General features: G+C 43.8%; 3 protein-coding genes across 5 annotated transcripts in view; 1 reads left to right on the top strand and 2 right to left on the bottom strand.

The window, feature by feature from the left end:
• Positions 1–38,681: 38,681 nt before the first annotated feature.
• Positions 38,682–205,868, top strand: LOC140313902 (leucine-rich repeat and fibronectin type III domain-containing protein 1-like protein). Of its 2 annotated transcripts, XM_072391887.1 has the most exons (12): positions 38,682–38,761; positions 116,183–116,447; positions 121,639–121,839; positions 129,759–129,925; positions 136,875–137,115; positions 144,002–144,214; positions 149,122–149,432; positions 177,544–177,727; positions 181,539–181,758; positions 181,835–182,090; positions 202,445–202,494; positions 204,601–205,868. In XM_072391887.1, exons 2-10 carry the CDS (start codon positions 116,196–116,198, stop codon positions 181,954–181,956), a joined length of 1,911 nt encoding a protein of 636 aa, XP_072247988.1. In that variant the 5' UTR covers positions 38,682–38,761; positions 116,183–116,195; the 3' UTR covers positions 181,957–182,090; positions 202,445–202,494; positions 204,601–205,868. The 2 variants fall into 2 exon arrangements, with proteins under 2 accessions (XP_072247988.1, XP_072247989.1); XM_072391888.1 differs by lacking the exon at positions 202,445–202,494.
• Positions 205,869–224,502: 18,634 nt separating this feature from the next.
• Positions 224,503–233,017, bottom strand: LOC140313901 (uncharacterized). Its single transcript, XM_072391886.1, has 7 exons — positions 232,910–233,017; positions 230,849–231,049; positions 229,722–229,816; positions 229,390–229,546; positions 227,688–227,861; positions 227,494–227,541; positions 224,503–226,580 (listed from the first exon to the last, which is right to left on the bottom strand). Exons 2-7 carry the CDS (start codon positions 230,988–230,990, stop codon positions 225,832–225,834), a joined length of 1,365 nt encoding a protein of 454 aa, XP_072247987.1. The 5' UTR covers positions 230,991–231,049; positions 232,910–233,017; the 3' UTR covers positions 224,503–225,831.
• A 591-nt stretch (positions 233,018–233,608) lies between these two features.
• LOC140313904 (synaptosomal-associated protein 25) overlaps positions 233,609–244,420 on the bottom strand; it is a 23,373-nt gene continuing 12,561 nt past the window's right edge. The window contains exons 5-8 of one of the 2 annotated variants that reach the window (XM_072391890.1): positions 242,558–242,669; positions 240,788–240,934; positions 240,528–240,672; positions 233,609–234,379 (exon numbers count right to left, since the gene is read on the bottom strand). In XM_072391890.1, the coding sequence (XP_072247991.1) occupies positions 234,314–234,379; positions 240,528–240,672; positions 240,788–240,934; positions 242,558–242,669 (470 nt within the window). In that variant the 3' untranslated portion in view covers positions 233,609–234,313. The remainder of the gene's footprint in view (positions 234,380–240,527; positions 240,673–240,787; positions 240,935–242,557; positions 242,670–244,420) is intronic. The other variant, XM_072391891.1, reaches the window with a different exon arrangement.

Below are 244,420 nucleotides of genomic sequence, written 5' to 3'. Positions count from 1 at the left end.
CACTTCTTCTTTTGTCCTCCACTTGTCCAGTTTCCTCAAATGTTTTAAGGACACACTGCACACCATGCTGAGATATGCCAAGTTTTCAGCTAATAGCTCTTTGGGAATCACCTTGTTGCTGCAGAAATCCTATTTTCTGTCTGTCAAACTGTGTTTTCTTTGCTGTTTTTCATAGATGCAGCTAAAGAAATGGGAACAAATGATGTGTCTTTGTGACAAAGTGCCTAAAGATCCAGTTTAAAATGGCTTCTTTGCTAAGTTTGCTGGTTCATCCCTTGAGTTAGGAGCCTTTTTCCTGCCTGAATGCTTCAAAGGTCAGAGTTAAGTTGCAGCAGGTTCCTATCTCAGGATCTAGAGTCTAAGTCCTCCAACCCAAAAGCTCAGCCTTTTCTCCCTGTTTCCCTTCCTTAAAGGAGACACTTGTTGGCACAATTCCTTTCAGTCTAATTTAAATATCTGACGTATGTTGCTTAAGATATCTGCTGTCTTCTCAGCCCTGAACAGGTTAATGCAGAGGCCATCCTCCACTTAACCTCTGTCTCTACATCTGAATAAAGTTACTTTATTGATCCCATGAGGGAAGTTGTTTAACACTGTGGAGATATAATTCATCAGTAACAGCAAGCGAAGCTTTCTTAACAGTAATGGACCAAGAAGGAAATGTATACAGCATAAATAATGTGTGTTTGCCATATTTTACTGTCTAACCGTACCGTATGATATGCTTCAGGACCTTTTATATTTATTAAAAACTACAGACGCATTGTTTACCTGAACGTTGCAGATGAGACGGACCAGAGGACACGGTTCAACTGCTGCCATAGCAAGAGCCTTATTGGACACTTTAACCTCACAGCTGAGCGTTTTCCTAATTACAGGATGTAGATATTCAGCTAAAATCTTCAACTAAAACTAACTATTTTCACTCTGTCTGAAACGGAGATGTTAGGTTTTCTCTGCCAGGCTAACTGCATGTTGGAGCTGTTTCTGATTCTTTATTTTCTTCCCGTTGGAGAGGGAATAGAGCAGTGGAATGATTGGATTTAAAAGCTATTTCATCAACTCAAGGCTGTTGGTTTCTCTGCTGTCTTTTAAAATCATTTTAATATCGGGATAAAACTACAACGCGGATGAACCAATGAAGGACATTTTCGCTGAAAACATGGTTAACGAGCAGTTTTCTATCCATTTTATGAGCTACTCACATCATTAACTGACAGGTTTTCAGGATTAAATGGACTGAAAATCCAAGTGAAAATGATTTTACGACAACTCATTTGTTTTAAACAATAAATATATTTATTCAGCACAAAGCAAGTTGATTTCTGAACTCCAAGCTGTTGCTTGTGCTGATAAAAAACTCAGTTAGAACAATTTAAGCAGTATTTCGTCTTCAACATTCAAAGTCAGCTGCGTTTTCCAGCTTTTGCTGAATGCTTCGGTCTTTAAATCAGGTCTGAATCTCTTGGATTTGGTGGAGACGATGAGGTCAGATTGGAGGCTACGTTGATAAATGAAGAATTTTTAATTTTACCGGCACAAAGGATCTGCAGATCTGCATAGAAAGAGCGACTGCACTGCGACAAACTGGACAAACGTCCTGTCACAAACAGATCTGCGATGCATTTCCACTCCGGCAGCAAAGTCTTCAAAGTGCAGCCCACCGCCCTGTGATGTGTGCTGTGGGGACTGGCCTCAAGAAGCAAAATAACTTGCATCATCTGTGATGATGATCAATCCAGAGAGAGGAGTCAATATAACCAATGAGCTGTATGTGAGAGAAACGGGCAGCTATGGACCGGATGGTTGGGCTGGAGCATCACCTTCCCACAGACGCATCAGTCCAACATGAGGGTTATCCGGGGGCTCTGGCATACAACTCTGTTCAGAAATACCTTCAGAGCTCTTCTAAACACACGTCCCCCCTCTGTTCATTGAGCTCCTCTGGCTGCCCTTAGCCGCCTGCATCAGATCCAAGTCCCTGATGTTAGCTACAAAGAGCTTAATGGAACGGCTCCATCTCCTTGAATGCTCTTGCAAAGGCTTCTGTCCCAACTGGGTCCCTCCGTTGGTCCCAGGATTGTCGTCTAGCAGCTCCTACACCACGCCTAAGACAATCCAAACTCTGTTCATGTGTCGTCCCACGATGGTGGAATGACCTACCGAGCGCTACCAGAAGCTTTCATGCTAACACAAGTGATAGCTTTCATGCTAACACAAGTGATAGCTTTCATGCTAACACAAGTGATAGCTTTCATGCTAACACAAACACATCATAAACATGGGGTTCAGTGTCATGCCCAAGGACGCATCAAGCTGCCGACCTTCGACCCCTCGAACAGCGGAGCCACAGCTGTCCCTGAGTTTGCTGCAGAAGTTAAAATTGTTTCTCCAAGGTGACAGAAGATGAGTCGGATCCATCTGCCCCCCCCTCCCTCATATACATTGGGCTGTTGCATGATAAAGCCAAAGTTCTTCTGTCAATACAAAGTTGATGAGGCAACTTTTGTGACTCTTCTCTCTGCTCGCCGGCTGTTTTCAGTCTGATTTAGCAGTAAACTCGTGCATCTTCTCCATTTCCCTCTTGTGGATGTCCACCACAGCTGGAACTTCCTGTGGTTTATTTCCAGTTAGAACAACTACTTCGTCTGAATTCCAGCCACTAGCGATGTAGCACAGGCTTGTTTCTCCATGGTGGAGCTCACTATAACTTCTTTTGTGACATATATGGGGAGATATAATGAACTGTAAACCCACCTTTAGCTGCACTCCTGCCTTCACCTCATGTCCTCCATCCCAGCATCTCCTCTGGTTTGCTGTTAGCTTGCAGCCGACACTCTCTGTGACTCTCGCTGTGATGCAGGAGGAGGCCTCGCAGCGAGCCTGCGTGGGATCTGATGTGTTGTGGTTCTGATTACAGTCCCAGCACTTCCATCTCTTTAAATTTACCCCCTGACTGCTGACAAACCCCCACCTCCTCTATCCATCTGCCCCCCCCTCACTCCCTCATATACATTGGGCTGTTGCATGATAAAGCCAAAGTTCTTCTGTCAATACAAAGTTGATGAGGCGCCTTTTGTGACTCTTCTCTCTGCTCGCCGGCTGTTTTCAGTCTGATTTAGCAGTAAACTCGTGCATCTTCTCCATTTTCCTCTTGTGGATGTCCACCACAGCTGGAACTTCCTGTGGTTTCTTTCCAGTTAGAAACTCCTTCTTCTGAATTCCAGCCACTAGCGATGTAGCACAGACTTGTTTCGCCATGGTGGAGCTCACTATAACTTCTTTTGTGACATAAATCGAACAGCTGAGCCACAGCTGTCCCTGAGTTTGCTGCAGAAGTTAAAATTGTTTCTCCAAGGTGACAGAAGAGGAGTCGGAGCCATCTGCCCCCCCCCCCCCCCCCCCCCCTCTCCCTCATATATATTTGGCTGTTGGCTGATAAAGCCAAAGTTCTTCTGTGAATACAAAGTTAATGAGACAACTTTTGTGAGTCTTTTCTCTGCTGTTTTCAGTCTGATTTAGCAGTAAACTCGTGCATCTTCTCCATTTCCCTCTTGTGGATGTCCACCACAGCTGGAACTTCCTGTGGTTTGTTTCCAGTTAGAACAACTCCTTCTGAATTCCAGCCACTAGCGATGTAGCACAGACTTGTTTCTCCACGGTGGAGCTCACTATAACTTCTTTTCTGACATAAATGGGGAGATATAATGAGCTGTAAACCCACCTTTAGCTGCACTCCTGCCTTCACCTCATGTCCTCCATCCCAGCATCTCCTCTGGTTTGCTGTTAGCTTGCAGCCGACACTCTCTGTGACTCTCGCTGTGATGCAGGAGGAGGCCTCACAGCGAGCCTGCGCGGGATCTGATGTGTTGTGGTTCTGATTACAGTCCCAGCACTTCCATCTCTTTAAATTTACCCCCTGACTGCTGACAAACCCCCACCTCCTCTACCCGTCTGCCCCCCCGCTCCGTCTTATTTACTTTGGGTGGAGATGCAACACGAGGCGGGCTTCTGATGCCCTCCCAGCTTGCAGCATCTCACCACTTCTGTCAGTCACAATTCATCACTTTCCCCATTTCTCTGATGCCTTCCATCTCCTGCTTCCTCTTTGTATTTCTTTATTTTCTGAGGGTTAGATATGAGTCCGAGGTGGAGCTGACGGCGCCTCCGTGCAGATTGCAGCGTCCCACCATTCATTTCACGTGTTTCGCCCTCTCTGCTCACGCTGCATCCTTCCGTCTGAGTTTCCCACGATGATTTATGTGCGCGGGATGTGAAATGAGAATTAGCTTTGCCTAAGTGATCTTGTGGTGTTGATTGCAGCATCCCACCTCCTCTCTCCAGCTGAATGTATTATTAGTTGATGATATGCAGGCCCACTTCTTCTGCCCACTCTAGTTTTTTACTTCTTTTAACAGCATTTTCTTTTCGATTCAAGGTTCTTGTTTAATTCTAATGATAATGAAACTGTTTTACCAAAGAAGCACAAAGTTTACACAAATATTTACACTAATCTAGAAAATCTATTGTCAGTGAACCATAGACAGTTTCACACCACTACATGGACATGGATCCAATCCATCATTTAAAAGGCCATCTATGCACATTTCATCAATAACTCACCAGTTTCCCCCCCGTCCAGTTGAGATCTGTCTTTTAAAATGACTGAATTTATCTTTTCTTTATTATATTATCTGTTTGTTGCACGTGCAACAACTTAATTCAATTAAATTTTATTTATATAGCGCCAGATTACAACAATTGTCATCTCAAGGCACTTAAGTAATAAAGTCCAATTCAAGCCAATTGGAATTCAATTCATTGTAATCATAATCCAATTAATTCATATGGAGCCAATTAAAAAATAATATCCGAGCTAAGGAAACCAACAGATTGGACCGAAACTTGTCTTCAGTCCAATCTCCCGTCCTGAGCCTGAGGGACTGTGGAAAGGAACGACTCCCTTTAACAGGAAGAAACCTCTGGCAGAACCAGAACCAGAACCAGGAAGAAACCTCTGGCAGAACCAGAACCAGAACCAGGAAGAAACCTCTGGCAGAACCAGAACCAGGAAGAAACCTCTGGCAGAACCAAGAAGAAACCTCTGGCAGAACCAGAACCAGGAAGAAACCTCTGGCAGAACCAGGAAGAAACCTCTGGCAGAACCAGAACCAGGAAGAAACCTCTGGTAGAACCAGGAAGAAACCTCTGGCAGAACCAGACTCAGGAAGAAACCTCTGGCAGAACCAGAACCAGGAAGAAACCTCTGGCAGAACCAGAACCAGGAAGAAACCTCTGGCAGAACCAGAACCAGGAAGAAACCTCTGGCAGAACCAGAACCAGGAAGGGTGTCCATCCGCCTGGACCAGCTGGGGTTTTAGAAGACAGAAAAGAGGGAAAAGAGGGGGGAAAAACACCATAACGCCATTCAAAGGATACCTGCTGGAACAGGAACTTTAGCATCTGAGTGAATAAGATAGATGGAGTCCAACCCTGAAGTGGATTAAACTGTGTGAAAATGGATGGAAGTGGCTGAATGGTCCAGAAACAAGATGATGAAATGATCATTTATATGTAAACCAAAACCAGGAAGCCGTGACCTCAGAGGTTTTTTGTGTTGTTTTGTTGCATATTAAGAGACAGAAATGCTGTTCTTTCATTTGTCCTTTGAGCTTCTGTGCATTTATTTCTCTTTTTGGTCAAACTGGAGCTCATTAGTCTGGATGTAAAGTAGGAACTAAGGTGTCCATCTGAGCTGTAACAGAGTTGTGTTTCATGCATTCCTCACTGTGTTATTCATGGCTGCAGACGGTGCGTTTGTCTCTGATTATCCCTGCAACATGTCTGAAATAACAAACACGCATGCACTCTCACATGGCTGCACAGCTACACACACACAGCCCATGCCATCTGTTGGATCTCCGTAGATTAGCCTGCTGGTGGGAGCCGCCTCGTGCATTTTACACTCTCACACACACACTCAAGCAGGGATGTGCTGGTGTCTCGGGGTCCGTGTGTGATGAGGTGTCAAAGTGTTTTGCTTCACCTGCCAAGTATCTCTTTGTCTGTCCTCCCCCATCACCTTCATCTCTCTTTCCACCCGTCTCTCCGTCCTCATTTAACTCTCATTTACCAAACCTGTTTTACCAAAACCTGTCCATGGATCTGCTTCCTGTCCAGATGAGTAACTTTTCTGGAAAAGGAGACCTCAGTTTTTTCCAGTCCAGTTTGTGAGCGTCTGTGTTTTCAGGGTGTGTTGGTCGGGGGAGTTTCTGAAGAAACCTGCAGGAGTGGTTCTTGTTAGGGTTAAACCAGCTGTCCAGGTCTTTCCTCCTTTACCTGATGACATTCACCAGAATGACTTCAAACGCTAACCTATGGGACTGGATAGTGTAGCAGTGAGATTTTCACCTTTCATGTGAGTGATCTGGGTTCAAATCCCCTGCATGAAAGGTACTACCTCCAGTAGGCGTGTCAGCTGACCAGAGATCTGACTAAAAGCATGTCAGCTGACCAAAGATCTGACTAAAAGCGTGTCGGCTGACCAAAGATCTGACTAAAAGCGTGTCGGCTGACCAAAGATCTGACTAAAAGCGTGTCAGCTGACCAAAGATCTGACTAAAAGCGTGTCAGCTGACCAAAGATCTGACTAAAAGCGTGTCAGCTGACCAAAGATCTGATGAAAAGCGTGTCAGCTGACCAGAGATCTGACTAAAAGCGTGTCAGCTGACCAAAGATCTGACTAAAAGCGTGTCAGCTGACCAAAGATCTGACGAAAAGCGTGTCAGCTGACCAGAGATCTGACTAAAAGCGTGTCAGCTGACCAAAGATCTGACTAAAAGCGTGTCAGCTGACCAGAGATCTGACTAAAAGCGTGTCAGCTGACCAAAGATCTGACGAAAAGCGTGTCAGCTGACCAGAGATCTGACTAAAAGCGTGTCAGCTGACCAAAGATCTGACGAAAAGCGTGTCAGCTGACCAAAGATCTGACTAAAAGCGTGTCAGCTGACCAGAGATCTGACTAAAAGCGTGTCAGCTGACCAAAGATCTGACGAAAAGCGTGTCAGCTGACCAAAGATCTGACGAAAAGCGTGTCAGCTGACCAAAGATCCGACGAAAAGCGTGTCAGCTGACCAAAGATCTGACTAAAAGCGTGTCAGCTGACCAGAGATCTGACTAAAAGCATGTCAGCTGACCAAAGATCTGACTAAAAGCGTGTCAGCTGACCAAAGATCTGACTATAAAAGCGTGTCAGCTGACCAGAGATTTGACTAAAAGCGTGTCAGCTGACCAAAGATCTAACGAAAAGCATGTCAGCTGACCAAAGATCTGACTATAAAAGCATGTCAGCTGACCAAAGATCTGACTAAAAGCGTGTCAGCTGACCAAAGATCTGACTAAAAGCGTGTCAGCTGACCAGAGATCTGACTAAAAGCATGTCAGCTGACCAAAGATCTGACTATAAAAGCGTGTCAGCTGACCAAAGATCTGACTAAAAGCGTGTCAGCTGACCAGAGATCTGACTAAAAGCATGTCAGCTGACCAAAGATCTGACTATAAAAGCGTGTCAGCTGACCAAAGATCTGACTAAAAGCATGTCAGCTGACCAAAGATCTGACTAAAAGCGTGTCAGCTGACCAAAGATCTGACTATAAAAGCGTGTCAGCTGACCAAAGATCTGACTAAAAGCGTGTCAGCTGACCAGAGATCTGACTAAAAGCATGTCAGCTGACCAAAGATCCGACTAAAAGCGTGTCAGCTGACCAGAGATCTGACTAAAAGCGTGTCAGCTGACCAAAGATCTGACTATAAAAGCGTGTCAGCTGACCAGAGATCTGACTAAAAGCGTGTCAGCTGACCAAAGATCTGACGAAAAGCGTGTCAGCTGACCAAAGATCTGACTAAAAGCGTGTCAGCTGACCAAAGATCTAACTAAAAGCGTGTCAGCTGACCAAAGATCTGACGAAAAGCGTGTCAGCTGACCAGAGATCTGACTAAAAGCGTGTCAGCTGACCAAAGATCTGACGAAAAGCGTGTCAGCTGACCAAAGATCTGACTAAAAGCGTGTCAGCTGACCAAAGATCCGACTAAAAGCGTGTCAGCTGACCAAAGATCTGACGAAAAGCGTGTCAGCTGACCAGAGATCTGACTAAAAGCATGTCAGCTGACCAGAGATCTGACTAAAAGCGTGTCAGCTGACCAAAGATCTGACTAAAAGCATGTCAGCTGACCAAAGATCTGACGAAAAGCGTGTCAGCTGACCAAAGATCTGACTAAAAGCGTGTCAGCTGACCAGAGATCTGACTAAAAGCGTGTCAGCTGACCAAAGATCTGACGAAAAGCGTGTCAGCTGACCAGAGATCTGACTAAAAGCGTGTCAGCTGACCAAAGATCTGACGAAAAGCGTGTCAGCTGACCAAAGATCTGACTAAAAGCGTGTCAGCTGACCAAAGATCTAACTAAAAGCGTGTCAGCTGACCAAAGATCTGACGAAAAGCGTGTCAGCTGACCAGAGATCTGACTAAAAGCGTGTCAGCTGACCAAAGATCTGACGAAAAGCGTGTCAGCTGACCAAAGATCTGACTAAAAGCGTGTCAGCTGACCAAAGATCTAACTAAAAGCGTGTCAGCTGACCAAAGATCTGACGAAAAGCGTGTCAGCTGACCAGAGATCTGACTAAAAGCATGTCAGCTGACCAGAGATCTGACTAAAAGCGTGTCAGCTGACCAGAGATCTGACTAAAAGCGTGTCAGCTGACCAGAGATCTGACTAAAAGCGTGTCAGCTGACCAAAGATCCGACTAAAAGCGTGTCAGTTGACCAAAGATCTGACTAAAAGCGTGTCAGCTGACCAAAGATCTGACTAAAAGCGTGTCAGCTGACCAAAGATCTGACGAAAAGCGTGTCAGCTGACCAAAGATCTGACTAAAAGCGTGTCAGCTGACCAGAGATCTGACTAAAAGCGTGTCAGCTGACCAACCATTTGGTTGGGGGGCCGGTGGGACCCACCCATCCACCCTCAGCAGTCATGGTTGGACTTGTCTGTGTTCGGCATCGCTTTGCTGCCCAAACTACATCAGAATAATGTGACAGTGAGTCAAAGACGGAAGAAGAAGAAGAACGGATGCTGAAGTTAAACGTTGGAAGGATGTTTACGTTGTCGTATCCAGTGAGGCATGTTGTGTTTGTGGCCCTGCTGATATCCCATATGCCCACACATACAGTGGCTTTTCTGACTCTGTGGAAGGTCGTGTGACCAGAAAAGACGTGTTTTTGATCTGAAAACTAAATTTCATCAAGATAAATAATGTTGCAAACTTCACATTTTGGTCCTCGGGGAAAGAGAAAAACAGCAAGAGAGAAAATCCAAACCCGGACACGTGCACGTACGGGCCGACTCGCAGAGATACCCATTTTCTCCTGTTTGTTTGCTTATTTTGGTGAGCGCAGCGTGAGAGCGTGCATGTGCACGTGCAACAGACTGAAATTGTGTGTGTGAGTGTGTGTGTCAGAGCAGGCCATCTGTTAAAATATTGAGTGGAGCAGACCAGATTTTTTCCCACAATCCCTCCCCTGCTGTCCCTTCTTTTTGCCATCTCTTCCTCTTTCATTGTCATCCTCACATCTATCTGTTTATCTCTTTCTGCACCTACCTTCCTATTCTCCTCTGTGATGAGGGCCAGAGTGAGCCAGCTCTGATTAAAACATCAGCAGACATGTTTTTACACGTTACACAATGGGTGGTTTGGATTAGCGAAGTCAAATATTTTCTGGAAGCTTTGTTTCTTTGGCTCATACAGCAGGTATGTCTTAATGTGTCTGAGTGTAGAGATAAGAGCAACAGTCTGCTGTGGACTGTTTAACTCCTTTAACAAGGCTGCAGAGCTTTAATAAGTTGATTAACAGAAGTACATTCGGACTGTGACCTCAGCATCTATGAATGGAGCTCTGCCAATGTTAGCTAAAGTTGTAATATAGCAAACAGGGACGTCCTCATTAGTCCCTGTTCTGCCTGAAGCACAGAACAGGGAAGTGGGAACCACTCGTCTTTACTGCTCCACCACGACAGGAGAGGATGATAAGCACCATGAAACCAGGCCAGAGATGCCTGCAGAGGGAGGAGAGGTGCATCATGGGAGCTCCCCCGGCAGGTTGGGCCTATAGCAGCAGAACTATGGGATGTTTCAGGTAATTCAGTCGTGATTAAATCCAATTCATTAGATTCCAAATTAGTCCAGTTCACATAAAGAACCCATTAAAAACAGTTTCCCAGCTCAGGAAGCCAACAGATTAACTTCTCTCTGATTCAATCCTCCGTCCTGAGCTGCACGAGGCGACTGTGGAGGGAAAAAACTCCCTTTTAGCAGGAAGAAACCTCCATCAGAACCAGAACCAGGAAGGGTCCATCTGCCTGGACCAGCTGGGGCTGAGAGGACAGGAAAGAGGGGACAACAAGCAGCGTAACACCAGGCCAGAGATACCTGCTGAGAGAGAGAAACACAAGTTAATGACAGCAATGATGTCATCTGTACATGGAGGGAGGAGAGGTGCATCATGGGAGCTCCCCCAGCAGGCTGGGCCTATAGCAGCAGAACTATGGGATGTTTCAGGCTCACCTGAGCCATCCCTAACTATAAGCTTTATCAGAAAGGAAAGTTTCAGCCTGATCTTAAAGGTAGAGAGGGTGTCTGCTTCCTGAAGCCAAACTGGCAGCTGGTTCCACAGAGAGGGGCCTGATAACTGAAGGCTCTGCCTCCCATTCTGCTTTTAGGGGCCTGATAACTGAAGGCTCTGCCTCCCATTCTGCTTTTAGGGGCCTGATAACTGAAGGCTCTGCCTCCCATTCTGCTTTTAGGGGCTTGATAACTGAAGGCTCTGCCTCCCATTCTGCTTTTAGGGGCCTGATAACTGAAGGCTCTGCCTCCCATTCTGCTTTTAGGGGCCTGATAACTGAAGGCTCTGCCTCCCATTCTGCTTTTAGGGGCCTGATAACTGAAGGCTCTGCCTCCCATTCTGCTTTTAGGGGCCTGATAACTGAAGGCTCTGCCTCCCATTCTGCTTTTAGGGGCCTGATAACTGAAGGCTCTGCCTCCCATTCTGCTTTTAGGGGCCTGATAACTGAAGGCTCTGCCTCCCATTCTGCTTTTAGGGGCCTGATAACTGAAGGCTCTGCCTCCCATTCTACATTTAGGGGCCTGATAACTGAAGGCTCTGCCTCCCATTCTGCTTTTTGGGGCCTGATAACTGAAGGCTCTGCCTCCCATTCTGCTTTTAGGGGCCTGATAACTGAAGGCTCTGCCTCCCATTCTGCTTTTAGGGGCCTGATAACTGAAGGCTCTGCCTCCCATTCTGCTTTTAGGGGCCTGATAACTGAAGGCTCTGCCTCCCTTTCTGCTTTTAGGGGCCTGATAACTGAAGGCTCTGCCTCCCATTCTGCTTTTAGGGGCCTGATAACTGAAGGCTCTGCCTCCCATTCTGCTTTTAGGGGCCTGATAACTGAAGGCTCTGCCTCCCATTCTGCTTTTAGGGGCCTGATAACTGAAGGCTCTGCCTCCCATTCTGCTTTTAGGGGCCTGATAACTGAAGGCTCTGCCTCCCATTCTGCTTTTAGGGGCCTGATAACTGAAGGCTCTGCCTCCCATTCTGCTTTTAGGGGCCTGATAACTGAAGGCTCTGCCTCCCATTCTGCTTTTAGGGGCCTGATAACTGAAGGCTCTGCCTCCCATTCTGCTTTTAGGGGCCTGATAACTGAAGGCTCTGCCTCCCATTCTGCTTTTAGGGGCCTGATAACTGAAGGCTCTGCCTCCCATTCTGCTTTTAGGGGCCTGATAACTGAAGGCTCTGCCTCCCATTCTGCTTTTAGAAACTCTGGGAACCACAAGGAAACCTGCAGCCTGAGAGCAAAGTGCTCTGTTGGGGAAATATCCAACTGTGAGATCTTTAAGATGTGATGGAGCTCGGTCATTAAGATAATAAATGATTATACTGTGATATTTTTAGACAGAATGATACTTTTTAATATGATATAAAGGACTTTCGACCACTGCCAGTAGATTATATTGTTCTGCACAGAATGAGTCTGAGAAAGTTAGCGCACAGTTAGCTTTAGCTTTAGCTTTAGCGTTAGCCATGACTTCTTCTACACTTCATTTCATTTAACATGGGGGGGGCTGCAGCTTGAGTTGGGTGAAATACGAACAGCCTATACCAGTGTGAGCAGTATTGTCTGATTTTTAGCCATATTTAGCACACATTCCTCATTAGCATCCATCTCACCCTGGTGCTGGTTCTGCTCTGTCGACTTTGTGTGCAGATTGGCTGTTTTTGCTTCAGTGACTCACTGACTAACCCAGTTTTCTTTGGCTTGAAATCTTCGATGTTTTTCCTCTTTTTCTCTCATTTTGCTCCTTGTTCTTTTCTCAAAGTGTAGCAGAAGCATTTGTGATAGTATTCATGGTTCACGAAGGAAACTGAGTGTGTAGGTGTGTGAATTAAATCAAGCTTCCCAACAAATCATTTGCATTCAGGATATTTTGTCGTCGGGTTGTTGAATCGATGAAAGAACAAAATGAGGCAAAATTAAAAAGTCAGATGTTGAAGGTGTAGTTCAGGATTTAATAAGAGCTGTTTTGAGGAGCTTTCTTTCTTTTTGCTTTGTAGGCACATTCGTCCTCCTACAGTATTCGTGGATCTGTAAATCAAAAACAAGTCTTTTAGAAAGACAGCTGGTGACATTTAGATGACAAGACTCCCATTTATGGCATTCAGTTTATCTGAGAGTATTGTCATGTGTTGCTTCACTTTACTAATCTGTAACACGACTGCTGTAGCGACAGCTCCCGGCAGTGGAAAGATGCTGTGGGAAGCCTCTCTTTGGAGGATGATTTGGTGCGTTTCACTTTGCTGAATCATCTTTGATGCTCAAACCAGAGGTTTAATCTCTGGGTGATCCTGACCCCCGAATCCCACTAAAGAAAGAGAAAAGTGTGGAAAAGGTTTACCAGATTTTGGGAATTGTAGCAGATTAGAGTTGATGAGGTTTAGGCAAGGCAAGTTTATTTCAAAGTGCTTTACAGAGACATTAAAAGAGAAGAAATAAAAAGCAGGATTTAAAATTTAAACAGAAGAAAGAAATAAGAACAATAGATAAAATCAGGAGTTAAAATATGAAACTCAAGCTTATTCAAAAGCAGCTGAAAATAGATGTTTCTTCAACCTGGACTTAAATCCTGAGAGTTTCAGCTGATCTGAGGCTTTCTGGGAGTTTGTTCCAGACATGTGGAGCATAGAAGCTGAATGCAGCTTCTCCAGGTCTGGTTCTGACTCTGGGAACTGATAAAGAACCGGATCCAGATGACCTGAGGGGTCTGGGAGGTTCATAGTGGGTCAGGAGGTCACTGATGTATTTTGGACCATTCAGAGCTTCATAGACCAGCAGCAGAACTTTAAAGTCTATCCTCTGATGGACCGGCATCAGAACTTTAAAGTCTATCCTCTGATGGACCGGCATCAGAACTTTAAAGTCTATCCTCTGATGGACCGGCATCAGAACTTTAAAGTCTATCCTCTGATGGACCGGCATCAGAACTTTAAAGTCTATCCTCTGATGGACCGGCATCAGAACTTTAAAGTCTATCCTCTGATGGATCGGCATCAGAACCTTAAAGTCTATCCTCTGATGGACCGGCATCAGAACTTTAAAGTCTATCCTCTGATGGACCGGCATCAGAACTTTAAAGTCTATCCTCTGATGGACCGGCAGCAGAACTTTAAAGTCTATCCTCTGATGGACCGGCATCAGAACTTTAAAGTCTATCCTCTGATGGACCGGCATCAGAACTTTAAAGTCTATCCTCTGATGGACCGGCAGCAGAACTTTAAAGTCTATCCTCTGATGGACCAGCATCAGAACTTTAAAGTCTATCCTCTGATGGACCGGCAGCCGGTGGAAAGACCTCACAGCTGGACTGATGTGCTCCACTTCTTTGGTCTCAGTGGGACTCCAGCAGCTGAGTTCTGGATGAGCTGCAGGTGTCTGACTGACTTTTTAAAGATGCTTTTACAATAATCAAACCGACTAAAGATGGATGCATGGACCGGTTCTTCCAGGTCCGGATCAGAGCTTTTAGCCTTGATATATTCTTAAGGTGACTTTGTTGTTGCCTGAATATGTTTTTAGGTCTGAATCCATCACTAAACCCAGATTTCTGGCCTGGTTGGTAGTTTTTAGGTCTATAGACTGAAGCTCTGTGGTGATTTTCAATCGTTTCTCTTTGTTTATCTCAGTTTTGTTTAGCTGGAGGAAGCTGTGGCACATCCAGTCATGAATCTCCTCAATGCATTTACCTCCAGAACCTCCAGAACTGCTGCTCTACACACCTGAGAAGATGGTGTGGAAGATAGGAACTGAATACATTCACAAATGATTCGGTGTATCTTCAGGATGTGTCTGTTCTACATTGTTGACATATTGGACACAAGGAAGGCCTCTTAATGTGATGCTGCAGCTCAAGATTAAAGTCCATGCTGAGGAGATGGTGCAGAATATATGATTCACATACCAATATTTGAGTATCTTATTGCCCAGATATCACTTTCCTGGGTGCTATTGATACAGTAATATGTGTGTGTGCCAAATATAACTCTATTGGTAATGGAAATAAAAGATATTAGCTCATTTTTGGGCATGTGATGGACTGGTGACCTGTCCAGGTGTGCCTCAGGGAAGTACTCCGGGCCCCCTGTGACCCTACAGTTGGGTTAAGCAGGGTATAGAAAATGGATGAGCTCATTTTTGATCTGATGGCAGCAACACGTCCCAAAAAGGTCCTAAAAAGTGCTGGAAGTGTGAGTTCAAAGAAGAAACAGCTTGAGGAACACGTTGCAATTAATTCGGCTAATTGGCAGCTGGTTAGTAACATGATTGGGTTAAAAAAAGAGTTTCTTAGAAATAAAGATGAGCAACAAAGGGTTTATAAGATGAGGATAAATAACTGACATGACAGAAACCAATGAACCAAAACTCAAAAACATGACACTATGCTATTTAATATAATTTGATCAGTTGTTTAAAGGGTCTTTATTTAGACTCATGCTGTGCAGGTCGGTGCTGTTTGGGATATTTAAGGATGTAACTCAGTTAATAGCAGTCATTGAAAATGAAAAGCATTAATTATGGGGCACCACTGGAAACCAGAAACTAATAACTAAGTCTGTGTTCTTTCACCAACCAGCAGTGAAGGTATTGATTCAGTGCATCATGGTGCCACGTTTCGCCTTTTTCTTCTCGCTGAAAGGCAACAAAGCCTCTCTGTTAGCCATGAGATACTTCTTCCCACCCCTCTGATCTTCCTGATTATGGTGTACATTTCAAGTGATTGTTGAGTGGAAGGATTTCCTCCAATATTACAAAAGCAAAGGACTGTCTAGACTTTTAAATATCACACCTAAATAGATATCTGAATCTAATAAGCCATACAAGTCGGTTCCTTTTACCTCCAGTACCATCGTGTTTGATTATTCTTATGCATATTTGGAAGCATAATTTCCATTTATTGCCTTCAAGTTTCCAATTTAAGCTGCAGCAACAAAGAAAGAAAATGATAATGATGATGAACAAGGATAAATTCATCGGGGTTAGACCCTTGATGATAACAGAGGAGCTTTTGTTGTTGTCATGGCTGCCTCTTTGTCTCCTCCCATTAATCTCTCCCCAAACATGCTTCCTTGTCATCATGTTGTTTTCTGTTTCTGAAATGAATGCCCTCAGTTTTCATTGCCAACTGCTCTCGCTATCTAATGCATGAATACAGCAGCAAATGAAGTTTCACCTTGGCCTTGGTCTTGCTCTGCTTTTCTTTCTTTCCATTTCTCCCTCTCCAACCCCTCTTTATTCGAATCTACTGCCCTCTTTTCGGCTCCAGCCTCATTCTCTGCTCCTCTGGCTGTATCTTTGTGTAAATATATGTTTACCTAAAGTATATGTTCCAGCTTTGACTCTTTGGCACTGCAGATGTTTGCTGTTTTCGTCGCTTTGTGGCTGCAAAAACGCGTGTTTGTGGCTGTGTTGCCGTCGGAGGAGTCTCAGGTTTTCAAGTTCAGCTGCATTTTCTCTGCCTGTGATTGAATTTGATAAGAAGCTTTATAAAAATATCTCTGGCTCCGTAATTTTTCATCAACCGTTGTTATCACCTCCAGTTGGCGAGCAGATTTGTTTTCCTGCTGACTGCCAATGTGAGTGCTGTATTATTGACAGGGCTACATCTAATCTAACAGTGCCAGATCCCCACTCGTCACCCAGGGGACAGTGGGTATTTGATTTGGGCTGTGCCTCCATCTGGGCTCCAGCAGAAAAGAGAATTGCAAAGAAGCAATGCCATGCTGCATCCAATACCCTCGGCATGCTGTGAAGTTCAGGCTTCCCTTTGGCTTTTGAGTGATTTAGGTGGTGAGAGGAGCAAAGAGGCGACTTCGCTTTGTTGATAACGGATTCAGGCCTCGGCAGGATGAAACAAAAGTGCTAAATATATACCCTGCATGACAGGAAAAAATGCACGATGTGGGGCAGATATCAGCTTCTTGGTGCCTGAAGTTAAACTGATTAGGTTGGTGTTATTTTACCATCCAACAACAACTTAATTAAACCTCACAAGCTGAATTTTGATGCTGCACTGGTCAGTCAGGGATGAGTGGGAAAACAAAGGAAGTTTAGGGCTCTCTGCTGAGACTGTTGCCCCGGTGACCCGCCGGGTCATCAGCAGACGGATGGGCTGCATGGGTTCATCAGAAGGAAATGTCTTTTCAACCCAACAGCCAGCTGGACACAGATAAAGGTGGAGAAAAAAAAAGAAAACAGATGACTGGAGATTTAAAAAGGAAATTTATGTGAGAACATCTGACCGAAACTCCTCCAGCGATCTGAGGACTAAGCAAGGAAAAGGTCTATGTCTGAATAATCTGCTCAACACTTAAACTGATTAGGTTATTTTACCATCCAACAACAACTTAATTAAACCTCACAAGCTGAATTTGGATGCTGCACTGAAAACAAAGAAGGAAGTTTAGGGCTCTCTGCTCAGACTGTTGCCGCGGTGACCCGCCGGGTCATCAGCAGAGGGGTGGGCTGCATGGGTTCATCAGAAGGAAATGTCTTTTCAACCCAACAGCCAGCTGGAGGAGATTTAAAAAGGAAATTTACGTGAGAACATCTGACCGAAACTCCTCCAGCGATCTGAGGAGTAAGCAAGGAAAAGGTCTATGTCTGAATAATCTGCTCAACACTCGCACACAGAGCGATTCTCCAACAGGCTTCCATGTTTCAGCAGCTTGTCAGCACAAAGAAGATGCTGATTATCCACCCTCTGCCTCCCTTCCTCCTCCACAAAGTTTTCCTCCGCCAGCTTCTGGACTTCACTCCTGTTGATCACAATCCAATTTTCTCTTAAAGCAACACGAGCAAAACAAAACAAGCTGCTTTTTGTTTTTATGAGCCAGTATTTCCCTGTTTTCTGTGCCATGAAGAAGAATCCCCCAGGAGTCCAGAGGCCAGTGTTTGCTTCAGGTTTTACTTTTAGAGCTGAGCTACCGATGCATCTCGAGCAGAAAAGGGTCTGTTTGTTCGTTGTCCCCTCAGCCCCCAGCTGGTCGGGGCAGACGGCTCCTGGTTCTGGTTCTGATGGAGGTTTCTTCCTGTTAAAAGGGAGTTTTTTCTTCCCACAGTCGCCTCGTGCCGCTCAGGACGGGGTGCTGGTTTCTTTAACTGGGCTTAATTTGGAGTTTAATTGGCTCGAACTGGACTGAATCTCTGAAGTGGCCCGAGACATTTGTTGCTTTATAAATAAAACTGAATTTAAGTGAATTTGGAATTAAAAATTTTGACTTTAAAGGGGAACTCTGGTATTTTTAAACCTAGACCTTATTTCTCTCATGAAATACATTCATCTGCTCACAGAGAACAGTTTGGTGAAAGTCGGCGTCCTTCGGAAGATATTTAGATAACTGGAGATCCATATAACGGAGTGAACGGGGCTTAGAGGATGCAGCCTCTAAATAAGGCATTATCTGTCTTTATTTCACCAATACTTTAAGAAGAATGAATGAATGAACGTGTGCTATAGCTCTGTTAGCTCATAGCTGCTGTTATGTGGCTACTTGCAGCTATAGGAGAGCTAACGGAGGGATTTCTACACAGGCACTCTACTGGGACCACTTCATCCACACGCCCCCCTGCAGCACAGTTTATTCACTCCGTGCTCTGTGACAGTCGGCTAACTTCACACAGAGTTTGCTGCTGATAGTTTTGTGCAACATGGCAGGATATTTATCAGATTTTGTCAACGTGAACGACTTTGAGTCAGATGGACGTTCTTACCGGAGTGAATAAACTGTGCTGCAGGGGGGCGTCTATGACGTCATCCCAGTAGACGAGTGTGTAGAAAGCCCTCTATAAGCCCCCCGATAGCCGCCAATAACAACAACACAGCAGCTATGAGCTAACAGAGCTATAGCACACGTTCATTCATTCATTCTTCTTAAAGTATTGGTGAAATAAAGACAGATTTTGCCTTATTTAGAGGCTGCATCCTCTAAGCCCCGTTCACTCCGTTATATGGATCTCCAGTTATCTAAATATCTTCCGAAGGACGCCGACTTTCACCAAACTGTTCTCGGTGAGTAGATGAACGTATTTCATGCCATCCAGGTTTAAAAATACCGGAGTTCCCCTTTAAGTTAAAGTCACATCCTGGAGCAGGTAACAACAAACACGCTTTTTATACACGATGTGCGCAGAAAAAAAGTCTTAAATCCAAACCCTAAGGCTCCTCTTCAATAACAATCGAACCACGTTGGTCGAGTGAATTAATAAGTGGACTGTGTTGTATGAATATTGATGCGAGTGCACCCATAACCTCTCCTCACAGGGCTAATTTATTTTTCTCATTACTTTCAATTGCTGTGTGCTCCCAGCAGTGCTGAGTAGTCAGAGTATTCCTTTATTTCTTTCATCTCTTTGGACGTGGACGGCAGATTTATTCTGAGGAGCCTCCAAAGTTTTCAGGACATTCGTATTCCATCAGGGTATGAATCACTCCAGGCCTTAAATAGCTCTGCGAGCCTTTTTCTTCTGACCGTTTGAAGTAAAGTAGAAACCTTTAAAGAATATCCCATGTTTTCATCAACCGATATCTTGTATGTTGAAGTCTGGAGGCAGACGCTACCTTCAGCTGGTTTAGCTCAGCTGGGATTTGTTAGATATTGGCTCCATAAACAGTTACTTAGAATAAAAAAAGTGGGCATTATGCATCCATTTATACAATAAAACCAATTTAAATCCATCACAAGGCAGAATGCTCGTCATAATCTGATTAAAATTAGCTAAAATGAATTGATTTTAATGCCGAATTCCCTCCATGGGTCCTGTGGTCGTGGCACCATCTTTGGACGAGCTATGCTAGCTCGTGTGGTCGAATGTTCGGGGATCATTTAAAGATAGCCTTAAGCAAGGCTCAGAGAAACCTCACCTGACCCGTAACCTCCCCACAATTTCTTTTTATCTCGCTGTTGAAGCAGGGGCTGCCTTCAAGAATCTCTTTTAGACTCGTCTCCTCTGAGGACTCATCCTCTCCAAACACCTCCGACATCCTGACACATCTAATTCACACTTCCCTCCACCTCTGCACTTACTTTGCACAGCTGTACCTGTTCTTTTCGTTCTGTTATTTAAAGAGATTTAGATTAATTTAGGGTTTCTTACTGCACGCCGTCCTAAAAGCATCTGCTTTAACCACTTAATGTCGTCTCTTATGTAAATTCACTCGGTAAACATGCAGCTATGCTGTTTGGATGCAGGTTGCTGCACAGCTGGAAGTGATCAAAAGGCATTTTAACTATCCCTACGCGATAAATTCAGTTTCTGTGGAAACTTAAAGCGTTTTGTGTGAGCTTTACAGCGTCGGCTGGAATCAGCTTCTGCTTTGTCTCTGTCAGATGTGACAGCGTTTTACTTTAAGCATCATTCTGCATATTGAGCTGTTCATAGATCATTTGTCAAAGACTGATCATCATTTATGTTTATTTCTGTTCTATAGAGATCATAATTGCACCACATGTTGTTAAAATGTCTTTTCCAACTTTAGTTTTAGTCTTTTAGCTCGATAAAAGAAGCCACTCAACACTTCTGTTCCTTATTGTTCTGAGTCTATGAGAATATTCTGTGTGAAATGCATGTTGCACAGCCCTAAGAGTACTTTTGTAAAGGCAGATTTTCTTAAAAATGGAACAACTGTTTCCACTTTTTACTCAAGCTGCAGTGAAAAAACTTCAGACGCCGAAATGTGATTCAAGTTTTCATGTAAAAGAGTGTTTTGAAGGACAATTCCACCTCTGCAAAGCTCACTGATCCTCAGAGAATAACTTGAAGATAACAGATAACTATGAAAAGTTGAATTAAATAAGGCCACAGATGAGGAGTCATTGGAATCAGAGCTCACAATCAAAAAGATCTAGAACAGCAAATAGAAAACTTTTGCCCAATCCCAGTTCCTACCTGCCCTTGACCCTTAAAGGGGAACTCTGGAATTTTTAAATCTAGGCTATATTTCTGGCATGAAATACGTGCATTTATGCATTTAGCAGACGCTTTTATCCAAAGCGACTTACAGGTAGGCAGATAGGGTAAGGGGGTCTTGCCTAAGGACCCCTACTGGAGGTAATACCTTTCATGCAGGGGATATGAACCCAGGATCTCCCACATGGAAGGTGGCAATCATACCATCACACCATCCAGAGAAGATTGGTTTGGGGAAAGTCGGCGTTCTTCGGAAGATATTTAGATCAGTGAACGGGGCAAAGACGATGGAGACGAGGAGTTTGCATAAACTCGGTCCCATAAACTCGGTCCCATAAACTCGGCCCCTTAAACTCGGCCCCTTAAACTCGGCCCCTTAAACTCGGCCCCTTAAACTCGGCCCCTTAAACTCAGACCCTTAAACTCCGCCCTTAAACTCGGCCCCTTAAACTCGGTCCCTTAAACTCGGCCCCATAAACTCGACCCCATAATCTCGGCCCCTAAACTCGGCCCCTTAAACTCGGTCCCATAAACTCGGTCCCATAAACTCGGCCCCTTAAACTCGGCCCCTTAAACTTGGCCCTTAAACTCGGTCCCTTAAACTCGGCCCCTTAAACTCAGACCCTTAAACTCCGCCCTTAAACTCGGCCCCTTAAACTCGGTCCCTTAAACTCGGCCCCATAAACTCGACCCCATAATCTCGGCCCCTAAACTCGGCCCCTTAAACTCGGTCCCTTAAACTCGGTCCTTAAACTCGGCCCCTTTAACTCGGCCCCTTGAACTCGGCCCCTTAAACTCGACCCCTTTAACTCGACCCCTTTAACTCGACCCCTTTAACTCGGCCCCTTAAACTCGGCCCCTTAAACTCGGCCCCTTAAATTCGGCCCCTTAAACTCGGCCCCTTAAACTCGGCCCCTTAAACTCGGCCCCTTAAACTCGACCCCTTAAACTCGACCCCTTAAACTCGGCCCCTTAAACTCGGCCCCTTAAACTCGGCCCCTTAAACTTGGCCCCTTAAACTTGGCCCCTTAAACTCGGCCCCTTAAACTTGGCCCTACTCTCACCACTTTGCAGGGATAAGATGCTTCTTTCTGGTTAAGGTCATTAGACTCAACTCAGGGCTTTGATGGAGACATGACCACGACTCCTTGATCCCAAATAAAAAAGGTGGCACCTGTAAAAGGAGAGAGGGAGCATCAAGTCACAAGTCCAAGCAGGAGGTATTGTGACTGGAACTTTTTGTGTCCCTAGTTATCTTCCTTTCTGGGGAATGATGTAAAATGTGGAAAAGTACAGATATTAGAGGAGGTAGAAGGTGAAGTATGATGGAGTTTTAACGTTTGTTTACTTCAATATCTCCCTCTGATAGTCACTGTATCAGACAGCTCCAGCTGGCTTTGTCTTATTTAGGTCCTGTCTGAAACCATGGCAACCAAGGCCGCGTCTCAGGACAGCGTAAAGCAGTGTTTTTCAACTCCGGTCCTATGGACCCACTGCCCTGCATGTTTCCTGCTCCAACACACCTGATTCAGATGAATGGCTCCTTATCAGGCCACTGCAGAGCCGGTCTTTTCAACCGGGTGTGGCGGAGGAGGGAAACATCGAAAAACACTGGCGTTAAGCCTACTTCCCTTCTGTTTCCCTTCTCCGGCCTTTTCCTCCTTGTGAAGCCTTCATGAGGTCGGAGACTTTCAGAAGAAGAAGAAGCTTCTTCTATTTTAATGTCACCAGTTGAGTTGATTCCCGTCTCCAAGGGAACCGATCGCCATCATGGGAACTGACTTGGACTGAAAACATACTCATGAGGTTGTTATCTAACACATCCCACCTAAGCCTTGTAGCTGATAAGTGACCCAGCCCAGTGGCTTAAAAGCCTACCATGTAGAGCTTTAGGTGCAACACAAATAACTCAAGGTATCTGATGCAAAAAAGGACCAATCTATGGATTCCTCCTCCAGATACAAGATCCCAATGATCTGCAGCCAGAAGCCACAGGAAGCCACAGGCTTCTTGGATTATTGACAAAACATTTAGCAAGTAAAGCTTGAACTCCACCATCCAGCTGCTCTGTTGTGTGATGCTCTATATCACATGTGTCAAAGTCAAGGCCCGTGGGCCAGATCCGGGCCGCGAATGAATTTTCCATGGCCCCCTGGATGATATATAATTACTATTAGAACCGGCCCGCAGGCCACAGCCGCCCGCTGGTGTTTTGCACTACATTTCCCACAATGCAACGGTAGCTTCATTATTCACCAGCAATCAGAGCAGAGTTGAGGTGAACTCTCTGCTACCCCTCCCCAAAAAGCCAGGTGGGAGGCAGGGTTCACGGAGATAAAAGGCAAACCTGTGTGGAGAAAGTGTGGCTGTAATGAAAGAATATATTTATTTATATTTATTTTTCAGTTGAATGGACTCAGGGAAAATTGCAGATAAGAGCCATGAGAAAGAATAATTTGATTTATTTTTTTATTTTACTATTTGAAAGCAGTGATTGGCAGGAGCAGCACACTTTTTAAAGGACATTTGCTTGTTTCCTGTTAGAAATCTTCTCCTTTTTAAGTTACTGACAGAGCCACAACAAAATATTTCTTTATTCATTTAATGTATAGAACATGTGATTTTTCTTTGAGAGAAGTTTGTTTTTGTTCTGGTTGTTGTTTTATTGTTGTTTGTTTTGGTTCAATAGGCTTTGTGCAATAGTTCCAATATGTTTTAATAAACCAGTCCGGCCCTCGGCTTGTAGCAAATTTGTTTTTTGGCCCTCTGTGTATTTGACTTTGACACCCCTGCTATATATATGAATTATTTAAAACCTTTCTTGAGAAAAGAAACAAAAGTTAGATAAGTTTCCCTCCTCTCCTCAATCAGCTTCCAGAGTTATTAAGTCATATGTGGAGTTTAAAAAGAGTCTTAATGAGACAGTTTGGAGCCATGTTGGCTGTTTTCAAACAGCAGTGACATGTTAACGGATACCACAGAAGAAGAAGAAGAGAACATTGTGTCTGGACAGCTGGTCAATGCTCTGCTGGTGACACAGATTCTATCTTTGGTAACTCAGGCCAGCCAGCAGCCGAGCACAGACACCTCTTATTGGGATTATTTGTTCTTATGGAGGGTGATGGCTCTCCCATGGCAATGCAAATTTGTCATTTTCATGATAATGCCGCGCTGTTGAGCCTCATTTCTGTCTGTCGGAGCCTCCGTTCCTCGCTGTTTATGACTGCACCTGCTTCTCTGGAGAGGAAACTCCATCCAGCTGATTTATCAGCGGAAATCCTTCCGTTGTGGTTTTAAAAAGAGGAATTTACCCCATTAATTAAACACTTTGGCTTCCAAGGAACGCTCTGATCTTTAGCTTATTAGTTGTAGTTGTAGCAGTGTTAGTATTGCTTTTTTAAAGATATATTTGTCCTTTATTTAGCCATGAATACTTTAAATAGATGCATCTCTTTATTGTCTTATCATAAAGATGCTGCTTAAAAATGTGAGCTCTAAAAATAGACAATTTTAGGGTTAATTTCTACCAAATGAAGCTGCTCTGAGTGGCTGAACATGAGTCCAGTAGCAACCACTTTCCATTCACTCCCTCCCTTCTCTCTCAGACTATTCCTCTTCCTGTCGAGCTGAAGTTTAACAGTTTGATTTAGAGCCTCGTATTTCAAAGCAGGCCTTCCTCTGTGATTCATCTCCGCCTTCTCTCTGTCTCCCTTCTGACTCTTTGCATTTCTCTATTGACCACCCGCGCTGCAGAGCTGTTCCAGGTAGGTAATGGATATCCATGGAGCGGTTATAAAGACGCCGATGACCTGTGATTTATAGTTTTCTCTCGGTAAAGGAAGGACAAATTCCTTGTGTCCACGTCCTTGGGATGTTGTGTTCCTTCGTGTTATTATTTCAGGACTGTGGATTGATCCACAAATCTTTGATTTCTCTTTAGTTTTGGTTGTTTTGTAGTTACTGAACTCAATTTATGCAACGTTACCACAGCAGGAAGTTGACTTATTTTGAAGGGGCAGAAACAATGCAGCTCGGTCAACATTAAAGCTCAGAAAATGTCATTTTTTAAATCAAAATAGTGCTTCCAATTATCCAAAATCTGCTTCGATAACCACTTTTATTTGACTTTATCTGAAGTCTGCAAAGATAAAGTGAACTAATTACTGATGAGTACCAATATTGGACAAATGGAGCTTCTTGGAGAGGCCGAATCCTCTGGAGGTCAACATGGTGACACCTGTGAGGGTTTATGGTGCCGTTGGAAGATTCAGAGAAATATCTGCACCCCAAGGTGTGAAGAGACTTCACCAGAGATAAATATTGGTGATCTTTTGGCTGCGCTGCAGCAGAAATCCCTGCACAGACGCATTAACACCATCCACTCATGCAGTTAAAGGAAAAAACACAGGAAAAGGATGAGGAAATGCATCCACCTTCTCTGGGCCCTCAGCTCATTTCAGGCTCCGTTGTCATTGGCTGAAACAGTGGCCTGGTGCACAGTTTATGACCCATATCAGATGTTTGTTTCTCTTTAAAGTGACAGTATTACTCGTCACATGGTGTCTGATATTTGTCAGTTCAGAGTTGGGCCTCTTTCAGCTGCATCCTGATGTTTTAAAATGACATTTTAGGCAAGGCAAGTTTATTTTACAGCACAATTCAACAACAAGGTGATTCAAAGTGCTTCACAGAGACATTAAAACAGAAGAAATAAAAAGCATGATTTAAAATTTAAACAAAAGAAGGAAATAAGAACAATAGATAAAATCAGAAAAAATTATATATATGAAAGATAAAATCAGGAGTTAAAACATGATTCCGTTTTGAAACTTAAGCTTATTCAAAAGCAGCTGAAAATAGATGTTTCTTCAACCTGGACTTAAATACTGAGAGTTTCAGCTGATCTGAGGCTTTCTGGGAGTTTGTTCCAGACATGTGGAGCATAGAAGCTGAATGCAGCTTCTCCAGGTCTGGTTCTGACTCTGGGAGCTGATAAAGAACCGGATCCAGATGACCTGAGGGGTCTGGGAGGTTCATAGTGGGTCAGGAGGTCACTGAGGTATTTTGGTCCTTGACCATTCAGAGCTTTATAGACCAGCATCAGAACTTTAAAGTCTATCCTCTGATGGACCGGCATCAGAACTTTAAAGTCTATCCTCTGATGGACCGGCATCAGAACTTTAAAGTCTATCCTCTGATGGACCGGCATCAGAACTTTAAAGTCTATCCTCTGATGGACCAGCAGCAGAACTTTAAAGTCTATCCTCTGATGGACCGGCAGCAGAACTTTAAAGTCTATCCTCTGATGGACCGGCATCAGAACTTTAAAGTCTATCCTCTGATGGACCGGCAGCAGAACTTTAAAGTCTATCCTCTGATGGACCGGCATCAGAACTTTAAAGTCTATCCTCTGATGGACCGGCATCAGAACTTTAAAGTCTATCCTCTGATGGACCTGCAGCCAGTGGAAAGACTTCACAGCTGGACTGATGTGCTCCACTTTTTTGGTCTTAGTGAGGACTCGAGCAGCTGAGTTCTGGATGAGCTGCAGTTGTCTAACTGACTTTTTAGGCAGACCTGTAAAGATGCTGTTACAATAATCAACAGTTTTTTACTCATTTTATGCTGAAGAAAGATGGGACACACCAGTCAACATGCCTTCTTTTCCGGGAAGGAATAGAAGAGTGAAATGATCCTTTATTAGTCCAATGTGGAAATGTGCAGTAGTAGTACAGCAGAATTATAAACCAAATACAGACTAAGCATAAGAAGTAAGTATGAAAAATAAGATGGGAACTAGAATAGATCAGAATTCTTCTGCTGCTTTCAGACTCTCCCTTTATCAGGGGTCGCCACAGCGAGTCGATCTCGCATCATCGATTTGGCACGTTTCACGCCGGATGCCCTTCCCGATTCGTCCGGGCCTGGGACCCACACTACAAATACACCTGATCGTGCTCCCCAGAGGCTGGACGCTCACACTCACCTCTACAAATGAACCTAACATGCAAGGAAGTCGGACGCCGGAGTACCCGGGGAGAACATGCTAACTCCACCATGCCCCAGCCTGGAATCGATCCTGGAATCGATCCTGGAATCGATCCTGGAACCCAGCGACAGTGCTAACCACTGATCAGCTGGGTGTGGAGTCTGAAGAACCTCTAAGAACTCTGTTAAGATGTCAGTTTTAAAATGTTAAATGATAAAAAGGAGGTGAAAAGTTAAGGGATAGTCCAAGTGTTGCGATGTTAAAGGAGCAGAGGCATTTCAGGCATGGATAACAAAGTGAGATATAAGGCAGCTTTTATATTCCGCCTATAAACTGGGGATGGGTTTGTTCTGTTGCTTCAGGGAGACACACACTCAACCAAATCATCCACCTCATCAGTCAGTCAAAACAGCCTCAGTCAACCAGGAAATTACCCATCAAGCAGACTCAGTCACCCACAGCTCACTGCAGACTCGTCCGACTGGCTGCCATGTCCCGCTGGCTCTGCTCCGATTGGTGCAGAGCGTCACCATTCAGTCGGACACCTTCACGTTACAGAACAAAGCAAAATACCACTCCACCCCTTATTTCTTTCTGTTTCCTTCCAGACTTTCATATAATATTTTGAGCAGTAGTTATGCAGCTTTCTGTAACCTTTAAAGTGTCCTGATCAATAGTTATGCAGCTTTCTGAAACCTTTAAAGTGTCCTGATCAACAGTTCTGTAGCTTTCTGAAACCTTTAAAGTGTCCTGATCAATAGTTCTGCAGCTTTCTGTAACCTTTAAAGTGTCCTGATCAACAGTTCTGCAGCTTTCTGAAACCTTTAAAGTGTCCTGATCAACAGTTCTGCAGCTTTCTGAAACCTTTAAAGTGTCCTGATCAATAGTTCTGCAGCTTTCTGAAACCTTTAAAGTGTCCTGATCAACAGTTCTGCAGCTTTCTGAAACCTTTAAAGTGTCCTGATCAACAGTTCTGCAGCTTTCTGAAGCTTTAAAGTGTCCTGATCAACAGTTCTGCAGCTTTCTGTAACCTTTAAAGTGTCCTGATCTACAGTTCTGCAGCTTTCTGAGACCTTTAAAGTGTCCTGATCAACAGTTCTGCAGCTTTCTGAAACCTTTAAAGTGTCCTGATCAACAGTTCTGCAGCTTTCTGAAGCTTTAAAGTGTCCTGATCAACAGTTCTGCAGCTTTCTGTAACCTTTAAAGTGTCCTGATCAACAGTTCTGCAGCTTTCTGAAGCTCTTTCAGTTTTTCTTTGGACATTTTCTGCTTTTTCCCTCATCTTCAGTCCTTGTTCCTGAGCATTTTCAGTGTTTTTTCTTTGTTCAGCCACTTAACTCTGACCTTTGACCCATTCAGGCAGAAAAAAGGCTCCTAACTCAAGGGACGAACCAGTGTTGTGTCGACACAGAACAGACAACTTAGCAAAGAAGCCATTTTAAACTGGATCTTTAGGCACTTTGTCACAAAGACACATCATTTGTTCCCATTTCTTTAGCTGCATCTATGTTCAGGCTGTGCTGCTTGTGTTGTGCTGTGTATCTGAATTAAATTTAAACCAGAAAAACAAAGCTCACACATCTGGAAACCCTGAACCACGCCCCATCTTTAAAACCCATAAAGGTATTTTACTGCTTCTAAAGGTTCCCACATGCTGCTTTCAGCCTGGAAGGAAGCTTCTGTTGCTCCAAACAGCCGAACACGGCTCAGAAAATGTTGAAATGCATCACGATTCCTATTTAGTTTCAATCCAAAGTTTGTTTTTGGTTTATGTTGAAGAATCTGAACAGAATTATTACACCAAAAGTCCTGATCCAGCTTCATTTCCTCCAGACTTCCTGTAACCTTTAAAGTGTCCTGATCAACAGTTCTGCAGCTTTCTGAAACCTTTAAAGTGTCCTGATCAACAGTTCTGCAGCTTTCTGAAACCTTTAAAGTGTCCTGATCAACAGTTCTGCAGCTTTCTGAAACCTTTAAAGTGTCCTGATCAACAGTTCTGCAGCTTTCTGAAACCTTTAAAGTGTCCTGATCAACAGTTCTGCAGCTTTCTGAAACCTTTAAAGTGTCCTGATCAATAGTTCTGCAGCTTTCTGAAACCTTTAAAGTGTCCTGATCAACAGTTCTGCAGCTTTCTGTAACCTTTAAAGTGTCCTGATCAACAGTTCTGCAGCTTTCTGAAACCTTTAAAGTGTCCTGATCAATAGTTCTGCAGCTTTCTGAAACCTTTAAAGTGTCCCGATCAACAGTTCTGCAGCTTTCTGAAACCTTTAAAGTGTCCTGATCAACAGTTCTGCAGCTTTCTGAAACCTTTAAAGTGTCCTGATCAACAGTTCTGCAGCTTTCTGAAACCTTTAAAGTGTCCTGATCAACAGTTCTGCAGCTTTCTGAAACCTTTAAAGTGTCCTGATCAATAGTTCTGCAGCTTTCTGAAACCTTTAAAGTGTCCTGATCAACAGTTCTGCAGCTTTCTGAAACCTTTAAAGTGTCCTGATCAACAGTTCTGCAGCTTTCTGAAACCTTTAAAGTGTCCTGATCAACAGTTCTGCAGCTTTCTGTAACCTTTAAAGTGTCCTGATCAACAGTTCTGCAGCTTTCTGAAACCTTTAAAGTGTCCTGATCAACAGTTCTGCAGCTTTCTGAAACCTTTAAAGTGTCCTGATCAACAGTTCTGCAGCTTTCTGAAACCTTTAAAGTGTCCTGATCAACAGTTCTGCAGCTTTCTGAAACCTTTAAAGTGTCCTGATCAACAGTTCTGCAGCTTTCTGTAACCTTTAAAGTGTCCTGATCAACAGTTCTGCAGCTTTCTGAAACCTTTAAAGTGTCCTGATCAACAGTTCTGCAGCTTTCTGAAACCTTTAAAGTGTCCTGATCAACAGTTCTGCAGCTTTCTGAAACCTTTAAAGTGTCCTGATCAACAGTTCTGCAGCTTTCTGAAACCTTTAAAGTGTCCTGATCAATAGTTCTGCAGCTTTCTGAAACCTTTAAAGTGTCCTGATCAACAGTTCTGCAGCTTTCTGTAACCTTTAAAGTGTCCTGATCAACAGTTCTGCAGCTTTCTGAAACCTTTAAAGTGTCCTGATCAATAGTTCTGCAGCTTTCTGAAACCTTTAAAGTGTCCCGATCAACAGTTCTGCAGCTTTCTGAAACCTTTAAAGTGTCCCGATCAACAGTTCTGCAGCTTTCTGAAACCTTTAAAGTGTCCTGATCAACAGTTCTGCAGCTTTCTGAAACCTTTAAAGTGTCCTGATCAACAGTTCTGCAGCTTTCTGAAACCTTTAAAGTGTCCTGATCAATAGTTCTGCAGCTTTCTGAAACCTTTAAAGTGTCCTGATCAACAGTTCTGCAGCTTTCTGAAACCTTTAAAGTGTCCTGATCAACAGTTCTGCAGCTTTCTGAAACCTTTAAAGTGTCCTGATCAACAGTTCTGCAGCTTTCTGTAACCTTTAAAGTGTCCTGATCAACAGTTCTGCAGCTTTCTGAAACCTTTAAAGTGTCCTGATCAACAGTTCTGCAGCTTTCTGAAACCTTTAAAGTGTCCTGATCAACAGTTCTGCAGCTTTCTGAAACCTTTAAAGTGTCCTGATCAACAGTTCTGCAGCTTTCTGAAACCTTTTAAAGTGTCCTGATCAATAGTTCTGCAGCTTTCTGTAACCTTTAAAGTGTCCTGATCAACAGTTCTGCAGCTTTCTGTAACCTTTAAAGTGTCCTGATCAACAGTTCTGCAGCTTTCTGAAACCTTTAAAGTGTCCTGATCAACAGTTCTGCAGCTTTCTGAAACCTTTAAAGTGTCCTGATCAACAGTTCTGCAGCTTTCTGAAACCTTTAAAGTGTCCTGATCAACAGTTCTGCAGCTTTCTGAAACCGTTAAAGTGTCCTGATCAATAGTTCTGCAGCTTTCTGAAACCTTTAAAGTGTCCTGATCAACAGTTCTGCAGCTTTCTGAAACCTTTAAAGTGTCCTGATCAACAGTTCTGCAGCTTTCTGAAACCTTTAAAGTGTCCTGATCAACAGTTCTGCAGCTTTCTGAAACCTTTAAAGTGTCCTGATCAACAGTTCTGCAGCTTTCTGAAACCTTTAAAGTGTCCTGATCAACAGTTCTGCAGCTTTCTGAAACCTTTAAAGTGTCCTGATCAACAGTTCTGCAGCTTTCTGAAACCTTTAAAGTGTCCTGATCAACAGTTCTGCAGCTTTCTGAAACCTTTAAAGTGTCCTGATCAACAGTTCTGCAGCTTTCTGAAACCTTTAAAGTGTCCTGATCAACAGTTCTGCAGCTTTCTGAAACCTTTTAAAGTGTCCTGATCAATAGTTCTGCAGCTTTCTGAAACCTTTAAAGTGTCCTGATCAACAGTTCTGCAGCTTTCTGAAACCTTTTAAAGTGTCCTGATCAACAGTTCTGCAGCTTTCTGAAACCTTTTAAAGTGTCCTGATCAATAGTTCTGCAGCTTTCTGAAACCTTTAAAGTGTCCTGATCAATAGTTCTGCAGCTTTCTGTAACCTTTAAAGTGTCCTGATCAACAGTTCTGCAGCTTTCTGTAACCTTTAAAGTGTCCTGATCAACAGTTCTGCAACTTTCTGAAACCTTTAAAGTGTCCTGATCAACAGTTCTGCAGCTTTCTGAAACCTTTAAAGTGTCCTGATCAACAGTTCTGCAGCTTTCTGAAACCTTTAAAGTGTCCTGATCAACAGTTCTGCAGCTTTCTGAAACCTTTAAAGTGTCCTGATCAACAGTTCTGCAGCTTTCTGAAACCTTTAAAGTGTCCTGATCAACAGTTCTGCAGCTTTCTGAAACCTTTCAAGTGTCCTGATCAACAGTTCTGCAGCTTTCTGAAACCTTTAAAGTGTCCTGATCAACAGTTCTGCAGCTTTCTGAAACCTTTAAAGTGTCCTGATCAACAGTTCTGCAGCTTTCTGAAACCTTTAAAGTGTCCTGATCAACAGTTCTGCAGCTTTCTGAAACCTTTAAAGTGTCATGATCAATAGTTCTGCAGCTTTCTGAAACCTTTAAAGTGTCCTGATCAACAGTTCTGCAGCTTTCTGAAACCTTTAAAGTGTCCTGATCAACAGTTCTGCAGCTTTCTGTAACCTTTAAAGTGTCCTGATCAACAGTTCTGCAGCTTTCTGAAACCTTTAAAGTGTCCTGATCAATAGTTCTGCAGCTTTCTGAAACCTTTAAAGTGTCCTGATCAACAGTTCTGCAGCTTTCTGTAACCTTTAAAGTGTCCTGATCAATAGTTCTGCAGCTTTCTGTAACCTTTAAAGTGTCCTGATCAATAGTTCTGCAGCTTTCTGAAACCTTTAAAGTGTCCTGATCAACAGTTCTGCAGCTTTCTGTAACCTTTAAAGTGTCCTGATCAATAGTTCTGCAGCTTTCTGAAACCTTTAAAGTGTCCTGATCAACAGTTCTGCAGCTTTCTGAAACCTTTAAAGTGTCCTGATCAACAGTTCTGCAGCTTTCTGAAACCTTTAAAGTGTCCTGATCAACAGTTCTGCAGCTTTCTGAAACCTTTAAAGTGTCCTGATCAACAGTTCTGCAGCTTTCTGAAACCTTTAAAGTGTCCTGATCAACAGTTCTGCAGCTTTCTGTAACCTTTAAAGTGTCCTGATCAACAGTTCTGCAGCTTTCTGAAGCTTTAAAGTGTCCTGATCAACAGTTCTGCAGCTTTCTGTAACCTTTAAAGTGTCCTGATCAACAGTTCTGCAGCTTTCTGAAACCTTTAAAGTGTCCTGATCAACAGTTCTGCAGCTTTCTGAAACCTTTAAAGTGTCCTGATCAATAGTTCTGCAGCTTTCTGAAGCTCTTTCAGTTTTTCTTTGGACATTTTTTGCTTTTTCCCTAATCTTCAGTCCTTGTTCCTGAGCATTTTCAGTGTTTTTTCTTTGTTCAGCCACTTAACTCTGACCTTTGACCCATTCAGGCAGAAAAAAGGCTCCTAACTCAAGGGATGAACCAGTGTTGTGTCGACACAGAACAGACAACTTAGCAAAGAAGCCATTTTAAACTGGATCTTTAGGCACTTTGTCACAAAGACACATCATTTGTTCCCATTTCTTTAGCTGCATCTATGAAAAACAGCAAAGAAAACACAGTTTGACAGACAGAAAATAGGATTTCTGCAGCAACAAGGTGATTCCCAAAGAGCTATTAGCTGAAAACTTGGCATATCTCAGCATGGAGTGCAGTGTGTCCTGAAGGGTCAGATGCGCTCTCTGGATTTTTCTCTTTTAGGTCTTCTGCTTCCTCTGAAAATGAGTGAAAAAGCAGCCAAAGAAAAACTTTGAAAGACTTTCAGAAAGCAAAGATAAGAAAATCTGTCCACTTGGAAGTAAAATATGAAGGCTGGGTGAGGTGTTTTTGGCCTTAAACAGCTCTGATATTCTCGTCCATCTGCTGGTGTTACAATGACTGCTTTCTAACCTGCAAACGGGGAAACTTTCAGTCAAACTGGAATAACTAAGATTAACCTAAACGGTGGCAGTTTGAGCTTTTACTCTTGAAACAGCTGAATGTCCACAGATGCAACTGTTGAGCTCCTTTCTGCTCTCAGCTCAGCAGTTAAATGCTGATATAAGTCTGTTTGCTACTCCCAGCACTGACCGTGACACATACTTAGGGTTTAAAAGACAGAATTAACCTTAAATTCAAATCTATTGAGAGGACAGACAGAAAAGGAATAGAAAATGTTGGATTTCTGTCCAAAAGCATTCAGAGAGTTCAGCTCCAGGAGGGGAGGTGGTGGAGGTCCGTGCCCAGCTGGGAGATGTTCTGGTGGGGCTTAGCACAGGCAGGAAGCCCTGAGAGGAGGAGCTGAAGGGGAAAAGGGAGGGTGGGTGAGCGATAGAGATAACAGATCCACAGGGGAGAGACTTTCAGCTCTGACCATCTGCCAGCCGTCAGCTTCTGCCAACAAACACACACAAATGTACACAAACTTACATCCAAAGCTTTTTGCCAACATAGATTCTCCCACTGAAGACAGGAAGCTTCCCAGGTGTGTTTTAATGCATGTGTGTGTTGTTGTGTCTGGCCTCTCTGCAGACTCCCTGCTGAATTTATACTTCTCTCTGAATAAAACAGCCTTTCACTCCTCTATCCGTCCATCACTGCATCTTTTCATGTCCTCCTCTACCTGTTTCACATGAACAGCCTCGGTCCATCTCCCCTCTTCTATGTGCTTCAGAAACACGAAGCACGGCATTCAAGAGGCCGAATCGGGTCCAGCTGCTGTGTCCTCGGTGCAGTAACATGTAGGAAAGATGGCTGAATATCAGCATGGAGGTTTTGGTTTGTTTAGCTGAGTGGACATTCAGTATCGTAGCATTAATATTACTAGAAATCCTGTTTTTATAAGGAATCGCTGATCTATAGCTGATACTACAGACATTTCTACACTGAGCCACAGAGCTGGTCAACCTGTGCATAAGCCACTGGAGAGATAAGCCTCCCGAGCAGCCAGTACACGGGTGGGTTTTCCACATAAATGCCACATCTCTTAACACCATCAGACACAGGAGCAAGTGTGCCTCAGATGTGTTTCTGTTCATGTTGATGACATTCGGAGACCAGACGAAGCCATGTCCTCATGAAATGTCACCTTTTTGCTTTCATCTTTGCAACTTTGAGGGATGTTTGTTGCTTTTGTGAGTGGTGGTGTTGGAGGGATGGTCTTTGGCCAGCTGTCCCATGCCTGGGGGCAAGACCTCCAGAGATCCTGTTGCAGATATTGAGATTTTTGTTGATAAAAAGTTTACAGATGAATTAAAACTTTTCATTCCACTGCAGCACAGCAGGGACTCTGGAGCCTCTCCTCCACAGTGTGTGAAGACAGTTAAATTAGTCAAACTGGGTGTGTGATCCTGCGTTAATCAGCCGAGCTGAGAACACACAGGATTAGCCACTTAATCGGGCCGATAGATGATGGCTATTAATAGAATTAGAGTGACTTCATTTCACAGACAAGAGCACGTTATTCCAGAGTTTCTCTCGTTTCTCGTAATCTGATGTTTGTCAAACAGGGAGAGGAATGGTAAAGAGTGACTGGATCTGTGTGTCCATCCGTCACTTCCACCCGTTAACTGATGGAAGCCTTTAATCCATCGCTTCACTTTTCCAATCCTTGTTCATCTGGAACCTTCTCCACCCCTCTGATCAGCTGATTTATCAGTCTATCTATCAGTGTCCACCCATTCATCCAATAAGCCATGAGTTTAACATCCATCCTTTTTCCATTTCTGCTCATCTTTCTGCCTCCTTCTATCCCTTCATTTGTCCACCATCTCTCCATCCTTCAGTCTATCAGCTGCCATTTGTTTTAACATCTGGCATCAGCTGAAGTTTTCATCCATCCTTGATTTATTCATGGAATCGGATCTGTTCCAGCAAACGTCGCACATCTGGCTGGAATCTGTCAGTCTAACCGGGATTTATTTGTTCAGCTCATCACAATCAGCACACCTGGTGTTTCCTCCATCTCTGCCATGTGTTGCCTTGACCTTTACCCGAAGGCGATACTTCAGAGGCAGGTGAGCTGCTCACAGCTGGGTGTTAAAGTCTGACCTTTGGCAGAAGAGAAACCTGCTGCCGGTGCTGATATGAACCCTGGTTGCTCCTCATTCTTGGGTGAAAATCTAAACTTTCCTATAATCCAACTATTCAAAGCGAGTCACTGATCTTTGCAGTTGTAGCTCAGTGTATTATTGAAAAAGTGCTGCAATAAAGGTCCAGAATATGAGAATTTGAACTTGATTTAGCAGCAGACATCAGTTAAATATGTCTGCTGTATATGTAAGATATTACTTTATATTTATGGAACATATCGTGTGCAAATCTGGGCATAAACATGAGAAAAGAATAGAAAAATAAGCCAAACATCAAATATACCACAGATTTACATCCAATTATTCAGATGAATCTCCTATTTTTTATTTCATTTTATTATTTTATCGGTAGTAACTCCATGTCTTCCAGGTACAATCGGTGTAGTGTCAGAAATAGTTGCTTGAATTGAAAACGCTGTCCTTCCTCCTCCTCACTCACCTCTTCTGTCTTCTGGGGGATTACAGCCGGGGATTGAAGGTCATGGGCGGATGGATCAGAAAGAAGAAGAAGAGGAACAGCTTTAAGACCAGGAGAGTATCCCTTAATGCGACCGAGGGGAAAGGGCCACTGGCCAAAATCCATGGCTGCAAAACTCCTTTGAAATGAAATCTGCTTTAAATGAGGAGGAAGAAGAAGTCCAAATACCGGCCGTATTTCTGAGAGTCATTGTTAAAATATTCAACAAAGATAAACCCCACACAACCTGTCAGTTGAATAATAACCTCAGATATTGCTGTTCTGAGGGAGATTTTTCTCTGTTCAGCCATCTTAATGCAGCTGGGAACAGAAAATACAGCCACAACAACCACCCCCCCCCCGCCCTGCTGCACACCTTAAGACCTGTTTAAGGAAGAATGGGACAAAATAACAGCTGGAACTCTGCATCACCTGGTTTCCTCAGAGTCAGAACGGCTTTAAGTGTTGGCAGAAGGAAACAAAGTGGGAAAAGATTCACTGTTTTCTGATCTTTTATGGGATGCTGCAGGTCTGAGGTGTAAAAATGATGTTTGTTCACAGATTAAATGAAGCTGAACAGGAAATATGTTGAGTTCAGACTGTCTGACAGGAAGTAAAAGTAAGAGAAAACATCAAAATAACTGTTTTCTTCATCTGTTTTTGCAGAAAACTATCCCAAGTTTTTCCAATTTGTGGCTGTAAAAGTTATTTTAAGCCTTTTAGGAATGTTATAACATGTAAAACTGATCAGTTTAGTCTGTTTATGGGGTTGACAGAATGAGAAAAGGCTGAAAATCAACACATACAACACCCCCCCCCCCCCCCCCCCCCCCCCCCCGCAGTGCTGCACACCTTAAGACCTGTTTAAGGAAGAATGGGACAAAATAACAGCTGGAACTCTGCATCACCTGGTTTCCTCAGAGTCAGAACGGCTTTAAGTGTTGGCAGAAGGAAACAAAGTGTTTGGTCATTATTTGGTGTAATTCGGTCATTATTTGGTATATTTTGATCATTATTTGGTATATTTGGTCATTATTTGGTGTAATTCGGTCATTATTTGGTATATTTTGATCATTATTTGGTATATTTTGATCATTATTTGGTATATTTTGATCATTATTTGGTGTAATTCGGTCATTATTTGGTATATTTTGATCATTATTTGGTGTAATTCGGACATTATTTGGTGTAATTCGGTCATTATTTGGTGTAATTCGGTCATTATTTGGTGTAATTCGGTCATTATTTGGTATATTTTGATCATTATTTGGTGTAATTCGGACATTATTTGGTGTAATTTGGTCATTATTTGGTGTAATTCGGACATTATTTGGTGTAATTTGGTCATTATTGGTATTCAGACCTGTTTAAGGAAGAATGGGACAAAATAACAGCTGGAACTCTGCATCACCTGGTTTCCTCAGAGTCAGAACGGCTTTAAGTGTTGGCAGAAGGAAGCGTTACAAAGATCTTCATGTCGGAACAGGAACCAATTAGAATAAAATGGAATGAAAGGTGTGGAAAAAACTCAGACGTTGACTGATAGAAGTAATAAGTAGCCCCAGAGTGATGCATGCCTGAGGCTGAAAGCCTCCACATCCTGTGGCAATAGGATCCACATTAAGCCACAAACACCGACTCTTAGATTAGGAGAAATAATGTGTGAAATGAACTCGCTGTAACTAAAAGTAGTCAAAGTTATTGTTGGCCATCAGCTCAGACCTCCATCGTTTTCCTCTGTGGACACAACTCCTCCCAAAGCTAAACGCCAGCAGCTTACAGGCAGAGGAGGACCGTCAACAGAGCCAGACTGACTCTCCCATCCATTACCTCTCATCTCATCTTAATAAGAACAGAGCAGCTGCACCATCCTTCCCATGAGGCCTTGCTGCCAGCCTCCAAACTTCAGTCTCATTAACCAGACATCTTGGCCTCTGCGGTCCAAAGGGCTTCTTTGGAGCCCGGCCTGCTCCCTTAAAGCTGAGATGTGGACGGCTTTGCTGTTGATTTAGGAGGTTTCTGTTGTGTTTCACACACGTTTCAGTTGAGAGACGCAGTGAAGGGGATCAGATCCGGGGATTTGAATAGATCTCAGTCTGTCATGGTCTTTCTAATCCAATCTTCTGCAGTTCAGCCGTCTCCTGTTCATTTCAGGGAAACGGTGCGTTTGGTTCATAATCCGGATTCATGATCTTGGAGAAGATATTTGCACTTTATTGTAAGCAATGAGCCAAGAAGACATGGTTGGAGGAAAGTGGCTTTCTGGGCCTTTCTGGGTCATTGGTGGCAGAACCAGAGCTGTTCCAGGTTCTCAAATTAGAAACCAAAGCATGGAATGGTCTAAAAAGCATCTGTTACTGCTGTCGTTTTGCTTGGAGAGTTTCTTGGTTCGTCCATATTGTGACTGATTCAGTCTGGCAGCAGTGGGAGGCCGAGGTGTTGCAGTTAAACAAAAGGTGAAACCTCGCTTTTCACCTTCACATCTACAGCAAATAAACACCATCTTCGTATCGTGCTGCATCTGTTTCCCAGAACTGGATTAAATCCCACCATCATGGTGCCTTTTTATGTGTCTGTTTCCCTTTTTTGAACTGTTTTTGAGATGAGAATTATGGGTTTACATGGCATCTGTTGAATGATTCCAACAAACAGCCTCCCACTGCTGGACTCTGACCCACATTTGAGTCATCGACGTCCCTGAAGGGAACTAAGCTGCCATCCCAGCTCGAGTCATTGGATTGCACAATTTCAGCACACTGTTGGAGAAACCGTACCCAAATGTCACACTTCTTCCTTCCTGAGTCAGAAAACACAGTGACGGCCCGCTGGGCATCGTGTGCTTCTTACTCCTTAGGTAATCCTGTACTTATATCATTTCCTAGAAGTTTAATTAAGGTTAGATTGAGTTTATTCTGCAACTAAATCCTCAAATCAGACCGACTGGTCCCCAAGATATTTGATTTCTGTTTAACTGTGAGGAGAAGCAGGGGAAAGGGGAATCTGTCCCACATGTGCATGGAAGGATTGAAGATAAAAACTGATGAATAACCAGAAAATCTCTCTTCTTTCAGGCTGTGGAAGATCAATTCCAGACGTCACTTCACGGCTGGCCCTGATTGGCTGCTGTTGACAGATACCGAAGCCCTCGGATTGAGGTAGGTTCACTTCCTTTCAGTTCCTCTCTTCCAGTGCAGTTCTCCTACTTCTGGTTTAGCTTCGTTTTACCACGGCGGTGGATTTTCTGGGGGGAGAATTTGACTTGAACCTCCTGAAATGTCTGGTTACTCGATGCTGGATGGGGTCTGCAGAGATCCTCCTCCTCTTTTATCCACCGTGGCAATTTGAGATGCAATCTCTGTCTGATGAATCCTGAGTCCTGCAGACCTGAAATGGATCCTGAGTGAGACCAAAGGCTTGAACGCACCCACACACTTCATAAAAGTGAGCGTAGAACACGCTGGCGTTGAATTTCATCCGTTTGTTGTCTGACACACAGAAAGCCAAATTCCTACAGACAGAATGCACTGAGAGGGTGTGACAGACGTGTTTCTGGAGTGTGTGTCAGCTGTCTTTGTTTGTGAGTCTGTTAAAGGAAACCCGGGGTGAACGGAGCAGAGTAAAAGCAGCATGCTGGTGTTGGAGAGCTTTATCAAAGTGGTTTCTTCACCATGATGAAGAGTCTCCTGGTGTCTTTTTTTTTCTTTTTTTTCTACCTGCTGGTAAAATTTTATTGTCAAACCTGAAAATAAACCAAAAGATTCCTACAAACTGCTGTTTCAGGCACCAAAAAGACCTTTCCGAAGCCATCAGGGTCCAAAGAGCTGGTGTCAAACGGCTCACAGGCTCAGTTTGGACCGGGAATCCTTGCTGTTTGTTGAGCTATTTTCAACATTTTCGCAGCAACTCATCAAACAGGAAACTAGCTTATTTTGATGGGAGGTTCCCATGGTGTACATCAGGTCAGGCTAATACTAGTGCGCCCTCTGCTGGATCCCAAGGCAAGCTGGTTTTAACCGTCTGATGCATCTGAGGCTCCCATGAAAGAAAAAGGTTTGATGATTAAATCTGGACACATCCAAAACACTACCCACAATGCCACATTTCTGACAATGCCAACGATCTTGATAATGCTGACAAATATCAATATTTATCGATTAAAAACGTGTGGGTTTCATCCTCCTTCTGCTGCACATTTGAAGTAAGTTTGGCTGCTCAGAAGTATCTGTTCTTGGCTCCTGTTGGGAGTTTTGAGTGGACTTCTCACCTAATTTCCTTGTTATTATTAGCATAGTTTCTTCAGAGCAACATCATAAGAGCCCATTTATCTCATTCTAGGCTTTCTGGCTGGTAAATAATTCGGAGGCAGAAGTTCTGATTCTGAAGATGTGCTTTCAGTCCGTATCATAAAAGGCAATTTGCTGCCAGCAGCTCGAGTCAAAGACCTAAATCAAGTCCTTAATGCTGACTGAATGAGTTTTCAGCCGAGTTAAAGGAGCTTCCCTGTGTGAGCAGACTCTGAGATCTCATGCAGGAGTCCAGGATCAGATGAAGTGTTGTGTTACCGTCTCAGTGTCTGTTTGTCATGGGAACGTTTCAACTTGTTTTCTAATAAAGGAGCAGAAAGTACCGCATGTGAAACATGTCAAATATGTGGGGTGTTTGTGCTCAACAGTTTCTAAAATATAAAAAGATATTAAACAGAATCTGTCTGGTTTTGCATCAAATCTTTGACTTATTCTTCCTCGATGCAAACACAAGAAAACACGACAAATTCCTGAAGTAGCAGCTCAGTTTGTAGCCCACAGACTTGGTGTTAAAGCAGCTGAGATGTGGAAAAATGGAAGAACTGGTTGAAGGAAGTTCAGGTTTGAATGCAAATGTCACTGTTCACCAAACCTTTGCAGCGCCTGAATAGTTTTACAAATCAGTCTTCTTAAAACAGTAATCAGCTGACTTTAAAGCTGAACCAAAGCTACAGAAGCTCCTTTAACTCTTTCAGTTCCAGCTCCAATGAACAGCAGCTCCTGATGAGTGTTTGTCCACATCAGCAGGGTGGGACTCATCCTGCACTTTGTGCTGTAAACCAACGGAGCTGCTGCTCATTCTGTCTCCTGAGAGAGCTGCAGAATCTGAGCTAACCGGGCAGCAGCTCCAAAGAAGGCTCAAACACATCAGGCCTATTTGGACAGAGAGTCTAAGACCTGCCCTTCCCCAGAGGAACCGTTTCATTTTGCATTTCCACATGAGTCGGGGGCCTCGACAGGGACTGATGTGACGCCGCCGTCTGCCACAGACGTGTTACTTTAGCGCCACTCAGCAACAGAACAGAACCCGGGAAAAGCAAGGAGAGAAGAAAACAACAGCAGCAAGAAGCTAACATGGAGAGCGAGGAGGCCACCGTGTTCACGGTCTGCATGGCGGTGATATTAATCATGGACGATCACATCAGGCGTCTAAGATGGAGGCTGGAAGAGCGCACAGCGAGAGTCAGGAGACGGAGAATCCAGCAGCGGGCGATACTTCTTCCTTTCATGGAGGAAAGAAGGAGAGCAGAGCGCCGCAGACAAAGGAGACGAAGTTTAACTTATTAAACAGGCGCCGGTTGGGTCCGTGTCGTATGAGGAAACATTTCAGACAAGGGGCGGAGCTACAGCCACCAAACACCTACGTCATGTTCCTGTGGAGCCCAGAAAAGACCCTGAAGGAGCTGAAATGGTTCCAGGAACTGAGGGCCCTGGTCCCTAGTTCCCGAGGGCCGTGGTCCCTAGTTCCTGAGGGCCGTGGTCCCTAGTTCCTGAGGGCCGTGGTCCCTAGTTCCTGAGGGCCGTGGTCCCTAGTTCCTGAGGGCCGTGGTCCCTAGTTCCTGAGGGCCGTGGTCCCTAGTTCCTGAGGGCCGTGGGCCCTAGTTCCTGAGGGCCGTGGTCCCTAGTTCCTGAGGGCCGTGGTCCCTAGTTCCTGAGGGCAGCGGTCCCTAGTTCCTGAGGGCAGCGGTCCCTAGTTCCTGTAAGTCCGAATGTTGGGAAAAAACAGCCCTATTCCTGAAAAGGTTCTAGGAACTGCAAAAGGTTCCTACAGAGGGAATGAGCCTATTAGCTGAAGCTGGAACTGAAGTCCAACACTCAGTGGGTTACATGAGGGCAATCAGATCGGATTAATGGCTAAATTACAATAAGACTAGAGAGTTATTCAGCTCATGGAGACTCCTTAATCTGACAAGAAATCGAATCGGATCGGGTTAAGACCCCGAGATAACTCGATCAAAACGTGCACTTAACGTGCACGTAGACGACAGTGGATCGGATCGAGCGTTCTGCACATGCTCCAGATTTTTCCCGGGATCGTCACCCAGAAGTGGAAGGAGACGATATTCCTGTTGTTGTCGTCAGAAAGAAAGAAACAACGCGATGGAGAATGCGCCGTTGTGCATCGTCTGTACCATAACCAGCTCATCACAGATGGAGAGGGACGCAGCTTCATCTCGCTCTGCGTTCGCCATCTTTCTGAATGCCTGAGTTTGTTGTTGTTGGCGGTGAAGACGTCAACAGGAAGTGGCTCTATTAGCGATAGCTGAAATGGGGACAGCGCCACCTATCGTACCGGGGTATGACATGCTTTGTGCCAGTGATTCCATTCATTCACCGCCATATATCCAAGGATAATTACCCTCAGATAAGGAGCAGAACCCAACTGTAGCTGTAATCCAGTTAATCTCATCATGTAGACCCACTGAGTCAGCCTCCAAGACACAGAAAGGGGGAAACGAAGATCTTCTTCCACCTGCTCCTTTCATATCTGTGCTTCATACCTCACTCATTCATATCTGCACTCATTGGAAATGGTATTCTTTAAATATTTAAGCTTGTATTTTGTATTTTAGTTGATTCAACAAATTCCCTCCCTGAACTGAAACACAATGGAGCTTAATATCTGACGCTTATGAACAATAATGTCACAGAAACATTTGGATATTTCCTGGTTAGCTTCCTCCAAAGCTCTCCATAAGTACATTTATCCTCAGTTGTGGTTCTTTTTCATATGAAAACTGCATGTTTTTGATCTATATTTGAAGATAAGGGAACTATAGAATGAAACTTTTCTGACTCTATGGCTCAGCTCAGTTAGAAAAGTTAGAAAAGTCTCATGTTTTCATCAGTGCCAATTTGCACTTTTCTTCTGGAGGTTGAGGAAAACAACAGGTTTCCTCCAGGAATAACTCGGCGAATCATATTCTCTCACATGCAGTTTGTGTTTATCTGTTCGTTGTCCTCATCACTCATAAAAGCGTGAAGCCTTCAACCGTTTTGGTTGCAGTCTGGCTGCTGAATAATAGCGACGAGCCTCTCAGTCGGTGACAGATTTTAGCTCGTTGCTAATGGGAGCCAACGCTCGGAGACCTAAAGCGCCCAAGAAAGCCGTCATCCTCGCACGCTCTGAACAGAAACTACAGCGGATGAATAAATTAAAGATGAGAGGAGAGACGGTGAGAGGCAGTCGGAAAAAATAAAGACGAATTTAATGAACACAATCGAGACAACAACTTTGTGAAGAGCTTGTTTTCTCTTAGACGAACAATAGCACAGTGAGACTATTTATTATCAGAGTGTTTCCTCAGCCTATGTTGTTCCACAGCACAATCATCTCCTCAGAAACAGCCGTCTGCAGAGGTGAGGACGGTTATTTTCACACAGCATTTCCCAACATATCGTTCTCACTGCATCAATGCAGCAGAACGTCTGCAACAAACCAGGTCAGACTGTGAAAGGATGCTTATTGAGAGACCTGATCAGGCCCAGATAAAGTTCCACAGAGCAAGTTTTCCTCATTTTCACTCGATCTGTAGATGATTATGGTCAGATTCAACCATCGGCACACACACACGGGCTTATTTTGACACTTTCTGGAGATGCAGGCCTGTGAAAAACGTACTCAAACATAAATTTTACTTGTAAAATGTAGCTTTAAAGTGAATCTCTGGTCTGAGCTCCTTTATTCTCCAACACAGCCTGAACCCTCTGAGACAAGCTTTCTGTCATTTCTTTAAGGAGTCTTCAGGAATAGTTCTCCAGGCTTCTTGAAGGACATCCCAAAGCTCTTCTTTGGATGTGGGCTGCCTTTTGTTCCGTTCTCTGTCAGATGATCCCACACTGCTTCAATAATGTTGAGGTCCGGGCTCTGGGGAGGATTCATCCCTCCATAAGACCTGTTGCCACTGATTTTCAGTCCACTTCTTGTGTCATTTGGCACAGCTCAGCCTTTTCTCCCTGTTTCCCTTCCTTAAGAACGGCTTCTTGACAGCCACCCTTCCATGGAGACCATTTCTGATGAGGCTTGGGCCAACAGTAGATGGATCAGCTGAAGGTCCAGATGCATCTCTCAGGTCCTGTCAGGTCACAGCTGGATTTTTTCCTCTTTCTTAAGGACATCACTTTCAGATCCTGTTCATCTGCTGTAGATAGTTTTTTAGGCCTGACACTTCTTCTTTTGTCCTCCACTTGTCCAGTTTCCTCAAATGTTTTAAGGACACACTGCACACCATGCTGAGATATGCCAAGTTTTCAGCTAATAGCTCTTTGGGAATCACCTTGTTGCTGCAGAAATCCTATTTTCTGGGTCATCTCTTGAGTTAGGTCCTTTCTTTATGCTTAAATGACTCATAGACCAGTGTTAGATGACACATTCCTCTAAAAGTGTCCAAAGTAAAACTTTGAAAGACCTCCAGAAAGCCTGGAGAGCTGTTGTTGAAGGAACAGTTTGAAAGAAAAATGAGGGAAGCCTCAAAACGTGTCCGTCTGCAGCCCGTCGTTTAGGGCATGAATCGGTTTGACAGATTGTGTAACCAGGACAGATACTTTTTGAGAGAATCTTGTGGCTTGTTTTGTTTCACGTAGAAATAAATGTTGTGACTTTCAGTGCTGCCAAATTCATTTGTTTTACCTTCTGGCAATACCTCCAACGTCAGAAATAGGAGATAAACTATCAGTTTCCCTGTTTTCATTTAAACTCATGTGGTATTTGTGGAGGCATAGCAGCCAAATGAGATAATGAAACTCGTCTCTTGTCATTTCCCAGAAGCTTCCATGTCCTCCTTTGTTCTCCGGTTCTGAATTCCAACCTGTAAAGAAATCCTTTGGTGCCTTTCCCTTTCCACGGCTCGGTTTCAGTTCCCTGCAACCTGCAGGAGGCAGCTCCAAACTCAGCAAAGGTGTGCAGAGCAGAGCACTCAGTTCTTCCCTTTAAGGTGAATAAATCACATGGACATGCTTTGGAATAACTGCAGGCGCTGAGTGAAAGAGCAAAAAGTCTCTCAGGATCGGTCAGCACAGAGAACTCTGTGAGAAACAACAGCTCTATTCCATGAGAGTTAATAACACACCCGGTGGATGTCCTTTCTCAACCAAATGAATAAAGCAGTTGAATAGCAACAACACAGGACTCAAATAAGTGCTTTCAGTCTTCCAAACACAGAAGGCTTCTCCACATATTGTGAGCTGAAATCTGAGGGTAGCTGTCTGAGTTGGGCTCTGCGTGCTGCTGAAGGACACTTGAACGCAGCTGCTGTTGAGATTTCCATCAGAGCTCGAGACTGAACGACACTCCTGCTGCCCGAAGCAGAACAATCGCAGCCACCGTGCACCCAAGGCGGGACACAATCTTCCCGTAGATTGTCCTTTGCCTTCGGTCCCATCGGCTTCTCCAGCCTCTTCTCGGCGGATTCATTTGTTTCTTTTAGGTGAGCAGTGATGCGTTCAGGTTCCTCTGCAGAGAAGGAAATATTTCAGCCCCAGCAGTGCTTTCCTTTTTGTCCTTTTTCCTGGGAACAGAGACAGATGGAGGTTCGGTGTGGCAGACAGGCTCCTTCCAAAGACTACAGGAAGAACCGAGATGTCGGCTGTTATTCAGATCTCATTCGGCAGAGTGTGCACCCAGCTTTGTTTTTCCTCTGAGAGCGTCTTCTTTCAGTTGTCATCAGTAAGTAGAAGAAGTGCTTCCCTGTCTTTGTGGTTAAAAGTATCTGAACTGCTCCTTTTTACGGGCCTCCAGTCATATGGACAGAAAACTGAGGAAGAGCGCTTCTGGTTGTGTTAAAACTGTGAGAAAGTTCACTTCTTGGCTTCTGGCCACAGCTCCAGTCATCTGACAGGCCGTCCTCACCTGAGTCACTCTTTCAGCACAGTGAGGGGTATTTCTGTCACGTTATTAAAGCAAAATGGAAGGAGAAACGGCAAAAAGTCTGCTTAAATATATCAAATAAACTGCTTTAGATACCTGGTGTCATAAAGTCTGCATCATGTGCATTTTATTAGTTGGTTTGTTGGTAAAAGGTGAAAGAAAAAGGCACATTCAGCCATATGTGCTCGGTTTTTATCACAGTTTGAACGACTTCATAAACGTAATGAAGGAGTCACTTTGAACGTTGCACCCAGAAGGAAGTGAGGGACAAAAATATCTTTTCTTTCATAAAGGATGCTCAAGTGTCTCCTGAGCTTAAAGAGATGATAAAAGGAGCTGAAGCTGTTTCCATAGAACTTCATCCATCCATCATCCATCCATCCATCCATCCATCCATCCATCCATCCATCCATCCATCCATCCGGGCCTCATCTGAGACTCCACCTCCTTCATCCATCCATCCATCCAGGCCTCATCTGAGACTCCACCTCCTTCATCCATCCATCCATCCATCCATCCATCCATCATCTTTCATCCATCCATCCATCCATCCATCCATCCATCCATCCATCCATCCATCCATCATCCATCCATCCATCCATCCATCATCCATCCATCCATCCATCCATCCATCCATCCATCATCCATCCATCCATCCATCATCCATCCATCCATCCATCCATCCATCCATCCATCATCTTTCATCCATCCATCCATCCATCCATCCATCCATCCATCCATCCATCCATCCATCCATCCATCATCTTTCATCCATCCATCCATCCATCCATCCATCCTTCCATCCATCCATCCATCCATCATCCATCCATCCATCCATCATCTTTCATCCATCCATCCATCCATCCATCCTTCCATCCATCCATCCATCCATCCATCCATCATCTTTCATCCATCCATCCATCCATCCATCCATCCTTCCATCCATCCATCCATCCATCATCCATCCATCCATCCATCATCTTTCATCCATCCATCCATCCATCCATCCATCCTTCCATCCATCCATCCATCCATCCATCCATCATCTTTCATCCATCCATCCATCCATCCATCCATCCTTCCATCCATCCATCCATCCATCCATCCATCATCCATCCATCCATCCATCATCTTTCATCCATCCATCCATCCATCCATCCATCCATCCTTCCATCCATCCATCCATCCATCCATCCATCATCTTTCATCCATCCATCCATCCATCCATCCATCCATCCATCATCCATCCATCCATCCATCCATCATCCATCCATCCATCCATCCATCCATCCATCCATCCATCCATCCATCCATCCATCCATCCATCCATCCATCCATCCATCCATCCATCCATCCATCCATCCATCCATCCATCCATCTGAGACTCCACAGCTGACTCCACCTCCTTCATCCATCCATCCATCCATCCATCCATCATCTTTCATCCATCCATCCATCCATCCATCCATCCATCCATCATCCATCCATCCATCCATCCATCCATCCATCCATCATCTTTCATCCATCCATCCATCCATCCATCCATCCATCCATCATCCATCCATCATCCATCCATCCATCCATCATCTTTCATCCATCCATCCATCCATCCATCCATCCATCCATCATCCATCCATCATCCATCCATCCATCCATCATCTTTCATCCATCCATCCATCCATCCATCCATCCTTCCATCCATCCATCCATCATCTTTCATCCATCCATCCATCCATCCATCTGAGACTCCACGGCTGACTCCACCTCCTCCATCCATCCATCCATCCATCCATCCATCCATCCATCCATCATCTGAGACTCCACAGCTGACTCCACCTCCTCCATCCATCCATCCATCCATCCATCTGAGACTCCACAGCTGACTCCACCTCCTCCACCCACCTATCTGAGTGGTGTGGGCTCTGAACATGTTGTTAACCTGCTTTCTCCCGCCTGATGAGGCACAGCGGAAGCTGTCCTTTCCTCTCAGAGATAAGCACCGTGTGGACAGACATCTTTGGTGCTGAAATGCTTTCGTGGCTCAGTTGGAGCTCTTTACACATGAGTATGTGGCACATATCTGAAGCTACAATAGTCCTGTGTGGCCCCGCCTCTGTGACCCCTTCAAGCAGAACAATGAATCCATTTGCAGTTGGAAGGAGTGGCTTTGGAAATGGATCTTTTCTGCCTTTTTTTTGTGATCTCTGCATCTCTTTCATCTGGAACATTAAAGCACAAACTCTTGAATCTTTCCTCCCCGAGTGCACAGCATAATTCCTTTGATGGTGCGGGAGGTGAAGTCCACCGGAGGAGGTGTGCGCACGTGTTTGTGCCTGCAGTTGTTGTCCGTACCTGTTTACTTGCCGTGTAATGTGTGTTTGCTGTTGAGGGTAAAGCATGTTAATCCATCAGTGGAAGGCCTGACCCCTCTGGGCTTCCTTACTGTTGTTTAACTGGGAACTTTTCCTCCCAGTCAGCACAAACTCGCAGACAGAGGAGGAGAGATGCATGCTGGTAGCTTTGGGCGAGGAGCAGCACCTGGCCTGATGTGTGCAGCTGAACAACACTTCAACTATTTCTATCTCAGCTTCTTCTTTCTTTAATTTCCTTTCTCTTGTTTATTCTCAAACTCCTTCAACTCTATTTTTCTTTCTTCCTTTACTGTCCTTTTGGTCTCTGGTCCTCTTTCTTTACTCTTTCATGCCTTCTTCTTCTTCTCAGTCTCATCTTCTGCTCGTTATTCATCTGTCCTCTCATGCTTCGCCTCATTCCTCCTCTTTATTGACTCACTACCCATTTATCAGAGAATCCCTCTTTGTTTTGGATCATGCTTCTTATCTCATGCTGCTCCCCATTTTTAAACCTCATCTCACTAAGATCTTATTGTCTCTTATTTCTGCCTTTATGTTTCATGGCTTGTTAGCGGACTTAATGATGTCTGTCATGTCTGGGAAGGTTATCAAGGATAAAGCCAGTTAGATTTTTATCGGCGCATTGCTTTAGCTTGCGTCCTTTTTTGGTTTTACACCTGAACAAGGCACAGAATTATGTTTCTGTTTCTGTATTTATCAGACGCTTTTATCCAAAGCGACTTACAAATGAAGATATAACAGCTATATAAAAAGCTAACCATAAGCTACATAAAATCGGCTTATTTTCTTTTTTTTCAAGCCGAAGAAGTTCCTGCTTTTGAAATTGGTCTTGGTTCTGATTTTCACTCATGAATAATTCCAAATACATCCATTCCATCCCAAAGATAATTGGACTTTTGCCTTTTTTGCTCATGAACTTTGGCACTAGATAATGAAAACGTGTTTCTGTTTCTGTATTTATCAGACGCTTTTATCCAAAGCAACTTACAAATGAAGATATAACAGCTGTATAAAAAGCTAACAATAAGCTACATAGAAGGAACCCAGGAGTCCGACTCTGTCAGAGGGGACAGAGTAGAGATAGGGTGCAGGCATAGAAGGAAGAGCAGAAAGACTTTATTATTCACGTTTTAGCAGTTATTTGGTTAATTTAAGTGCAGATGTTGTCACAAAGGCGCATCTTCAACCACATCATTGTGAAATGTTGGTTGACAAATCCATTTTTAGACAAAATGTGACCTTTTCTTGTAGAATTTTGGCTAATTTTCGGGTCCTACTTGCACCGAGGATTTTCTTTTGGGTGCCAGGATTCTCAATATTGACCTTAAAGTCCGAGTAAAACTGAAATAACTGCAGAACAATGTGTTATGAACTATTCGGTCAAGCATAGAGTTTATGTTTCTGTATTCATCAGACGCTTTTATCCAAAGCGACTTACAAATGAAGATATAACAGCTTTATAAAAAGCTAACAATAAGCTACATAGAAGGAACCCAGGAGTCCGACTCTGTCAGAGGGGACAGAGCAGAGATAGGGTGCAGGCATAGAAGGAAGAGCAGAAAGATAAAGTGCAGAGATAGAGGGGGGAGGGAAGTACAAGGTAAGTGCTGGGATAGGAGATGCTCTCTGAAGAGCTGGGTTTTCAGGAGCTTCTTGAAGATAGACAGGGACGCCCCTGTTCTGGTAGCGCTCGGTAGGTCATTCCACCATCGTGGGACGACACATGAACAGAGTTTGGATTGTCTTAGGCGTGGTGTAGGAGCTGCTAGACGACAATCCTGGGACCAACGGAGGGACCCAGTTGGGACAGAAGCCTTTGCAAGAGCCTTCAAGTAGATGGAGCTGTTCCATTAAGCTCTTTGTAGCTAACATCAGGGACTTGAACCTGATGCGGGCGGCTAAGGGCAGCCAGAGGAGCTCACATTATGTATAAATGTGCTTAAATAAATTGGTTAGAAAACGTTTTTATTGGTTTTTGGCATGTTGATCTGTTGGTTTTCTTGTCTGAACAAGTAAGCGACTCACCAGCCACGGCTGAAGAGTTTCTCCGAGGTTTTCCTTCCCTAACATGCATGCTTTTGGGGGGTTGGGAGGAAGCCGGAGTACCTGGAGAGAACCCACCTATTTGCATGAAAAAGCTTGTTAAACGGGTCTCGTTTGGTCGTGTTAAAGTGGTCTGATGAGTTGTTTTGTGGCCTTTAGTCTGAGTATCGCTGGTCTTCAGCAGCTCCTCGCTGTTTGCTCCGTTTAAAAAAGATTATCTGATGAAATATGATGCTGTGATTTAAACATTTAATCTGAGAATAAATGGAAATACTGTCCCACACGGGTTTAGATCCAGTAAAGATGTGTTTTCACTCTTTACTGCACATGACATGAGATTTAAGTTGCTTTGATGATGTTGTGGAACAGACCAAATGCTTGTGGCTGCAGGAGTTCCTGTTGCACTGAAATGTAGAAATAAATGAGCTGTCTCAGCGTGTCAGGATGAAAGTCTTTTGTTGTTGTCTCTAAGGTTTTGTACAATACAAAATCGGTCCCAGATGGGGAGATTTTTCATTGCAAGAGGCTGATTTATTAATATCTCATAGGTTTTGTGTGTTTTTGTTGGTTTGTTTTATATCAGGCTGCAACAACACGTCAATGTAATTGATTTTGTGATTTAGGGGCGCGTCACACGCTTTCTATCCATCCCCAACAACTCTTCCAGGCTGTGGAGATATTATTAAACCCACACCTGATGAAAAGGTGCTCGCAGCTGTGCACACGCATCTAAAAATAAGACATCAAGGGGCTCAGTCTTTGTTGTTGTCGCCCAGGAGCTGTTGTGCTGTCATGTTGTGTGTTAACTGAAGAAAGATTGTGTTGGATTGTGGGAAATCCACTGATTTCAGTTGTAAGTTGAAGGTAGTTTGGGTTTTTTAATGCAGGACTCAACATATTTGACTATAATTAGCATAAAACTGTTATTCCATTGTATTAATTTAGTTCATTTATCATTTAGTATTGATTTTTGTCCATTTTTTAATCATTTAGTCATAGTTTTATTGATTTTTGTCCATTTTTTAATCATTTAGTCATAGTTTTATTGATTTCTGCCATGTATTTTTGGTTGTATCCGTTTTGGGTTTGCTGGTCACACCGAGGTCCATCACCATTCATTGAAATTAACGGTTCGGAGTGCGACCTTTGATACTGAGTGAATGACTAAGCGGTCGGTCGCCATAGGAGAATTTTCCCGTAAATAAAGCAAATGGGTTTTTCGCTCCTATGCCCTGCGAACGATAGAAATACATTCAATGTTAATTGTACAGTTTTAATACTTCATAGCATAAACAGGAGGGAATGTTGGAAAAATTATATAGTTATACTATGACAGAAGAGTCCCTCCATCTGTTCACCTTCTATGATTCAAGCAAAAGAGTTTTGACTAATATTAACTGGTGAGAAGCACCTCTTATGTTCCTTCCCATAATAATGAATGGTGAGAAAAGCGCCTTTTCTAATAACATTGTGTGATCAGCATAAGCAACATAAATAGCTGGAGCACCATTTGGTCGGGAGACAACTCTGAGCCATCTTCCCGACAGGTTGTGCGGATTTGTCTCTTTCTTGCCAGAAATAAATGTTTTGTGTTAATTAATCGTATCCAGCGACTCTGAGCCTAATTTTACAGAGAATTTTTCTAACAGTGCTGCAGAAAGTTTAGGTTTTAAATGAGTGAACCGTTGGTTCCTGGGTGGCAGAGGCTTGCTCCTGGAGGTGCACGAGCCTCACATCTGCACATGTTGTGTGTTAACTGAAGAAAGATTGTGTTGGATTGTGGGAAATCCACTGATTTCAGTTGTTTTTTTTATGCAGGACTCAACATATTTGACTATAATTAGCATAAAACTGTTATTCCATTGTATTAATTTTGTTCATTAATCATTTAGTATTGATTTTTGTCCATTTTTTAATCATTTAGTCATAGTTTTATTGATTTTTGTCCTTTTTGCCATGTATTTTTGGTTGTGTATCCGTTTTGTGTTTGCTGGTCACACCGAGGTCCATCACCATTCATTGAAATTAACGGTTCGGAGTGCGACCTTTGATACTGAGTGAGTGACTAAGCGGTCGGTCGCCAAGGAGAGAATGGGGCCATGGGAGAATTTTCCCGTAAATAAAGCAAATGGGTTTTTCGCTCCTATGCACTGCGAACGATAGAAATACATTCAATGTTAATTGTACAGTTTTAATACTTCATAGCATAAACAGGAGGGAATGTTGGAAAAATTATATAGTTATACTATGACAGAAGAGTCACTCCATCTGTTCACCTTCTATGATTCAAGCAAAAGAGTTTTGACTAATATTAACTGGTGAGAAGCACCTTTTATGTTCCTTCCCATAATAATGAATGGTGAGAAAAGCGCCTTTTCTCATAATATTGTGTGATCAGCAAGCATAAGCAACATAAATAGCTGGAGCACCATTTGGTCGGGAGACAACTCTGAGCCATCTTCCTGACAGGTTGTGCGGATTTGTCTCTTTCTTGCAAGAAATAAATGTTTTGTGTTAATTAATCGTATCCAGTGACTCTGAGCCTAATTTTACAGAGAATTTTTCTGACAGTGCTGCAGAAAGTTTAGCTTTGAGTGAACCGTTGGTTTCTGGGTGGCAGAGGCTTGCTCCTGGAGGTGCACGAGCCTCACATCTGCACATGTTGTGTGTTAACTGAAGAAAGATTGTGTTGGATTGTGGGAAATCCACTGATTTCAGTTGTTTTTTTTATGCAGGACTCAACATATTTGACTATAATTAGCATAAAACTGCTACTGTGCTGCAGACAGTTTAGCTTTGAGTGAACCGTTGGTTCCTGGGTGGCAGAGGCTTGCTCCTGGAGGTGCACGAGCCTCACATCTGTAGATACAACAGTGGACCGACAGCCGCCTCCACCCAGCATATCTCTTCTTTAAACATCTGCTTTTGTTGGTGCTTTGCAGTTTCGACTCAAAGTGCATGAATATATCGTGTTTAAAAAGGTAAAAACACTGTTTATCATTATCATGATTATCATTTTAGCTTTAACCAAGCAGGCTGAATATGTTGTGTTGAGTATTTGCAGGTAAACGGATGCTCATTATTAGCTTTAGCTGTGTCTGTATCCAACTCTACATGATGTCCTGCTTTTATCCTAAAGCTTGTAATAAAGTTTGAATTGAATTGAATTCCATAGAAACTGAAGTGCTGCAGTTTTCTGCAAAGACCATTTTTAAAAGCGCTGCTCATTCATGGTTCACAAAGGTTTGATGTTCAAGGTCGATCAGATTTTCTTTGTATTAAATCAGTTTTAGGTTGCTAAGTTGTGTTTTTTCGCTCTCCCAACGATGCTTGGAACAGATTTGTTGACCATTGATTCTGAAGTTGTTAAATCTCTCCCCAGCCCTGGGTAAATATAATTATTTTCATTACCCACACATCCCTGGAGGCATCCTTCCCTCTCAAGGGCACTCATTAATCAAACTCACATGAACATACATCTTATGAGTGCCGTCAGAACATCAGAGTTGATGTTGGAGTTGTAGAGGGTGGAGAAACACCTGGAATGATGCTGCGATATTTGAAAGTTTCTTATCAGAGAACAGCGGGTTTTAAACCCTAACAACCAGTGATGCTTCTCTGCTGGTCTGGCTCTGCTGCAGCCGCCTTTCATCCGATTGCTTCATTTATTCAGTTGGACCGGCTGCTCTTGTTGTAGATTTCCAACATGCATTAAACACTCTGAGTTAAATGAAACCTTCTCAGCTCACAGAATATTTGGCAGAGGGTAAAACTGGTTGATGACAGGTTGCATTCATGGCTCTAAATTAACTCCCGCCAACCTGCTAAATGCAGGTGAAAATTCATAAAACTCATAAAAAATTAGTAAATTTACCTATTTCACGGGATGCTTGAGCGCGGTTTCTATGGCAACGCATCAGCCTCGGCTGCCGTACTCGGGGAGTGGGTCACTTTAGGGCTGGAAAAACGACTGATGCCGGTACAAATACAAACAAGATGAGGCGATGGTTGGGACAGCCGGTCAAAGCAGTAGGGGAGGAGCAGGATATTGTCGAAATTATGCTAAAGAAAAACACAAAATGAATCATTTCAAAGAATTCAGAGTCCGAAGTCGGTTCAGAGAGCTCTGATGGTGCTTTTCACAGTGTTCCCCCTCATTTTCTGTGTAATTTTGTGCACTAAAACATGTTTAGAAAGTTGTAAAATTTCCCATTTTTGTATATTCAGGGTCACATTAAGATAAATCGTCAAATTTCTAGCTAAAAAGATACGTTTTAATGTTTGTTTTTTTATATTTTTGTACAAAAAATTGGTCAAATTAGACCCTGAATAGTATGTAATGAAATGTTTGTATGTAATTAAGTTTAATTTGAATTGGATAAACATTAATTTAAAGCTTTAGAGAATAAAATGATCAAATTAATTCATAATCTGTGTCTAGTGGAAATTCTGATTGGCTGGTAACTTCAGAAACTTAGAAACCACATTGGCTGGTGATCAAAAAAGGCCATTTAGAGCCCTGGAAGAAGAGTTCTTATATGTCATTGTAGCAAGAATTAAAGAAGTTACTTAAGTTTAGATTCTGTGAGCTTTGGTGCTTTGGATTGAGCCGGAAAGGAAACATTAAGAGGCGCCGACAACATTCAAAGCACTTTGAATTCTAGTGTTTGTTTCATGTGATTCCAGAAAAATCCAGCTGTTCATACATGATATATGTTAAGATATTTAGGAGTTTGCAGAACACGGATCTAACAACATCCATGACAGACTTTTAAAAGCCTTTTTTAAGTGTCGGTCTGCATCTCTGCTTCCTTCAGGTGCTTCTGTCATGTTGACAGGTGAGAACAAAACAAGGTGTTTCGCCCGCCACTGTGTGACACCTGTCAGCCGCCGTCCTCACGCAGTCCGGCTGACCTTCCTGCTGCAGCCGTGTGTGTTTGTGCCTGATTTAACTCCTGCTGCGTGTGTGTTTCGCTGTCCGAGCCGACGACAGCCTGGACACAAACAAACGCTCACACAGGTAGACAGATGGACAGGCAGGTCAGCGCACGATGCAACTTTCCATGACAAATACAGACACTTCTGGTAGGAAAACGCTTCTCCTGTGAAAGATGTGATGATGTTTGACTGCATCAACGGAACAAATGAGCCTAAACATTATGACCACCTGCTTAATATTGGGAAAGTCTCCCTTTTTGCACCAAAACATCCACATGATCCTGCTTTCAGGGGCCGTTTTTATCGGAGAATGCTGCTTTTATTAAGGAGTGTGTCTGGTCAGCAGCAGTCTGGAGGTGGTAGGGTCCTGTTAAAGTATCCAACCAGGAGAATAGAGTTCTTGAGATTGAAGGTAACGACCATCATAAAAACATATGTCAGTGTGAGCTCCAAACAGAGTTGTTGAAATAAGAGACATTTGGGTTTTTTACCCCCAGAACCTCACAGAATTATGTCAAATTGTTTTTTAAAAAGGTCATTAATGTGTCACCTTTAAGGCAAAACGCTGGGTGCAGGAAGCCGCTGGAAATCAGCCCCTGGGCACAGTTTCAGGCCCGAGAAAGATCAGCACGCCTCCAAACAGGTCAAAAGCACAGTTTAAAGGGTCACAAACTACTAGACAGGCAGCAGTTTACCATTATGTGTCAGAGTCTGGGTAATTCTCCCTGTGCATCCATACAGATATCTGCATTTAATACAATGCCTTTGCTTAACTGTATTTTATTCACAGCGCCGGTTAATTTGTTTGGTGTTTGTATTTATTTCTGGGTTTGCTTGTTTGTTTTGCACGCTTCCCATTTAAATTATGGTTTCGAACAAGTCAACAACGAGCCAAAAGGAATCTAACGAAGAGCAAACAGTCCAAGTTTAAGGTCAAACAGGTCAAAAGCACAGTTTAAAGGGTCACAAACTACTCCTGTGTTCTTTAGAAATGTAGTTCTGGCCAAGACAGGCGGCAGTTTCCCATTTATACGTGTAATGTTTGTATTTAACGCCACGTCTAATGAAAAAAAACAGGACATAAAGGTCATTAATGTGTCACCTTTAAGGCAAAACGCTGGGTGCAGGAAACCGCTGGAGCTCAGCCCCTGGGCACAGTTTCAGGCCCGAGAAAGGTCAGCATGCCTCCAAACGGGTCAAAAGCACAGTTTAAAGGGTCACAAACTACTAGACAGGCAGCAGTTTACCATTATGTGTCAGCCTCTGTGTGTGTGCACAAGCATGGGAAAGCTCTGGGTAATTATCCCCGTGCATCCATACCTACACAGATATCTGCATTTAATACAATGCCTTTGTATTGTTGGCCTTTTTATTCACAGCGCCGGTTAATTTGTTTGGTGTTCGTATTTAATTCTGGGTTTGCTTGTTTGTTTTGCACGCTTCTCATTTAAATTATGGTTTTGAACAGAATGCATCAAGTCAACAACGAGCCAAAAGGAATCTAACGAAGAGCAAACAGTCCAAGTTTCAGGTCAAACAGGTCAAAAGCACAGTTTAAAGGGTCACAAACTACTCCTGAGTTCTTTAGAAATGTAGTTCTGGCCAAGACAGGCGGCAGTTTACCATTTATACGTGTAATGTTTGTATTTAACGCCACGTCTAATTAAAAAAACGGGACATAAAGGTCATTAATGTGTCACCTTTAAGGCAAAACGCTGGGTGCAGGAAACCGCTGGAGCTCAGTTTCAGGCCCGAGAAAGGTCAGCACGCCTCCAAACGGGTCAAAAGCACAGTTTAAAGGGTCACAAACTACTCCTGTGTTCTTTAGAAATGTAGTTCTGGCCAAGACAGGCGGCAGTTTACCATTTATACGTGTAATGTTTGTATTTAACGCCACGTCTAATGAAAAAAACGGGACATAAAGGTCATTAATGTGTCACCTTTAAGGCAAAACGCTGGGTGTAGGAAACCGCTGGAGCTCAGTTTCAGGCCCGAGAAAGGTCAGCACGCCTCCAAACGGGTCAAAAGCACAGTTTAAAGGGTCAGAAACTACTCCTGTGTTCTTTAGAAATGTAGTTCTGGCCAAGACAGGCGGCAGTTTACCATTTATACGTGTAATGTTTGTATTTAACGCCACGTCTAATGAAAAAAACGGGACATAAAGGTCATTAATGTGTCACCTTTAAGGCAAAACGCTGGGTGTAGGAAACCGCTGGAGCTCAGCCCCTGGGCACAGTTTCAGGCCCGAGAAAGATCAGCACGCAGTTTAAAGGGTCACAAACTGCTCCTGTGTTCTTTAGAAATGTAGTTCAGGCCAAGACAGGCGGCAGTTTACCATTTATACGTGTAATGTTTGTATTTAACGCCACGTCTAATGAAAAAAACAGGACATAAAGGTCATTAATGTGTCACCTTTAAGGCAAAACGCTGGGTGCAGGAAACCGCTGGAGCTCAGTTTCAGGCCCGAGAAAGGTCAGCACGCCTCCAAACGGGTCAAAAGCACAGTTTAAAGGGTCAGAAACTACTCCTGAACTCTTTAGAAATGTAGTTCTGGCCAAGACAGGCGGCAGTTTACCATTTATACGTGTATTTAACGCCACGTCTAATGAAAAAAAACAGGACATAAAGGTCATCGCTGGTTGCAAACGGAAGGAGAAGCACATTGTTAAAAGAAGCAGTGGTTCAGGGTGAAGACGGTGACTTCTCCAACATTTCTGAGCCTCTGAGCTGCAGAAATGCTCTAACATGGCCGCCTGTCTCGACTGTTTCCAACACATCGTCTCATCTGATGTCTCCTGCCTGCTCTAAATGTTTTAAACTGGATGTTACGTCCTTCGATGTGTGCTTTAAAAAATAAGTAAACGCTATTTAATTTGTTTCTGTGCTTTAAAAAAAAATGTAATTCCTCTTTGATTTAATCTTCCTCTGTCTGCACTCATCGAATAGATTTGATTTGGACACAATAGATTTGATTAAAGAGTCTTAAAACATCAAGGTGCACCACTTCAGCACATAATGGCCTTGGAGAAGTGTTCAACTGGCATAAACAGCTTCAACGCAGTCGGGTTTCCTTTGTGTTGCTCAACAAAACCTCGAACTCCTCTCAGAGAGGAGCGTAAATCGACTTTCAGAGTCCGTGCACGCTCCCATAAAAGGTTTGATCGGTCATGTGCCTCCTACTTCAGGAGCAAATGAACGTTTTCACACTCGATGTGCACAGAATGATGTTCAAGATGCTGTATTAAGCTCCAACATAAAAGGATGAATGTAAATCAGTAGTTTTCATGCACAGCGAGACTCAGAAGATGGTGTTTCTGCAGGTGAAACACATTCATCCGGCTCCCCATTTTCATTCCTTTCATTCTTAATGAATCTTAGCTCTTAATTAGACTCAGAATACGCGGAAACGTTTGCTCACATTCTCCTGTAGGTTGTTTTAAACAGAAATTATCTGCAGTTGGTTGGAAAAAATAGCTTTAATGTGTTTAAAGTAGCGGTCTGACTGTTCTGCAGCTTCTATTTTAGACTGTAAAGCGAAAGCTGGTGTGTTGTGACAGCCTCATTTACAGAATCAGGGTCCTCCTGGTCCAGCAGAAGAATCTCCCACTCTGTTACAGACACCCTGAACACATCACTGCGGCTGTAATCAACCAAAGAATTTCTTGGTCGACTGAAACCCTGAAATTTCCACAAACAAAAATCGAGAGTCTGCATCATGAATAAAACAGCCCATAATTACTGAAAATATACTGAAATCAGCACAAGAAGGCGATTAAACACAAAAGGGAAAATCGTCTTTGTTTAACATCCCAGATCGAGACAAACGTGTAATAAATGGTGTTTCTGCACGTGAAACACATTCATCCGGTTCCCCATTTTCATTCTTAATGCATCCTCATCCCTCAGAACACGGGGGATTTGTCTGCCTGTGTTTCCCTCGCCTCAACAGTGCGTCTGACTTCCTGTTCTGGCCTGAACTTCGCCGCAGACTTCCTGTTAGCTACAAAGAGCTTAATGGAACGGCTCCATCTACTTGAATGCTCTTGCAAAGGCTTCTGTCCCAACTGGGTCCCTCCGTTGGTCCCAGGATTGTCGTCTAGCAGCTCCTACACCACGCCTAAGACAATCCAAACTCTGTTCATGTGTCGTCCCACGATGGTGGAATGACCTACCGAGCGCTACCAGAACAGGGGCGTCCCTGTCTATCTTCAAGAAGCTCCTGAAAACCCAGCTCTTCAGAGAGCATCTCCTATCCCAGCACTTACCTTGTACTTCCCTCCCCCCTCTATCTCTGCTCTTTATCTTTCTGCTCTTCCTTCTATGCCTGCACCCTATCTCTACTCTGTCCCCTCTGACAGAGTCGGACTCCTGGGTTCCTTCTATGGAGCTTATTGTTAGCTTTTTATAAAGCTGTTATATCTTCATTTGTAAGTCGCTTTGGATAAAAGCGTCTGATGAATACAGAAACAGAAACTCTATGCTTGACCGAATAGTTCATAACACATTTTTCTGCAGTTATTTCAGTTTTACTCTGACTTTAAGGTCAATATTGAGAATCCTGGCACACAAAAGAAAATCCTCGGTGGAAGTAGGACCCGAAAATTAGCCAAAATTCTACAAGAAAAGGTCACATTTTGTCTAAAAATGGATTTGTCAACCAACATTTCACAATGATGTGGTTGATGATGCGCCTTTGTGACAACATCTGCACTTAAATTAACCAAATAACTGCTAAAACGTGAATAATAAAGTCTTTCTGCACTTCCTTCTATGCCTGCACCCTATCTCTACTCTGTCCCCTCTGACAGAGTCGGACTCCTGGGTTCCTTCTATGGAGCTTATTGTTAGCTTTTTATAAAGCTGTTATATCTTCATTAGTAAGTCGCTTTGGATAAAAGCGTCTGATAAATACAGAAATATAAACTCTATGCTTGACAGAGTAGTTCATAACACATTTTTCTGCAGTTATTTCAGTTTTACTCTGACTTTAAGGTCAATATTGAGAATCCTGGCACCCAAAAGAAAATCCTCGGTGGAAGTAGGACCCGAAAATTAGCCAAAATTCTACAAGAAAAGGTCACATTTTGTCTAAAAATGGATTTGTCAACCAACATTTCACAATGATGTGGTTGAAGATGCGCCTTTGTGACAACATCTGCACTTAAATAAACCAAATAACTGCTAAAACGTGAATAATAAAGTCTTTCTGCTCTTCCTTCTATGCCTGCACCCTATCTCTACTCTGTCCCCTCTGACAGAGTCGGACTCCTGGGTTCCTTCTATGGAGCTTATTGTTAGCTTTTTATAAAGCTGTTATATCTGTTAGCGTCTGATAAATACAGAAACATTTCTTAGTTCACTAAATGGATTTTTCCCTAAATCCATTCATGTGAACTGCTCTGTTTCAGTGTGATTGCAGCATTGATCGGACCGCAGCTTCGGTGTCTTACTCTACATGTGTTCGACACGTTTGACAAAGAACCAGGAAGCCTCTGTGTTTACATCGCAGCAGCCGGCAGGAATCAGCCCTTTTTCAACGGGAGGCGCTCTGTGCCCATATCTGTGATGAATAGCCTGATCCATACCTTTATTAAAAACCCCCGTGTGTGTCCCGTTTTGATTAAGCGGCTCATATTTGTTCTGTTTAAAAATCCCTGTGTGTCCATACCTTTCACGTATTTGTCCACTGAAAGTCGTCCTCTTCGTTAAACGCTCTGCTGTGTGTTGTCAGGTGTTTGCACAGCAGGTAAATGTGAGTTAAAGGGACACCTTGTGCATCCTGTCTTCTCTGTTCAGGCCTGCCTCTCGCTCTAAGTCGTATTGACCGAGGCTCTCGTTGCTCTGATTTGTGCAACACTGTTGGATCAGTTTAAACTGATTTTGCTCATGTAAATGCTGGCTTAACAGTTTCGTTCTCAGCTGCACTGGAATCCAGAGAATTATTGTTTTTTTTTATTGTTTCTGCCTCTTATGGTGCCTTAAAAACCCACTAAAGTTGAGGAAACCCTGTTTGATCGGGACGGTGACAGCATGTAAAGGCTTTTTGTTCATTTCTGTGTGATGTCCATGTGATGCTTGACTTTTCCGTGGTTTCTCTGTAACACTTTGATGTGTTCATGCACGGCCGGTAATGTCTGCAGAGGCAGGAAGAGCTGCTCTACATCCTGTAGTGTCCTCTCATTCACCCACCTGCTCGCCAGCCAGCACTCAGTGACACACTTTATGTTTCTAAAGCGTAATTAGACCAGCGGAGGAACAAAGCTTTCAAACAAAGACCCCCTGTGTCAGAGTCTGTGTGTGTGCACAGGCATGTGAAAGCTCTGGGTAATTATCCCCGTGCATCCATACCTACCCAGATATCTGCATTTAATACAATGCCTTTGCCTAATTGTATTGTTGGCCTTTTTATTCACAGCGCCGGTTAATTTGTTTGGTGTTGGTATTTAATTCTGGGTTTGCTTGTTTGTTTTGCACGCTTCTCATTTAAATTACGGTTTCGAACAAGTCAACAACGAGCCAAAGGGAATCTAACGAAGAGCAAACAGTCCAAGTTTAAGCCAATAGTAAAGAGATAATGAAAATGTTATGGGAACATAATTGCATTAACTTGTCTGGGAACTTGAGACATTCTAAGTGATGTAATTAGAGCATAATGTGTAATTAAGACCCGATGCTCTTCTTTGGCCTGTGATTGATCAACAGTGGGCTGCTTTATGCATCAGGACTTTAAAGGACTGCTGCCGTAATGGTGACTGGGCTTCTTTGATTAGTCCGTGCAGTATGAGCTGTGGGCCCAAGCCCTCATGGCTTCACATTACAACTGATGGTGCACCTCAGCAGCTAATTCCCATCATCTCTGACCTCTTTGTGTGGTTTTCCTTCCTCTGTAGCAGCATCCAGTCGGGAAAAGAAGGACACCCTGTTGCAGATGTTTGGTTTTCTGTATTAGGATGTGATGAATCGGACTCTACAGGCCTCAGTTAGCATGTTAAAGGTCAAAGGTCATGACAGCACAGTTAGAAAAAGACTGAACAAGGATGGCTTGTTTGGAAGGGCTGCAGGAGAAAGCCTCTTCTCTCTAAAAAGAACATGGCAGCACAGCTTAGGTTTGCAAAGCTGCATCTGAACAAAGCTCAAGACTTCTGGAACAATGTCCTTTGGACAGACCAGAGCAAAGTGCTTCTGAAGTACTGGGCTCAGTACTATCTCAGTACCATGGATGAAAGAAGATATGAGGAGGGATTTGGTCGGCCAGGAAGTTTCCTTCTGTGGAGACAATACAGTTAGCAAAACAGTCAGAGTCAGAGTGAAGCCTTCCTGCTTCCTCAGGAACTAAGAGGGTAAGAAGCAGCCAGGAGCTGCTGATCAATGCTCTGATTAACTGATCAATGCTCTGATTAACTGATCCTCAGTCAGTGTGAGCAGCTCTATAAAAGCAGGAGTTCTGTCAGTTTAACACGATGCCAAGGAGGAAAGACACCAGCAATGATCTCAGAGAAGCAGCTGCTGCTGCCCATCAGTCTGGGAAGGGTTATAAGGCCATTTCCAGACTATCTGGAGTCCATCATTCTACAGAGAGAAAGATTATTCACAAGTGGAAAACATTCAGGACAGCTGTCAATCTTCCCAGGAGTGGACGTCCCAGCAAGTTCACCCCAAGGTGAAGAAGCCCAGAGCTACATCTCAGACTCTACAGGCCTCAGTTAGCATGCTAAAGGTTAAAGGTCACCCCAAGGTGAAGAAGCCCAGAGCTACATCTCACTCTACAGGCCTCAGTTAGCATGTTAAAGGTTAAAGGTCACCCCAAGGTGAAGAAGCCCAGAGCTACATCTCAGACTCTCCAGGCCTCAGTTAGCATGCTAAAGGTTAAAGGTCACCACAAGGTGAAAAAGCCAAGAGCTACATCTCAGACTCTACAGGCCTCAGTTAGCAGGTTAAAGGTTAAAGGTCATACATCTCAGACTCTACAGGCCTCAGTTAGCATGTTAAAGGTCAAAGGTCACCCCAAGGTGAAAAAGCCCAGAGCTACATCTCAGACTCTACAGGCCTCAGTTAGCATGGTAAAGGTTAAAGGTCACCCCAAGGTGAAAAAGCCCAGAGCTACATCTCAGACTCTACAGGCCTCAGTTAGCATGTTAAAGGTTAAAGGTCACCCCAAGGTGAAGAAGCCCAGAGCTACATCTCAGACTCTACAGGCCTCAGTTAGCATGCTAAAGGTTAAAGGTCACCCCAAGGTGAAGAAGCCCAGAGCTACATCTCAGACTCTCCAGGCCTCAGTTAGCATGCTAAAGGTTAAAGGTCACCACAAGGTGAAAAAGCCAAGAGCTACATCTCAGACTCTACAGGCCTCAGTTAGCAGGTTAAAGGTTAAAGGTCATACATCTCAGACTCTACAGGCCTCAGTTAGCATGTTAAAGGTCAAAGGTCACCCCAAGGTGAAAAAGCCCAGAGCTACATCTCAGACTCTACAGGCCTCAGTTAGCATGGTAAAGGTTAAAGGTCACCCCAAGGTGAAAAAGCCCAGAGCTACATCTCAGACTCTACAGGCCTCAGTTAGCATGTTAAAGGTTAAAGGTCACCCCAAGGTGAAGAAGCCCAGAGCTACATCTCAGACTCTACAGGCCTCAGTTAGCATGCTAAAGGTTAAAGGTCACCCCAAGATGAAAAAGCCCAGAGCTACATCTCAGACTCTACAGGCCTCAGTTAGCATGTTAAAGGTTAAAGGTCACCCCAAGGTGAAAAAGCCCAGAGCTACATCTCAGACTCTACAGGCCTCAGTTAGCATGTTAAAGGTTAAAGGTCACCCCAAGGTGAAAAAGCCCAGAGCTACATCTCAGACTCTACAGGCCTCAGTTAGCAGGTTAAAGGTTAAAGGTCACCCCAAGGTGAAGAAGCCCAGAGCTACATCTCAGACTCTCCAGGCCTCAGTTAGCATGTTAAAGGTTAAAGGTCATGACAGCACAGTTAGAAAAAGACTGAACAAGGATGGCTTGTTTGGAAGGGCTGCAGGAGAAAGCCTCTTCTCTCTAAAAAGAACATGGCAGCACAGCTTAGGTTTGCAAAGCTGCATCTGAACAAAGCTCAAGACTTCTGGAACAATGTCCTTTGGACAGACCAGAGCAAAGTGCTGGGCTCAGAATTATCTCACAGCACCATCAGGGAGCTTTTTGCTCGGTGGAACATGGACCTAGATTTTTCCAAAGGGTGGAGAAGTGATAACCTCCAACATTCTCATTATATTTCTTATCAAAGACATTCATCTTCATGCATCTCAGCTTTTCCTGACCCGGGCGAAGTCTTCTCAGTAGGTTCATTTTGATTTGATTTTCTCTTTTCAAAGATACTGCGACAGATCGATAAACTGTATTTATCAAAGTGATGCTGCTCCCAGCAACCTGAATCTAAGTATTCTGTGAGGCTGTTTGCAGGTGAGAAGGACTTCTGGCTTAAAGGCAGACTCTGCTCACATCAGACTTAGATTTTACTTGATTTCTCTCCAGCCTTCCCGTCACATTTAGACTCCAAACCTTTGCACAGCAGCGGTGTGTTTGTGCAGTTCAGGCTGACACACAAACCTTTTGGGCCTCGAGCTGAGAACCTCGTGCACATTTAAAAGATTTAGACAATGCGGCACTAATGCTGAGTGCATCTCCACATTCCTCATTCGACTCTTCCTCCCAACTGCACAAAGCAATTACAGCTCTGCACTGAACACAAAGCGCTTGGATGATGATGAATGTGCAATAATAGACTTTATAGAACATACATATGAAGGCCTTCCATTTATTCCAGGTGTGCTTGGAGTCCTGCCGCCGCGGTGCATGATTACATGTCTTTTGTGAAACTCAATCAGACCTTTATGATGGCAGTAAACAACACTTCTGATAAAAAAACACACATTGTGAGTCAGCACCTCACTCATCTTTAATGAGTCTTTTCAGTAGGCTGTAATCAGCTCAGTGACAGGGGACTGCGACTGTTACAGAAAACACTCATTTTCACCATCATCTGCAGTTTTCTGTTGTTCCTTCACTCATTTTCTCCTTAAGTAGTTTTCTGCTCGCCACGTTAGGAGGAACTGGAACTTTACTTTCCATGTTTTAAAGGTTCAAATGTTATATTTCAAGGTTAAAACGCAGTCAGAGTAAAACAAAGTCGGATATTTACATGGACAATATGTTTCTGTTTCTGTATTTATCAGACGCTTTTATCCAAAGTGACTTACAAATGAAGATATAACAGCTGTATAAAAAGCTAACAATAAGCTAACAATAAGCTAACAAAAAGCTAACAATAAGCTCCATAGAAGGAACCCAGGAGTCCGACTCTGTCAGAGGGGACAGAGTAGAGATAGGGTGCAGGCAAAGAAGGAAGTGCAGAAAGATAAAGTGCAGAGATAGAGGGGGGAGGGAAGTACAAGGTAAGTGCTGGGATAGGAGATGCTCTCTGAAGAGCTGGGTTTTCAGGAGCTTCTTGAAGATAGACAGGGACGCCCCTGTTCTGGTAGCGCTCGGTAGGTCATTCCACCATCGTGGGACGACACATGAACAGAGTTTGGATTGTCTTAGGCGTGGTGTAGGAGCTGCTAGACGACAATCCTGGGACCAACGGAGGGACCCAGTTGGGACAGAAGCCTTTGCAAGAGCATTCAAGTAGATGGAGCCGTTCCATTAAGCTCTTTGTAGGCTAATATGTGCTGAAAACATGTTAAAAAACAGGCTGAGAACTTTTGTAGTGTTTGATTATCTGTTGAGGATTTTATTGACCTTCAGTAATGGTTTTAGATAAAAGTCGTGACCTCAGACCCGTTTTCTTGCCTTATCTCTGTGTCATCGGATAAAACGAACACCTCTGTGTGACCCTCTTATCTCAGATCTTACCCGGGCCAGTGACCCTGACCAGGCTTGTAAGTAGTTTTCTGCTCGCCACGTTTGGAGGAACTGGAACTTTACTTTCCATGTTTTAAAGGTTCAAATGTTATATTTCAAGGTTAAAACGCAGTCAGAGTAAAACAAAGTCGGATATTTACATGGACAATATGTGCTGAAAACATGTTAAAAACAGGCTGAGAACTTTTGTAGTGTTTGATTATCTGTTGAGGATTTTATTTTAAGGCCAGAAGAGCCAACTTTAGACTATCAACCAGCTAAGTGACGCTTTTAACGCCATCATGGAAGTGCGTCTCCTTTGGAGGCGAGTATCGGCAGAACTTACAGCTCGGAGCAGTCCAGAGCCTTCAACCTTGTCCAAGAAAAGCTTTTGAGCTGCTTGGACAGTCTTGGTCTAATTATTATGAATGGATTACTATGAGATATTATCAGTGGTCTACATGTCAGATCATACGGGCTTCTGTTAAAGAACTTCTGTTAAACCAAGTGAGCGAAGCTGAGAAAATGTCTGATATTTACTGCAACTTGTCTTCATTTCCACTGCATCTCTACTTTAAATGTGTTTAGATGCACAGAATGAATCCAGTCTCAGCTCAGACCAACACATCTGTTTGGATGATTTAACTCCCAGACTGATGATACATCCGTTTTATTCTTAGTTGTTCAAACTCTAAAAGTCTTAATCTGAACCCAAACCTGGTCCCATGTTGAAACTGAACCCACAATTAAAGCCTCAGTAATGGTTTTAGATAAAAGTCGTGACCTCAGACCCGTTTCCTTGCCTTATCTCTGTGTCATCGGATAAAACGAACACCTCTGTGTGACCCTCTTATCTCAGATCTTACCCGGGCCAGTGACCCTGACCAGGCTTGGAACAACAAGCTGTGCATCCTGGCTTTAATCTGAGAGGTCAGGAAGCCCTCGTTAGGAGCTCCAGCTGGAATCTTAACAAGCTGACCGGCCAATGAGCTGCTTGGGGCTCGTTTTGAGTCATGGGGTGACCTTGGGTGAGGAGAGCTTTCAAATGAAAAGATGCTCCAGGGTGGGCATATATTAGTCACTTTCTGCATGTTTTATAAAGTGTGCTTCTCCTGCCTCCTCACAGTCTGGGTTTCCTCTTAATGTGAGCGTATTTATGTGATGATACAGCCCGTGTCTCCTCTCTCCGACCCTCTCGGGTCACGCTGCCACAGTAAATCTGCACAGGAGTGAAGCCTCACCGACAGCAACAGAGTGCTGGAGCATCGTGGCCAGATCTGGTCACAACTAAACTGATAACAGCTTAATTAGCAACGAATAGATCAGAATTAATAGCTACTGTACTGCATCCTGGATAGTTTAGTGGTATGATTGCCACCTTCAATTTGGGTGACCTGAGTTCAAATCCCCTGCATGAAAGGTACTGTCTCCAGTAGGGGTCCTTAGGCAGGACTACCTGTAAGTTGCTTTGGATAAAAGCTTCTGCTAAATGCATTAAACATAAACATCTTATCCCGTGTATTGAGTCCTCCTATCAGGAGGAGACAGAAAGCTGTAGAAGGGACTCATCTCAGAGAACGAACTGCTTTGTTTGAGGCTCAGGAAACAGATCAGTGAACCGGGTGGTGGTTTTATCCCCTCCTTTCTGAGTTTTAGTGTCCTTTTTCACCAGACTAAACGCTGCATGAAGCCCATTTCTTCTGCAAACTCCAGACACTGAAGCAGTGACACCTTCAGCTCTGTTTTAGTGGTCATTTTGTGACTTGGTTTCCATGTGTTCAATCATGCAAAAGTAGTGAAACTGTCTCCTCACGCAGCTCCAACTCTGATTACACCAGTTTCTCCACAAACTTCTTCTGCCACGATCCTGACTTGATGATTGATTGCAGCTCAAATTAGTTTTGTGCTCATTCAATAGTTTCTCACTAATGACTTCTTTCTCTCTGGGTTTAAACCTTAAGCCTCCGTTTTGTCGTGTTGTTTCCACCGTCTTCTGTAATTACGGGTTTGCTGCTTATTTTTCTATTTGAAGTCTCGCTGCCTAATCTTCTGTGTGCTACCAACAAAACAACTGTGTGGTTCTTCTGAGGAAAACACCGTTTTCTGGTTTTTATCTCGGTGCAACCGATCACACACACATGCTCACCATTGTCTTGAGCTTATTGTTGCAGGATACGGTACCTGATGATGTATATTTGGGTTCTTTCAGCTTGTGTCCTTGTGGTTTACCCACTGGGTCAATCCCAGTCTGGGCAGCATTCAGCCACTGGGCAATGAGCAGCTCTCTGTCACCCAAACACACACATCCAGAGCAAAATGATGCTCCATACAGGCACAGATCCGGCATTAACCGGCTTCCTAAAAGCACAGGCTTGAATGAATAGATTCACACGTTCCAAACTGAGGCAGACGAAGCACACAAACACACGTGCACAAAGTGAGATGAAGTAGAAGATTGAGAATAGCAATAATTAAATTATGACATATGGGGAGGAGGGGAGGATCGGATCAGTGTTGTGGAAATAACAACAGAGGGAGAGAATGGTGATTTCACCTAAATCTCTCACCTTAAAAGACCCCCTTCTATGAAAAGATAATATTTCTAACCAATCACCATTCTTTAAAGTCCCGTTAATGAATGATATGCAGCCTGCCATCACAGGTACGTCTCCGGAGCTGCTGATTTAACCGATGAGGCCGCATATGATGAAGTTAGCGACACAGGTGGCTAGGATAGTTCAGGATAGATAGAGGATAGCTCAAGTGGGCTCAGCAGTGATCTCAGAGCATACACCACTGTTGTAACGATGCATTAGAGGAATATGTCGATGTTAGGATCACAGCTGTTCTGTCTTAGATTGTATTTGATGCCCCTAAATGAAGGATGTTGGGCATCTGGTAACATTTGTCCCTGCATCGTCTGCACTGGTCGCCTTCATATCGCATCCTTCATACGTGTAATTATAATACACCGAACAGTCCAGTGTGTCCTCGGCCTTTGGAACCTCGTTTATTCCTGTTTCATGTTTATTATGTTATGATTTAATATGATAACCCTCCATCTTAAACGTCTGTAAACATCAGTTTATTCATCATATTTTTGGGTTAGTGCGTCAGACTCTAAGTTGTTTTCGGCTTATTCACCGAGTTGAATCGGTTGGTCATTCTGATCGAAGAATCCGTTAATTTATCCACTGCCTCTTGCCTTCTTCCTGTCTGCCTCTTGCCTTCTTCCTGTCTGCCTCTTGCCTTCTTCCTGTCTGCCTCTTGCCTTCTTCCTGTCTGCCTCTTGCCTTCTTTCCGTCTGCCTCTTGCCTTCTTCCTGTCTGCCTCTTGCCTTCTTCCTGTCTGCCTCTTGCTTTCTTCCTGTCTGCCTCTTGCCTTCTTCCTGTCTGCCTCTTGCCTTCTTCCTGTCTGCCTCTTGCCTTCTTCCTGTCTGCCTCTTGCCTTCTTTCCGTCTGCCTCTTGCCTTCTTCCTGTCTGCCTCTTGCCTTCTTCCTGTCTGCCTCTTGCCTTCTTCCTGTCTGCCTCTTGCCTTCTTCCTGTCTGCCTCTTGCCTTCTTCCTGTCTGCCTCTTGCCTTCTTCCTGTCTGCCTCTTGCCTTCTTCCCCTCTGCCTCTTGCCTTCTTCCTGTCTGCCTCTTGCCTTCTTCCTGTCTGCCTCTTGCCTTCTTCCTGTCTGCCTCTTGCCTTCTTCCTGTCTGCCTCTTGCTTTCTTCCTGTCTGCCTCTTGCCTTCTTCCTGTCTGCCTCTTGCCTTCTTCCTGTCTGCCTCTTGCCTTCTTCCTGTCTGCCTCTTGCTTTCTTTCCGTCTGCCTCTTGCCTTCTTCCTGTCTGCCTCTTGCCTTCTTCCTGTCTGCCTCTTGCCTTCTTCCTGTCTGCCTCTTGCCTTCTTCCTGTCTGCCTCTTGCCTTCTTTCCGTCTGCCTCTTGCCTTCTTCCTGTCTGCCTCTTGCCTTCTTCCTGTCTGCCTCTTGCCTTCTTCCCCTCTGCCTCTTGCCTTCTTCCTGTCTGCCTCTTGCCTTCTTCCTGTCTGCCTCTTGCCTTCTTCCTGTCTGCCTCTTGCCTTCTTCCTGTCTGCCTCTTGCTTTCTTCCTGTCTGCCTCTTGCCTTCTTCCTGTCTGCCTCTTGCCTTCTTCCTGTCTGCCTCTTGCCTTCTTCCTGTCTGCCTCTTGCCTTCTTCCTGTCTGCCTCTTGCTTTCTTTCCGTCTGCCTCTTGCCTTCTTCCTGTCTGCCTCTTGCCTTCTTCCTGTCTGCCTCTTGCCTTCTTCCTGTCTGCCTCTTGCCTTCTTCCCCTCTGCCTCTTGCCTTCTTCCTGTCTGCCTCTTGCCTTCTTCCTGTCTGCCTCTTGCCTTCTTCCTGTCTGCCTCTTGCCTTCTTCCTGTCTGCCTCTTGCCTTCTTCCTGTCTGCCTCTTGCTTTCTTCCTGTCTGCCTCTTGCCTTCTTCCTGTCTGCCTCTTGCCTTCTTCCTGTCTGCCTCTTGCTTTCTTCCTGTCTGCCTCTTGCCTTCTTCCTGTCTGCCTCTTGCCTTCTTCCTGTCTGCCTCTTGCCTTCTTCCTGTCTGCCTCTTGCTTTCTTCCTGTCTGCCTCTTGCTTTCTTCCTGTCTGCCTCTTGCCTTCTTCCTGTCTGCCTCTTGCCTTCTTCCTGTCTGCCTCTTGCCTTCTTCCTGTCTGCCTCTTGCCTTCTTCCTGTCTGCCTCTTGCTTTCTTCCTGTCTGCCTCTTGCTTTCTTCCTGTCTGCCTCTTGCCTTCTTCCTGTCTGCCTCTTGCTTTCTTTCCGTCTGCCTCTTGCCTTCTTCCTGTCTGCCTCTTGCCTTCTTCCTGTCTGCCTCTTGCCTTCTTCCTGTCTGCCTCTTGCCTTCTTCCCCTCTGCCTCTTGCCTTCTTCCTGTCTGCCTCTTGCCTTCTTCCTGTCTGCCTCTTGCCTTCTTCCTGTCTGCCTCTTGCCTTCTTCCTGTCTGCCTCTTGCCTTCTTCCTGTCTGCCTCTTGCTTTCTTCCTGTCTGCCTCTTGCCTTCTTCCTGTCTGCCTCTTGCCTTCTTCCTGTCTGCCTCTTGCTTTCTTCCTGTCTGCCTCTTGCCTTCTTCCTGTCTGCCTCTTGCCTTCTTCCTGTCTGCCTCTTGCCTTCTTCCTGTCTGCCTCTTGCTTTCTTCCTGTCTGCCTCTTGCTTTCTTCCTGTCTGCCTCTTGCCTTCTTCCTGTCTGCCTCTTGCCTTCTTCCTGTCTGCCTCTTGCCTTCTTCCTGTCTGCCTCTTGCCTTCTTCCTGTCTGCCTCTTGCCTTCTTCCTGTCTGCCTCTTGCCTTCTTCCTGTCTGCCTCTTGCTTTCTTCCTGTCTGCCTCTTGCCTTCTTCCTGTCTGCCTCTTGCTTTCTTCCTGTCTGCCTCTTGCTTTCTTCCTGTCTGCCTCTTGCTTTCTTCCTGTCTGCCTCTTGCCTTCTTTCCGTCTGCCTCTTGCCTTCTTCCTGTCTGCCTCTTGCCTTCTTCCTGTCTGCCTCTTGCCTTCTTCTTGTCTGCCTCTTGCCTTCTTCCTGTCTGCCTCTTGCCTTCTTCTTGTCTGCCTCTTGCTTTCTTCCTGTCTGCCTCTTGCTTTCTTCTTGTCTGCCTCTTGCTTTCTTCCTGTCTGCCTCTTGCCTTCTTTCCGTCTGCCTCTTGCCATCTTCCTGTCTGCCTCTTGCCTTCTTCCTGTCTGCCTCTTGCCTTCTTCTTGTCTGCCTCTTGCCTTCTTTCCGTCTGCCTCTTGCCTTCTTTCCGTCTGCCTCTTGCTTTCTTCCTGTCTGCCTCTTGCTTTCTTCCTGTCTGCCTCTTGCCTTCTTCCTGTCTGCCTCTTGCTTTCTTCCTGTCTGCCTCTTGCTTTCTTCCTGTCTGCCTCTTGCTTTCTTCCTGTCTGCCTCTTGCCTTCTTTCCGTCTGCCTCTTGCCTTCTTCCTGTCTGCCTCTTGCCTTCTTCCTGTCTGCCTCTTGCCTTCTTCTTGTCTGCCTCTTGCCTTCTTCCTGTCTGCCTCTTGCCTTCTTCTTGTCTGCCTCTTGCTTTCTTCCTGTCTGCCTCTTGCTTTCTTCTTGTCTGCCTCTTGCTTTCTTCCTGTCTGCCTCTTGCCTTCTTTCCGTCTGCCTCTTGCCATCTTCCTGTCTGCCTCTTGCCTTCTTCCTGTCTGCCTCTTGCCTTCTTCCTGTCTGCCTCTTGCCTTCTTTCCGTCTGCCTCTTGCCTTCTTCCTGTCTGCCTCTTGCCTTCTTCCTGTCTGCCTCTTGCCTTCTTCCCGTCTGCCTCTTGCCTTCTTCCTGTCTGCCTCTTGCCTTCTTCCTGTCTGCCTCTTGCCTTCTTCCTGTCTGCCTCTTGCCTTCTTTCCGTCTGCCTCTTGCCTTCTTCCTGTCTGCCTCTTGCCTTCTTCCTGTCTGCCTCTTGCTTTCTTCCTGTCTGCCTCTTGCTTTCTTCCTGTCTGCCTCTTGCTTTCTTCCTGTCTGCCTCTTGCTTTCTTCCTGTCTGCCTCTTGCCTTCTTCCTGTCTGCCTCTTGCTTTCTTCCTGTCTGCCTCTTGCTTTCTTCCCGTCTGCCTCTTGCTTTCTTCCTGTCTGCCTCTTGCCTTCTTTCCGTCTGCCTCTTGCCTTCTTCCTGTCTGCCTCTTGCCTTCTTCTTGTCTGCCTCTTGCCTTCTTCCTGTCTGCCTCTTGCCTTCTTCTTGTCTGCCTCTTGCTTTCTTCCTGTCTGCCTCTTGCTTTCTTCTTGTCTGCCTCTTGCTTTCTTCCTGTCTGCCTCTTGCCTTCTTTCCGTCTGCCTCTTGCCTTCTTCCTGTCTGCCTCTTGCCTTCTTCCTGTCTGCCTCTTGCCTTCTTCTTGTCTGCCTCTTGCCTTCTTTCCGTCTGCCTCTTGCCTTCTTTCCGTCTGCCTCTTGCCTTCTTCCTGTCTGCCTCTTGCCTTCTTCCTGTCTGCCTCTTGCCTTCTTCCTGTCTGCCTCTTGCTTTCTTTCCGTCTGCCTCTTGCCTTCTTCCTGTCTGCCTCTTGCTTTCTTTCCGTCTGCCTCTTGCCTTCTTCCTGTCTGCCTCTTGCCTTCTTCCTGTCTGCCTCTTGCCTTCTTCCCGTCTGCCTCTTGCCTTCTTCCTGTCTGCCTCTTGCCTTCTTCCTGTCTGCCTCTTGCCTTCTTCCTGTCTGCCTCTTGCCTTCTTCCTGTCTGCCTCTTGCCTTCTTCCTGTCTGCCTCTTGCTTTCTTCCTGTCTGCCTCTTGCCTTCTTCCTGTCTGCCTCTTGCCTTCTTCCTGTCTGCCTCTTGCCTTCTTCCTGTCTGCCTCTTGCCTTCTTTCTGTCTGCCTCTTGCCTTCTTTCTGTCTGCCTCTTGCCTTCTTGTTGTTGGTTGGGTTTGTAAGAGTCTTTAGGCTAAGTATTACTCACAGGACAGGAGAAGACCCCCAGAATGAGACAACTGCTCAACCAAGCATCTACAAACTTCCCAGTAAACTCACTGTGGCTCCTACCAATGCTCCTGCCTGGCTTATATGGATCAGATAGATGGATCTGAGGCACAGTCCACATACTTTGGCTTTGAAGGCCTCCGATAAAGAAACAGATAAGATCAGATTTGCCTTCCTCAGACTGAGAGGCCTGCAACACTCTAACATACAGGTTTTTAAACACCCCGCTGTTGATTAGAGCACTGAAATCCTGCCCTGAGCCACAATGTTACACATGGTGCAGTGGTGAGTAAACCAGCAGTTTTAATTAACATTTCCACTGAAGAATAGCTGCTTTGAGGTGTCCTGTTGACCCTTCTCAGATGAAATCAGCACTGACCATCATCTGTCCAGTGGAAAACTCTAAAAGTACCGTGAAGCATTGTGCTCAAGTGTGATTTAGTTATTTTCATTTCATGCCCCTTAGTTCTATGTTTGATATCTCCACAGCACATTAGAGACCCCATTAAATCCGCTGTTCTCATTATAATGCGTCTTAATAAACCAGTTATGTGTGATATATTTTACTTTGGAATTGGCCTGTCGGTACATCATGACATTTACAGCTCAACAGAACAAAAAAAGGTGAAAAATCATGATGATTATTGATGTGGACGTTCAGGAGAAGATAAATTCAGCTTCAGCAGAAAGCAGAAAATGTCTTTGATTTGAAGTGACGACGGCATAAACACCGATATTGATTCTGACCTCATGGAACAATCCTTTAAAAGTTTATTAATAATGATGTTGATCCTCTTACAGCCGGAGGGATAAGTCATCTTCGCAGTACAAGATTCATTGATGAGTTCCAATTATTGACCGTTATGAGTCCAAATGTCTAAATAATTGTGAATCATGGGCATCGGGGGGGTTTGGGAAGATTTAAATGAATAATTATATAAAACAGAAGGTTGTAGCAGCTAATCTGGGGGCCTCTAAATGGCTCCAACAGGATAAACTGAACCTGATGGAGAGTTATTACTCAGTTTTCTCACGCTTTTATTGTTTTCTGCTACTTTTTACTAGATTATAAGTCATCTATGTAAAAATAAAAAATAAAATTTTCAAAATTAAATGTTTTTTTAAAAAAAAACAATCATGAAGATTATAAATCGTGTTTAAAAAACATTTAATTTTCATCTGGATTGCTTTTAATCCTCATACTGGAACAAACCCCAAACAAAAAGATTAGGGATGAGTTGACAAGTTCGAATAAGATGGAACTTTATTCATCTCACAAGGGTAAAATAGCACCTGGAAGGTGACAGATGTGACTTAATGAAGGAAACATTTGAGAATGATGCTTTTATGGGTCATAATTGTGGAAGAAGCCGGTTTATTTCTAATATATGCAGTACCTCCCGCCGCCTGTAGGGGTGGTAGATTAGATGTACTGGAGTTCATTCCTGCATGGTTTTACCTTATTTCCCATATTTATGAGAAGCTTTAAACATTAATGTTAAAAAGGCAAACGTGTTATTTATACCTAAATGAATTAAATATCTAAGAATTAAAGGAAAGGTGCTATCGTGTACCCCTAGTTGCAGTTTGGTGGACTTGAAAGAGCTAATCTGGTAGCATAGCAGGCAAACCTCTGACATGAAAGTGCTGCTATTTCAAAGACTGAGCCACCAAATTTGTCTGTATTGGTTCTCATTCTTCATTATAGATTTTCCAAATCAATTTCCAGCTTTACTGCCAGCGTGACCTCCTTCGTGTTTGAAGCAGCTGAATGTATGTGCAGCTCCTTTCAGATGCAGAGTGAAAGCTGCACAAACATCTTCTTGGATGCATGAACACCATTAGTCACACGTGTTAAACCGTAAGCAAGCAAGTGCACATATCAGCGCAAATGTAATTAGTAGTTCTGCCATTTATAAGGATAATATGTGCCGCAGCTGGCTGAGATGGGTTTGTTTTATCCAGTTTTTGTATTTCTGTCAGGTTTGCAGTTCATTACCGTAACTTGGCATGACCAATAGAGCCAAAAGCAAATAGCATACGGCCAAAGAACCTAAGCTTAATGCCAGAAAGGAAAAAGAATAATCAGAAATATACAACTGATCATTGTTTGGTAAATAATTACCTTTCTTGATCTGTCGGAAATCGTTATCAGTGGAAATTTATCAATCAAAACCAACTTAAAAGGCCACAAAGATGGTTTAAAGATTAAAAAACGAGAAGCTAAGGGCCACAGTCCAGGACTTGAACCCAGGACTTATTGGTTAAAAATGGCTCAATATGCCAGCGTATTAATATAATTTTAAATAAGCCAAGAGACACCTTCGCCACACGTTAATTTTCATCATGGATCCCCATGTTTCACTCATTCCAATCCAGTCTAACACATTGGATTAAATGAGGTCTATTAATATAAAACAAGGCGAAACATTCAGTAATATTCCTTTATTTGGATTTATTCAGTGTGAACCAGATTAGGTGTCTGTGTCATTCAGAAACATGACTTTCATACGACTTAAAATGTCCGACTCCTTTATTGCTGTTTAATTAACAAGGATGATAATCATACAGCTGGTTTTACAAGAGCTTCAATGGGACTTCATGGTGAAATGAACAGCAAATTAAATGAGATAAGAAATTAAGTGAAACTTTCACCCAGTCCCAGTTTCTCCACTTGGTCCTAATCTTGTGTTTTAGAGGTCAGGAGGGGCCCAAATGTGGCAAATCCTTGGATTTATGATTGGTAATGAACTCTCAGGCTGAACCACAGAGTCTGGATGATCCTAAAGAAGAATTTCGTATATTCTTGAGGTTAAAATGTTTGACAGTTTGAACTCACTGTATTTTCTCGTTTTTTTCCGGGAGGAAGCATGCTTGCACCTCTGAGGGTTGAACTTTCTGCCACTCCTCCATAAATCCTGATAACATGGCAGCTGAGAGGTAAAGCCGAGTAAAGTCCTTACAGGGTGAACCGATACATTAGCCGAGGGGAGGAAGGCTGGCAGGCGTGACGGGAATACAGGAGAGGCAGATGAAATGAGGAGACTAAGACGGGATGCTTTCAGTTGTCAAATGGAGCTGAAAGAGAAAAGTGGGAAATACTGATGAATGGGCAGCACAAACACTCACAGCCATCTGAGACCGTTACATAACCACTCTGAACTTTCAAACCCATCTCTTTCCTCTCCTCCTGTCCTCTTAGAACAAACTCCACCTCAGGTTTATCTCCACTTTCTTTACTTTCTTATGATTCTCCTGAATCACACAGATCAGCAGCAAGCGGATGGATGAATGGTTGGATGCCAGAAACGATGGTCAGGTGATTATATATACTGTGGTTGCGTTTTCAGCTGAACGGATTAACTTTTTAATGTGTGGAAACTGTTAGAAAAATTCTCTCAAAATTAGGTTCAGAGTCGCTGGATACGATTAACACAAAACATTTATTTCTTGCAAGAAAGAGACAAGTCTGCACAACCTGTCAGGAAGCTGGCTCAGAGTTGTCTGGCTAACAAAATGGTGCTATTGCTATTTATATTGTTTATGCTTGCCGACCACACAATGTTATGGGAAAAGGCATTTCTCACCATTTAATATTATGGGAAGAGACGTTCAATGTTATGGGAAAAGGCGCATTCCTCACCATTTAATATTATGGGAAGGGACGTTCAATGTTATGGGAAAAGGCATTTATCACCATTTAATATTATGGGAAGGGACGTTCAATGTTATGGGAAAAGGCGCATTTCTCACCATTTAATATTATGGGAAGAGACGTTCAATGTTATGGGAAAAGGCATTTCTCACCATTTAATATTATGGGAAGAGACGTTCAATGTTATGGGAAAAGGCATTTCTCACCATTTAATATTATGGGAAGAGACGTTCAATGTTATGGGAATAGGCATTTCTCGCCATTCAATATTATGGGAAGAGACGTTCAATGTTATGGGAAAAGGCATTTCTCACCATTTAATATTATGGGAAGAGACGTTCAATGTTATGGGAAAAGGTGCATTTCTCGCCATTTAATATTATGGGAAGAGACGTTCAATGTTATGGGAAAAGGTGCATTTCTCGCCATTTAATATTATGGGAAGAGACGTTCAATGTTATGGGAAAAGGCATTTCTCACCATTTAATATTATGGGAAGAGACGTTCAATGTTATGGGAAAAGGTGCATTTCTCGCCATTTAATATTATGGGAAGAGACGTTCAATGTTATGGGAAAAGGTGCATTTCTCGCCATTTAATATTATGGGAAGAGACGTTCAATGTTATGGGAAAAGGTGCATTTCTCGCCATTTAATATTATGGGAAGAGACGTTCAATGTTATGGGAAAAGGCATTTCTCACCATTTAATATTATGGGAAGAGACGTTCAATGTTATGGGAAAAGGTGCATTTCTCGCCATTTAATATTATGGGAAGAGACGTTCAATGTTATGGGAAAAGGCGCATTCCTCACCATTTAATATTATGGGAAGGGACGTTCAATGTTATGGGAAAAGGCATTTATCACCATTTAATATTATGGGAAGGGACGTTCAATGTTATGGGAAAAGGCGCATTTCTCACCATTTAATATTATGGGAAGAGACGTTCAATGTTATGGGAAAAGGCATTTCTCACCATTTAATATTATGGGAAGAGACGTTCAATGTTATGGGAAAAGGCATTTCTCACCATTTAATATTATGGGAAGAGACGTTCAATGTTATGGGAATAGGCATTTCTCGCCATTCAATATTATGGGAAGAGACGTTCAATGTTATGGGAAAAGGCATTTCTCACCATTTAATATTATGGGAAGAGACGTTCAATGTTATGGGAAAAGGTGCATTTCTCGCCATTTAATATTATGGGAAGAGACGTTCAATGTTATGGGAAAAGGTGCATTTCTCGCCATTTAATATTATGGGAAGAGACGTTCAATGTTATGGGAAAAGGCATTTCTCACCATTTAATATTATGGGAAGAGACGTTCAATGTTATGGGAAAAGGTGCATTTCTCGCCATTTAATATTATGGGAAGAGACGTTCAATGTTATGGGAAAAGGTGCATTTCTCGCCATTTAATATTATGGGAAGAGACGTTCAATGTTATGGGAAAAGGTGCATTTCTCGCCATTTAATATTATGGGAAGAGACGTTCAATGTTATGGGAAAAGGCATTTCTCACCATTTAATAATATGGGAAGAGACGTTCAATGTTATGGGAAAAGGTGCATTTCTCGCCATTTAATATTATGGGAAGAGACGTTCAATGTTATGGGAAAAGGCATTTCTCACCATTTAATATTATGGGAAGAGACGTTCAATGTTATGGGAAAAGGTGCATTTCTCGCCATTTAATATTATGGGAAGAGACGTTCAATGTTATGGGAAAAGGTGCATTTCTCGCCATTTAATATTATGGGAAGAGACGTTCAATGTTATGGGAAAAGGCATTTCTCACCATTTAATATTATGGGAAGAGACGTTCAATGTTATGGGAAAAGGTGCATTTCTCGCCATTTAATATTATGGGAAGAGACGTTCAATGTTATGGGAAAAGGCGCATTTCTCGCCATTTAATATTATGGGAAGAGACGTTCAATGTTATGGGAAAAGGCGCATTTCTCGCCATTCATTATTATGGGAAGAGATGTTCAATGTTATGGGAAAAGGCGCATTTCTCGCCATTTAATATTATGGGAAGAGACGTTCAATGTTATGGGAAAAGGCGCATTTCTCGCCATTTAATATTATGGGAAGAGACGTTCAATGTTATGGGAAAAGGCATTTCTCGCCATTCATTATTATGGGAAGAGACGTTCAATGTTATGGGAAAAGGCGCATTTCTCACCATTTAATATTATGGGAAGAGACGTTCAATGTTATGGGAAAAGGCATTTCTCACCATTTAATATTATGGGAAGAGACGTTCAATGTTATGGGAAAAGGCATTTCTCGCCATTCATTATTATGGGAAGAGACGTTCAATGTTATGGGAAAAGGCGCATTTCTCGCCATTCATTATTATGGGAAGAGACGTTCAATGTTATGGGAAAAGGCGCATTTCTCGCCATTTAATATTATGGGAAGAGACGTTCAATGTTATGGGAAAAGGCGCATTTCTCGCCATTTAATATTATGGGAAGAGACGTTCATTGTTATGGGAAAAGGCATTTCTCGCCATTCATTATTATGGGAAGAGACGTTCAATGTTATGGGAAAAGGCGCATTTCTCACCATTTAATATTATGGGAAGAGACGTTCAATGTTATGGGAAAAGGCATTTCTCACCATTTAATATTATGGGAAGAGACGTTCAATGTTATGGGAAAAGGCATTTCTCGCCATTCATTATTATGGGAAGAGACGTTCAATGTTATGGGAAAAGGCGCATTTCTCACCATTTAATATTTTGGGAAGAGACGTTCAATGTTATGGGAAAAGGCATTTCTCACCATTCAGTATTATGGGAAGAGACGTTCAATGTTATGGGAAAAGGCATTTCTCACCATTCAGTATTATGGGAAGAGACGTTCAATGTTATGGGAAAAGGCGCATTTCTCACCATTTAATATTATGGGAAGAGACGTTCAATGTTATGGGAAAAGGTGCATTTCTCACCATTCAGTATTATGGGAAGAGACGTTCAATGTTATGGGAAAAGGCGCATTTCTCACCATTTAATATTATGGGAAGAGACGTTCAATGTTATGGGAAAAGGCATTTCTCACCATTTAATATTATGGGAAGAGACGTTCAATGTTATGGGAAAAGGCATTTCTCACCATTTAATATTATGGGAAGAGACGTTCCATGTTATGGGAAAAGGCATTTCTCACCATTTAATATTATGGGAAGAGACGTTCAATGTTATGGGAAAAGGCATTTCTCACCATTTAATATTATGGGAAGAGACGTTCAATGTTATGGGAAAAGGCGCATTTCTCACCATTCATTATTATGGGAAGAGATGTTCAATGTTATGGGAAAAGGCGCATTTCTCGCCATTTAATATTATGGGAAGAGACGTTCAATGTTATGGGAAAAGGCGCATTTCTCGCCATTCATTATTATGGGAAGAGATGTTCAATGTTATGGGAAAAGGCGCATTTCTCGCCATTTAATATTATGGGAAGAGACGTTCAATGTTATGGGAAAAGGCGCATTTCTCGCCATTTAATATTATGGGAAGAGACGTTCAATGTTATGGGAAAAGGCATTTCTCGCCATTCATTATTATGGGAAGAGACGTTCAATGTTATGGGAAAAGGCGCATTTCTCACCATTTAATATTATGGGAAGAGACGTTCAATGTTATGGGAAAAGGCATTTCTCACCATTTAATATTATGGGAAGAGACGTTCAATGTTATGGGAAAAGGCATTTCTCGCCATTCATTATTATGGGAAGAGACGTTCAATGTTATGGGAAAAGGCGCATTTCTCGCCATTCATTATTATGGGAAGAGACGTTCAATGTTATGGGAAAAGGCGCATTTCTCGCCATTTAATATTATGGGAAGAGACGTTCAATGTTATGGGAAAAGGCGCATTTCTCGCCATTTAATATTATGGGAAGAGACGTTCAATGTTATGGGAAAAGGCGCATTTCTCGCCATTCATTATTATGGGAAGAGACGTTCAATGTTATGGGAAAAGGCGCATTTCTCGCCATTTAATATTATGGGAAGAGACGTTCAATGTTATGGGAAAAGGCGCATTTCTCGCCATTTAATATTATGGGAAGAGACGTTCATTGTTATGGGAAAAGGCATTTCTCGCCATTCATTATTATGGGAAGAGACGTTCAATGTTATGGGAAAAGGCGCATTTCTCACCATTTAATATTATGGGAAGAGACGTTCAATGTTATGGGAAAAGGCATTTCTCACCATTTAATATTATGGGAAGAGACGTTCAATGTTATGGGAAAAGGCATTTCTCGCCATTCATTATTATGGGAAGAGACGTTCAATGTTATGGGAAAAGGCGCATTTCTCACCATTTAATATTTTGGGAAGAGACGTTCAATGTTATGGGAAAAGGCATTTCTCACCATTCAGTATTATGGGAAGAGACGTTCAATGTTATGGGAAAAGGCATTTCTCACCATTCAGTATTATGGGAAGAGACGTTCAATGTTATGGGAAAAGGCGCATTTCTCACCATTTAATATTATGGGAAGAGACGTTCAATGTTATGGGAAAAGGTGCATTTCTCACCATTCAGTATTATGGGAAGAGACGTTCAATGTTATGGGAAAAGGCGCATTTCTCACCATTTAATATTATGGGAAGAGACGTTCAATGTTATGGGAAAAGGCATTTCTCACCATTTAATATTATGGGAAGAGACGTTCAATGTTATGGGAAAAGGCATTTCTCACCATTTAATATTATGGGAAGAGACGTTCCATGTTATGGGAAAAGGCGCATTTCTCACCATTTAATATTATGGGAAGGGACGTTCAATGTTATGGGAAAAGGCATTTCTCACCATTTAATATTATGGGAAGAGACGTTCAATGTTATGGGAAAAGGCATTTCTCACCATTTAATATTATGGGAAGAGACGTTCAATGTTATGGGAAAAGGCGCATTTCTCACCATTTAATATTATGGGAAGAGACGTTCAATGTTATGGGAAAAGGCATTTCTCACCATTCAGTATTATGGGAAGAGACGTTCAATGTTATGGGAAAAGGCGCATTTCTCACCATTTAATATTATGGGAAGAGACGTTCAATGTTATGGGAAAAGGCATTTCTCACCATTTAATATTATGGGAAGAGACGTTCAATGTTATGGGATAAGGCATTTCTCACCATTTAATATTATGGGAAGAGACGTTCAATGTTATGGGAAAAGGTGCATTTCTCACCATTTAATATTATGGGAAGAGACGTTCAATGTTATGGGAAAAGGCGCATTTCTCACCATTTAATATTATGGGAAGAGACGTTCAATGTTATGGGAAAAGGCGCATTTCTCGCCATTTAATATTATGGGAAGAGACGTTCAATGTTATGGGAAAAGGTGCATTTTTCACCATTCAGTATTATGGGAAGAGACGTTCAATGTTATGGGAAAAGGCATTTCTCACCATTTAATATTATGGGAAGAGACGTTCAATGTTATGGGAAAAGGCATTTCTCACCATTTAATATTATGGGAAGAGACGTTCAATGTTATGGGAAAAGGTGCATTTTTCACCATTCAGTATTATGGGAAGAGACGTTCAATGTTATGGGAAAAGGCGCATTTCTCGCCATTTAATATTATGGGAAGAGACGTTCAATGTTATGGGAAAAGGCATTTCTCACCATTTAATATTATGGGAAAGACTAGTACATGCAGTCAAAACACTTTTGCTTGATTCATAGTATTATGAGAAGAGAAAAGATGGGGAGGAAACACCCCCCCCATCACAGAACTCTTATTCTTGCAGCTTTTCTCATAGTATAACTATAATTTTTCCAACAAAACAAAGATCCATTGATGGATATTTCTGAGTGAATCGCTTCACCTTCACTGAAATGCTCGTGCTTGTCTACCCTGAAAAAAAGCTTCATTTTTTTTACTCAGAACGGTGGAAAGAGATGAAAAATGTACCCGATGTATCCAGAAAATACAAAGTCTTCAAACATGCAACACTCACAGGAGGCCTTGGAGATAACTGGATCTCCCTCTTTTATCTGGTGTTGGACAAAAGGTGCTGGCACAGGCTAAACCTTCCTCTAAGGAGATATTTCCCTGTATTATTTGCCAAATTAGAAAGGTTTCTATTGAATAAACTGTAGCTTAAAATGAACCGTTGACAGAAGATGGTGAAAATTTATGGTTCTTAGATAATTACACCAAATGTACCCTCTTCAGTGGACACTTTAATCTTTAGTTTTGGTTGCATTGTGCCTTTAAATGAAGGGTTAATAAGGTTAATATTCTGTAAAGCCTCATCTGGACAGATTTTAATGGTCTTTAATGGACATCAAGGTGTCAAGGAAATGTACAGAAGGACCAAAATGCAGACAGAAGGAACATTTTCATCACAAACCAAAGATAATGCGAAGCAGAAAGTTTAAAATCCAAAAATAAATACCAAGAAACTCCAGTCAGAAACTGAACCCCGGTGTGAAATCAAAGAAACGAGCTCAGCAGGCAAAGGAAACTAAATCCAAACCAGAGCCTAAAGACATATTCCCTGTTGGGTGGTATCTGGACTGAGATGTTGGCTCGATAACAGTCAACATCTCCAACAATAATCTGAGGTTTGGCACTTTTTTGTTGTGTTTCCGAACCATTTGCTGTCGATCTTTCCTCGTAAAACGTGTCGTTTGGCCTTGAAATGATGATTTGTAGCTGCTTGCATAGAAGATGCAGCAGAAAAACGGGCTTTTAGCCACACAAAGGTTCTTTCTCCCTTACTTTGGCCTTATTTGACCTTATTTGGCCTTATTTGACCTTATTTGACCTTACTTTGACGTTATTTTTCCCCGACAAGCATCCCTCCCCCAGTTAGGGCTGATAAACTCGCCTGCAAAAGGAGGAGGAACTGCATGGAGCTGCGTTCAGGACCTGTGGGGCGGCGTGGACCTTTTGAAATGTGTGAATTCGTCTTCTCCGTCCTTCTGCCAGATGTTTTGTTCACTGTTAGGGTGACTCGGCCATGACAGTTTCTGCCTCCAAATGTTCTCAGTGGGGTGGCGGAAATTAACTTTAAACTGAGATCCAATGGAGAAGGAAACAGATAAAGGTGAGGCCAGAGCAGGCCAGGGCAGGCCAGGGCAGGCCAGAGCAGGCCAGGGCAGGCCAGGGCAGGCCAGAGCAGGCCAGAGCAGGCCAGAGCAGGCCAGGGCAGGGCAGGGCAGGCCAGGGCAGGCCAGGGCAGGCCAGGGCAGGCCAGAGCAGGCCAGGGCAGGCCAGGGCAGGCCAGAGCAGGGCAGGCCAGGGCAGGCCAGGGCAGGCCAGAGCAGGCCAGAGCAGGCCAGAGCAGGCCAGGGCAGGCCAGGGCAGGCCAGAGCAGGCCAGGGCAGGCCAGAGCAGGCCAGGGCAGGCCAGGGCAGGCCAGAGCAGGCCAGAGCAGGCCAGAGCAGGCCAGGGCAGGCCAGGGCAGGGCAGGGCAGGGCAGGGCAGGCCAGGGCAGGCCAGGGCAGGCCAGAGCAGGTCAGGCCAGAGCAGGCCAGAGCAGGCCAGAGCAGGCCAGAGCAGGCCAGGGCAGGCCAGAGCAGGCCAGGGCAGGCCAGAGCAGGTCAGGCCAGAGCAGGCCAGAGCAGGCCAGAGCAGGCCAGGGCAGGCCAGAGCAGGCCAGGGCAGGGCAGGCCAGGCCAGGGCAGGCCAGAGCAGGCCAGAGCAGGCCAGAGCAGGCCAGAGCAGGGCAGAGCAGGCCAGAGCAGGCCAGAGCAGGCCAGAGCAGGCCAGGGCAGGCCAGAGCAGGCCAGGGCAGACCAGGGCAGGCCAGAGCAGGCCAGAGCAGGCCAGAGCAGGCCAGAGCAGGGCAGAGCAGGCCAGAGCAGGCCAGAGCAGGCCAGAGCAGGCCAGGGCAGGCCAGAGCAGGCCAGGGCAGGGCAGAGCAGGCCAGAGCAGGCCAGAGCAGGCCAGGGCAGGCCAGAGCAGGCCAGGGCAGGCCAGGGCAGGCCAGAGCAGGCCAGAGCAGGCCAGAGCAGGCCAGAGCAGGGCAGAGCAGGCCAGAGCAGGCCAGAGCAGGCCAGAGCAGGCCAGGGCAGGCCAGAGCAGGCCAGGGCAGGCCAGGGCAGGCCAGGGCAGGGCAGAGCAGGCCAGAGCAGGCCAGGGCAGGCCAGGGCAGGCCAGAGCAGGCCAGAGCAGGCCAGAGCAGGCCAGGGCAGGCCAGGGCAGGCCAGAGCAGGCCAGAGCAGGCCAGAGCAGGCCAGAGCAGGCCAGAGCAGGCCAGAGCAGGGCAGGGCAGTAAATCCTGCGAGCCCAGTGATACTGAGACTAAATAAATGGTCGCTGGATGAACCGATATGCTGCTGTGTATATTTATCCTCCTCCGTTTCCCACATAATCTTCTTCCCCGGTGGAATGGAAAGCTGTAAAACAGCATTTAGACAAAGTGCCAGTAAACTCTCTGGATTGGAACAAACAGAAATGAAATTCTTTTTACCACAATGTCAGTTTCTCGGTTTTAAATGGTTTTGCTTGTCGGATTTGTGAGGAGGAGAACAGTAATGATCTTTAAGGTGGTGACAAAATCACTTTGCCATAAAAGTCTCAGCTTGGTTTGTGTAAAAGCAGCGTTTGTTCTGCTGTTAATCGCAGTGTGTTTACACCTGAGAGACGCCGGGTTCTGCTGTAACTACAGGGTCACTTTATTTAACCCTCTCATCCAGACCATCTGCCATCTTTCAGTCCACCTGCAAACCTCTGTGTGTTTACTCAGGGAGCAACATAGGAGTCCAATTCAATCCAATCCAAAAATATTAAAACTAAATCCAGTTAATGTAATCCCAAGGGACAACAAGCAGCGTAACACCAGGCCAGAGACACCTGCTGAGAGAGAGAAACACAAGTTAATGACAGCAATGATGTCATCTGTACATGGAGGGAGGAGAGGTGCATCATGGGAGCTCCCCCAGCAGGCTGGGCCTATAGCAGCAGAACTATGGGATGTTTCAGGCTCACCTGAGCCATCCCTAACTATAAGCTTTATCAGAAAGGAAAGTTTTAAGCCTAATCTTAAAAGTGGAAAGGGTGTCTGCTTCCCGGACATTTACTGGCAGCTTATTCCACAAGAGAGGGGCCTGATAACTGAAGGCTCTGCCTCCCATTCTGCTTTTAGGGGCCTGATAACTGAAGGCTCTGCCTCCCATTCTGTTTTTAGGGGCCTGATAACTGAAGGCTCTGCCTCCCATTCTGCTTTTAGGGGCCTGATAACTGAAGGCTCTGCCTCCCATTCTGCTTTTAGGGGCCTGATAACTGAAGGCTCTGCCTCCCATTCTGCTTTTAGGGGCCTGATAACTGAAGGCTCTGCCTCCCATTCTGCTTTTAGGGGCCTGATAACTGAAGGCTCTGCCTCCCATTCTGTTTTTAGGGGCCTGATAACTGAAGGCTCTGCCTCCCATTCTGTTTTTAGGGGCCTGATAACTGAAGGCTCTGCCTCCCATTCTGCTTTTAGGGGCCTGATAACTGAAGGCTCTGCCTCCCATTCTGTTTTTAGGGGCCTGATAACTGAAGGCTCTGCCTCCCATTCTGTTTTTAGGGGCCTGATAACTGAAGGCTCTGCCTCCCATTCTGCTTTTAGGGGCCTGATAACTGAAGGCTCTGCCTGCCATTCTGCTTTTAGGGGCCTGATAACTGAAGGCTCTGCCTCCCGTTCTGCTTTTAGGGGCCTGATAACTGAAGGCTCTGCCTCCCATTCTGCTTTTAGGGGCCTGATAACTGAAGGCTCTGCCTCCCATTCTGCTTTTAGGGGCCTGATAACTGAAGGCTCTGCCTCCCATTCTGCTTTTAGGGGCCTGATAACTGAAGGCTCTGCCTCCCGTTCTGCTTTTAGGGGCCTGATAACTGAAGGCTCTGCCTCCCATTCTGCTTTTAGGGGCCTGATAACTGAAGGCTCTGCCTCCCATTCTGCTTTTAGGGGCCTGATAACTGAAGGCTCTGCCTCCCATTCTGCTTTTAGGGGCCTGATAACTGAAGGCTCTGCCTCCCATTCTGCTTTTAGGGGCCTGATAACTGAAGGCTCTGCCTCCCATTCTGCTTTTAGGGGCCTGATAACTGAAGGCTCTGCCTCCCATTCTGCTTTTAGGGGCCTGATAACTGAAGGCTCTGCCTCCCATTCTGCTTTTAGAAACTCTGGGAACCACAAGGAAACCTGCAGCCTGAGAGCAAAGTGCTCTGTTGGGGAAATATCCAACTGTGAGATCTTTAAGATGTGATGGAGCTCGGTCATTAAGAGCTTTATGTGTGAGGAGAAGAACCTTAAATTCTATTCTGAATCTAACAGGGAGCCAATGAAGAGAAGCTAAAGCTGGAGAAACATGATCTCTGCTGTTAGATCTCATCAGAACCATTTGGATCAGCTGGAGGCTTTTCAGAGAGTCTGTGGTACAGCCCAATAATAAAGAATTACAGGTTCCCATATCGTGTTGTTTGTAGTCTCTAACTTTGTGCCTTTAAAATGTTTTACTGCTTGAAACAGAAAAGTTTTGCATCAGGACACAGTATCAGACTGTTTAGCAGCTCAATAAATCCTCAGAACCTGCTTCAGACGCTCTGAAATGAAAGCAACGGTCACCACTATGTGAGTTCTTCGGCTGTTTTGAAGCAGAACACCTCTGTGGAAGAGCTTCTCTGAAAGATGGAACACGAAGAACTTCCTGAATGTTCATTAAAACGATCGCATTATTGCGATGAAATAAGCTGAAAGATCTGCAGAATCATTTCATTATTCCAGACCTTAAGCCTTTTAGTTCCCTCCAGTTAAGGCTGCAGCCCGGCAGGAAGCGAGAGGTCCTTCCAGCGACTTCAGATCTCCCAGCAGGACAGTCTGTGCTCGCTTTCAGCAAAGCGAACGCTGCATCTGTGTATTGTGGGAAAGATTTCTTTAATGCATGCTGAGAGGATCCGTCCCCGTGTGGCACAAACAGCAGAGGAATCGGAGCAGATTTTATTTAATCTAAGAGCTTCTCGCCACAGGTCGACGTGTTTGAATATCAGATTGTGTTCGGCTCATTCAGGATTCATTCAGAGGACATCTGCAGCGCTGCAGCCAGCCTTTTCCCAGCATTTCTGGGACAGTAACGCTCCAGTTTGACGTAAACTCTGCTGGGAGCGGACGCAGCTTTCGTTAAAAGCAGAGACAGACAGACACTGTGGAAACGGTGAAGACGATCCGTCATCATCAGGGTGGAGCTGAGGTGCTTCCGGCTGGCTTTCAGCTGCTTTATTTTCATTATTATCCGTGGATGTAGGGGTTTGATGAAGAGTCGCGCTCTGATGAATCCTAATTTCATTCAGACGGTGTATGAGGTGCTGATAGCGGCTGATGATCCGAATGTTTCACAGAAAAGTGCAGCTCTGTGCAACTCATGTTTGCTTTATTTTGTGCTGAATCAGGGCCGATTTGCAGCGTTGTTCCATTGAAATGATCTGATTGTATTCTGAGTCATTTCAAACATAAAAGCATCCATTCTTATGGGTTTTCTTGCTCTCGCAGACATGAAATCAGCCTCATGTTAGTGAACTCTGTGGCAGTAAAGTCAGTGAAGACTTGTTTCATCTTAAAAGCAGAGATGTTGAGGAAATGTCAGCGTTTGACACCCTGGAAATGAGAAAAGGTTGAATATGGTGTGAAAACCTTTCCAGAATGATCCCAAACACCAGCTACTCTGTTACTAAAGATGTGAAAATGTGAATTTTGTGCAAAGACAAGCTTCTAAACCTTCAAACTTCTCCTTTAGTTTCCAGGAGTGAAAGCTGTATGTTCTTCATGCTGTTTTTACTGGTTGGAAGCGTAGAGTTTAATGTGTGTGGTTGTCTTTCAGTGGAGAAAAAGCATCAATCCATTCTATCTACGCCCAGCTAAACAGTGCATTACTGAGCTGACTCTTGTCTTCACAATAAAAGGCATCAAGCTACACGTGCTGTTGGTGAATTATTTGATTTCCAAATGCAGATAAGCTTAAAAGATTTGATGCAAAGATGATCCGGCAGCATCTCTCTCAGGAACGCTGCTCCGCTGCCTGTGGAGAAGTTCTCAAAATACAAAAGAGTTCAACGTTTCCGGGACTTAGAGGCTTTTATTGCACAGACTTTAACAGGAGGAAAGTAGAGATTAAGGAGAACACAGCAGGAGCAATGCAGCAAACTCAGAATCTAATGGACCTTCACAACAGATGTTCCTGCTCATTATTCAGATTTCTGCTCCTAATTGGACATTTGCTTCTTAAAAACAGTCTTTCTGTGCTGATGATCAAATTATGTCTGAAAGGTTAAAGGATCAGAATTAAAATGAGAATTGAGAAGAAAAACACAAAATAATTTAAACTCTTTCGATGGTGATGTTGGGGTGAAGCGGCCTCGGAGGCTTGAAGCAGCGCCTTTTTCTGAGGGCTGTGCACTCCCCGAGTGTCGCCCCGGCGGCTCGTTTTCTCCCGGCAGCCGCCTTGACCTCGACCTTGGCGACGCGGTCTGGTTGCTCCGGCTGATTAGGGCTGGCAGCGTCAGCCTGTTAGGAACAACTCAGCCTCGGAGGTCCTGACCTCCAGGAAAATCCTGGCTGCACCACCTTCACACGTGCGTCCCTCGATGTGTCATCCTCCATCTTCTTTTACTTTGTTTCTGTTGGATCTTCCCTTTTTAGTCATGATTTAGAAGCTAAACATGCTGTGGCTTTGTCACCTTCTTTCTCTGCAGCCCTAAATACTCATTAGAGAACTTAATGTGCATTAATCTGCTGAAAATAGTCCACAAGTAAATGCATTGTTCCCTCCCGAGGAACCGGCCGTTTTATTAGTTCCAGCTTGTTAGCACTGGCTTTGACCTCCTTTTGCTTGGGAGTTGCATTCATTCTTACTGGCACAGAAGTCCCACAGCTACCCTACCAGAGTGAGATCGGGTGTCCATGGAGACCGTTGTGGAGCAGTGGCACGGTGCACCATCCTGCTGAGAATGTGCCATTAGAAGATGGAGGCAATGAGGTCATAAAGGGAGAGACCCTGGAACAATAATCAGGTAAGCAGCTGGTGTCCAAAGCATGCTAAAAACGCAACCTCGGACCATTATTCCAGCAGCAGCCTGAACAAATGGAGTCCAAACATCTGACTGCAGGAGCAGAAATCAGACCCGCCGTGGGTTCTCCAGCTTTGGGGGGGGGTCTGTATCCAGGTGCCTGTCGCCTTCAAGCTGACGACAAGATCCACCCCCCCATGCCTTCAACAGCACCTGTAGGTAACCATAGAGCAGGGGTCGGGAACCTATGGCTCGCGAGCCAGGTGTGGCTCTTTTGATGATTGCATCTGGCTCGCAGATAAAACTAAATATTCTCACTTGTTTTAATCCATCCATCGATTTTTCATGTCCTGTTCAGGGCTGCAGGAGCATTATTTTAATTGGATGATACTGGACTACGTTGGCCGTTGCAGCGTAAAACAGGTAAACGCCCCCTTTTGAATCAGTCTGCTCGGTCATTAGCTCAAAGCTAACCCTTCCACGAAGAAGATGGCGAAAAGAAAAAAAGATCGTACATTTCAGGCCGAATGGACTGAAGAATTCGCCTTTGTGGAGAGAGAAAATTCTGCGGTGTGTCTAATTTGCAAAGACAAAATTACATCGATGAAACGGTCGAATGTAAAGCGGCACTTCGACACGCCTTTGCATCAAAATACCGGCAGGAGACAGCAGAAAGAAAGCGAGCCAAGAGCTACTGAGCAGGGTACAAGCTAGAGCTACTGAGCAGGGTACAAGCCAGAGCTACTGAGCAGGGTACAAGCTAGAGCTACTGAGCAGGGTACAAGCTAGAGCTACTGAGCAGGGTACAAGCCAGAGCTACTGAGCAGGGTACAAGCTAGAGCTACTGAGCAGGGTACAAGCTAGAGCTACTGAGCAGGGTACAAGCTAGAGCTACTGAGCAGGGTACAAGCTAGAGCTACTGAGCAGGGTACAAGCTAGAGCTACTGAGCAGGGTACAAGCAGCCAGCAGCAACCCGGCAAGGTGACTATAATTCTGCTAGCTTAGCTGGATCTTTAGCAATAGTGAGGAACGGAAAACCATTCACAGATGGCGAGTATGCTAATAAATAATATGCTAATATATGCTAATATAATATGCTAATTATAGGCTTATTATACTGACATTTAGTTGAATTCACTTTTAAAATATATTATATGGCTCTCATTGAAATAAATTTCCAAATTTTTTGCTTTCATGGCTCTCTTAGTCAAAAAGGTTCCCGACCCCTGCCATAGAGGGTCTGTTTTAGGATAAGTCATATTTGCTTAACCCGAACAGAGTAGTTTTTTGTTAGAGCCCCTATTTTCAACGCTGTGATACCTGTGCAGCCCATAAGCACGAGGCACAAAGAACTGTATGACACAACGTTTGGACCGAAGCCTCAGAAACGGGTTTAAACTGTGCGCCACAGGGTGGAGCCTCCAAACTGGCAACCTCAGAATAAAACGTGGCTAAACTCTGCTGACGTTGTTGTGTCCTCTGTGACTTCTCTGGGATCCAGAGTGCTGAGCCCAGCAGAGAGAGCAGCACATGCTGCGCTTTGTCCACAGGGCTAGAACTATATTTCCATGTATTATTTGCCAAATTAGAAAGGTTTCTCTTGAATAAACTGTAAAAGATGGTGAGATTTATGGTTCTTAGATAATTACACCAAATGTACCTTCTTCAATGATACTTTAATCTTTAGTTTTGGTTGCATTGTGCCTTTAAATGAAGGGTTAATAAGGTTCATATTCTGTAAAGCCTCATCTGGAAAGATTTTAATGGTCCTCCATTCAATCAAGGTGTCAAGGAAATGTACAGAAGGACCAAAATGCAGACAGAAGGAACATTTCCATCACAAACCAAAGATAATGCGAAGCAGAAAGTTTCAAATCCAACATTAAATACCAAGAAACTCCAGTCAGAAACTGAACCCTGGTGTGAAATCAAAGAACACCTCCAGCTTCCTCATGAGCGAACTTTACAAACTCCTTAGTTTTAGCGAACAGAATACGTTCTGTAACAGTTCTCTGAAGTTTCCACAAAGCTGTCGTAGTTCATATTTGATGTGAGCGACAGAAAATGAGCAGCTTGGAGTGGAGGAGCATGAATGTTTTATCATAGAAATAATGTAATTCTTTAGATGTAGATGTGACAGCTTCGTGTGTAGCTCCTGCTTTTCAGCAGATACGGTCAAACATGTTTAGGTATTTAAATAAATTTGGCACAAACATAACAACATCAAACACATTCGGTTTGATTTAAGGCAGTTTGGTGCTGCTCTTGATATTTATTCTCCAATGAAAACACGCTCCACACAGCTCTAATGATGTCACTCACTGTCAGGGTGTAAATCTTTTACAGTAAATCAGATGGTAGGCGCAGTAATCGTTTGACCTGGCAGAGCTGGGAGGTCATGTGTTGTTGCGCTAGCTGTTGCGCTAGCTGTTGCGCTAGCTGTTGCGCTAGCTGTTGCGCTAGCTGTTGCGCTAGCTGTTGCGCTAGCTGTTGCGCTAGCTGTTGCGCTAGCTGTTGCGCTAGCTGTTGCGCTAGCTGTTGCGCTAGCTGTTGCGCTAGCTGTTGCGCTAGCTGTTGCGCTAGCTGTGTTAGCATCCCGGGATTCTCAGTCACCATGTGAGTGTTCAGGTTAGCTGCACCTAACCAAAGCTCCACAGACTTTGTACAATGTTCCTTCCTTCAAGTGCTTATTTGGACCTTTTCTTTTTGTTTTTACCTTCCAAACAGCAGCTGTGTGAGTAAACGCCGCCTTCATAGCTGGTGATTTGCTGTCAGTGTGCAGACTCCACACTCTGGTGCACCGTGTGCTTCCTAATAACAGCACAGACCCGCTCTTACACTGATGCACAAATCTGTCTTTAACTTAGCATCTACAGCTCAGTTTACTGGATTTAAAATGTAGAATCGCACCATTTACCAGTTTATGGAGCATTTTATTCAATCCACTGGTCCATGCAGAGGCAGAATTCTATCTTAATGCTGAAATCCGTATCAGTTCATCCTCAGCTTGCAGAGGCTCCCCTGTTTTCTATCTTGGGTTTAACGAGTGGTTTATTGTCACCTTGAACCCGCCTGGCCTTTTGTCTCCGACTTTGCCATCAACGAGCTGTTTTTCCCGGAGAACTGACACTCCCACACTCTTTCTTTTTCAGACCATTCTCTGTTAAACTCCGGAGACGATTGTGCCTGGAAATCCCAGCGGATCAGCAGTTCTCACAGCAGCCCGACTGGCACCAGCAGCCGTGCTTTGACACCTTTTTTCTCCCAGGCTTATGCTCGGTTTGAACATAAACAAATCCTCCTGACAACTGTGCATCCATGAGTTCAGATGAGCAAATCACATCTTGAATGCTCCCTGAAGCCTTTTTTTTATAGTCTTTTCATGGACTTTACGAGCCCAGTAAACACAAATATAGAACTAATTGGTATAAAGCAGTTACCTTGGATTTAAGGTCTGTTGCATAGTTTATGCTTTCCATGCCCCCCCCCCTTCTTCTTTGCAGTGCTGTGCTGAGTACAGGATGTTCTGCAGCATTATTGAGGTGTCAGCTTTCCTGCTGCCTTCTCATCTCTTCATCTTTGTCTCTCGTACAGCACACTCTTCTCCCCTCCTTCTCTTATTCCCTGTTGTCTCATCCTCTCATATCTGTATCTTCTGCCCAGCCCTCTCCTCCTCTCTGTGGTTTATCTAACCCTCTCCACTCTCCTGGTTCTCTCCTCCTCCTCACACAGGAGACACACAAATAAATACGAACATGCATGTGCATATTCATATTTGCATAATAACTCCCCATACGTGAAGCTGAGAGTTGATTAATTTTGATCTTGATGAAGAGGTTTCCAGTCTTCCAGGAAAGAGGAAATAGCAGAACAAGAGAAGCCGAGTTTTGCAGCTCACATGCACACATGCATGACCAGATGTGGAGGTGGGACTCTCAGCTGGTCTCACCATTTGATTACGCTGCTTGTTGATGTGCTTTTAGCTTGTACCCCTCTCAGTTCAGCTAATGAAAAGACTTGCTGGATGAGATGGTCCAGACTAAATTGAATTTTCTCCACTGAGTGAATAAACCCGAAGCGAAGTTGGAAAAATGAAATGATGATAGATCCATCCTGAAAACTTAACACACCTTTCCAGGCTGCAGACGAAAGCTGAATGCCTTCATCAGATGTGGTGATGAGGAGCTGCCTCCTTGTTTTGCTTGTTATAGAAGGTAAAAGGTGAAAAATGCATGTTTAGTAGGCTTTTAAAGCCGTTCTGAAAACAATGAATCAGTTTGCCTGAGGCCAGAACATGCAGATGTGAACGGAGAGCATTTTCTTCTAAATGGGAACATTGTTACCAGCCATCTTTAACTAGCTTCCAATGTTTTGCAGTCTGACTCTCGAGTTGAAGTCTTCCAAATAACTCTTTTATATCGGATTTGTAACCTTCTGCAAAGCGATTCCCACAGAAACTCACGCAGGGCTTCTTCTCACACACTGTATTCACACTTCATATGCAGAATGCAACATTTTCTCTTTACAATCACACACCAGTGAGCGCGCCGACTCAGAATCAAACCGCCGGGAGCCTCAGCCTCCCACGGCTGCAGCCATCACAGGAAAACTGTATCACCTATGCTTCATTTTAACTCCAGTGTCTGCTCTTCATGCCCAGTTTTTCGCATGAACCGCAGGTGTTGAAGTTAGGTGAAGCAACAAGCTTCTCCTCTGTTTAGTACGAGATGTTAAAAAGTCATTCTCATTTCAAAGCCTGCTCGGTTACCAGATGTCAACCTGCTTAACTAAACCTCGGAGTATCTCTGTGTGTTGGCTGGACTGTACATTTCCCAACATGCTGTTGGTACAGAGCCAGAGAAACAGAGCTGGAATGTGCTCAGTATTCTCCGAAGTGGTGTGTTGGAAAAATTATAGTTATACTATGAGAAAAGCTGCAAGAATAAGTGTTCTGTGGTGGAGGGAGGTTTCCTCCCCGCATCTTTTCTCTTCTCATAATACTATGTACCAAGCAAAGTGTTCTGGCTGCATGCACCGGTCTTTCCCATAGTGTTAAGTGGTGAGAAATGCCTTTTCCCATAACATTGAACGTCTCTTCCCATAATATTAAATGGTGAGAAATGCCTTTTCCCATAACATTGTGTGGTCGGCAAGCATAAACAATATAAATAGCAACAGCACCATTTTGTTTGCAGACAACTCTGAGCAGCTTCCTGACAGGTTGTGCCGACTTGTCTCTTTCTTGCAAGAAATAAATGTTTTGTGTTAATCGTCTCCAGCGACTCTGAGCCTAATTTTGAGAGAATTTTTCTGACATATTGGTCCTTGGAGCCGGATTCTAAGTCCTTTCCACCTTCCAGGTGCTTTCTTAAAGCATGTATGTGCACATGTACCCTGGATAGAGCATGTTCATCAGACTCCTGCTGTTCTGATGACTGTCATGTGTAACACCCTCCTATTGCTGGGATACTGAGCCTCCCACCAGCTTATGTTAATGCATCAGATCCATCATCAGCAGCCAATCAGACAGGCTCTAATGAACAGCACGACACCAGCAGAACTGCACTTTAAATGCTATCTGCAGACCCTCAGGTTTTCTTTTCTCCTGTCTTCCCTCCTCTCCTCCTTTCTGCTGCTGCTGTTTCTTATTGACTCGGTAATCCTCTCGTCAGCAACAAACGGCTGCATGTGTTTGTGGAAACAGCATTAAGCTTCGTGTTTGTGCTTATCTCTGACAGGTGTTTCCGTGTGAGCGAGGATGTTGCTTCTTCTGTTGTTTGGTTTCAGGCGTTACGCGCTCTCATATCTGTGTGTTTCAAAGTTCGAATACAACTTTCTGTCTTCGGTTCAACTTGTTTTATTGTCATCACCACAAAGTCTGACTGTGGCAAAAGCAACAGCAGCAAAAACGTGGAATAAAGCAGTCAAATCAACATCAGACTGACACAGACAGACCTGTAGGTGCACACGGTCACATTTGCCACTGTTGTCTCTCTCTTTTAGTTTGACACATTTCCCCAAACACTATAAACTCCTTTTATATTTAGTTATTCAGACTGAGGGTGTTTTTTTTTAATGGAGAAAGATCATAACTGCAAAAATGAGCGACTCAACATACAGCTGCATCAGTTCATATCTATTACAGGTTTAGGTGCAAAAAGGGAAATCTCTGAGACCTTTTCAGCCAATCAGGAACATGGTACATTAGTTTGACTTTAGGGTTTATTTTCCAGGTTGGATCACGTTGAAGTCCACTCTAATACGATGCCTCTGGCAGGAAAATGTATTACAACCGTGTGTGTATGTGTCACAGTTCAGTCCATCTTTTGATTAAACCTAACCAATAAGCTTATTGTCCAAACTCTAAAATGATGTCGCCCAAACCTCAACAAGTAGCAGTAACAGCAAAACTCATTTGTCATGTCTCAAAGATTCTTTGGCCATGTCATTTTACGGCTTGTTGATAAGTAAACATGGACTGTGCTAAAGCTTGTGTAGAGTTAGCATGTTCTCCCTGTGGAGTTAGCATGTTCTTCCTGTAAAGTTAGCATGTTCTCCCTGTGGAGTTAGCATGTTCTTCCTGTGGAGTTAGCATGTTCTCCCTGTAAAGTTAGCATGTTCTCCCTATAGAGTTAGCATGTTCTTCCTGTAAAGTTAGCATGTTCTCCCTGTAGAGTTAGCTTGTTCTTCCTGTAAAGCTAGCATGTTCTCCCTATAGAGTTAGCTTGTTCTTCCTGTAAAGTTAGCATGTTCTCCCTATAGAGTTAGCTTGTTCTTCCTGTAAAGTTAGCATGTTCTCCCTATAGAGTTAGCTTGTTCTTCCTGTAAAGATAGCATGTTCTTCCTGTAAAGATAGCATGTTCTCCCTGTAGAGTTACCATGTTCTCCCTGTGGAGTTAGCATGTTCTCTCTGTGGAGTTAGCTTGTTCTCCCTGGTTAGTTAACATCTTCTCCCTGTGTAGTTAGCATGTTCTCCCTGTGTAGTTAGCATGTTCTCCCTGTGTAGTTAGCATGTTCTCCCTGTGGAGTTAGCATGTTCTCCTTGTAGAGTTAGCATGTTCTCCCTGTGGAGTTAGCATGTTCTCCCTGTGGAGTTAGCATGTTCTCAGTGGCTCTCCCAGGTGTGGGTGCCCAGCCACTGGGGAGCACGAGCCAGTGTATTTCCAGTGCTGGTGTAAAAAGCGTCCGGTGTAAAAAGATCGACTCACTGTGGCGACCCCTGATAAAAGGGAGAGGCGAAAAGCAGGAGAAGAAGAAGCAGGTGTGATCTAATTTCGAATGAATCACGATTCACATGTCCCTGCATTCAGAGGATCACGCTCACATGGTGTAACTCACCAGTGGAGCCAGAGATTTGTGAGTAATTTATAAACTTTATCACTTGTCTCATCTTCTGAATATAAGGAGGCGGACCTAAACAGAGCTGGAAAGGCACTTTTTTCTGGTGCAGAAACACAGAGCGTGTTTAAACCCGATGATGATGATGCAGAAAGCGTAATTATCTGCAAGCAGCGCTTTAGCATTGTCCCAGAACCACAGCTTCCACCACCAATCTCCACAGAGTTCTCTGTAAACCTCGTATCACCACAAAATACGGTAAAGAATACAAGGCAGCCGTGAAGGAGAAGGAAAACACATCAGTCAGCAACCAAGTTTCCAGCAGCACAAAGATAAAACGAACGTCTGTGACATCACAGCAACAACAGGCCTGACACTGTGAGGATCAGCAGCCTTTAAGTGATTCCCTCTAAGGCCCTGAAATAAAAACATGTTCTGTGACACCAAACTTTAATGGGTTTCAATTAAGTGCAATTAATGTTCTTGTTGAAAAATGAGAATCGAGATCTCACTTCACACGGAGAAGAATTACCTCCATTATAGCGACGATCGTGCAGTCTGTTGTGTGTGTCTGCTGCAGTCGAGGGTTTGATAAAACGAGTAAAAACAGGATGCTGAGGACCAAATGACTCAGACCAAATGAGTCAGAAACCGCAGGAAGAGATCAATAATTTACCTTTTACAACCTTATATTGAACATGATTTGTTTCACGACTTTTTTTTATTATTCGTGATGAGAATGATTAATAAAATGATTTAATAATAGTTTTAATAACATTGACACTCAGGTCTTTGTGTTGTTTTGTGAACTCATCAAACATCCCAAATCAGCCAATAATTAGTCTACTAGATAAGTCAGAAAATGACAGCGTGCATGGCTATAAGCGCACTCACATGAGCACGAACCAGCGGTAAACACGCCCTCCGCAGAGAGCTGATTGGACTTCCAAATGTCATCTTCATTTCTGCTGCAGTGAATGATGCAAAATTAGATTAAACGCATAATGTCCCATCAACAATCCTGTTTAACTTGTAAAATTATTTAAATGCAGTCCAGATGATGATGTTCAGCGACATAATTAAACAAGATGATGGTAAAAACAAAGTCAGTTGAATGATTATTTATCAGGTCAACCCTTGAAAAGCAGAGCGGCATGTGCCCTGGCCTCTGATGAGATGAACACACACACTTTTCCCTGCTGGAAACACACGATTTCCTCAAACCTCTCGAGTCACCTCAGTGAAAATGGAGTTTAAAAGTGAAGGAAGGCCAAACAGCTGCCTGCTGTGGTTGTGAATGTGTGACTGACTGCTCCGGTGTGTCAGAAGATGAACGAGGGTTCGGCGACGGGTGGAAGGTGCGACCTTAGAGGTTTATGTTTATGCATTTAGCTTTTATCCAAAGCGACTTATAGCAATAGGCAGATAGGGTAAGGGGGTCTTGCCTAAGGACCCCTACTGGAGACAGAACCTGTCATGGAGGGGATTTGAACCCAGATCTCCCACATGAAAGATGGCAATCATACCACTAAACTATCCTTTCCCAATTGGATCAAAGACACTATCCAGTCCCAACTGGATCAAAGACACTATCTTTTCCCAACTGGATCAAAGACACTATCCAGTCCCAACTGGATCAAAGACACTATCCTTTCCCAACTGGATCAAAGACACTATCCTTTCCCAACTGGATCAAAGACACTATCCTTTCCCAACTGGATCAAAGACACTATCCAGTCCCAACTGGATCAAAGACACTATCCTTTCCCAACTGGATCAAAGACACTATCCTTTCCCAACTGGATCAAAGACACTATCCAGTCCCAACTGGATCAAAGACACTATCCTTTCCCAACTGGATCAAAGACACTATCCTTTCCCAACTGGATCAAAGACACTATCCAGTCCCAACTGGATCAAAGACACTATCCTTTCCCAACTGGATCAAAGACACTATCCTTTCCCAACTGGATCAAAGACACTATCCAGTCCCAACTGGATCAAAGACACTATCCAGTCCCAACTGGATCAAAGACACTATCCTTTCCCAACTGGATCAAAGACACTATCCTTTCCCAACTGGATCAAAGACACTATCCAGTCCCAACTGGATCAAAGACACTATCCAGTCCCAACTGGATCAAAGACACTATCCTTTCCCAACTGGATCAAAGACACTATCCTTTCCCAACTGGATCAAAGACACTATCCTTTCCCAACTGGATCAAAGACACTATCCTTTCCCAACTGGATCAAAGACACTATCCAGTCCCAACTGGATCAAAGACACTATCCTTTCCCAACTGGATCAAAGACACTATCCTTTCCCAACTGGATCAAAGACACTATCCTTTCCCAACTGGATCAAAGACACTATCCAGCCCCAACTGGATCAAAGACACTATCCTTTCCCAACTGGATCAAAGACACTATCCTTTCCCAACTGGATCAAAGACACTATCCAGTCCCAACTGGATCAAAGACACTATCCTTTCCCAACTGGATCAAAGACACTATCCTTTCCCAACTGGATCAAAGACACTATCCAGCCCCAACTGGATCAAAGACACTATCCAGCCCCAACTGGATCAAAGACACTATCCAGCCCCAACTGGATCAAAGACACTATCCAGTCCCAACTGGATCAAAGACACTATCCAGTCCCAACTGGATCAAAGACACTATCCTTTCCCAACTGGATCAAAGACACTATCCTTTCCCAACTGGATCAAAGACACTATCCTTTCCCAACTGGATCAAAGACACTATCCAGTCCCAACTGGAGAGGTCCTACAAAGACATGAGATCCATGAGACTTCCACGAGTCTCTTTGCTCTAAAGAAAAACAGCAGATGACCAGATTTTTACTGCCACATTTTAAAGATGCTCATCTGTCTTTATGGAGCGTTTTGTCTCCTGTGGAAAGTTTTCCTTCAGCTTCAGCTCAAGTCAACAAACACTTGACATCTGTGACAGTATGTGGAGGCAGAGAATTAATCAGATTAATCAGCAGATTGTTATTAACGATCAGCCCGACATGTGAGTATAGCACCGATTAACAGGCTGTTGGCAACGCCGTGTTGTTACTGTGGAAGAATACCAGGAAAAAGAAGTTTCTTCATTACCAACAGCTGAAAGTTGATAGATGCATCGATAAAAAAAGAACCAACCATGGCTTGTTGGCCCTTAAATGTAGATTTCCCAGCTTTGGTGATTGACCTGTTTGCACAGCCGCAGTAGAGCTGATGGCGTGGACGCAGCCTCAGAAAGATGGCGAGCGTTTTACTGCGAGGTCAGTGCTGCACCCAGGTTAGTCCTCACATTTAAATAAGAGTGTGTGGAGAGTTTGGTTTCTTCATGGAAGCAGTTTTACTCATTTCTGAGCTGCTGATTGACACATTGACCAGCTGCCTTATTATTATTATTATTATGGTGATATAATTAGATAATATCAGTGAGATTGCTGCAATAAGCACTTATCTTAAAACTTAATAAGAAAACCATTGTCCTCTGGATCAGGCCATACGTTCTGAGCAATGACTGAAACACGATTTAGTTTTATAGCAGAGACTGGGAACGTGGTTATGTGTGAAAATCAGGCTGCTTACACTTCTGTCTTGCATAAAGTCTGGTTCTGCTGCTCAGTGGAAGCATCTCTAATTGTCATCAGTGAACCGTCATCACCATCTCTGTCTTTAACTCATCCTGATTGAGCTGCTGCCTGGCAGCGATAATGGTATTCCTGTTTGTTCAGTAGATGAGCTGTTCCCAGGGGAGTCTGGGAAATGCAAATGGTGTGATAATGACACACCATCATTAGAAATCCACCAAGATTAGCTCTTCCATCACCGCTTGAGAGCAGCACTAGAAATTAACTCAAGTTTCTGTGGCTCTCACTATTTTTGACAAACTCCACCTGTGAATGAGATGAGTGATTTCATTTTGAAGTTGATGTCTACATAAAGTACTTTCTTCTATAAAATCAGCTTATTTTTTTTTCAAGCTGAAGAAGTTCCTGCTTTTGAAATTGGTCTTGGTTCTGATTTTCACTCTCATGAATAATTCCAAATACATCCATTGCATCCCAAAGGTAATTGGACTTTTGCCTTTTTTGCTCATGAACTTTGGCACTAGATGATGAAAACGTGTTTATGTTTCTGCTTTTAGCAGACGCTTTTATCCAAAGCGACTTACAAATGAGGATATAGCATTACAGCTAACATCAAAGCTAACAATAAGCTACATAGAAGGAACCCAGGAGTCCGACTCTGTCAGAGGGGACAGAGTAGAGATAGGGTGCAGGCATAGAAGGAAGAGCAGAAAGATAAAGTGCAGAGATAGAGGGGGTAGGGAAGTACAAGGTAAGTGCTGGGATAGGAGATGCTCTCTGAAGAGCTGGGTTTTCAGGAGCTTCTTGAAGATAGACAGGGACGCCCCTGTTCTGGTAGCGCTCGGTAGGTCATTCCACCATCGTGGGACGACACATGAACAGAGTTTGGATTGTCTTAGGCGTGGTGTAGGAGCTGCTAGACGACAATCCTGGGACCAACGGAGGGACCCAGTTGGGACAGAAGCCTTTGCAAGAGCATTCAAGTAGATGGAGCCGCTCCATTAAGCTCTTTGTAGCTAACATCAGGGACTTGGATCTGATGCAGGCGGCTAAGGGCAGCCAGAGGAGCTCAATGAACAGAGGGGGGACGTGTTCTTTTAGGCTGATCCAAGACCAGACGCACCGCCGCGTTCTGGACCATCTGCAGAGGTTTCACAGGCTGGAGACCAGTTAGGAGACCAGTTAGGAGACCAGTTAGGAAACCAGTTAGGAAACCAGTTAGGAAACCAGTTAGGAGACCAGTTAGGAGACCAGTTAGGAGACCAGTTAGGAGAGCATTGCAGGAGTCAAGGTGGGAGATGACCATGGCCTGCACCAGGAGCTGGGGGGCATGTTGGGTCAGGTATGGTCTGATCTTTCTGATGTTTAGTAATGCAAAGCGGCACGAACGAGTAACCGAGGTAACGTGATCTTTGGAGGTTAGTTGGTCATCAATCATGACACACAAGTTTCCAGCAACCTTTGATGGAGCAAGAGATTCAGTTTGGATGCAGATGCTGTGGTGTTTGGTTGGTTTGGCTGGGAAGACCAGCAGCTCAGTTTTTGGGAGGTTAAGTTGGAGGTGATGGGCTTTCATCCATGTTGATGTGTCAGAGAGACGGTCTGAGATTCGTGGACAGGTCACCCGTCCAAATGAGAAAAACAACCACTCACTCCTGGGGTCAGTTTGAAATGATGGACACAGAAAGAAGCCAATGTAGAGGGGAGTGCTAACCGCTAGGAGAGCGTTGCAGTAGTCAGGGCGGCACCAGGAGCTGGGGGGCGTGTTGGGTCAGGTATGGCCTCATCTGTTACTGACTGAACACATGACCCAGGATCTCCATCTCTGCTTTCACACAGTCCTTTTTAAAGCTTTCAAGATCCAGATATTTAGTTAAATATCAAGTCGTATCAGGTCCATCCATCAATGTTCCTCCACATATTTGAGGTTGGGTTTCAACAGCCAGAGTAGGATATCCCCAAAGTAGGTATGCTCCTTCTCCTCCTTCTGCTTGATACCAAGGCCTTCCGATACCAGATGAGATATCTAATCTCTCCAGTAACTACTGGTCAACCCGGGACCTCCTTGAGCAAACCCACAAAAAACTCCATCTGGGACACAGATGCACAAAACCACTTTTACTTGCTCTTTTCAACAGAAAGGACGTAAAATCTCTCCCCACGACTCTAACTTTCCAGACCCTCCTCGATGCCCGAGCCCAGCAACCTCAAAGCATGTAGGACACAGAAGTCTTTCCATAACTATGCAAAGCAATTCTCGCTTGGCCTTCACAATGCAAACCAAAAACCACTTGGATGCCCTCGCTTATTAACCCAATTAATCTCCTGCTTCCAGCAGAGCTCTGAAAAACCGTGTACATTTGGGTGTTTCAGCGAGGTTCAGTGTGAAAATGTAAGTTTTAGAAGCACAAAACCACTTTTACTCGCTCTTTTCAACAGAAAGGACGTAAAATCTCTCCCCACGACTCTAACTTTCCAGACCTGCCTCGATGCCCGAGCCCAGCAACCTCAAAGCATGTAGGACGCATGTAGGCTCTGAAAAACCGTGTACATTTGGGTGTTACAGCGAGGTTCAGTGTGAAAATGTAAGTTTTAGAAGCCCGGCACTGTTCAGGTTAGGAACCAAACAGTAGGCTTCCACCACATTTTGTGCAGCTCCAGAGAAGGAACATGCACCTCAGCAACAATTGCCCTCAATCCTGTGATCAAACAGGAGCAAACACAATGAGTTTTCTGGAGAAAATCCAAAAATATATTGATTTGGAGAAGTGAAATGTGTGATGAAAGGCTTATTAGATTTAAATTTTTCATTAAATGTGAAGCGTGTTTCTGTAAGACTTTGATCTGGAGCCTTTGAGGCTGATTCCACAGTGCTGCTGATGAGCTGCGCTCACACTGAGCAGAGCGGCTGGACAGTGATTGATATCGGCTGCAGCCGCATTAATATGAATGCAGTGGAAAGTTCAGCATCAGTGATTGGCACAGTGAGAGCTTTGCATTCCTAACACAGCCTCATATTTAGTCTGTCTACTAAATATGAGAAGGAGCCGGTGATGTCTCCAAATGTGTGGAGGAATGACAAATATTCCAGCTCCGAGGCCTTTGACTCTTAACAATGTTTTAGCATGAACTAATTAATAAATCAACACCAGTTCAACCTTTAAATAGTTAATTGAGTCCTAGTTTGTGATTCTAGTCTTACTGCACTTACAAATTGTAGAATAACTCAAAAACTGCTGTTAGATTTAACGCCATTAAGCATCAAATTCCTGTTAAATCTGCCATAATACATTAGAATAACTAAATAACCATGAGTAGAAGGTCCTGGAGAAATCAGCAGGTTTGTCATTAGATTGGAGCTCAGGTTGAAATATCTGATGTAAATGTGACGAAGTGGTTGGATTCAAGCAATTTCAATGTGCTTTAAATAACAAAGTAATTAGTTTTAGGTCTTGGAATTGATAAACTGAAGCATTATCAGCCAGTATTCAACAATATTCTGTATTATATTATTATATAATTATATATTATTATATAATCTAATAGATCTAATATATATATATTATATTATATAACAGATATATCAGGATTAAACATCATCATCTGCTGTGCTCCCATCCTTTGGAGGCCTGTGGTTTGGTCCCAGACTCTGATCCTTCCATCTCACTGCATGCTAACACTGCGTCTCTAAGAATATTTGTAAAGGGTTTTCCATCCAGCGTATGATTCAGAGCACAGTGAGAGCCCCACCTTCACACTTTGACTATTCTACATGTGAAAGGGCTTCATATTCACAGATAAGAGGCTGCCGCACTCTTCTCTGCAACTTTCTTCCAATGACACAAGTAGAAAACTTTATCTTTAACTTGTCTTTGATGCTCCTGGAGATATTCTACTCACTTTGCCTTTTAGGTGCTGTTAGAAAAATTCTCTCAAAATTAGGCTCAGAGTCGCTGGATACGATTAACACAAAACATTTATTTCTTGCAAGAAAGAGACAAGTCGGCACAACCTGTCAGGAAGCTGCTCAGAGTTGTCTGACTAACAAAATGGTGCTATTGATATTTATATTGTTTATGCTTGCTGGCCACACAATGCTATGGGAAAGAGACGTTCAATGTTATGGGAAAAGACATGACTCGCCATTTAATGTTATGGGAAGACGAGTTCAGACAGTCAAAAACACTTTTTCTTGCTACACAGTATTATGAGAACCAAAAGACAGGAGGAGCCCCCCCCCCCCCCATCACAGAAACTCTTATTCTTGCAGCTTTTCTCATTGTATAACTATATAATTTTTCTACCAATATATCAAAAGAAAGAAATATTTATCTATCTATTGGCTTTCATGATAACAATACATTTCCCCCACTTTATGTAATTTCTTTATTGGTTATGTTTTTACACACACTGTCTTTGTTTTTCCTCTTGAGAAACAGACCTGATCCACATGGAAATGCTGAACATGTGAATGTAACCAGCTCAGCTAAAGTAGAAGCAGGCTGGCATTTTGTGGTTATCTGAATGTTAACTCAAAAAGAGTACAGCAAACACCCTCATTAGTCTTTTAGTTTGAGTTCCAGAAATCACAGTGTGCTATGATCATACTATAAGCATCACAGAAACTCTTATTCTTGCAGCTTTTGCAGCTGAAACATTATTGGATATTTGTTGTTTTTATTGATTTTAATGATGAATAAACTCTCATTGACTGTGGAACGCTCTCTCAGGAATGAGATCCTTCCCCAAGTGGAGGAGTTCAAGTATCTCTGGGTCTTGTTCACAGTGAGGAACGAATGGATCGGTGCAGCGTCTGCAGTGTTGCTCTGCAGCGACCCGTCGCTGTGAAGAAGGAGCTGAGCCAGAAGGTGAAGCTCTCTATTTACTGGTCAGTCTACGTTCCCATCCTCACCGATGGTCCCGAGCTGTGGGTAGAGACCGAAAGAACGAGATCATGAATACAAGCGAAGGAAATGGGCTTCTGGGCTCTCCCTTAGAGATAGGGTGAGAAGCTCAGTCATCCGGGAGGGGCTCGGAGTAGAACCGCTGCTCCTCCAGAGAGGAGTCAGATGAGGTGGCATCTGGTTAGGATGCCCCCTGGACGCCTCCCTGGGGAGGTGTTCTGGGCCCGTCCCACTGGGAGGAGACCCCGGGAAGACCCAGGACACGTTGGAGAGACTATGGCCTGGGAACGCCTCGGGGTCCCCCCAGAAGAGCTGGAGGAGGTGGCCCTCTGCATTTGACCTCTCACAGAAACCATAGCAACTTAATTGTTGATGTGTTACACTGCCCCTTTGTTCAAAAGCTGAATTGCATCTTGGAAACGTTGAATTAGTTTCTGAGGCTGTGTTTAAAGGTTTTCACAAGTTTACAGCCCAAACTGTTGTAATATACATTTGAATCCTGACTACACATTAAGCTTTAAAAGATGTGGATGTCAGTGATGAGTTGGTATTTATTTGTTTTCCCGGAGTTAAGCCAGATAATTTTCACGACTTTATTTACTATAGCAAAAAACTGACCAGTATGGAGGACTGAAACTGCCGTTATCAGCAAAAAATACATCTATGACTAAATACATAAGTTTATATGATGATAAATGCTACCAAAATTGAAAAAACACCTGGGTTTGTCTGTTAAAGCTGCTGCCCCCCCGACCCCCGGAGAAGCAGCAGCTAATAGATGGATAACTGTGGAACTTAAACAGCTGCTGCGTCGCCTATCTTTGCAGAAGGATAACTGACAAAATGCAGCTTTGGAGCAGTACCATGTGCATCTAAAGGTGACAGCAATGAGGTCCCCAGTGTTTCCTAAACAGACCCACAAAAGAAGGCTCAAAGGCATCAGAATGTGAAGGGTTAGAAATGAGAATGTGTCTGTGCTGATAGCCACGATGCCCTAAAACGGGGATTTAATCTCCAGTCTTTGACTGTCAGAGTGTTGTGCTGTTGAGTCCCAGCAGAAATAAGATGCTTAGTCAGAAACTGGAATAAATTCCTCGCCGGTGGCTTAAATCTGCTGACTGAGACAAAGCACAAGTGACACAATACATGTCTTGGGTTTTATTGTTTATTGATACATCCCACAACATCCTGAGGCCATTTATTTGGGTAGAGGTGACTGGTGAGTCGTGGGATTTGTGCTCTTATGCTTATTTATTTGCTCCGTCATTAAATGATCAAATCATTACATGAAATACATTAAATAATGATCTCCAGTGATGACTCAGAGTGAGAGAGATTTGACAAGAGAGGCTCCTTTTAGTGGTTTAAATGGCTGCGCGACAGCTCCTGGTTAAAGTTAAAGCTGCCATTTTCATGTGACCTGTAATAAGCATAATGCTGATGGCATTTAAATATAAATGACATGACATCCGGTCTACCGATGCATTGTGACCCATTAACATGTCACCAGTAAAGCAGCCGATGACTGACGTTCATTTAAATGCATTTTTGGCATCTTGTATTCACTCTTTTTCACAGAAGTATATAGATTAAATTGAGCAAAACTAGTTTCTCCTTCTGTAAGCTGAGTTTGTTCCAAAAATGCTGCCATAATTTAGCAGAAAACACTGTTTTTCTTTCATGCTTCGCTGTGCATGTCGTGATTGATGTCGATAATTGGACTGCAGCGTCAACATGTGACTGTATTATTAAAGCCTGAGTCTTCCTGCAGAGGGGCTGATGATAGAAACTGTTCAGAACCCCCCAGATCAAGGAGTTCAGCTTCATAAAAGGCAGCGATAGAGGTTTGGTTACCAATTTGGTCACTTTATTATCTTATATTAACTTTTCAGCCATCCTTCCAGTACGTTCCACTTATCCGAGGTCGGTTGCAGAGGGAATTGGGCCAGAAGGGAACCTAGATATCCCTTTGTTCCCTTGGTCCAGCTTCTCCCGGGGGATCCTGAGACATTCCCAGGCCAGAAGGGATTAAAAAATCTCTCCAGTGAGTTCTGGTTCTGCTCCAAGGCGTCATCCAGGTTGGACAGGAGCAGCTCCCTCCCTCCTTAGGCTGAGCGCAGCCACCCTCTGAAGCAAACTCCTGACTCTGTGACCATAGATGAGGGTTTGAACAAAGATGGACTCCTTCTTCATCACAACGAACCGGAGCAGCGCCCTCATTACTGCTGACGGAGCCCCGATCCGTAACTTTCACTCCCGAGATGCTTAAACTCCTCTGTTTAAGGCAGAGACTCATCCCTGACCTAACCCTAACCTTCACAAAGCCTTTGCCATTTAATAAGCTTTAGTTATAAGGTAATAAGACCCCACGGGTAAACAAAAACACTCTGAAAACAAAGAAAAGAGACTCAGATTGATCAGGTTGAGCTGAGGTAAAAAGTCACAGTGGAAACTGAATCTTTAAACAATATATTATGAGTAAGATATGCAATAACAAGTCAATAAAACTTAAAAAAGTCCCTTCAAATAGCAGCCTCCACCTGCTGATCTCCAGACAAACGCCACCTGATGACACAGGCCAGCCAACATTTACCCTCCTGCAGCAAACTGTGCAGAAATGTAACTAATGTGAAAGCAAGAAGCTGCTTCCAGATTAAAACAGGGATTTACAGTAGATTGAATCCATAAACCATGATCATTTAAAACAGCATGGATTCCTATAGGCTATGTGCAGAACATTCAGTACACATTTTTTCGGCCATTTACTAGAAATAATTTACAGTGTTACATTTTGCATTGTCTAGCGCATTGAATATAGAATATTGAATATAGCACAGACATTCATAGGGGCATATTTCGGGGAAAAAGGCTGCATTTCATCATTGAAACATGAAAATTTCATAAAAATTCTATAATCCAAGATGGCCGCCAGCCCATGACATCATAATATGCAAATTAGGTGTGTCAATTTGCTTCCTACATAAACTTAACATTTCTCTGAATTACAGAAAGTCTCTATCTCCTATCAGTTTTATGATAAAGCCTTTTGAGATTTATTTGTCAAAATCAAGGATTTTCAAAAAAACCTCTGGCGCCTAAAGGGTTAATGATGCATTTAATCTGATTCAGGTGCGTTGAAGCAGGGAAACGTCTAAAACCTGCCGGACAGCGGCCCTCGAGGACCGGAGTTTGACATCCCTGCTATAGGCAGAACATTCAGTTCTCCTAACATACTTGGATCAGATTTAAAGGTCCACCTCTCTGCAGAAGCACATTGCATTGGTATGGATGTGAGGTTCAGTCTGTTTTAATATGTGTGAAAGCAGCTCTGACATCTTTCACTCGTGCATCATCATCATCCTTTGGCCCTATGGATGTTGGTTATTATTGATTTTAATCCGGTTTCGAACGCATCATCCAAGGATCAGCAGCAGCAGGCTGAGTGTGTCGAAGCAGCCAAAGTGAGACGGAGATGATGTGGCAGAACTGGAAAGCTCAGCTTCTCACTCCCGCTGCCAGAGACGTCACGATCAGTCTGGAAAACACTCTCTGCATTAAACTCTTTGTAGAAATACAGGCTTTATTATAATCGGGTCACACTGAGATCAGAACAAAGGGCAAAATGATGTGTCGTTACCAAACGTGACGTAACTTAACATAACACCAATGGACAGCTTTGAGTACAGCAGCTGCAGCGAGGGCATCTCATGTGGGTGTCTCCTAACGCGATAAGCTGAGATTTAAAGACCGTGTTTATGCTACAGTTCTGGGAACCATCTCAGCCTGAACCTTTGTGAGTTAACGCTGCTTTATTTTCTGTAAACAGCCTCACAAGAGCGCTAATTTTACTGTGTGTGTGCGGCACATTCATTCATTTTCAATGTGATAAAACAGCATTCATGAAGTGTATAAGACACAATCTCACTTTAAATTATCCCATCATGGCTGAATCCTTATGTCCAAATGTACTTGGACCACAGGGGGTTTAGTTCGGTCCAACTTAGTCATTTCTTTCCTAAAATCAGATCGAGTCAACATCTTTTACCGTGTTCGTATCTGAGCAACAGGATGATAAATGCTGAGACCCAAGGCTTTGTGTTAATGTCTTCACATGTCAGGGCTTTTCCTGTTGATCCGTGCAGAACATCTGAAGATTCAATTTGTATAGCAGCCTATCTCTTTATTTATTATGTGATGCCCAACACTGAGCAGCTGCTACTGACAGTAAAGTCAAAAAGTCCAGGGTTTAGGCAGTAAAGCCACTTGGTGAAGCCTAAAATACATTCTTCTGTCGCTTTAATTGGCACTTTTTCGCTCATTATGACGACATTGTGTCACTTCCTTGCTGAGTTGAGGAAATCCCTTGGTTAGGGTTAGAAATTAATCCCCCACTTTCACTTTAAAGGACCCTGTTTCAACACCTCACGTGCAGTTCCTCTCACGACCACTAGGGGTGGTCTTTGAACGTAATTGATAGGGTTTTTCGTTCTTATTAACGAAGTCCCACCTTAAACAGAAAGAACCACACAAGAGATCAATATAAAGTTCAGCTTTTGCAAAAGGGGACAGGTTTATGTGTCTAAGCAAGCTCCAGCAATCTCCGACTCCCTCTGTGCAGCAGCCTGGTTTTATTCAGAGATAAGAAAAGGGGAGGAGCTTTACAAAACAAAAGGTTGCATAGAAACTTCAGAACGTGTGAATCTGTCCAACATTTAGAAACACATCTGCAACTTCAGAGTGTGAGATTTTAACGATAATCATTCAAAAAGATACATCTTCAAACTAGTTTAACTAGTTTGAACTCAGTTAAACTCAGTTGACCTCCGGAAGGCTCCGTCCTGAAGCATCTCCTTTGTTCATACTCACACATTTCACCATCACATGATTAGAACTAATGCAGAATAAGATCCATACATGATTTTTATGGCATAGCATATGAGTGCAATTAAAGCACAGGAATATAACTGTAAAACAGGGTTTATCAGGAGATAACAACTAAAAACTCTAACAGTAATCTTAGGTCGTATTGTTGCACAAACGAATGACTCATTGGGGTCATTTTAGGGCAGCCATGATGTCATCACATCACTTTTCACCCTCATGTAACAGTTATTATATCTTTCTGACAGTTTCAAGTAATGCATACATTAGTATTTTGTGATTTTGGACTTTGGACACCACAAAGTGAAGTAATTTTGCAGTTTTTGAGAGTTTGATGTCTCCTAAAGTGCAAAGAACTGCTTTAACATAACTCTGAAGCCCGTTCTTTAGTTGCTTGCTGTGTGTATAATGGAAAATGTATTCTGGGAATGCATTCGTTAACGATGAGCTTCTGCAGATCAGAATTGGATGTAGATGTAAGAACTAAAAGAAATTCAAACTAGAAAATGGAAAAGTCGTGTTTTGTTCATTAAACTTTGATCCATTTGTAAGCCACTGCCAGAAAAAGATTGAGACAAAGAAGAAATGAGTTGCAGGATGTTTCCAGAGTGACGGCCGTGAAGGTTTCCTTTCTGCTTCAGTTCTGACACTAATTTAGACCTCTCAGGCTGTCGTTCTTTGTTTCTTTCTGCTGTGTTGTTGCCACAGTCGACCAATCACATCAGAACGGTGGCCTTCCTCTTCTCCCAGCCTTCATTCTGCACATTTCAAAGATGCAGCACAACACAACATCCCCACCAGCTGGCCGGAAATGGCGTTTTCTTTCCTTCTCTGCTCGGCGTCTTCCATATTTTCCTTTCTTTGACATGTTTGTTCACTCTGTCTCCTCTCCTTTGGCTTTCATTCCATCAGCCTTTCCTCTATCACCCTGATTTAAACATTTTCCCCCAATCTTCACATCCTTCCTGCTCTGTGGTGATGTTTTTCTTGCTGTTTGCTCAGGAGTCAGACAAAATAATGAGCCCCAGCCTCCTCTGTTATTCTAAGACATTTTTATATAACTACTTTGTTTCTGTGGATGTAACATTATTGTTGACTTCCTCTTCCTGTTCATGCAGCTGCACTGGATTCACCATCAGGTCCACGTGGATCTAAAAACCCTTCTATTCATACTGCATATATTTCTCTAACGTTTGCTCTGGTTTTTATCTCTAAATGCAGGTACATTCTCATATTTCTTTGTTCATAAACAGCTTCTGGTTCTATCCCAGATAACGCCCCCACTCTCAGTTCTCCCCGCTTATCTCCGATTGGCTCATCTCTCATGCTGTTGTGGCTGTCAGCTCATAACAGCTGTCAGACTCACCAGCTCCCATGATGTTAAGATCTGCTGGTGTGATATTTTACTCCAGGCAGAAAAAACAACTAGTGGGTAATACATCCAATTTCTATCTCCGCTTAATCTAACTGAGAGGCGCGATGGGGCTGGAGCATATCCCAGCTGTCATTGGGCGAGAGGCAGGGTACACCTGGACAGGTCGGCAGTCCATCACACTCACTTCTAGGGATGATTTCGAGTCACCAGTTAACCTAACATGCATGTTTCTGGGCGGTGGGAGGAAGCCGGAGAGAACCCACACATCCTCCTGCATTGTTTTAGAGTCCTGGGTTGGGATTAAGGACTAAATTTTTGGCTTATTATGTTCATCTCACTCCAGCAAAACCCTTTCTATCAACTTTCCACGGCTCAACTGATTGTGGTGCACCACAGGGCTCCATCCTTGGCCTCCTGTTCTTTTTTTACATGCAGCCTCTTGGCAGCTTATTCGAGACCACAATAACGTTACTGTTTTTACGCTGATGACTGTCAGCTGTACATGATAAAACCCACAGATCCCAGCAGCCTTGCTAACCTCACAGCTTGTTTTTCTGTAAATAATTCCTGGATAGCCGAAAATAACAATAAGAGATCATTCTGTTTGGTCCCCAAATTCTTTCAAAGAGCTGCCCAAACCATGTCCATTTGCTTTTTCCCTGAAAATACTTGTTGTGGTCAGAAAAAACAGATTCAAAGCGGGAATTAAGATGCTGATGCTTCATTGCTACCTGCTGTTAATTTAAAGGAAAGTTTGAACCTAACAGGCAGACCTGTGAAACTCAATCATCACGCAAATTAAAATGTCTACTTCCAATCATACATTTCATTATCATAAGGGAAATAGGACCAAGTCGCTCACCATCCTCTGTTCGTTTTACAGACGGCACGTCCCACATGGACACACGTACATGCATTTTTAAACGTGCTCTTTCTGATTATGAATAAGATTGAGATGAAACAACCTTGACAAATAGAAGTGAGAATGACTGGAGGACAACTGTGTGAAAATAGATGAGAGTTTGAAGACTGGATAGATGAATGAAAGAGGAACATATCAGTCTGCAAAGGTGCAGGAGGGGGGAAGATGGAGAGGGAAATGATATGCAGAGATGGATGAATGAATGATGTTATAGGAATGGAAATGTAGAAACAGAAGGATGGATGAAGGCAGCGGTTGTGATGGGAGAGAAGACGGATGAAAGGAAGGTGGGGAAAGAGAAATGAAGGGATGGCTGGTATGTCAGAGGAGAGAAATACATCTGGAAACAGCTGAAAAGAGTGAAGGAGGGATGATGCAGGCAAAGAGATAAGTGGAGGAGTGGAGAAAAGAAGCAATGCAATTGAAATGAGAAGCACTTTCACTCGAGAAGCAAGTGATCAAAAGAGGAGAGGACGACAGAGATGGAGGAGTGCCTGTCGCTGGGAAAGAAGCTGCTTTGCATTTTTCTCACGCTAAGCTGGCCTGACTAAACAAATTAAATCTGTTCTCAGAGCAGCACTGTTCCTCTGAGACCCAGCATCTCGCTGCAGCTGAATTCAGCAGCTAAACCCATCTGAAAGTAATCTCATAAATCAGCATACATTCGCTGGGATAATTGGTGATGTGGCCGTAAACAAGTGGGGAGGATTGGTCACCTCTGTCTCCTTTCTTTTAACCCGTTTGTCTCGTGATCCACACCCAACCAAACTCATGTTTAGTTGTGACGATTTGCCGCAATGATCATCAGAAACCCAAGTTACTGATGAGCTGTGCTCCCCGTCTGCAGTGGACTGGAGCAGATGGATCACAAGGTTAAATAACCCAGCAGTTCTTCCAATGCTACGCAGCAAAGAGGAGCTTTTAAAAGGAACCCAACTCAAAATGTCACTCTTATGTGGAGGTACCACTGATGCTGAGCTGGATGTTGGAGTTCTGGAGAGACAGATGCTGCCATCAAGGTGATGTCTTTTCCCGGGAGGTCTGTGGTTATTTCAGCAGGACGATGTGTCCTCGGCTGCCTGCCTGCAGGCCACATCTGTCTCCTGCTGCAGATGTTGGAGCATCATGAAGAGGAGAACCAGACAACAGCAACCAGCTGAAATCTGGGATTCAGCAGGAATGGACTCAGATTCCTGTGAAAAACTCAGTTCAAAGCATTAAAAAGAGTCATTAAAGGAAGCTGAATGCCTGCAGTCCACATCTGTCTCCTGCTGCAGATGTTGGAGCATCATGAAGAGGAGAACCAGACAACAGCAACCAGGGACTGCTGAGCAGCTGGAATCTGGGATTCAGCAGGAATGGACTCAGATTCCTGTGAAAAACTCAGTTCAAAGCATTAAAAAGAGTCATTAAAGGAAGCTGAATGCCTGCAGTCCACATCTGTCTCCTGCTGCAGATGTTGGAGCATCATGAAGAGGAGAACCAGACAACAGCAACCAGCTGAAATCTGGGATTCAGCAGGAATGGACTCAGATTCCTGTGAAAAACTCAGTTCAAAGCATTAAAAAGAGTCATTAAAGGAAGCTGAATGCCTGCAGTCCACATCTGTCTCCTGCTGCAGATGTTGGAGCATCATGAAGAGGAGAACCAGACAACAGCAACCAGCTGAAATCTGGGATTCAGCAGGAATGGACTCAGATGAACCACTAAAAACACTGAATATCTGTTTCTGTCGAAGAAGGGTGTGGCACTGATTCCACACCCTTCCTACTGTTGTTCTTCCCTTTCTCATCTGCCTCTCTCCTCTTAGTTAAAGACGACCTCCAAGCCAGGGAGCATCCTCCAAACCCCCTGCTGTAGATCCTACCTCAGGCTTTCAGACTTTATGGCAATCCTGCTCATTCTACTAATGAAGAACGGTTTAAACTGCGCTTTAAAGGCCTGACATGACGGATTCGATGTTTCGGTTGTTTGTTTAATTAGCTGACCCAGCCGAAAGAAACTTTTACAGGATTTGAGCAATGAGCCAAGAAAGTGAGAAGCCCCACGGGTGCAGAACTCTGCCAGACCTCACATTCACCTGGAATTCATTCATGATCAAACCTCTGTGACAAATCCTGAAAATTCCCTTCGAAGTGAGCGAGTTCCAGTTGTCACTCATTATTTCTTGAATGATTCCCATCTTGTGCGTTTTCGTCAATTAGACATTTAGGTGTCGTCTCTCCCGATCATTCATCTCATTGAGATCCATGCCCCGTCCTCTTCACCGTCACGGGGAAACAAACAGGCTTCCTGCTCTGCATTCTGCGCTGCAGCTTGAATTTTTCAGAGCTCTAAATAAGAGTCTTTCTTCCTTTTGTTATTTGCTTTCGACCCTCCTGCCATCGCTCTTCCAGCTCGGTGGAACTTTTCAGAAAGTGTACAGGCGGGAGTCCACCGGAGGAGCTGAATGACTGGATATGTTGGCATGATTTATCATTCCTTCTTATGTTTTCTGTGCTGTTCTTCTTGTCTGAGTTTATTCAGGCTGAGCTGAACGTGGAAACCACAGGGAGAGAAATCAGTGTCAGCGTAAATGTATTCCTTTATTGACTCGGCTGGGAAAGTTGGACATTTAAATGCAGAGAAGAATCTATTAAATTTATGAAGCAAGACGGACATAATTTCTTCTCCTCAGTGTTCTCTTTAGATTGTAATCATTAGAGTGCAGTGAGCTTAATTGATGATATAAGTGCTGTTTACTCTCACTTGCAGACAACTTACTCAGCAGAGAAAAGCATGCTCTGCAGCCAGAAACTTTCTTTAATTTACCACCTCTGCTGTTCCTCCTCTTTCTCTGATGTTTTTACTGGAAAAGTTTTTGTGGAGAAGCATAAAGAAGGGATTGCTGTGATGTTCAGAGCTGTGAGAAAGGCTGGAAACTGCGCAGATGAACACATTAGTTGCGTATTTTCGTCCCTTTGTGTCCTTTCACATGGGGCCACAGCGATAGTCGTGTCAGTGGGAGCCAGACTGAGTAAATCGCCACCTTTGATGCCTCCCACTAATTCAGTTTTTCTTTTCTTTGTTTCTCTCTTGCAGCAGGCCGGTAGCCATGGATCCCGTCTCGTCGTCGGTCTGCCTTCTCCTCATCCTCCTGTCCTTCCTCCCCTCCTGCTTCTCCTCCATGCTTTGTCCAAAACGGTGCACCTGCCAGAATCTGATGCCGTCCTACACGGTGCTGTGCGCCAAGACGGGCCTCCTCTTCGTCCCACCGAACATCGACCGGCAGACGGCCGAGCTCAGGCTGATGGACAACTTCATCACCACCCTGAGGCACCGGGACTTCGCCAACATGTCCAGCCTGGTCAGAGCCCAGTTGTCTCAACACCTTCACGCTCAGTTTGATGCTCAGGGATTTCTGCAGCAGTAGGATGACAATGTCTTTTCTTTTCAACTCTGAATCATCAGTTGACATAAACTCTAAAGCAGGGATGTCAAACTCCGGTCCTGGAGGGCCGCTGTCCTGCAGGTTTTAGATGTTTTCCTGCAGGTTTTAGATGTTTTCCTGCAGGTTTTAGATGTTTTCCTGCAGGTTTTAGATGTTTTCCGGCAGGTTTTAGATGTTTTCCTGCAGGTTTTAGATGTTTTCCTGCAGGTTTTAGATGTTTTCCTGCAGGTTTTAGATGTTTTCCTGCAGGTTTTAGATGTTTTCCTGCAGGTTTTAGATGTTTTCCGGCAGGTTTTAGATGTTTTCCTGCAGGTTTTAGATGTTTTCCTGCAGGTTTTAGATGTTTTCCTGCAGGTTTTAGATGTTTCCCTGCAGGTTTTAGATGTTTTCCTGCAGGTTTTAGATGTTTTCCTGCAGGTTTTAGATGTTTTCCTGCAGGTTTTAGATGTTTCCCTGCAGGTTTTAGATGTTTTCCGGCAGGTTTTAGATGTTTTCCTGCAGGTTTTAGATGTTTTCCTGCAGGTTTTAGATGTTTTCCTGCAGGTTTTAGATGTTTCCCTGCAGGTTTTAGATGTTTTCCTGCAGGTTTTAGATGTTTTCCTGCAGGTTTTAGATGTTTTCCTGCAGGTTTTAGATGTTTCCCTGCAGGTTTTAGATGTTTTCCTGCAGGTTTTAGATGTTTCCCTGCAGGTTTTAGATGTTTTCCTGCAGGTTTTAGATGTTTTCCTGCAGGTTTTAGATGTTTCCCTGCAGGTTTTAGATGTTTCCCTGCAGGTTTTAGATGTTTTCCTGCAGGTTTTAGATGTTTTCCTGCAGGTTTTAGATGTTTCCCTGCAGGTTTTAGATGTTTTCCTGCAGGTTTTAGATGTTTTCCTGCAGGTTTTAGATGTTTTCCGGCAGGTTTTAGATGTTTTCCTGCAGGTTTTAGATGTTTTCCTGCAGGTTTTAGATGTTTTCCTGCAGGTTTTAGATGTTTTCCTGCAGGTTTTAGATGTTTCCCTGCAGGTTTTAGATGTTTTCCTGCAGGTTTTAGATGTTTTCCTGCAGGTTTTAGATGTTTTCCTGCAGGTTTTAGATGTTTTCCGGCAGGTTTTAGATGTTTTCCTGCAGGTTTTAGATGTTTTCCTGCATCTTTTAGATGTTTTCCTGCAGGTTTTAGATGTTTCCCTGCAGGTTTTAGATGTTTCCCTGCAGGTTTTAGATGTTTTCCTGCAGGTTTTAGATGTTTTCCTGCAGGTTTTAGATGTTTTCCTGCAGGTTTTAGATGTTTTCCTGCAGGTTTTAGATGTTTTCCTGCAGGTTTTAGATGTTTCCCTGCTTCAACGCACCTGAATCAGATCAATGCATCATTAGCAGAACTTAACAATCTTTCGAAGAGATCCATTTAATCTGAATCAGGTGTGAAACATCTAAAACCTGCAGGACAGCGGCCCTCGAGGACCGGACTATGCTCTAAAGGAAGATTTTCCACTGGTTGGACCCTAAAAAGACACAGGTTCACACAGTCCATCCATCAGGCCATCAACTGGTTTATTTCATTCCAGTGGTCTGTGTACTGATGTCATCTTATCTTTAACATTAAAACAGGGTTCCAATTATGATCTTAGCCAATCAATACGAACCCAGTCCTTTCTATATTTGCACAGTGCAAATGTCAGATAAAGAGCCAGCATTTTCAGTGCAGATGTTTGGTCTAAAGTGTGACATACAGGTAAATGTCGCAGTTTTAACAACAGTAAATGAGCTGCTTGTCGCGGTTCGTTGGAGAGGTAGGACCCAGATGCAGTTCTTCAAAGTAAAACTTGATTTATTTTTTAAAAAAAACAGGGAGCAAGAACAAAAACAAGCAAAAAAACATAAAGCGCGGCAGAGCCGGATCAAAATACTTAACTATGACTAAACAAGACTATGAGGCAAAAAGAGACTTATCTCTGTGGCATGAAGGGATAGTGAGGATTCTGCAGTGAATGAAAGGAAAACAGGAGACTAAATGCTTGACCAGCACAGAACCTGAAAACAAGACGATTAAAACCTAAACTGTGACACTGCTGAAAGCATCACTCTTCATAACTCATGTCAGAACCCAGCTGCTGCTGAAGCATGTCCTCAAGCAGAAACCACAAATGAAAAAGCAGGTAAATGTCCAGGAAACACAGTCACAGACGCCAAAGGCTGTGCTTCCACATCCGTGTGTAGATAGTCCAAAGAAAGGCATTCTTACCTGATTTAATGCGTCTGTCCTGCTCCGCCGTGCCTGGCTGTGACACTTTATCCATCCTGCTGCCATGGCCTGTGGCCATCATTTAGCTCAGCTTCAAGCGCGGAGTTTCGTCTCCGAATGCAGCGACAACACATTCTAATTATGTTTGTTTTGACACTTTTTCTGGCGGTGGTTGTGTCCAGCTGTTATAGATGATAACCGCAGGTGTGAGCAGGCGGAGGACATCTGTGACAAAAGCCTAATTCTGGAGAAATTAAGGGCTTCGCTGGTCGAAGTTTGAAGAAAGGAGGAAGCGACATTCACAGTAAATTGAGGCTAATGGTGTGATGCTATCAGAAGAGAATTTTTATCGCTCTGAATACAGAAAAGAGTTCAGCTCTCAGTACTTTTAATAAAAAAAGAACATTTTGAGGACGAGTATTCATGTGTATTCCTCACAGGAACATCTGCTCCTTACATCGTGTTGACTTAGGTGACGTCTTTATCGTGCATATTCCCCAAATTCAGAAAGAAAAACACCAATATCCTGATGTTTAATCACCTAATAGAAACTCTCATCACAGCTGGAAGCTTCCTTGGTGTGTGAAAGAAGCGTTTCCTCTCCGGTTTGATCACAGCTGATGTTTGCTCACACACAGGGAGACGTGGGAAATGAGGTTTTATTCATTTAGCGGTGACAGAACGCCACAGATGTCCCTGGTGATCAGACGCGTTTCCAAACAAACGTGTGGGAGCTCATTGACCTTTTCTTGGGTGTTAATAGAATATGTTTTTGCCTCTTCACACTCATGATCTTTTGTGTACGGTGGAAGTGTTTCTGGCAGTTTAGTTCATGAAAACCGGGCAGATTTATGTTTCTGTTTCTGTATTTATCAGACGCTTTTATCCAAAGAGACTTACAAATGAAGATATAACAGCTCTATAAAAAGCTAACAATAAGCTCCATAGAAGGAACCCAGGAGTCCGACTCTGTCAGAGGGGACAGAGTAGAGATAGGGTGCAGGCATAGAAGGAAGTGCAGAAAGACTTTATTATTCACGTTTTAGCAGTTATTTGGTTAATTTAAGTGCAGATGTTGTCACAAAGGCGCATCATCAACCACATCATTGTGAAATGTTGGTTGACAAATCCATTTTTAGACAAAATGTGACCTTTTCTTGTAGAATTTTGGCTAATTTTCGGGTCCTACTTGCACCGAGGATTTTCTTTTGGGTGCCAGGATTCTCAATATTGACCTTAAAGTCAGAGTAAAACTGAAATAACTGCAGAAAAATGTGTTATGAACTATTCGGTCAAGCATAGAGTTTATATTTCTGTATTTATCAGACGCTTTTATCCAAAGCGACTTACAAATGAAGATATAACAGCTTTATATAAAGCTAACAATAAGCTACATAGAAGGAACCCAGGAGTCCGACTCTGTCAGAGGGGACAGAGTAGAGATAGGGTGCAGGCATAGAAGGAAGTGCAGAAAGATAAAGTGCAGAGATAGAGGGGGTAGGGAAGTACAAGGTAAGTGCTGGGATAGGAGGTGCTCTCTGAAGAGCTGGGTTTTCAGGAGCTTCTTGAAGATAGACAGGGACGCCCCTGTTCTGGTAGCGCTCGGTAGGTCATTCCACCATCGTGGGACGACACATGAACAGAGTTTGGATTGTCTTAGGCGTGGTGTAGGAGCTGCTAGACGACAATCCTGGGACCAACGGAGGGACCCAGTTGGGACAGAAGCCTTTGCAAGAGCATTCAAGTAGATGGAGCCGTTCCATTAAGCTCTTTGTAGCTAACATCAGGGACTTGGATCTGATGCTAAGGGCAGCCAGAGGAGCTCAATGAACAGAGGGGGGGCGTGTTCTTTTAGGCTGATCCAAGACCAGACGCACCGCCGCGTTCTGGACCATCTGCAGAGGTTTCACAGGCTGGAGACCAGTTAGGAAACCAGTTAGGAAACCAGTTAGGAGACCAGTTAGGAAACCAGTTAGGAGACCAGTTAGGAAACCAGTTAGGAGACCAGTTAGGAGACCAGTTAGGAAACCAGTTAGGAAACCAGTTAGGAAACCAGTTAGGAGACCAGTTAGGAGACCAGTTAGGAAACCAGTCAGGAGAGCAGTTAGGAAACCAGTTAGGAGAGCAGTTAGGAGACCAGTTAGGAGACCAGTTAGGAGACCAGTTAGGAGACTAGTTAGGAGACCAGTTAGGAGACCAGTCAGGAGAGCAGTTAGGAAACCAGTTAGGAGACCAGTCAGGAGAGCAGTTAGGAAACCAGTTAGGAAACCAGTTAGGAGACCAGTTAGGAGACCAGTTAGGAGAGCAGTTACGAGACCAGTTAGGAAACCAGTTAGGAGACCAGTTAGGAGACCAGTTAGGAAACCAGTTAGGAGACCAGTTAGGAGACCAGTTAGGAGAGCGTTGCAGTAGTGAAGGTGGGAGATGACCATGGCCTGCAGCAGGAGCTGGGGGGCATGTTGGGTCAGGTATGGTCTGATCTTTCTTATGTTTAGTAATGCAAAGCGGCTGAACGAGCATCAGAGTGATCTCTAAAGGTTAGTTGGTCTGAGAGTGATAGTTATTTATCAACGGAGGGACCCAGTTGTTATTTATCACTCTCAGCTGAACAAGCTGACACTGCTTTTGAATGAATTACGAACATTAGAAGAGCAGCAGGTTGGCTGAGAGTGTAAAGGCCAGCCTGTACCCTGACTGGCTGTTTTACCTCCACAGAGTCCCCGTGACCTTTAACCTGCCAGCACAGGTGGACAGAAATACTGACACAAAGCTGGAAGCTCGAATTAAACCTTATCAGGAAAGATAAATAGAGCAGTGAGTGCAATGATAAAGCGAAGCCAGTCCTTCTGGCTGTAATGTCCATCCTGTGTTTCATTCTACATCCAGATCCATCTGACTCTGAGCAGAAACACCATCAGCCAGATCCGGCCGTACACCTTCGCCGACCTCCAGGATCTCCACGCCCTCCACCTGGACGCCAACCGCCTCACCGTCCTGGACGACTCCCACTTCCAGGGGCTGGTGAACCTGAGGCACCTCATCCTGGCCAACAACCAGCTGCACAGCATATCAGAGGGAGCCTTCCAGGTACTCAAGTGTTCAAGCACTTTTAGGACTTACTGCGATCAAACAGAACATTTCTAATGTTACTCACTCAGTTGTTGTATGAAAAATGTTGCTGCTGTTACAACTGATACAGCACAAAAGCCACTACTGCTGCTAAAAATTCATCAGTTAGAGTAGTATCACTGAGCCAACTATCAAATCTAATCAAATTGTATTTTTATGGCACCTTTTATACTTTAAAAGCAACACAAAGTGCCTCAAAGAGGCTAAAAACAACAATGATAGAACAAATCAACCCTCAAACCCCCGTAAATACCCAGAGAGACACGTGCACACACGTGCACACAAGCTCAGACCCACTGCACCTATCAGACAGAAACACCCAGACCTAAGGCAAGGAAAAAGAGACATTCCCAATAATTTTAGTTAAATTATCTAACTAAAACATGGAGTTTAAAACACATAATTAAAATAATAAAGAACGAAAATTAAATATGATAAAAATTTTGATTAAAAGGAATAAAGAAAATCACTAAAATCAAATAAAAGCCTGATTAAAAAGGTGAGTCTTGAGCCTCTTTTTTAAAAACATCAACAGCCTCTGCGGCCCTGAGGTTCTCCGGCAGGCTGCTCCACAGTCGGGGGCCGTAATAACTAAAATAACCTCAGTCGAACACGTGGTTAAAAGGCCGGCGCCGGAGGACCTCAGGGTCTGTGAGGGTTGATAAAAGTAAGTCAGATAAATAAGAAGGCCTGAGACCGGTAAGACATCTAAGAACGAGTAAAAGAACCTTGAAATTGATCCTGAAGCGTGCCGGGAGCCAACGGAGTGATTGTAAAACTGGTGAAATGTGCCCCCGCCCTCTGGTCCTGGTCAGCACTGGTGTGGCTGAATTCAGCAGAAGCTGAAGATTAAAGATGCTCTTTTTTTGGAGGACCAGAGAGCAGAGGAATCTAAATCTAAACGACAAGAGATAAAAGCATGCATCAGCAGCTCCGTGAGTCTGGCTGTATTCTTAAGATGGTAAAAACGTCTTTGTTATGATTTTGATATGTGGAATAAAACTAAGCTCAGAGTCAAAAATCACACCCAGATATTTTACAGTTTGTGATGGTTTAAGATCTTGTAATTTTGTTAAAGGTTTCTCTCTCTGGCCTTCAGGACCAATGACTAAAACCTCAGTTTTGTCCTGGTTGAGCTGCAGGAAGTTCGCTGCCATCTGTGATTTGACATTTAAAATGCAGTTAAAGGGGAACTTTAGCATCCACACGCCCCCCTGCAGCACAGTTTATTCACTCCGTGCTCTGTGACAGTCGGCTAACTTCACACAGAGTTTGCTGCTGATAGTTTTGTGCAACATGGCAGGATATTTATCAGATTTTGAGTAAGATGGACGATCTTACCGGAGTGAATGAGCTGTGACCAGAAAACACATTTAACATCAACTGCAGTGAGACAAAAACTGTAATTAATGTCATTCAAGTTTCACATCAACTGTTGTGTTGTTGCCAGTTTGGTGACAAATGTACCCTTTTACAATCACAAGGGTTTAGTGTTTGGAGGAGAAGATTATGATCTTATAATATACTGTTTTTATTCACAAAACTATCAGCAGCAAACTCTGTGTGAAGTTAGCCGACTGTCACAGAGCACGGAGTGAATAAACTGTGCTGCAGGGGGGCGTGTGGATGAAGTGGTCCCAGTAGAGTGCCTGTGTAGAAATCCCTCCGTTAGCTCTCCTTTAGCTGCAAGTAGCCACATAACAGCAGCTATGAGCTAACAGAGCTATAGCACACGTTCATTCATTCATTCTTCTTAAAGTATTGGTGAAATAAAGACAGATAATGCCTTATTTAGAGGCTGCATCCTCTAAGCCCCGTTCACTCCGTTATATGGATCTCCAGTTATCTAAATATCTTCAGAAGGACGCCGACTTTCACCAAACTGTTCTCGGTGAGCAGATGAACGTATTTCATGCCAGAAATAAGGTTTAAAAATACCAGAGTTCCCCTTTAAAAAGGGCATCAAGTGGCCCTGTGACATCAGGGGACACGGCAAGATACAGTTGCATATCATCAGCATAACTATGAAAGCTGATGCCGTGCCAGTAGTAACTAGTACTAGTAACTAGCAACTAGTACTTACATAATACAGCTGTGTCTTTCACCTTTAAACCCCCACCTCACCTGCAGGTTTATGGTAATGCAGGAATAAGATCCACCATCTTACTAAAATAATACTATATAATACTGTTTGTCCTGCAACAGGAGCTGACTGGCTCATAAACTTCTATATTCAACCGAAGCTTCAGCTGACAATTCTCTGAATCATCACTCTGTGATATGATAAATAACGTGAAGTGAGGCCTGTTATTGGTGAGACAGACTATACTGCAGATGAAGGCGCAAAACTGTACTCCCTGTGGGAGAGATCGTGTATTAACTGGCAGCGTTTCCACCCAACTGAGTCGGGGGGGAAAAGTCTAAACAACAGAGAATGCAGTGTTGCATGCTGGGATGGCAGCACCATTTTGTAAAGCTTACTTTGTTTGGCTCGGTCAAAACTGGTGGAAAAGGGATAGAGAAAGATGATGGACAGTAGGAATGAGAAAGTAAGATCTGCAAAAGAACAGTAGGTATGAAATCTGATCCTCCTATGGAGTCATGTGGAGTGGGTTTTATGAGTCACTGTAGTAATGATAAAGATGTTTATTACAAACAGTGGATAGATATGTTTAGCTTTTCAGGAGGCGTAGGAATGGAGGTGATCAGGATTTTAGAGGCTCATCCTACAGTTTCAGTGAAGGAAGTCAGGGTCTAAGGAGCCAAAAGACGCCCTTAGAGCAGGCAAATAAACCAGCACATGGAGCAAATACAGCAAAATAAATACGAGCCATTTAATTAGGTACATTGGGCATTCTCAACCAACTATACAACATCAAACGTATCCTTTGAAACATTTGAGAGGTACTTCTATAATGTCCTCTGCTTTGATAGGGTTAGGCCAACTGGTTTTATCATAGATTTTGACCCTTGAGGTCATCTTTATCTGTAGCTCTGACTTTATGTGATGAATTACGAGTTTCTGCTGATGCACCGATGCGTTCCTATGACTGATGTTAGTCCTCAGGTGATTGTTGGTTTTAGACTTTTTGAGGTGTGCGTTTGAAATGTTGTCAGTTAATAAACTAATTTATTAGTTTGTAAATTTCTGCATAAAACTCAACTCCGGTAAGATCGTCCATCTTACTCAAAGCCGTCGTTCACGTCGTCAAAATCTGATAAATATCCTGCCATGTTGCACAAAACTATCAGCAGCAAACTCTGTGTGAAGTTAGCCGACTGTCACAGAGCACGGAGTGAATAAGCTGTGCTGCAGGGGGGCGTGTGGATGAAGTGGTCCCAGTAGAGTGCCTGTGTAGAAATCCCTCCGTTAGCTCTCCTATAGCTGCAAGTAGCCACATAACAGCAGCTATGAGCTAACAGAGCTATAGCACACGTTCATTCATTCATTCTTCTTAAAGTATTGGTGAAATAAAGACAGATAATGCCTTATTTAGAGGCTGCATCCTCTAAGCCCCGTTCACTCCGTTATATGGATCTCCAGTTATCTAAATATCTTCAGAAGGACGCCGACTTTCACCAAACTGTTCTCGGTGAGTAGATGAACGTATTTCATGCCAGAATTAAGGTTTAAAAATACCGGAGTTCCCCTTTAAGCAAGTCAAACCTGTCTGGACACACGGAAATTACGTCATCTAGAAGTCATCAGAGGGAAGACTCGAGTGAATTAAAGGTTGGTACAGTATGGCATCAAATGGAGACAGATGGCGGCGTCTCTCTGTTATGTTTCCATTTCCAGGAATAAGATTAGTTGCAGCTGCAGAAACGTTATCTCCCTCCAAATCACTCTGATTCATTGAAAGATCACAAACATCTGAACAGAGGATGAGTTTAGAATCTGCTCCAACTTTTCTGTGTGTTCGTCTCTTCTTTCATTCCTCCAGTTATCCACTTCATTCGTGTTGCTTTAACTCTATGAAATGTGGTTCGGTTCATGCAGAAGAAAAGAAAAAACTGGAGCTATCACAGCAACAGATGGCCTTATTTTGTTCATTTAATTTCACATTAGAATGTAATATAGAGAAATTGGACATTATTTTCGTTAGTTAGATAAATCCAGACAGGCCAAATTGCCCAGCTACCCTTAGGCTTTCATTAGTTGCAAATTATAATTTAAATTGTAAAACTAATCCTTCCGCTGCCACAAATGGAGTTTTGCTGACTTGTAAAACAAACTCAGTCATTCTGAAAGTGGATTGAAATGATTCCAAAATTCAGATCAAGAATCGTCTTTAAAACGTGAATTCTTCTTCTTCTTCTTCTTCTTCTTTTTATCTGCTGCTTGCTCTGCTGGGAGGGCTCGTTCTGCCCCGACACAGTCACTACCATCTGGGGGAGGAGCTCCAACATCCAGAGGGAGGAGCTCCACCATCTGGGGGGAGGAGCTCTACCATCTGGGGGAGGAGCTCCAACATCCAGAGGGAGGAGCTCCACCATCTGGGGGGAGGAGCTCCACCATCCGGGGGGAGGAGCTCCACCATCCGGAGGGAGGGGCTCCTCCCCCGGATGTTGGAGCTCCATCATTTTTCTTTTCATTTGCTGACATTATCTCTGCACCGAACCCTGAATCTAAATGATTCTTCGTCAGTATTTCACCTGTTAATGTGTGGTACCTAATATGGTGACATTGAATGGGGGGGGCTAATGTATTATAAAAGTCAAGTAGTTGTATTTCAACATAAAAGGTGTCCAACACAACAGCACGGGCCTTTTCAACAAACCACCGAAACACTATTTAGAAGAATGCACTGATGGAAAATATACCATCTACCATCTCTCTGTAAAACAAACTCAGTCATTCTGAAAGTGGATTGAAATGATTCCAAAATTCAGATCAAGAATCGTCTTTAAAACGTGAATTCTTCTTCTTCTTCTTCTTCTTTTTATCTGCTGCTTGCTCTGCTGGGAGGACTCGTTCTGCCCCGACACAGTCAGTGGCGTTCAAATGGCGAATCTGCCAGGATTCTCAGTGGAGAAGCGATTGCAAAGTCATTAAAAGTTCCTCAGAGTGGTTGTGTTGTGTGAAAGTGATGGAGGGCTCCGGCCCTGCCTGCCTCCTCTGCCCAGCTGGACTCTTCTTTAATAACCCAGCCCTGAAATAAACCGTTTCCCTGCTTCATTAGTGACCATGTTCTTCCTCGGCTCATTAAAAGTCCGGCACCGAAGGAGCAAAGTGGCTCAAAGAGGAACCAGACGTGGGCTCTGAAGGACCCACAGAACATCAGCACGAACCCTTCATCTCTTTTATGATAATTTAATTATTCTTCATTTGTTTTGGTAACAACAAGACAAAACCTGTTTTGCTCGTTGTTTCACTTCCTTTAACAGAAGTTTTCTCCAATAACTGCAACTGAGGGGCTTAGCCTTAGAGATAGGGGGAGGAGCTCTACCATCCGGGGGGAGGAGCTCCACCATCTGGGGAGAGGAGCTCCACCATCCGGAGGGAGGAGCTCCACCATCTGGGGGAGGGGCTACATCATCCGGGGGGAGGAGCTCCACCATCTGGGGGAGGGGCTACATCATCCGGGGGGAGGAGCTCCACCATCTGGGGGAGGGGCTACATCATCCGGGGGGAGGAGCTCCACCATCTGGGGGAGGGGCTACATCATCCGGAGGGAGGAGCTCGGAGTAGAGTCGCTCCACATAGAGAGGAGTCAGCTGAGGTTGTTCCTCTTGTTAGGATGCCTCCTGGGAGGAGGCCCCGGGTCAGAACCAGAACCCTCTGGAGGGATTATCCCATCTGGCCTGGGAACACCTCGGGATCCCCAGGAGCTGGAGAGGCTCGCTGGGGAGAGGGATGTCTGGGTTTCAGTCCTGGACCTGTTGCCCTGTTGGTAAAGGTTTTCACACTGAGCTGGTTCGCTGTTATTATTAATATCGATATGAAACCTGCATCCAAATTCAGGGACTGAAGGTTGATGTTGAACAGAAACTTCCATCTGTCTGATATGATGGAGACACACATCTCCATAGCAACGCAGCATCCCCCCCCCCCCCCCCCCCCCCCCGTGCACCACTATCCGAGGCTGTGCTGGAGTTGTTTTAACCAGTTTGAACAAAATCAGCCGTTGTTCTGATGAAGCCAGCGAGGACTCATTTTCTGCTCTTTGCACTCATCTTCACAGATTTTATTTTCTTTTGTTGCTGAGAAATGAAACTGAAAAAGCAATAAAGCGCACGTTATTGTGATGAGAGCTGCAGCGCTGTGACAGTCCGTGTCTGATTGCCTGCGTTACGACCGCAGTTACACAGCAGCCACTGTCTGGCTGATCAACAGGCTTTTATCTTCATCCTTCTGTTGTCTCTTTGTGTGTTCGCTCATCGTAATGTCTGCTGACTCGTGGCCTTTCTGCTCTGAAGTAATTAGAGAAAACAACATGCTTTAATCGCTCGGCATCGATCGGGGTAATTTATTTCCACATACTTCCATTTTTCTTTTCATTTGCTGACATTATCTCTGCACCGAACCCTGAATCTAAATGATTCTTCGTCAGTATTTCACCTGTTAATGTGTGGTACCTAATATGGTGACATTGAATGGGGGGCTAATGTATTATAAAAGCCAAGTAGTTGTATTTCAACATAAAAGGTGTCCAACACAACAGCACGGGCCTTTTCAACCAACCACCAAAACACTATTTAGAAGAATGCACTGATGGAAAATATACCATCTACCATCTCTCTGGAAATACAAATACTTTCACACCATAAAAGGTTTTAAAAAAAGGTCAACCCAGACTTATAGCCGATTGCAATTAGCTTTGGAGCACAATAATCCAAACATCAGCACAAAACTAAAATATTAACTCCAGAAAAACACTCCAGAAAGACGTTAAGAGAGCCTTAAAAGAAATACTCCATAAAATGTTCCATCTGTGTGACATTAATGGGGGGGTCTACCTTATCTGAAGAGAAGCTTCAAGAGGCCGTTAGCCTTTCTAACGTTAGCTGTTAGCCTTTCTAACGTTAGCCGTTAGCCTTTCTAACGTTAGCTGTTAGCTGTTAGCCGTTAGCCTTTCTAACGTTAGCTGTTAGCTGTTAGCCGTTAGCCTTTCTAACGTTAGCCGTTAGCTGTTAGCCTTTCTAACGTTAGCCGTTAGCCTTTCTAACGTTAGCCGTTAGCCTTTCTAACGTTAGCCGTTAGCCTTTCTAACGTTAGCCGTTAGCCTTTCTCTCAAACCAAGTTACACAAAAGCTACGATTTTGGCGCTTTTCTTTCTGTGTAATTTGGATATCCTTTGGATGATGTGCCCCTACTTTTTTCACCTGAGGACATTGAAGAAAACGGATTAGAAAGTAAATAATCCACTTCGTTAACACCGATGCCTGCCCTTGTCAAAGTTTCGCCCGACACACGCAGTCAAGTAGAGTCGTCTGTGATTGGCCCAAATCTGCTGGCTTTGGGCTGTACAGATTTAGCCCAAATGGAGGGGGCGGGACTTGCAACCTGTCACTCAAATGTTGAAGAAAAGTCAAGTGTAACCGAGCTGCTTCGCTTGGGCTGTAGATAATTAGCCCGTTTTCACCGATTTCATGAGTTTCAGTTCAGATTTTGCTCCGCCTCTGATCAAAAATTAAAAAACAATTTGTTTAAAGTTTTTATTTAATTACTTATATATTATATTCTCATTTTGATTGAATAATTTAGGGAGGGCTGAGCCCTGTTAGCCCAATTATACCAGCCATCCCTGCTAATATGTGCATTTCTTCTTTAACTCACTACACTTTAAAAGCTCTGGTGTTTTGGTGTCTCTTCATTCTCTTGATTCCTGGGACTGATGTTGATGAGCGTAACGTTGCCTCTGCCTCCCTCGCAGGACTTCCTGGAGACGCTGGAGGACTTGGATCTGAGTTACAATAACCTGGTGGACATCCCCTGGGACACCGTCGCTCTGCTGGTCAGTGTCAACACCCTCAGCCTGGACCACAACCTCATCGAGAGCGTCCCGGAGGGGATCTTCTCCAACCTGCACAAACTGGCCAGGTCAGCATCGCCTGCAGCTCTGAGCCGTGTTGTCACACCAATCTGAAAGTTGCACAGATTCAAAGCAGCTGTAGAGTTATTTATAAGTCAACGTGGATAATTATAGTCACCTTTCATTTAAAGTCTCCCTTTGTCTTTTTCCATCATTTCGGGGCTGACTGCTGCTATTTTTATGTTTTCATCTCATTGCTCCTCCTCCTTCTGCTGCACCCGAGTGGAAAATTGAAACCAGTAACTGTTTATCTGAACCTCTAACATCTGTGAAGCCACGTTTTTGATGCCTGTCTGTTTGTTGCCACACATCACAGCTTCCCCTCGATGGTGTGGAGCCAAGTGACTCAAACGAGGTGATTTACAGTATTTGAAGCAAAAAGGTGTCGGTCAAACACCTGCTGCGGCTTCCCAAATTGAACTGAAATAACACTGGGCTCATAAGATAAAAGCACCATTAACAAACAGAAAAAGACCAATTAATCCCATCCAGCCGGAGCCACTTTCACTGGACTTCACCTCCATGTCACAGGCCATGAACTGTGGGAACGTGTCCAAAGGTTGTGGTTTACAGCGTTCACATGACAGGAATTACAGCCTCTGTACAGGAAACAGCTTTAACCATGTAGATCAGGGGCGTCAAACTCAAATACACAGTGGGCCAAAATTTTAAATTGAACAAAGCCGCGGGCCAAGGTTGAACAAATGAACCTTTTAATATGGAACCCAACAAGTTTATATTTAACAATGAATACTGAACAAGCAAGGCTTATATAACTTTAAAGTCCAGCCGTGTGAAATTGCTAATAATAATAACAATAATAATAATAAAAACATATCAATGGCATATTAAATTAAATTTAAATAAAAATGTAATGCCTCCTTTCTGTTTGCAGCCTTCTGATTTATGTCAAAATTAGCTTCTTACACAGGCTAATAAATGTGAAAATAAAATAACATAAACCTCTTTTCATCTCCTTTACTTTCTGGCTCCTTTGAGCTGTGTCCAGGTCCTTATATTTGTCCTGGTGTTTCGTTTCATAGTGTCGTCTAATATTATATCCTTAGTTACTCCTTAGTTACTCCTTAGTTACTCCTTAGTTACTGACGCGTTGGCTCCATAAACAAGACAAACAGGTCTGTCTTTTACATAAACAGATATTCTGTCTCCCACCTGTCCAGAAAAGTTGTATTTTCTGCCTTTCTTTTGGCCATTTTTTGGTAGGTAACAGTGACAGCTGTGGTTTGAGGTCAAAGTGTGGTCTGGGGGAGAGGCGGGGGGCTTTCAGACGAAGGAATGCACAAAAAGATCGCTAGCATAGATGCTACTGACACAGAGGAGGGGGCGTGTCTGCCTCTGTTCTAATTGACGCGCCAAAACAACCGCAAAGCATTATGGGATTTGTAGTATAAGCGGTGAATGCGGTGTTCCAGCGCTGCCGCCGTATAATACTGGCGGGCCAGCTCTAATATTAATTTGAAATTGCCTCGCGGGCCAAATATAATTAGTGTAATTAGAGTTTGACACCTATGATGTAGATGTTAGCAACTATCTAACAATGCATTCTGTAAGATTTAGACTTTATTCTAACCCTCACCATCAAATCCTCACCATTCATAGGTGGGAGAGTAGAAACTGTGCTGCTCCACCATCCTCCTCTTCCTCCTGATGGACGTTTGGAGGTCTGAGCGAGGTCAGGACCATCCGGCCCAACATCAAACAGTCTTTGTGCAGATGAGCACAGATTAGTGGAGAAGGATAAAGCAAGGCTGTAAACTCCAACTCCAGAGTGAGAATCTGAGGATAAAGAAACTGCTTTCAGTCCCAGTTCATGACGTCATAACCACGGTTTCATGTTCAGCTGAGCAGCCTATCAGCTGAAGGCAGGAAGTGCGATGCAGAATAAGCCGGGGGGGTAAAGGGAAACTTCCCTGCTTCACAGAATGGAAGAGAGATATAAATGTAATGAATAATCTCTCCCAAAGTGCTTATTTCCTGCCTCATTCACTGCTGTAAGTCTTTAGTGATCTCTGAGGTAAACCCAAAACATTTGGGAAGGAGTCCAGCTCTGAAAAGTCCGAACTTAGAGCCGGGAACGATCTCACATCCAAGGAAATCACGTTCCAGATCGAGAAAACCTGTGGGATTGTAAAGGATGAGGATGAGTGCGGCTGATTACATGAAACACAGTCTGACAGGAGTTTTTAACTTTCAGCTGCAAGGCGGCCATGTTGGATCCTAAAGTCAAGCCTGGTGAGGTTCTTCCCACCAACTTTGGAGGGATTCCAGTTCAAATCAAAGCCAAGAAATGTGATTATCTGATGAAATGCTGGCTCCATCAGGTGGAATTACACTGATCGCTTCAGTTTTTGTGGTTAATTTTCCCATTTTGCTGCGAGGCTGACTTTTATTATTACAACACATGAGGCGTTCTTTCATTTGATCTGGAAATAAATCAATATTATTCTGCTTTTTTGCATATAATTAGAGACACTTAAATGAGCTGCTCAAGATTCAAGATGTCTTAATAACATGTGACCAGGGCTTGATTATGCAGGCCGGTAGTTAAACTGAAATCATTTCATGAATCCGTCCATGTGAGACCTCTTTTTAAGGGAAATAAAGCAAATAAGATCCAGTTAATTTCTCAGGGAAGCTCTTGTTCAGCTCTTAAAGCTGAGAAATGGCCATCAGGCGAGGTCTGGGCTGCAGGTTGAGCACCTCGCCGGCGGGCACGTCGATAATAATGATGGTGAATTGTGAAACCTTCGCTGACTCCCAGGCAGAGTGGGGATTTGAAGCCGTGACCTCAGACTGCTCCTGTGCTGAGCTGCTCTTCGCTCTGCTTGCACTGTCAGTAAAGTGTGTTTGCACAGATTCTCAGACAAATTCAGTCAAATGTTAAGTTATTATTTCAGCTTCTACCCAAACACACAGCTTTCTGCTCTCATCCCACCTCCAGCTGCAACGACACCTTTTTAAATGCATCCTTTGGAATAATTTCAAATAAAAATCCATGTCAAACAGCATGGTTTCATTTGGCTTCAGCACAATCAGGCGCTTATAGTTTGATGTTGTGAGCAGCTGCATGTGCACGAGATAACCTGTGAACCCAATTAACAGAAATCAATAGTAATTTAAGTTGTTCAACAACACGTAAAGAGAAAAATCAACCAACTCTGCATATGCAGTCGGTCATTTAAAGGCTGAATGGTTTGTTTTCCCCCCCTGGACTCGCTGATGTGTGTTGTGGTGCACAGGTGAACATTCATTTCCGCACAAACTAGTGCATTAATTCAACCTCCCGCTGCTACACATGAAATAATGTAATTGAAATCTGTCAAGTGCAGCATTCTTACTGCTCTCAGCAGCTATTAACTTCTTGTTAAGTCATCACTGCTGAATATTTCTGGGGGGATTTTGAAGAGGAAAAACACTTTTTCGGATTTGTTGCTGACAGCAATAAACACATGAGTCTCTGACGTTATTAAGAGTCAGCAGGTTCAGTGTTTTGGTGAAGAAAGTTCCTGCTCAGAGTGTCTCGGAGGAGAGAGTAAACCTGAATATTTATCTGTGGTTGAGCATCATCCTGTAGATACTGTGTGAATCCAAGGGAGAATCCATCTGTTGAAAGATGTGTTCTTGTTTTGGCACCAACAGAAGAGGCTGATTAAACATTTAAGCCAAACTCACTGGGAGCGTTAGCAGCTTCGGACCGAACTCGAGCTAAAGTGAACCCTGACACACTGCTGGGCTGTGTTGCCAGGTCAGGTGTACGATAATTATCGTATTTGTCCGATAATTATCGTATTTGTCCGATAATTATCATATTTCTCTGATAATTTTGCCCTGTGCATGATCAATAATCCCAAAAAGGGCCAAATATACGATAATTTGACCATTCTGTGAACGTGTGGCTGTAATCATGAACCCTGACATACTGCTGGGCTGTGTTGCCAGGTCAGGTGTACCATAATTATCGTATTTGTCCGATAATTATCGTATTTGTCCGATAATTATCATATTTGTGCGATAATTTTGCCCTGTGCACGATCAATAATCCCAAAAAAGGGCCAAATATACGATAATTTGATCATTCTGTGAACGTGTGGCTGTAATCATGAACCCTGACATACTGCTGGGCTGTGTTGCCAGGTCAGGTGTACCATAATTATCATATTTGTGCGATAATTTTGTCCTGTGTACGATCAATAATCCCAAAAAGGGCCAAATATACGATAATTTGATCATTCTGTGAACGTGTGGCTGTAATCATGAACCCTGACATACTGCTGGGCTGTGTTGCCAGGTCAGGTGTACCATAATTATCATATTTATCCGATAATTATCGTATTTGTCCGATAATTATCATATTTGTCTGATAATTTTGCCCTGTGTACGATCAATAATCCCAAAAAAGGGCCAAATATACGATAATTTGACCATTCTGTGAACGTGTGGCTGTAATCATGAACCCTGAAGGCGTTTCCAGTTCCACGTGAGAAGCTTTAAGCCAGCCGTGCTTTTCTATGTGAGCTCCGTGCTGCGTTTGCATCAGAAGTTCCTCACAGCAGGAGCCTCCAGGCCTCATGATTCGGCTTCATTAGTTCCACTCGTCTTTGTTTTCGGGGACATTTAGCCTGACGCACCTGCTGATGCAAAGCAGTGAGTCTGTTAGACGCCATTCAGAGAGACTACAGCGCATCAATAGACGATAATTTTATGTCTCTGGTACGATAAAACTACATTTCCCAGCTGGCAGCACTGCCTGCAACACTCTCCAGCTCCTGCTGGGGGAGCCTGAGGTGTTCCCAGGTCAGATCAGGTCAGAACCAGTCTCTGGTACGATAAAACTACATTTCCCAGCTGGCAGCACGGCTGCTGGCTTCACTTACCTGTTAAGAATGCGGTTGCCATCATGCAGATTTGGCAACCTGCTCACACTTTCATTGGTCACACCTGCACACAAAAAGCAGCCTTTATGAGTTTAATTTTCCTTATTGTGCCGAAGTTGACACTAAGGAGCATCTAGCAGAAGAAGAAGCTGTTTCTGCTTTTATCCAAACCCCTACTGGAGGTTGCAGCTCATCATGGGATGAGGGATCCAACCCAAAACACTGTCCCGCCACAAGATAACAGAGGAATCGGTGCTATGACCTGCTCACCTGGTTTGTGAAAAAGTGAGAAAGAATCTGATGGTTCAGCAGGACCCGAGAAGCTTAAACTTTGAGTTCAGATCATGTTAGCTACCTTACGTGTTCACTGTCATTTTCAAGCTGAAAATGTTGAAAATAAATGTTAAAAATCCAGGTGAGTGTGACCTCAAATGACTTGAAACAGCCAGCCAGCACCTGTCTGCACCCATTGCTTTGTGAAGCAGGTGAAACTTTAATTTAACTCCTTTTTTTGACAGATTAAAGCACACGAATCAATCTTTGTGCATTCATCTGCAGCTGCATGTTTGGACCAATCATGTTGCTCAAACTTCCTCAGTTAGCTCGTTGTTATGCTAACATATTCTGCACATTAAAATGCGAGAGATTACAGCGAGAAACAGCAGGTTTCAGCCATCTGTGCACAGAAGAGAGCTGCACAATCTGCTCAGCATGCTGGACGGCACAGCCTAAAGGACACAGAATCTTCCTCCTCCTCAGGCCTGGTACAGGAACTTCATTCAGTCTCACATAAGGAGTCTTTATCACAACTATTTTTGCTCTTATTTCTTTCTGTTTCAGTTTAAATCACAAAAGAATGATGGAAACCAAACCAGAAACTGAGCTCACAGAGGTTTTAATGAGTTTTGGAGCTTGTAATAGTCCAGTTATGGGGAGTAATTACGGCTCATTGTGCATTTTGAGCTTATTTTTATGATGATGATGCATCTTTTAGGTCCCTCCTATGACCACCATGTGGAGAAAGTTCTGCAATAACTGAATCGATCTGCTTTTATATGACTGCAGTTCACCGGTCGGGCAGAGAAAGAAGCTGATGGATTTTCTTTTATTTAAACAGAAGTGACATTTGTGGCGACATATATCAGATTTATAAACCTCTTTTATGACATTTATGATTCTTTCAGCTGCAGTTTGATCAGGAAGAAGAAGAGGAGAACTGGGGGCTGAGGTTTTTGTTTACAGCACTCCTCTCATTTTCTCCTTTGATCTTGCCCTTTATTTTCCTCCTCCTTCCCTCCTCCTGCCTCACCTTTTCACACGGCCTCCCACCCAATCGATCGGCTGCCCATCTCCTCTCGCCTCCCACCTCATCCTCTCAGAACATCACAACCACATGTGATGAAAATGATTTTGCAGAAATGAGTCACCGGTGATTTTCCTTCCTCCCCCGTTCCCCCTGCTTCTCCCCCTTTCTGAACTCTATCTGTCTGGACTTCACTGGAGTCACTGACTTTAAAGTAAATATTGTTTTTATCTTCTAATAATTGCTTCCCGTGGGCTCACGCCTGTTTTTAACGCCTGTTTTTTTGTCTAAAACAAAGCGAAAGTACAGCCTACTTTGGAATTATAACCTCCAACTGTCACGAGTCTGACTTTTTTTCTTCCCAAACTGCAGGAAAAAGGTTGAAAACGTCCCAGAATTCCTGTTTTAACTCAGTGTTTCTCAATTCCGGTCCTCATGACCCACCGCCCTGCATGTTTTCAATGTTTCCCTCCTCCACCACACCCGATTCAAATGAATGGCTCCTTATCGGGCCGCTGCAGAGCTTGATGACGAGCCGATCATTTGAATCAGGTGTGGCGGAGGAGGGAAACATCTAAAACATGCAGGGCAATGGGTCATGAGGACCGGAATTGAGAAACACTGTTTTAACCCAACCGATCAGGGTCATAGCTGCTGCTGGGAGTTCTTGCAGTTTTGATCTGGTCCCAGCTTCAGATTACCAGAGATAGAACTGTATGAAGACACCCTAAATCCATCTCCATTTGTCTCCTTCGCCAGGTTGGACATGACGTCCAACAAGCTGAAGAAAATCCCTCCGGACCCGTTGTTCCTGCGGAACCCGGTCTACACTAAGCTGAAGGGCTCTCCTCTGACGGCGCTGGTGTTGAGTTTCGGCGGGAACCCTCTGCACTGTAACTGCGAGCTGGTGTGGCTTCGCAGAGTGAGCAGAGAGGACGACCTGGAGACCTGCGCTTCGCCTAAAGACCTGGCCGGCAAATACTTCTGGACCATAGGAGAGGTTGGTGAAAGTTACAGCTGGTTGAATTGAACATAGAGCTTTGTGCATTCCTTTATAAATGACTTTCTGACTTTCCTGTGACCTTTAAAGTGTCCTGATCAATAGTTCTGCAGCTTTCTGAAGCTTTAAAGTGTCCTGATCAACAGTTCTGCAGCTTTCTGAAACCTTTAAAGTGTCCTGATCAACAGTTCTGCAGCTTTCTGAAACCTTTAAAGTGTCCTGATCAACAGTTCTGCAGCTTTCTCAAACCTTTAAAGTGTCCTGATCAACAGTTCTGCAGCTTTCTGAACCTTTAAAGTGTCCTGATCAACAGTTCTGCAGCTTTCTGTAACCTTTAAAGTGTCCTGATCCACAGTTCTGCAGCTTTCTGAAACCTTTAAAGTGTCCTGATCAACAGTTCTGCAGCTTTCTGTAACCTTTAAAGTGTCCTGATCAACAGTTCTGCAGCTTTGTGACACCTTTAAAGTGTCCCGATCAACAGTTCTGCAGCTTTCTGAAACCTTTAAAGTGTCCTGATCAACAGTTCTGCAGCTTTCTGAAGCCTTTAAAGTGTCCTGATCAACAGTTCTGCAGCTTTCTCAAACCTTTAAAGTGTCCTGATCAACAGTTCTGCAGCTTTCTGTAACCTTTAAAGTGTCCTGATCCACAGTTCTGCAGCTTTCTGAAACCTTTAAAGTGTCCTGATCAACAGTTCTGCAGCTTTCTGTAACCTTTAAAGTGTCCTGATCAACAGTTCTGCAGCTTTCTGACACCTTTAAAGTGTCCCGATCAACAGTTCTGCAGCTTTCTGAAACCTTTAAAGTGTCCTGATCAACAGTTCTGCAGCTTTCTGAAGCCTTTAAAGTGTCCTGATCAACAGTTCTGCAGCTTTCTGTAACCTTTAAAGTGTCCTGATCAACAGTTCTGCAGCTTTCTGAAACCTTTAAAGTGTCCCGATCAATAGTTCTGCAGCTTTCTGTAACCTTTAAAGTGTCCTGATCAACAGTTCTGCAGCTTTCTGTAACCTTTAAAGTGTCCCGATCAATAGTTCTGCAGCTTTCTGTAACCTTTAAAGTGTCCTGATCAACAGTTCTGCAGCTTTCTGAAGCCTTTAAAGTGTCCTGATCAACAGTTCTGCAGCTTTCTGAAACCTTTAAAGTGTCCTGATCAACAGTTCTGCAGCTTTCTGTAACCTTTAAAGTGTCCTGATCAACAGTTCTGCAGCTTTCTGAAACCTTTAAAGTGTCCTGATCAACAGTTCTGCAGCTTTCTGAAACCTTTAAAGTGTCCTGATCAACAGTTCTGCAGCTTTATGAAACCTTTAAAGTGTCCTGATCAACAGTTCTGCAGCTTTCTGTAACCTTTAAAGTGTCTTGATCAACAGTTCTGCAGCTTTCTGTAACCTTTAAAGTGTCCTGATCAACAGTTCTGCAGCTTTCTGTAACCTTTAAAGTGTCTTGATCAACAGTTCTGCAGCTTTCTGAAACCTTTAAAGTGTCCTGATCAACAGTTCTGCAGCTTTCTGTAACCTTTAAAGTGTCCTGATCAACAGTTCTGCAGCTTTCTGAAACCTTTAAAGTGTCCTGATCAATAGTTCTGCAGCTTTCTGAAACCTTTAAAGTGTCCTGATCAACAGTTCTGCAGCTTTCTGAAACCTTTAAAGTGTCCTGATCAACAGTTCTGCAGCTTTCTGAAACCTTTAAAGTGTCCTGATCAACAGTTCTACAGCTTTCTGAAACCTTTAAAGTGTCCTGATCAATAGTTCTGCAGCTTTCTGAAACCTTTAAAGTGTCCTGATCAACTGTTCTGCAGCTTTCTGAAACCTTTAAAGTGTCCTGATCAATAGTTCTGCAGCTTTCTGAAACCTTTAAAGTGTCCTAATCAACTGTTCTGCAGCTTTCTGAAGCTCTTTCAGGGTTTTTCTTTGGACATTTTCTGCTTTTTCCCTCATCTTCAGTCCTTGTTCCTGAGCATTTTCAGTGTTTTTTCTTTGTTCAGCCACTTAACTCTGACCTTTGACCCATTCAGGCAGGAAAAAGGCTCCTAACTCAAGGGATGAACCAGTGTTGTGTCGACACAGAACAGACAACTTAGCAAAGAAGCCATTTTAAACTGGATCTTTAGGCACTTTGTTACCAGCAGCCTGTCACAAAGACACATCATTTGTTCCCATTTCTTTAGCTGCATCTATGAAAAACAGCAAAGAAAACACAGTTTGACAGACAGAAAATAGGATTTCTGCAGCAACAAGGTGATTCCCAAAGAGCTATTAGCTGAAAACTTGGCATATTTCCAAAGAATTCCCAGTATTTAAATAGTATTGATGAGTTCAGAGGTTCAGACATCCCTAAAAATAGGGAACAAAAACTTCGACTTACATTATCAGTTTCATAATCCAACAGAGCCAGTCCAAAAATGAAATTTTCTGCTATTTTTAGCTCTCTGTGGGCACAAAAGCAACTTCTTTCTCAAGGACAAATGAGCAGGGCAGATGGCCGGTGTCACACAGCAGCGAATCCTCTCCTGGAAGTGTGAAGTCGGGGAGGCTGCCAGCCTGAAAGTGATTCAGAACCGTCACATTTCACCGGGTATATGGTAGAGTTGTCTGTAAACTGCAGAGAACATTACAATCTGAAGCATTTCACAAGGTTCTGGGTTTATGTCCCAGAAAACACCCAGAACTGTTTTATCATCCAACTTCATTTTGATGCCAGCTGTAAAGGAAGGTGATTTAGAAAGTGAAACCATCTTTCAGGACTGGGATATGACATGTTGTTCCTGGCCAGCAGGACTCAAAGGGCCACAGCTGGTAATTAAACCATCAGCTGCAGCTGATGTGTGGGCCTGACCCTCAACTCTTATACTGGATTATTTACCAGGAACACTGTGCTTTAAATAAACATTAAAGCAAATGCACCCTCTGTATTTTCATCTGAGGTGTCGGGAGACTTGTTACAGGCAGAGAAATGAAAGAAGTTCACGCTTTCCTGATGTCAGCCGTCAGCTCTATGCACACAGCCCTCCAGGCAGAACTGAAGTCACAACAGAAGCCATCTCGCCTTCCTTTAAAGAGGAAGCGAGCGAGTTAACTTCCAGTCATAGTACATGCAATCCAGTTCGGTTGAATCCAAATCGTCTGAAAGCACAACCCGACACACACCGATATTAAGCAGCCGCTGTGTGAGTCTAAGGTGTCTAATGAAGCAGCATTAAAGTTATTAAACGATGCCTCTTAACCCTTAAAAGACATTTTTATAAACCTGACTTTGAGAACAAGTAAAACTTGGAGCCTGAGGCTTGTTCACTCGCAATTAAACAGGCTCTGAAGAGGAAAAATAATGTGTCAGGTGATGGTTTCTGTTACTTTGTTTGGTTGGTTTTCCAGCTGAAAAGTCTCATTAAAGTCAGTGTTTAGCTGTGTTTCTGCTCTGCATTTATTCTAATAGAATAAATGTTCTGTATCAACCTAATTCCTCACAAAAGACTGTGGAGTAGCTTTGTTGGTCCACGGCTTACTTTGTTTCCGATATTAAGCAGCCGCTGTGTGAGTCTGAGGTGAATGAAGCAGCATTAAAGTTATTAAATGATGCCTCTTAACCCTTAAAAGACATTTTTCTAAACCTGACTTTGAGAACAAGTAAAACTTGGAGCCTGAGGCTTGTTCACTCACAGTTAAACAGGCTCTGAAGAGGAAAAATAATGTGTCAGGTGACGGTTTCTGTTGCTTTGTTTGGTTGGTTTTCCAGCTGAAAAGTCTCATTAAAGTCAGTGTTTAGTTGTTTCTGCTCTGCATTTATTCTAATAGAATAAATGTTCTGTATCAACCTAATTCCTCACAAAAGACTGTGGAGTAGCTTTGTTGGTCCACGGCTTACTTTGTTTCCGATATTAAGCAGCCGCTGTGTGAGTCTAAGGTGTCTAATGAAGCAGCATTAAAGTTATTAAATGATGCCTCTTAACCCTTAAAAGACATTTTTCTAAACCTGACTTTGAGAACAAGTAAAACTTGGAGCCTGAGGCTTGTTCACTCACAGTTAAACAGGCTCTGAAGAGGAAAAATAATGTGTCAGGTGACGGTTTCTGTTGCTTTGTTCGGTTGGTTTTCCAGCTGAAAAGTCTCATTAAAGTCAGTGTTTAGCTGTGTTTCTGCTCTGCTCTGCATTTATTCTAATGGAATAAATGTTCATATCAACCTAATTCCTCACAAAAGACTTTGTTGGTCCACGGCTTACTTTGTTTCCTTTAAAGATCCTGCTCATGTTTCTATATGTCAGCACATCGGTATCCTTCTTCTTCATGTGTTCCCACATCATGGCGTCCATTCTTCACGTCTCTCTCGTGTTTAAAATGCACCTAGACATGTCCGTCCCCCCAAAAACGCACAAAATTAAGCTTCTCAAAACCAGACTAACACACCCAGATAAGGCAGATGGTGACTCAGGTGGGAATAGCTGCTCTTTTCATGCTGCAAAGTTCCATCTTTTAGTGAAAACACAAAAAAAGCTGCTCTCATTCACTTATTTTTCCGTTTCTTTTGGCAGAAACTGGGACAGAAAATCAGCCCATTAAGTGTCAAAGTTGGGGTCATTACCAGGCTGCAGCCTCATCTGTTAGAACCACCATTAAAGTAGCTGAAAGACGGGGAATTCAGCTGTACTTATATGCACCGTTATCTCCCACAGAGGAAGGTAGAAACAACAGAACAGGGTTACAAAGCCGGACATACTTTAGTCGATTCATTTGCATGTATACGGAGGAATGTTAGGACCGTCATATTGTAAAAGCCAGACGTTATAAAGCAGGTCCCAGAGCAGAATGGCAGGCCTGATCCTACCTGCTGGCTTGCATCTCTTTGCTGATACCCAAGGGCGTAACCATGGTTTAGACATTGGGGGGGTCCAAGAAAAACAAAATTGTTAAGTGCATTATCTACAATTTTTTATTTATATATGAAAAATTGGACATTTAGAACATAGTTTAGAGGACTACATTGACCATGTAAGTTCACATCTAAAGGAATAGTGTAATTTCTCCGAGACAGTGACTGCCCCCCCACTTTGTTTTGGTTAGTTGCTTACTGTTTACTGACCTTAAACACACCTACCAATTACAATTATGCTCTTCCAGTAGTACTGTAGCAAATAGGACAGCTTCCAATGGAAAACGACCAAATACCCAAAGCATGTTTATGGAAATATTTTAATAAGGACAACTAATGATGTAACAAATTACAGACTTTTCCTTTAACAAAAAATGTGCCGAGGACTTTTAAGTCCAGGTTCATTTCTATTGTGTCAATGTCTCAAAATGTGCATTAACAATGAAAAGTCTAATAGTCTAATGTTATTTTTGTTTTAAGTTCTTTTATTTTGAAAGGGGGCGGAAGTTTATTTTGTTGATTCTGTGTTGGATTTCCTGTTCTGGTACAATCTGCTCTGATGAGCAGCGGCTCCGTCAAAAGTAGAAGTCCAACGTAAAGATAAGGAGAGCCGCTGCTGAGACGGCGGCGCGCCCGGTGACGTCACTCTCATTGACTGTTAGCATCAACAACGGCGACCGCGGCGCAGCCGTTACGTTCCCATGGTAACACACGCAAGCGCGCCCGGTGGGTCACTCTCATTGGCTGTTAGCATCAACAACGGCGACCGCGGCGCAGCCGTTACGTTCCCATGGTAACACACGGAAATAAACTGAAAATAAATAAGACATAACAAGAGACCGATCCCTTGACAGGGTTCATAAAAGGAGAACATGCATTTTACATATTTTCTTCTGTATATTGGGGGGGACAGGTTGGTATTTTCTCAATGTTGGGGGGGGACACGACCCCCCCAAAGAACGCGTGGTTACGCCATAGCTGATACCCACAGATAACTGAACTAGAGCGGCTGGTGCAAAGCACTCTGCCTCACCTGCAGGTCTTCAGGAGTTCACCCCTCCAGGCTGTTTGAGAGCTACGACTCGTGGAGGTTTGCCATGAGATTAATTGGCATCTTCTTAAAAGAAAACATGTCCGACAGACTTTGGGTGGTGTGTGTGGACCTCCCATTGGTGCTGTAGGATCAGTATGATAGGATTAGCCTTGTGAAGAGGTCAGTCCAGCGAAGTGTCTGAGCTCATTAATGCTCAGATTTAATGGCACCGAAAGCTCGGGAGCCTCTATTTTCACCATCAACCAGCGGAAGCTGCTCCAGTGATCACTGAAGATGTCCATCTGAAGGCGAATAAGTCTCATAAAACATTTAAAAGCAGTTATTTCTCATCCCTCCGCTCCTCTAAAAGCTCTCAGCAGGAAGTAGCCCGGTCAAATCCCAGCCTTTTACCCCCAGCTTCAGGGTTTACTTCAGGGTGAGGATGTAATACACACCTGCAGTAGCTGTGGTGGTTTTTCTGAAGCTGCAGCTCAGCGGTCATCAGGTCAGCAATCAGCTCTGCTGGAAACAAGACCCGAGAAGCACCCTGAAAGGGTTTGGAGACCCCGAGTTGGTGGGAATGATGAGTAAGCCGTGCTAAGCCTCGGCTGGTCCTGTTTAGCCTCGCAGTAATACTCCACCAGGGTTTTGGCTGGCTTTACACAGACTTAGGTCCCAGTGGGTGGTTTTAAATAATGCAAGGGCTGAAAAACTCTGAGATCACCTAATCCTCGTGTGCAAACAGCTGAGCTCCCCTGCTGCTGGAAGATCACATCATTGGAAGTTAGTCAGAGCTCACATGCAGAGAAACTGTGTTGAGTGCAAATTTGCACTTTTGTCTCCTATGAAAAATTCATTTTAAATCCCATTAACTGTCTAATAATTCTTATTATTCTTATTTATAGCGCTCTACTTCCACTGCATTCCACACGCTTGAACCTCTTATGTCAGCATGGTGAGTTTCTGTGGGGTTTTTTTCCCTTTTTCGCCAACAGGACGAGTTCGTTTGTGAGCCGCCGATGATAACTCGCCACACCTCCAAAATGTTCGTGATGGAGGGTCAGGAGGTCAGCCTGCGCTGTAAGTCCATCGGGGATCCCGAGCCGTCCACACACTGGGTCAGTCCTGATGGAAAGCTGATCGGAAACACGTCCAGAACCGTCTGCTATGAGAACGGTTCGCTCGACATCCTCAAGGCATCCGTCAAGGTACGGACGCCTTTATAGAGAGAATACGCTCCAGCTGTCGCCATGGTGACGGTAAACTTACATCAGGGACTGATATCATCTACTGCTGACAAAAGTTAGCTCATTAATATCCCACATTTCATGTCAATATTCCACATTTTAACATGGAAAACTGAGAATTGTAACCTCTCTCCCGGTAACTCATTATTCACACATTGACCATCCTGACACTGAACACATGACCATGCACTCCCAGCGTAAAGCTGCTGCCTTTCCGCTCAGAACACAGTGATAACCAGGAATGAAATGTGAGCAGTCTGAGCCTGCAGCACTGACCGGTCCAGCTGTGGTTCACTGCAGCGGTTCAGCTCCAGCGTGATGTATTAGTAACCAGGAAGAGGAAACTCTATGAGGGGCCGTACAAGACATAATTCATTCTGGCCCTTTCACAGGCATATATTCTCCTTTTATATACATATATTCTCCTTTCACACACATATATTCTCCTTTTATATACATATATTCTCCTTTCACACACATATATTCTCCTTTCACTCACATATATTCTCCTTTCACATACATATATTCTCCTTTCACACGCATATATTCTCCTTTCACACACATATATTCTCCTTTCACACACATATATTCTCCTTTCACACGCATATATTCTCCTTTCACACGCATATGTTCTCCTTTTATATACATATATTCTCCTTTCACACACATATATTCTCCTTTCACACGCATATATTCTCCTTTTACATACATATATTCTCCTTTCACACACATATATTCTCCTTTCACACGCATATATTCTCCTTTCACACACATATATTCTCCTTTCACACACATATATTCTCCTTTCACACGCATATATTCTCCTTTCACACGCATATATTCTCCTTTCACACACATATATTCTCATTTCACACACATATATTCTCCTTTCACACACATATATTCTCCTTTCACACGCATATATTCTCCTTTCACACACATATATTCTCATTTCACACACATATATTCTCCTTTCACACGCATATATTCTCCTTTCACACGCATATATTCTCCTTTCACACACATATATTCTCATTTCACACACATATATTCTCCTTTCACACACATATATTCTCCTTTCACACGCATATATTCTCCTTTCAAACACATATATTCTCCTTTCACACACATATATTCTCCTTTCACACACATATATTCTCCTTTCACACACATATATTCTCCTTTCACACACATATATTCTCCTTTCACACACATATATTCTCCTTTTACATGCATATATTCTCCTTTTATATACATATATTCTCCTTTCACACGCATATATTCTCCTTTCACATACATATATTCTCCTTTCACGCACATACATTCTCCTTTTATATACATATATTCTCCTTTTATATACATATATTCTCCTTTCACATACATATATTCTCCTTTCACACACATATATTCTCCTTTCACACACATATATTCTCCTTTTATATACATATATTCTCCTTTCACATACATATATTCTCCTTTCACACACATATATTCTCCTTTCACATACATATATTCTCCTTTCACACGCATATATTCTCCTTTTATATACATATATTCTCCTTTCACAAACATATATTCTCCTTTCACATACATATATTCTCCTTTCACACACATATATTCTCCTTTTATATACATATATTCTCCTTTCACACACATATATTCTCCTTTCACACACATATATTCTCCTTTCACACACATATATTCTCCTTTGACACACATATATTCTCCTTTTATATACATATATTCTCCTTTCACACACATATATTCTCCTTTCACACGCATATATTCTCCTTTTATATACATATATTCTCCTTTCACATACATATATTCTCCTTTCACGCACATACATTCTCCTTTTATATACATATATTCTCCTTTCACACGCATATATTCTCCTTTCACACGCATATATTCTCCTTTCACACGCATATATTCTCCTTTTACATACATATATTCTCCTTTTATATACATATATTCTCCTTTTATATACATATATTCTCCTTTCACACGCATATATTCTCCTTTCACACGCATATATTCTCCTTTCACACACATATATTCTCCTTTTACATACATATATTCTCCTTTTATATACATATATTCTCCTTTCACACACATATATTCTCCTTTCACACACATATATTCTCCTTTCACATACATATATTCTCCTTTCACGCACATACATTCTCCTTTTATATACATATATTCTCCTTTCACACGCATATATTCTCCTTTCACACGCATATATTCTCCTTTCACACACATATATTCTCCTTTTACATACATATATTCTCCTTTTATATACATATATTCTCCTTTCACACACATATATTCTCCTTTCACACACATATATTCTCCTTTCACACACATATATTCTCCTTTCACACACATACATTCTCCTTTTATATACATATATTCTCCTTTCACACACATATATTCTCCTTTCACACGCATATATTCTCCTTTTATATACATATATTCTCCTTTCACATACATATATTCTCCTTTCACGCACATACATTCTCCTTTTATATACATATATTCTCCTTTCACACGCATATATTCTCCTTTCACATACATATATTCTCCTTTCACGCACATACATTCTCCTTTTACACACATATATTCTCCTTTTACATGCATATATTCTCCTTTTATATACATATATTCTCCTTTCACACGCATATATTCTCCTTTCACATACATATATTCTCCTTTCACGCACATACATTCTCCTTTTATATACATATATTCTCCTTTTATATACATATATTCTCCTTTCACATACATATATTCTCCTTTCACACACATATATTCTCCTTTCACACACATATATTCTCCTTTTATATACATATATTCTCCTTTCACATACATATATTCTCCTTTCACACACATATATTCTCCTTTCACACGCATATATTCTCCTTTTATATACATATATTCTCCTTTCACAAACATATATTCTCCTTTCACATACATATATTCTCCTTTCACACACATATATTCTCCTTTTATATACATATATTCTCCTTTCACACACATATATTCTCCTTTCACACACATATATTCTCCTTTCACACACATATATTCTCCTTTGACACACATATATTCTCCTTTTATATACATATATTCTCCTTTCACACACATATATTCTCCTTTCACACGCATATATTCTCCTTTTATATACATATATTCTCCTTTCACATACATATATTCTCCTTTCACGCACATACATTCTCCTTTTATATACATATATTCTCCTTTCACACGCATATATTCTCCTTTCACACGCATATATTCTCCTTTCACACGCATATATTCTCCTTTTACATACATATATTCTCCTTTTATATACATATATTCTCCTTTTATATACATATATTCTCCTTTCACACGCATATATTCTCCTTTCACACGCATATATTCTCCTTTCACACACATATATTCTCCTTTTACATACATATATTCTCCTTTTATATACATATATTCTCCTTTCACACACATATATTCTCCTTTCACACACATATATTCTCCTTTCACATACATATATTCTCCTTTCACGCACATACATTCTCCTTTTATATACATATATTCTCCTTTCACACGCATATATTCTCCTTTCACACGCATATATTCTCCTTTCACACACATATATTCTCCTTTTACATACATATATTCTCCTTTTATATACATATATTCTCCTTTCACACACATATATTCTCCTTTCACACACATATATTCTCCTTTCACACACATATATTCTCCTTTCACACACATACATTCTCCTTTTATATACATATATTCTCCTTTCACACACATATATTCTCCTTTCACACGCATATATTCTCCTTTTATATACATATATTCTCCTTTCACATACATATATTCTCCTTTCACGCACATACATTCTCCTTTTATATACATATATTCTCCTTTCACACGCATATATTCTCCTTTCACATACATATATTCTCCTTTCACGCACATACATTCTCCTTTTATATACATTTATTTTAAATTTTTCATTTAAGAAATATATGTATATCTGAAGAAAATATATAAATGTAAAAGAAAAAGATAATGTGTGTGAAAGGAGAATATATGCGTGAGAGGGCCAGAATGAATTATGTCTTGTACGGCCCCTCATAAAACTCTAAACTCTTTGAATCTGCACCTCCAGCCGTAAACAGTCGACATCCTGCAAACTTCCAGCTCACTGACTGTTGTGCTCATACTGGCACACTTTTACCTCTCAAGATACTGTCTTTTTACTCTTTGAATCATCTGCAGGGTGGAAAACAGACCGAACGAGAACCTTGAACAGTTTATTTATAAGACCTGGACACACCTGAAGCTAACCTGCGATTACAATCTGCATGAACTTCTCAGCCACAGATCTGAGAGCTGTTTTAGCTGCTCGACAGATCCTGAAACTAACGGCTGCTGCAGCAGATGTTCTGGCACTTTATTGATAAGAAACACAACAGAAACGCCTACCTACCAAACCCTCAGCACGACTGGCTGAAGGCGGGCGGCTCGACCTGCATCGGTCCATTTGAAAGGAGCACGTTTGCACTAATAAATCTTAAATCTGGGTGTTTATTATGATGAGATTAAAAAGAATTGGTCCCATCACTTGGCAGCATTGAGCCGGTGGAGTTCTGGCAGAACTAACTAACCTGTTCTGGTGCCGGTAACTGATGATGCTCTCTTTTTTCACTGCATCATAACCACAAATCATTTGTTTAAGTGTTACTTAATAATCGATTTAATGAACCTTATGATGGGTAATTTCAGCATAATTTGCATTGATAGGACCGAGATGTGTATAAATGTTTGCCCTCCTCTTTTCTTTTCCTGTCTTTAAGGATTCTGGAAAGTTCACATGCATAGCATCGAACGCCGCCGGCGAGGCCACTGCTCCCGTTGAATTAGTCGTCAACCCTTCTCCGCACTTTGATCCCAAACTGGACCCTGACCCGGGGCCCTCAGACATCCCCACCTCCATCAAATCCAACGTTAGTGGAGGCCACGCCCGGTCCGACCAGCAGAGGGTCAGCGTGTCGGATGTAACTTCCAGCTCTGCCACCATCCGATGGCCTCCTCAGAACCACATACCAGGCGTCCGCATGTACCAGATCCAGTACAACAGCTCCACAGACGACATCCTCATATACAGGTAAGACGGGGGGTGGAAAGTTGGTCCGTTCTCACCTGATACTTTAGCTGCTCGGCATTCCTGGGTCTTCTTTGTCATATTTAGGACTGCATCCACATGCATTTGGTATGGGTTCGAGTGCCAGATGTGGAAAAAAATGAGCAGCTGTTGCTCAAGAGGAAGATCAGTGGTTGAATCTCTGGCTTCCTCAGACCACATCTCTTTGTGGAAGACACTGATCCCCGTGTTACTTCTGATCCGTCCATCGGTGTGTGAATCCCAGTGATAGATAGAAAGTACTTTGTAGCCTGACTGTGCAGACTAAGAAAAGCTGTATGAGCGTGTAAATGGCTTGTGTTGGAAAAGAGCTTTAAGCATATGAATACAGCCCATTTAGCATTTAGCATTTAGCATGCTACGTAGAAGTGGGCTGCATCCACATCTGTTTTATATGGGTTCGAGTGTCAGATGTGGAAAAAAATTGAGCAGCTGTTGCTCAAGAGGAAGATCAGTGGTTGAATCTCTGGCTTCTTCAGACCACATCTCTTTGTGGAAGACACTGATCCCCGTGTTACTTCTGATCCGTCCATAGATAGAAAGCACTTTGTAGCCTGACTGTGCAGACTAAGAAAAGCTGTGTGAGCGTGTAAATGGCTGAATTGGCTTGTGTTGGAAAAGAGCTTTAAGTTATCAGCTGGACTAGAAAAGCACCATATGAATACAGCCCATTTAGCATTTAGCATTTAGCATTTAGCATGCTACGTAGAAGTGGGCTGCATCCATATCTATGATATATATCCGGTCACTTCCTGGTTTGTCTCTCATTCTGACACCTATCGAACGCAAACCAGCTCTTCCTCCTGATCCCAGCTGCCTCAGAGGATACAATACAGTGCATCATTGTTGGGATTAGCTCTGGCTCCTATCAGCATTGATCGGGACATCGTGCATCCTGTGCACACGCTGAGGTTGTTTCTCCTGGAGCTGCAAGCGTGGACATGGTCTCTCAATGTTTACTGACTGCTGCATCTCACAAAAGACATGACATTGATCAATTTTCCCAGTGTGCAGGACAGCTGGCAGCTGATGCTCAGTAAATTTAATAAACTGACCCGACGTAACTTCAGTTCTGTGTTCAAAAAGAAGAAAAAGATGAGTTCAGGTAGCAGACATCGGATCGGTTCTGGAGCTCTTTCATTTCTCTTTCCACCTGGAAGTAATGTGTAATCATCATAAGTGGTAGTGAGCTAAGTCAGTTTTGTCCTTGTCAATTTTAAATCCACCCAGCAGTTTTACTCTTTGGCTCACAGCAGTCGGGTCGAGACAAAGAAAAGTGGGATTTTGGGAAATGAGAATAGCAAAAAGGCCATAAAACTTAATATGGGGAAAAAAAGAGCTGATAGTGGGAGTGTGCAAGAGACTCTGAAGCAGAAAGTAATAGAGATCAAAGAAAGAAAACGAAGTCTAATGAGGAGAACAAGACGGAACATTAAGATTAATGTGAAGCAGTAACTTTCTGCCTTCATATAATAAAGAAAAATGTAAAGAATCGCTGCAGCGACACTTGAATTTTACATAAAAGGAAAAGCCAAGTGGTTAAGTTGGAGGAAAAAAAGACTCTCTAAATATGTAAAAGTTACAATAAAGCAAGTGAGACAGCTGGGAAGTACAGTGGTGCATTTCAAAGAGCCGCAGCTGAACTTTGGAAACTTCTTCCCAACTGTCCACTCGGCAGCTTAATGGCTGCTTTCTAATCACCAGATGTGACTTTCAGAGCATATTCGATGCTCAAGTGCAGACCCTCTGTCAGCCCGTGATTCTGAGTGACCGCTGGATGGTCCCATCCAGCACTTAGCCAGCCCTGTCGCCTAGCAACATCATCCAGAATGCATAATTGAGTGTTATTATGAAGCATTTTGAGGGCTGACAGATGACAGTTTGAAACAAGTCCAATGGCCTTCAGTCTCATTCTAACCAGAGACCAGTGGCACACAAGTGACCACTTTCTAGCCCTCAAATTGAGAGAGCCTTTTCAGAGTGTCCAATTGGATCATTTCATATGAGCAATGGGGGCGATGAAATCGTTTTGACTGGGACACTCAGCTGATTGTTGAGCCAGGCGTCCTGCTGTCATGCCCCAGCCCCCTCGGGTTCATACAGCTGAGTGTTTACATGCTTCTGTCTGTATCTGTGTTAATTCCTCGTTCATTTTAGATTAAATATACCTGTATCACACACATTAAATGGCAAAATGTCACTATGTGTAGCAGCCCTCCAGAAACTGACCTCTATCTACCTGTAAGACCGTTTCAGACGGCTGGGAGCAAGATTTGAGGTGATTTCATGTTTAACTCTGGACTGTTATTATTACAGTGGTGCCTCACTTCTTATCGGGGTGTATTAGAATGACTGCAAGTGTAAACTTTATGCCCTGCAAGTGATGGTGCCGGGGCGGAGTGGGTCACAAAAATCCACCGGGACAATTCTGACTGCACTGGCCCACAACTGGCCAACAACCAGCCCATAACAAGCCCACAACCGGCCCACAACCGGCTCACAACCAGCCCAAAATGATCCCACAACCAGCCCATAACAAGCCCACAACCGGCCCATAACCGGCCCACAACCGGCCCACAACTGGCCCACAACTGGCCCACAACCAGCCCACAACCAGCCCATAACCGGCCCACAACCGGCCCACAACCGGCTCACAACCAGCCCAAAATGATCCCACAACCAGCCCATAACAAGCCCACAACCGGCCCATAACCGGCCCACAACCAGCCCATAACAAGCCCACAACTGGCCAACAACCAGCCCACAACCAGCCCATAACCGGCCCACAACCGGCCCACAACCGGCCCACAACTGGCCCACAACCAGCACATAACAAGCCCATAACAAGCCCATAACAAGCCCACAACCAGCACATAACAAGCCCACAACCGGCCCACAACCAGCCCAAAATGATCTCACAACCGGCCCACAACCAGCCCACAACCGGCCCACAACCGGCCCACAACTGGCCCACAACCGGCCCACAACTGGCCCACAACCGGCCCACAACTGGCCCACAACCAGCCCACAACCAGCCCACAACCAGCCCACAACCAGCCCACAACCGGCCCATAACAAGCCCATAACAGGCCCACAACTGGCCCATAACAAGCCCACAACTGGCCCACAACCGGCCCACAACTGGCCCACAACTGACCCACAACCGGCCCACAACCAGCCCACAACCAGCCCACAACCGGCCCACAACTGGCCCACAACTGGCCCACAACTGGCCCACAACCAGCCCACAACCAGCCCACAACTGGCCCACAACAAGCCCACAACTGGCCCATAACAAGCCCACAACTGGCCCACAACCGGCCCACAACTGGCCCACAACCAGCCCACAACCAGCCCACAACCAGCCCACAACCAGCCCACAACCGGCCCACAACAAGCCCACAACCGGCCCACAACTGGCCCACAACCAGCCCACAACCAGCCCATAACAAGCCCACAACCGGCCCACAACAAGCCCACAACCGGCCCACAACAAGCCCACAACCGGCCCACAACTGGCCCACAACCAGCCCACAACCAGCCCACAACTGGCCCACAACCAGCCCACAACCAGCCCACAACCAGCCCACAACCAGCCCACAACCGGCCCACAACAAGCCCACAACCGGCCCACAACTGGCCCACAACCAGCCCACAACCAGCCCATAACAAGCCCACAACCGGCCCACAACAAGCCCACAACCGGCCCACAACAAGCCCACAACCGGCCCACAACTGGCCCACAACCAGCCCACAACCAGCCCATAACAAGCCCACAACCAGCCCACAACCGGCCCACAACTGGCTCACAACTGGGCCACAACCAGCCCACAACCGGCCCACAACCAGCCCACAACCGGCCCACAACAAGCCCACAACCAGCCCACAACCGGCCCACAACCAGCCCACAACTGGCCCACAACTGGCCCACAACCAGCCCACAACTGGCCCACAACTGGCCCACAACCAGCCCACAACCAGCCCACAACCAGCCCACAACCAGCCCACAACCAGCCCACAACCGGCCCACAACCGGCCCACAACAAGCCCACAACCGGCCCACAACCGGCCCACAACCAGCCCACAACTGGCCCACAACTGGCCCACAACCAGCCCACAACCAGCCCACAACTGGCCCACAACTGGCCCACAACCAGCCCACAACCAGCCCACAACCAGCCCATAACAAGCCCACAACCAGCCCACAACCAGCCCATAACAAGCCCATAACAAGCCCACAACTGGCCCACAACCAGCCCACAACCAGCCCACAACCAGCCCACAACCAGCCCATAACAAGCCCACAACCGGCCCACAACTGGCCCATAACAAGCCCACAACTGGCCCACAACCAGCCCACAACCAGCCCACAACCAGCCCACAACCAGCCCACAACAAGCCCACAACCGGCCCACAACCAGCCCACAACTGGCCCACAACTGGCCCACAACCAGCCCACAACCAGCCCATAACAAGCCCACAACCGGCCCACAACTGGCCCATAACAAGCCCACAACTGGCCCACAACCGGCCCACAACAAGCCCACAACCGGCCCACAACCGGCCCACAACTGGCTCACAACTGGCCCATAACCGGCTTCACTTCACACGAACTCACTAAAAATATATATATTCATAAGGAACACATATCCCTTCAAAACAAGAGGTGAGATTCACTTTAATTAAGTTATTCTTGTTATTAACAGTGAGCAGAAAGCTGATTCCTGAACCATTTTCTAATGGGGAGCTTATAAAGTATGTAACTCCTGGTGAGACCCTGCATCTGAATTAGTGGGTCTTTTAATTCATTTAACTTCAATTCAGTTTATTTATATAAAATAAAAGTCATCTCAAGGCACTTTAAAGTTACATTCCAACTCAGTGCAGTTATAATTAAATTAACTCAAATTCATTCGAATCCAAATTAGAGCAGTTCGTGATAATTGCATTCATAAGAGTTGCCCTGCCAAGGAAACTAAACTAACATCAAATCTTCTTTTCAATTCCTTCCCACTGATTTTATTAAGTGAAAACTAAACGTACATGAATGGAGGAGGGAGATTATCTCTGTCTGCTGTGATTTAAGCGTCTTAAATGAGTGATTTAAGTGATTTAAGTGTCTTAAATCACTCAAAACTGTCCAATGTAGGCTGAGAGCAAATGATATAACATAAGAGTGAGCTGTTGCTATTTCTGAGTGTAAAACAGACAGAAATAAAGCTGAAGAACTTTATTTGATGAGTATTTTCAGGAGTATTTGAGGCAGGTGTTATTGGGTGTCTGAGCCCCAAGCTTACATTCCTCCAGATGCTTTTCTGTACAGTTAGTTTGTGTAAATACCAGGAACTAAATATGCAGAATGCTCCGCCCTGCAGTGACATGAAGCTAAATAATGAAATTACCTGCTGTAATTTAGCTTTTCTGTACAGTAAGTCTGTATAAATACCAGGAACTAAATGTGCAGAATACTCCGTCCTGCAGTGACATGAAGCTAAATAATGAAATCACCTGCTGTAATTTAGCTTTTCTGATTCTACCAAACCACAAATCAAACTTCTCTGAGTTTCTCCTTCTTATTTCAACATCATCTGAGCGTGAGGATCGCTGTAACCTTTGTCCCTGCAGGCTTCCGTACTCCATCTGCATGTGATTGCTGTTTTCTGCACGCTTTCAGCTCTTTTCTGGCCTTGCTGCCATCCATCAGAGCTGCAGTTTAACGCGCAGCGGCAGGACTTTGACTCGTGGAGAAGTGGAGCTCTTTGGCGGAGTAATCACCCTCTCCACATACTCTGGATGACGCCCACTCCGGCTCGCTGCCCTGCCGCTGCAGTCTGGCCCTGATATCTGCAGAGACCGAGCCAGCAGCAGCTCTGACATGGTGTCACCACACGCTGAGGCTCTTACTTCCCTCTGCAACACTTCAGATTCATTGTTACACTTTATCCTTCTCTCTGGCTGCTAGATGCTGAAATGTTTCTTTTTCTTCTCGGGGGTCTTTGAAAGAAGGTCTCGCTGGATTTCACCATCAACAAAACAACTTTAGCTTTAGCTTTTTAAAGCTAACAACATGTGACTCTTTAGCCATCAGACATACTATAAAATCCCATATTTCTGTTCAGCACATTGTGTTTTTCCATGGTCTGAGGCATTGTGTCCCAGTCCTGGTCCCCAGGAGCCCTCAGGAGCCCTGCTCTTTGTGTTTCTCTGCCCTAAAATGCCTGATTAAAATGAATGGTTTCTGGTGATGTGGCCTAATTACACCACCTGACATCACTTTAAATCGATGGAAAACGTTCAGACGTACCTTTGCCAGCAGCACAGATCTTCTTCAATTTAAATTTGGTGTTAATATATTTGTTTTTTTCGAGTCTTGCTCTATATAACAGCTGTAAATTTACATTAAAAATGCTGATTAGTCCTGCACAAGTCCCCATAATTAAGATTTTTTCTTAATTGACACCAAATGGCGAGCAGGGTTTTCTGAGTCCTTGAAATACAAAAAGCAGGTCTCAAGATGGTGCTCAGCATGCATCCTTTTTGCAAAAATATTGAAAGTGAGTGTTGAATGGAGCCTTTGAAAGGCTCCTCTGTCACACACATAGCAGCCAGACATGCAGCTGCATCAAAGGATTCAGCTAAGCACGGATATTTAAATGGGTAGAAAACTAAGCAGGAACCTCAGCATCTGCAAAAGCATTGATTCCCGCAACCCTGTGGAAATAAAAGTCCCTCTGCTGAGTTCCCTCTCTGCTCTACATCTCGTTACATCCCCCTTTTGTAGATTTATTTTCATTGAAAGCTCAACAGCTGATTCACACCATTCAAAACTCTCTATGAAGCTGACTCTCCATCAAACACCTCGCGTCTGTCAGGTCTCACAGAGGCTCTTAGGTTTTTGTATCTCATCTTGTCACTTCCTGTTTTATTTTGAAATTAACAACTCCTCTCGTTTCAGGTAACTTGCCCTTCCTCCCGTGTCATGCGTCTCATCGTCTTCCCTGATTCCCAAAGTGTTTCCACCTGTTCCCCTCGGTTCCTCAGGTGTATTTAGTCTCGTTGCCAGTGTGTTGAATTTGTCTTTCGAGCCTCCAAAGTAACCAAAGTATAAGTATCACAGATCTTGTTTATTGATGATTTCCTCCTTGAGAGTGATTTTCTGTAGTAAGTTTTTTGCCAGTCATAGATGCTGCTGTGTTTGGGATCTTTGTCCTGTTGATGAGCCAGTTTCAGCCCAGCTTTAGCTGTGGGACAGATGGCCTCACATTTGACTCTAGAATACTTTGGTATCCAGAGGAGTTCATGGTGGACTCAATGACTGCAAGGTGCCCAGGTCCTGTGGCTGCAGAACCAGCCCAGATCATCAGCCCTCCACCACCGTGCTTGACAGCTGGTATGAGGTGTTTGTGCTGATATGCTGTGTTTGGTTTCCTCCAAACGTGCTGCTGTGCATTAGGACCAAACATCTCCACTTTGCTCTGGTCTGTCCAAAGGACATTGTTCCAGAAGTCTTGAGCTTTGTTCAGATGCAGCTTTGCAAACCTAAGCTGTGCTGCCATGTTCTTTTTAGAGAGAAGAGGCTTTCTCCTGCAGCCCTTCCAAACAAGCCATCCTTGTTCAGTCTTTTTCTAACTGTGCTGCCATGACCTTTAACCTTTAACCTTTTAGATGGAAACTACATCCTGCTGTATTTAAATCCTGGCCCTGTTTAAAACCTCTACACTTACTTTTAGGCAGATTATTACTCTGCCTTCATTGTGTTATAATGTGTTGTCATGAGGGTTTTTACTCATTCATCTGATGATATCAGGAGACAGTTTGTCATTAAAAAAGTCCCTTGAGTTCACATTCAGGTAAGCCTGTTGATAACCAGTTATCAGAGAGGTGCTTTGAGGCCAGGAAAGTGCTCTCCTTGATGATGAAAGCCTCCGTGACACCTGATACAGCACCTGTCAGACTTCTGCCTCGGCTTTGATTCGAAGCAGCGAATCGGGCAGCAGTTAGTGGAAGCACAGAGGACAGAGGAGTGAAAGGAGGCTGGACAGAGGATGCAGAGAAAGGTGGAAGGACAGAGGACAGAGGAGTGAAAGGAGGCTGGACAGAGGATGCAGAGAAAGGTGGAAGCACAGAGGACAGAGGAGTGAAAGGAGGCTGGACGGAGGATGCAGAGAAAGGTGGTTTCAGTCGGTGCTTTCCATCTCAGCAGCTCCTCCTCCTCCTTCCTCTCACACTCTTTTCGGTTCAGCCCGCTGCGTCGGCAGAAAAGTCGACAATGGAAGCTCGGAGATAACAGCTTGACATGTCCTCACCCCCCCACTCGCTTTGTGTCGGCCGGACTCTGGGTGGAAGATGTGCACGGAGGGGAGGGAGGAGGAGAGGAAGCTGTGTTTCTACAATATTCCCTCCTTCTCAGCTCTGCCCAAGGGCAAGAATAACCTGAGCGGCTTTATCCTTCACCTCTTTCACTCAGTCTCTCTCACACAACGTGCACCGTGAGGCTTAAGAGTGCAGGATGAGCCTCTGTCAGAGCCAGGAAATGAATCTATTGATTCTTCCTCCTTTAATATTCTCCTCTTTGTGTGTGCGTCTGCATGAAAGGCTTTGGGTGTGTCCATTTGCATGTGTGTGTGTGTGTGCTAGCTTTCTAATTTCCCTGGAAGGAGGGAGGAAACTGTGAAGATGGACAGAGGCAGTGATGGATGCAGGATAGACAGCTGCAGCTTTCTTTGACTCAGCTGATTCAGAGATAGGTGGATGAAAGTGGGGGGAACCGAGTAATGATTGAGGAAATGACAGCTGATCATATTCTGCTGAGCTGATGAGGCATCAGCTTTCCTCTCGTACTACTCCTCTGTCTTCTACTCTCATTTTTCCATCCCTCCATCAACACTGAGTCTTCTGCAAAGTCACCTCTGCATGCATCTCCTCCCTCCTGCACTCCCTGACCGTTTGCTGTCCCTCTGTCTCCATCAGCCATATGTCACAAAACACCCAAAACAGAAGATGACAGCAGGGCTTTTAGGCTGAGATCAGATCTTTCTCTCCTGTTCAAACTCAGAGCTCAGCTGGCAGGAGGTCATATCATCTTTGGAGCTCAGTTAAACTCAGACGGCGCCACACTTCTTCCTCTGAAACTTACTGCCGACACAGATGTTCTCCAGCAAAATGTCTCGTTGTTAGAAAAGTACAATTAAACTTCGAGTCTGACAGTTCAACTCCTCTGTGAAGAGAACCCAGATGCAAGGCTGAATAATTCAGGACAAGGCCCCGGTTCAGTCAGAGAAAAACAGTCAGAGACCATAAACAACATTACAAGACAGACCCAAGCAAGTGCAAAAAGAAAGAAAGTTCTGCTGTAAATACTGAGACTAAAACCAGGGAGTACCTGTTCAAGGGAGGATCATCAACTTACATTTGTTTGAAGGACATAAAAAGACAGCGGAGCAGCCTAAACTGGGAGGAACAGCCCAGAATAAAGCATGAAAATGGTCCGAGCTGTTTGCAGAAGCTGCCTGATCTTTGAAGGAAGTCAAGAAGGAGTAAACTCAGCCTTAAAGCCATGTTTTCTTCTGACTCGTTCTGAAATGAACCGTCGGGGCCTGAAACTGCTCAGACTGAGATTCAGCAGGTCCCAGCTTTGGCTTCCCGTCCTGCACCTGCACCTGTCCTGTTTCATGGGCTGTGCATGTGCAGGGCTTTGCTTTTACATCCCACAAATATAGGGGGAGCCAAAGAGCAAAAAAAAAAGCCAAATTCTTTGGTGCTACTTCCAGAAGAAGCTTTCAAGAAGTATTTCCAGGTTCTGACAGAATAACCCCATGATCTGTGCACCTTTACTGACATAAAGACTAAAAAACATGAGCTGGTTTTCCAAAGCAAAGCAGTGACAGAGATGGAAAGATTCTGTCTCAAAGATGGAGGTTCTGCTGCACGGATTGATCCGGAGGAAGCTGGCACCAGCCAGCAGGGACGACCTTCCTCTCCTTTGATCAGGACGTGTCGTATGAATTATGCAAGCGAGAAATCAGAAGCCGTTAACAAAAACAAAGATCAGATGAAGCATTCCTCGAATTCCGTCACCAATCAAATCCCTCTCTGGCTCCGTCTCTGGCTCCGTCTCTGGCTCCGTCTCTGGCTCCATCTGTGACTCCATCTCTGGCTCCATCTCTGGCTCCGTCTCTGGCTCCATCTCTGGCTCCCTCTCTGGCTCCATCTCTGGCTCCATCTCTGGCTCCGTCTCTGGCTCCGTCTCTGGCTCCGTCTCTGGCTCCATCTCTGGCTCCATCTCTGGCTCCCTCTCTGGCTCCGTCTCTGGCTCCGTCTCTGGCTCCATCTGTGACTCCATCTCTGGCTCCATCTCTGGCTCCGTCTCTGGCTCCATCTCTGGCTCCCTCTCTGGCTCCATCTCTGGCTCCATCTCTGGCTCCGTCTCTGGCTCCGTCTCTGGCTCCCTCTCTGGCTCCATCTCTGGCTCCATCTCTGGCTCCCTCTCTGGCTCCATCTCTGGCTCCATCTCTGGCTCCATCTCTGGCTCCATCTATGGCTCCATCTCTGGCTCCCTCTCTGGCTCCCTCTCTGGCTCCCTCTCTGGCTCCATCTCTGGCTCCGTCTCTGGCTCCGTCTCTGGCTCCCTCTCTGGCTCCCTCTCTGGCTCCATCTCTGGCTCCGTCTCTGGCTCCGTCTCTGGCTCCGTCTCTGGCTCCATCTCTGGCTCCATCTCTGGCTCCATCTCTGGCTCCATCTCTTGCTCCGTCTCTGGCTCCGTCTCTGGCTCCGTCTCTGGCTCCGTCTCTGGCTCCATCTCTGGCTCCATCTCTTGCTCCATCTCTGGCTCCATCTCTGGCTCCATCTCTGGCTCCGTCTCTGGCTCCGTCTCTGGCTCCGTCTCTGGCTCCATCTCTGGCTCCATCTCTGGCTCCGTCTCTGGCTCCGTCTCTGGCTCCGTCTCTGGCTCCGTCTCTGGCTCCATCTCTGGCTCCGTCTCTGGCTCCATCTCTGGCTCCGTCTCTGGCTCCGTCTCTGGCTCCGTCTCTGGCTCCATCTCTGGCTCCATCTCTGGCTCCGTCTCTGGCTCCGTCTCTGGCTCCGTCTCTGGCTCCGTCTCTGGCTCCATCTCTGGCTCCATCTCTGGCTCCGTCTCTGGCTCCATCTCTGGCTCCGTCTCTGGCTCCATCTCTGGCTCCGTCTCTGGCTCCATCTCTGGCTCCGTCTCTGGCTCCATCTCTGGCTCCGTCTCTGGCTCCATCTCTGGCTCCGTCTCTGGCTCCGTCTCTGGCTCCGTCTCTGGCTCCATCTCTGGCTCCGTCTCTGGCTCCGTCTCTGGCTCCATCTTTGGCTCCGTCTCTGGCTCCATCTGTGGCTCCGTCTCTGGCTCCATCTCTGGCTCCGTCTCTGGCTCCGTCTCTGGCTCCGTCTCTGGCTCCTTCTCTGGCTCCGTCTCTGGCTCCGTCTCTGGCTCCATCTCTGGCTCCGTCTCTGGCTCCGTCTTTGGCTCCGTCTCTGGCTCCATCTGTGGCTCCGTCTCTGGCTCCATCTCTGGCTCCGTCTCTGGCTCCGTCTCTGGCTCCGTCTCTGGCTCCATCTCTGGCTCCATCTCTGGCTCCATCTCTGGCTCCGTCTCTGGCTCCGTCTCTGGCTCCATCTCTGGCTCCATCTCTGGCTCCATCTCTGGCTCCATCTCTTGCTCCATCTCTGGCTCCGTCTCTGGCTCCATCTCTGGCTCCATCTCTGGCTCCATCTCTGGCTCCATCTCTGGCTCCGTCTCTGGCTCCGTCTCTGGCTCCGTCTCTGGCTCCGTCTCTGGCTCTGGCTCCTTCTCTGGCTCCATCTCTGGCTCCATCTCTGGCTCCTTCTCTGGCCCCATCTCTGGCTCCGTCTCTGGCTCCATCTCTGGCTCCGTCTCTGTTTGTGTGCTGTTTCAGCATCACTCCTCCCATCATATGCGAGACTATATCTGACACCATTATCTCCTGACCTCATCACCTGCCTGCTGGAACAAACACGGAGGCAGCAGCCCGCCGACATGCTGCCATGTGTGTAATAAACCCAGCCTGTGGACGCTGACCTTTTCCCACTAATGATGGCCTGGTCTTCTCTGCCAGCTGTCTGTCTTTGTATCCCGCGTCCTCCGTCATCCTCTGATTCAGTTTCCACCCTCACCACCCAGCTCATGTTTACCAAAGTCAGAAGTAAAGAAGTGGGAATAAACAATCCTTGTCCAACCTTTTCATCTTCACAAAGCCTCATCCTCCTGGTATCCCCCTTTCTTCCTCCACACCCCATCTACTCTCAGTCTGTCTCATCCCTGGGAGCTCTTCCTTTTAACTTTGGTATTCTGAGCAGGTATAAGAGAATTCATGAAGAGAAGCTTGCACCGCGACCTTGAATCCATGAAGGAAATCTGAGTTTTTTTTCAGGAGTTCAAATAATTTCACAACAGATTCTAAAGATGGAGGTTTCAGTGGGCGCTGGATTCCTGGATTATTGCTGAGCCCCTCTGTTGTCGTGCATCATCTTCAGTTCACTGACAGCCTGCCAGACGACTCCCTCGGGTTCAGTGCTAAGTGCACACACCGACTCGCTGCTGTCAATTACACACTCAGCTTGTTGGCCACTTCTCACCTCCTGTAGGCTGTTAGCTTTGTGCACCTTTATTCAGACGGCCATCGTGCCTGTGTGACTGGATCTGGTAGAAAAGCACTGGATCTGGTAGAAAAGCACTGGATCTGGTAGAAAAGCACTGGATCTGGTAGAAAAGCACTGGATCTGGTAGAAAAGCAGTGGATCTGGTAGAAAAGCACTGGATCTGGTAGAAAAGCACTGGATCTGGTAGAAAATCACTGGATCTGGTAGAAAAGCAGTGGATCTGGTAGAAAAGCAGTGGATCTGGTAGAAAAGCACTGGATCTGGTAGAAAAGCACTGGATCTGGTAGAAAAGCAGTGGATCTGGTAGAAAAGCACTGGATCTGGTAGAAAAGCAGTGGATCTGGTAGAAAAGCACTGGATCTGGTAGAAAAGCAGTGGATCTGGTAGAAAAGCAGTGGATCTGGTAGAAAATCTCTGGATCTGGTAGAAAAGCACTGGATCTGGTAGAAAATCTCTGGATCTGGTAGAAAAGCACTGGATCTGGTAGAAAATCTCTGGATCTGGTAGAAAATCTCTGGATCTGGTAGAAAAGCACTGGATCTGGTAGAAAAGCACTGGATCAAAGCACTGGATCTGGTAGAAAAGCACTGGATCTGGTAGAAAAGCACTGGATCTGGTATAAAATCTCTGGATCTGGTAGAAAATCACTGGATCTGGTAGAAAAGCACTAGATCTGGTAGAAAATCACTGGATCTGGTAGAAAAGCACTGGATCTGGTAGAAAATCACTGGATCTGGTAGAAAATCTCTGGATCTGGTAGAAAAGCACTGGATCAAAGCACTGGATCTGGTAGAAAAGCACTGGATCTGGTAGAAAAGAACTGGATCTGGTAGAAAAGCAGTGGATCTGGTAGAAAAGCACTACATCTGGTAGAAAATCACTGGATCTGGTAGAAAAGCACTGGATCTGGTAGAAAATCACTGGATCTGGTAGAAAAGCACTGGATCTGGTAGAAAATCACTGGATCTGGTAGAAAGGCACTGGATCTGGTAGAAAATCACTGGATCTGGTAGAAAATCTCTGGATCTGGTAGAAAATCTCTGGATCTGGTAGAAAAGCACTGGATCTGGTAGAAAGGCACTGGATCTGGTAGAAAGGCACTGGATCAAAGCACTGGATCTGGTAGAAAAGCACTGGATCTGGTAGAAAAGCAGTGGATCTGGTAGAAAAGCACTGGATCTGGTAGAAAAGCAGTGGATCTGGTAGAAAAGCACTGGATCTGGTAGAAAAGCACTGGATCTGGTAGAAAAGCAATGGATCTGGTAGAAAATCTCTGGATCTGGTAGAAAATCACTGGATCTGGTAGAAAAGCACTGGATCTGGTAGAAAATCACTGGATCTGGTAGAAAATCTCTGGATCTAGTAGAAAAGCACTGGATCTGGTAGAAAAGCACTGGATCTGGTAGAAAGGCACTGGATCAAAGCACTGGATCTGGTAGAAAAGCACTGGATCTGGTAGAAAAGCAATGGATCTGGTAGAAAATCTCTGGATCTGGTAGAAAATCACTGGATCTGGTAGAAAAGCACTGGATCTGGTAGAAAATCACTGGATCTGGTAGAAAATCTCTGGATCTAGTAGAAAAGCACTGGATCTGGTAGAAAAGCACTGGATCTGGTAGAAAGGCACTGGATCAAAGCACTGGATCTGGTAGAAAATCTCTGGATCTGGTAGAAAAGCACTGGATCAAAGCACTGGATCTGGTATAAAATCACTGGATCTGGTATAAAAGCACTGGATCTGGTATAAAATCTCTGGATCTGGTAGAAAATCACTGGATCTGGTAGAAAAGCACTGGATCTGGTAGAAAAGCACTAGATCTGGTAGAAAAGCACTGGATCTGGTAGAAAAGCACTGGATCTGGTAGAAAATCACTGAATCTGGTAGAAAAGCACTGGATCAAAGCACTGGATCTGGTAGAAAAGCACTGGATCTGGTAGAAAAGCACTGGATCAAAGCAGTGGATCTGGTAGAAAAGCACTGCATCTGGTAGAAAAGCAGTGGATCTGGTAGAAAAGCAGTGGATCTGGTAGAAAAGCACTGGATCTGGTAGAAAATCACTGGACCTGGTAGAAAAGCACTGGATCTGGTAGAAAAGCACTGGATCTGGTAGAAAAGCACTGGATCTGGTAGAAAAGCACTGGATCTGGTAGAAAATCTCTGGATCTGGTAGAAAATCTCTGGATCTGGTAGAAAAGCACTGGATCAAAGCACTGGATCTGGTAGAAAAGCAGTGGATCTGGTAGAAAAGCAGTGGATCTGGTAGAAAAGCAGTGGATCTGGTAGAAAAGCACTGGATCTGGTAGAAAAGCACTGGACCTGGTAGAAAAGCACTGGACCTGGTAGAAAAGCACTACATCTGGTAGAAAATCACTGGATCTGGTAGAAAATCACTGGATCTGGTAGAAAATCACTGGATCTGGTAGGAAATCACTGGATCTGGTAGAAAAGCACTGGACCTGGTAGAAAAGCACTGGATCTGGTAGAAAAGCACTGGATCTGGTAGAAAAGCAGTGGATCTGGTAGAAAAGCACTACATCTGGTAGAAAAGCACTGGATCTGGTAGAAAAGCACTGGACCTGGTAGAAAAGCACTGGACCTGGTAGAAAAGCACTGGATCTGGTAGAAAATCTCTGGATCTGGTAGAAAAGCACTGGATCTGGTAGAAAAGCACTGGATCTGGTAGAAAAGCACTGGACCTGGTAGAAAAGCACTGGATCTGGTAGAAAAGCACTGGATCTGGTAGAAAAGCACTATATCTGGTAGAAAAGCAGTGGATCTGGTAGAAAAGCACTGGATCTGGTAGAAAATCACTGGATCTGGTAGAAAAGCACTGGATCTGGTAGAAAAGCAGTGGATCTGGTAGAAAAGCACTAGATCTGGTAGAAAAGCACTGGATCTGGTAGAATATCACTGGATCTGGTAGAAAATCACTGGATCTGGTAGAAAAGCACTGGATCTGGTAGAAAAGCAGTGGATCTGGTAGAAAAGCACTGGATCTGGTAGAAAAGCACTGGATCTGGTAGAAAAGCACTGGATCTGGTAGAAAATCTCTGGATCTGGTAGAAAATCACTGGATCTGGTAGAAAAGCACTGGACCTGGTAGAAAAGCACTGGACCTGGTAGAAAAGCACTACATCTGGTAGAAAATCACTGGATCTGGTAGAAAATCACTGGATCTGGTAGAAAATCACTGGATCTGGTAGGAAATCACTGGATCTGGTAGAAAAGCACTGGATCTGGTAGAAAAGCACTGGATCTGGTAGAATATCACTGGATCTGGTAGAAAAGCACTGGATCCGGTAGAAAAGCACTGGATCTGGTAGAAAAGCACTGGATCTGGTAGAAAAGCACTGAATCTGGTAGAAAAGCACTGAATCTGGTAGAAAAGCACTGGATCTGGTATAAAAGCACTGTAGAAAAGCAGTGGATCTGGTAGAAAAGCACTGGATCTGGTAGAAAAGCAGTGGATCTGGTAGAAAAGCACTGGATCTGGTAGAAAAGCACTATATCTGGTAGAAAAGCAGTGGATCTGGTAGAAAAGCACTGGATCTGGTAGAAAATCACTGGATCTGGTAGAAAAGCAGTGGATCTGGTAGAAAAGCAGTGGATCTGGTAGAAAAGCACTAGATCTGTTAGAAAAGCACTGGATCTGGTAGAATATCACTGGATCTGGTAGAAAATCACTGGATCTGGTAGAAAAGCACTGGATCTGGTAGAAAAGCACTAGATGTTGTAGAAAAGCACTCGATCTGGTAGAAAAGCACTGGACCTGGTAGAAAAGCACTGGATCTGGTAGAAAATCTCTGGATCTGGTAGAAAATCACTGGATCTGGTAGAAAAGCACTGGATCAAAGCACTGGATCTGGTAGAAAAGCAGTGGATCTGGTAGAAAAGCACTGGATCAGGTAGAAAAGCAGTAGATCTGGTAGAAAAGCACTACATCTGGTAGAAAATCACTGGATCTGGTAGAAAATCACTGGATCTGGTAGAAAAGCACTGGATCTGGTAGAAAAGCACTAGATCTGGTAGAAAAGCACTGGACCTGGTAGAAAAGCATTGGATCTGGTAGAAAAGCACTGGACCTGGTAGAAAAGCACTGGATCTGGTAGAAAAGCACTGGATCTGGTAGAAAAGCACTGGATCTGGTAGAAAATCACTGGATCTGGTAGAAAAGCACAGTCTACAGAATGCTGTTTCCAGCCGAGCACTTGTGCTGCATTCAGGTACCTTTTATTCCCTCTTAGTGTCTCTTTCTCTCTATTATCCGAGCCCCGCTTTTAAGAGTTTGAATTTGTGTCTCCTGGTTAATGAATCTTTTCCCGTGTTTTCTAAAAGGTTCAGTTTGGTCTTAGTTTAGTTCTCACGTGTGATTTCTCTGCTTGGATCCTTACTGCTGAGATACTGAGGGCAAGTCCCACAGTCCCTGATCCATCAACAAAAACATCTTTAAGTTCAGCCAAAGATGGAGTTTGGAGTTTGTTTTTAATGCAGTGCAACCAAAGAACCAGACTTCGGAGGAAATTTCTGCCCAAAGGGACTAGTTTTATTTGTATTTGAAGCATCTTTTCTCAGCCAGTGTGGAGAGACAGACAGAATCCAGAATAAATACTGTCCACATCACCGGCCAGGAGGTATTTCAGACTGCTGTCATCTCACGTTGAGGCTGTTAGCCCGATTCTTTCATCGAAAGCCCAAGAACAAGAGAAATCGTTTATTAAATAAAGTATTTATTAGTATTTCTGCAGGAAATCCGTCAGGCCGAGCCCCGATATCCGGAAACATTTCATATTTATATTCAGCTTTATCTCACAGAGGTTGTATTCACACTTGTCAGAGTATAATTGGCCAGTTTTTAGTGGCCTGATCAGGCCAGCTGCTGTCCTTGTTGTGTTCTTTGGATGTGATAAAACTGTTTTAGGCTCGGATCTAATGTACCAGACCTATCTGCCCTAATAGAGATGTTCTGTCTGACCCAGTTGTTTATGTCATTCTAAGGTCTTGGACCATTTAAGGTCATCAGTATGAGCAGAGTGGAAAAGTACCAGCTGGGAACAGAGGTTATTTAGGAAAATACAGAATAAGAATACATAATGTCTAAGAACAAAGCCAATTATAACACCTGATAACATTTTACCTGCTTAAGTGCATCATCTGCAGCTAACCTGCACGCTCGGGTGCAGATTACACCTGATTTTAACACCGTCTGCTGACATATTAGTTCACAAGTCGTATTATTATCGTAATAATTAAGTATCATGCAGCCTTAGTCCTGTGTAAAGATTATTGATAACTGACTGCTTGTGTTTTTAATCTGCTGTGTGAATTTTCTTATTCACTTATTATCTAATTAATCTGTTGGTTTTTCATCATAATGTTGGGCTTTGCTGGGTTTGGAAAAGCTTTAGATGTACTTTTTATGCAGCCTCTCAGGGGTTTTCAACAGAAATCCTCACAGCAGCTACATGGATTCACAAGGACAATAGATTATTGGACTCTTTGATGCCTTATAATAAAGCTAGCAGGTGCCTAAACCCCACAAACACCTTGTTATTGACCTTACCAGAGAACATCCTGGCCCAGATCTCTCAGGCTTGAACTGATTTACCCGATAATCAATACGAAATCTTCATTATCTCAAACAAATCTACTCCAGCACATGTACAGCTGTACAGTATGTGGCATAAAAAGGCAGTTTAACGCCGTGCCTGGTGGAAAAAGTGCTTGATCACTGGTTTTAAATCCGTTCCCCTGAACTGTCATATTTGGTGAGTGTGCATCAAATGAAGCCGTTTCTGAGAGTTTGAATTGAAAGAAAGGTCAGTGAAAGTGGTGTTACTGCAGTGAGCTGAAAACACTGAATTATTACCTCATTACGCTCATTTGTTTGGTTTTTACCTGGAATTTCTCGCCTCTCAGTTGTACTTTCAGGGTGTGGTCGTTTCCTACTTTAAACTGAAGGATCTCACTCTGTTTTTAGACGTATTCTCCGTCCCTCTGGTGCTGTTTTGTCTGTTCAGATCCTGAATTCTAACTTCAGGACTAAAACTGTAGGATAAACCTGTAAAATCAAGTCTCAGTCCATTTCTAATCCTCGTAAGGCCACAAGTTTATTTGTACAATTCAAAGACAAAGTGATTTACAGAGACATTAAAACAGAAGAAATAAAAAGCAGGATTTAAAATTTAAACAAAAGAAAGAAATAAGAACAATAGATAAAATCAGGAGTTAAAATATGAAACTCAAGCTTATTCCAAAGCAGCTGAAAATAGATCTTTTCAACCTGGACTTAAATCCTGAGAGTTTCAGCTGATCTGAGGCTTTCTGGGAGTTTGTTCCAGACATGTGGAGCATAGAAGCTGAATGCAGCTTCTCCAGGTCTGGTTCTGACTCTGGGAACTGATAAAGAACCGGATCCAGATGACCTGAGGGGTCTGGGAGGTTCATAGTGGGTCAGGAGGTCACTGATGCATTTTGGACCATTCAGAGCTTTATGGACCAGCATCAGAACTTTAAAGTCTATCCTCTGATGGACCAGCATCAGAACTTTAAAGTCTATCCTCTGATGGACCGGCATCAGAACTTTAAAGTCTATCCTCTGATGGACCGGCATCAGAACTTTAAAGTCTATCCTCTGATGGACCGGCATCAGAACTTTAAAGTCTATCCTCTGATGGACCGGCATCAGAACTTTAAAGTCTATCCTCTGATGGACCAGCATCAGAACCTTAAAGTCTATCCTCTGATGGACCGGCATCAGAACTTTAAAGTCTATCCTCTGATGGACCAGCATCAGAACCTTAAAGTCTATCCTCTGATGGACCAGCATCAGAACTTTAAAGTCTATCCTCTGATGGACCAGCATCAGAACTTTAAAGTCTATTCTCTGATGGACCAGCATCAGAACTTTAAAGTCTATCCTCTGATGGACCGGCATCAGAACTTTAAAGTCTATCCTCTGATGGACCGGCATCAGAACTTTAAAGTCTATTCTCTGATGGACCAGCATCAGAGCTTTAAAGTCTATCCTCTGATGGACCAGCATCAGAACTTTAAAGTCTATCCTCTGATGGACCGGCAGCCGGTGGAAAGACCTCACAGCTGGACTGAGCTGCTCCACTTCTTTGGTCTCAGTAGGACTCCAGCAGCTGAGTTCTGGATGAGCTGCAGGTGTCTGACTGACTTTTTAAAGATGCTTTTACAATAATCAAACCGACTAAAGATGGATGCATGGACCGGTTCTTCCAGGTCCTGCTCAGATCTTTCAGCCTTGATATAATCTTAAGGTGATCGTAGGCTGACTTAAACTGAATAACTGCATTTTTAGCAAGTTTCAATATTAAAAACCCTTCTTTACTGATCAGTTACACCTTACTTCACACAACAAACCGTCATATATTTGGTTTCCCTTCTTAAAACGGAGCCACGATGCCGGTAAGCTCCTCTCCTCCTCTAGATCTGACTGTTTTTATCCAAACAAGACAAAGTGAAGAGCTTTTAGCCTTGATATATTCTTAAGGTGACTTTGTTGTTGCCTGAGTGTGTTTTTAGGTCTGAATCCATCACTAAACCCAGATTTCTGGCCTGGTTGGTAGTTTTTAGGTTTATAGATTGAAGCTCTGTGGTGATTTTCAATCGTTTCTCTTTGTTTATCTCAGTTTTGGTTTTGTTTAGCTGGAGGAAGTTCTGTAAAGATGCTTTTACAATAATCAAACCTGCAGGAAGGCTTATAAAGGCGCACAGGATTTATTCAGAGCCTGATATCTGGCTCAAAACTTTCTAGTAATAGTTCAAGGATTCGGAGGTCATTTATTTATTCAGACAGATGCGGGGAAGCCTCTGATCCGGAGTGACTGCAGTCGAGTTCGAGCAGCAGTCAAACCAACAACCTTTCCTCCCGAGGACATAAAAGATATATACCGCTGTGTCCGAGTGCTGATACTCGATTAATAATGGAGCTGAAAATGAATGTGATCTCTCCTCAGACTCCTCATACATATAGGATGTGAACATGGAGCTGTCCATCTGAAATAACCCTGGTGAAAGCTGGGATTGAGGGTTGAAAATCCAGAGTGGGTCTGTTTCAGCTGGGCAGAACCTCACTATTCATCCTACTCCGTGTCATGATGGCGGCTGAATTATTCAAAGCTTAAACGATGGCCTGTTATCTTAGCTTTGGTGCGAGTGTCATTCTGCTGCCCTCTGCACGGCTAAATCAAAGCCTGAAACTTCAGCACAGAGCGTAACCTTGACAGGCTGCGAGCTCCAGCTGCTGACTTCAATTTCTACCGAGTCCATCATGCGTCAGCCTGCATCTGAACAGAGAAGGACGCTTGATTCCTGCAAGGACGCGTATTCTATGGAAGAAGCCCGCCTTCTTGATTAAATCCTCTCCCATCCCCAGGAGTGTGTTCGTCCTCGTGGTCTGAGGACGACGGTGTGTTCAGAACGGGCTCAGGAACTACCCGGTTGACCTGTAACTATGGCAACGGGAAAGCAGTGGAGGATGCAGCGTCGCACTGCGTCCTGCAGCTGCTGCAGATCGTTTGTCACGGGACTGAATGCTAAACTTTTAACTTGGAATTTCTTCTTTCGGTGTAAAGTGTTCAGTTAAAGCTGCAAAGTCCAGTTAAAGTGGTTCGTGGCGTTAGAATAAAGAGTGCGACTCGGGGGTCTTGACCTGAGGACTGCGGCCCACCTTCAGGAAACTCTTTGGTCCCAACAGCTGCTTATAAAGCAGAAACTCTCCAGCAGTTCTTGGTCTTCAGGAACCAAGAAAAGAATCCAGTTTCCCTCTGCAGGCTGCACATTTGGCAGATATCATCCGCTCATATTTGGAGGGAGAAGTGACCAAATAAGGACAAGAGGGAGGATCTGAAGGCTCTCTATTCTGGATGATAACCTGTATTAATGTGGTGTTTCATTAATGATTCTGTTGGAGCTCACGCTGAGCCGTTGAACTGCTGCTGCAGATTATTTGTCACGGGACTAAATGCTAAACTTTTAACTTGGAATTTCTTCTTTCGGTGTAAAGTGTTCAGTTAAAGCTGCAAAGTCCAGTTAAAGTGGTTTGTGGTGTTAGAATAAAGAGTGCGACTCGGGGGCCTTGACCTGAGGACTGCGGCCCACCTTCAGGAAACTCTTTGGTCCCAACAGCTGCTGATAAAGCTGAAACTCTCCAGCAGTTCTTGGTCTTCAGGAACCAAGAAAAGAATCCAGTTTCCCTCTGCAGGCTGCACATTTGGCAGATATCATCTGTCCCATATTTGGAGGGAGAAGTGACCAAATTCGGACAAGAGGGAGGATCTGAAGGGTCTCTATTCTGGATGATAACCTGTATTAATGTGGTGTTTCATTAATGATTCTGTTGGAGCTCACGCTGAGCCGTTGAACTGCCAAACCCTGACAAAATTGTTGTATTTGCCGAGCAAATTTCTTCGCTGTATCCATCAAAGCCTCCGGCTCGAACGTGATTTACTTCAGAGTGACTCTGCATTCAGTCTGTGTGAGAAGGATGGAGCCTCTGGTGCTCGACCTGCATCTCCAGCACACATTTATTCATTAGGTCACATGTCTGTTCCTTTTCTCTTTCACATTCCCTTTGAACACGGACAGAAACTCACACTGCCATGCAAACACTCTGTCAGAGCCCCCGGGGTCAGGCCAGGCTTTATAATTCCATCCTTTCTCTCGTCACCTCTGCTCCGGAGTCGATGAAGAGGAACTGGCCTCCGCCACCCGGCGCCTGAATAATGCAAAGCACACAGGAAGCAGACAGGAGCACATAGACACCTGCAGAAAGCCCAAGACTAAGTGGCTGTTTCTCACGTCCAGTTAGTCCAGAACCAGAATCTTAACCAGAGTTAACCTTTAAAAGAGTACACGGCAAACACATGTGCACGTTAAGCAGGTGCGGGGCGGCATTATCATTCACTGGGAGTTTGTTTCCATCCGGTTAATGTTCCTCTGACGGTGCTCTGGTGTGAGGACAGTGCCACCAGCTCCTGGATCCAGTTCCAAGGTCGGGTTTAACTGCAGGAAACAACAACCAGGGCAGCAGGGTCTTTGTTCTTGTTTGGCACTTTGTTTGAGCCTTGCTTCTGCTGTTAGACTCCTGCCTTTACCCCCAGATGTCCTCAGTCTCCTTGGTTTTATTCCTTCTTCTCATTCATACCTGTTCCTGTTGGGCCTCAGCTCATCAACCCTCCCGGTTCTTACAGTTCCTGCATGTTTAGTCTTCACCTCATGATTTCCTCGTCAGTTAATCAGTCTTTCAGTTCCTCCTGCTTCTGTTTGCATTTAGTTTTGTTTGTCGTTCTTTCTTCCTGCCTGGGCAGCGTCTCGGTTTTCAAATGAAGCCTTTGTTCATCTACTTGGCCGGTCTTCGCCGCCTCAGTCCAGCATTTGGGTCCAGTCACACAAAATGGGCGATAAAACACAGCCCTGGCATCTTCGTGCCTATGAAATAATAACAACACCGGGGGGAGGATGCTGTAAAAGCAGAAGAATGATGTAAAAGCAGCTGAAATGCTCAGACTGTCGAAAGAGTTGATGAATTTGATTGAGGCGCATGTTATCTCCGTGGGTCAGAGGCTGTTCTGGATCACAGCTTCAGTGTTTCTCTGCTCAGTTATCATTTCCACTGATAACATCTGCTCTCCTGCTGCTCATCTCCTCCTTTTCTTCTCAGACTTCACCACAAACCGCCTGCTTTCATGCACAGATCATTCTCAGGAACCATCCTCACGCTGGAAAAGTCCCTGCTTCTAACAGCAGAATAAGACACACAAGCAGTGTGTGTTAGCCGGAAATCATCTTTATTCGTCCAGGACTCTTAATCAACAGGATTACAGATGAAGGGAAAAATAAAGATGATCACTTTTTCACAGCTGCAGCCAAACGAGCTGCAAAAAACCTCTGAAACAAATGTAATTAGACTTTAAGCCTGTTGCTTGTTGGCTGCTTCTTCTTCTTCTTCTTGAGTCAGAAAGCCTGGGTCGTCTCATCCCATGAAGGGTCCAGAACGAGTGTCGTCAGACACTGAATAAGACATAAGATCCTGCGGCCTCATTAAAGCCAGTGCAGCGGGGGGGGGACACACTTCCAGAGACCTGGAAGTGTGTCTTTGGAGGGAAAATGGCTTCCTCCGTTCTGTCTGAAGCGATCCAGCAACACTGGAGCTTATTCAGACTGACCTAAAGCTGTAAAGGTTCATATTTCCATCCGTCCACCTCTGCTTCTTTGTGTTTTTTCTCATCTCATCCTCCTCTGAAGTCTCTTTGTTTTCACTCCATCGCTTCTCCTGCTTTTCCATCTTTTCTTTTATGTATTTATTCCTTTCCAATCTTCTTCTTTTCTCTCGTACGCCACCTTGCTCTCCTCCCCTTCATCTTCAGTCTGGCTCTGACTTCGTATCCTTTGATTTTTGGAGTCGACAACCTAAAGTGCGACGTCCCTTTCAGCCTTCTGATTGTGTTTATTCTCCCACTGCTTCAGTTTCCTACCTTCTGTATTATTGGGAAACACTTTCCTTCCTCTCTTCACCTGAACATTGAGTTGGATCTGCACTCATCTTTCTCTTCAGCCAAATGGAACAGATGTGATTATTGTTTCAGTACCAAATATGTACAATGTGTGCCAATCAGTGTTGATAAGAGGGAGAAGGACCGAGAGGTGAGCTGCAGATCAACAGCACATTTATTTTAACGTGAATCCTCTGAGCAAACTGATTAATCATGATGGCAGGATATGATTAAGAAGCAAACATGGAAATAAGTGTTTTATTCTGGGAGTCCATCAAACATGGGGCCGTTATGAAGGGGAAAGAGTGAAATGTACAAATGGCTTCCTGGACATTCTGTTTCTGTATTTATCAGACGCTTTTATCCAAAGCGACTTACAAATGAAGATATAACAGCTTTATATAAAGCTAACAATAAGCTACATAGAAGGAACCCAGGAGTCCGACTCTGTCAGAGGGGACAGAGTAGAGATAGGGTGCAGGCATAGAAGGAAGAGCAGAAAGATAAAGTGCAGAGATAGAGGGGGGAGGGAAGTACAAGGTAAGTGCTGGGATAGGAGATGCTCTCTGAAGAGCTGGGTTTTCAGGAGCTTCTTGAAGATAGACAGGGACGCCCCTGTTCTGGTAGCGCTCGGTAGGTCATTCCACCATCGTGGGACGACACATGAACAGAGTTTGGATTGTCTTAGGCGTGGTGTAGGAGCTGCTAGACGACAATCCTGGGACCAACGGAGGGACCCAGTTGGGACAGAAGCCTTTGCAAGAGCATTCAAGTAGATGGAGCCGTTCCATTAAGCTCTTTGTAGCTAACATCAGGGACTTGGATCTGATGCTAAGGGCAGCCAGAGGAGCTCAATGAACAGAGGGGGGACGTGTTCTTTTAGGCTGACCCAAGACCAGACGCACCGCCGCGTTCTGGACCATCTGCAGAGGTTTCACAGGCTGGAGACCAGTTAGGAAACCAGTTAGGAGCCCAGTTAGGAGACCAGTTAGGAGACCAGTTAGGAAACCAGTTAGGAGACCAGTTAGGAAACCAGTTAGGAAACCAGTTAGGAGACCAGTTAGGAAACCAGTTAGGAAACCAGTTAGGAGACCAGTTAGGAGACCAGTTAGGAAACCAGTTAGGAGCCCAGTTAGGAGACCAGTTAGGAAACCAGTTAGGAGACCAGTTAGGAGACCAGTTAGGAAACCAGTTAGGAGACCAGTTAGGAAACCAGTTAGGAAACCAGTTAGGAGACCAGTTAGGAGACCAGTTAGGAAACCAGTTAGGAAACCAGTAAGGAGACCAGTAAGGAGACCAGTTAGGAAACCAGTTAGGAAACCAGTTAGGAGACCAGTTAGGAAACCAGTAAGGAGACCAGTAAGGAGACCAGTTAGGAAACCAGTTAGGAAACCAGTAAGGAGACCAGTAAGGAGACCAGTTAGGAAACCAGTTAGGAAACCAGTTAGGAGACCAGTTAGGAGACCAGTTAGGAGAGCAGTTAGGAGACCAGTTAGGAAACCAGTTAGGAAACCAGTTAGGAGACCAGTTAGGAGACCAGTTAGGAAACCAGTTAGGAAACCAGTTAGGAGAGCAGTTAGGAGAGCAGTTAGGAAATCAGTTAGGAAACCAGTTAGGAGACCAGTTAGGAAACCAGTTAGGAGACCAGTTAGGAGACCAGTTAGGAGACCAGTTAGGAGACCAGTTAGGAAACCAGTTAGGAGACCAGTTAGGAGAGCAGTTAGGAAACCAGTTAGGAGACCAGTTAGGAGACCAGTTAGGAAACCAGTTAGGAGACCAGTTAGGAAACCAGTTAGGAGACCAGTTAGGAGACCAGTTAGGAAACCAGTTAGGAGACCAGTTAGGAAACCAGTTAGGAGACCAGTTAGGAGACCAGTTAGGAAACCAGTTAGGAGACCAGTTAGGAGACCAGTTAGGAGACCAGTTAGGAAACCAGTTAGGAGACCAGTTAGGAGACCAGTTAGGAAACCAGTTAGGAGACCAGTTAGGAGACCAGTTAGGAGACCAGTTAGGAGACCAGTTAGGAAACCAGTTAGGAGACCAGTTAGGAGACCAGTTAGGAAACCAGTTAGGAGACCAGTTAGGAAACCAGTTAGGAGGCCAGTTAGGAAACCAGTTAGGAGACCAGTTAGGAGACCAGTTAGGAGACAAGTTAGGAGACCAGTTAGGAGACCAGTTAGGAAACCAGTTAGGAGACCAGTTAGGAGACCAGTTAGGAGACCAGTTAGGAGAGCGTTGCAGTAGTGAAGGTGGGAGATGACCATGGCCTGCAGCAGGAGCTGGGGGGCATGTTGGGTCAGGTATGGTCTGATCTTTCTTATCTTTAGTAATGCAAAGCGGCTGAACGAGTAACCGAGGTAACGTGATCTTTGAAGGTTAGTCGGTCATCAATCATGACACCCAGGTTTCTAGCAACCTTTGATGGAGCCAGAGATTGAGTTTGGATGCAGATGCTGTGGTGTCTGGTTGGTTTGGCTGGAAGACCAGCAGCTCAGTTTTTGGGAGGTTAAGTTGGAGGTGATGGGCTTTCATCCCTGTTGATGTGTCATAGAGACGGTCTGAGATTCCTGCTGAGACCGTGTGGGAATGACAGATAGAGCTGGGTATCATCAGCATAAGATCAAGCGGTGTTTCTCAATCCTGGTCCTCAGAGCCCTGCATGTTTTGCATGTTTCTGATTCAAATGAACGGTCGTCCTCAGCCTTCTGCAGAGCTTAAAGACCCGACCCATTCATCTGAATCAGGGAAACATGCAGGAAACTCTGGATTAGAGCATCTCAGGTGACTGTTTAACTGTGTTGAGCTCCAGCTACTGAAGTTTAAATCAGCTTCATCTGTTCGGTTTATGTTCCAGCATTTGTTTTAACAGCTGTTAGACCCACAGAAACACAACAAACTATGACTGAATCCATCAAACCTCAACAGATGAACACTTTTACACCATGTTAACCTGGAAAGTTCCTTCTGAAATGATGATGAATCCGTCTCCTGCAGCTCATGAAATAATCAGTTTGCATTCAAGATGATGGAGATCGCTGCATAAAGTCGAGCTTCTCCCCACAGGAGCATAAACCCATGTTAAAGTGCCTGATCTGAGTTCTAATGAGGGATAAAAGGGGTTCCTGTTCACCGGGATCCACTTTTAAAAGCTACAGATGTTATAAAGTAGTTAATCAGGTGGTAAAGGTGTGGTGAGATTCGTGATTCAGGCAGCGGTTTGCTTTGATGGATTCTCCACATCATTTCTAACATTTATTTAACATGTAAAAGAACAAACCCTTTCTATGAATGAGGTGTTGCTTGGATACCTTCAGACAGATCAAATAAAATCAGGGAATCAGTATTTTGGGCATCCAGGAGAGTTTTGCTTTGATTTTGTTCTTTTCTTTGATAAATAAGTCTGTTTTGGTGGTGAAATGCTGTCAGAGACTCGCTATAAAAGTATAAAACTTATATAAAGCTCCACTTTGCAGGTTTTACTCCGACACAGATCATCTCTGATGGTTAAGATTACAACAAACCGGCTGCTGTGAGCTTTAATAACAGGAAGCACGATGCATACGGAGGACATTTTGTGAGTTTTTATATCAGCCTTTGAGTTAAAAAACGTCCTCCTCTGTCAGTCTTTTGATCATGTTTTTAAGAAATGAATCAAAGCTGCAGAGTCCAGTTAAAGCTGTGGAATAAAACATCTGTATGTAGGTCAGAAGTGAACCCAGTCTGGGTTGCATCACTCACCATCTGACTCTTTGCGGTGGATGCAGCCTCACTTTTGATCTCCTGCAGCTTTATTTGGAGTGAGAGCAACAAAACATCCCAGAACAAGCGAGGAGAGTCGCACTCAGCCGCAGTTTAATGTCTTTAAGCACAGGTGAGCTCACAGATGTGCTCTGTGTGTCTTCCCCTCATGCAGGATGATCCCCGCCAACCACAAATACTTCCTGCTGAGTGACCTGGCCACATCCCGGGACTATGAGCTGTGCGTTTTGGCGGTTTACGACGATGGCGTCACCACGCTGACGGGCACCAAGCTGGTGGGCTGCGTTTCCTTCACCACGGACACCGAGTACGGACGCTGTCACTCGATACGAGACCAGGTCGGTGTGTGAGTCAAATAATGTGAAGTTATCCCACATTTTGTGTATTTGTCATAGTCAACCTCCTGTGATAGTAACCCCCCCTGACCAAATTACACCAAATAATGACCAAATTACACCAAATAATGACCAAATTACACCAAATAATGACCAAATTACACCAAATAATGACCAAATATACCAAATAATGACCAAATATACCAAATAATGACCAACTTATACCAAATAATGATCAAATTATACCAAATAATGACCAAATATACCAAATAATGACCAAATATACCAAATAATGACCAACTTATACCAAATAATGATCAAATTATACCAAATAATGACCAAATATACCAAATAATGACCAAATATACCAAATAATGACCAACTTATACCAAATAATGACCAAATATACCAAATAATGACCAAATATACCAAATAATGACCAATTATACCAAATAATGACCAAACACTTTGTTTCCTTCTGCCAACACTTAAAGCCGTTCTGACTCTGAGGAAACCAGGTGATGCAGAGTTCCAGCTGTTATTTTGTCCCATTCTTCCTTAAACAGGTCTTAAGGTGTGCAGCAGTGCGGGGGGGTGGTTGTATGTGTTGATTTTCAGCCTTTACTCATTCTGTCAACCCCATAAACAGACTAAACTGATCAGTTTTACATGTTATAACATTCCTAAAAGGCTTAAAATTTTGTTCTGGTGATGATTGGGCTTCATATTCACAAAGCATCTTCGGGGAAATAATTGAGATTTTTTCCTTGCGGAATGAGTCGATTTGTCAGGAAAAGCTTGTAATACATGAACGAATCAGCCCAAGTACCGAGTACGGACGCTGTCACTCGATACGAGACCAGGTCGGTGTGTTAAAGCGAGCTGGGACAGCGAGCTGAGGCTTTATTTTACAGGCCCCCCAATAATCAACACTGTTTGTTTTCCAGCTCAGTTCCTGCATTCATTCCTGTATTATGTGGCAGGCATAGAGTCAAATAATGTGAAGTTATCCCACATTTTGTGTAGTGTCATAGTCAACCTCCTGTGATAGTAACCCCCCCTGACCAAATTACACCAAATAATGTCCGAATTACACCAAATAATGATCAAATTATACCAAATAATGATCAAATTATACCAAATAATGACCAAATATACCAAATAATGACCAAATTACACCAAATAATGATCAAATATACCAAATAATGACCAAATTACACCAAATAATGATCAAATTATACCAAATAATGACCAAATATACCAAATAATGACCAACTTATACCAAATAATGACCAAATATACCAAATAATGACCAAATTATACCAAATAATGACCAAACACTTTGTTTCCTTCTGCCAACACTTAAAGCCGTTCTGACTCTGAGGAAACCAGGTGATGCAGAGTTCCAGCTGTTATTTTGTCCCATTCTTCCTGCAAACAGGTCTGAATACCAATAATGACCAAATTACACCAAATAATGTCTGAATTACACCAAATAATGTCTGAATTACACCAAATAATGATCAAAATATACCAAATAATGATCAAAATATACCAAATAATGACCGAATTACACCAAATAACGATCAAAATATACCAAATAATGATCAAATATACCAAATAATGACCAAATATACCAAATAATGACCAAATATACCAAATAATGACCGAATTACACCAAATAATGACCAAACACTTTGTTTCCTTCTGCCAACACTTAAAGCCGTTCTGACTCTGAGGAAACCAGGTGATGCAGAGTTCCAGCTGTTATTTTGTCCCATTCCTCCTTAAACAGGTCTTAAGGTGTGCAGCAGTGCGGGGGGGTGGTTGTATGTGTTGATTTTCAGCCTTTATTCATTCTGTCAACCCCATAAACAGACTAAACTGATCAGTTTTACATGTTATAACATTCCTAAAAGGCTTAAAATTTTGTTCTGGTGATGATTGGGCTTCATATTCACAAAGCATCTTCGGGGAAATAATTGAGATTTTTTCCTTGCGGAATGAGTCGATTTGTCAGGAAAAGCTTGTAATACATGAACGAATCAGCCCAAGTACCGAGTACGGACGCTGTCACTCGATACGAGACCAGGTCGGTGTGTTAAAGCGAGCTGGGACAGCGAGCTGAGGCTTTATTTTACAGGCCCCCCAATAATCAACACTGTTTGTTTTCCAGCTCAGTTCCTGCATTCATTCCTGTATTATGTGGCAGGCATAGAGTCAAATAATGTGAAGTTATCCCACATTTTGTGTATTTGTCATAGTCAACCTCCTGTGATAGTAACCCCCCCCTGACCAAATTACACCAAATAATGACCAAATTACACCAAATAATGATCAAATTATACCAAATAATGACCAAATATACCAAATAATGACCAAATATACCAAATAATGATCAAATTATACCAAATAATGACCAAATATACCAAATAATGACCAAATTACACCAAATAATGATCAAATTATACCAAATAATGACCAAATTACACCAAATAATGATCAAATTATACCAAATAATGACCAAATATACCAAATAATGACCAAATTACACCAAATAATGATCAAATTATACCAAATAATGACCAAATATACCAAATAATGACCAAATATACCAAATAATGACCAAATATACCAAATAATGATCAAATTATACCAAATAATGACCAAATATACCAAATAATGACCAAATTACACCAAATAATGATCAAATTATACCAAATAATGACCAAATTACACCAAATAATGATCAAATTATACCAAATAATGACCAAATATACCAAATAATGACCAAATATACCAAATAATGATCAAATTATACCAAATAATGACCAAATATACCAAATAATGACCAAATTACACCAAATAATGATCAAATTATACCAAATAATGACCAAATATACCAAATAATGACCAAATTACACCAAATAATGATCAAATTATACCAAATAATGACCAAATATACCAAATAATGACCAAATATACCAAATAATGACCAACTTATACCAAATAATGACCAACTTATACCAAATAATGACCAAATATACCAAATAATGATCAAATTATACCAAATAATGATCAAATTATACCAAATAATGATCAAATTATACCAAATAATGACCAAATTACACCAAATAATGACCAAATTACACCAAATAATGATCAAATTATACCAAATAATGACCAAATATACCAAATAATGACCAAATATATAGTTATATAGTATATATAGTCATTAAACTACTGTAGATAGTCGAGTAAAACCGTACTCAGCTTCAAATAACATGTTTGGGGCTTTATGGAGGCTATGGAAAGACAAAATGAACGTTTTTAGGCCTCGTTTTACTCTCTGAAGCTAAACACTGAACTAAATTTGTTTTCCTGTTGCAGTTATTTCATGATTTGTGTGCAGCGAAGGAAGCTTTTCAGTTCCTGGGTTTTAGAGGGTCTCCAGAACAATGATTCTTCCCATGGGTTCCTCACATAATCAACTGTAATAAGCCTCTAACGCGGCCCATGTGCTGCTATTCGAGAAGCTTTGTAGGACACAGACTTACTGGGGAGTTATATGCAGGCGGGGGTCTTCCTGGATAAACAAAAGACATCAGTCACTGTTAAATGTCCCGAACAAACATCTGGAAGGACTGCAGCTGGTTTAGAAACGCACAAAATATCTAAAAATAAGGAATAACCCAGTTCCTCCTGAAGGACTCTTCTCCCAGACTGGCTTCAGGTCTTGTTCTTGTGCTCAGAAATGAACTTAAAGCTCCTCTGAGGCTCTAAATGTCTGCATGTTCTTCTCCCCTTTCTGCAGTTCCTGGGCGGCACCATGATCATCATCATCGGTGGGATCATCGTGGCCTCCGTGCTCGTCTTCATCTTCATCCTCCTGATGAAGTACAAGCTGCACAGTAACCACTACAAGCAGAAAGCTGCCGCACGCCACGCCAACGTCTGCTCCCAGACCAACGGAGGAGGAGGGGGCGGAGCCAACATCCTGGCCCTGCCTCCATCCTCCTCCTCAGCGGGACAAGGTGGGCGAGGGAAAACAAAGCCGCTGCGCCTCCTTGCTCTCTGCCTCTAACATCTGACTCCATTTTTGTTTCCCAGGTGGAGGCGTGAATAAAAACTCTCAGCCATCGTCATCAGAGGGGATGGGAGGAGCTTCTCTTCGGGGGACGACTGTCGTGGATTTAAATCCCACTCGGGACGACGATGCCATTTCCCAATAACACACAAGAAACAGTCGATGAAGCCCCACCGAACTCTAATACTCCACCTTCTCCCCTTTTGTTCAGTTTTTTGTTTTGTTGCTGGTGCCTGGAGCCAAACTCCACTTTCCTGTGAGGAGCAGCTCCTGACATCGGTGAGTAACAGGAAGTAGGATAAATCAATCAGAGCAGAGAGAGCAGGAGGCGGGTCAGAAAATAAAGATGAAAGAAACAAGCATTTACTTTGACTTTTATCTCATTTAAGCAGACAGTATGAACCGAGGATTTTTCAGGTTTTGTCTCAACATTATAAAAAAGGTCCATCAGTGAACCTTTTCCCACTTTGTTTCCAACACTTAAAGCCGTTCTGACTCTGAGGAAACCAGGTGATGCAGAGTTCCAGCTGTTATTTTGTCCCATTCTTCCTGCAAACAGGTCTGAATACCAATAATGACCAAATTACACCAAATAATGATCAAAATATACCAAATAATGACCAAATATACCAAATAATGACTGAATTACACCAAATAATGATCAAATTATACCAAATAATGATCAAAATATACCAAATAATGACCGAATTACACCAAATAATGACCAAATTATACCAAATAATGACCAAATATACCAAATAATGACTGAATTACACCAAATAATGATCAAATTATACCAAATAATGATCAAATTACACCAAATAATGACCGAATTATACCAAATAATGACCAAGCACTTTGTTTCCTTCTGCCAACACTTAAAGCCGTTCTGACTCTGAGGAAACCAGGTGATGCAGAGTTCCAGCTGTTATTTTGTCCCATTCCTCCTTAAACAGGTCTGAATACCAATAATGACCAAATTACACCAAATAATGTCCGAATTACACCAAATAATGACCAAATTACACCAAATAATGACCCAATTACACCAAATAATGACCCAATTACAGCAAATAATGACCCAATTACACCAAATAATGACCAAATTATACCAAATAATGATCAAAATATACCAAATAATGACCAAATATACCAAATTATACCAAATAATGACCAAATAATGACCAAATATACCAAATAATGACCAAATTATACCAAATAATGACCAAATTATACCAAATAATGACCAAGCACTTTGTTTCCTTCTGCCAACACTTAAAGCCGTTCTGACTCTGAGGAAACCAGGTGATGCAGAGTTCCAGCTGTTATTTTGTCCCATTCTTCCTTAAACAGGTCTTAAGGTGTGCAGCAGTGCGGGGGGGTGGTTGTATGTGTTGATTTTCAGCCTTTTCTCATTCTGTCAACCCCATAAACAGACTAAACTGATCAGATTTACATGTTATAACATTCCTAAAAAGCTTAAAATAACTTTTACAGCCACAAATTGGAAAAACTTGGGATAGTTTTCTGCAAAAGCAGATGAAGAAAACAGTTATTTTGATGTTTTCTCTTACTTTTACTTCCTGTCAGACAGTCTGAACTCAACAGATTTCCTGTTCAGCTTCATTTCATCTGTGAACAAACATCATTTCTACACCTCAGACCTGCAACATCCCATAAAAGATCAGAAAACAGTGAATCTTTTCCCACTTTGTTTCCTTCTGCCAACACTTAAAGCCGTTCTGACTCTGAGGAAACCAGGTGATGCAGAGTTCCAGCTGTTATTTTGTCCCATTCTTCCTGCAAACAGGTCTGAATACCAATAATGACCAAATTACACCAAATAATGATCAAAATATACCAAATAATGACCAAATATACCAAATAATGATCAAAATATACCAAATAATGACCGAATTACACCAAATAATGATCAAAATATACCAAATAATGACCAAATATACCAAATAATGATCAAAATATACCAAATAATGACCGAATTACACCAAATAATGATCAAAATATACCAAATAATGATCAAAATATACCAAATAATGATCAAAATATACCAAATAATGACCGAATTACACCAAATAATGATCAAAATATACCAAATAATGACCAAATATACCAAATAATGATCAAAATATACCAAATAATGACCGAATTACACCAAATAATGATCAAAATATACCAAATAATGACCAAATATACCAAATAATGATCAAAATATACCAAATAATGACCGAATTACACCAAATAATGATCAAAATATACCAAATAATGATCAAAATATACCAAATAATGATTAAAATATACCAAATAATGACCAAATTACACCAAATAATGACCATATTACACCAAATAATGTCCGAATTACACCAAATAATGACCAAATTATACCAAATAATGTCCGAATTACACCAAATAATGACCAGATATACCAAATAATGACCAAATTATACCAAATAATGACCAAACACTTTGTTTCCTTCTGCCAACACTTAAAGCCGTTCTGACTCTGAGGAAACCAGGTGATGCAGAGTTCCAGCTGTTATTTTGTCCCATTCTTCCTTAAACAGGTCTTAAGGTGTGCAGCAGTGCGGGGGGGCGGTTGTATGTGTTGATTTTCAGCCTTTACTCATTCTGTCAACCCCATAAACAGACTAAACTGATCAGTTTTACATGTTATAACATTCCTAAAAGGCTTAGAATAACTTTCACAGCCACAAATTGGAAAAACTTGGGATAGTTTTCTGCAAAAACAGTTATTGTGATGTTTTCTCTTACTGTTACCATGGTTTCTGGCACCAGCGCGCTGTTTGTGGTTCTGTTGGGTTCATATCGGGGCCTCACAGTCAGCAGGACCAACAGCCTGCTGGCGCCTCAGGGCAGTTTTTCTGCTTGTGGATCAGATTGAACCCTTTTTTCTGACCTGCTTTTATTTGACACTGAGAACAAACCAAGCCACACTTTATTACTTTCTTTGTCTTGCTCTCTCTCTGTATCACTTCCTGTTGCCTTCCCAATAACGGCTTCAGTGTCCGGCCTCTCTCCCTCCCCCCCTCTGCTCCTTCCTTTGATTTTAATGACTGGTTTTGATTTCCTTCCTTTCTCCTCTCCACTGCCTTCATTCTGCAGCTTTGTTTGTCTGCTTTTCTTCATCACAGCTTCCTTCTTATCTTGTGATATTTGTGCCGCTAAAGTCACTCCAGAATTGAGACGTGTACCTTGTCTCCAGACATCCTTCAAAGCCCGGGAGGATCCTCTTTCTTTCATCTCCGTTGCATTTGAAATGTTGGTCGTGTGGTTAAATGAATGATCAATCAGTGGAAGGTGGCTCTAAGACTAACAGGATTAGCATCTCCAGTACACTCACAGTTTGGCAGAATCATCCTCCTCCATATTTCATGGCAGTTTGAAATGTGTCCAACTTCTGGATGAAAAAGTCTTCCACCTCGGACTTTTCCCTGTGGGTCAAAACTTAGATCAACTTACAATTGATTAGCAAGAAAAATACTAATATTTAAAGTCAGGTGGACATTCTCAACGTGTTTAGAGAAGTTTAAATGGCAGTAAATCGTCCTTCCATCTCATCTCACTTTACTGTCGATGCTGCTGTTAAACTCTGTTAAAAGTTAGCTTTATTAGCAGCTCTAATGTATCCAGTATCATGGCAGAAAGAAAGTACACCCTCTTCCACATTCAGGTTTTATGTATCGAGACTTGATAAAGAATTAATGAATAAATTAATAACAATCAATGAATAAGAAACTATTCAAACAGCAACACATAACATATCACACTGTGTCATTGTTTATTGAGCAAAAACTGAGTTAAAACACAGAAGCGGTGTGTGAAAAACTAAGTGAACCCTTAGTGAAGAAGCAGCCTAGAGCATGTTAAAGGTTAAAGGTCACCCCAAGGTGAAGAAGCCCAGAGCTACATCTCAGACTCTACAGGCCTCAGTTAGCATGCTAAAGGTTAAAGGTCACCCCAAGGTGAAAAAGCCCAGAGCTACATCTCAGACTCTACAGGCCTCAGTTAGCATGTTAAAGGTTAAAGGTCACCCCAAGGTGAAAAAGCCCAGAGCTACATCTCAGACTCTACAGGCCTCAGTTAGCATGCTAAAGGTTAAAGGTCATACATCTCAGACTCTACAGGCCTCAGTTAGCATGTTAAAGGTTAAAGGTCACCCCAAGGTGAAAAAGCCCAGAGCTACATCTCAGACTCTACAGGCCTCAGTTAGCATGCTAAAGGTTAAAGGTCACCCCAAGGTGAAAAAGCCCAGAGCTACATCTCAGACTCTCCAGGCCTCAGTTAGCATGCTAAAGGTTAAAGGTCATGACAGCACAGTTAGAAAAAGACTGAACAAGGATGGCTTGTTTGGAAGGGCTGCAGGAGAAAGCCTCTTCTCTCTAAAAGAACATGGCAGCACAGCTTAGGTTTGCAAAGCTGCATCTGAACAAAGCTCAAGACTTCTGGAACAAAGTCCTTTGGACAGACCAGAGCAAAGTGGAGATGTTTGGTCCTAATGCACAGCAGCACGTTTGGAGGAAACCAAACACAGCATATCAGCACAAACACCTCATACCAGCTGTCAAGCACGGTGGTGGAGGGCTGATGATCTGGGCTGGTTCTGCAGCCACAGGACCTGGGCACCTTGCAGTCATTGAGTCCACCATGAACTCCTCTGGATACCAAAGTATTCTAGAGTCAGATATGAGGCCATCTGTCCCACAGCTAAAGCTGGGCTGAAACTGGCTCATCAACAGGACAAAGATCCCAAACACAGCAGCAGATCTACAGCAGAATGTGGGAAAAAGAGAAGAATCAAGGTGTTGCAATGGTCCAGTCAGAGTCCAGACCGGAGCACCGTTCTGCAGCATTTGGTCCAGACTTATCCAGCCACCTTTCTGGTAATAACTCTGGAAAATGACCAAATAAGACGCGTGAATAATAACGTAATAAATCGAGCTGCTGCTTTCTACTCTTCCTTCTGGCCAGTATGTTTCTTTCCACTTTTACTGCTGCAGAAACGTCCAAATGCATGAGCTATTTGAGCTACTGATATCAGCACAAAGCAGTGATGGTTCGGGCTGAGCTGGAAGGTGAACACAGAACATCTCTGCTTGTTTTGAGCTCTGCTATGAAGCAGGGGGTCGGATATCCCCATGAAACACAGGAAAAAAGGTCATTCCTGCACACTCTCCACTTCTGTGGTGACTTATTTATGTTGTTTATCAGATCTTTTCCTTCATTTAGGCCTCAGCCACCACTTTTTCTATAGTGATGTCCTGTGTTTTCACTTGAAAACTCATCATTTCATTTACATTTCTGCTGCTTTTCTGAACATATTTGGGTTTTATATAATGACTCCTCTCCTCGCCTTTCCTCTTTCTCTCAGTACACTTCTTCTTATCTCTCCTGTTTCACGATGAGTTCCTGCTCTCATCTATGATCTCTCTCTTTCCAGCTCAGTCACAAGGATAATATGTTGGCATTTTACGCCTCTTGAAGCCACTAAATGTCACAAGGTTGTTGAAATTCTATGTTTGGTGCCATATCCGGGAGGTTTTTCTCTTAATTTGTAGATTTGCAGTTGAAATGACACCAGTTTTACATATTTTTTGTGCCCTAAAGACTCCAGCTGTGATCTTAAAACACAGAAGCAGTCTTTAACCTTCGCTTTTTGGTATTTTCTCTTTCTCTGCATCATCCACATTTCACCCATCCCACTTCCAGCTTCTTACAGCCTATTTTTATTCACTGATCTGATCGTCTCTCCTTTGCTGCTGAACATGCACTCTCACACATCCGTGCACTCAAAGAAGCTGCTGGACACGCCTCCTCCTCGGTCTTAATGAGCTGAGCTGGTTTTGATGGTCACAGCATCCCCTAAAATAGCATCAGACTCTCCTGTCAGAGACGCCCAAACGCAGCTTTTTTCTTCTTGAAGCTTCATCAGATCCACGTCTGTTCTTGACATTTTGATTGTCTTTACGGTGCGTTACAGTCTCGCATCGCGCATTGAAGTTATTTTAGCAGCTTTAAGCTCTTGTTAAAGTTCGGGAAAGACTCTCGGCGTCTTATACTGAGAAAGTAGATGAGCTGCAGCCTGAAACAGAAACTATGGATTGCATTAATTGTTAATGGAGCCACTGTATCCCTGTTTTTTGTGCTGTGGCAGCATAAACCCAATCCAACCCTCTGCTTGGAGGGATTCTACAGATATCTTGAGTTATTTAAACTGGGCTTTTCAGCCTAATTCACTGATAATATTCTGCAAATTCTACAGATTAGCACCACAGTCGGATAACACGATCATCCAGAGCAATACTCAGAGGAGGGAAACCGTCACGAGAGCATCGTGATTAGTTTTAGATACGAGGAAGTGACACACGGTTTGTAAACTGTGAGAAATTCAGCGTTAAATATCTGAATAATCTTCAGCATCTGCACAGAAACAGTCCCACCCTCCCACTTCCTGCCTCTGCAGATGGGCAGAAATCTTCACCATGCTTTTATTATCCGAGCCTGGCACGGAGCGGCGCCATGCCGGCGACTGAATGGTCTTTCCTGAGGCCGGCGGGCAGCCGCCTCACGCAGAGCCACAGTGCCACCTGGTGGCCAAACCGCGCACAGGGGCTTTTATTTTTATCCTCGTGTATCTGGGGAAAATAGAAAAGCTCTGTCATTCACAGGCATGCATTGAAACACACTTATTAAAGCTGGAGATACACAGTCTGGTGCTGGAGGTGCTGGAAGAGAAACAAACCAGACGGATGTCTGTCAACTGGAGAGGATTTCAAGCTAATGCCGTCTTTCCAGCAAGATTTAAAATGTACAATCACACATTCACGTCTTTACCTGTCAGCCACAGTGACAAAAAGACTTAATTCAATTGATTTCCTTCTAGAGGCACAGGTTTTCTGTGGTTTACATCCACAGCTTGACCATTAAATGAGCGTAAAATAGCTGCATTTTCCCTTCTGTTCCAGTTTCACTGGAGCTCCTTCAGGAAAGTGCAGCTGCTCCTGGTGACACCCAACGATGCCAACGCTGTTGACTTGGATAAAAATGTCTTATTAGAGGCCAGGAGGTGTTTTTGGCCGATGCTCTTCAGTTTCCACCTTTCATTTTCCTACTTCTGACCACACAAAACACGTTTTTTAGCCTTTACCACCTGCAGTTTCTGGTGAAACTGAGCTGAGATGACGGTCTGAACCTGAAGCTAAAGATAACTACACCATGATGCTGCCACCGCCGTGCCTCACTGTAGGCAGAGTTTAGCGTGTGATGAGCAGGTGGAATCGGATATTTTCCTCATGCTTTGAGGTTTCTGCAGCTGAGAAGATTATCTCATTACATACTCTGTGATTTGATGGCCAGCTTTAGGGGGAGTTTTGTTGATTACAAACTTTTTTTACTCCTCAGTTATTGAAGCAACCGAGCTCCTGGTGCTTTAAAAAGCAAGTTAACCTCCAGATCTTTGCTCTAACTGGTCTTAGAAGTCGTCCCGTTTCTGATTAGATAGGTAAGAAATGTCCTTAACTAACCCAAAAACATATCCGTGTTCAGAGGGTTCTTGGACTTTATGTGCAGGGTAAATTTTAGGCGTTTATCAGTGCAAACGGTGGTGTGTTTAACCTTTGTCCAGTCAATCGATTTACTGCAAGTGGACAAAACTCTTCAAACGTCTTGATGACAATTAGAGCCTTTTGTTAAGATGTCAAGATGTTCACAGAGTGAGGCGTTCGGTGCCATGAACTGCAGTGATATGGATAAAATTGGATAAAAATGGATAAAAATGCAGGAGAATCCAGTTTGTTAGATAGATTTTTATGATTTTAGATGATCTAAACCACATTTGGTGGTAAAACTTGAAGTGGGTGCACATGTTATTTATGCTACAGTTCAATTAATCTGACTTTATCGAACCTGGTTTACTGCTTATTTACTCTCAAGATTAAGATTAAGATCAGCTTTAATGTCATATATTAAACTCATCCAGGTTAACACACACTCATAGAGACAGATGTCATACATCTGGAGCAGTGGGCAGCCAATCAGAGCGTACGATGCCTTGCTCAAGGGCACCTCAGCCGTGACAAGTGGACTGAAATCCAGCTGTGGGAATCGAACCACCAACCTTCTGGTTATTGGACGACCACTTGAACCCCTGTGCCGATACGTTAAATTCAGTTTTATTCCAGTTTAGCTTCATGTAGGTCAGCGTAAAGTCTGTAGATGAGTGTTTAAACTGTCTTTAATGTTAAAAAGGTTAAAAAAGGCACCGATACGAGGTTACTGAAGCACTTTGTCAGTTTTATTCCATTTTAGCTTCATGTAGGTCAGTGTAAAGTCTGTAGATGAGTGTTTAAACTGTCTTTAATGTTAAAAATGTTAAAAAAGGCACCGATACGAGGTTACTGAAGCACTTTGTCAGTTTTATTCCATTTTAGCTTCATGTAGGTCAGCGTAAAGTCTGTAGATGAGTGTTTAAACTGTCTTTACATGTTAAAAAAGGCACCGATACGAGGTTACTGAAGCACTTTGTCAGTTTTATTCCATTTTAGCTTCATGTAGGTCAGCGTAAAGTCTGTAGGTGAGTGTTTAAACTGTCTTTACATGTTAAAAAAGGCACCGATACGAGGTTACTGAAGCACTTTGTCAGTTTTATTCCAGTTTAGCTTCATGTAGGTCAGCATAAAGTCTGTAGATGAGTGTTTAAACTGTCTTTAATGTTAAAAATGTTAAAAAAGGCACCGATACGAGGTTACTGAAGCACTTTGTCAGTTTTATTCCAGTTTAGCTTCATGTAGGTCAGTGTAAAGTCTGTAGATGAGTGTTTAAACTGTCTTTAATGTTAAAAATGTTAAAAAAGGCACCGATACGAGGTTACTGAAGCACTTTGTCAGTTTTATTCCATTTTAGCTTCATGTAGGTCAGCGTAAAGTCTGTAGATGAGTGTTTAAACTGTCTTTAATGTTAAAAAAGGCACCGATACGAGGTTACTGAAGCTCTTTGTCAGTTTTATTCCATTTTAGCTTCATGTAGGTCAACGTAAAGTCTGTAGATGAGTGTTTAAACTGTCTTTACATGTTAAAAATGTTAAAAAAGGCACCGATACGAGGTTACTGAAGCACTTTGTCAGTTTTATTCCATTTTAGCTTCATGTAGGTCAGCGTAAAGTCTGTAGATGAGTGTTTAAACTGTTTTTAATGTTAAAAATGTTAAAAAAAGAGCACAGATACGAGGTTACTGAAGCACTTTGTCAGTTTTATTCCAGTTTAGCTTCATGTAGGTCAGCGTAAAGTCTGTAGATGAGTGTTTAAACTGTCTTTAATGTTAAAAATGTTAAAAAAGGCACCGATACGAGGTTACTGAAGCACTTTGTCAGTTTTATTCCATTTTAGCTTCATGTAGGTCAGTGTAAAGTCTGTAGATGAGTGTTTAAACTGTCTTTACATGTTAAAAATGTTAAAAAAGGCACCGATACGAGGTTACTGAAGCACTTTGTCAGTTTTATTCCATTTTAGCTTCATGTAGGTCAGCGTAAAGTCTGTAGATGAGTGTTTAAACTGTCTTTAATGTTAAAAATGTTAAAAAAAGAGCACAGATACGAGGTTACTGAAGCACTTTGTCAGTTTTATTCCAGTTTAGCTTCATGTAGGTCAGCGTAAAGTCTGTAGATGAGTGTTTAAACTGTCTTTAATGTTAAAAATGTTAAAAAAGGCACTGATACGAGGTTACTGAAGCTCTTTGTCAGTTTTATTCCAGTTTAGCTTCATGTAGGTCAGTGTAAAGTCTGTAGATGAGTGTTTAAACTGTCTTTAATGTTAAAAAAGGCACCGATACGAGGTTACTGAAGCACTTTGTCAGTTTTATTCCATTTTAGCTTCATGTAGGTCAGCGTAAAGTCTGTAGATGAGTGTTTAAACTGTCTTTAATGTTAAAAAAGGCACCGATACGAGGTTACTGAAGCACTTTGTCAGTTTTATTCCAGTTTAGCTTCATGTAGGTCAGCGTAAAGTCTGTAGATGAGTGTTTAAACTGTCTTTAATGTTAAAAAAGGCACCGATACGAGGTTACTGAAGCACTTTGTCAGTTTTATTCCAGTTTAGCTTCATGTAGGTCAGCGTAAAGTCTGTAGATGAGTGTTTAAACTGTCTTTAATGTTAAAAAAGGCACCGATACGAGGTTACTGAAGCACTTTGTCAGTTTTATTCCAGTTTAGCTTCATGTAGGTCAGCGTAAAGTCTGTAGATGAGTGTTTAAACTGTCTTTAATGTTAAAAAAGGCACCGATACGAGGTTACTGAAGCACTTTGTCAGTTTTATTCCAGTTTAGCTTCATGTAGGTCAGCGTAAAGTCTGTAGATGAGTGTTTAAACTGTCTTTAATGTTAAAAAAGGCACCGATACGAGGTTACTGAAGCACTTTGTCAGTTTTATTCCAGTTTAGCTTCATGTAGGTCAGCGTAAAGTCTGTAGATGAGTGTTTAAACTGTCTTTACATGTTAAAAAAAGGCACCGATACGAGGTTACTGAAGCACTTTGTCAGTTTTATTCCATTTTAGCTTCATGTAGGTCAGCGTAAAGTCTGTAGATGAGTGTTTAAACTGTCTTTACATGTTAAAAATGTTAAAAAAAAGGCACCGATACGAGGTTACTGAAGCACTTTGTCAGTTTTATTCCATTTTAGCTTCATGTAGGTCAACGTAAAGTCTGTAGATGAGTGTTTAAACTGTCTTTAATGTTAAAAATGTTAAAAAAAGGCACCGATACGAGGTTACTGAAGCACTTTGTCAGTTTTATTCCAGTTTAGCTTCATGTAGGTCAGCGTAAAGTCTGTAGATGAGTGTTTAAACTGTCTTTACATGTTAAAAAAAGGCACCGATACGAGGTTACTGAAGCACTTTGTCAGTTTTATTCCATTTTAGCTTCATGTAGGTCAGCGTAAAGTCTGTAGATGAGTGTTTAAACTGTCTTTACATGTTAAAACTGTTAAAAAAGGCACCGATACGAGGTTACTGAAGCTCTTTGTCAGTTTTATTCCAGTTTAGCTTCATGTAGGTCAGTGTAAAGTCTGTAGATGAGTGTTTAAACTGTCTTTACATGTTAAAAATGTTAAAAAAGGCACCGATACGAGGTTACTGAAGCTCTTTGTCAGTTTTATTCCAGTTTAGCTTCATGTAGGTCAGTGTAAAGTCTGTAGATGAGTGTTTAAACTGTCTTTACATGTTTAAACTGTTAAAAAAGGCACCGATACGAGGTTACTGAAGCTCTTTGTCAGTTTTATTCCATTTTAGCTTCATGTAGGTCAGTGTAAAGTCTGTAGATGAGTGTTTAAACTGTCTTTACATGTTTAAACTGTTAAAAAAGGCACCGATACGAGGTTACTGAAGCTCTTTGTCAGTTTTATTCCATTTTAGCTTCATGTAGGTCAGCGTAAAGTCTGTAGATGAGTGTTTAAACTGTCTTTAATGTTAAAAAAGGCACCGATACGAGGTTACTGAAGCACTTTGTCAGTTTTATTCCAGTTTAGCTTCATGTAGGTCAGCGTAAAGTCTGTAGATGAGTGTTTAAACTGTCTTTACATGTTAAAAATGTTAAAAAAGGCACCGATACGAGGTTACTGAAGCACTTTGTCAGTTTTATTCCATTTTAGCTTCATGTAGGTCAACGTAAAGTCTGTAGATGAGTGTTTAAACTGTCTTTAATGTTAAAAAGGTTAAAAAAGGCACCGATACGAGGTTACTGAAGCACTTGGTCAGTTTTATTCCAGTTTAGCTTCATGTAGGTCAGTGTAAAGTCTGTAGATGAGTGTTTAAACTGTCTTTACATGTTAAAAAGGTTAAAAAAGGCACCGATACGAGGTTACTGAAGCACTTTGTCAGTTTTATTCCATTTTAGCTTCATGTAGGTCAGCGTAAAGTCTGTAGATGAGTGTTTAAACTGTCTTTACATGTTAAAACTGTTAAAAAAAGGCACCGATACGAGGTTACTGAAGCACTTTGTCAGTTTTATTCCAGTTTAGCTTCATGTAGGTCAGCGTAAAGTCTGTAGATGAGTGTTTAAACTGTCTTTAATGTTAAAAAAGGCACCGATACGAGGTTACTGAAGCTCTTTGTCAGTTTTATTCCATTTTAGCTTCATGTAGGTCAACGTAAAGTCTGTAGATGAGTGTTTAAACTGTCTTTACATGTTAAAAATGTTAAAAAAGGCACCGATACGAGGTTACTGAAGCACTTTGTCAGTTTTATTCCATTTTAGCTTCATGTAGGTCAGCGTAAAGTCTGTAGATGAGTGTTTAAACTGTTTTTAATGTTAAAAATGTTAAAAAAAGAGCACAGATACGAGGTTACTGAAGCACTTTGTCAGTTTTATTCCAGTTTAGCTTCATGTAGGTCAGCGTAAAGTCTGTAGATGAGTGTTTAAACTGTCTTTAATGTTAAAAATGTTAAAAAAGGCACCGATACGAGGTTACTGAAGCACTTTGTCAGTTTTATTCCATTTTAGCTTCATGTAGGTCAGTGTAAAGTCTGTAGATGAGTGTTTAAACTGTCTTTACATGTTAAAAATGTTAAAAAAGGCACCGATACGAGGTTACTGAAGCACTTTGTCAGTTTTATTCCATTTTAGCTTCATGTAGGTCAGCGTAAAGTCTGTAGATGAGTGTTTAAACTGTCTTTAATGTTAAAAATGTTAAAAAAAGAGCACAGATACGAGGTTACTGAAGCACTTTGTCAGTTTTATTCCAGTTTAGCTTCATGTAGGTCAGCGTAAAGTCTGTAGATGAGTGTTTAAACTGTCTTTAATGTTAAAAATGTTAAAAAAGGCACTGATACGAGGTTACTGAAGCACTTTGTCAGTTTTATTCCAGTTTAGCTTCATGTAGGTCAGCGTAAAGTCTGTAGATGAGTGTTTAAACTGTCTTTAATGTTAAAAAAGGCACCGATACGAGGTTACTGAAGCTCTTTGTCAGTTTTATTCCAGTTTAGCTTCATGTAGGTCAGCGTAAAGTCTGTAGATGAGTGTTTAAACTGTCTTTAATGTTAAAAAAGGCACCGATACGAGGTTACTGAAGCACTTTGTCAGTTTTATTCCAGTTTAGCTTCATGTAGGTCAGCGTAAAGTCTGTAGATGAGTGTTTAAACTGTCTTTAATGTTAAAAAAGGCACCGATACGAGGTTACTGAAGCACTTTGTCAGTTTTATTCCAGTTTAGCTTCATGTAGGTCAGCGTAAAGTCTGTAGATGAGTGTTTAAACTGTCTTTAATGTTAAAAAAGGCACCGATACGAGGTTACTGAAGCACTTTGTCAGTTTTATTCCAGTTTAGCTTCATGTAGGTCAGCGTAAAGTCTGTAGATGAGTGTTTAAACTGTCTTTACATGTTAAAAAAAGGCACCGATACGAGGTTACTGAAGCACTTTGTCAGTTTTATTCCATTTTAGCTTCATGTAGGTCAGCGTAAAGTCTGTAGATGAGTGTTTAAACTGTCTTTACATGTTAAAAATGTTAAAAAAAAGGCACCGATACGAGGTTACTGAAGCACTTTGTCAGTTTTATTCCATTTTAGCTTCATGTAGGTCAACGTAAAGTCTGTAGATGAGTGTTTAAACTGTCTTTAATGTTAAAAATGTTAAAAAAAGGCACCGATACGAGGTTACTGAAGCACTTTGTCAGTTTTATTCCAGTTTAGCTTCATGTAGGTCAGCGTAAAGTCTGTAGATGAGTGTTTAAACTGTCTTTACATGTTAAAAAAAGGCACCGATACGAGGTTACTGAAGCACTTTGTCAGTTTTATTCCATTTTAGCTTCATGTAGGTCAGCGTAAAGTCTGTAGATGAGTGTTTAAACTGTCTTTACATGTTAAAACTGTTAAAAAAGGCACCGATACGAGGTTACTGAAGCTCTTTGTCAGTTTTATTCCAGTTTAGCTTCATGTAGGTCAGTGTAAAGTCTGTAGATGAGTGTTTAAACTGTCTTTACATGTTTAAACTGTTAAAAAAGGCACCGATACGAGGTTACTGAAGCTCTTTGTCAGTTTTATTCCATTTTAGCTTCATGTAGGTCAGTGTAAAGTCTGTAGATGAGTGTTTAAACTGTCTTTACATGTTTAAACTGTTAAAAAAGGCACCGATACGAGGTTACTGAAGCTCTTTGTCAGTTTTATTCCAGTTTAGCTTCATGTAGGTCAGCGTAAAGTCTGTAGATGAGTGTTTAAACTGTCTTTAATGTTAAAAAAGGCACCGATACGAGGTTACTGAAGCACTTTGTCAGTTTTATTCCAGTTTAGCTTCATGTAGGTCAGCGTAAAGTCTGTAGATGAGTGTTTAAACTGTCTTTACATGTTAAAAATGTTAAAAAAGGCACCGATACGAGGTTACTGAAGCACTTTGTCAGTTTTATTCCATTTTAGCTTCATGTAGGTCAACGTAAAGTCTGTAGATGAGTGTTTAAACTGTCTTTAATGTTAAAAAGGTTAAAAAAGGCACCGATACGAGGTTACTGAAGCACTTTGTCAGTTTTATTCCAGTTTAGCTTCATGTAGGTCAGTGTAAAGTCTGTAGATGAGTGTTTAAACTGTCTTTACATGTTAAAAAGGTTAAAAAAGGCACCGATACGAGGTTACTGAAGCACTTTGTCAGTTTTATTCCATTTTAGCTTCATGTAGGTCAGCGTAAAGTCTGTAGATGAGTGTTTAAACTGTCTTTACATGTTAAAACTGTTAAAAAAAGGCACCGATACGAGGTTACTGAAGCACTTTGTCAGTTTTATTCCAGTTTAGCTTCATGTAGGTCAGCGTAAAGTCTGTAGATGAGTGTTTAAACTGTCTTTACATGTTAAAAATGTTAAAAAAGGCACCGATACGAGGTTACTGAAGCACTTTGTCAGTTTTATTCCATTTTAGCTTCATGTAGGTCAGCGTAAAGTCTGTAGATGAGTGTTTAAACTGTCTTTAATGTTAAAAAAGGCACCGATACGAGGTTACTGAAGCTCTTTGTCAGTTTTATTCCATTTTAGCTTCATGTAGGTCAGCGTAAAGTCTGTAGATGAGTGTTTAAACTGTCTTTAATGTTAAAAAAGGCACCGATACGAGGTTACTGAAGCACTTTGTCAGTTTTATTCCAGTTTAGCTTCATGTAGGTCAGCGTAAAGTCTGTAGATGAGTGTTTAAACTGTCTTTAATGTTAAAAAAGGCACCGATACGAGGTTACTGAAGCACTTTGTCAGTTTTATTCCAGTTTAGCTTCATGTAGGTCAGCGTAAAGTCTGTAGATGAGTGTTTAAACTGTCTTTACATGTTAAAAATGTTAAAAAAGGCACCGATACGAGGTTACTGAAGCACTTTGTCAGTTTTATTCCAGTTTAGCTTCATGTAGGTCAGTGTAAAGTCTGTAGATGAGTGTTTAAACTGTCTTTAATGTTAAAAAGGTTAAAAAAGGCACCGATACGAGGTTACTGAAGCACTTTGTCAGTTTTATTCCATTTTAGCTTCATGTAGGTCAGCGTAAAGTCTGTAGATGAGTGTTTAAACTGTCTTTACATGTTAAAACTGTTAAAAAAAGGCACCGATACGAGGTTACTGAAGCACTTTGTCAGTTTTATTCCAGTTTAGCTTCATGTAGGTCAGCGTAAAGTCTGTAGATGAGTGTTTAAACTGTCTTTACATGTTAAAAATGTTAAAAAAGGCACCGATACGAGGTTACTGAAGCACTTTGTCAGTTTTATTCCATTTTAGCTTCATGTAGGTCAGCGTAAAGTCTGTAGATGAGTGTTTAAACTGTCTTTAATGTTAAAAAAGGCACCGATACGAGGTTACTGAAGCACTTTGTCAGTTTTATTCACATCGTTTCCAATCTTAAAACACTTTAGAGATGCAGTCTAATTCAAATCAGCTGTCCTCCAATTCAATACAGATAATTGTAACTCAATTAAAATCCATTTGAATCTAATTCGGTAAAAATCCAATTTAGTTTAATTCGTATAATCGGCTCAGGAAACCAACTGATCGCATCAAATCTTCTTTGATTCGATCATCAGAGCAAAGCCAACTCTGCTGTTTGCTGATTCTGTCACAGGAGGCCGTTTGATGTAACTCACAGCATCACATTAGCAGTGGCTCAGAAACCCTAAAAAAGTCATTTAATCTCCATCTGAGTAAATCTGGAAAGTAAGCAGAAAGACGAGGTGACGAGGGCTGGGACAGACGGACAGACTGTGGGTTTAGAGCTGATGAAAGAGAGAAAAACAGCCAGAGAAAGACAGAAGGAAGGATTATGGACTTAAATTTAGTTTGTGGGACAGAGGAGGAAAGAAATAACAGTGGAGAGAAATGGAAAGAAACAAGTCTGAGAGCAGATCTGAGTCACTGAGCCCTCAAGACAGTTATTGACAAGAAAAGATGGAGGGATGAAGAGAGAGGTGGAGGATTTGGAGGAGATTGCACATGAAGAAGAAGAAGAAGAAGAAGAGCCTGTAAATAGACTGTTTGAGCCTCCAGAGAGCGGTCATCAGGCTGTTCATCCATCTTTCTGCAGAAGTTTGCATTGATTTATCACAGGATCTGTTTACTGGTTACAAGCCGTTTATATGCTGATGTTTGTCTGCTTTTTACATCATTTTAGAGCAGATCTGTGTGGGTGTTTGTCTGTAAATGAAAGACAATCCCTGTTACCAGAAAGACTGGAAGCTTTTCTAAATGTTCACTGGTTTGAAGCATCCAATGATGTCATGAACTGATGTTCATGAACCTGACCCAACATGCCCCCCAGCTCCTGGTGCAGGCCATGGTCATCTCCTGCCTTCACTACTGCAACGCTCTCCTAACTGGTCTCCTAACTGGTTTCCTAACTGCTCTCCTAACTGGTTTCCTAACTGGTCTCCTAACTGGTCTCCTAACTGGTTTCCTAACTGGTCTCCTAACTGGTCTCCTAACTGCTTTCCTAACTGCTTTCCTAACTGGTCTCCTAACTGGTCTCCTAACTGGTTTCCTAACTGCTCTCCTAACTGCTCTCCTAACTGGTCTCCTAACTGGTTTCCTAACTGCTCTCCTAACTGGTTTCCTAACTGGTCTCCTAACTGGTCTCCTAACTGCTTTCCTAACTGCTTTCCTAACTGGTCTCCTAACTGGTCTCCTAACTGGTTTCCTAACTGCTCTCCTAACTGCTCTCCTAACTGGTCTCCTAACTGGTTTCCTAACTGGTTTCCTAACTGGTCTCCTAACTGGTTTCCTAACTGGTCTCCTAACTGGTTTCCTAACTGGTTTCCTAACTGGTCTCCTAACTGGTCTCCTAACTGGTTTCCTAACTGCTCTCCTAACTGGTCTCCTAACTGGTCTCCTAACTGGTTTCCTAACTGGTCTCCTAACTGGTTTCCTAACTGGTTTCCTAACTGGTCTCCTAACTGGTTTCCTAACTGGTCTCCTAACTGGTTTCCTAACTGGTCTCCTAACTGGTCTCCTAACTGGTCTCCTAACTGGTTTCCTAACTGGTCTCCTAACTGGTTTCCTAACTGGTCTCCTAACTGGTCTCCTAACTGGTTTCCTAACTGGTTTCCTAACTTGTCTCCTAACTTGTCTCCTAACTGGTTTCCTAACTGGTCTCCTAACTGGTCTCCAGCCTGTGAAACCTCTGCAGATGGTCCAGAACGCGGCGGTGCGTCTGGTCTTGGATCAGCCTAAAAGAACACGTCCCCCCTCTGTTCATTGAGCTCCTCTGGCTGCCCTTAGCATCAGATCCAAGTCCCTGATGTTAGCTACAAAGAGCTTAATGGAGCGGCTCCATCTACTTGAAGGCTCTTGCAAAGGCTTCTGTCCCAACTGGGTCCCTCCGTTGGTCCCAGGATTGTCGTCTAGCAGCTCCTACACCACGCCTAAGACAATCCAAACTCTGTTCATGTGTCGTCCCACGATGGTGGAATGACCTACCGAGCGCTACCAGAACAGGGGCGTCCCTGTCTATCTTCAAGAAGCTCCTGAAAACCCAGCTCTTCAGAGAGCATCTCCTATCCCAGCACTTACCTTGTACTTCCCTCCCCCCTCTATCTCTGCTCTTTATCTTTCTGCTCTTCCTTCTATGCCTGCACCCTATCTCTACTCTGTCCCCTCTGACAGAGTCGGACTCCTGGGTTCCTTCTATGTAGCTTATTGTTAGCTTTTTATAAAGCTGTTATATCTTCATTTGTAAGTCTCTGTGGATAAAAGCGTCTGATAAATACAGAAACATCATACCTGATTTTTATCCGTTAGTCATGTTTCTGCTGTCCTTAGCATGGTAGCAATGTGAGTTTAACCTTATAATATAATCTTATAACTTACAGCCTGCCGCCCTGAAACAGATGACACCAAACCAACTTTGTCAGGAGAAACGTTGGAATTTCGATTTCTCAATTTTCATTAGTTGGACTCATTTGGAATTGAATGTATTTGATTTTGTTGGAATATGATCGTATTACAATGACTTATAATTGGCTTGAATTGGACTGAATCCTATAAGTACCTTGAGATTACATTCATCAAATTACACTGGCTAGATAAAACTGATTTGAAATGTAATATTCATTCTCTTCAGAGAGCATCTCCTACCCTGTACCTTTGGATAAAAGCGTCTGCTGAATACAGAAACAACAGAAACATGAAATGGACCCGGTGCTGCTGCACCTAAAACCCTCCCGTAGCCTCAGCTTATTGTGCAGATCGGTCAGAACTTCTGCATTTGGCCACAAATTAAAGCTTTGAGCCTGACTAGATGAGTTCAGATTGTCAGAATGAGAATCCAGCTCCTGGAAAACGGCTTAAAAACAGCCGTGTTGACTGGTTTCAGCTGGAGTTGGACCTCTGAATGTGTTGATGTGACAGTCCAGAAGAGAGGAGTCGGTAAAAGTTTCAGTGCAACTCCTCAATAACACCTTCAGTTCTGCTTGTAAAAGCTGTCGGATTCTGTAGGATTTCTCCATCTCTCCGGGCTCCATTCATCAGTTTGTGACCAAAACAGCTCGGGGCCGGCTTTCCTTATGAGAAGAAGAATCAACAATAGCTCTTAGCTCTTAGCCTTCCTCCACTTGCTGCACTTTTTAATCTGATTTGTTGAAGTCTGCTGATGATGTTGAAAGCTTTATTTATTTATTTATTTATTTCCTCTCAGGTTAACACTCCATCAAACCGAGGCTTAAAAGTTCTGCTTATGGAGGATATCGCATCATCTCTTCACGAATAGGGAAAAGAGAAGAAAAGAGAAGAGAAGAAAGGGTTCTTCTGGTTTTCTCCTTTCGTCTCTTCTCTTTTCTTCTGGTTTTCCCCTTTCTTCTCTTCTCTTTTCTTCTGGTTTTCTCCTTTCGTCTCTTCTCTTTTCTTCTGGTTTTCCCCTTTCGTCTCTTCTCTTTTCTTCTCTTTTTCCCCTTTCGTCTCTTCTCTTTTCTTCTGGTTTTCCCCTATTCGTCTCTTCTCTTTTCTTCTGGTTTTCCCCTTTCGTCTCTTCTCTTTTCTTCTGGTTTTCTCCTTTCGTCTCTTCTCTTTTCTTCTCTTTTTCCCCTTTCGTCTCTTCTCTTTTCTTCTGGTTTTCCCCTTTCGTCTCTTCTCTTTTCTTCTGGTTTTCCCCTTTCGTCTCTTCTCTTTTCTTCTGGTTTTCCCCTTTCGTCTCTTCTCTTTTCTTCTGGTTTTCCCCTTTCGTCTCTTCTCTTTTCTTCTCTTTTCTTCTGGTTTTCCCCTTTCGTCTCTTCTCTTTTCTTCTCGTTTTCGCCTTTCTTCTCTTCTCTTTTCATCTCGTTTTCACCTTTCGTCTCTTCTGGTTTTCGCCTTTCGTCTCTTCTCTTTTCTTCTGGTTTTCTCCTTTCGTCTCTTCTCTTTTCTTCTGGTTTTCCCCTTTCGTCTCTTCTCTTTTCTTCTGGTTTTCCCCTTTCGTCTCTTCTCTTTTCTTCTGGTTTCCCCCTTTCGTCTCTTCTCTTTTCTTCTGGTTTTCCCCTTTCGTCTCTTCTCTTTTCTTCTCTTTCTCCCCTTTCGTCTCTTCTCTTTTCTTCTGGTTTCCCCCTTTCGTCTCTTCTCTTTTCTTCTGGTTTCCCCTTTCGTCTCTTCTCTTTTCTTCTCTTTCTCCCTCCCCTGTGGTTTCACTTTCTTTGATCTCATTTTCCTTCATAATTTCTCCTCTTCTTCATGCTTTCATCCTTCTATAGTTCCTCTCTCCTCACCCTCACCTTTGAATTCCTCTTCTCCTCCTCTTCCTTCCTCTGATCTCTCCTTTTCTCTCCTCTTCATCATCATTCTACGAGCATCAGCTGCATTTCAGCAGCTTGACGGCCCAAAACTAAAGTCTCCAGCAGATCAACACCATGTGGTTTTAATTCAAATTTGAAGACAACCAAAGTCCATTTCTTTTGCCCTTTAAAGTTCACCAAAGTTCACCAGTCTTAAAAGTTCTGCTTACGGAGGATATCGCATCCAGAAACCATTTGAAACATTTAGCTTGTGTAAAACCACAACATGTGGGCCTAAACGGGTTCTGGCAGGTGGATTTGTTAGCTGAGACCAGCTCCTGGCCTCTGATTTCCTCTGGGACTGATGCAGGACTAATAATCTGAACCGGAACCCCTCCCTCTGTCATTTTAGTGTCTGTTTTGTGTGTTTTACAGGTTTCCTTACGCTCAGCTTCACAGCACTGGAGGGAGAAGAGGCAGGACAGGTGAGAGGCTCATTGTTTCTGTGCCAGAGGGGTGGAAACATGCTTTAACAGGGAGGCTGGATAAAGGGGGGTGCAGGGCAGCAGCCATTAGCAGCCTGCCTGCCTCTAAGTGCTCTGTAAATACCGCCTGGCCTTCGTAAACAACATTATTCCTCTTTATGGCTTCCTTATATTTGGCCTGATCCACTACAGTCTGCAGATTGTTCTCTCCTCCGTTACATAAGCAATCTGCTCCACTTCTCCTCATTTCTTCTTCCTCGCTTTACTTCATCATCACCTTCTGACTTGAGTCCTTTCTTTCTGCAGAACTCCCTCCTTCTTTCCCTCCTGTAAACTTCTTTCCTCTTCTCTTTTCTTCTCGTTTTCTCCTTTCGTCTCTTCTCTTTTCTTCTGGTTTTCTCCTTTCGTCTCTTCTCTTTTCTTCTGGTTTTTGCCTTTCGTCTCTTCTCTTTTCTTCTGGTTTTCCCCTTTCGTCTCTTCTCTTTTCTTCTGGTTTTCCCCTTTCGTCTCTTCTCTTTTCTTCTGGTTTTCCCCTTTCGTCTCTTCTCTTTTCTTCTGGTTTTCCCCTTTCGTCTCTTCTCTTTTCTTCTCGTTTTTGCCTTTCGTCTCTTCTCTTTTCTTCTGGTTTTCCCCTTTCGTCTCTTCTCTTTTCTTCTGGTTTTCTCCTTTCGTCTCTTCTCTTTTCTTCTGATTTTCCCCTTTCGTCTCTTCTCTTTTCTTCTCGTTTTCCCCTTTCGTCTCTTCTCTTTTCTTCTGGTTTTCTCCTTTCGTCTCTTCTCTTTTCTTCTGGTTTTCCCCTTTCGTCTCTTCTCTTTTCTTCTGATTTTCCCCTTTCGTCTCTTCTCTTTTCTTCTCGTTTTCCCCTTTCGTCTCTTCTCTTTTCTTCTGGTTTTCTCCTTTCGTCTCTTCTCTTTTCTTCTGGTTTTCCCCTTTCGTCTCTTTTCTTTTCTTCTGGTTTTCCCCTTTCGTCTCTTCTCTTTTCTTCTGGTTTTCTCCTTTCGTCTCTTCTCTTTTCTTCTGATTTTCCCCTTTCGTCTCTTCTCTTTTCTTCTCGTTTTCCCCTTTCGTCTCTTCTCTTTTCTTCTCTTTTTCCCCTTTCGTCTCTTCTCTTTTCTTCTCGTTTTCCCCTTTCGTCTCTTCTCTTTTCTTCTCGTTTTCCCCTTTCGTCTCTTCTGGTTTTCCCCTTTCGTCTCTTCTCTTTTCTTCTCGTTTTCCCCTTTCGTCTCTTCTCTTTTCTTCTCGTTTTCCCCTTTCGTCTCTTCTGGTTTTCCCCTTTCGTCTCTTCTCTTTTCTTCTGGTTTTCTCCTTTCGTCTCTTCTCTTTTCTTCTGGTTTTCCCCTTTCGTCTCTTCTCTTTTCTTCTCGTTTTCCCCTTTCGTCTCTTCTCTTTGCCACTACTGGTTATAAGTTGGGTCTAACTAAGAACTGCTTTGATTTTCCACATCCTCCCTCTGATGTACTCCGTTTACACAAAAATAACAACAGATTTCAGTGGTTTTTTTGCATTTTCCCTTTAAACTAACATCAGCCTAGTTTTTAAATGCTATTTAACTATTATACTCTGTTTTACCAGCTCTATAAACGTTAATAAAATGTTAATAAATTCAGCTGCAGACACTGTCTAAAGCTGCAGTAAACTGGAAACATTTGACAGCAGGAAAAGCACTGATTTTATGCTCTTCGACTTTTTTACAGCTCTTTTTTTTTTAGTGTTTGCTTAATTAAGCAGATTTAATGTGTCTAATCTTTGCTTTGGCCCAGCAAAGAGCTGCTGCTGTGGTTTTTCTGGGCTGCAGCCACAGATGAGATGAGCCAGAACTGCCTTCCATCGTGTCGTCTAGATTACGTTGGATTCATATTCGGACTGTGCATTTTTTATTTAAAATGTGGGAAAATAGTGATTTCAGTCAGTCAATAATCGCAGTATATTAACACTTTTAACATATGTTCTTAAAGCACCTTAAAGGGATGTTTTAAAACGCTCTTTTTAGCATGTTTATGTTGAGAAAGTAATAAAAATCTTTGTATTTTGCAGCTGAAAGCGGCAGAAAAAGCGACCACAAACACAAAGTAACCTGTACCCCTCTCCATCTCCTGTCTCCTTCAGGTGCCTCGTGGGTTAAACAGTCGCCTCCCTGCTGAGAGCACTGACGATCAGGTACTTGACCCACAAACTCACCCTAACTTCAGACGCCACCTCAGCCTCCTGTGGGCAGGATGCTTAGCCAACCTGTTAATATGCAAAGGTCTCAGCTTTGCCGCTGGGACGGACATGTTGGATGCAGGTCAGGCGCTGAACCCTGAAGTCGGCTCCTGTTTTGGTGCTTAAACCTTGGATCAGCACCCAGTGACCCGACAGAGCTCCAAGGGATATCTGCTGGATTCAGTCTCTGTTTTTGACTTGAAACTGAGTTCTTCTCCTGGATTATACCAACTGGATGGATTTGGATTTCTTCAGGATGTTCTCGTGGAGCGTGGCCGGCGCTGCTCTTCTCTCCCCCCTCGATACAGTCATATGCCAAAGGATTACAGTATTATGACAGCATTACAGCAGCAGGAGAGCACACCTCTTTATTATCTCTTAGCACTTAACGGGAAACTACATGTCGGGCCTTGGATTGAGAAACGAGCTCACTGTCAGCGTCTTGTCTCAAAGCATCGGTGATGAACAGTCGAACTAAACAGTGAACTTCTCTGGCACTTTAGTCATACAGATGTTTTCATGTCACCTTTTTGCCCCTCCCTCTCATGAACAACTGAATAGTATATTCTTCAGTATTACGACTGACTCTTCTGGCTGTGGATGACTGTAGATTATTTTGAAGTAATCGGTGTGTTTGCGTCCACCGTGGGTTGGTTCTCTCTGTGTTGGAGTATTTAAAAAAGAAAAAAAGAAAAAAAAGGTGTCCCGAGGACGAAGCCTTGAGGAACACCAGCGGCACAATTAAAGCACACACATGCAGCTCTGCATTTTGATGGTGAAATCTGACTCTAGAAAGCAGCTGAACACGCACGAAACACCGCTGAACACGATCATATGTGTTCCACTTATTTAAAGCTGGAAGTGGAGGCCGTTAAATGTGTGAAGTGGTTCCAAAAGATGGCCAGCAGAACTTGCGCTGTCCCTCCCCCGCCTCACCCTCCCTCCCCCTTTGCTGTTTGACAGTGTCCGTGTTTGTATGTGACATACACCTTCCAGTCTTTGATGGTTTGATACCCATGATTTACTTTGAATATTACAAAAACAACCACGATGAGGAGGAAAAAAAACACAACAACAGGCGGAGTGGGGATTTTATGCTTTCATAGATACAATTATGTGGATTTCTAATGAAATAAAAACGTATTTTTCTTGGAAAAAGTGGCGTTGTTATTCAGATTTCAACTTAACTTGGATACGAAATCATTGTATTTTCCTGTGACGACTGTTTTGAAACTGAAATGAATGTATTTTCCTTTTCAGCCTTTTTACTCTAAACACCCGAAGGTCTCTGGAGGTCGTCCTCTATTTCCTACTCAACGTTACCGTGGAAACAGCTGCTGTAGGAACCAGGCTCCACATGCGACCTATGGCCGATATTCATGTGATTTTAAATGATACAGACAATTTTACTGCCCCAAATCACAAAAAAAGTTGGGAAATTCTGAATCAAAATGCAGTGATTCTTACTTTTATGTTGGCTTTTAAATGATGGGGATGTTTTTTTTCTATGTACATTTTTACATTTCAAGCCTGCAACACTACAGGAGCAATTTAGTGCGAGGAATGAGGTAAAAATGAAGATTAATGATGTTTGAAGCAAGTGATTTTAACCCTGATCTGGTCCTAAATCAGCCTCCATGACAGGCTGTGAGGAGTAAAGATGTTCAGAGGAGCTCCAGTTTGTGTTTAAAACGATGTTCCTCAGAGAAAGACTGGAAGGGATCTGCATATTTCTGCCTCTACAGAGCAGAATATCATTAAAGCATTCAGGGAATCTGGAGGAGTTTCAGTGTAAAGGACGATGGAGCAAGCCTAAGCTGGACCCCGTGACCTCTGACCCCTCAGACGCTGCATCAAGAACCGTCATTCATCAGCAGCTGATAGAAGCACATGGACAAGGGATTACTGTGGAAACCTTTGTCCAGCACCACAATACAGAGTTCCATTCACAAGCTTTCACATATACTGATGGGTCTGACCACAGCACACGTTTCCACCGTGTGACGGTCCATCCCAGACGCCTCCGAGCCCAGAGAAGTGGACGAGGTTAACATCAGGCTTCTTTTCTGCACAGTAAAGCTTGTGAATGGAACTCTGTATTGTATGGTGTCCTGATAAGAAGTTATACTTCCTTTTTATCACAACGGCACATGAATACAGTGTATATATATAGATATATTTATAGATATATAGCTCTTAAACAAAACAAGCTAACCTTTTAAACCTTTATTCAAACAGGAAGTAAGACTTTGACGTGTTCAATCACTGATAATAAAGTCATGACCGAGAAAGGCAGCAGGTGATAACAACAATACAAAGAATGTAACAAATGTAATGAAATTAACTACAGAAATATCAGCATTCTACATAAAAAAAACTTAAGAAAGAAAAAAACAGAGACAAGAAACATCAATTATGACAAAGTTTCCTTCCAAAATGTTTATAATGAATAATAAACGCGTCACACCTAAAATGTTCCAGTTCACACATTAATCTGTTCCTGATTCAGTGATTTTATCTCACTTTAGTCACATTCTTTGTCTGCAGAAACCGACTGAACCAGGTGGAATATGAGAGCTTTCTTTCACCTGTAACCATCAGCAGCTGTGATGTCATCACAGTCACATGTTCTTCTTCATCTGAACCTAAAAGGCAGATCCTTCGCTACTCTCACCAGGAGGCTGAGGTCTCCTCCTCCAACCCGGTACCGGACCCATCAGCGCCATGGTTTATCTCTCTTTTCGGCTTCTGGAGCTTCTGGCCTCTCCTGACCTGAAAAGAGACGAGTTTTACTCTCACTACAGTAACTCCTCCAGCTGAAAACCCCGTGCATTACAGGTAGAATACCTTAGAGCGGTAGCAGAGGACGAGGATTGACAGCATCATACCCAGCAGGACCAGTCTGATGATGAAATCAGTCAGAGGGGCTGAAACAGGATTAAACGGATTACTGATGGCATCAAATGAATGAAAGAACACGTTCATGTTAAATTTAAATGTTGAAAAGCTGGAAATACAAATCCAATGAGTTCATTATTTCATCTACAGCAGAGAAACTTTATCAAAGGTCAGAATATTAGTTCACTTTGGATTTAATGGCAGCAACAGGCTTCATAAAGTTGGGTCTGGACCAAAAAGATGTTGAAAAAGTGAAAAAGTACTTTCAAGCAAAAGCTGGAGGAACACGTAACTAACCAGGTAACCCTGGCAACGGGTCACCAACATGATGAATGAACCCAGAAAGCAGCACGAGTTGAAGAGAAAAGGACAAGCCGGGACACCCAAAAGCAACCGTAAAAGCAAGGAGGGAACCAATGAGAAGGGGAACAGGTGTAGAAATGGAGCTGAAACTGAGAATAATGACCAGGAAAACAGTCCTGAGAACACGTAACTAACCAGGTAACCGTGGCAACGGGTCACCAACATGATGAAGGAACCCAGAAAGCAGCACGAGTTGAAGAGAAAAGGACAAGCCGGGACACCCAAAAGCAACCGTAAAAGCAAGGAGGGAACCAATGAGAAGGGAAACAGGTGTAGAAATGGAGCTGAAACTGAGAATAATGACCAGGAAAACAGTCCTGAGAACATGTAACTAACCAGGTAACCCTGGCAACGGGTCACTAACATGATGAATGAACCCAGAAAGCAGACGTGCAGCACGAGTTGAAGAGAAAAGGACAAGCCGGGACACCCAAAAGCAACCGTAAAAGCAAGGAGGGAACCAATGAGAAGGGAAACAGGTGTAGAAATGGAGCTGAAACTAAGAGTAATGACCAGGAAAACAGTCCTGAGAACACGTAACTAACCAGGTAACCCTGGCAACGGGTCACTAACATGATGAATGAACCCAGAAAGCAGCACGAGTTGAAGAGAAAAGGACAAGCCGGGACACCCAAAAGCAACCGTAAAAGCAAGGAGGGAACCAATGAGAAGGGAAACAGGTGTAGAAATGGAGCTGAAACTCAGAGTAATGACCAGGAAAACGGTCCTGAGAACATGTAACTAACCAGGTAACCCTGGCAACGGGTCACCAACATGATGAATGAACCCAGAAAGCAGACGTGCAGCACGAGTTTAATTGAAAAGGACAAGCCGGGACACCCAAAAGCAAGGAGGGAACCAATGAGAAGGGGAACAGGTGTAGAAATGGAGCTGAAACTGAGAATAATGACCAGGAAAACAGTCCTGAGAACATGTAACTAACCAGGTAACCCTGGCAACGGGTCACCAACATGATGAATGAACCCAGAAAGCAGCACGAGTTGAAGAGAAAAGGACAAGCCGGGACACCCAAAAGCAACCGTAAAAGCAAGGAGGGAAGCAATGAGAAGGGAAACAGGTGTAGAAATGGAGCTGAAACTGAGAATAATGACCAGGAAAACAGTCCTGAGAACACGTAACTAACCAGGTAACCCTGGCAACGGGTCACTAACATGATGAATGAACCCAGAAAGCAGCACGAGCTGAAGAGAAAAGGACAAGCCGGGACACCCAAAAGCAACCATAAAAGCAAGGAGGGAACCAATGAGAAGGGGAACAGGTGTAGAAATGGAGCTGAAACTAAGAATAATGACCAGGAAAACAGTCCTGAGAACATGTAACTAACCAGGTAACCCTGGCAACGGGTCACTAACATGATGAAGGAACCCAGAAAGCAGACGTGCAGCACGAGCTGAAGAGAAAAGGACAAGCCGGGACACCCAAAAGCAACCATAAAAGCAAGGAGGGAACCAATGAGAAGGGAAACAGGTGTAGAAATGGAGCTGAAACTAAGAATAATGACCAGGAAAACAGTCCTGAGAACATGTAACTAACCAGGTAACCCTGGCAACGGGTCACTAACATGATGAAGGAACCCAGAAAGCAGACGTGCAGCACGAGCTGAAGAGAAAAGGACAAGCCGGGACACCCAAAAGCAACCATAAAAGCAAGGAGGGAACCAATGAGAAGGGAAACAGGTGTAGAAATGGAGCTGAAACTGAGAATAATGACCAGGAAAACAGTCCTGAGAACACAGAACCAGGAGATTCCACTGTTTGTCACCTCCGACGGTGAGACGCAGCAGCTGGCTCGTGGAGGAGAAGTTATGGGAGAAGATGTGGAGGCGGTAGCTGCAGCTGTAGGTGCCTTGGTGGGTGTGGTCTGCAGCGGGGAACAGGAAGAGGGCGGAGTGATCGACAGCTGGCAGGATGTAGGTCTTCCTTATCCTGGAGGCGCTGAAGGTGAGCTGGAAGGACCCGCCTTGGTACTGTGGTTTGACGGAGCACGTGATGCCAAAACCTGAGCCTACGAGCACCTGAGAGCCCTGATTTGTGGCGTTGGAGACCCCGTAAGGGGAGTGGGAGAGGCTGATAGTTGGCTGAACCAGTAAATCTGGTGATAGAAAGGAAGAAATGAACACTTCTCTGAGGCTTTTCTCTGATTAAACATCTAAAACCTGACAGAAGCTTTACCTGAGCACGTCAGCTCAAGGCTGAATTCACTGTCCTCAGGATAAGACGCAGTGACGCACTCCTGCAGCGTGGCCGCTGCCCTCACACAGGAGGACTGGATCCACCACACGGGTCTCACTGGGGAGTCATCGGTCATTTCTGCTGACACAGCAGTACCACAGCCCAGCCTCGCACACACCCCAGCAGCTGGGTCCTGGTCCCACATGTAGTCCAGGTCAGCCACTGGCCTCCACTCCCCGAGGTTCTTCATCTCCAACATCCCAGCGCAGCGGCTGGCCCCCCCCTTCAACCTGAAATTGTCTTGATAAAAGCAGAGACGTGAAGTCACGAATAAAGGGAAAGAAACCGGCGTTCAGTCGGGCTGCAGCTCTACCTGAACAGGTGAGCCCGGCAGCCTGGCCAGGGCAGGCGTCCCTCGCTGTGCTGGAGCTGCTGCAGCTCAGGAGCTCGGCCTCGCTGCCCTCACAGTGGAACTCTTTGCTCCACGCCGGAGCCCCCGCCCCTCCATAACGCCCCCCTCGGAGGGCCGAAGGAGCCCCGCAGTTCAGCTGCCTGCAGACCACCTCTGCGTCCTGCTGGTCCAAGTCGTTCTCACACACCGGGGCCCACAGCTGCTGGGACCGCACCTCCAGCCTGCCAGAACACGAGTTCGACCCGTTCACCAGCCTCACGGAGTCTCAAAAGAAAGAAGAAACAATGAGCTGAACACCTTTGTGACGTAGCGAACCACCTCTCTGGGTTAAAATCATCTAAAAACAGCAGCCATGTTTGTTTATGAAGCTTCATTTCAACAGGCTGACATATAAGTTCGACCCGTTCACCAGCCTCACGGAGTCTGTGGGAGCAGAGGAAGACTTGAACATTTATCTTTTTATTACTCATTTTGAATAAATACACCAGGAAACATCATCGGAAATGCTCTCGAGGCTCTGCACACGTGCTTTCATGCAGTGGTTGACTTCTCTCAGAAACCCAAACTGCTGTTAGTGATCAGATTCTGAGAATTCAAACCTCAAACCTCGTGATTTCCATCATGATTACGCACCAGCAGTCCGGTGTGTGTCTAATCTGACTTGGTAAAGCTCTGAGGACTCATGCTGTCCAACTGTGTTTGCCTGGGATGGCGCAGCCCTGCTCTCTCTTTAAAAAGAACAACAACAGTATTTGAGCTCCTGATCTGGCTTTTAGGACAAATTTGAGGACTTTTAGAACTTTCTTTGCACCTGTAAGTCTGTAAAACTTTAACATCTGCCTTCATCTGACCCTCAGCATCTAATAAAATGAGCCCGGCGTCAGCTGAACACAACATGAGACACAACAGCATCCTCTTTCAGATTCAGATTCAGAGTAGAAACCTTCTTTGGTTCGGTTTAAAGAACAGGGTCGATGTGTCGGGCACATCATGAGGCTGAAAGTAGAGAAATGAGAGGAGCCTTTAGTGCACATATGACCAGAACACAAACTAAACCTGCAGATGACACGAAAGAGGAGGGAACCCATGTCTGCAGGCTGCCTGGATACTGAGCAGCCTGCAGTGAGTCTCTAATCTTATTAAAGATGTTAGGCTGTGTCTGATTCTGCCACCGGAGACCAGAGGTGGAGCAGTGGGAAAGGTCTCCAGCTGCATGTTCCTGGATGGTCAGAAAAGCTCAGCAGAGACACTGAGGAAGCCTTCGCTGCAAAGCTACTCCAGTCTGCTGCGTCGTGGCATGTTGTGGAAAGTGTTCTGCAGCAGAGCAGCCCTCAGAGAGTTAAAACTCCCCTCAGGTCTCCCTGAAGGACATCCACAGATTGTGCTGCCTTAACAGAACCCTCACAGGAGCAGTTCTCCCCCATCTCCCTCCTTTTCACTGTCATCTGGAAGGTGCCACTGAGCCCTTAAATGTTAGCTAAACCTGCAGGTTACTGCAGGCTGGAGGGGTTTATAACGTATATAAAGCGGTTTAGAACGTATATAAAGCGGTTTAGAACGTATATAAAGCGGTTTATAACGTATATAAAGCGGTTTATAACGTATATAAAGCGGTTTATAACGTATATAAAGCGGTTTATAACGTATATAAAGCGGTTTATAACGTATATAAAGCGGTTTATAACGTATATAAAGCGGTTTATAACGTATATAAAGCGGTTTAGAACGTATATAAAGCGGTTTAGAACGTATATAAAGCGGTTTAGAACGTATATAAAGCGGTTTAGAACGTATATAAAGCGGTTTAGAACGTATATAAAGCGGTTTAGAACGTATATAAAGCGGTTTAGAACGTATATAAAGCGGTTTATAACGTATATAAAGCGGTTTATAACGTATATAAAGCGGTTTATAACGTATATAAAGCGGTTTAGAACGTATATAAAGCGGTTTAGAACGTATATAAAGCGGTTTAGAACGTATATAAAGCGGTTTAGAACGTATATAAAGCGGTTTAGAACGTATATAAAGCGGTTTAGAACGTATATAAAGCGGTTTATAACGTATATAAAGCGGTTTATAACGTATATAAAGCGGTTTATAACGTATATAAAGCGGTTTATAACGTATATAAAGCGGTTTAGAACGTATATAAAGCGGTTTAGAACGTATATAAAGCGGTTTAGAACGTATATAAAGCGGTTTAGAACGTATATAAAGCGGTTTAGAACGTATATAAAGCGGTTTAGAACGTATATAAAGCGGTTTAGAACGTATATAAAGCGGTTTAGAACGTATATAAAGCGGTTTAGAACGTATATAAAGCGGTTTATAACGTATATAAAGCGGTTTATAACGTATATAAAGCGGTTTATAACGTATATAAAGCGGTTTAGAACGTATATAAAGCGGTTTAGAACGTATATAAAGCGGTTTAGAACGTATATAAAGCGGTTTAGAACGTATATAAAGCGGTTTAGAACGTATATAAAGCGGTTTAGAACGTATATAAAGCGGTTTATAACGTATATAAAGCGGTTTATAACGTATATAAAGCGGTTTATAACGTATATAAAGCGGTTTATAACGTATATAAAGCGGTTTAGAACGTATATAAAGCGGTTTAGAACGTATATAAAGCGGTTTAGAACGTATATAAAGCGGTTTATAACGTATATAAAGCGGTTTATAACGTATATAAAGCGGTTTATAACGTATGTAAAGCGGTTTATAACGTATGTAAAGCGGTTTATAACGTATATAAAGCGGTTTATAACGTATATAAAGCGGTTTAGAACGTATATAAAGCGGTTTGTAACGTATATAAAGCGGTTTATAACGTATATAAAGCGGTTTATAACGTATATAAAGCGGTTTATAACGTATATAAAGCGGTTTATAACGTATATAAAGCGGTTTATAACGTATATAAAGCGGTTTATAACGTATATAAAGCGGTTTAGAACGTATATAAAGCGGTTTAGAACGTATATAAAGCGGTTTAGAACGTATATAAAGCGGTTTATAACGTATATAAAGCGGTTTATAACGTATATAAAGCGGTTTATAACGTATATAAAGCGGTTTATAACGTATATAAAGCGGTTTAGAACGTATATAAAGCGGTTTAGAACGTATATAAAGCGGTTTATAACGTATATAAAGCGGTTTATAACGTATATAAAGAGGTTTATAACGTATATAAAGCGGTTTATAACGTATATAAAGCGGTTTATAACGTATATAAAGCGGTTTATAACGTATATAAAGAGGTTTATAACGTATATAAAGCGGTTTAGAACGTATATAAAGCGGTTTATAACGTATAAAAAGCAGTTTATAACGTATATAAAGTATATAATACTTCAGCTGATATGTTTCACATCTCTTCCATTCAACTCGCACTGGTATTGCTCTAGCTTTAGCTTTCTGGGTAATGCGTTACCTGAGCAGGTCATTTCTATCCTGGTGTCGCTCTGGGAATCCTGCACTGTCACACATTCCTTGAATGCAGCTTTAAGCTGAATGCAGGAGGAGTTGACCCACAGCACAGGTTCTTTGGCTTCATGCTCTCTGAACGTCATGAACACATAGGAGCCGCAGTCCAGCAGCTGGCATAACGCTCCCGTTTCCTTCACGCTCCACGCAAAGCCTCTGTTCATGACATGTTTCCAGTCTCCGTCGTGCTTCACCTGCAGTTTACCTGAGCAACGACTCGCTCCTCCCACCAACCGGACACTATCCCGGGGGTCTGAGTGAAATCAGGAGACTGATTAGAGAAGGGAGGGGGCACGGAACATCAGTCCACCTTAAATGAAAGCCGAAGCTCTACCTGAACAGGTGAGCCCGGCAGCCTGGCCAGGGCAGGCGTCCCTTGCTGTGCTGGAGCTGCTGCAGCTCAGGAGCTCGGCCTCGCTGCCCTCACAGTGGAACTCTTTGCTCCACGCCGGAGCCCCCGCCCCTCCATAACGCCCCCCTCGGAGCGCCGAAGGAGCCCCGCAGTTCAGCTGCCTGCAGACCACCTCTGCGTCCTGCTGGTCCAAGTCGTTCTCACACACCGGGGCCCACAGCTGCTGGGACCGCACCTCCAGCCTGCCAGAACACGAGTTCGACCCGTTCACCAGCCTCACGGAGTCTCAAAAGAAAGAAGAAACAATGAGCTGAACACCTTTGGGACGTAGCGAACCACATCTCTGGGTTCAAATCATCTAAAAACAGCAGCCATGTTTGTTTATGAAGCTTCATTTCAACAGGCTGACATATTAGTGCTTAATCTATGATTAATTAGAAAGAGTTTCTTGGCTGATTATTGACCCTGTTGATCCGTGGAATGACGCCTTTCCTGTTATATTATTAGTGTTAACTAACAGATTCATGCCAATAACAAAGAGCCTTTTACCTGAGCAGGTTATCTCTGTGGAACTGGAGGACTGCTTGAGCTTTTTGGGACACTTCAGTATTCCAGAGTCCCCACAGTCAGGAGTTAATCTCCAGATATCTCTTCCCGAGGTGCTCCTTTTTCTGGTTGACACGGCAGAGCCACAGTCCAGCTGTTGACACACCTCACCTGCAAACTCAAGGGTCCAGGAATCCGTGTACGCCGGTTTCCATTCCCCCCCCTGCCTCACCTCCAGCGTGCCGGCACACCTGCTGCTGCCTCCAACCAACCTCACGTCATCGGGTTCTGGGCAGAGACATCAGCATCAGCTCGTTTCCTGCTTTAAGGAATGATCAGAACTCTGCTTCCTGGAAGGTTTCGCTTTACCTGAGCAGGTGAGTCCAACAGCTTTGCCAGAATATTGTCTCACAGAGCTGTCACAGTCCAGGAGAGCCAGTTCGTGTCCTTTGCACCGGAACTCTTTGTTCAGCATGGTTTCAGAGTCTCCAAAGAGCGCCCCCTGCAGGACCAAAGGAGCCCCACAGTTCAGCTCCCTGCAGACCACCTCTGCATCCCGCTGGTAAAACCCAGCTTCACTCACTGAGGACCAGGACAGGTTAGATTTCACCTCCAGCCTGCCAGAACACGGGTCAGAACCATTCACCAGCCTGAGGGAGTCTGACACAGAGAGGAGCGGCTGTTAGTGTGGAAAACACCGAATTATTCTGCAGATAAAGGCCCAAAGCAGGTCTTAAGACCTGTGAAAGTCTGTCATTCCTCTGCAGAGAAGCAGAGAAACGACTCCTGAAGCCAAGCATTGACCCTCAAACATATCGATGGGAACCATAAACTCCTGTCTGTGGCCCACTTCTTTAATCAAGGGCCAGATGCATCAGTTTTCTGGCTAAAACAGGCAGACATGTGTCTCAGATGTACATCATGACCTTAAATAACCTTTGAAAGCCTGTGACTTCCACAGTTATTATTACACCCACATCACACTGAACAATATCTATGAAATAGTCTCTTTTGGGTACATTTTGTGGCCTTTTTTTGTCCATTTTCACCTCATATGGTGGTTAAATTGCTATAAAAATCAGTAATGCTGAAACAGTCGAGGTGCAAAGATTAACCGACACAAATTAGACCCTTATTGAAACGTTGAACATGGACCCATGGGTGCTTGGATCAGGTGGCCCGATTTTACCATTAAAATGCAGCTAAAAAAGGTGCAGCAGAGCCAAAGGCCGGATGCCCCGCTCAGAGCTGCTGATATTGATTGATATTGACATTGATATTAATCACTTTTTGCAACCACAGATGCAGTTTGGTGACGTAAAACGTAATTTTAACATCCATCGAGGGTGAAAGTGACGGCGCAGGCTACGGTTAGAGCTGAAAAAAGACACTTAAAGTACCAAAAAGTCTGCTCTTTTACCCAGGATGGCCATCTGAAAGTAGCTCAAACTGCTTTTTATTGTGTTCAGAAGAAATCAAACTCAGAAACAGAGCTTTGAAGTGACAGAGTACAAATACTTTGTTCATTTATTCAGCCAGAGCTCATTTCTTCACATACTGCCAGGAAAAAACTGAGTATAAATGCAGTTATTCACTGAAACATGATCAAACATGAACATAAACCCAGAATCTGAGGCAGAAACAGAGTTTTTTCTCAGTTCTCAGCAGCTTTAAAGTGAATCTCTGGTCTGAGCTCCTTTATTCTCCAACACAGCCTGAACCCTCTGAGACAAGCTTTCTGTCATTTCTTTAAGGAGTCTTCAGGAATAGTTCAGCAGGATTAAAGATGAAATATGTCTATTTGATGGAAATAATCGATTGTCTTTGTCTGCCTTTCCAAACTGTGACATCATCAAGACTTTAAATGAATGTCCACAACGAGATTTACTGAAATAAAGAAGTTAAATAATGTCTTCTTCTTCTTCCTGAGCTTCATATTCTCTTCTTTAAATCAGGGACACAGAAGGAAGTTGATGGCACTGACCTGAGCAGGTGATCTTTACAGTATAAGCTGGGATTTGATGGTGTTGAAAGACATTTAAAGAGTGGAAGACGGAAAGCTCAGGTGCATCAGAGCGAGCCGTGATTCTCTGGAGCGACACCACGGATCCACAGTCGAGCTGCCTGCACACGGCAGCGGCTGACGTCAGGTTCTGGACAAAGTTGAGAAGCACTTCATCCGCTGCTGTCCAGTTCCCCCGATCCTTCATCTCCAGCCTGCCGGCGCAGCGGCCGCCACCTTCAGCCAGCCTGACTTCACCTGGCAAAGCTGAGCAGACACACAAAAGCAGCAGTTTGAAGTGACTTCCAAACACCGATCCTCCTCATGGGATGTTCCTGGAGTTTACCTGCCATGTGTTCACCTGCCATGTGTTCACCTGCCATGTGTTTACCTGCCATGTGTTCACCTGCCATGTGTTCACCTGCCATGTGTTCACCTGCCATGTGTTCACCTGCCATGTGTTCACCTGCCATGTGTTTACCTGCCATGTGTTTATCTGCCATGTGTTCACCTGCCATGTGTTTACCTGCCATGTGTTTACCTGCCATGTGTTTACCTGCCATGTGTTTACCTGCCATGTGTTCACCTGCTGTGTTTACCTGCCGTGTGTTTAACTGCCATGTGTTTAACTGCCATGTGTTTACCTGCCATGTGTTCACCTGCCATGTGTTTAACTGCCATGTGTTCCCCTGCCATGTGTTCACCTGCCATGTGTTCACCTGCCATGTGTTCACCTGCCATGTGTTCACCTGCCATGTGTTCACCTGCTGTGTGTTTAACTGCCATGTGTTTACCTGCCATGTGTTCACCTGCCATGTGTTTACCTGCCATGTGTTCACCTGCCATGTGTTTACCTGCCATGTGTTCACCTGCCATGTGTTCACCTGCCATGTGTTTACCTGCCATGTGTTCACCTGCTGTGTTTACCTGCCGTGTGTTTAACTGCCATGTGTTTACCTGCCATGTGTTCACCTGCCATGTGTTTAACTGCCATGTGTTCCCCTGCCATGTGTTTACCTGCCATGTGTTTACCTGCCATGTGTTCACCTGCTGTGTTTACCTGCCGTGTGTTTAACTGCCATGTGTTTACCTGCCATGTGTTCACCTGCCATGTGTTTACCTGCCATGTGTTTACCTGCCATGTGTTCACCTGCTGTGTTTACCAGCCGTGTGTTTAACTGCCATGTGTTTACCTGCCATGTGTTCACCTGCCATGTGTTTAACTGCCATGTGTTCCCCTGCCATGTGTTCACCTGCCATGTGTTCACCTGCCATGTGTTCACCTGCCATGTGTTCACCTGCCATGTGTTCACCTGCCATGTGTTCACCTGCTGTGTGTTTAACTGCCATGTGTTTACCTGCCATGTGTTTACCTGCCATGTGTTCACCTGCCATGTGTTTACCTGCCATGTGTTCCCCTGCCTTGTGTTCACCTGCCATGTGTTCCCCTGCCATGTGTTCACCTGCCATGTGTTTACCTGCCATGTGTTCACCTGCCATGTGTTTACCTGCCATGTGTTTACCTGCCATGTGTTTCCTGCCATGTGTTCACCTGCCATGTGTTCACCTGCCATGTGTTCACCTGCCATGTGTTTACCTGCCATGTGTTCACCTGCCACGTGTTTCCTGCCATGTGTTCACCTGCCATGTGTTCACCTGCCATGTGTTCACCTGCCATGTGTTCACCTACCATGTGTTCACCTACCATGTGTTTACCTGCCATGTGTTCACCTACCATGTGTTCACCTGTCATGTGTTCACCTGCCATGTGTTCACCTGCCATGTGTTCACCTGCCATGTGTTCACCTGCCATGTGTTTAACTGCCATGTGTTTCCTGCCACGTGTTCACCTGCCACGTGTTTACCTGCCATTTGTTCACCTGCCATGTGTTTACCTGCCATGTGTTCACCTGCCATGTGTTTACCTGCCATGTGTTCCCCTGCCATGTGTTAACCTGCCATGTGTTTAACTGCCATGTGTTCCCCTGCCATGTGTTTAACTGCCATGTGTTCACCTGCCATGTGTTCACCTGCCATGTGTTCACCTGCCATGTGTTTACCTGCCATGTGTTTACCTGCCATGTGTTTACCTGCCATGTTTAACTGCCATGTGTTCACCTGCCATGTGTTTACCTGCCATGTGTTTAACTGCCATGTGTTTACCTGCCATGTGTTCACCTGCCATGTGTTCAGCCCGGAGTCCTGCGGAGAAAGCAGAGAGAGGATCAGATTCTGTCCTCAGAGGAGCTGCAGGTATCAGGACAGCTGCTCCCCTCAGGTGAGTCCTACCTGAGCCGCAGAGACACAGCAGCAGCAGGAGTGCTGTGCGATCCATCCTCTGTGTGTGGAGTACGCCACTTTCCTCATGAGGTCAGGCTTTATCAGCCCAGACCCGCCCTGTCACTTCCTGACAGACGCAGCGAAGCAAAACCCTGAAACAAGCCATCTCAGGTCTGAATTAAACATGTTCGGTCGCTGGAAGTCCTTTTATTCACCTGAAACACGTCATTTAGCTGATTTATTTCATCTAAAGGGTGGCTGTCTCTTAAATAAGTCAAATGAGTGCGTTTCTGCCGTAAAGAATATTAAGATCTGCCCCAGAGACGTCATCAAGTCGAGTTTAAAAAGAAGAGCGCAGCATTTAAAGCTTGTATCTCCTCTGCTTATAACCAAGTCAAATAGTTTGTAATAACTAAAGAGAGAGACAGAAAAGAGCAACTTCAGATCAGCAGTTTCCATCTTTTAATCACCGCATCGATCCCCTGTTTCCTGAAACAACAGCTGTTTCATTTGAAATGTTTTTAGGTTTTCTGGGAATCTGCAGGCAGAGCAATCAGATTTAAAGCTTCCGTGTGTTCACACCAGAAAACTGAGGGCTCTTATCTGAAGCTCTGCTTATCAGCCGCAGGTTTGTAGCATTACTGTTGACTTACTTTAACCTTTAAAGTGTCCTGATCAATAGTTCTGCAGCTTTCTGAAACCTTTAAAGTGTCCTGATCAACAGTTCTGCAGCTTTCTGAAACCTTTAAAGTGTCCTGATCAATAGTTCTGCAGCTTTCTGAAACCTTTAAAGTGTCCTGATCAACAGTTCTGCAGCTTTCTGAAACCTTTAAAGTGTCCTGATCAATAGTTCTGCAGCTTTCTGAAACCTTTAAAGTGTCCTGATCAACAGTTCTGCAGCTTTCTGAAACCTTTAAAGTGTCCTGATCAACAGTTCTGCAGCTTTCTGAAACCTTTAAAGTGTCCTGATCAACAGTTCTGCAGCTTTCTGAAACCTTTAAAGTGTCCTGATCAACAGTTCTGCAGCTTTCTGAAACCTTTAAAGTGTCCTGATCAACAGTTCTGCAGCTTTCTGAGACCTTTAAAGTGTCCTGATCAATAGTTCTGCAGCTTTCTGTAACCTTCAAAGTGTCCTGATCAACAGTTCTGCAGCTTTCTGAAGCCTTTAAAGTGTCCTGATCAATAGTTCTGCAGCTTTCTGAAACCATTAAAGTGTCCTGATCAACAGTTCTGCAGCTTTCTGAAATCTTTAAAGTGTCCTGATCAATAGTTCTGCAGCTTTCTGAAGCTTTAAAGTGTCCTGATCAATAGTTCTGCAGCTTTCTGAAACATTTAAAGTGTCCTGATCAACAGTTCTGCAGCTTTCTGAGACCTTTAAAGTGTCCTGATCAACATTTCTGCAGCTTTCTGAAACATTTAAAGTGTCCTGATCAACAGTTCTGCAGCTTTCTGAGACCTTTAAAGTGTCCTGATCAATAGTTCTGCAGCTTTCTGAAACCTTTAAAGTGTCCTGATCAACAGTTCTGCAGCTTTCTGTAACCTTCAAAGTGTCCTGATCAACAGTTCTGCAGCTTTCTGAAACCATTAAAGTGTCCTGATCAACAGTTCTGCAGCTTTCTGAGACCTTTAAAGTGTCCTGATCAATAGTTCTGCAGCTTTCTGAAACCTTTAAAGTGTCCTGATCAACAGTTCTGCAGCTTTCTGTAACCTTCAAAGTGTCCTGATCAACAGTTCTGCAGCTTTCTGAAACCATTAAAGTGTCCTGATCAACAGTTCTGCAGCTTTCTGAAACCTTTAAAGTGTCCTGATCAACAGTTCTGCAGCTTTCTGTAACCTTCAAAGTGTCCTGATCAACAGTTCTGCAGCTTTCTGAAACCATTAAAGTGTCCTGATCAACAGTTCTGCAGCTTTCTGAAACCTTTAAAGTGTCCTGATCAATAGTTCTGCAGCTTTCTGAAACCTTTAAAGTGTCCTGATCAACAGTTCTGCAGCTTTCTGAAACCTTTAAAGTGTCCTGATCAACAGTTCTGCAGCTTTCTGAAACCTTTAAAGTGTCCTGATCAACAGTTCTGCAGCTTTCTGAAACCTTTAAAGTGTCCTGATCAACAGTTCTGCAGCTTTCTGAAACCTTTAAAGTGTCCTGATCAATAGTTCTGCAGCTTTCTGTAACCTTTAAAGTGTCCTGATCAACAGTTCTGCAGCTTTCTGAAACCTTTAAAGTGTCCTGATCAATAGTTCTGCAGCTTTCTGTAACCTTTAAAGTGTCCTGATCAACAGTTCTGCAGCTTTCTGAAACCTTTAAAGTGTCCTGATCAACAGTTCTGCAGCTTTCTGAAACCTTTAAAGTGTCCTGATCAATAGTTCTGCAGCTTTCTGTAACCTTTAAAGTGTCCTGATCAACAGTTCTGCAGCTTTCTGAAACCTTTAAAGTGTCCTGATCAACAGTTCTGCAGCTTTCTGAAACCTTTAAAGTGTCCTGATCAACAGTTCTGCAGCTTTCTGAAACCTTTAAAGTGTCCTGATCAATAGTTCTGCAGCTTTCTGTAACCTTTAAAGTGTCCTGATCAATAGTTCTGCAGCTTTCCGAAACCTTTAAAGTGTCCTGATCAATAGTTCTGCAGCTTTCTGTAACCTTTAAAGTGTCCTGATCAACAGTTCTGCAGCTTTCTGAAACCTTTAAAGTGTCCTGATCAATAGTTCTGCAGCTTTCTGTAACCTTTAAAGTGTCCTGATCAACAGTTCTGCAGCTTTCTGTAACCTTTAAAGTGTCCTGATCAACAGTTCTGCAGCTTTCTGAAACCTTTAAAGTGTCCTGATCAACAGTTCTGCAGCTTTCTGTAACCTTTAAAGTGTCCTGATCAACAGTTCTGCAGCTTTCTGAGGCTCTTTCACAGTTTTTATTTGGACATTTTCTGCTTTTTCACTCATCTTCAGTCCTTGTTCCTGAGCATTTTCAGTGTTTTTTCTTTGTTCAGCCACTTAACTCTGACCTTTGACCCATTCAGGCAGAAAAAAGGCTCCTAACTCAAGGGATGAACCAGTGTTGTGTCGACACAGAACAGACAACTTAGCAAAGAAGCCATTTTAAACTGGATCTTTAGGCACTTTGTTACCAGCAGCCTGTCACAAAGACACATCATTTGTTCCCATTTCTTTAGCTGCATCTATGAAAAACAGCAAAGAAAACACAGTTTGACAGACAGAAAATAGGATTTCTGCAGCAACAAGGTGATTCCCAAAGAGCTATTAGCTGAAAACTTGGCATATCTCAGCATGGTGTGCAGTGTGTCCTTAAAACATTTGAGGAAACTGGACAAGTGGAGGACAAAAGAAGAAGTGTCAGGCCTGAAAAACTATCTCCAGCAGATGAACAGGATCTGAAAGTGATGTCCTTAAGAAAGAGGAAAAAATCCAGCTGTGACCTGACAGGACCTGAGAGATGCATCTGGACCTTCAGCTGATCCATCTACTGTTGGCCCAAGCCTCATCAGAAATGGTCTCCATGGAAGGGTGGCTGTCAAGAAGCCGTTCTTAAGGAAGGGAAACAGGGAGAAAAGGCTGAGCTGTGCCAAATGACACAAGAAGTGGACTGAAAATCAGTGGCAACAGGTCTTATGGAGGGATGAATCCTCCCCAGAGCCCGGACCTCAACATTATTGAAGCAGTGTGGGATCATCTGACAGAGAACGGAACAAAAGGCAGCCCACATCCAAAGAAGAGCTTTGGGATGTCCTTCAAGAAGCCTGGAGAACTATTCCTGAAGACTCCTTAAAGAAATGACAGAAAGCTTTTTGAAATAGTTTTATTTCTTCAGGACACGGTTAGTTGTGAAAGACGGATGTTATTTAAGCTGCTGCTGGTGATGAAGTTTCACTGTTGAGTAAATCAGACGACAGGATGATGGTTTGATGTATAAAACAGGAAAACTATCCTCAGAGGAGGAGGCGGCAGATCTAAATCTTATTTTACTCAAATATGAGAACAAATAAATACGACTGAATCCAGTTTAACAGCCACTCACTGAAGCTTACGGCCGGATGCTTTAAAAGTGAACAAAGTTTCAGGGACTATCTGCTGTGGCGGATTAATACACAGCCGGTGCCTTGTTATTTCTGCTGTGAACTGTGATGGTTCAGGATTACAGCCACACGTTCACAGAATGGTCAAACTATCGCACAAATACGATAATTATGGTACACCTGACCTGGCAACACAGCCCAGCAGTGTGTCAGGGTTCATGATTACAACCAGACGTTCACAGAATGGTCAAACTATCGTGTATTTGGCCCTTTTTGGGCTTATTGATCGTACACCTGGCTGCACTGGGTGCAGGCAGAGGGATGTCTGGTTCCCTCCTGGACCTGCCGCCTCAGATAGGAACAGGATGGATGGACGGATGTTCTTCCTGTGAGCTTTTCTGATTGGTCAGCTGCTCCGTGGAGACCCCCAGAGTTACAGCATCTGATCCCTCCGCAGGAAATCCCCATCATGTGAAAGATGGAAACGTTTTAAACGCCTTCAGGGTTCATAAAAAAAATCCGACAGCGACTGATTACAACCAGACGTTCACAGAATGGTCAAATTATCGTATATTTGGCCCTTTTTTGGGATTATTGATCGTGCACAGGGCAAAATTATCAGACAAATACGATAATTATGGTACACCTGACCTGGCAACACAGCCCAGCAGTATATCAGGGTTCAGGATTACAGCCACACGTTCACAGAATGGTCAAATTATCGTATATTTGGCCCTTTTTTGGGATTATTGATCGTGCACAGGGCAAAATTATCAGACAAATACGATAATTATGGTACACCTGACCTGGCAACACAGCCCAGCAGTATGTCAGGGTTCAGGATTACAGCCACACGTTCACAGAAGGGTCAAATTATCGTATATTTGGCCCTTTTTTGGGATTATTGATCAGGCAGAGGGATGTCTGGTTCCCTCCTGGACCTGCCGCCTCAGATAGGAACAGGATGGATGGACGGATGTTCTTCCTGTGAGCTTTTCTGATTGGTCAGCTGCTCCATGGAGACCCCCAGAGTTACAGCATCTGATCCCCATCATGTGAAAGATGGAAACCTTTTATTCTGAGGAGCAGGGCCGGACCCCCTCATTACAAACCTGGAGGTTTTCAGAAACTCACCTGGTCCACTCAGCCGCTGAGGCTTCAGTTTGGGCTCCTGCAGGGTTTACCGTAGTAAATAACTCGTGTTTGTGATGCTTATGACACATTTTCTGCACCCTTCTGTAATTTATTTATTTCCCACAGGCCCAGTTTACACACACTGTCCACAGAATTCAGTTTTTCTGCATACAGTTACAGATAATGCCCCCCCGCTGTTTGCTTTAACCAAATCTAAACTGCAAGCTGTGCAGCATTCAGCTGAGTTTGTTCTCATTCCAGTGGACAAACACAAACCTGCTGCTGCTTTATTTCAGCTGCAGACGCTTCCTGTCGTCTGACCCTCAGGGGTGAATGATTCAGGCTGCCAGCTTTCAGCTCTGCAGGTTAAATGCAGCTCCAGGAGGTCTGAGGGCGGCAGCAGGACTTCTGTGACCTACAGCCGGATGTTTGAGGACGATCGGTTGGTTTAACAGACGGAGGCACTGGTGAGATGCACTTAGCAGCAGTTTCATCCGTCCCACATCCAGCAGGAAGTGAGGTTTTCTTCAGCAGAGACCTAAAAGGCAGCATGGAGCAGTGTGACATGCAGCCTCAGCCTCACAGTATAAAACCACCTGTTTCTGCGGTGCCGAGGGTCCAAACTCTGAGCACTTAGCCTCAGTTTGTGGCCGTGTCTGCAGGCAGCATCTGACGACCTCTGCTGGAGTCAGAAGCTTTACCGTCCTTCGCTTTGAACCATGGGAAATGTGGCTCCCATCACCTCCTTCAACAGAGCTCTGTGCTCCAGGTGAACCAATCATCAACCAATCAGTCTGGGTTAAGTTCGGCCATTTTCTGCTCTTATCTCGCCAGAAAAAGGCAGTTCAATTGAGTCCGATGCTCAGAAATGACCCGAACAACAAGAATTATGCAACAGTTTCTGCTGCATAAACACCAAACTGCTGTTTTACTCCAAAGAAACGACTAACTTTAAGGGATTTATTCAGTTATTTGGTTGATTAAAAAGAAACAACTTGGTTTTATTTCTCAAAGCACGACTTTATTCTGCTCCACTTTTCCTTTAAAATGTCCTGTAACTCGTCGGTTTACGACAGAATCCTTCATCAGGAAATGCTTCAAAGCGTTGCATTTGTGCCTCTGATCCTTTAAAAGTTGGAAGCACCATCAGTGCTGCAAAGTGCAAACAGCTGGTCCGGAGCCATCAGTTCATACCTGCTCATTTCTCCTTTGATTCAGCCAAGAAGCTTCACCATGAGAAGAAAGCGTGGGCCTGTTGGTTCATGGACACTTCCACCACCTGGCAGGAAACAGAAGGAGGAAACAGGAGCCAGGCACATAAATAAGAGAGGATGGAGGCCCAACGTTTCCAGAGAGCAGCTTTTCTGTCCAGCAGCCACAGCGGTGCATCGTTTCAAACCGTTTCCGGGCCACATGGTGGCCTCTCGCCGTTTCTTTCTTCAGTAGCGTGTGGTGGGATGAAGATGGTGAGGATGGTGATGCGTCAGCAGGTGTGCGCTGTTGGCTTTGTCCCTCAGCATGTTGAGCGTGGTGTTGGAGAAGTCCCTCAGGATGTCCACCGTCTCCCGCTGCAGCAGCAGAGACTCCTGCACGAACTCCTGCTGGCTCTCCACCAGCAGCTGCACCGACTGGGCCAGCGCCTCCAGAGACTGAGACACCGACGCCAGCAGCATCCTGCTGGCCCGCTGCTGCTGGAGGCTCTGGGACGCCATCTGGGCCACCTGGTCCTGCGACCTGCGCAGGGAGGCGCCGCTCGGGAGGGGGTCGGACGGGTTTGGGGCCGAGGGATTACTGGGTGGGAGGACTGAGGAGGGAGGAGGTTTCTGTGGTTTGGAAGGAGCATCAGCAGGAGGAGGGATGGCGGAGTGAGATGGAGCACCATTGGCTGCAGATGAGGATGAGGAAGGAGCAGGGAGGGAGGAGGCTGGGGGAGGCGCAGCAGAGGATGAAGCAGCATCTGAGTGAGGCAGCGAGGGGAAGCTGGAGGAGGTGGAGGGTCCAGCAGGCGGCCGGGCCGAGTTCTGGTTCTGGACGTGGCTTTGGTTCTGGCTGTTTCTGGAGTAGGTGTACACCGGCTTGATCCTGAGCAGGGCGTTGTCTGGCAGGGGGTCCAGGGAGGTGGAGGAGATGGGAGGTAAAGCGGAGGAGAAGATCGAGTCGTCATTTTCCTCAAAATCCATGGCGTGTTCTGGGGAGAGAAAAAGAGGAGCGGGTTTAAGAGCCAGCGGCCGGAGAAGCATTCATCTGAGCTCAGGAAGCAGGAAGCAGGAAGGAGGAAGCAGGAAGCAGGAGGCAGGAGGCAGGAAGCAGGAAGCAGGAAGCAGGAGGCAGGAAGCAGGAAGGAGGAAGCAGGAAGGAGGAAGCAGGAAGGAAGCAGGAAGCAGGAAGCAGGAGGCAGGAAGGAAGCAGGAGGCAGGAGGCAGGAAGCAGGAAGCAGGAGGCAGGAAGCAGGAAGCAGGAAGCAGGAAGCAGGAGGCAGGAAGCAGGAAGCAGGAAGGAGGAAGCAGGAAGCAGGAAGGAGGAAGCAGGAAGGAGGAAGCAGGAAGCAGGAAGGAGGAAGCAGGAAGCAGGAAGCAGGAAGCAGGAGGCAGGAAGCAGGAAGCAGGAAGGAGGAAGCAGGAAGCAGGAAGCAGGAAGGAGGAAGGAGGAAGGAAGCAGCAGCTGCAAATAAAGCAGTTTATCATCAGAGCATCAGGACCACAGTCCAGCGTTTGGACCTGGAAGCCCCATCCAACACCTCTCTGTCAGGCTGGAAACTGCTCCATCTTTAAATCTAAATCACCTTCTATCTGAGCTGGAAAACTTTACCATCATTTTGAAAAGAAGGTTTTTGAATCGAGCTCCAAACAAAGCAGGCTACAAAAGCTTTTGGGTTAAAGTTAAACTTTTCAACCCGTTTAAATCTAAATCACCTTCTATCTGAGCTGTTTTTTATCCTGTGACCCACTCAAACCATTAACCTGAGATAACCAGAGCCAGAGGGGGGGGGGGGGGGGGGCTTTAGGGAAGCTCTGGCATCAACAAATATGTAAAATCCTACTTTATATGGATTTAAATGCAAAGACACAACAAACAGAGGCTGTACATAACCCCATCCTTACCTCCATCATCTGCCAGATCAAAGTCTGAGGAGGAATGAAAAGGATCGCCTGCAAAACATGACATCATCACGTCACCAGAGAGGGCGCAGCTCAGATCTAACAACATGTCATTTCTTTAGGTCTGGATCACCCAACTTTAGCTTTCAGTTCAGCACAGAAACACAGAAACTTCAGTTTGATTCGGCTCCACTTACCGAGTTCCTTCTCTGGGGAGGACAGGGGTGAAATGTCAAAGGAGGCTCCGCCCTGTAAAGAGTGGGAGCTGTCTGTCAAACTGAGGTAGGAGTAGGGGGGGGCGGTGGGGGTGGGGCCTTTCCTGTAACACTTGGAAAATTCAGCTTCCTCCAAGTCCAGATCGCTTTCACCACCTGAGAACCAGAAAAGAAAAACCGGTAAAGCAACAACATGCATGACACCGCAGCTAGCAAGAGAACGGAAGGAAGCTAGCAGAACAGAAGGAAGCTAGCAAGAGAACGGAAGGAAGCTAGCAGAGAACGTAAGGAAGCAAGCAGAGAACAGAAGACAGCTAGCAAGAGAACAGAAGGACGCTAACAGAGAACATAAGGAAGCTAGCAGAACAGAAGGAAGCTAGCAGAGAACAGAGGGAAGCTAGCAGAGAACAGAAGGAAGCTAGCAGAGAACAGAAGGAAGCTAGCAGAGAACAGAAGGAAGCTAGCAAGAGAACAGAAGGAAGCTAGCAAGAGAACAGAAGGAAGCTAGCAGAACAGAAGGAAGCTAGCAGAGAACAGAGGGAAGCTAGCAGAGAACAGAAGGAAGCTAGCAGAGAACAGAAGGAAGCTAGCAGAGAACAGAAGGAAGCTAGCAAGAGAACAGAAGGAAGCTAGCAAGAGAACAGAAGGAAGCTAGCAGAGAACAGAAGGAAGCTAGCAGAGAACAGAAGGAAGCTAGCAGAGAACAGAAGGAAGCTAGCAGAGAACAGAAGGAAGCTAGCAGTGAACAGAAGGAAGCTAGCAGAGAACATAAGGAAGCTAGCAGAACAGAAGGAAGCTAGCAGAGAACAGAGGGAAGCTAGCAGAGAACAGAAGGAAGCTAGCAGAGAACAGAAGGAAGCTAGCAGAGAACAGAAGGAAGCTAGCAGAGAACAGAAGGAAGCTAGCAGAGAACAGAAGGAAGCTAGCAGTGAACAGAAGGAAGCTAGCAGAGAACATAAGGAAGCTAGCAGAGAACAGAGGGAAGCTAGCAGAGAACAGAAGGAAGCTAGCAGAGAACATAAGGAAGCTAGCAGAGAACAGAAGGAAGCTAGCAGTGAACAGAAGGAAGCTAGCAGAGAACATAAGGAAGCTAGCAGAACAGAAGGAAGCTAGCAGAGAACAGAGGGAAGCTAGCAGAGAACAGAAGGAAGCTAGGAGAGAACAGAAGGAAGCTAGCAGAGAACAGAAGGAAGCTAGCAAGAGAACAGAAGGAAGCTAGCAAGAGAACAGAAGGACGCCAGCGGAGAACAGAAGGAAGCTAGCAGAGAACAGAAGGAAGCTAGCAGAGAACAGAAGGAAGCTAGCAGAGAACAGAAGGAAGCTAGCAGAGAACAGAAGGAAGCTAGCAGAACAGAAGGAAGCTGAGGCAACTTCTGTTTAACTTGTGACAAATAGTGGCTAATTTCTATTGAAATGTCACCAGAACTACCCCGCTAGCACAAGCACACCATCATATTATCCTTAATGTGCCCATCAGAGCAGCTTCAGCCTGTTAATGTGAGCTAATATTCTGAGTCACATCAAAGTCCAACCAGAATAAAAACAGCTCATTATATCGGACCGTGTTGTATCTGTAACATCGGAGGCTGCTGGTTAAGGTGTCGTGTTAACGGCTGTTATTCTGAGTCGCTGTGATGTCTGATAACAGACAATAAAAAGGCCTTCAGTATCTGCGCTGCCGCACCTCCTGTAGGAGTCAACATCAGGATCTTATGGACCATCTTCTCCACGGGGCCCAGCTTCTTCTTCCTCAGGTTGTTGCCGTTGGGGCCCCGCATGGCTGCAATGCGCCGCTTCCCGTCACATTTGAGGTCCGCCCATTTCTTCATGATCTGGCGTACCTACGAGAAAAAAACCTCCATTTTAAGACGTCCTCATGCAGAAGAAGACAAGTTCTAAACTAATGTTGTTGGGAAACCTTTAAACAGGATAGAAACAAGACATTTGCCTTGTAAATTTGTGGATAATTCAACAGTAAATGTAAACCTGCAGTGATTTGTGATCAGAGGAACTGACCTGTCTGTGATTCTCTCCCAAACTGTTGACCTGACTTGTGATTCGGGTCCAGGTCTGCTTCTTGGTGTCCGCTGACACACCTTGGTTAAACTTCTCTGGAAAGAAGAAAACACTTTCTTTGAGTTTTGGCTCCTATGAGCGACACAAATCTGATCGGGGGGGAGGGAATGTAAATGTACTTTATTTATACAGCCCTTATAGCAGATAATAAATAAAGAAAAGAATAAGTAAAAAGCAATAAAATAACAGTAAACGCAATAAAATACAGCAAAATTGAATAAGATAATATAAAAGTGTCATCATGCTACTGGGTATTAAAAGCCAGCTGAAATAAGTATGTTAAAGTATGTTATAAATAATGACCAAATATACCAAATAATGACCAAATTATACCAAATAATGATCAAAATATACCAAATAATGACCAAATTACACCAAATAATGACCAAATTATACCAAATAATGGCCAAAACATACCAAATAATGACCAAATTACACCAAATAATGACCAAATTATACCAAATAATGGCCAAAACATACCAAATAATGACCAAATTACACCAAATAATGACCAAATTACACCAAATAATGGCCAAAACATACCAAATAATGACCGAATTACACCAAATAATGTAAATGTAAATGTAATTTACTTATACAGCCATTTACAACAATCCATTTCGGTACCAAAGTGCTTTACAGCAGATAATAAATAAATAAAAGAATAAGTAAAAAGCAATAAAATACAGCAAAATCAAATAAGATAAGATAAAAGTGTCACCATACTACTGGGTATTAAAAGCCATCTGAAATTAGTATGTTTTTAGCCTAGATTTAAAGAGGCCCAGGTCAGAAATAAGACGCATCTCAGGGGGGGAGCTTATTCCAGAGCCTGGGGGCACCCCAGGGCTTGTATTTTGACCTGAACACTTCCAGAAAAAGTTGATTTGTTGACCTCAGAGCTCCACCAGGGTTACAGTTAAAAGCTCAGATAAATACGATGGGGGGAGGCCGTTAAGAGCTTTAAAAACAAACTTTAAAAGGTTAAAATCAGTTCTATAAAGGACAGGAAGCCAGTGAAGGGAGTATCAGACTCAAGGCGACTGATCATAGAAGCAACAACTCACTGAGGAGGATGTATCTGTTCTTCTTCACAGCGTCCAGCAGCAGTTTGACCTCGTTGTAGGAGAACCTCGGTTTGGACCTGAACCCTTCCTTCACTCCTCCCACCTTCAGGTCTTCCTCCTCTTCACGCCACGTGGTCGACATCGCTGCTCCCCTCAGTTTGGCGCCAAGTCCAATTTCAACCGCCCTCCGGGACTCTGGTCCTACAGTGGAAGAATCGGAGGAGAGAGATCGAAGGAAAGGGATGAGAGAGGGACAGAGCAAATGGGAGACCAGAAGATCCATCATCTGTGGTGAGGATGCTCTCTAAAGACCCAATCTGTGTTAAGGATAACAATACAAATATGAGAAAGAGCGGATAATTACTGGAGAAAATGATTTAGATCTAAATATAACCAAAAGAACGTCCCACAACATCTCAACCAAAGCAACCAAAGAAAAGAAGGGCAGAACAAGCCTGAAATCACATGATCGATGACATCACAGATCTGAGTCGTTTCAAACCAACATTTCATTCATTAACCCATCAGTTAGGCTGATGTGGGTGAATTTAAAGTGTAAAAAGAAAAGAAAAAACAGAAGCAGGTGAAATAAATACCTCAAACGGGCAATGTGTGGTACAAAGGTGGGCAGACGGCTTTAAAAGGACACAAATTATCCATCTGAGAGGTCACTGGTCCTAAATATCTGCTCTCACATCAGGAAATACAAACATCTGTCCTGCTTACCTCCAATAATCATCACACAGAAAAGATCTAAGCAATAAAACCTGCTATTTTCTGCCCTGCCGAGCATCCTGTGTGACACTGGGTGGCAGTATAAGGCACTTAGCAGCGAGTCCTTTCGAGTTTATTTAATGTTTTATAGCAGCAAAAACTACGGCAAGCCTGTGCAGTCATTCCTCCACACAGCTCACAGTTTTTAGGATAAACACAGTGAGAAGCGGACAAATCCATCATCTCTACAGCGGCCAGAACGGAATGATTCGACTAATTATTGGTTTATTTTATTTAAATCCAACTAATGAACAAAACAGATCCTTAGAACTTGGTCCATCATATGTTTGACGGTTTGTATCCAGTAAAAAATAAATAATTAATCCTCATGAACTGATTTTAACCAGATGAGTTTAATTAAAATTGGTTATTATCTTTAAGGACATTTACTTTGATCATAAATACAGAGAGTAGATGCTGTATAGGCAGCAGGCTGGGATATCTTAAATAGCTGTAAGAATTAATAATCGTGATATAAGCTTATTAAGAAGAAGATCCTATTTTTCTTTAGCTTGCGTTGCTATACCGCCCCCTGCTGGTCGGGTTTACACAAAGCTTTGGTGAAGAAGCACCAGTTTGCTGAGATTACAGTTTATATCATTATAAAATCAAACAGAAACACTTAAAAACAATCAGAAAATTAATTAATCGAACCGTATCTCATTTATATTATTTTTCCACCATTTTCTGAAACAAAAAAAACCCAAAAAGTTTGTGTTTATAGTTGTTTTTTTAGGCAAAATGTCCTAATCTACATGATATATACGCGCTAACGGTTTTCAGTTGGAAACTTCAGATTTTTAATCATTTAAATTGACGTTGCGTTCGGACTGGTCACGTGGTCCGCCTGAGCCAATCGCTGACGCTCTTCTCCTGCCTTTGTTGAAGCCGCCTCTCCCCCCGAACTGCTCCTCCTGCCCGATGGTCCTCTCGGGCAGCAGCCTGACGACTCCGCCATCTCTGTAAACCGCGTCGAACTAGGACGTCGTGAGATTAAAAACTTTAAATTGTGAGTGAGAGCCGGTTCTGATACGTAGTTCTGCCGGTTCTGTTGTACGCGGGCGGGGGCGGAACACTGGGAGCTGGCTACGCGACACTCGGTGGTCGAGGCGGGGGACGGGTGTCTGCCAGTCCCGGCTTTGCGCTCCATTGTAGCCTTTTCGTTGCTTGTGTTTCTCTGTCCTGAACGCTGCGCGTGGGATCTGTTTCACTTAATTCGTGTTGAATTAATGCCGAATTCGTCGCGATATGCAGCGTAAATCTACTGTAAAGGTGGGGGATATTTACCAGGAAAAATGGCGTTCTTCTTCTCCCCTCCTTCCTCTGTGGTTCTCCCGAAAGTTCGGAGTGACGAGAACAACCGAAATGCGCAGACTCCGCAGCGCGTGAGATTTTTTTTTTCCTTCCCTGAACGCGCAACATTTCACGTCGCTGCGCGCCCCCCTGTGTCCTGGGTTCAGTTTACACCAAGCGCTCAATTTCCATGCCAATTAAACACAAAACTCACGAATTCTGCTTTTTTTGGGGAGAAACTGGTGATTAAACCACCAAATGTTACCAATACAACATCTAACATAGTTGTACAAATCCACACAAGTCATGATTTTTGCGCATTTTTTATTAATACATTCATATAGAAGCAATTTAATCACCAAAAACACCAATTTACAAGCTCCGTAGCTGCGCCGCTTTGCCTTAAATCCTGCAGAGAGGCAGACAGCTGGCCTGGAGGTCAACAAAGGCCTTTTTGAGTGTATTAACGTATTACTTACCACAAAAGTGCACGTTAACTAACTAACCAATCTACTGCAGCTGATGAAACTGTCACAAACTACCAATCACATTTGCCATAATGAGAAATAGAAGTACAAAAGCTACAAACTAAGCATCCTCAAGCTGTTATTTGTACGTTTTTGGCATTTTCAGCTGGGCTCGTGCTCCTCTTCACGTGAGCCAACAGGATTAGGAAAGGTAACATCTCCACCATCTCATAGGCTACGTGGGGAGGAAAGAAGACATGAAGGCCAAAAAAACCCCCAAGTTCCATATCTGTCCGCTTGGTGTCGCCAGAGATCTTCCTCTGAGTGTAAATACGTGTTCTCTTCCTGTGTGAAATACCCACATGGGTCAGCAGAGGGCGCCATCTTGGACGTGTTTCAACCACTCAAACGTTTCAGACTGGAAAAAGGAGGCTGTGGAGGTGCTGCACAGTGTTTACTTTGGTAACTGAACTGGTTGCTGATAGCTGTGTGTTGTTTTTCTTCTCTTTTAGAAATGTGGACGTGTTTTCTGCACAAACAGGGAGAAAAAAGGCGACTTTTCAAGCTTTCAAGATGCACGACGCATCCAACGGAGCTGCTCTTTATTGTGTTGTAATTCATATATGTTCTTTTGCCTGATTCTGCTGGAATCACCGAAGCTTCCTTTGACCTAACGGCTGACTGATCAGAGGTCAGCGAGAGGGAGTAATACAGAGTTATAAAGGCCCTGTGACTCAGGTCCAAAGCAAAGCCGTGGCTCCCTGTGAGAGCATTATAAGAATGAAGAGAAATATTGAAAATCAGATTTGCAGAAAGCCCCACTACCCTGAATAATAATAATAAGGAATCCCGAGAGGGGGAAATAGAAGTGGAACACATTGGCACAGCAAACAAAATCATCATTTAGTAGAAAAAGAGTGGAAGAGCACGCCTATCGCTTCATGAGGTTGTTAGCTTTCTGGTTGGCAGCATCGATGCGGGTCACGTTGAGCTCAGCCTGCAGGGAAGGAGGGGGAAGAAAAGAGGAAACAGTCATAAGAAGCTGGAGCTCAAAGCTTCCTTTATTGCAGCAGTTAATCAAACAGCAGATTGGGCCAAACTGTGCAACCCAGTTTGGTTTTGGTCGGGTTCCCAGATCAGATTTAGGTGGAGTGTGAAAGTTCTGATTCTGATCCATTTCTTTGTTTTACGCTAAGAGCTAAGTGACTATATCTTATGCTAATGAAAGGAAATGTATGATGTGTAAATACATGCCCTGATTCACATGTTGGAGAATCTTCTTTCAACATTTCAACGGCTGTGAACTCAGATTTAAGTGTGTGCAGATTCTATAGAGAACATAGAAGTCTTTTCCAAAGATTTCCCCAAACATCTTTCAGATCAATTCAGTTTTATTTGTTTAAATGTCATCTCTCGACACCTCAGAGACGCAGCCAGTTTGCTGTAATCCAATCAAATGAATCAAATTCCAAAGTTCCTGCTAACAAACCAGCAGACTGAAGGGAAACCTGCAGCTTTCACAGGTAGAACAGGTACGGCTCGTCTGGTCTTAGATCAGCCTAAAAGAACACGTCCCCCCACCTTGACTACTGCAACGCTCTCCTAACTGGTCTCCTAACTGGTCTCCTAACTGGTCTCCTAACTGGTTTCCTAACTGGTCTCCTAACTGGTCTCCTAACTGCTCTCCTAACTGGTCTCCTAACTGGTTTCCTAACTGGTCTCCTAACTGGTTTCCTAACTGGTTTCCTAACTGGTCTCCTAACTGATCTCCTAACTGGTTTCCTAACTGGTTTCCTAACTGGTTTCCTAACTGGTCTCCTAACTGCTCTCCTAACTGGTCTCCTAACTGGTTTCCTAACTGGTCTCCTAACTGGTCTCCTAACTGGTCTCCTAACTGCTCTCCTAACTGGTCTCCTAACTGGTTTCCTAACTGGTCTCCTAACTGGTTTCCTAACTGGTTTCCTAACTGGTCTCCTAACTGATCTCCTAACTGGTTTCCTAACTGGTTTCCTAACTGGTTTCCTAACTGGTCTCCTAACTGCTCTCCTAACTGGTCTCCTAACTGGTTTCCTAACTGGTCTCCTAACTGGTCTCCTAACTGGTCTCCTAACTGCTCTCCTAACTGGTCTCCTAACTGGTTTCCTAACTGGTCTCCTAACTGGTCTCCTAACTGCTCTCCTAACTGGTCTCCTAACTGGTCTCCTAACTGGTTTCCTAACTGCTCTCCTAACTGGTCTCCTAACTGGTTTCCTAACTGGTCTCCTAACTGGTTTCCTAACTGGTTTCCTAACTGGTCTCCTAACTGATCTCCTAACTGGTTTCCTAACTGGTTTCCTAACTGGTTTCCTAACTGGTTTCCTAACTGGTCTCCTAACTGGTCTCCTAACTGGTCTCCTAACTGGTCTCCTAACTGGTTTCCTAACTGGTCTCCTAACTGCCCTCCTAACTGGTCTCCTAACTGCTCTCCTAACTGGTCTCCTAACTGGTTTCCTAACTGGTCTCCTAACTGCCCTCCTAACTGGTTTCCTAACTGCTCTCCTAACTGGTCTCCTAACTGGTTTCCTAACTGGTCTCCTAACTGGTTTCCTAACTGGTTTCCTAACTGGTCTCCTAACTGATCTCCTAACTGGTTTCCTAACTGGTTTCCTAACTGGTTTCCTAACTGGTCTCCTAACTGCTCTCCTAACTGGTCTCCTAACTGGTTTCCTAACTGGTCTCCTAACTGGTCTCCTAACTGGTCTCCTAACTTGTTTCCTAACTGGTTTCCTAACTGGTCTCCTAACTGGTCTCCTAACTGGTTTCCTAACTGGTCTCCTAACTGGTCTCCTAACTGGTCTCCTAACTTGTTTCCTAACTGGTTTCCTAACTGGTCTCCTAACTGCCCTCCTAACTGGTCTCCTAACTGCTCTCCTAACTGGTCTCCTAACTGGTTTCCTAACTGGTCTCCTAACTGCCCTCCTAACTGGTTTCCTAACTGCTCTCCTAACTGGTCTCCTAACTGGTTTCCTAACTGGTCTCCTAACTGGTTTCCTAACTGGTTTCCTAACTGGTCTCCTAACTGATCTCCTAACTGGTTTCCTAACTGGTTTCCTAACTGGTTTCCTAACTGGTCTCCTAACTGCTCTCCTAACTGGTCTCCTAACTGGTTTCCTAACTGGTCTCCTAACTGGTCTCCTAACTGGTCTCCTAACTTGTTTCCTAACTGGTTTCCTAACTGGTCTCCTAACTTGTTTCCTAACTGGTTTCCTAACTGGTCTCCTAACTGGTTTCCTAACTGGTCTCCTAACTGGTTTCCTAACTGGTCTCCTAACTTGTTTCCTAACTGCTCTCCTAACTGGTCTCCTAACTGGTTTCCTAACTGGTCTCCTAACTGCCCTCCTAACTGGTTTCCTAACTGCTCTCCTAACTGGTCTCCTAACTGGTTTCCTAACTGGTCTCCTAACTGGTTTCCTAACTGGTTTCCTAACTGGTCTCCTAACTGATCTCCTAACTGGTTTCCTAACTGGTTTCCTAACTGGTTTCCTAACTGGTCTCCTAACTGCTCTCCTAACTGGTCTCCTAACTGGTTTCCTAACTGGTCTCCTAACTGGTCTCCTAACTGGTCTCCTAACTTGTTTCCTAACTGGTTTCCTAACTGGTCTCCTAACTGGTTTCCTAACTGGTCTCCTAACTGGTTTCCTAACTGGTCTCCTAACTTGTTTCCTAACTGGTCTCCTAACTGGTCTCCTAACTTGTTTCCTAACTGGTTTCCTAACTGGTCTCCTAACTTGTTTCCTAACTGGTCTCCTAACTGGTTTCCTAACTGGTCTCCTAACTGGTCTCCTAACTGCTCTCCTAACTGGTCTCCTAACTGGTTTCCTAACTGGTCTCCTAACTGGTTTCCTAACTGGTTTCCTAACTGGTCTCCTAACTGATCTCCTAACTGGTTTCCTAACTGGTTTCCTAACTGGTTTCCTAACTGGTCTCCTAACTGCTCTCCTAACTGGTCTCCTAACTGGTTTCCTAACTGGTCTCCTAACTGGTCTCCTAACTGGTCTCCTAACTGCTCTCCTAACTGGTCTCCTAACTGGTTTCCTAACTGGTCTCCTAACTGGTTTCCTAACTGGTTTCCTAACTGGTCTCCTAACTGATCTCCTAACTGGTTTCCTAACTGGTTTCCTAACTGGTTTCCTAACTGGTCTCCTAACTGCTCTCCTAACTGGTCTCCTAACTGGTTTCCTAACTGGTCTCCTAACTGGTCTCCTAACTGGTCTCCTAACTGCTCTCCTAACTGGTCTCCTAACTGGTTTCCTAACTGGTCTCCTAACTGGTCTCCTAACTGCTCTCCTAACTGGTCTCCTAACTGGTCTCCTAACTGGTTTCCTAACTGCTCTCCTAACTGGTCTCCTAACTGGTTTCCTAACTGGTCTCCTAACTGGTTTCCTAACTGGTTTCCTAACTGGTCTCCTAACTGATCTCCTAACTGGTTTCCTAACTGGTTTCCTAACTGGTTTCCTAACTGGTTTCCTAACTGGTCTCCTAACTGGTCTCCTAACTGGTCTCCTAACTGGTCTCCTAACTGGTTTCCTAACTGGTCTCCTAACTGCCCTCCTAACTGGTCTCCTAACTGCTCTCCTAACTGGTCTCCTAACTGGTTTCCTAACTGGTCTCCTAACTGCCCTCCTAACTGGTTTCCTAACTGCTCTCCTAACTGGTCTCCTAACTGGTTTCCTAACTGGTCTCCTAACTGGTTTCCTAACTGGTTTCCTAACTGGTCTCCTAACTGATCTCCTAACTGGTTTCCTAACTGGTTTCCTAACTGGTTTCCTAACTGGTCTCCTAACTGCTCTCCTAACTGGTCTCCTAACTGGTTTCCTAACTGGTCTCCTAACTGGTCTCCTAACTGGTCTCCTAACTTGTTTCCTAACTGGTTTCCTAACTGGTCTCCTAACTGGTCTCCTAACTGGTTTCCTAACTGGTCTCCTAACTGGTCTCCTAACTGGTCTCCTAACTTGTTTCCTAACTGGTTTCCTAACTGGTCTCCTAACTGCCCTCCTAACTGGTCTCCTAACTGCTCTCCTAACTGGTCTCCTAACTGGTTTCCTAACTGGTCTCCTAACTGCCCTCCTAACTGGTTTCCTAACTGCTCTCCTAACTGGTCTCCTAACTGGTTTCCTAACTGGTCTCCTAACTGGTTTCCTAACTGGTTTCCTAACTGGTCTCCTAACTGATCTCCTAACTGGTTTCCTAACTGGTTTCCTAACTGGTTTCCTAACTGGTCTCCTAACTGCTCTCCTAACTGGTCTCCTAACTGGTTTCCTAACTGGTCTCCTAACTGGTCTCCTAACTGGTCTCCTAACTTGTTTCCTAACTGGTTTCCTAACTGGTCTCCTAACTTGTTTCCTAACTGGTTTCCTAACTGGTCTCCTAACTGGTTTCCTAACTGGTCTCCTAACTGGTTTCCTAACTGGTCTCCTAACTTGTTTCCTAACTGCTCTCCTAACTGGTCTCCTAACTGGTTTCCTAACTGGTCTCCTAACTGCCCTCCTAACTGGTTTCCTAACTGCTCTCCTAACTGGTCTCCTAACTGGTTTCCTAACTGGTCTCCTAACTGGTTTCCTAACTGGTTTCCTAACTGGTCTCCTAACTGATCTCCTAACTGGTTTCCTAACTGGTTTCCTAACTGGTTTCCTAACTGGTCTCCTAACTGCTCTCCTAACTGGTCTCCTAACTGGTTTCCTAACTGGTCTCCTAACTGGTCTCCTAACTGGTCTCCTAACTTGTTTCCTAACTGGTTTCCTAACTGGTCTCCTAACTGGTTTCCTAACTGGTCTCCTAACTGGTTTCCTAACTGGTCTCCTAACTTGTTTCCTAACTGGTCTCCTAACTGGTCTCCTAACTTGTTTCCTAACTGGTTTCCTAACTGGTCTCCTAACTTGTTTCCTAACTGGTTTCCTAACTGGTTTCCTAACTGGTCTCCTAACTGGTTTCCTAACTGGTCTCCTAACTGGTTTCCTAACTGCTCTCCTAACTGGTCTCCAGCCTGTGAAACCTCTGCAGATGGTCCAGAACGCGGCGGTGCGTCTGGTCTTGGATCAGCCTAAAAGAACACGCCCCCCCTCTGTTCATGGAGCTCCTCTGGCTGCCCTTAGCCGCCTGCATCAGGATCAAGTCCCTGATGTTAGCTACAAAGAGCTTAATGGAACGGCTCCATCTACTTGAATGCTCTTGCAAAGGCTTCTGTCCCAACTGGGTCCCTCCGTTGGTCCCAGGATTGTCGTCTAGCAGCTCCTACACCACGCCTAAGACAATCCAAACTCTGTTCATGTGTCGTCCCACGATGGTGGAATGAGCTACCGAGCGCTACCAGAACAGGGGCGTCCCTGTCTATCTTCAAGAAGCTCCTGAAAACCCAGCTCTTCAGAGAGCATCTCCTATCCCAGCACTTACCTTGTACTTCCCTCCCCCCTCTATCTCTGCACTTTATCTTTCTGCACTTCCTTCTATGCCTGCACCCTATCTCTGCTCTGTCCCCTCTGACAGAGTCGGACTCCTGGGTTCCTTCTATGGAGCTTATTGTTAGCTTTTTATAAAGCTGTTATATCTTCATTTGTAAGTCTCTGTGGATAAAAGCGTCTGATAAATACAGAAATATAAACTCTATGCTTGACCGAATAGTTCATAACACATTGTTCTGCAGTTATTTCAGTTTTACTCTGACTTTAAGGTCAATATTGAGAATCCTGGCACCCAAAAGAAAATCCTCGGTGGAAGTAGGACCCGAAAATTAGCCAAAATTCTACAAGAAAAGGTCACATTTTGTCTAAAAATGGATTTGTCAACCAACATTTCACAATGATGTGGTTGAAGATGCGCCTTTATGACAACATCTGCACTTAAATTAACCAAATAACTGCTAAAACGTGAATAATAAAGTCTTTCTGCACTTCCTTCTATGCCTGCACCCTATCTCTACTCTGTCCCCTCTGACAGAGTCGGACTCCTGGGTTCCTTCTATGGAGCTTATTGTTAGCTTTTTATACAGCTGTTATATCTTCATTTGTAAGTCTCTTTGGATAAAAGCGTCTGATAAACACAGAAACCTGCAGCTTTCACAGCTAGAACAGGTATTTGCACTGATTTTGCACATTTACAGACCGCTGTACCTTGTTTCTTATGCGGCCGATCAGATCGCTCTGCGATTCGAGCTCGTTGCCGATGTCCAAAGCCATACTTTTCAGATTACCCAGCATGCTGCCGACCTGCGTCAGGTTCTCCTCCATCTCGTCCTCGCGGGCATCGTCCGTGACCCTGAGACAAAGAGGGGTTGTGTTTGTCCAGCTGCCTGTTTGATGATTTAAAGGAGAGCAAACACACACCCTGCAGCTGCCTCCTCATACAACAGCGTGTTACTCTCACTCTGTACCTGTGTATGTATCCCCCACTCATGATCATTTGCTCTCTCTCATCAACCACCCGAGATGATGGCGGCTGATTGGACACAACTCCATCCTGGCTGGAGGCTCCGCCCCAAACCGCCTTGTATGCGCCGCTCTCCTCGAACGCCTTCAGTCTGCCAGGCAGAGAATGAGCCAATGAATGCCTTTTCGTTGAGTTCAGAGTGTTAAACGGGACCAAACTGCACCCATACTGGTCCGAATAAAGGCTCTGTTTGCTCCCATTTATAGAATAAAGACACGTAATCTGATATCTAAACAACCAAAAACATAAAGAGCGGCAAAGCAAGCAGGCAACATAAATGACTAATAACCAAAAGAAAGAGGACGGCTGGTGAAAACCGGTGCTAGTATTAAAGTACATGTGTCTTCATCTTCATTTAATCTATAACAAGCACAGGGAGCTTTCAGTGTTTTAATCTCTTTCTGTGTCTACAACCCCAAATCAGAAGAAGCTGAGACGATACTTAGAGTCTGGTATGAACCCAGGATATTTCATGTTTTGTCTTTTTATTTTATTTGTTAATATATATTTTTAGTTCCAGCGCTTCAGAACAGTCCAAAAAAAGTTTTAATCAGCCTCCATGACAGAGTCTGAGCAGCAAAGATGTTCAGAGGAGCTCCAGTTTGTTTAAAACAATGTTCCTCAGAGAAAGACTGGAAGGGATCTGCATATTTCTGCCTCTACAGAGCAGAATATCATTAAAGCATTCAGGGAACCTGGAGGAGTTTCAGTGTAAAGGACGAGGGAGCAAGCCTAAGCTGGACCCCGTGACCTCTGACCCCTCAGACGCTGCATCAAGAACCGTCATTCATCAGCAGCTGATAGAAGCACATGGACAAGGGATTACTGTGGAAACCTTTGTCAAGCACCACAATACAGAGTTCCATTCACAAGCTTTACTGTGCAGGAAAGAAGCCTGATGTTAACCTCGTCCACTTCTCTGGGCTCGGAGGCGTCTGGGATGGACCGTCACACGGTGGAAACGTGTGCTGTGGTCAGACCCATCAGTATTCCACATCTTTGCTGGAAGAAATGGAGCAAAGAGCAAAAGCAGCATCCAGCCTGCTGTCAGCAACCAGTCCCTGCAGCCAGGCTCTGTGATGGTATGGGGTTGGATCAGGGGGCAAAGCTCATTTCCACTTCTGTGACGGCAGCATTAATGCAGAAAAGCTCACTGAGATTTTACAGCAACATATGCTGCCTTCAAGGCCACATCTTTTCCTGGGACGTCCCAGCATTGTTCAAGCAGACCATGGAAAACCACATTCTGCCACAGTCCAAAGGCCTGGCTGAGGAAGAAGAGGTACGGGTGCTGGACTGGCTGCCTGCAGTCCTGACCTGTCCCCAGCAGAGAAACAACCACCCCCCCGCACTGCTGCACACCTTAAGACCTGTTTAAGGAAGAATGGGACAAAATAACAGCTGGAACTCTGCATCACCTGGTTTCCTCAGAGTCAGAACGGCTTTAAGTGTTGGCAGAAGGAAAGGAAACGTAAAAATCATCGTGTTTATTTCCTTTTTTCTCCTAATAACTCTCCAGACTCTTTCTGATTTGGGTTGTATTCATATTTTCTCTGTAAAACTGAATTAATCACATCATCCAGTTGTCCAACGCTGACTTGTTTTGCACCTCTGGGCCGTTGTGATGTTTCAAAGTCAAACTTTTGAGCCAAATCTGAAAACATCTGGATGTAAATGTATCACAGCTGCACCCCCCCCCCACTCCTCCACCTACTTCTCACAGCTGCACAGCCCACAGCACCTGCCCAGGTCGGTCAGGTTTTTCTCTGCCTCCCTCATATCAGAGTTGATCTGATCCAAACCCTCCTCTATACGCTCCAGCTGCTCTATGGAGGAAGAGGAGAGGTGGAGGAGGTGGGGAGGAGAGGAGAGGAGGGGAGAGGAGAGGAGAGGAGAGGAGAGGAGAGGAGAGGAGAGGAGAGGAGAGGAGAGGAGAGGAGAGGAGAGGAGAGGAGAGGAGAGGAGAGGAGAGGAGAGGAGAGGAGAGGAGGGGAGGAGGTGGAGAGGAGAGGAGAGGAGAGGAGAGGAGAGGAGAGGAGAGGAGAGGAGAGGAGAGGAGACAAGGAGAAAGGAGACGAGGAGAGGAGAGGAGAGGAGAGGAGAGGAGAGGAGAGGAGAGGAGAGGAGAGGAGAGGAGAGGAGAGGAGAGGAGAGGAGGGGAGGAGGTGGAGAGGAGAGGAGAGGAGAGGAGAGGAGAGGAGAGGAGAGGAGAGGAGAGGAGAGGAGAGGAGACAAGGAGAAAGGAGACGAGGAGAGGAGAGGAGAGGAGAGGAGAGGAGAAGAGAGGAGAGGAGAGGAGAGGAGAGGAGAGGAGAGGAGAAGAGAGGAGAGGAGAGGAGAGGAGAGGAGAGGAGACAAGGAGAAAGGAGACAAGGAGACAAGGAGAGGAGAGGAGAGGAGAGGAGAGGAGACAAGGAGAGGAGAGGAGAGGAGAGGAGAGGAGATGAGAGGAGAGGAGAGGAGAGGAGAGGAGAGGAGACAAGGAGAGAGGAGAGGAGAGGAGAGGAGAGGAGAGGAGACAAGGAGAGGAGAGGAGAGGAGAGGAGAGGAGGAGAGGAGAGGAGAGGAGGAGAGGAGACAAGGAGAGAGGAGAGGAGAGGAGAGGAGAGGAGACAAGGAGAGGAGAGGAGACAAGGAGAGAGGAGAGGAGAGGAGAGGAGAGGAGACAAGGAGAGGAGAGGAGACAAGGAGAGAGGAGAGGAGAGGAGAGGAGAGGAGAGGAGAGGAGAGGAGAGGAGAGGAGAGGAGAGGAGATGAGAGGAGAGGAGACAAGGAGAGAGGAGAGGAGAGGATAGGTGGAGGAGAGGAGAGGAGAGGAGACAAGGAGAGAGGAGAGGAGAGGAGAGGAGAGAAGAGGAGAGGAGAGGAGACAAGGAGAGAGGAGAGGAGAGGAGAGGAGACAAGGAGAGAGGAGAGGAGAGGAGAGGAGAGGAGAGGAGAGGAGAGGAGATGAGAGGAGAGGAGACAAGGAGAGAGGAGAGGAGAGGAAAGAAGAGGAGAGGAGAGGAGACAAGGAGAGAGGAGAGGAGAGGAGAGGAGAGGAGAGGAGAGGAGAGAGAGGAGAGGAGAGGAGAGGAGAGAGAGGAGAGGAGAGAGGAGGAGGAGAGGAGAGGAGGAGAGGAGAGGAGAGGAGAGGAGAGGAGAGAGACGAGAGGAGAGGAGAGGAGAGGAGAGAGGAGAGGAGAGGAGACAAGGAGAGAGGAGAGGAGAGGAGACAGGAGAGAGGAGAGGAGAGGAGACAAGGAGAGAGAGGAGAGGAGAGGAGACAAGAGAGGAGAGGAGACAAGGAGAGGAGAGGAGACAAGGAGAGAGGAGGAGAGGAGACAAGGAGAGAGGAGAGGAGAGGTGGAGGAGAGAGGAGAGAGAGAGGAGGAGACAAGAGAGGAGAGGAGAGGAGATGAGAGGAGAGGAGAGGAGAGGAGAGAAGGAGAGAGGAGAGGAGAGGAGAGGAGAGGAGACAAGGAGAGATGAGAGGAGAGGAGACAAGGAGAGAGGAGAGGAGAGGAGAGGTGGAGGAGACAAGGAGAGAGGAGAGGAGAGGAGAGGAGATGAGAGGAGAGGAGACAAGGAGAGAGGA

Source organism: Leuresthes tenuis, unplaced genomic scaffold (assembly GCF_036924035.1).
Source record: "Leuresthes tenuis unplaced genomic scaffold, fLeuTen1.0.hap1 SCAF_9, whole genome shotgun sequence".
NCBI classification, from domain to species: domain Eukaryota; kingdom Metazoa; phylum Chordata; class Actinopteri; order Atheriniformes; family Atherinopsidae; genus Leuresthes; species Leuresthes tenuis.
This window is presented reverse-complemented; position numbering and strand designations above follow the sequence as displayed.

Excerpts from the sequence above, each read along its gene's own strand:
- LOC140313902 (XM_072391888.1), top strand. The coding sequence starts at position 116,196 with ATGGATCCCGTCTCGTCGTCGGTCTGCCTTCTCCTCATCCTCCTGTCC. Across the intron at positions 121,840-129,758 it reads TATCAGAGGGAGCCTTCCAG|GACTTCCTGGAGACGCTGGA; the intron begins GTACTCAAGTGT and ends CCTCCCTCGCAG. Across the intron at positions 129,926-136,874 it reads AACCTGCACAAACTGGCCAG|GTTGGACATGACGTCCAACA; the intron begins GTCAGCATCGCC and ends CTCCTTCGCCAG.
- LOC140313901 (XM_072391886.1), bottom strand. The coding sequence starts at position 230,990 with ATGTCGACCACGTGGCGTGAAGAGGAGGAAGACCTGAAGGTGGGAGGA. Across the intron at positions 227,862-229,389 it reads GATGTTGACTCCTACAGGAG|GTGGTGAAAGCGATCTGGAC; the intron begins GTGCGGCAGCGC and ends TCTGGTTCTCAG. Across the intron at positions 227,542-227,687 it reads CTCCCCAGAGAAGGAACTCG|GCGATCCTTTTCATTCCTCC; the intron begins GTAAGTGGAGCC and ends CATGTTTTGCAG.